This window comes from Carassius carassius, chromosome 2 (assembly GCF_963082965.1).
Source record: "Carassius carassius chromosome 2, fCarCar2.1, whole genome shotgun sequence".
NCBI lineage: Eukaryota > Metazoa > Chordata > Actinopteri > Cypriniformes > Cyprinidae > Carassius > Carassius carassius.
In genome coordinates, this window is record NC_081756.1 from 20,317,892 (window position 1) to 20,562,516 (window position 244,625).

Consider the following 244,625-nt stretch of genomic DNA (forward strand, 5'->3'; position numbering starts at 1 on the left):
ATAGACAGAATATCCATCCTTCTCTTTCTGGAACACATATTTCACACTTTTAATCGAGTTTAAAGTTTCAAACATTCAATTTGAAATTTTAACATTATAATTTAATCGAAAAAAGGTAATTATTGATATTCTACCATAAAATGATCATTAAAGTATAATAATATTAAACATGTAAAACTGCCAGCATTTAAACTGATTTATAAATTCTTTTATTCTCCCCACAGTTTATGGTGGGATTAACTGCTGTCATCAGAACTAAATAACTCTCTCCCTTCTGTTTTCCATTTTTGTTCTTATTCTACTTCTGTTTATCATTATTCTATTTAATAAAGCAATTCAACAATGAAATTAAAAATATGTGGTTAATGAGTTGTTTTGTGGTCCATTAGAAATCTGTGCTCTGTCTCACCACACAATTGAGAGCACAGAATATTGTTTCTTTTGTATATGTGCAGGTATTCATTGAATATTCTTTTTAATTTGAATATGCATACACATTTTAATTTGATTTGAATATTTTAACAATAATGAAAAAATTTTGGTTATATTGACATTTTGCTTTGCCTGTACTGACCATACAGATTACTATTTTCATACGTACTATATATGTTTGCATAAATCTGAAGGGCTTAATGCACAAAAACAAGTTTCCCTTGCAGCCATATTTCAGATGTAAAACAGCAGTAATGAAGATAAGCAATAATCCAAGCATCAAGTCTCCATTTGCATCCGCAACTGACAGAGCAAAAGTTCAACTGCACCAGAACATTCAACAATCTCATTTTCTCTAGTCACTCAGTGATCAGTCTTTTCTCTTTCTAACACTTATTTGCTTTGATCACTCTTTCAATCTCTCCTTTTCATCCCCCATCTGTTGTCTCCTCCCTTTCCTGGTGGCAACGCTGTTTGGTAGGGATGGAAAGATTCCAAACTGTGCAATGGGCACCTCAAGTCAAAGCAATGCAATATTAAAGCAGGAAATATTGTACGATTTGCTTCACTTGTCTTACTATACTGTATATCAGGTGTCAAAGGGAGGAATCTCCAAGGTGATAGGCTGTGAACCATAGACTGTATAAAAACATGGACGTAGTGCCTGTGACGTCACCCATTGGTTTCCGAAGAGAGGTTTTGAAGCCAAAAGTGGGCAGAGGTGGCGGTCGCCATCTTGGCAGCATGTCACCTCATGTCACTCCAGGATAATTGAAAATGGGCAAAGAGGCGGGAGCTGGTTGCTGAAGCCACGCCCACCTAACTTGACAGCATTGACAGCAGCGGCAATCCACCTGTCACTCAAATGGCCACGCCTTAATTATGCCAAACTTTAAGGCTTAATATAATTTAAATGGATGAGTTAAATGTGACATCCCCTTGGGAATGACCATTTTCTAAATACATATTTGTGTGTAAATGTATACAAATAAATTCAACCTAGGTAAGCACAATCGACTTCTTTCAAAAACATTAAAAGATCTTAATTATTCCCAAAACTCCTTTCTAATAAACTGAAAATGTATTAATTATTCATAATTATAAACAATTTACTCAACTTACTGTAAGGTGCATGTAAGTTAGGTTTTGCTGGTTGTTTACAGCAGTGTTGTTAGTGAAGCAGAATAATCCATTACTGAATTGTTCACATCGAAAATGAGCTTTGCTCTATGTTAAAAGAAAATGGGGAATGTCAAGTAATACGCAGTCGAGTGTATGAATGGCGTAAAGGTGAAGAGTATTTACTGACAGAAGCAGTTGTGCACCCAGCACCAGCTGTGTCTCTCACACACAAACATCACCATCTGCTTCTGTGTGCGCTGTTAGTCCAATATAAGAACGCATTAGCATTGTGTAATGTGTATGTAGGTGGGTCAGCTCAGTCACGGCAGCGATCAGGGACAGAGGCAGAAAAATTTTTTTTTTTTTAATCAGCCTTTAAGGATTTAATGACATTTCTGAGGCAGCGAGTTGACAAGCGCCAGTTAGTGCACCAGTAACCGCAGGAAATCATTAGCACTAAGAGTTCATTTCAGCTATGCTCCATCTGATTGAGGAGTTAAAGGAGAACTTCATAATCATGTTAAATTAAAGGTCCATTAGATTTAATCTCACCCTTTCCAATCTCTTAATTACTTATTTGTCCCAATTATTTGCTTTACTGAGTCCATTAGCTTCCCTTTTCACCTCAGAATTAACCAGTAGCAGCTGTAATCATGCCAGTGTGAAGCCCTCTTCATTAGAGCACACACACACACTGGGGAACATGTCAGAGGAAGCTCACACTCTTCTGATGAAAACCAGCATTAAAATCAGTTCAGGTGGCGTTTCAGAGGAAGAACCCAACTGTGCTGATCTGCAGCTGACACACTTCCCTACACAACACACACACTCATCACAGAATATGAATCATCATCCAGTACTCATGTCCCACTCTTTGTGTAATGTATCACTGCATATGTAATGTAATTTATGTGCAAATAAAATATTTCCTCAGTCACCTTCTCAGCATGGTGCAAATCTTTCATATCTGTTGTGAATCATCCTGAAGATGCCTGCTCCGCTTGCTCTGCCAAAACTGGATATTAACAATTAAAGCAGCACCGATACATCATAATTTCTCAACAACACCCTAAAATGCTGGCACATGACGGACATTTATCACAATTAGAATGAAGATGAGCGACGAGAGATGTGCGGCGATAGCGCAAGCCTTGCTGTGCTAAAAACCGAAGCAGAGAAGATTAATGTCATAGTGCTGCTCAAAAGAGCTTCAAAAACATTGTCTGGAAAAGGATTAAGGTGAAACCTTCGCAGCTTTATCGGTCCATCTGTGTGGAACAGCATGCACTCAGTACCTGCAGTTATTACATCTTATTTTTTTTTTCAGAGAGATGGGCCACAAAACTGTTCAGGGCAGGCCATTCAAGAAATGGATGGTTTGTTGGCACAGGTGCTAAATGACCTTAGCAGAGAGATTGAGCTATTATACTTTTAATGACCACTACAGGAAACGTTCCCTTAATCCTGTCTGATTGCTGAAGTTATACATTTCCACTTTCAGCAGGTTTAAAGCTAATGACCACTATGGATATACCTGATAATTGACTTCACAATAATCACATCTCGCTGCCATTTCTTCTTCCGTCCTGTCTGTCAGAGCACCATAATGGATGTAACTGTAAGGTACAATAGCATACACATGATGGGCAGAAACAATACATTATACACACATACAGCAATTTTAATAAAGGATAATATTGTGATGTGATAAGCTTTGTCACCTCTTAAAGGTCCCGTTCTTCGTGATCCCATGTTTTAAACTTTAGTTAGCGTGTAATGTTGTTGTTAGAGTATAAATTATATCTGTTAAATTCTAAAGCTCAAAGTTCAATGCCAAGCGAGATATTTTATTTAACAGAATTCGCCTACAAAAAAATGACCCGTTTGGACTACATCCCTCTAGTTCCTGCAGTAATGACGTCACTAAAACAGTTTTTTTGACTAACCTCCGCCCACATGAATACACAAAAAGGGGGGCGTGGTCTTGTTGCACTCCGACAGAGAAGAGGAAGAGCTGCGTTTGTGTTTGTCGCCATGTCGTTGAAACGCTGTTATTTTCATCTCGGAGTCCAGTCATCTTTGTTTGGGCTTCCCAGGGATGCTGTACTTGGAGATTAATGGCAGGAGGGCAGTGTGCACTCAGCTGCTGTCGAATCACAACACAGGAACCGCTGGCCCAATCAGAGCTTGTTACATATTTCTGAAGGAGGGACTTTATAGAACAAGGAACTCATCAGCCCGTTTTTATGACAGTGAAAACAACGGTATACAGATAGGTGAATTGTGTGAAAAATACTGTGTTTTTTTACACGCGAAACATGAACACATGTTATAATAGCACACTGTAAACACAATCAAAGCTTCAAAAAAGCGCGAAAAACGGGACCTTTAACACGGTGTCCATAATGCAACCTATTTTTAGTTTGGGGTCAGTGAGATTTTTTTTTTTTGTTAATGTTAATGTTATTGTCTGCATTCATCTGATAAACACATTTTAAAAAAGCAATGTAAAATATTATTACAATTTAAAATAAAACACCTATTTTAATATACTTTAAAAGTATTCTTGTGATGGCAAAGCTGAATTTTCACTCTAATCTTCAGTGTCACATGGTCCTTCAGAAATCATTGTAATATGCCGAGTTGCTGCTCAGTAAACATTTCTTAAATATTATCAAGATTAAAAACAGTAGGGCCGCTTATTTTTGTGAAAGTTTTTGTTATTTTATTTTTTCAGGATTCATTTTGTAACAACCATTTTTCAGTTCTTGCTAAACAAGTGTTTCAAAAGTAATCTTTAAAACTAAATTTTGAACAGTAGTGTACTTTGGTGACAGCACACCATTTTCAGCATTGATAATAATAATAATGTTTCTTGAGCACTAAATCAGCATTCTGTATAAGAATGATTTGCATGTGATACTGACAACTGGAGTAACGGCTGCTGAAAATTCAACTTTGCCATCACAGAAATAAATTACATTTTAAAATATATTCAAATAGAAAGCAGTTGATTTAAATTATAATATTTCACAATATCACTGCTTTTGGCATATCTTTTTCTGATCAAATAAACACAGTCTTAGTAAGCATTAAAGATTTTTTCAAACAAAACTTTTGCTGGCCCCAAAATTTTACTGCAAGTGGTCTGTTTCTGCTATAAAGTCTCAGACTGAAAAGATATAACACTGAACACAAAAGGTGAGGTGAGACTGTCATGTCTGAGCTTAAATAACAGTAACTTTACCTCAGTCTACAACTGCAAATGCTGCAAGAAACTCATGAACTAAGGATCACATACACACACTAAGCTGCCCTCTGTCTAATCAGACGGATGAAACTAATCTTCTCACACAGACTTCTCCCCCAGGTTCAGTAGGAGTCTCAACAAGAGCCGCTAGAAAGATTCCCGAACACGCTCGTATCGCAGGAAGAGAGAGACAGCAGTGGAGGATGAGTGAGGTTACTGTTTCATCCGGCTCAGTAAGCCCGGTCTAATTTGAGGCCTGAGTGGAGAGGGCACTTGTGTGCAGGCCTGATGAAAGCTCTTCAGAGGAGAGAAAAGAGTGGAGGATTGTATCAAATCACTGGTCACTCTCATAGAGAAGCCCTTCTCCATCTCTCTCTCTCTTCAGCGGTGCCACTCAACAGGATTTTGAGTACATCTCTCCCTCTCCTTCATCCTCTCGGCACTTTTTCTGAGGAGAACATCAAACTCAGGGCTGCCAGTTAAGAAAGGTAAGCTTTAGAAAGACAGAAAGCAGAAAGCAAGCAAAGGAGAGAAACAAGGACAGTCTTCACATATGCTAAAAGGCACTCCGTCAGTCAAGTTTAAACAGCATTCCCGGGAATTGAATTAGCTCTGGGTTTGAGGTTCTGAAAGGGCTACTGGACAGGGAGGATAATGCAGACGCCTGACTCGGCAAGCAGGGAAACGGAGTGGGTCAGTTCGTCATCGTCTGAGGAAGACAATCGAAAACTATCTACTGCCATTTAACAGGCTGGTACACCAGTCCAGAGCTGAATCATGAAAACTGACACTGCTTTGCCAACAGCAAGAACAACTTATTCATCCAGGTGAATTTAGACAGGAGTGCCCACATTAGCAGTAAAGACTGCACTCATGCTAATGTGAAATAGAGTTCAAAATCTGTCTATGGGAGACTGTAAGGTGTAAGAAAGGCATAACAAAGGGTCAGTTTGATTCATTTTACCACATTTAAACCTGTGAAAATTGTGCAGATTTCCCCCTAAACCAGTGAAGACAATGCATTAAAGTCAACAGATTTCATCTGGACTTTTCAGTCTCCAACACCCGTCCTTTTTCTCAAAATCAAAATAAGCATCAAGTTCGACACATTCCCCTTTCCTTCAACAATACAAGGAATGTTCAATGCCAAAAGTAAAGAACTCTGATGGTCACCCTGTAAGGTTCTCACTTTTTTTTTTTATATATATATTCCCATCAGTGCCAATTATAAATGGCTCGTATAGATTCGAGTATACACTTTTAGCCTATGCTGTTGTGGGAAAACATTGATAGCAATATTTATGGGCAGAGGAAGTGTGAAAAAGTTTAATTTCTCTAAGTTAGTCATTATACTTCTAAAGAATACAGGAGGTGAGAGACAGGCATTTACTGCAATCACACTCTTAATGAAACAAGCTCAAACCATCAGAATAAATCAAATGACAATGCACTTTCTGGCCAATAATCCACTTGAGGTCATGAAATCAAAAGATTGTGTTGTGCGTCACCAGCTGTGGCTGGGGGACCACAGGGCATATTTGAGTCAGCTGGTCTGTGGTTGCAACAGATAGCCGAGGCAGCAAAAACTATGTATCTTTTACACACACACACGTCTGAACTCTTCAGTCAGCCTTTCAGCAGCCTGAAACCATGTGGGAACATCTAGATAACACATCCAGTGTTCCTGGCCTTTGTCATTAGTCTACATAAGACATATGAGGTTAATGGGACACACACCCAGCCTGTGATTCAAATACAACAATGGTGCTCTCAATTAAACCAACATTCATGACATGTTTTAAGAGCTTTGTTTTTTTAATTTTAATAAAAAACTATTGAATTATTAACAACTGTACATGATCAGTGCTGACACAGTTTGCTACATACTTTGGTGGGAAGTTGGGAGACTGTGAAAGGCAGGCGGGTCAGATATTGTATTGTACTAAAGATGGAGTTACGGTTACAGTGGCGGTTCTGCTGCAGCCCCATGAAGACGACTCAAGTACCCACAGTTAAAACAGTCCACATTAACACAAAAAGGGCTTGGCCAGGATCAGGTTTAAAAGAGCCGATGTCTTCCGTCTTGGTCTTTGTCTCTCTCTCAGTGCAGGCAAATAAATATATTCATTAGAAAACTGGCTCAACTTGTGCAGAAGCGTATCGCCAATTGACTCCGATCACTCATGTAGAAGAAGGTTTATATCAATCTGTGAGTGAAAACAGGGCTGCAGGCTCATTAGGGTGGGCCTCTACAGCAGAAGTAAGCCGTCAATCACTGGGCTGAATCATATCCCATTTCAACAACAGCAACTACAGTGGAGCCACTTGTGGGATCAGTTGGCAAGTTACTCATCACAATATGCGATCCTCACCAAGTCAGCATGTTACAATCACACATCATTATCCGAATTCCTCTTTCCAACAAGACACCACACAATGCAAAGTGCACAGAAATGCAGCAAATTTAGTCATTCTCCAAGTTTAATAATCGCTGTCAATTTACAAACATCTCCTCACTCTCCTCTGGGCTGTTTCCGTCGTATTCCGACTTCCACAGGATTCCGGTCTGATCCCATTTTCAATGAACAGCACATAGGCTCAACAAGCAAAAAAAAAAAAAAAAAAAACAATTACTAAGATTATTCTGGAACAGGAAGGGTTTTTCCACCTTTTCCAGCCTTTTAGCAAATGGCCAGCCCAGAGAGTGTGCTTACAAAATCGAAATCAAAAAGTGTGTCCTAATCTACATTCATCAAGCATTAAGGACATGAGGACAAAGAAACCCATCACAAGTATATCAGGACATGGAAATATATATAATTTTATATATTTATAAAACGTCTTTATTACTCCATATATACACTTTTAAACAAATTGTCCAGGGAGCAGGAGGCTAAAATTGAAGCACTGCTTCATATTATAATCACAGATTGTTCACTTTTTGTAAAAAGGAAGGAACAAAGATGGGGGGAGGGGATGGCAAGGTAGAGATAGGCACACACAATCCCGTGAGCAGACCTAAAGCAAAGGCAAGACAATATTTACTACATTAGTGCTGTCAGGAAGTCCTTGGGACAGTTTAACATGTTTCCGTTTTGATCAGTAGTGGACTGCTCCACTGCTAGAATCCAGGTGTGCTAAAAATAAAAACATCTGGGAACCGATCCCAACGGATCAACCGGTTCCTAACCTGGGTTTCCTACTATAAAAGGAGGAAAAAGTGGAGGAGTGATCCCTTCAATCCATTAAACATCAGGTCCAAAGAGAAGCTCCATACATAGGTCTTTATATCTGGCGAAGCAGTGAATTCAGTAGATCACTTCATAAACAGTGGCCTTCTTGTCTCCAGATCCTGTCACAATGTACTTATCATCAGCTGAGATGTCACAACTCAGGACAGAGGATGACTCCTTGGACTGTGGAGTGAGGAAAGCAGGAAAACTATTAGCTGACATAAACAGAGACTCTGTGACATCATAAACCACAGAGCAGCATGTCAACATTACTCCCTTCTAAATATTAACTTAAGTGACCTACTTGCCTCTCAGAGTGACTTAAATGCTTCATAGTAAACAGAGATCAAGCAATAAGATATGTAGTGAAATAGCAGTTGATCGAGTACAACCCCCCCCCCCACCCACCCCTCCTCTTTTAGCTTTATTCTTGTTTCAGTTTTAGTCATTTTATTTCAGTCAGTTGCCAAGGCCACAGTTTTTCCCAAGATTTATATTTATTTAAAGCAATAATTAATTTGTATTAACATTTATTTTAAACAAAATGTTAATAGTTTTAAACTTTAGTTTAACAATAACGAACACTGATTAAAGACTGTAGTTGAAACCGTTACTGACAATACTGATTATTTTGACAAGGCCATTCAGAATGGTTGGAAAATGGCAGCCTTGATTTCTCAAACTTGTGCTAAACCAATAAACTTGCAGAATTTTTGTCAAAAAAGCAGACTAATGGCCCTTTTTATGTACAGCTACATCTCCACAGCAAAAATAAAAGCTATCATTCAAAGACCCTATTGCAACAGGGATAGTCCCAAAGAAAACCTGAAGACATAATCTATCAATCTCACACTAGAAATCCCACAAACACACGTTCATTCCCAATGTATTGTGGTCTGTAGCGAAGGGAGGCAATGAGGTATTGACTGACATACCTGGAAAATGCTGGCACCATAGGGAGTCCTCCAAGCATTCAAGAGGTTGTCCTTTCCAGTGCTCACAAACCATTTACCTTTAGGAAATGGAACAAACACACATGCACTAATGGGTACAGAGTCAAGGTTGATATAAATGACTTGATTCACTACAGCTAGACTTATTTGGAAGCAGAGTGGATCCATTAAGAGAAAAAGAGAGGGCATGCCGGGGGTGGTACAAAGTGCAACCTGGCCCGGCTAAAATGGACAAACACCACTGAATACTAAAGTAAGGCTGAAGTACTCTATGCAATGTCATGTCTCAGACATATTTCATAGCAAGTCTACTGTTTTTTTCCCTATGCATTCTCAGGTGCAAGATGCACTACATATAAGGTGAAGTAACAGTACTGTGGTCTCTTACCACAGTAGGCAAATTTGAGGGAGAGGACACAGCTCTCGTGCAGGTGCAGCTGGTACTTGTCAGGCTTGGTGTGATGAAGCACCTCCACATTACTGCTCTCCATTCCCACAGCCAGCCACTCACCCATCGGACAGTAGCCCAGAGAGAAGATCTAGATGAGAGCACAAAGGCAATCACACACTTATCTAAAAGCATACAGACAATGAATGCATAAACACTGATTTGGATTATCAGAAACAGAATAGTAAAGAAGTCATTCAAATAAGTCAAGAAAACATTGTGGTACAATGCAATGTATATAGATAAATACACTAGTGGTCAAAGTTTTTTTTTCTTTTCTAAAATTAATTTTAATTAAATTTACATTTATTCAGCAAGGTTCAGCATAATTGTTTTCTACATTAATTTGTTACGCAAGAACCAAGTCAGCATAACAATCAGTTTTTTTTTAAGGATCATGTGATACTGAGGACTGGAGTAATGGCTGCTGAAAGTCAGCTGTAAATCACAGGAATAAATTACATTTTAAAATAAATTAAATAGAAAATGCTTACTTTAAAGGGGTCATGAATTGAGAAAATCAACTTTTACTTGAGCTTTGATATACAAGAAATCATCGTGCTGAAATAATATCTTGAACAAGAGAATGTCTTCAATGTGGCACACCCATAAACACCGAGCGTTGCTACCAGGGTAGAAAACAGCCTATTACTTATTGATTTTTATGTTTTTGAATGGGGTGCATCGGCAAGAATCTGGTGATACAATACAGGGGTTGCGATACTGTAATCAAGGACATATTTATTTTATATCTCGCTTTAAAGGTTCAGTTTAAGTTTAAAATTGTAATATACAATGTCATAATATTTTGATATGAACAAAATGATTACATCAGCTTAATATTAATGAAAAATAAAGTGCTTGCAGGAAGAACATTAACACACTTGAACACACACACACACACACATACACACACAGTATTACAGTACACAGTATACTTGCTTTATATGAAAATCTAGTTATGAATGTCAAGGATAAAAGATTTATAGCTATTTTTAGTCATTTAAAACACACTTCAGCTTTGAACAATTTTGTCATCCTTCATTACTAGCAGCAAACTATATTAATGCTAAAATTAGTGGCGTGCCCTTATGCTAGCACTTCCTGTCACTGTTTAAGTTCAGACTGGAATCTAGCGGTCGAGATATAAACTCAATATGAAACTGCCATGAATCTTGTAGGATCATTATTTTAATTTTTTTTATAAATATCGATATCGTGTTTTTGAGATTCGATACAGTATTGCCAAACAAAATATCACGATATTCACGGTTATCAATATTTTCTTACATCCCTAGTAAAAACCACGCGAACGTCATAAGTGAACCTCAGACAACAATATAAAATGAACCCTTTAAATCATAATATTTAGCAATATTACCATTTTCACTGTATTTTTGATAAATGCAGTGTTGGTAAGCAAGTTTGGGGTTGGTAAGATTTTATTATTTTTGTGTGTTTAAAGTTTTACCTGTGAAGTAAAGTCATGCTGCTGGAGCTGTCGTCCCTCTCTCAGGTCCCAGGACCGTACTGTATTGTCCAGTCCACCTGTCCACAGTTTGGTGCCATCATGGGAAATGTCTATACAACTTGCACCATCTGTGTGGCCTTGGAACTGCCTACATACATAGATAAGACATATACACATTGGCGTTTAATGCATCAAAACAGTTTTTGCATCTCTATCCACAAAGAGACACTATGTCATGCAACTCCTGGCTTGCTTCCTACCTGACAAGGGTTTGGTTATGAAGGTCCCAGACAGCAATATTTCCATCACTGCAACAAGAGAAGCAGACTTTGGCGTCAGGGCTGATAGCCAGTGCATAGCAGGCCGGGGCAGAAGAGGTGAGCTCGGCTTTGATACGGGGAGTCTGAGAGGCCAAATCCCATATGGTCAGAGTGCTGGCTTCCCCTCCAACGATCAAAGTACGGCCATCAGGAAGCAGCTTACAGGAACGGATATAGTTGTCTCTGTTCTAAAGAGAGAGAGAAGCATGGAACATATGTTTAAAGTCAGACATTTTTGGAATGCTGCATTAAAAGAGGATTTTGGTGGAGAGAAAAAAAAAAAAGAAAATTGTACAATTTTTTTTTTTTTTTGTGTGTATAATAATAATAATAATAATAATAATAATAATAATATGTACCAACATCCCTCTCTAGCCCCTCAATATTCAGGCTGAAGAGTTGAACCAATCAAAATGGCAGGGCTGAAAAGCAGCCGTTCAGCTCCCTATTTTTTGCTCTGGCTCCCTAATTCCTGTCTAACCTGTATTTATGAAGGTTAGTCAAGGAGGAGAGGCGACCGATAAAAGGGCACAGAATGGTAAGTGGGTATTGGAAAGGCTTTTAAGGGTTTTTAGTTGCAGCACCAGGATGAAGCACATTTTCAAATTAGCAGGAGGATTCTAGATGTGTTCCTGAGGGAGATCAATAAGTCCAGGCTTTCAGACAAATTAAATCACTTTATAATGGCCGAACAGCTCATCAGATACACCGCTTTCTGCACTATGGAGCAAGCACAGGGACACAAAGACTGAGGGGGATAATGCAGAGACATCGTGGTATTTTCCCCTAGAATAACTACACATTGCCCCAAAATTGGTTCTTTATTTAGCAAGGGGATTAAAGGGAAAGATTACACAGAAATGTTTAAAAAAAAATTTAAGGAATGTAACTGTACTTCAGAAGAGAATTCTTGTGATTTTGTGTGGACTGATTAGACAACACATTTTTACCAGACAGTCGAGTTGTGAGACGGGGCTCTTGCTGCCAGGCTGACTGATGTCCCAGATCTTCACGCAGCCTTTGCCGCCAGTATAGACGTGCCGTGTGGGGTTGCTGATGGTTACGGCGCACACCACCTCACCGTGGCTTAGTGTGTTGATCTGACGGGCATGACGGGGAATACCTGGTCCAATCAGAGCATCTGGAGGAAAAGGTACTGGCTGCATCTGGCCGTCCGCGCTAACGTGGAAGGAGTAGGCCCTATTTATCAGAGCATAAAAGAATGAGAATGATCAATAATCAGAAATTCTCATCACACATGTCACATGATCCTTAATTAATCATTCTAGTATGTTGATTAGGTGCTCAAATAAAGTTGCTTATTATTATCAGTCAAAAAATCTGTGCTGCTTTATATTTTTATGGCATTGTGATTATTTGATTAATAGAAAGTTCAAAAGAACAACATTTATTTGAAATTGATCAAAAGTGCCATTTATAATGTGAGATAAGATTTAAATTTAATGCATTCTTGCTGAATTAAAGTATTCATTTCTTTCAAAGAAAAAAAAATCTTGTTATACATAGTTTGAGTTCAATAACAGCACTTACGGTTTGCCTCCAGGTATAGAGGTCAGACTTGCTGGCAGACCAGGGGCACGCATGTGGGGATGAGGATCAAAGCCCGCCTGCAACACACAGACATCTTAGTATCTTAGCATTAAAGAGTAAAATGTGAAAAATACATAAGTTGCAAAATAAACCGAAACTAATTTTGTAGTCTAATTTTTCTCTTTATCAGCTCTATTTTCATATTGTAATTTATTGTTAATATTCCAGTTAAGCTATCACCTCAAGCCATTATTAGAGACCCCCCCCCCCCCCAGGACATGTGTTACTTCCCATGGCCTCAGCACAAACATAGAGATCCAGAACAAATGCTGTACAAACGCAAAAGATAATATTAAAACAGAATGCTATTCTAACAGGGTTTGCATGTGAATCTAGACTCTGAGTTGCTAAAGGCCATTCAGCAAGAGAGAGAGAGAGAGAGAACGAGAGAGAGAAAACTGGAACAGGAAAACAAGCTTCTGCAAACCTTTTGGAATGTATATGCAATCAAAGTAAATAAAGACAGGGAGTCTAACCATAGGCGAGCGTCCATAGGCAGCAGCGGCTGCGGCACTCATCTGAGGGGAGATGTGAAGGCCAGGGTAAACACCTGGACTGGTCAATGAGCCGTTCATCTCTGGGTGGTGACCCATCATGGCAAACGGAGCCCCATATGGCGGCGCAATTGACAATGGTGTACGTAGGGCAGGCGCTGCTGGGAATATATAAAGAAGAAAAGCCATAAATGCATACTCACACTCACAGGTTAATTTTTTCTTTGACTCCAGATTAACCACATGACATCACAAGCTCAGGTAACTGGTTTCAAAAAGTTATCCAATGATCAAAAATATGGTCAAAAGTTTAGACAAACGAGTATGCTTGATGAACGGAAAGCTTAAAAAAAGTGCGCATTTACAACTTACTCAGTGCTTCTATGCCAGGTGGTTTTCCAGGGATGGGCCTGAGCCCAGGGGTGTTGCTAGTTCCTGGGGTGGGAGCGTCGTTGCGTGGGGTGGGGGTGTTGGACTTTAAACCTGGGGTGGAGGACTTGTCATTCTGAAAGATGAAGGAACAAAGATGGAATTAAAGCTAGCTAAAGCTACATTCCACAAATGCTCAAATCAAAAGAGCGCACCGACATTAATCCAGTCAAACACTGACAGCTCATTATAGCTGAGGAGGATAAAGCTAAACTTCAGACCAAACCCTTCTCCGAGACCTCATCCTCACTCATCTTTAATCACTCTCTCTTTTCTCTTCTTCCCCTCGGAGGCTAGCTAAGTGTGTTGAGATATTAGCCAAGGCTAGCAGCTAAGCCGCTGTTTGTCTGACAGTAGCTGATGTATTCATGTTACGCTTCAATCTGACATTTTCACTGCTGCTATAAATCTGAGGAGAGGAAGAAGGTTTTGCAAATGTGCAGAGACGCATCACCATCAATGCCCATTCTCTTTTCCCTAACGCTTACATGTGGGTGGTCCTTCACTTTAGAGGAGGGGGTGCTCCCAGAGGAGGCCACAGAAGCCGGGCTGTTGGGGGCATCTTTCTTCAGCGCTCTGGCCTTATCAAGTCCATTCTCAGGAGGAGAATGAGACGGGCTGACCCTTGGAGTGGCAGGATCCTACAGTGGGAAAGAGAAACTTCAGTTACATACGAAAGACTAGTAGCTCTCAAACCAAAAATGGGAAACAGATATACTAGTTTTTACCTCATTGGACACATCCACGACCAGATCATCACTTTTGTCACCATCACTGTCCTGTAGTGTATAAACAACAGTTATAGACTTGAGTGATCCAAGATAGTACTGTATTTCTGGAAGTAACACCGATATGAAAAATAACATTTGGCTAAAACACATTATTTACTGACTTTTGATTAATTTGATACAACCTTGCTGAATAAAACAGCAGTGTACGTTTTTAACAGCAAAATGAAAATGACTTCATTAGGAACGGACAATATATCCGTATCTTATCAGCCATTAGAGATCACTTACTGGTGTCTGTAAATATTAGTTATTTGATCTGAGTGCCATCTCATTTGTAGAAAAATCACCAAATGAATGACCACTGAAAATGATTGATTTCTGTATGTGGGGCTGTATAATACAGAATCTTACATATCGGCTCATATTGTCCTTCTCCTCTACTCTGCGTTTCTTCGGGTCCAGACTATATTCAGAAGAGCCTCTGTGTTTCTCACTGGCCCTCAGGCTGTCTGACGGTGATCCTGAATTATTCTGCTTAAAGAAAAAAAAAAAAAAAAATATATATATATATATATATATATATATATATATATAAACACGAAGTTGATCAGCACAAATCATAAATAAAAGCTCATCACTGTGCACTTGGTGACAATACACTTAATGATTCCCTGAAATAATGCCACATTTATAGAATTTATACACTTTGTACTTGTGTCAAATCAATACCCAAACTAATAGAACCCCCTGAATATCATGTAGCATACATGTATTTATATGTGCAGGTTTATTACATTTTAAAGAAATACTCCATGTAAGAGCTTCTCCCTCAGTATAACATAACAGACAATTTAGGTTCAGCTCATTATCTGCAGACAGTCAGATATGCTCAGGATGGCCCGGGCTTTCAGCAGCACAAATACAAATATGAGAGGTGACATGGGGCCACTGGTGGCTTTGAACGAGCCATGTGTGTAAACTCCTCGCTCGTACAAGGTAAACACAAAGAAGCGAGGGGGTTAAGCCCCAGGCCCTGTTAGATCACCCTGTACTCCCAGGAATGGAGAAAGAGAGAGCGTGGAGCCTGCCAAGCAGGCAAGTCCAGCCCCCATGAAGCAAAGCAGGTGGGACAGCTGAGCAAACTATCCCTGAAGAGTGAGGCTTCTAAACCAGCCTGACCACACCACGCTTCAAACATTCTGGGCTAACCTCACAGCCCTGGGCACCCTGCACCAAGCATTACACAACGCCAACGCGCCAAACTGGACAGCAGGTTCAAGCGAAAACAAATCCCTGTGGCACAGAGGGGGGAGAGAGAGAGAATAACAGTGAAATTCAAAGACCAGACAAGAATAAACTGCCCCTCACCGTGAGAGTTAACCAGTCAGATGACGTCTTGTTTTCCTACCCTCCTGCACATGCCCACCCCTACTAAAACACAGCAAACAGCCACCCTTTCAACACAGCTAATGGGCCTAAAAAGGGAAAATGATTTTAAATACGCCTCTTTCACTCCACAGCCCTCTGCCAAGACTACTTGCTGCCTTAAGCCCAGTTCACACTACATGACTTTAAACATCTGCAGATCGCGGTACTGTTCAGACTACATGACTTGCTGTCTGTCTTCATCTTCATGTTCACACTAGACAACACTACGTACAGGATCCACAACAGGGGCTCACACACTACACAAGCTGAAAACAACTCTGTCACCCAACAACTCTACATGGTCCACAACCAACGTCATGATGAAAACTCACACGAGAATTTGAATGGGAACAACAGGAATTAAGAAGTGAAACAGGAGCGGTTTATTTAAAAATGGACATTAGGAAGAAATCAGTGCTGCAAGTTGTTTGCATGATAATCTGGTCTGGAAAATTTTGCTCCATTTCTAGTCTCCAAAGCTGACCTCAACCCATGCCTTGCTCTCTCATTGGCTGTAGCTTGTCGTGACACCTGACACCACGTGATGTCGAGTCGGCCGACCAGTTCAGATATTTAGCATGCTAGATAGTTGTTTGGTGTCAGCAAGGTGTCGGTGATGCATCAGCGAGCCTCTTTGATGCGTCTTGAGTAGTTTACACAAAGATTGCAGAACGCTGATCACCCGCTGATTTTCCCCTGATCTCAGTCCGACCTGTTGGCGAGCTCGTAACTTGGAAACCGGGCTTAAAATCCTGTAGTGTAAGCTAGGCATTAGAGCTACACAATCAAAATAAAAGTGAAATCTCAATACGGGTTAGTGCAATTATCAAACTGCAAATGCTGTGGATTCAATTAAATCTAAATATATGCGCAGTGAATTACAGAGTGCAGCGTTCTGTGTACAAGCAAGCATCGGTCTCTCAAAGTGGTTTGCTCACAGTAATGAGATGTGAGTTTGGTTCGCTCGTAATGTGTATTTGAAAACACAGCACACACCAATCATTCTCCCCCAAATTATAAAGAAAAGCATTTATGAATCAGCTGTGGTCTTTAAAAAAAAAAAAGATTTAAAGAGGTTCCTGCGGTTTTTGGTCCAAAAAGCTTGATTGTTTATATTTGAAACATATTAAATGAAGGCACCCATAAATATTAGTACTGTAATTTTACAGTTGTACTATAAAATAAAATGATGACTTTCTATTTTACAGTGAATTACAATAGTAATATTTCCTATTTGTTTAATGTTGTAAATTGCAAAAATCTAATTTTGACAAATTGTGAAGCCCTTCAAAAAAAAAAAAAAAAGAATAAGCTCCAGGTTTGCTGTGATTATTCTTTTTAAATAATTCTAATAGTAATAATAATAATAATAATAATAATAAGAAGAAGAAGAAGAAGAACTAATACATTTTTTTTAATCCTTACTTGTATTAGGTGGTTTTAAAAAAGTAAGTATACTTAAACTACTTAAACTGTGTTTAGGTACCGTAGAAGAAAGTCAGGAAAGCGGAAAAGACAGGAAAGGAAGATGGAAGATCACATATCCCAGGATGCACTGAGAGTGGCAGCGGCTGAGTGGCGCTAGCAATTTGAGCAAGGCTGGGCAGGCGGGCACAATCTCTGGCCCAGAGAGTGTGGCACTGCCAGTGCATGATCTCAGTGCCAAGCCCACACTCTCAGTCTGACTGACCAACCTCTATTCATGCAGAGAGAGAAGGGGAGATAGATGAAAAGGAGGATGTGGCTGGGCCAAAAGAAGTGATCTCCAGGCAGAAGGAACTCCATGCTCTCCTGGAGGCAACACAAAGGATTCCCGGCATCTTAAACCCCACTCACAAACACTCTACAACAATCTCAGTGTTGCTTTTGTCAGCACTACGCAGCCCGTTTTCCCCACCCCCCTCTTCTGCTAATCCAAAAGTAATAAACAGACCTAGACTGCTCTCTCAGCCTGACAGGGGAGCATGTATGTGTGCGTCTCAGCTACGGGTTTAATAGGCTGACCTTTTAAGACAGGCTTAACGTGACTCAATAAGCGAAGTCAGAGCAGTGCTATCAGATGACCCGTGACAACAGGAAGTCCCGGCGGGCAGAGAGCAGGATGGACGTTGCTGCACTAAGCGCTAATGAGCAGCAGAGTCTGATTTCTGCAGGCATGACTGCACCCATTCACACTGTTGCCCATTCAACACACACACACACACACACACACACAAAACTCTATTGCCAAGAAAAACCTTTCTGCATATCCAGTTTAAGAGGTGAAATGGGGTAATCCAGCCTTTGGGAGATAGGAAGACTTTAAGTGGTTGTATGAAAACTGCAAATAAACACGACAAGAGATATGCACATAGGGACAGAACAACAGCTGTGGAGACAGAGCCAAACGAACAAGTGAAAGAGCAGTTTACAGAATTGAAGAAAAGAGGCACAAGGAGAAACAAAGGTGGAGGCAATGACACATAGTTTAATGAGTCAGGTTTATCTGAGCCAGGAGCCGCAGACATGAAGAGTAGGTGAGGACAAATCCTCTAAGATAGAGAGTCAAAGTCTTTTTTAATTGTGATGAAATTATAGCGCTGCTAATCCCTGGCCTGTGCTTTTGCGCATTTTTTACCTGGATTAAAAGTAGGATTATACAGCAGGCTCCTTTCTCCTTTTTATTATTTTTTTTATAGGCTTAGTGTGCCCTAATGCTGCCTGCTCTGCTCTCCTCACGCTGTTATTATGCCACTGACTTCTCTCTTCATCAAACATGAAGACTTAAAGGAATATTTCAATAAATTCTGCCACAATTAACTTCATGTCACTCCAAACACAACAGGAACACAACTAGTAATTTTAAAGAATGTACTAGTTGTGTTTTCCACACAATCAAAATTTTCCAGCTCAAAATGTGCATTCATGTAGTTTGGTGCTAGTTTAAAAAGTTTGTTAAAAAAGTTTTTTTAGATGAATAAACTGAATGGCACCTTCATATGGGATGTAAAAAAATCAGCCCACTTATACTTCGCCATGCTGAAATGGTGTGAGTCGTGGTATTTCACTCCACATAGAAGAGAATGCTCATGCTCAAACACTGCTGGCTTTGTAAAAACACTAGCAGTGTTATGTTGTTTGATGAGGCAAAGAGCAAAAAACACAAAGGTTTGAAACAATAGGAATTTTCTTTTTTTTTGATAAAACGTATGGCCCAAGATGAAAGGATTTACTGACGGAGAAATGAGATGCCCAAGGTAGCTCTTTTTTTGTTGGACAGTTAAGGGAATTGTTGTGTAGACCCCTCTCTAAAACTCACCATGATCAGTGTAATTTACATAAAACTTAAGAGACAATCATGCTGATTGACTTTGACAGGCAGTGCAACATCTAACACCATTGTGGTATCGGTACTTAAAGATGCATTCAGTAGTTTTTTTTACATCGTTCTTCTTTGTGTACTTTAAAATGGACAAAGTACCACAAAAATAAAAATCCATATGACTCATGTGTGAAGCCTTCAGCACTATACGGTATGTTTTGTGTAAGGAACAGATTACATTTTTGAAGATATGTATAAAAAAAGCAAGTAGAGACAGACATGGAAAATTTGAAAATTACACTCTTGAACTCACCGTGCTAGATTCCCGCTCTTTATCCAAGTGAGAATGAAGAAGTCGTTAAAAGAAAAAATATAAAGAAAACCACCAAGTCAGCATTTACATTTATATTCTTACCAAAGCATGAGCATACCACTTCAGGGCATTTATTTTTGTTTTCTCTTCAGTGCATATGTGCATTACCTCTGTGCTCCAGGTCATGGTGGTTCTTCTCATCTTTGACTGACAGGTGCGCCTGGCTACCCAGAGCTCCCAGCGCCAGCAGACCTGACCCTGAGCCCGTGACTGGAGGGATGCCTGGGGGCTGCAGGTGAGGGGGCAGCTGGACTGGGGGTCCGTGGGCAGCATGAGAAAGGTGTTGAGCCTGGAGCTGCTGCTGCTGTCAACACACACATGCACAGCAAGTGGGTCAGAGGGAAAAGGCATATGGAAAGCAAACACTGAATAAAGGTGACTGGTTAAGCCCTTCTCTCACAGGATGCACAGAGAGAGACACTAGCACCACAACACCTCCATTAGTGGCTGGATCAAAACAGGACACTCTTCACAAGGACATGTCCTCCTTGAGCTCAGGAGGAACAGCTTACTCTAACACATACTATAGATTTCATAACATGCACTGCTCTTAAGAAACTACACTTCTTAACAGGCATCCTTTTACAACAAACAAGACATACACAATTTCTTGACTAATTACATAAGCTTAAAAAAGGATTTATACACACTTCTATCCTATGCAATCAAGAAGCAATATTAAAATAAGGGTGCATGAGTCAAAATGTACACACATTCATTCACACACTAATATACACAAGCACAGTCCAATGAATGGCATTCACTAGTCACCTCTTTACACATAGGTCCATGGCTACCATCTCCTAGACTAAGCCACTCATCCATGCCTCCTTAACAACAGCCAATAAGACAAGCCATTCTATATTTGTGTTAATTTAATGGTCAGTAACATATAGTGTCAAAGCAGTGGCTGTTTACAACTAAGAGGGGAAGATGTGATAATGCAACTAACAAGATCAGGTAAATGTCTGTTGCATTGTTTGATTTTCATCTGAATCAAAAATATATTGGTCTTCATCTAATACTACAATTAAAGCTACATTTCTCATGGTGCTGCCTTCATTTTGGATTTAGTCATTTTGGCTAAAATATCAGAATCCCTTTTGATGAGAAAAGTATTTAATAGGAGTCCAATCACATATAGCTCAGAACGGCCACTGTGGTGGCAGCATTAGGTATAATTTTCACCTTAATTCCCACAATTGTTCACAGTAATTATGACATTTATCATCAGACCAATTTTGCTGGATTAACTGTTCTGTGACACATACATCCAAAGCAAAGACCTTCGCAAATCTATATTAGTTAGACATTCCCACATTAGTAATTACCTCAAAAAACCAAATCAGTCCACAAACTAATGCGGTCCATACAGTGCTTTAAAAAATTATATTACATTTCAGTTGGAAAAGCTGACACACTACCATTCAAAGTTTCAAACGAAGTCGATACAATTTTTTCTTTAAATTGATCAAAAGTGATAGTAAAGATGTTAACAAATGTTACCAAAAATATATACAGTATATTTCAAATAAACTCAATTTCAAGTTAATCTCAATTCAAGTTATTTTTTTCATACGATAAGATATCATCATATTAGAATGATTACTGAAGGATCATGTGACACTGAAGGCAAACCCAGCTTTGCCATTTAATTAGTAAACTACATTTTTAAAATGTATTAAAATGAGTTATTGGATATATTTCACAAAAGTCTTGGTGAGCACAAAGTGGATTTAAAAATAAATAAACAAACAAAAATAACAGTAGTGCATTTGAGAGTTATGAACCGGTAACTGCACATAATATAAAGATTTTATATGCAGAAATTTAGCTTTAAATTCATAAATGTTCTCATGCAAATATAGTGCATTTAGTTTTAATGCATTCAGTTAAAAAAAAAATCTAAATATGTATCAAATACTTTTTATTGATGTCTCGGCAGTCCTGCAGTTATCATCTTAAATGTAACCAGGGATCATAAATATATAATATAAATTTCTAAACCTATGTAAAAAAGCACTAATATTCTCCCAATAAGCAGCCATTGCTTTGAAACCAACAACTAAAGGAAGCACAACGCAGAACAAAGACACAAGATACAACAGAGAAGCGTTAGGGTCTAAAAAATGCTGGGGTATCAACTTCACTTCAAAAACCCAAATATAACATACACAGAGGCTGTTTTAGCACTGACCATCAGAGCAGGGTAGACAGCATGAGGCTGCTGTTGATGAGAGAAAAGAGATGAGCATGTCATTACAAGCTCACTCATGAATAACACATCACTACTTCACAAATCCACCCTGGCACATGAATGCTGACCAACACTATTTCAGCAACTAAGGGTGCTTTTGTACTTAAATGTGTGTTTCTAACCTTACCACAGTGCTGAAAACCCTTAAACATCATAAAAAGAAATACTGATCCCTATCAGTCTTCCACTAATAGCATAACATTGCAGGCAAAAATATATTGTTGGGTATCGAGAACTGGTTCCAAACTTCTTAGAACCAGGGATTCAATAAGAAACGTGCATTTCGATTTTGCTAAACGATTAATGCATTTACATTTAAATGTGATTTTAAATCATTTAAACTCAAGAATGGAAAGAACTTGCACACAGTTTTGCTTGCCAAGCATGTATCTGAAGCGTGAGCACAGAGAACCACAGTACAGGCACTAGTGCAGGTTCCCAGCCTTTGTCCATTCTGTGCATTTCTACAGCGGAAGTAGTTGTTCTGGGCCGGAACTGACTTCTCTTTTTACCTCATGACCAATATGCACAAAATTATGTCAGTAAATCCTCGCAAGCACAGTCATTTTTTGTGAAATAGATGAGAAAGAAAACACATGTATAAGCATGAAGAAAATCATTCACTGATCTTGACTGAATATCGGAATCAATAAGCATAATTAGGGCTGGGCGATATATAGAATATTAGCGATAATAACGGAATAATTTTGACGACGATGTACAATTTGAATATATCGGGAATATCGAATATTTCAAATTCAAGCATACTTTCCCAAAAGAACGCGCCGAATGTCCAAAAAAGGAACCTGTAACTGCTGACTGCTCTACGCCCCTCTACTACGAGAGCTGTAATGATAGCGGTTGCCAGATAACAAGAGTTTAAATCTCCGAATCAGAGCTCCACTGTTACAAGGATACATTTTCTGCCCGGTGTTTGCTTATTTTAAGCAATCTGGCAACCATGCGCACGTGCTCACTCCTCATTGCGGAAGAGCCGCTGACGATAATCTGAAAACACTAACAAGCTGGAATTGAGCGATCTAATGAAAGCGTCGTTCAGCCGGTCTGTGTTCTGTCGTGAGATCTCAACTGTATTGTTTGCATTTGTGATCGCAAAATAAATGCACTTACTCGACCGCTGATGTTTGAATAGAGAAACATAGGCTATGGCCATTTGGAATTACTATTGGGGAATTTCACTGATATGTTTACCAGTTTCCATAATATAGACAGAGAGAATGCAAAAGTCTTTGGTATTTATTCATTTATATATATTTATATATAAGAAATAGCTATGTGCTTCAGCAACTAGCTTCCCATCTAAGAGGGTTTTTAGTGTCAGTAGGAACATAGTTTCATGCCACAGAGCTTCTCTTAAAACTACAGACAGTTGACAGACTTGTGTTCTTAGCTTAAAAACTTGTTAAAAAAAATTAAAATAAAATACTTATCCCAGTTGCATAGTTTAAATTGTGAATTGCATGCACTAAAAAGTAGACAGAATGCACTTTCTGTAACTGTTACTTAATTTGCACTGCTTCAGTTACATATAGGCCTACATGTATTCATTAATAAAAAGCAGTAAGTGATCTCTTGGTCTAGATTTTTTAACTGCTTAAATTAGCTGTTTAATCTAAATAGTTTTTTTTGTTTTTTTTTAATGGGCAAAAGAAAATCATGTTTTATTTTTTATTATTTAAATGCAAACATATCGAGATATATATCGAATATCGTAAAAATTTTGACAATATCGAGATATCATTTTTTTTTGTATATCGCCCAGCCCTAAGCAGAATCGTAATATAAAATTCAAATGAAACCCAACTCTACAAATATAAAGCTGATGACACAGGGCAACATTGGCCAGTGTTGATGTCAACGACCAACTAGGTGAGACAAGTCCCACAACTAGGGTTGTGACAGTGAGGAAATTTTCCCACTGGTTAATCAATCGTATCACCATGGGGACGGGGGAGTTCCCTCTTTTTCTTGCTTTCTTTCACTTTTAAATAGCATAGTTTGTTTGAAGTTTCCCTCTTTTCCTTGTAGTGTTGTCACGGTACCAAAATTTCAGTATTCGGTACCGATACCAGTGAAAATCCACGGTTCTTGGTACCAATTTCGGTACCAAAGCAAAACACAAAAATATGCCAATTAAAAATAAAAATAACTTTTTAGCACTAAAAATAAAACCAATGCCATTCTTTATACTTATTTACAACTGTGTTTAAAGTTTTTCTACAAGTTATATAATTATGAAAAACAGTAAACAAGTTTCACCCAAATTGAATTTGTCTTTTATTTTTTTGAAATTTAAACATTTTATTTTTGGTAAATAAAGGGGATTTGCTATTAAAATTAAAACATGGAAGAAATATTGTGATTTATTTCTTTAAAAAATAAAGTATTATAATTTTTTTCAACAGTAGTAGCAGTATCACATACATTTTACTAAATAATCGTAATATTTCTAGAACATTGCCTTGATGTAAAAATTAACTTTTAGGCCTAGCTAATGAATGCATATTTGTCATTTTAACTGAACTTAAGACTGGTGGTGATGCTTAAGATATTTTTGGTCATTGAGGGTTTCTGTAAAAAAAATAGTAATAGATCATATTAATTATTATTAAAAGACAATACTACTACTAATTCTACTATCATACCAATGTATATACAATGCACTATGAATTGATGAGCCGCTGGGTTCATGAATACTAATCACGTTGTCTGCGTTCGGTCAAAATGATTTGCTGAAATCAAAACAGGGACGGTAAGAAATCAGCGCCAGCCAATGAAATTGCCATTTGTGCATTAGCTCCGCCCACTACCGGAGAAACCGGTATGTCTTCTGCTTGTTCGAAAATAAAAATGAATAATTCTAAATGAACTCCATTATTTTGACAGAAGACAACAAAGAATAGTTTACATATAGCGTGTCGATTCAGCGTGGTAAGACTCTCGCTCTCTCTCTTTGCATGTGTGAGAAACAGCGCTATCAGCAAAGCGACGGTGAGTCGTGTGTCTTCACACAGAGTTTAAAGAGCATCAAATACAGGTGCGCTGTGAGTCCATTGAGATGAACTGAAAAGTTCAGATCGCTTGATGGAGAGAGAACTCTGAAGCTCAGATGCTGAAATTAATGCAAGCGTCATGCGCTTCGGTCTATGTAGTAAACAAACCCGCACATCTCTGCAATTCATTAATTCACACAGAGACGCGCAGAACACATAGCGCGGAACACATAGCGCGGAACACATAGCGCGGAACTGGGTTTGAACGGGACCTCGGTACTACCGGTACTTAAAGAAACCTGGTACCGTCACATAAATTTTTTTTTAGTACCGACTTGGTACCGAAGTACCGGGTCTTTTGACAACACTATTTCCTTGCTTTAAATTGGCTTAAACGAGCCGTGGGCATTTTACTTTCACTTTCAAATTAGCATCAGTTTAGCTTTAATGCAAAAACAAAATACAACTTTTATTAACAAAACGAATAAACATACACCAAGCTATAGGGCAGACTATGCCTAATATAAAACAAAAAATAACTTATAAAGTTTAAATAGGTATACAAAACTTGAAATAGGCTTAAGTAAACATGTATAATATAGAACCAAATAAATAAGAAACGTAGAACGTTTATTAGCAAAACGAGTAAGAAAGCTTGGAGGCATGGCATGCACCTTGATGTCAAATAAAATAAATGATAATGTTTAAATATAGTAAAAATCAGCAAACAATGTGGAACCAATTAAACAAGAAACAAATGTTTAAAAAAAAAAAAAAAAAAAGTCCAAAATTGCCAAATTATTATAAAATCCAAAATATTGTCAAATGCGCTTTTGCATTTCATTTCAAAACTATCAACCGCCATCGTCTTGTCTGTCTTACCTCATTACCTCTTACCTCACATGTACAGCACTGCCACTTTAACAGGTCAGTGGTACCACAGTCTAGAGGTTTCATTGGCATCTCTCTTCTCTTGCTAACCCACTTATTTGCCTCTACCCCTTCCTTTGAATATCACTCCCTCTCACAATGTCTCTCTCTCTTTTCACAATCTTCCTTCTCCTCACTGTCTCGATCACTGTGCCAAACACTGCTGGCTCCTGATTAACAGTGAATCTAATGACACACCAACAATCCTGATCTGCTCCCAGAACACAACTTTAAACATCTCTAGCAATCACAGATTTGCCCTTAGACTGTTTAAGAGCTTCTGAGGTAATATCTGTTGGATTGAAGGTTTTACAGCGGAGGATTAGCTGATGCATCACCTTTGACCCAAACCCGGCCTGTGGGAGTAGGCTGGTTTAACTTCTTTAAGAGCAAATTTGATCTTTATTATTACATACTATAAATCCAATTGTCATTTAGGAGCCAGGCATGAATGCATTAGTACAGTGAGCTGCATGAGTGCAGATTTTACCCTGGCCTTGGTCAAATGAAAGAGAAAGAGGGGTATACACACGGTGAGCGGCAGATTGGGAAGTCCACGTACCCCGATGATGGCATTCAACTCTGTCATTGTCACTTGCTTAGCACGTTCAACAGCCTGCGCAACCTGCTGTTGGTGCTGGAGGAAAGAGAAAAGACAAATCAATACCCAGAACATTAGTATGGGCTACCGGAAATAATGGGGCTAAGATGGCAAGCAGCTCATTTTATGTAAGGAAATCAAGAATATTTACCTCTTGTGACAAAAAAGGCATTATTTGGGCAAGAATTGCATTTAGACGTTTGGCAATCTCAGTCTAAAAGAGAAAAACAGAGACATACAAACAATACGGTTATTAAATGTTGTCAGCTCTTCCCAAATCACTCAAGTGTACTAAAATCACTACAACATGCACTCGAACACTCTCACGTTACTTTCACATTGCTGAATGCTCTAATCAAGACTCTAAATGAGGCATGATGGGATACCTCCAGAGCTCCAGATTAATGAAGTCAAAACTTCAGAAATGTCTGTCGTCGCTGATGTTGCCATGTTTATGATTTGGAGCATAATGAACATGATGCTCTTTAAGCACTGATATGGTGTGTGTGGCTCACAAAGCCGAACGGCGCTCCAGCACACTGCTACTGAAACAGATCTGGCCAAATGAACCGCTCTGCCAGGCCAAGATGGGCAGAAGGCCTGCGGTGCCCATCTGGCCAAGAGATGAAGAGAGGGAAGGAGGGATGGGGGGGGGGGGGTTGCCTGGCCTCAACCTCCCCCCCACCCCCTGATTACCCAGACAGATTATTTCATTAACATGTTGAAATATGCTAATGCTAATTTGGTGCTGGGAGATTAACGATGGCAATACTGAGCAATTACCATTTTCCCCCATGCTCCCATTCCAGCAGCGCAGGAGGCGAGGAACCAGAGCCCTGCAGCAATATTCAAAATGACTTTTGTTGATATGGAGAGACGGACAGGGTAATCGCCCAACATGCTCTGGTTCTCCTGCATTACTCACGGCTACCTGAAGCCCCAAAAAAGCTATATTTCATCATGAGCAATGCTAATGCTTTAGGACGAAAAGAAGAGATGGAAAGGGAGAGTGTGAGGGGGGTGGGAGACGAAATATGGGGCGGTGAACAAATTGATTATAGGTTGGAGCAGATGGCCCAGCAGGTGAGGGAGGAGAGAAATTTCTCTTTCTTTCCTGCAAGCCACATTCCGTTCATTTTTTGGCAGCGTGACCTCTGTGCCTGTGGGAGTGCCGACCCTGGCACTCTGATGGATTCGGTCTCTCTTTAGAGCGGGTGGGAGTGGATGTGTCCTGACCTGTGATGAACTGACTGTCAGGGATGTGAACAAAGGATCTAAGCCCTCTCCACACCCCTTCAGAGTCATTCAGCTATTAATGCTTTCTCAGCCCGGCTTTGCTACACAAACACATACTCCTTTGCAAAACAAACACATACAATAACAATAATCAGTTGGTATCTAACCAAAACAAGGAAATATTGAAATAGGTTGCCTGCTCTCATACGTAAGCCATACACTGAGGTTCTTTTTCCTCGCTCACTTCATCAGTTCACCCCCCTCCCCTTGGCTTCCATTCCTGTAAGCCACTCTGAGGTTGCCACAGCAACCGGTCCGCCCCTATCTCTCCCTCAGATCATTATGTAAATTGGAGCTCTGCTTGACCATAACAGGCAGTAAAATCATATTACGCGCACAGGGGCAGGTCATTAAATTTAATTTTCAGCCTGTCGATCAGATCAACTCTGCAAGTTAATGTGGGATGAAAGGGGACAGATGGGGGAGGGGGAGTAACGGCTTCTCTTTCATGGGTGGGGTGTGTGTGTGTGTGTGTGTGTGTGTGTGTGTGTGTGTGTGTGTTAAGAAAGGAAAGATTGGGAAACATTACCCATATGCCCAATCCAAAAAACCCTTGTGCTTGTCCGAAGTAAAATATAATCTACAGTAATTATCACAAAAGACTTTTCCACTGATATATGGCATACATGACTTACACAGGAGCTTCCCATTGTGATGCTGGCTTGAAATCAAAGAACGTGACTTCTGGTAAAAATATCTACATTTATATTCATTAAAAAAAATAAAATGAACACTAAGCAAGATATGATACAAGGGGGAATATCATTAAAAAAAAAGTTACATGAACAAGATTCTTTTCCACTGTGACATTGACAATCACATTTTATCCTCTCATAAATGTTTCCAAAAAAAATACTGTAAAAGTAGGGGAAAAAGACAAAAATGAGAATCAATTTAAAGATAATTAAGGGAACTTCAGAAAAAAAAAGTAATAAATTGGGAGGGAAAAAAGTCCTGAAATTGCCACAGTATCAATCAATCTTTTTTCTTTTTGTTGTGACCTGGACATGTTTTTATGAGATTCACTCTTGGTTGACTCCATAAAACAAGCTAAAAAGATATTAATCAGAATCACTTTAAACAAACTACCCTACAAAATACTTTAACCTCGGATTAAACCACTGCACCATGGGATAAGAACAGGAAGTGTGGTTTTGCTGAGTTCCAGAGGCTTGCCGTAAGCTACTAGAACAGCTCCCACACAGGCTGATGAAAAACAGGGCACAGGGAGTGAAAACAAGGCCCTTCAACAGAGGGATGCTTTCTGCTCAGCTTCACCATCCCAGGTGCTCAGTGCTGTCAAGCAGCGTGTGAAGAGCTCTCACGCACAGCCCTGTCAATGGCAAGCCAGAAGCCATTTACCTGTTGCTGTGGGTACGAGCTGAGTGCTGGGAGACACTGATGAGGATAAAATATTCTGCAAAACAACTGCACACTGAAGGAGAGCCAATCGTGACAAATGAACACGCATACAGACCACTGCACTGTCTCTCTGTGTCTCAATGAACAATTACAGACAAGAGGGAGAGAAATAGGGAGAGAGTTTGTGTAGATGAACTTACATTTACATGCTCACTCAAACACAAAAAAAGCCATTAATTTTCATTCTGATGACAGATGAAGCAATCTTCACAGATAAGACGTTAACAAATAAACCAAAGCACTCAGTGGCATTCACACACTTGAGCTCACTCCTTCCTGCCTGACACAGGCTCCTCTAAACCTCGGCTTCCCTCGGGCTGAAAGGCTGCTTTGAGCAGCAGCCGTCTGTACAGGCTGTCTCTGTCTTGCCCTCACTGCATATGCAGCACAAATCCTGTTGGAACCGTTTAGTGATGTTTGTTTCTCTCTGTGCATTCATCTGCTGAAGCTGGACATGGGACCTGGACAAAGGACACAGACACGACCACCTAATCCAATGCACATGGCTGAGAGACAGTTGTGATCCAAAATTCACACGAGCCCACACTACCGTATCTATATTCAACACTGAATATACAATGTGGCAAGCAGCTTAAAATGTCCTGTAGGCTAGTATTTCATTACACACTAGCAGTCCAAAAAAAAGCCCACTTTTTTCAATATAGCTTTATCGAAGAAGACAAACAGATTAATCTGTCAGTATTTAAACACTTTTTAATTCATCAGTACTGGTTTATATTTAGAACATACATTTGTTGGCTGATATTAAACATTTAACTGTAAGTGATTTAAAGTGCTCAAAGTTAATTCTTAAAAGCATTAATTAATAAACAGTTCAAATCAAATGCAAAAAGCATTCAGCAAAAAATTAAATGTCTAATTTGTATAATGAAAATAATAATAATAATAATAATAATAATGTTTAATATCAGGCATTACATGGAAAAATAAGGCTTACTGGTGCATCCATAAAAAGTAAATGTAATGTAAAATAAATAAATAAAAATACAACCCAAACTCATTAACTCAAACTGTGTTTCAAATAAAACCCTAACCCTAACTAATCAGAATCAAATATTATAATATAACCCTGTCTGTATTATGTTAGGAATTTTGTCACCACTAGACATCTCACTCACATGTACACAAACACTTCTGAAGAGAGACTGCAGTGTGCTCTGAGTCCGTTTGCTTTGGCTCAGAATCAAATTGACCATCATCACCTTGGCAAACAATTCCTGGAATCCTGAATAAATTATTCATCTGAACAAGTTCCCTCCCTGCTGCCTGTCTCAGCCCCCCTCCTTGCCCCTTTCACCCTCTAAGGCCACAGACTAAGCTTAACTTAATGAATCTGGCTCAGTGTGCGCGCACACACACACACACATACACACAAAACTGACCAAATACGGCCACATCAATGACAACACACACTCACACTAGTTCTGCATTCATGCAGCAGTGAGAACTTCAGGACAAAATGAGGAAGAAAATGAAGACAAGAGGGAACTGTGTTAAACACAGAGGGACAGCAGATCAGGGGCCTCTGAGGCTCAGTAATTAAAGGGCTACATTGACAAGCACAGCCGTCCACTTCCTGCCCCCACACGGCCAGTCCTCCCACTCATGAGCGTAAACTCACCATCCTGGCCCGAGGCTTTAACGTACCGCAAGATTAGCGCTGACCCTTGCACAATTAGAAACTCTCAAGTGGGTTTACATAATACAGTTATTTAATTGCAATCCGAATCTGGTGAATCCTGAAAGCACATGACAAATCAGGCACCTAGATGCATTTTTCCCTTCCCTTTCTTTTCCAAAAGCACTACATGAAGGGCAGACTGTGTGTTATCAGACTGCGGTCATCGCTAACTCTGAAGAGAGCAGGGAGTCCATGCTCCAATGAATAATTCATTCGTTTGAGTCCACTCAGTCAGTGCTCTATTGATAAACAAAAGAGAGGCCCTGGAAAAAAAAGTCAGTCGATTAACCTGTTTCAGCAAAGCCCCTGCACCTTCCCTTCCCTCCCTTTTCATTTTCTCTCCATCTCTCTCACAGCTGGAGATAAGTGCCTGACAGAATCTTTCAGAAAATGCAGTGTCTTTCAGAGAGAGACATGTGGCTCAGATACACACACACACACTTGGAGAAGCTGATGGATTGTGCATGCTGTTCCAATTCACCACCCTCACACTGATACCATTAACCTTGTGAGGCCTCAGGGTAAGAACCATAAAGGGCCTCTTCAAACTGAGCCCTCCTCATATGACTATATATCAAATCACTACTAATGACGGAGAGATAGAGAAACAGAGGAAACGTGGGTGTTGGCTGGTCTCTCTTTTAAAATGCATCAATTTCATAACCTCACTTGGTAACAAAACCCCAATCAATCAGTTGCAGAAAAAAACATACAGGCTGACAACAATTAGGACAGTCTGTGATGCCAAACATTCACATAAATTACTAAAAGAGGTTAAACAACACTTCCTGCTGGACGCGACTGACCTAATGACCTTTATCTGCCCTCCATCTTTCTCTTGATTATACTTTTATTTGTTTTCTGTTGGGTGCAGACTCACTTTTTGCAGCATAGGAAACAAAGACAATAAAAGGGAACAGAATCGGGAAATGGGTTCAAACTTGCACAAGCCAGATTCAAACATGCACTAACCACTATGCCGACAACAACTGTAATCAATTCAATTACATGTTTAACTGCTCAAAATATGTTTTGTACATGCACCCCTTGCAGGTTCTTTGACATGAAAAAACATTTGTTTTTTGGACAATATATTGCTTTTAAGAAATGTACAGTAAATGTAATTATTATCGTTCTAACCAGAAGAATTTGTCGTGTTAAAAGACATGCAATATTTTTTTTTTAATACAAATGTTACCTACACAATGCACATTAAAAAGACATATGGCGTCCAAGTAGATCACATACCTGTTTATGCATTTCAATGTTCAGCCCATAGGACATCTCATAATACTGCAAGAAAAAAAAAAAAAAGAGAAATGCATTTAGCTCACAATAGTATAATGCTATTGACTTTAGTAATGCAGCGTATCACCTCTATATATCATGCAGACATACAAAAAAAGTCGGCCGAATAGCAAATCCATATTCGAAAAGGCATGGAAAGTTAATAATGTGTTGTACGGAGCCACTAAAGGGACATGGTTAGCTGCTTGCTAGCGGTTGCCTTTTACATAACAGTAATGTTACATAATATTTCACTTACCATATAAACAGAAAGAGGTAAGGAGAGATGACTGATAGGACGATGGCGGATGATTTGCACATCCTAAGCATCACTGACGAACATCTAATCTTGTGAAATGTGTGGTAAAAAGGGCCGCTCTGTAGTAGAGTAGGCTACTTGTGAACGCAAATCTCAAAAGTAGAAGTAAAAAGCCAATGCGCATTTATAAGTGATTTCAATGTCCTACATATTAATAACGGCTCCCTGATGCCTGCAATTTATATACAGGATAATTACCCAATTACATAATTGTGAAAGAAAGCACCGAATTTTTTTTTCATACATCATGTATTTATACCCTTTAGGGGTGACTTAGTACACATCATTACCTTTCCAAATAATGTATTCAGATTCGGGCATATCCCTAAAAAAGCATCCACAAAACCAGGACTCAGATAACTGCCTGATTATAGAAGTAGAGGGCAATGTTTATGAAACTCTCTGGCAACATTTGTTTAGAGGTATTTACTTACTGCTAGCATTCATGGAAGCGGTTATCTCATACCAGTTACTAAAGAGCAGTTAAAAAACAAACAAACTAAGCAAAGATAGGCAAATATGTGTCTGAGGTACATTTCTTCACAATTTTCCTTCTCTAAGAAACATTTTCATTGAAAATTTCATATCCATCATAAGCATCCCTGTCATTTCAAGATAGAAGTGGTTTTCAGTACTCAAAATAGCTGATCAGACTATGTTCATCCTAACAACTACTGCAAACATTGTATTTTTCTCAGAGCATGTCTGTATATTTCATTTAGTTTATCGGTTAGTGTCCTTTATACCACTCAGCATTCCTCTGAAAAATAATATTTAACAAAGGTGCCGGCATGTTGAGTCAATATCTACTGCAAGTTCAAATAAGATAAGAGAGAGTAAAGCTTGGTTAACACTGTTCAACCTGTGTACTATTACATCACATGCCGATGGAATTAAGTTTCCACTCACTGGACTTCTAATAAGAGGCATTCAGCAACACTAACATTAGTGTAATTCTTGAACTGCACACAAGGTTCAAAATTGAGTGAGAATGCAATCATCCTTAAGGTTGATAACATTTCATTTGGGTCAGGTCTCTATGTAATTTAAGAAAAACAAACTATACACCCCTCTATTGAATTAATGCATACATTGTTTTATTTTTAACGGGTTAGATGAGAAGATTGTTGTTTATTTACATTCACTGCACATTATCAATATAACTTTATTTAACCTTGACAAGTGTCTTAAACCCAGTTTGTCCCAAAAAATTCAAATCTGATTAAATTGAGCAAGCTTCCCTTTCTCTAATTTGAATCAAGAGACACTTGGCCCTTGGGTCAGAGTGGATGGAACAAGCAGTTACTAAACGCCCAAAACAGCCTCCAAGCATTTTACAACAAACAAGCACACTCACACTCCTATAATCTCAAAGCTGATCCTTCAGTGCAATCAATGCAAATGGTATCACATAATAAATAAGGGCAGTGGATACTAAACACCAGCTCAGATAGCCAGCTGGTGACCCTACTGATGTTTTCAAGCAACAAAAGAACAACAGAGAGAAGACCTCAAATTAAAAAGAAAACCACATCTTGCTCTTACCATGACATAATGTCGCTGCATCTCTGTCTTCTCGTTGGCCAGTTTGTCAAACTCCACTTTAAGACTGTGAGGAGAGAGAAAGACCCAGAATGAGTTAACATTCCCTGCTGGCAAATCATCTTAAAGAGCACTATGTGGTCACATACACAGGCAATTTATTGACATAACAAAAGTTATGCTAATTTATATGAAATTACAAATACAAATATGAAACTATAGTTTTAACAGCTACAGCATACACTGATATATTACATAGGCTACTATAATGTTGTTATAGTTACTATTCATCTGTAATGACAACTGCACAGTTTAAGGTTGCACTGATGCTGCATTTGATTTACACAATCAAAGTAGCATCAGAGCTGCCTCACAGTCTAGTAGCAGGTGTGACATTAATCCCTCACATACATCAAGCATTAACAGCAGCAATATTTACCTGTGGTATTGAGCTTGAAGGAACTGGAATTCATCTTTGATCCTGTCACAAGATTCTGCTACAGTGAATTTGAAGCCTGGCTGACCAGGCTGGTGAGGTGCCTGAAAAATAATTTCAATAATTTATGTGAACTGCTGCAAAGCATAAACTTCACATTGTCAATATAATCCAACCTAGTCACTGATGCAATATGCTTTCACATGAACAGTGTTTTTAGCATGTCATTGTACCTTTGACTTCCTACCACCATTACCAAAACAACCTACGACCTTCTCCATTACTCCTTTTACGGCAGTCCACATGTCTCAGGTTTTACTTTCACTGTGTTTTTGAAGTCATGGGTATAACCACGGGTGTCAATAACACATTTCATGCTTCCCGATTTTCAGGGAAATTATATTTCATCATAGCTGAATTGCGGTTCTTCACAGGCGCTCCTTTGAGCTCGGCCTGTCGGTGGTTTCTGAGAGTCTAGTGGGAACAGTCAGCAGAGGTCGGCGTGACACAGACGGGTCACTGCGTCTAAACAGCCCCGGAGAAAAACTAGTGGTTGATTCCCCTCCATTCATTTTTTCCTAGACATTTTTCCACTTTTAAGTTAAATGAAAATGCACTACTGTTCAGAACCAAGTCAACGGACGTCCAGAAAAGCACATCCTTATTTAGATTGAGCACAGATAAAGGACACACCGCGCGACGGAAACGTCACCCGACACAATAGTCCACGAACTAACGCGCTCTGGCGCGGAGTTGCCAGGACACAATGCATCAATATAATTTATGCTACTCACCGGATGCCGGCCCTGCGGATACATCTTGAATGTATCCTTTCTGAAGTGAAGATCCAGGGGTTGTGGCGCTCTTCAGTAATCCGAGTAGATGAGCGAGAGCCCGTCGGTCACCCCTCCCAGCGCTCTCGGACACACAAAGCCCAGTCCGTCCACCCGATCCACGCGCTTCTTATACCCGATTTAACCCCTTTATCCTTCACACAGCCGAGGAGCAAGACAAAAAAACAGCGCGTTGGCTCATTATCTACTTAAGAGTCAAGCATTCAGCTGCGCTTGTTCTGTAAACACAAGAGTAGTTGTGCAGAGAGAGTCAAACACATTTGCTGCTTGTCATCTGCGCTGTGACTAACAAGCTGTTTGAGTCTTCTCGCAATAACAAGATTACCTGACCGCTGTTTGATTGAATGTACCCAACAAGATTACAGAACAATGTAAAGACGTTAGTTAAGACACACAGTAACAGAACCCCAGTCAACATAGAGCAATTCCTCGACAAATGTGTCAAAAAAAAATTGTACACTTATTCTGTATAGCACAATGTCGAGCCTCAAAGTGGATACGGCAATAGCAGTTTTGCAAATTACAAAACAGGAACGGAGAAAATAAAGCACGTAGAGTGTTCAATTGTCTAAATTACAAGTAGATTCGTTTTAAAGTTATCTTCCGCGTTACCTTCAGTCTCCATAAAATCGTTTTCCGCCAATGTAACAACAGCAATAATTCCTTGCACCGAGGAAATGTCGAAGTCCTCCACTCGTGACCTTAAACGAGCAGTATTTGGCGCTGGTTGGGAATCAATCCCAACCATAGAAAAGCAGCGCCTACAATCGCTTCGAGAATGATTTCCACAGTTAAGACTGGGTTCTCGCAGTATTCCTGTTGTTGGTAAACTCTCCCAATCCCTATTTGCGTGTTTGTTTAAAAATGTCTGATTGTGAAAAGTTTGCCCCGTACGTGCCAGCCGCTCGAAATCGCTTTGCCTAGTTTCTCCAGCACTCACAGTACCACACACACAGGCTGCCTACTGACACGCGGGCTCAACTACCGCGAGAACAACTGAGCGCGACCAATCAAACCTTCGCCGCGTCCGACCAATCAAACGTGGGATCCCCACGTGGGGCGCGTCTGTTCTACGCGTACTGATTGGTTAATAAAAAAACTGACCTTCTGTTCGCCATCTTGGCTCTAAATAGGTTGTTTTCCCCGTAGACAAACAACTTACATGAGCGACGATTGTACGAAGGCCAGCCACACACTGAAATCTCAAGAGATAGACCGTATCCTAAGAAATACATATTACAAGTGAAATTGTCTGTTGCACTTCTGTTCACTGATTTAGGAGCACGACTGCTGTTGTTTTAACGGAAAGCAGTTGAAAGTTGCATCAAATCTGGTTATGCTTGCTTTGACGTTTCCTAAACTATGACCTAATTGCATGTTTTCGTTACACTGCGAATCTAATATGTGAGCAACTGATCGCTGAATTGAGCCAAAACATCCTTCAAATGTCCCAGTTTGTCATTTCCAAGGACGCCCTTAACATGGACAGCACAGTGATGCGAGAGAGCACCCTTATAGCCAATCTATAGTTAGGCTACCGATTTTGAATGTAACTCAAATTAACAGCATAATATGTGAAATCAGCCCTCATTACTTGAATCACACTGTCTGCTCAGCAACACCCACCGTGCCCATGTCTGCGCCATAAAAAAAAGCCCCATCCTATCTTGTGTTGCTCAGACCCACGTGGGGCGCAGCTCCTCGTTCTGCGCGTGCTGACCAATCAGAGGACTGGCGTGCATCTGATTGGCTTAGAGCAACACGGGTTGTCAGTTCGAGACCTAAGTTGTCAATCAAGCCCACGAGGGGTAGAGCGCTGACAAATGCCTGTGCCTCTCAGCCTCCCGCCTGCGAATAGTGCTTGGAATGGCTGCTTAATTAGCTTCGAATGGCTTTTCCTTCCAGCTCAAACAATCTGTCACTACCATGTGGTAAAAAGAGCCTTGCGTAAAACAAAAGAGGGAAGAGCTAGTAGGGGCTAAATATCAATTTAATTTTTTTTCTATGTATGCAAGTCGTATTACCACAAAACAAAACAAAACATTTATTCCACTCAAAGGCAGGTTCATCGTAGCCAACTAGTTCTGGCTTTATTTGTTCTCCAAATAGGGGTGTAATCTGATATGCTAAATAATCCTCTGTGCTTTTTTATTGATTTTTTGATAATTAAAAAAAATAATATTAGACATTTGCTGTATAAAACAGTAATCTGGGATACCTGAATGTGATAGGTGGAATGTACTTTTAAATGGACTAAGTGGACACGTTTAAGATGTTTGAACTCAGGGGACTTCTGGGCCATTTCAATACAAAGATCTGGGAAAAAGCCAACCATTGTTCGATTAAACTGTAAACTTTTGTCCATCCTTGGAGGGCTATTGGCTGGAACAAATGTCTGAATGGAAGCAAGGATGGAACATGGAGTCATTATGAGAGCTATTATTGACATACCACTGCTCTAATATTTAAAAGAACTACATTTTGTCAGTGCACAAATATAATATTGATTCTTTCCTCTGGAATTGCAAAAATGTTTGAAATGCTAAACTGTGTTAATGGCAAACATACTTCTATGAACAGTAAGCTTTCTGCATGCTACTTGTGTATCATTGGTGTGTGCAATAGAGATTTCCTGCTTGCTCAGTGACCCTTCACAAAAACGTTCTGTATAATACAACAAAAGTGTGACTCAATGAGTTTTCAACCCACAGACAAGGACTACAATAGTAGTGTCAAGTCTATTTTGATGACCATAGTTACAGCTGAAGACTGCAGACTGCACTCCACCCCTCTTTCAAATTATTGACTGGGCTATAAAACCAGATATTTGCCATATACCTGCAACAGTTTAATTTCAGCACAGATTTATGTGTTGCTATAACCATTGCTATAGGATGGAACTGATTTATTATGGAGAGTTTCATATCCGAGTGCCTGTTCATTCACACCTTTGTTCTGACAAACATGCTTTGCATTTTCATGCGAATGCAGCTCCAAATGATAGCTGGTTATCCTCAGTATGTGAGAAATACTTCTTTCTAAGTCTCTGCCTGCCTGTTTTTTCATGCATGCAACCTTCCACTATCTACTTCTCTTTGCTTGATTTCCCTGGTAGTGGAGCAGAAAACTATCCGATTCTGCATGGCGTGCATGTATTGAGGGGTGCCTCTGTCTCTGGTTTATTGACGTGCTTTCTCTCATATGTGGGAATGGGGCCTTAAAAGAGAGATTTTCCTGCCTACAATAGCTTCAGTGTGCAGCACTAGGCTGAATGGGCTATGGTGTATCAGAGAGACTTGTCAGGCTGTAATCAATGCAAACAGGATGAAAAGCTTTATCAAAAGAGACAAACGCAGACATGAGCACTGTCGCCAAATGAAAACAAGAGTAAGAAAGATGGAGGCTTTGGCAGTTGGCCATGGCCTGTTGTATGTGGAGTATGTGTGTGTAAGAACGAGGGAGAGAAATTGAGCCAAATTCTCATTCTGTTCCAGCATAAGTAATATCTTCAGTACAGGAGCCGCGGCGTAACCGTGCTGACTCACACAACGCTCCCAGGAATAGCATATATTAGATGCTAATGTGCAGGTAATGGATGATATATATCCATATAAAAGGACTTGGTGCTTGTGGATCTCTGAGTGTTAATCCAACACTGATTTGGGATCTGTCAGGGATGATGGGTAAAGAAAGCTTCTCTTTAGGGATTCTCCTCCCAATCCAATCTGCATCTGTACTGATGGATTCACTATAATCTCACTCTAAAGAAGAAAGGGATTCCACAGGAACCTGTGGCACATAAGGCTGTTGAGATCTCTGCGGGCTGTCACAGTGTGCAAGAGTGTGTATAAGCCTGTTTTGAGCACAGCCGAGTGTGTGTGTGTGTGTGTGTTTGGAGAGGGTGTTATATGTTCATAAGCCTGTTTGGGACACAGCTGCCCACCACAGCTATTTGAAAAGCTCCAGGGGTAAGCCATAAGGGCATGAGAGCTCTCTTGATAAAATTTTGTCAGCCATATACTTTACTGAGTTTTTCCTCCATGTTGTCTAAGGAATCAATAGCTGTGTCAATTCTTAGGTTCAGAGACAGGTTAAGTACACAATTAAAGAGAATCTGGATTATTTTCAGTGGGTAAAAACCTTTATTGACCTCTTTGTGTATGTTATACTCACAGTAAAAATGGAGTAATTGAGAACAATTTTAGGATCCATAAGAATCTGAAGTTTCATTGGTTTTTGGAGAAGGAATGCTATCTTTGCTGTAAATGTTCACATGAACTGTACATTAGTAACCAGCACTGTGAAATTAGCAGTATGTCACAGGCAGCACTAATGCTTTTATACAGCTCAATAAACAAAAAGCTAATATCTAGTATTATTGAGGTATTGAGGGTTTTTATATATATATTACATTTAAAAATATAAGTATATATAATGTTTAGTCAAATTTTGTTGTGTTTTTGTCATTTTTATTAGTAAAAAAAAATATATGATTATTGTTTAAAAAAACATTACTTCAGGTTTAATTTCAGTTATTTCAGGAGAAACATTGCTTAGTTACACTAAAACATGTTTTATTTTATAACAAAAACTAATAACAATAAACTAAATAACAAACTAATACAAATTTTTATATTTTATTTTATTTAAACTTTTGTGTTAAGTTTTTTTATTTAAAGTAACAGTTTTTAAAATGGTTTAGGTATTAGCCCTGGTATAAAGTAACTTAGGTTTTATAAACAGTATTGCCAGTTACTTTGTCTGTTTTTGTTCCACCAATGCAAAAAGTTCCAAACGAAGGCAGAAAAGCCACTGTTTTCATCTCTAAGCTACATACAGTAGTGGCCTTACTGAATGAATCTGTGAGTGATTCGGTTGAGTGTCTGATTTAATGACTCACTCCTAAACACAGTCACTTGTTTCATTCCTGAAAGAATCAGTGCATCTGAACGAATAACCATTCAATGAATCAGTGACTCACTCAAGAAGACAGTTATTTTTCACCACCTACTGGTGTATTGATGTGACCTGCAAAAAAAGTCTCTAAAATCTAAAATCCCCACCACTAATGCACTGACTGCCAGTTTATATGGAACACACAAAGACACACTAGCGACAGAAACAGTGACAAAAAATGACCATTGCTGCTGGATGGTTATATCTGTATTCGTGGAACACTGCTAAATTACATTACCTTATCTTTAATCATGTGTATGTTTTATATATATTTTTACATTTAAAATAAATCAGTAAATGCAAAAGACGTTTTTTTAGGTGCATTTGCACTTTGGAAGAAATAGCATTAGAGTGACACCAAAAGAAGTGAGAGAGTCTGGAGTTCTTCAGAGGAGTGCAGGTATTTTTGGTGATTGGGACACAAGTGGATAGGATGAAAAGTCAAGCACCTCCTCAACACCGCCAGTATCTGTAGTGCCAACCAAGCTATCATCTGACAGAGAGAACAGTGGATGAGAGGAAATATAGCTGACTCCACAGCTACAAACACAAACACCCACAGATACACTTGTTCATGCTCACTAGCTGTGCAGTGGCTCTACTGAACACTCTCTCACATGGTACCTTTCATCCTAAAGTACACTTTTACAACTATTTAATGAGAAATGCATTTTTTTAAAATATAATAATAATCATAATCCTAATAATTATTGTTGTTATTATTGTTATTATTATTATTATATACATTTATCAAATATAATTTACTTTTATGACAGCTAATATCAGAACACAATAGTTCTTTGACAATGGTTTTTACGAAACAACTTTTATTTTCTTTTTTTCATTCTTCAGTGGCCAGAGGTCTGTACAGTATTGGAGTTTTAGTTTAAAACCAAAAACGAAACTATAGGTTATTCTTAGGTTATTATAGGTTTTGTTGAAAGGGCCTTTATCTACTTTTCCTAGCTGTCAATCACGTGAAGAATTGCTGTGAAGAAACTTCAGATTTTTGTCCTTGTCCATTGTCCTTTACTCAGAATGTTGGATCATTTAGGAGCTGTCTTCTTCATTATATCATTCTTTTTGCTCATTATCTTGTGCCTTTATGTTGATCAAAGATAAATCCCCAATAAACATGGCAAATACACATAGCGCTGTATGTTTATTTATCTTTATTGACTTGAACTGAAATGCATACAGACCACACAAAACCAGAGACCTATCGTGTATACATAGACGGACACACACTGGACAATATCAAATACATCATACAAACAGGGTTTCCTTGATCAGAGTTATCACATACTGTATAACATCTGTTTCTCCTATTTACACAAACACAAGCGGAAGATATTGTTGTCACATCCTTAATCTGAATCTCCTGTGAACCTCTATCAGGCTTTTAACATCTCGAATCCCCCGCTCTCTCTCTCTCTCTTTCTGTTGACTTCACTCTTCTGAGTGCTACCACCTTGTTATCAGCGTCTCTCTGTAGTCCACTTAGCGAAAGGCTAGGGAGCTGCCCAAGGTCCATCTACCTCACGAGAGAGTGCTGACTATTCTGCCACTGCAGTTCTCTCTCTTTCTTTATCTAGCTCCCAGATAGTAACACGTTTAAAAAACTCTTGGACAAACTCCATCGGTGTATATCCAATCATATTTTGAAACTCGGATAAGGCAAAGTACTCTTTTATGATATTATAGAGTGAGTTTGACATTAGAGCAGAAGGACAGAGCTCACTGTCACGGCCCACAACCCACTGTCAGGCCCACATTTCTGCAGGCATTTTTCATAATGATATTCATAACCTCAGAAGGTTACCACTCAAAAAAGTGAAAAATGGATCGATATCTCTTGTTGATTGTGCTATTTTGTTTACTGTACATTTAAACGGGGTGTTTTCTGGCCTTGGATTATGCTGAAGCTCTAAAAAACTAAAACAAAAGACTGATGTATTCAAATCATTATGCTGACCATATTTTTTGAGTTTATACGTTTTATATAACCTTTGAGACAGATGAACATATTTGGCTTTCTGTCGATGATGAAGGACTCTGGATCCACCACCTCTGCACTAATTAATTAATGTTTATATAATTTTTAATACATAATAAAACAGGAGTTTGGTTGGCGGAGGACTTGAGGTAAGTGTTTACTTCCTTTTGAACTTTTAGTGTTCCATTTATTGTACCAAAAATGCCTAATCAGACAATTTTTAGGTTTTTGAAGGAATTTTTAGTTATTTTTATTTGTTCGCAAGCTGACACTAAAATAAAATAAAAAAGAAAATAGTTTTTTCATTTAGCAATTACTTCACTTGTATAAAGATAATTCTATAATAAATATCCCTTTTTTCCTAGCAACTGTACATTATTCAAAAAATGCATTTATTTTAAATAAGCAAAATTCAAAGTAAAATATAATTAACTTTTCATAACAGGTTTACCTTTTCTTTGATGTATTTGTGATATGACACACTGGGTCCTGCTGCTGTGTGGTGGGACCTGTCATCATATCAAGTGATTTCCTCGAGGATGAATGAAGTTCAGCTGTATCCTATTGTAATTATGCTACAGAGAATAAACATGACCTCTTTCTGGTGAGAAACATGCAGTGTTGGGAAGGTTACTTTGGAAATGTAATAGGTTACAGATTACAAGTTACCCTATTTAAAATGTAATAGTAGTGTAACTTTTTTAATTACTTTAATAAAGTAATGTAACTAATTACTTTTGAGTACATTTTGATTACTTTTATAAATTTCTAATGAATGTTAATTTGCAACTGTTAATCATCTTCAACCATTTTACACCATGCAGGTTTAACCTTACAGTAGTGCTCAATACTGTCAGACTTTCACCATCCTTCATCACTTGAATTAAGATGATCACATTTGAACACATCCACCACACAATCAGACTTTACTTAGAGATTGATCTGAAGTTCAAAGCAGATTTAAAATCAAAAGAAATAGTTTATAGATACTGTTTTTGAAACCAAATCTTTGCATAACTACAGGCATCTAACTGCATTTAACAATGGTTTGGGGAAAAATAGTTAATAAAAAAATAAAAGCATATACATCAACTCAAATACGGTTATCTAATAAGCATGTGTCCTATTTTGTGTACTAAACTCCTGAAACATTGGTGTCTTTCTGAAACACTGCTGTCTCTTTGTATATGATATGATGATAGTTTCTCAAAATAAGTAAAAAATGCTCATGAAGTGACTGTTCTAGAGATTAATTTCCATGAGGGGCGGGCTGGGGGAAAAAATAGGCTGGGAAATCTCACACTCATACACCCACAACCCATTCTGAAACATGGACAACCCAATTTTTTTTTCGGACCTGACATGAAAAAGATTTAACTCCTTAGATTGGGGACATGCAACGTAATTAAAAGTTCTCTCCTGAACTGCACCTTCACTTCCATTATCCATCCATCTCTCTCATGACTTTAATACTGAAGGCAAATGAATTACCACTTGTATTTATTTTTACTACAAATTCCATAGTTAAACCACGGTTAGTGCCATACCATAGGCTACATTAATTTTCCTCAGGGTTGTGTTTTTGTATCCACTAGCTCCCCCTAAACCTATGATAAAATATGATGATTTGTCTGCTAACTTACTACTGTAACATTACAAAAGATAATAATGACGTCGTTTATACAGTATTTTGAGTGATTGCGAGCAATGTGCTGCTGCTGCTTGACTAAGTAAACAAAGACAAAACTACATTAGCATATTTACAGATGAAACTGACCTGCACCTGAAACCCTGAACAGAAGTGTCGCTTCTCTGCTCCAGCTGTGCGCTTACACAGTTCACTCCGGTCTCTCTCTCTCGCATTGATTACTCGGAGTCTGATCCAAACCGCTCGGCGGAGGCGCGGAGAGCGCGCGAGCCCAATCATTGCCAGTCACGACTAACCGATTCATGATTTATTAGAGATTTAATTATCGAATGGCGGATTCGGAAATAATCGCTTTAGTATATTCGGCCTGCAATTATACAATAACAATATTAAAGTAGAAGGCCAAATCTTCTGCCAGGCCACCGGTAATAGTCCCAGTTCTTCCGATGTCCAGCCAGCGCCTGATTTCCACAGACAGGCAGAACGTGCAGGATTCATATTCAGTCTTTTTGCGGCTTAATATTCACAGACATCAGTCCATATCGTGTTTTGATTCAAGTGTACTGACCTACTTTTGATTTATTCGTCCAAAATGTGGCATATTGCGTCCGCGTTATAGGCTGAATTCCATTTTTTATTACTCGATTCTACGAATGTGTTTTCCGCGTCTCGGAGATTATGGGCCATATGTCTTAGTGCAATTTGGGAAAGAAATAAGCTGTATGTGGATGTGTGTAAATATTCAAATGTAATCCTCTTTGTAATCGTTACAATTTTCATAAGTAACTGTAATTTAATTACTCATTTTTTCTTAGTAACTGATTACTGTTACATTTATTTTGTAATTAAATTACGTAACGCCGTTACATGTAACTAGTTACTCCCCAACACTGGAAACATGATTGTGTAAAGATTAAAACAAGCTATGAAATTGAAACAAAATGGATAACTGAAAAACTATTCAGTCTCAATGTTCCTTTATTTTCTTGCAGTTCCTTTAAGCTTGCTTAAAACTTTGTGATGTTTTTTTTTTCTAACCTCCACTGCTTGCCTCATAAATGACCATGAACTCTGCTTAAGTGCTTTAAGAAAGCCCATGCTGTGGTCTTGACCTAATGAACGCTGCCGGAATAAAGCAGCCGTGCTGTATCTAATGCTCGGGTCTTAAGTGGTTTGTTCCCTTCTGTGAGGTGATGGTGTTTCTGGGAATACAAAACGCAGTCTCCGTACTCCTTTATCAATTCTACTGCTTTATTCAACTCACATAAAGCTCTGCATTTTTCTCCTTCTTTCCTTCTCTCACAGCAGAAAGCTTTTAAGTCTGTGTATAGTTTGCCGCCAGCACTAAAAAGTGATGAGTGTGACATAACCTGTTGCTTTTAGTGATTACCTTCCATTTGCATTATTTATAGTAAAATCATTTTGGTTGCTTTTTAAATCATTATATTAACAAGAGGAAAGAGTCACAGGAGCCACAGTTCACTGCCACAATAAAGAATTGATCTGAGCAGGATGGGCTGCTTTTAACCTTGCTTTTTAAAGGCTCCATTAATGCACTCACAGAGAAGAGTGGCACTCCCAGCATGCACTAGTGTTAATGGCGCTGTGACAAAGGCCTGGGTGGACAGTCTGGAATGTGCGTCACTGACAGCCTACAACCTACAGAGTGTGAAATTTCTCTCTCTGCTCTCTTTCAAACACACACATACACAAAACTGACTACACACACTCACACACCCACAAACACAAATAACTCAACAGCATGAGGTGGAGTGACTGGTTGCCATCACAAGCAGAGAGAATAGGAAATGGCTTCAAAGGTGAATTCAGGCAACCAGATCCTGCAAACAGTAAAAACAAGTAAAGGTAAACATCACAGGCATTTTGTGTAAACCGCAGTTGATGGATTAGAATTGTATACTTGCTTTCATTATAATGAAGGGCGATGAATATCACATGAGGGCGTAACCAGTGTCATCACACAATGGTTGTTTGCTAAAGTCAGCCACAAATATCTGAGGGTATATGAACAAAGAACAAGATCATAGGCATGAAATGAGATTCTCATTTACACGGCTGATGTAAGTATCGACGCAGATTGACGTGTGAGGAAAATGTTTGTATCGATTCGAGTAATGTCAGTTACAATGTGTATGTAATCTGTAGATCAGCAATATTCCCACAAGGGTTATGCAACAGTTAAAATGTGTCAAATTACAGTTTAACTGAGGTGGCAAACATGATGCATAAGTTTACACAAAAGTACTTCTATGCTCAGCACATCTTCCTTCAAGGCAGAGGGTGTTGAGCTTATGCAGAGAGGCACAGAGCAATCAGACAGCCTGTGCCTGCGAATGTGAAAACTAGAGAATCCGGAGGGATGGAGGATAACAATTAAAGAGTGTATGTCAGAGTCAAGCACCCCCTCTCAGCCTTTTTTTTCCCATTAATTGGGATGTAGGGAGGCTGAGGGCGGGCAGGTTCAAGAGGCTCCATGTGAATGACAGACCCACTCAGGGGCCTCTTTAGAAACCATCCAGAGCAGATGAGTTTCTGACCAAACGTGATCAACAGCATATGGTAACAGCTGAGGGGTCCCACTGTTCCCCCCATGCCCATACAAAATAGACTTTCTCATTCACAGGTACAGCAGTCTGCCATCAGTGTTCATTTGGAGATTGATGAGAATGTAATAAAGTTTTGATAATAATAGAACTTCCCAAAGGAAAGCAATACTGCTCAGGTTGCTAATTATGTGTTCAGCTGTTTCAAACAAGTATTGTTTTATCTTAAATTCTGATGGATGGATGGATGGATGGATGGAATGTGGATAGAAAGAATATGATGTGAAATATTTGAGTTTCTACATAAACTCTAGCCCCCTTTTGCTTTCTAAATAATCTTACTGTCTATAAAAATATTTAAAAGAATACAAATGAAAATTCTGACATCATTTAGTCAACCTCATGTTTCTTATGTTGCACCAGCATGACTTTCTATCTTCTGTGGAATAACAAAATAAGACATAATATATATATATATATATATATATATATATATATATATATATATATATATATATATATATATATATATATTTGTCTATACAGTGAAAGTTAATAGGGTCCAGCGTTTTTTTAGGGCCCCACTGACTTTCATTGCATGGACAAAAACAGTTGAAACAGTCTTAAAAATATGTTTTGTTCTTCAGAAGATTAAAAAAAAAAATCATACAAGTTTTGAATGGCATGTGGGTGACATGAATGTATTCTCCCACAAACTGTAGATATGTCCAAAGGCAGAAATGTTTAAACTCTAGTATTTCACATGCAAAATGTGAACTGCTTGTTCATGTGGAGAGAGCAAAAAAACACTTTTTAAGTTTATGTTGTAACCCTGTCATAGACAATGAGCAGAAGAGAGGGTGAGAAATGAAGTTAAGAGCACTTGTAAAGAGGCCAAGAGTGTCAGTAGTGGGAATGTTACTTATCAGTTCAGTGCTAAATGGGTTTAGTGTCCACTATCACCTCTTAAGACCTTGGACCAAATGCTTGAGGCTACAAAAGCTGAAGACTGCAGTCTATTAAAGTCTGTAAAACAAAACAAAAAAACTCTAATTCTACATAAAATTACATTTTCAATATATCAATATGATTTAGACTTGTAAATCCTGCCTGTTTCCTTTGAGACAGACACAGAGTCTCAGTGTTCTGGTCACTATGTACTTCACACACTTTCAGGAAGGAGCGGCGAGGAGATGGGAGCAGGCGGGCATGCCGTGACAATACACACCACTGTGTTTTCCTGTTGAACACAAAGGCTAGCTGTCACTGCAGGCCCCTTCTGACTCACTCTTCCTAGCTTCTCATCTGGTCCTCACTGCGACTCAAATCCCCCCTCCAGGCGAAACTGACTTCACACAAGTACTGCCATGCTCAGTGAATGACACAGTCTCTCTAAAAATATCCCCTTCACTGGCAATGGATTGCTGTTGAGCTCTATTTCCTGTCAGAACACACTCGACTAGACGATGAGATGGAGGAACGGAGAGAGATGAAGGGAAAGAGTGAGAGTGAAGGCACAGAACTGCTTCAAACAAAGAGTAATCAAAAAGCAACGAGCAGGGGTTGCGATACACATCAAATGCGCCTCAGGCTCCCTCTTATCTGCATATTAACACTGACACTCCTTCATACACATCCTAATAAACATAAACATACACCTCACAAATGCATTGTGTTGGTTTAACAATCATGAAAGCTAAGCACACACACACATACAATGAGGTGTGTGCTAGCTCAGATCAGTCAGTTACTGTTACGGATTAGCACTGATTAACCTCCTCACGGATCATGAAGTCTGCCGGAGCCTGATACAAGATTCATCGATCATTACACTCAGCTGTTTCTTCCGGACCGAAAACCTCTCAGAACCCAAAACCTCATAATCATCTTTCTTACACACAAGAGATAGAAAGCGATTAGCCAAATCAACAGAGATTAATGTGCTAACCGTTTATGTGTGTGTGTGTGTGTGTGTGTGTGTGTGTGTGTGTGTGTGTGTGTGTGAAATCCATTAGTCTTCTTTTACAAAGAAGATTAAAATGAACTTTCTTTTAATTTTCTAATTATCAGACTGCTTGATGTTAATGTATCTCCAACAAGCTCTCAAGCAATTATTAAGAGTATGGCTGATGGCAAGCAAAAAACAAATAGCATTTATTGTTTGTACAATTCAGTGCCAGTGAACTTATTTCATATTTATCCACTTCAAACTAAAACAATCAGAAAATTGCAACCCTTTAAAAATATTATATCTATTACACCCGCGTGTCCAGTCAACATTTCTCTCATGTGATTAGTCAGGAAACAGATGGATGTGTTTTTTTTTTTCATTTAAGAAGTTTTTGCCAAGTGGCTCTGTGAGTCACACACCATATTGTCATGATGCTTGCATGTCACCGTGTGAGTTTCTTTTCTGATGGTGTGAATCCGGACCTCTGTGTAAATTAAGGCAAAAACCCCCAGGAAGAACTGTATGGAGTAAATGACTAACGTGGTGTTACCCTACCCTTTTCACTCCTGTCTTCAACCATCTGTCCTTCCCTCCCAGTGAGTGATCCTTGTCCTTTATATGTGGTTAGACAGTTAGAGTTCAAGCCAGACAGGCACCATGATTGTGGATGCATTTTTAAGTTCATTACCATAGTATCATAGAATGCCACAGTGATCATGAGAACATGACATCATGACAACACTTGGCAGATGGCAGAGCCCATTCACTAGCCCCACCCTGCAACAATCAGGGAAAAAATATACAATTTCAAAAAAAACTGTTTTGCAGAGCTGTTCATTAGATGGTCATCACACTTTTTATTTACAAACATTTTGATCATGTTCCCCCAGCATTTGCCCATTAATATAGGCTACTAAATGGAAAATATCATTCAAATGTATAACTAAAAAATCTATATAAATCAATATTAATACATTATACAGCTAGTAAGATTGAACAATGCACTGTCTATCAATAATGGTTAATATGTTGATAGATTATGGAAAATGTTCAAAGCAAAATATAATATTAGTTAATAAATAATAAAATTATTATTATTATTTGAGTTAATTATTATTATATGTGTTAATGTGTCATCAGCATCCCGGTAACCCTATCATGGTAATCTGAATTGTGATGCACCAATGCGCATCCCTCTCTAGGGTAAAATGGTGAAGCAGGAAGACTGGAGATTGTGTTGTATGAAGACTCTCATCCAGGACATCATGAATGTCCTGCAGAAGTTCATTCAGGAACATCTATATTTTCACTGTATGGTTTGTTGGTAATTCAATGTGCTTCTACATCTGGGAAACTGAAGATGGATATGATATCATGAAAGTAAAACCAAAGCTTATATCATTCATTATAATAGTGGTTTTTTTCTCATTATACTTGAACAAAACTAAGCAAGCCAATAACACATCTGGGAAGGATATTTTAAGCATGTCAAGATTGTGTTATTTTATTGTGCAGTTTAAAGTTGATTGATAGGCTCTGGAAAAAGAATAGGGACAAATTAATCAGTCAATCAATCTTTTGTTTCACGTGACGTATTTTTCCTCAAAGGGCTACTCACACTGTTGCCAAGATTGCAGTCCTCACACACTGGACTTCCTAATAGTCTCAGAGCAGCGGTTGCCCTGGTAACATAGAGGTAGCTGACGACTGTGCCACAAGAGACGGAGAAAGCAGTTCTGCACTCACATGATGACGAGTCTAAGACAGTTAAGACATCATCTACTGGACAGGACAGGACAGGACAGGGTAATGACAAATGTAAATATAGTAAATACAATATGGATGTTTACTATGGAAAACCCATCGACAACACTCATCACAAGTGCAGAGAGTACATGATCATATACTTGTATAAAATTCACTATTACAATAACAATACTAAGATTGTAAGAATCCAGTGTATTTATTTTTAAGCAAAACTTTAAAACATTCACCATAATTTAAATTAAAAGGTGTGGGTGTGTGTGTGGGTGTGTGGGTGTGTGTGTGTGTGTGTGTGTGTGTGAGAAGGCCCTATATAAAGACCCTATGATTTACAAACAGGGAGTTTTTCAATTGGAAGGCCGCATTTTAGGGAGGCTAGACTCCTTCTCAGCATAGAATGCCAAAATGGGACAGTCTAGTATTGCTGCTGGCTTCATCACCCTGAGGTAATGGTGCAAAAAGTACTACTAAAAAATTATATTTTTGAATAATAATTTACATTAAACATGTTTGTGATCTGGTTTGGCAACATCTTGGCATTTTGTGATTAATTTACAACTCAACAGAAGAAATGATCTCAAACAAGCCTTCCCAGGATACTGCAAAATTGAGAAGACCTTTGACAATGCTTGATGATGTGGCAGCTGTGATATGCAGTCTTACTAGGATGCAGCCTTCCGCTTGAAAAATAATTACAGAGACTAATGATTTAACCACAAGACACACCTGGAAACAATCACAACAGGAAAACAATCAACATAGGAAAAGGAAACAAAAGACAATACTTCAAAAAAAATTCAACATGAACAACACCCAGTATCTGTTACACCCTTCTCAAATATCGAGAGTCAAATACACTGTACATTAAACACCGCAAACATGACTATGATTTCAAGGTGTATGACGAAACAAAACCCAAAAAGAATCCTGACAGTCTGAGGACTCAATCTGACACTGATTCAGATATGTCTGGGTTTCAGTCTTCACGTCATTCCCACAAGTCCTAAGAACATGGCTTTGGACATAAACACACACAAACACATCCACCCTGTACACTAACACCCACCATCATAGATACAGACACATGAAACATCTTTCTTGTGCTTTCCTCTCTTATTCTGTCTCCCCCAGGACAGAAAGTCCAACAAAAATCTGAAAACACATTTCCGGCTCTACTGAACAATCGACTATGAGGGTGCAAAGATGCTTGTCCTTGCTGCTCTCTTTCGCCTCCTCTCCACCTTGTGTTCAGACAGTCTGCTAAAACTATAGTGCTCTGGCAGCATGCCACTTACACCTCAAGCCTGCTTTTAGACAACCTTTTTTAGTACAGACCCCCCCCCCACTCCCATGCCATCTTCCTGTGGATTACTACAGACAGATTACATGCTCAGAAAAGGATATTGAGTCCACAACACACTAGCACTAATGAGCTATCTGGCCCACTGATGGTGCAACTGCACATACCCATGTCAAAGCCGCTCAGTGACCCTCACTAATTGGGTGCTGGCAGATAACAGCTCCATTTGCCCAAGAGGTGTGTAGAGAAGAACACTACCTGATTGTGCAATGAGCAGAATAACTATGCACTGCATTTATCATATAAACATCACATAATAAAACACTTGCTGCCACATGCTGTCAGTTTAGGTATTTTCATTTTTAATCATATTGATAATTATTGGAGCATTTTTCTACCTCAGAGTAAAAAATAAAATAATTATATATATATATATAATTTTAATCCGAGGCAGAAATAGCATTTTTTTAAATCCCATCAAAAAAGTAGAGCAATAACTAAACTGTGTTTTAAAATACATTATAAGAAGCTCTAATATTTAAAGTAGGCTTTAAGTTATTCTTCTAGGTTTCTTTTTCTCTTATGAGGACGCTTCAGTACCCACATGTTCCACTCACCCTCAAAACCACCGAGAAAACGCTCATCTCAGGCAGGAAGTGGCTGCTGAGGCCAAGATTTTTCAGTGGCAGCAGATGGCAGAACAAAGGAAGTGCGTCACAGATCAGACAGGCCGAACTGTGTCTTGGAACACCGCAGACTGACCACATTCTAGAACATGTGAGATTCGAGAATCTGTGAGAGCATATCTGTACATCACACAGGAACATAAACAGGTCATGCGTCCTTGCACCCAGTGCACAGAAATCCTGTAAGAATCACATTTTCAAAATGCTGTATATTGTGTGTGTATATATATATATATATATGAAGAGTTCAGATACAAAAGCCTCTAAGTGCCATCTGAAATGTTCATCTAAAATTAGGATTTTTTCAGGCTCCTATATTTATGTTCAGTTATTTCACTTTAATAGCCTGGAAAAGGGCCTGCACATTGCAATTTAAGTACAATGACTCAACCTAAGCATAGGAGCTTGATAAAAATCCTAATTTTTGATTAAAATTTTAGATGGCACTTAGAGGCTTTTGCATCTGAACTCTTCATATATACACACACAAACACACACACACACACACACACACACACACACACACATATTTATAGTACACTGACATATTGCATTAGGGGGTTGCCAAATTACAAAATGTTTTAGTTTTTTTTTTTTTACATAATTTGGGTGTTTGTGAACAGTACCTGATAAATCCACCAGCGAGGATCGAATCTGAAGCCTCATTAACAAGTGTCTGTGAGCTGTGATGAGAGCGAATGGAAACTCACACCAATTCTGGATGAAAGGGGAAGAGGAAGAGAAAGAGACAAACATAAAAACATAGAAAGGGAAAAGCAGTGTAAGCTGTAATTAATGTCACACTCATTAGCAAGCTAAGTAAGCTGAGAACCAGACATATGTTAGAACACTGACTCTTGGTAACACATTTTTATACATCTTTACACTCACATCTCACACAGTTTGTTTACATGCATAAAGTGCAGACTTACTTTCAAAGTTACATTTATCTAATTTTGCAATTATTTTTATTCTGTTATTTTGAATAGCACATAACTTAGTGTTTTCTATGTCTTAGCCGGTCTTAGTGTAATCGCTTCACAATACTTTAGTGTACTGTAAAAGTCAGATAAACAGAGCTCAAATCTACTGTATAAATTCTACTACAGTCTTCATCTGTCCAATCACACAACATAATGCATAATCAAATATATGAAGGATTATAGTTTTTTAAAATTACTTAGACACTAAAACACACTCAGTGAAACCATTTACTCATATACTTAATCTTTATACCAAGTCAGCAAAACTACAAGCACATTATGTGCTTTAAACTCAGTTAAATACACATGTATATGTGTGTGTGTATATATATATATATATATATATATATATATATATATATTGTAACGATAAAAACGTAATAATCATCAGGAAGAAGGAGGCGGGAACCGGCAGACAATCAATTCAAACTTTAATAATCAAAATAAACACAAAACAGCCCTCACGGCCGACTGCCGCGCACAAACAAAATCAAAACACAAACTAAAATCCAGGCCTGGTCCTCTCTCGTCCTTCACTGTCGTCACTCCTGTTTTATATCCTTCCATCTCCTCCGTGGGACTCGAGACCGGTGAGTGGAGCAGGTGTCGCTCATTTCTCAATCACTCCACCGGCCTCGCCCCCTTCCCACAGCTCTTGGCCCCGATGATTATATATATATGTGTGTATATACAGTATGTAGTACATATAAAGAGGGAGAGAGAGAAAGAGAGAGTAGTGTTTTACATTTTTCACATCTGTGTGTAGTTTGGTATGTATGTGGCTAATTATTGTATGTTTGTGTGTAGAGTTACTATGCAAAAATATATTTTTTAGAGTTAAAATAGTTTTGAATGTAGTGCTTGCTTCGAAAGATATGTGTGACCTTTTGCATGTTGTGAGTGTGGTTTGTGGTTTTGTACTGTAAGTACAGTTTTGAGAAATGGAGCCATAGTTTCATGCATTATTTTATAAGAACTGTAAATAAACACTACCATGTCTTCCTGAGACATCACACAACAGCAAGGACAAAAAGGTTGGTTAGTCCAACTTCACAAAAACTGGAGTTCAGTTTACATACACTTTTAAAGGGCATGTAAACACATTTGTGTTCCCGCAGATTCCAGTCTCCCTCTTTGTAGCGCTAATTTTATATCTACCACACAACATGTGTCTAGAAGAGCTGTCTGCGACATGTGTCAAGAGGAGCTGGCAGGAACCGGCAAATCAGCATAAGCAAATCTACAGAGCTGCAATGAAGACACTTCAGTAATGATCAACTATCTTTATGAGTTTCATTAGCCACACACAGAGAACAGAGGAGCACCTGTGGCAAAGCTGAGCTCCCAGGCCTGGCACTCATAGCCCACCCAAGTGTGTGCATGTGCATGCAACTCATTCTCTACTATAGGAGAGGTAGAATGGTATAAACTTGTTAAATCTTCTAAACCAACAACATGTATGTTAGACCCTATACCATCTAAGCTCCTAAAAGAGGTGCTTCCTGAAGTCATAGATCCTCTTCTGACTATTATTAATTCCTCATTGTCATTAGGATATGTCCCCAAAACCTTCAAACTGGCTGTTATTAAGCCTCTCATCAAAAAACCACAACTTGACCCCAAAGAACTAGTTAATTATAGACCAATCTCGAATCTCCCTTTTCTGTCCAAGATACTAGAAAAGGTGGTATCCTCACAATTATATTCCTTCTTAGAGAAAAATGGTATATGTGAGGATTTCCAGTCAGGATTTAGACCGTATCATAGTACTGAGACTGCTCTCCTTAGAGTTACAAATGATCTACTCTTATCATCTGACCGTGGGTGTATTTCTCTATTAGTTTTATTGGATCTTAGTGCTGCATTTGACACAATTGACCACAGCATTCTTTTGCATAGACTTGAACACTTTGTTGGCATTAATGGAAGTGCATTAGCATGGTTTAAATCGTTCTTATATGACCACCATAAGTTCGTAGCAGTGAATGAAGATGTGTCTTATCGATCACAAGTGCAGTATGGAGTACCTCGCTACTCTTCACGCTTTATATGTTACCCTTGGGAGATATCATCAGGAAACATGGTGTTAGCTTTCACTGTTATGCTGATGATACTCAGCTCTATATTTCTTCGCGGCCCGGTGAAACACACCAATTTGAAAAACTAATGGATTGCATAGTCGATATAAAAAACTGGATGACGAGTAATTTCTTACTGCTAAATTCTGAAAAAACAGAGGTGTTAATTATAGGACCTAAAAACTCTGCTTGTAATAACCTAGAACACTGTCTAAGACTTGATGGTTGCTCTGTCAATTCTTCGTCATCAGTTAGGAACCTAGGTGTGCTATTTGATCGCAATCTTTCCTTAGAAAGCCACGTTTCTAGCATTTGTAAAACTGCATTTTTCCATCTCAAAAATATATCTAAATTACGGCCTATGCTCTCAATGTCAAATGCAGAAATGTTAATCCATGCATTTATGACCTCAAGGTTAGATTATTGTAATGCTTTATTGGGTGGTGGTTCTGCACGCTTAGTAAACAAACTACAGCTAGTCCAAAATGCAGCAGCAAGAGTTCTTACTAGAACCAGGAAGTATGACCATATTAGCCCGGTCCTGTCAACACTGCACTGGCTCCCTATCAAACATCGTATAGATTTTAAAATATTGCTTATTACTTATAAAGCCCTGAATGGTTTAGCACCTCAGTATTTGAATGAGCTCCTTTTAGATTATAATCCTCTACGTCCGCTACGTTCTCAAAACTCAAAAGGCAATTTGATAATACCTAGAATATCAAAATCAACTGCAGGCGGCAGATCCTTTTCCTATTTGGCGCCTAAACTCTGGAATAACCTACCTAACATTGTTCGGGAGGCAGACACACTCTTGCAGTTTAAATCTAGATTAAAGACCCATCTCTTTAACCTGGCTTACACATAACATACTAATATGCTTTTAATATCCAAATCCGTTAAAGGATTTTTAGGCTGCATTAATTAGGTAAACCGGAACCGGAAACACTTCCCATAACACCCTATGTACTTGCTACATCATTAGAAGAATGGCATCTACGCTAATATTTGTCTCTTTCTCTCTTATTCCGAGGTCACCGTAGCCACCAGATCCAGTCTGTATCCAGATCAGAGGGTCACTGCAGTCACCCGGATCCAGTACGTTTCCAGACAAGATGGTGGATCAGCACCTAGAAAGGACCTCTACTGCCCTGAAAGACAGCGGAGACCAGGACAACTAGAGCCCCAGATACAGATCCCCTGTAAAGACCTTGTCGCAGAGGAGCACCAGGACAAGACCACAGGAAACAGATGATTCTTCTGCACAATCTGACTTTGCTGCAGCCTGGAATTGAACTGCTGGTTTCGTCTGGTCAGAGGAGAACTGGCCCCCCAACTGAGCCTGGTTTCTCCATTCTGTCACTGATGGAATTTCGGTTCCTTGCCGCTGTCGCCTCTGGCTTGCTTAGTTGGGGTCACTTCATCTACAGCGATATCGTTGACTTGATTGCAAATAAATGCACAGACACTATTTAACTGAACAGAGATGACATCACTGAATTCAATGATGAACTGCCTGACATTTTGCATTATTGACACACTGTTTTCCTAATGAATGTTGTTCAGTTGCTTTGACGCAATGTATTTTGTTTAAATCGCTATATAAATAAAGGTGACTTGACTTGACTTGATATGTGTGTGCAGGTTCAAGACCTACAGCAGTGCTGTGCATCGGGCCCAAGAAACGAGAGCCCTTGATGAGAGAAGAGTGGAGAGCTTTACTGTGTGTGAGAGAGAGCAGACTAAACCACAGCTCTGCAGCAGGCTGTAATTCACCCGCCACTGAAACCGCCGACATTGCTGCAGCTACTGTCTATGCTACACTCGCTTCTTATACACATGCATGCACACACACACACACACACACACACACACACACACAGGATTTCCTTGTTGGTTTATGTTCGTTGACGTGTGCAAAAATGCAGCTTCTGTCACAAAATTGTGATCCAGGGGGCTTGTCGTGTTTGAGGGCTGTGATCATGGATTGGAGATGATGTTTCATATCTCCCACTGACCTCTCAGGATAAACTAGAAAAGCCACTTAACTCTGGGGCTCAGCTGCCAAACCTCAAGAGTGTTAGTCAGAGAAGGAAAAAGAGAGAGAGGCAGACAGGGAGTGACAAAACACTAACACAGAAAAAAAGAAAGAGGAAGTGGTTACTTGACTACAGTACAAGCAGTGTGGCTGTGTGTGGTGCTACACAGTTGTTATATTTAATTTGTTTTATCACACTTATATTAGGATCAGTGCTTGAAGTGGGCCAGCACGCACTTAAGCATACTGGCACTTTTTCATGTGTACCAGCACTTCTTAGATGTTGCCAATGTTGTGCCCAATTCTTACTCCCTACCAGATAATTATCTCCTAGTATTGGTAGGTTTAGGATTAGGTGTGGGGGAGGGGTTAGGATAAGGGGTGGAGTTAGGATATGACAATTAAGTAGTGGCTTCAACAAGGACAGGGGGTTGAAATTGGGCACAACACCAGTACTGATTCAAAGTGTCAGTGCCTGGGTGATTAGAAATGATACTATAAAGCACACTACCCAGAAGACCATTTGAAACCGGTAAACTTCTGGAAAGAAGTGAATGCATTAGTAATAAGTATTAAGTTCAAAATGGTGCTAATGCAGAGAAAACACTGATGATTTAATCAGAGATGGCAGAGAGAATAGTGACTTTGGTCAACATGGCAAATTTGTGTGACCAACGTGAATCTGTTGTGAAATATGCATGGAAAAATCTGTCACCCTCACTTGAAAATTCCCAATTGCATGGAATCCTACTGAGAATAATATTTAAAATGTTTGAGAAATTTAAATTAATATTATTAAATGCTGATTATTGTTTGTTAATATTTCATTATAGCTACAGAATTAACTAATGGTAAATGGGATTTAAAATGTTCCACCCAAACTGGAAACACTAGTTTGGAAGCAAACAACGCCATTTCATGTAATTTAATGGAGCCTTTAAATACATTTTAAGGATGATAAGGCACACAAATGATTGTCAGAATGTCACGTTACCTCAATAAAAATCTACGGAAAACTGAGCTAGCTCACCCTTAGCCTTTTGCCACATGTTATGTGTGTATATTAAAAAGAAAAGAAAATGGCTCAACAAATATCCTTGGTTTGATTTCCTACAGGGCTTTGCTTCCTCCTTAACAATCTGTAGTAATTTTTGAGCGTAAGAGAAAACATCTGGATTGTCCCATTACAGCTGTTTAAAGCAGTCACAGACCAGTGAGTGGGAAAAAGAGACTGTCCAAGCACATCGACTGAAATCCCCAAACACATATTGAAGCCAGAGAGCACAACCTCATCCAAATTCACATCTGTGACCTCAACATATTTCGGCTTTCTAAACTTCTACTCAAGTCTTGCACTGGTCTGTCTGTCTTACAGACCGGAAGTGACCCAAAGAGTTCCTAAGGCCAAACTAACTATTACTAGTGCTAATAATTAAAGTTAGGAATTTGAAGAAACCTCTAACCTTGAGTATGTTAGCCCGTAGCTCAAATTGTGCTGTATTTGAGGCCTATGCAAAAACATGATGTCAGAGGCTGCTCTGTCTCCATCACATGTGATTTATGAGCTCATCTTATTCTATCTTCTCCTTCATTGGTTTATTTTTCTTTCCATTTTTTTTTTGTTTTACAAATGGACACCCCCATCTTTCATCCACCTCTCTCGCTCTCATTCTCCCACAGGGGCTTTAAAAGCTTGATGAGTGTAGTCTAAGTGGGCAGCAATGCAATAGAGCTTTGTGACCTGCTTACAAACAAATACATACACAAGCACTCAGCCACACACTTCTTTCACTTCCAGAAGCCTTATCCATCTCTGTGAGCAAGGATTGACTAGACATCGAGAGCACTTCTCAGCAGATTATTGCACGTGGCTAAAAACAAACACACACATTTGTTTTCCACGTTCTCTAAATGCACAGTAGAGAAACGCATTAAATAAAGAAAGAATTGCTAGAAATGGATTCATGAATAAAATAGTCTTTTCAACCAGTTATTGTCCAATGTATTGTCCATTGTTCATCCCATAGTGAAAAATCAACTACATGAACAACAATCTACAATTTCTGTTTCCATCCAAATGGATTCCAAATCAACACACATAAATCATGTCCACTCTTCAAACCCATTTCTCACCGATCAGCTGAAGCCAGAATGGCTACTGACTTTGTCAACATAAGTGAATACAAAGAGAGATAAACAGACCAGAGAGAGAGAGAGAGGAGGAAATTACTACTGAGGCCAAGTGCATTGCGCTGCAAGCCTGTAAATCACCAGATTATAGCTTTTATGAGCACCGCTCATGTGAAAATAATTGCTAATGTTCGTAGAGTAACCAATGGAAATCGAGGTAATGGAGCAGTTTATAAATTCTGATTGCTATACATGGAAGACTTCCAACCCATCTACTTTGTTATTTACAGCCTATAATAAAAAATACTTAGAACTGCACAATGAATGCATGGCTGTTACAATCAATAATAATAATAAAAAACCTGCCGTAGCTTAGTTTCTGTTCCCTTGTTTTTAGCAAGGCTGCAGGAGAATCTGCCTGTAGGTCCTAAATTAAAGGTCAGTATGAGTGAACGAAAAAAAACGCTTTTTATTTTAGTTAGAGAATAAGTGATGAAAGAAAGAAAGCATGTTTTTACATCACTGTAATAAGGAAATCATTTAAAGACAAGGAAGACTGAAAAGGGGTTAAACTAACAATTGCATGCAGGTGTGACAAACGGATGTGTATGTATGCAGAAACACACAAACACCACAAAATAGTTGTTTTCAATACATCTCTGGTTTCCTACTGCCCTAGTTGAAATGCGTTGGTCTTGCTCAATAGTTTATGCACAATTTCTCACACACATCTCAAAGACCATGGTGTTCATAACAAGTTTTTCTCTGTTTCAAAGTGTGTCATAGCCCACACAGACAACACGCTGCTTTTCACTCAGAGGTGAAAACACCTCTTCAGTATTTAAATCATCTGTGGTTTAAAAAGAGAGAAGCACAACAGTGTCAGAGTGATGTGGAGGACGTGTTTGTGTGTGTGAGACCCTGAGAGAGAGAAACAGAGAAAGGGAAGTGGGATCATTTGAGCTAAGTGGAAGGCTGTGTGTATGATGTGAAGAGATAGACCAACAAAGGAGGAAACATACAAAAAGGTGATATCTAAAAAGCCTGCATGCGGCTAAAACCAGCTATGGGGACTGATGTTGTTAAATGTTTAATTTAGCTCATCCGTTGCAGTACACTTATATTTACAGTACTGAATTGGTTTATATACATACATATGTAAAAGCAACACAGAATCCACAAAAACTTTAAGCAGCACTGTTTTCAATATTTGTTTTCAAGTCAAATTCCTCAAGTACCAAATCAGCATATTAGAATGATTTGTGAAGAATCATGTGACAATGAAGACTGGAGTAATATCTGCTGAATTTCAAATTCAGCCTTGCCATCACAGGAATAAATTACTGATTACTTATTTATTCATTTTAAAATATTAAAACAGATTTTAAACAAATTTTAATTTTGTAATTATATCTCACAATATTACTGTTTACTGTATTATGGGCCCTATTTTAACGATCTAAACGAAAAGTGTAAATCGCACTCCGCAGGTGCACTCAGGGCAAATCCACTTTTGCTATTTTAACGACGGTAAAACGGTTGGCGCACCCGGGTGCATGGTCTAAACGGGTTGTTAAAAATGTTACATGTTAAATGTACACGTAAAATGTAAAAAATTACAGGATTGCAATGAATAAGATTTTTTTTGTAGGCTATATATAGACTTTAGACCAGGTTTGAGTTGGTCCATGGCGCAGTCTATTTTCAGCTCCTTAAAATAGCAATGCGCCAGCAATGCGACTGAACACGCCTCTTTTTTAGACCAGCACACCCATGGGCACACAAATGAGCGCAAATGCATTTGCTAATTTAACACTGGATGGGAAAATGCGAACAGCGCTGGACTGAAACTAACAAACACACTTGCGCTGCGCCTTGTGTAGCATTGCGCCGGGTGTATTATAGGGCCCTATATATAATGGCATTATATATTTTTACATGAACTTTGCATGCATTGTGTCTGTGTTTCTCTTTTACTCATGCAGCATATCACAATATAAATCTGAACTATTTTCACCCACACAGGAAAACAAAAGTGTGCAAAAATAGGGCACGCCCACATAATGTCACACAGGAAAAAAAAGAAGAAGAAAAAAAAACACCATCATCACCTCATTCTGCAGTTCCAAGAGAACATTTCTGTTTGAATAAGTATTTTTCCTTTGAGGGAGGATGAGGTATATCAGTAGTTGGCAGACCTTTAACTATTCTAAATAGTGAGGAATTGTTGATTGACTTCATACATGTAAGTCATTATCACAGTGCTGCCTTCACCTCCCTATAGAGTAACACTCCACACACACACACACACACACACACACACACACTCCAATCCACTTCTTTTTTACTCACTAGACAAGTAGCGTGCCTGCTAATGTGTGGTTATGACCTATCTTCCTCCCCTTTCCTTTTTTCTTTTCTCTGTGTTGTTCTCTGTCTTTTGTTTCTTTCGCTCAGTAGATCGCGTGTGAACTTTACCCATGCCAGTGTGGGTTTAACTGCCCGAGGTGAAATGCATGAGAGAGTGTGTTCACCAAACCTCAGACGACGATAAGATGTGTGAAAGCGTGAGAGACTGTGTTTATATAAGGTGTATGCATGCATGTGTCTTATGGACTAGTATGAGTAGAACGACCTCACAAGCAAACAGACAAAGCAAAGAGGTGCCATGTAGGGCACAGAATGGGTATTTTTAGCTTCCGACATCCCTCGATACATTGACACGCATCAAAAGCAATGACAGTGGTGGCAATATGTGCAAAATCCAATTTGTCACCTACACCTACACAGAGAAAGGTGAACAGCTCCTGGATATCACCCACACTGTAAAACTGAAAGAGAGGAAAATCATTTATTTTAACTCTGAACAAAAAAAATTTAAGACTGAAAAATGCAATCTTAGATTGTAATAGAAATACAATCTTAAACTGATAATGCACAATGAAAGAAAATACACAGTGTAGATGCCCTCAGTTGCCATGACAACACAGAGCAGCAGATCATTTTGTATGGACAAGTCAAAGGCAACAAAGACAGCGGGAAAGACATGAAAGGGAAAAGAGAACTCATAACAATTTCAACAACACATGCAGACTGCAGCTTATAAGAAAGAACATCAATAATTCAAGCAGCTGGTGTGTTAGAGTGAAAAGAAAACTAACTGCATAATTACATCACAACCATCACAGTTTATACATCAAGCTGCTAACATGTTTATGATTGTTGCCATCCATAAATGAGCCACTGAGTGAGTTATGTGTGTGTTGAGTTCAGCATAAAAGGACTTATGGGTTGGGTGAGTTATGGGCGATTCGAGTTATGAGTTAAGTGTGGTAAAGTGTGAATTTGAACGTTGCAAAAATGCACAACAGAGAAAAAAAGCTTGCAATGGAGACAGCGTGTGGTTTCTGGTCTGTGAGGTTTCACAAGAGCAAACGTTTCTCTTGCTCACTCAGCACTTATAGATCATTGCACCAAACCACAGCTGAACCTGTGAGATAACCTTCACACAAACACTCTTGCACACAACTCTGGAGAAGAAAAACAACCTTAAAAATAAGCTTGTGGCTGTACCATGGTATATGACAAGATGATAATTTGTGAGAAAGCGAAGCAAGATGAGACAAGCAAGTGAGAACTCATGTTTTTGTTACTTTGACCAAGATAGGTGTGCGAGAAAAGAGTGTGTATGTGTGTGTGCATTTGTGGTTAAAGTAAGACGCTTTCAAAAGGGGAACTGGTTTTGATAGCCTCATTATTTCTGCCGACATGATGACTCTCACAACCACATCTTCTTTATTGTAGATAAACAATGGTGCAGACATCCAAGACAGGAAAATAAACAGCACAACAGAACAGCGTTTCGGAGATGTTGTGATGATGCTGAATGTTATTTAGAATAAAAAAAAAATAAAATAAAAAATGTGATTCCATTTCAGATGCTAATCCATCGGAAAACAGTTGAATCGGTTGATGGGTCTACATTAACAGTGTCACTTGGTTTAGCACAATGTCAGAATGAATCAGGTGATGCTAAAAATTAGACCAAAAGTTACAGTTCAGAAATTATACACTCAAGAAGACTTTTATAACATACAATATATTACAATTAATACTGTCATTTGAAGACATTTTTATAGAGCTGTTCAGTCAGGATGTCAATTTGTAGGCCAACCTGCAGTAAAATCTTTTTGAGTAAAATAAGGTCTGTGGTTAATATTACTTTCACATTTTGTTCTACAACATAAATTACACACAGTCAGACCTCAAAGATGAAGCCATTGTGTGTTTTTTTATTGTAAACTGCTATATAAGGACAAGTTGTTAGATTATCAAGCATGCACACTCGTAGCATTGGGGTAGCTGTAGTCCTTACTTATTGTATACACACTTACAATTATATTACATCATACACTTGATGAGGTGACTAGTGGCCACTGTGTTTTGTTTAAAAGAGTGAAAATTAAATTCTGGTTGGGTAATGGAGATGTCACTAAACCTCTCAGTAGAAAAACTGCAGTAAAAAATCTTGCGTTTGGCTTTTAGTTAATTGCTCAGGGTGAAACGTGCTTGAAAATTCACCCCTCATTAATGACCTAAAATCACATCGTTCATAATGATAATCATTACAGGACCATCTCATGCACACATATTCCTAACATTTTAATATAATGTCATGTCTCTAAGCCTCAATAAAGATGCTTATTTCATGTTCGCTCTTGTCTGCCTTCGGGTTGTACAAATGAGCACTGACTTGCGGAGCTGATGTAAAAGCATGAAAGAGAATGTTACAATACAGAAAAGAAGAGAGAAAGAGTAAGATTGAAACGAGCTTGCAACTGCTCCATGATGAAATTTGTTTTAGACTAGCAGCAAGGGGGCCCAGTTTCTATCTTGGAGTGAGTGTAGGATGAATCAAGGATTGTAGCCCAGAGTGGTTGTCTCTCCCTAGGGTTGACATCCACACCTGCAGGGGCCTCAGCTGTGAGCTCCATCCTGCTGCTGTAGCCTAATCTCTTTAATCCAGAATTATCCCAGCAGCCATCCACTCACTCCATCCACACTTAATCCTCCCTAATCCCACCAACTCCACACTCACTCACTGAGCCAGCTGCAGACACACCGCTATCCTTATCACTAGCAGAGAATATGTATGTGTGTCAACAGCTTCTCTGGTGCCTGGTATTATCAAAAAGTACATGTATGCATCTCATAAACAGTGTTATGATTCTGACTGGAGGAGTGATTGTATTTCAGATAAATTCAGCACCTTTCTAACTTACTGTATGTACGGAGCCCCGCACATGACATGCAGGAAAAAAATAGTAGGCTAAATCGTGTCCATGATTTACTAATTCGTTCACTCGATTTATAAATAGTGTGCACGATTTACTAATTCGTTCCCTCGATTTGCTGAATCGTGCGATTTAGCAAATCGAGGGAACGCAATAGTAAATCGAAAAGTGTTGAATCGAATAAATTTTTTCTTGCATGTCATGTGAGGGGCTCCGTAGATATGCATTAGCATTAGTAGTAAGGATTTTATGTGACTCTCTCTGCTGGTTACAACAATATGCCAGTAGGTGGCAACGGGTGACTTCTCTTATGAGTGAATCATTGAATTGATTCATTCAAAAAGTGATTAATTCAGGAACAAAACAAGTGGCTGTCATTATGTGCGAGTCATTGAATTATTCACTCAAACGATTTGTTCAAAAACACTGATTCTTTCAATAATGGCACTACTGTGCTCCTTGGAGATGCAACACAATTGTTTTTTTGTTTTTTTCGACTCAAACCAGGTTCTGTCTCTTGTTCTGGTTTTTGTCCACTTCCATCCTGCAACACCATTCATCATCTAACCTTTTCTCTTATGTCATCACTGTCTGAGTTCTCTACAGGAGGCCAACAAGAGAAGAAAAAAAAGAGAAGGTGAGAGACAGATCAGTGACTATTTGTGTCATGTATTACCAGGATGGACCAAGATCTTCACCTTTCTTATTCTCACTTTATCTATCTCATTCTGCCGGGAAAGATAGCTCATTATGTTTTGGAGTGTGGAGTGTGACAAATCTGCACTTACTTGTGCACAGAACTCACTGTAAAACTAGAAATAAAATGCTTTTTAACTATTTAACATTTACCATGGAAGAACAAATGTTGCATACAGTACATAATTAGTATATTGCTTAGGAAAACCCAAGTTATTCGCGCTATTGTGAATGTAAAACAAATAAATGAATGAAATATTGGTAACACCCTAAAAAATAACCCTAAATGTTATTTTACTTTAGGACAAGCCACAACTTGTTTAGTCCGTTGTTGTTTTGACATTGCTGTTTATTTGTCCTTATTATTATCACATCTTGGTAATTAGTTCATTAATTACTAAAGTGATCCAGTGTGTACTGGAGTACCAAAGGTGCATAATGAGACATGTGCTGTTTATTCATACTAGCGATAACAGGCATTAGTGTCCTCTAATTGTCTTTTTTATAATGGAGCTGCTATCAATCGAAAACATGCTGCTGCGTTTTATCAAATATTTTCAAATAGACAGTGTTTTCAATGGAAAGTGGAGAGTTTGAATAAGTACAGAAAATATTAGATCCCTTATACAGAATCTAAAAGTATTTTTAAATAGTTCATTTTGGCCCTCAATGCTTACATTTGTAAAAATAAACATGACAGCTGACAGAATCTATGCCTGTTTCATGCTTTGTTGTTCAGATTGTATAGCTTTATTTCATTTTTTCTTTCAGATGGATTGTGAAGTTCTGCAGTCATGATCTTACAGCTTCACATAAAGTTCTCTAATGATCATATATGAGATGTTGGCACAACAAGAATCAACAATAACAGATGCTGAGGGGGTTGATATCACTCTCTCTTTTTCCTCTCCTGGTTAAATGAAATGTCAAACCTGTGAAAGAAAGAAAGAAAGAAAGAAAGAAAGAAAGAAAGAAAGAAAGAAAGAAAGAAAGAAAGAAAGAAAGAAAGAAGACAATCACCATCAAGTAAATTAGGACATTTAAAGGGATCATGCACCCTTTGTGAAAATTGTGTCATTGACTCATTCACTCATGTCGTACAACTGTATGAGTTCCTGTATGATTGATATTTGTCTGTAGAAAACAAATTAATATATTCTGAGAAATGTTTCATACAATGAAAGGCAAGAGTTGTTTTGGACCCCATGGACTTTTTCACAGAAACCGGTTTAGAGACAGGTTCTCTTCACTCCTGTACTAGTGTATTAGAATGAAGAACTCAGTTCATGTGATTCTCACCCACCACAGCAACACAATCTGCTGTGCTATAAATGACCTGAGGACTATCAACATTTAGTGTGATTCACACTCTACAATTCTCAGATCACTTTTGCAGTGGCAACAGATCAACACTGATAGAGCTCTTTAACGCTTCTGAGAGAAGAGTGATTAAGATCTGGCCTGGTTGATGCAGTGGAGTGGCACTCTCATCAAGCTGTTTTTGTTGATTGTGTAGGCACACATTTACTGGCTGCATGTTGATACAGGAAATTAGAGGCAGAAGTTCTTCTGAGAGGTGAACAAACGCATGTTCCTGCCATTTAAATGTGTTAAGCCAATGTAACTTTCCACAAACTAATATTCGGTGCAAATGTCAGTGTGTAGGTTGAGAAAGAAGGGCAGAATCATGTGAACACTCAGTTACATTGAACCTGTCACTGTGATGCCACAGCTAAATATGTGCATTCATAATGTAACAGGAATTTCATGCATAAATATCACAGGTTGCCAAGTCATTTATTGCCTCCGCAGGCGCTCATCTGTTAGCTTATAAAGAAATTATATATTCATAACACTGTATAATGCTGGCACTTTGTTTATCACTTCATGCATTTTCTGGTGCTATTTATCTGAATCCATCCAAGCTGTTTACTTTACCTTCAGGAACATTGGGGGAAAATGAGCAGTCTATTTCCTTGTGTACGTGTATGACTTCACTACACAAATAGTTAGACAGTTGTCTTTAGGACAACATAATATATATCTATCCATTCATCCATCCATCCGTGTTTCAATCCATCCATCCCTTCTGAAAATGCATCTATACTGAAAAGTTTTGAAACACAGTGAGGTGTGATGGTTTCTCCCGCAATGCTTTGTAGAGTAAAAGTCAGACTACCAACAGTCATTTATCTTTATTACTTTGAAATGGCTTAAATACCTCCTTTCCAGTATGCCTCACAATATGTTCCCCAACAGGTCTGAAAGCATTTTTCTTTATTTGACAATATAAGCTTGACATCAGAATGTATTAGACATCTCAATGGTAGCAAGCCTGGAAACCAGCCGAGAATAAAGGTTTGCTTAGCTCAGGTCTATGTTCTTGTCTCTGATCAACCCATAGTTTACAGAAAAGAGATAATAGGAGAGATTCATCCAGCAAATTTGACTACTATGACCAGTCCGAATGACAGAAAAAAGGAAACAGAGATGGAAGATGTTGATTTGAATGACAGGCATATTAAAGTGTTTTGTCTGACTCTAAGAGGTCATTGCACACACTGATCTGAGGTCAGCCTTACAGTCTGTCCCGCTATCTCAGATTAGCTCTTCATCTGATCCTGTATTATAGCACTCAGACACACATCCTCCCTAGAGCTATAAGTGTTTATTGATTACTCAACTCCTCAGCCAGATTGATCTATAATTACAGAAGTGTGCAAATGCCAGACCAAACTGATCTCCCCTCTGTCCTCACTGTAATTAAGATTAAAAATTATACCAATCACTTAGAGCCAATCTTAAAGCCTGTGATCAGAGTGCCAGGGGCATGTGCTCAGCAGCGTTATCTTTACTTCTAATCCAAAGGCTCTTTACTGAGCTTTACCAAATAATGCAGGCATCCGTTTTCTATTTGTCTTGCAGATTGGACCACTGATGTGCTACTTTCATTTTCAGCAGCCAGATGTTAATTATTAAAGGGAAGAAATGACATGTAACATTAAATTAGGCAAACACTGCAACCAAACTGTGGTAAACAAGATAGGACTCGTTGAGTTTTATGAGTGGTTATAATGTTTATGAAATTTAGCAACGCTGTGCTCTGTGTCACGTTAGTGTAAGAGTTATTCATTAAAGGCGACAGCCTGTTTTATGTTTCACAAAGCATCAGCAGTCCTAAAAAGGTCATTTTGCAATGTTTTAAGGTGCTTCACAAATGAATAACTTTTATGAGACTCTGCTGAGAGGGCCAGGATGTGTGTGCACTCAGCACATTAGTTGAAATACAAAGTGAGTTTGATTAAGGGGGTGATTTTGTTGCTCTCTAATGAGAGGTAATAAAAATTACAAAAACCTTTCCAAACATTAGCTCAAAGGGCAATAAGCTCATTTGGCAACTCTAGCGCACACATCAGTCAAATTAATATTAAAAGAGTCTTGCTTAAATGTAATTCTGTCTTTATAAATGCAGAAAGCAGGGACCTGAGCTAGGGGAAATATTCCCTTTGGTTTGGTCAGTGATAAAAAGTTATATTTTACGCTAAAGTGGAATAAATATGCCTGCACTATTTTTAAGCAAATTCCTGGTTTATAACTCAAAATATGTTTAATACATTGCCCTAACTTAGCTTAGGCAATATATTGCTCCCAAAGGCAGTATGCTATAGGGCCATATGGAGCATTTAGTACCATGACAAAAGGGTTTTCAAATGTCAAGAGCACTGTAATCTTGCTATTGGTCTATTGCTAAAGAAAAAGTGTTGAATAACAACTTGACATTTCTCCAAACTGAGCTAGGACACATATGTCTTCTGATCCCATGAGGTGTGTGAAACTGGAAGAGTTAGGGGCCGTTCACATATCGCGTCATTTGCGCGCTCAAGTTCGTTAATAGGGACTTTAAGCAACAGCTGCGAATGGAACGGCTACAGCGACCGGAAGTTTGCTGTCACACCACCGTAGCCAAGAACGTAAAAATCACTAAGCAACGGTAAACAGGACAGCGCAACGCGGCATTAATTCATTTATTGAGATACAAAAAAATGTCATTTAAAAAAGCAAGAGAAGGATTGCTTTTGGCATTAAATGACAATCTTTTGTCAGAAGATTTTTTTAATATTGTATGATGTAAATAAGTCTAAAAACCTAGATTTACCATGTAAGCAATACTTGCCTTTTAACCTTGATTACATGGAGGAAGACGAATGCTTAAACGAATTTCGTGTCAGAAAATATGACCTACCAATTCTGGTAGATGTTCTCGGGATTCCCAATGAGATCGTTTGTGATCAGAGAAGTGTTGTGGGAGGAGTCGAGGCGCTGTGTATGCTCCTTAAGAGGCTGGCATACCCTTGCCGGTACAGTGACATGATGCAAAGGTTTGGTCACCGACAAGTCCCAGTCCTGTGCATGGCCACAAACTCCGTGCTGGACTATATATATTCTGCACATCATCACAGGATAACGCAGTGGAATGTAAACATACTGAACCCTGTAGCATTGAGAAACTATGCTGACTGCATCCTCCAAATGGGAGCCCCTCTGGATAATTGCTTTGGGTTTATTGATGGCACTGTACGACCCATTGCCAGACCAGGTGTAACACAGAGGATCCTATATAATGGACACAAACGCATCCACAGTCTAAAATACCAGGCTGTAGCCATCCCTAATGGTTTGATTGCCCATCTGTACGGCCCTGTAGGTATGTCTGAATAATTTACCATCTATGGAAACATTGTCATTCCCTTTAAAATTTATAAAATAAAATAAAAACATTTTTTAATTTAAAAATATATTTTAACAGAGGGAAAGAAGCATGACTCTGGAATGCTGGCAGAATCTGGGCTGTTGGCATTGCTGCAACGTCATGCCATCTCTGTAGATGGCCATCCAATTTGTGTGTATGGGGACCCAGCATACCCACTGCGTGTGCATCTGCAAGCCCCATTTCGACATGTTCATCTCACCCCTCAAATGATGGAATACAACAAACGAATGAGTGAAGTCAGAGTGTCTGTGGAGTGGTTGTTTGGGGACATAGCAAACTACTTCAAGTTCATGGTTTGAGTAGTGTTGGAAAATTGTATGTTGTATCTGCTTTGTTAAGAAATGCACTAACTTGTCTGTACGGTAATCAGACATCGCAGTTTTTTAACTTGGATCCTCCACACATTCGTGACTATTTTTCATGAGGTAACACATAGATGCAAAACTACACTGCTATGTAGGCCTATGTATATATAAATACATTTAAAAATAAAGATAAATAAATATAACATAGTATACAAACACACAATATAAAACCAGAATTGTATTTAAAAAGAATGAGACATTTTATAATAACACATTTTTTATTTTATTATTAACAAAAATATAGTATACATAGTTTACACAAATACACAATATACATAAAGTAAAGTAATAAAGTATAGGCTACTAACAACATGTTATTAAAAATATGCTATTTTATGTTAACAGATTTTATATTTTATTATTAATAGAAGGATTTATACATTGAAATGTTTTATGAATGAAATCACAAATAAATGTTTTTAAATTGCAAAAGAATAATCATTTCTTTGACATATTTTCAAAGAGGCTAAGTAATGCTTGCCCTTGCTGTTGCTGTTGCTGAAGTAGCATAGTCTGCATTGCCTGCATTTGCTGTTGCTGTTGTTGCATTAGTTGCATCATGTCCCTCATCTGCTTTTGTGTTTGTTGTGCTGCTTTTGCTTGCTCTTCAACCTGTATTTTTTTCAATTCCAATTCCTTTTCTCTTAGAACCCTCTCAGTCTGGCTTCTCTCCCTCAAAAACTCAATGGTGTCATTCCCACTCCTTCTCCTACGTTTGTTGTTTGTCCAGTCCTCTCCCTCTTCACTAAGCCTCCTGTTGGTCTGGCTAACCCTCTCCATGGCCTTCTTCCTTGCCTCTTCTGCTTTGGCCCTGTCCGTCTCTAACTTCCTCATACTCTCATCACTCCCTTTGTTTTCCTCAGCTGCTCTTTCTTTCTCTGTTATTTCTTCAATTAGTTCATCAAGTTCTGTTATTTCTGCAGATGTTCCACTGCTCTTCTCGTCTTTATTGTTTCTGGCCTTGTATTTCATCTGAATCAAGTTGAATCTCTCCCTCACTGACCTCTGCATAACTCTGAATTTGGGTTCTTGAGAGCAATTCAGTGTGTCTGCTATACTTGACCAGGCCTTGCCCTTGTCAACACTGCCCTTTTTGTACCTGTATGGTTCTGTGAGCAGGATTTCTCTACAGAGAAGCACACCATGTTGCTCTTTCCACTCCATAGGGACTCTAATCAACAAGAAACATGAAGTAAATATAGCTAATTTTTGAAAAGTAAGTATAATTAATAGTCTTGATAGATGACTAATAAAAATAACCAATCCATTAATCTATTTCTAATCTGATAATCTACTTTACCCAATTAAAAATATTTTAATAGCATAGTAATACATTTAACATGGATTTTGAGAAGGATAAATGCAATACTTACATTGTCCGCTTCACATCATCTCTAATCTCAATACTGCCTGAGGTGTTGTTGCTAACAACAGACATATCTTTATACAAACGGAAAAAATCGTTAAAATTATCTTAAGTTTAAAACATTTTAACACATATTATATAAAACACTAGCGGTACAATCATAAACTGATGCAAATTACAGTGTCATATGCCATAAAACATAACATTTATTTACCTAATCTCTCATGTTGTAGCGACTCCGGCAAATCAGCTGTTCTCCCGTAGTAGACCGTTACAGTAGAACGTCACAAAGTAGCAGTTAAATTCGCGCATGCGCAATACAACGCCAGAATGGCGTTGCCGTTCCACCAGAGGCTGTTGCTTAAAGTCCCTATTTCCTATGTAGGCGCGCGCTCATGATGGAAGCGACGCGGTCGCAAAGCGCACGCGGTGGGACGCACCCGTTTTTTCCAGGCGCGTCCGCACCGCATCGAGTTAAAAACATCTCAACTCTTCAGAGAGCCGCAAGCGCACCGCAGGTCATGTGACAAGAACTAAACATTCAGCTTCATCCTTTCCCATAACAACATTGAAAGCTCAGCCAAGATGAAGGAACAGCTGATCATAGCTGTATATGGATTGCCACTTTGAAATAAATTTAGTAGCAGAGCTACTGAAAGCGATTTTTTGTACTGCAAATACATTTATCCTTTGCTGAAATTTCCGCGTCTTCATGGAGAGAGCTCGTCATGGTTGCTTAGCAACGGCAGACGCCTCAGGAGCGCTTCTGTCCGAGCGCTCTGGAAACAAGGAGAAAGCGGCGCGCCTAGCGTTATCCACGCGTTTTTAGGCGCGATATGTGAACGGCCCCTTACAGTGATGTGGGAGAGGTGGAGATCTGTCCCTCCAGACACAACCAACAGTCTAACATTAAGCTTTCTGAAGAAATAAATGTGGTAGCAGCTAACAAACTACAAAAAAAGCATAAAGTAGTGTTACAACGGAATGCAGGGAGATTCTAATGCTGCTGTGAATTACTTTAACAAGGCATTTACACTAAAGGTAAAAAAGCACTTCCTATATAAAATATGTTGTTTTTAAAGCTGTTTTAACTGTGTAGAGCTGGTGGCACTTGTGCTCTCCATCCACATGAATGAGCTGTAAAACTCTGACTGCAGGCCACTCTCTTAATTGGTCTGCCTATTACGTTTTTGAACAAGCCTTAGAAGATTTGTTGAAGTTAATATTTTATAGCCAACATTCTGCAAACTCCAAACAACTCTTGAATTAATGAGTTAAGATAAGAAACCAAAGACTTGCCAACAGCAGCGACTGGCTCTAAAGCATTAAAGAGAGCTACATCAGCAAGATACTGCCAATTTAGAAATGGAGGAGGAGAGATGTAGACACACAGAGAGGGAGAAAGAGAGAGAGAGTGTGCAAAGGCAGAAGAAAGAAAGAAAAGTGTTGAGAAATTGTTTTTGTATTATTATTCCACTTAGTTCTTTCCACTTCTTAGAATGTAAGTGAGCAGATAAATGTGGTCAATGAGATTTTAGTGCTCACTGTTCCATTTAAAACAGATCCTTTCATGTGCTTTTCAGCTGAACTGACATTTTTATCTATGGTGACTTACAGCATACTAAAGTAACAACCTTAAGTGTCTTGCACAAATACAGAGTGGTGATGGAGTGCCCCTTACAGGGTTCACACCTGGATCTTTAGATCACCAACTCATATCTTTACAACTTGGCTACACTGCTCATCCACAGACTCAAAGCCCTAATAATCAAGCAAAAATGCCGTCAGGTTAAATCAAATGAATCATAACAACACCAACGCGCTCAGCCATCAACGTGATGCACCAAGAGTCTTGATTCGTCAGACCATGCCACTTTCTTCCAATCATCAACGGTTCAATCTTGATGATCTCGGTTGCCAGGCATGCCCAAATGCTCTCGGCTATCGGGTGGTCATAATGTAATGGACCATCAGTGTGCATAATGTATATACATGCATTACATAAATTGCATTGCAGCTCAAAATGTAATATTTAAATATCTAATTGTGCTGATCTTTCAATCAAGGGAAAGCTCACACTACAGCAATCATCCGAGCTGTCACTCTAAAGGTCCTCTGTATTCCCCTCTGAGACAATCCAAGTGCTCACGCTTCACCTTGATTAGTCCACATAGCTGTAATTCAACTTAATATATTTTAATGGCTGATGGCATTTGCTTGGAGAGCAGCATCAACAAGTGTGTAATTATCTCCCTAATTAAGCTGCCAAAACACACACACACTGCCAGAGCACCTCTGAATAACTGAGTGCTCTGTTCATTAGCATCTCTATAAGCTTATTAATCATCTAGCAGGCAATTAGCAAGCCTTACCATTCATGCCTGCTATGTAAATATATTCCTGGATAAATTTCTCCCTCTGATAATATAGAAACATTATGAAAATTATCTCCGTGACCATATAAATTATCTGTTGTTAAAGGCAAAACAATGCTACTTCAAATATAAGCACAAATAAATTTGTTATAAGAAAAAAAAGGATCAACGGTAAGGGGAACGATTAACCTGACAGACGTTGGCTCACCTCTGAAGTCCTTTATGGGCTGTAGTTATGGCCTCCACCAGGCTTCTGTTGGACAGATCACACAGCTTTGTCCTTGCAGGAGGCTACAAATTATAATAGACAGTCCTAGAGCCACTTACTACTGCAACCCAGCCTTGCACTTTTGAAACTAAAAATGAAGAAATGAATTAAAACACTAACCCTAAACAACATGGAATAATGAATCACAACACAAATTAAAATGCTGCCCTGCATCTAAGTCTTCATGGAGGACGGGAAATGTACATGGGATTTTCCACTAGATTCAAACCTAATTTCAGCAAGACCCACAAATAAAACATACATCATAAACTTCATGCAAGCTCAGCCAGAAGCCCCGCTCCCTTAGACCTGTGTTGTTAATGTGATGTAGTCACTGAGAGGATGTTGTGTGTCATGAGTTTAAGCGATCTGTGGTTCTGGGATCTGAGACAAACCAAGCTGGAGAAGTTGTGGGGAGATGATGTTCCATGAAGACTAGTAAATTGCTTGTATTTTATGCCATCATGATGTTATCATATTTGTAGAAGTATAATGTTCAACAGGGCAGTTTATCATCTAGATGACAGCGAAAGGGACAACACACATGAACTCCTTGGTTTTTAATGAAAAAAACATTTAACACACTATGGAGTGCCAACAGAGACAGAGGCACGGTGGACTATTTATCAGAGGTTCACAGAACGTTTCAAAAAAGGAACGACAGACATGCATCCTTTGATTTGGATGAGAATGTGGAGTCACTTGCCAGATGGTTTAGCCATTTCTCTTTTCCCAAATGACTGAAAACTCTTTCTCACTCGACTCTGGCAAAAGAGCAGCCAGCACGTGTATCCCAATCAACAGCAATACAAGAGGCTTGTATATCTAAATATGCATGACTGCACCAAGCTTTATGTGGCCCAGATGTGCCCTCTACCCCAAACTGAGGTGATGAATGGAGACTTGGCTTTAGAGAGACTATGAAGAAATGATTTGAAAATCAACCCACATCTAAAATTTTGAATGCTGCTAGCCAGACCTACATAACAGGGTGTGTTTCCAAAGTCTTCAGCATGGGGAGTTTAACAACACAGGCTTGCCAAAGACGAACACTACCACATGCATCCCAAGTTCAAACACACATATCTTAATTTCTTCACCATCTGATGTGAATCTTCTGCCGAAGAGAATTCTATAGTCACAGAGCATTCGATTACACTCGTTCCCGTGCGCTCCTTTGGGCTGCTTTTAAGAACAGTCAATGACTAAGGTTTTTTCAATTACAGCTAGTTTCTCTCCTCGCTAATTACTGCCACTTGTGTTGATTTCTTCTCAAAAGGGCCATAATTTCTCTCCTCCTCAACCTCTCACTTCCACCCAATCAATTAACATGAGTAATACTAGGGCTATTAGAGGCCTGCACGCTGCCTCGGGAGGAAGTTTTGCCATCAGCAGGACGAATGATTGCTTAATATAGCAGACAGACTCATTGGAAAGCTTACCACAGTACAATCCACTAAAATCAATAGCGGCAGTCAGCCTATATTGTTTCAAACAAGGAGAGCCAAGCTACGATAAAAGCACTCAATAGGAGCGTCTGGGCCTCTGAGACACTGAGCAGGCATTAAGCTCCAGTGGCAACAGGGAGACATTACTCTCTTTGGGTGGACACTCAGCACCCTGTCCAATAGCTCAATCTCTGGTGCCAAACAAATGCGTGCAGTAAAAGGAAATTGACTTTTGTGAGGCTCTGGGGACGTCTTCTGTGGTGAGGACAAACATGCTGAGCTGTTGAGTCAGTATATTGTGTTTTATCTTGAGAAAAGTAGGCAGTGGGTTGTTGGAACAATTTTTTTTAATTGGCTGTATTGGCAGTTTATCAACACAATCAATAGGCATAATGTTATTTTATCACACGTGAAACAAGTATAGTTACAAGATAGTTTAAATGTGGCTTTAATTTCCTCCATTTGTTATGCCATTTTATTGCACTGCTTACTGAAAGACTTGATTCAGGGTGCTTTCACACCTGCCTCATTTAGTTCGGTTGAATCGTACCAGAGTTCGTTTCCCCATTTGGTGCAGTTCGTTTGGACAGGTGTGAAAGCAGCAATCGCACTCGGGTGTGCACCAAAAGCGGACCAAACAAGCGTACCGAGACCTGCTTGAAGAGGTGTTCTCGGTACGCTTTCAAACTAACTCTGGAGCGGTTCGTTTGTGGTGAGAACGTGATCCGACTTCGAACAGACTCAACTGCAAAAAGTACTGATCATTTTTGGACTAAACCAGCTGTGCATTATGGGATGAGGAAGTGTTTGTTGACAGTTTGCACTTTAGCATGGCAGCTCGTGGACAAACTTGGAGTAGTGAGGAGGTGCGGAGCCTCATAGAAATTTGACTATGAGCATGTCAGAGATAAGAAGATTTAATGCACGACTCTGCTTGAAGTTGCGAGCCATGCCCGCTCGCCATTTGCAGTGCATTAGAACGTTGTTTTCAAGCCGCATCCGCGCTTCATTATAGAAATGTATTGTTTGAATATTGTGGTGTATACAAACAATGTACTAGATTATGGCCAGGGCCAAAACCAGCCCGTGCATTCCCACACGTAAATTCTGACCAATCGAAAAGCAGTTTAGTAAATACGTCATGGCCAATGAGTGATGTGGATGTTGTCATGTGACTGCATTTTGGTTTGTTTCAACTGGTTCAGACCAAAGCAATCAGTGTGGTGTGAAAAGGAACCAAAAAAGCTGAAAAATGCTACAATGTATAATTGTTTGCCCTTGGTTCGGACCAAATGAACCGAACTAGAGATGTGAAAGCACCCTCTGATTAATCAATAGCAGCATTCTGAACTCAAATATGATTGTTAAACTGTATGTTTGAATGTTTCCCCTAACAACCAATCTCTGGTAGTCTCATTAATATTCACGAGTATGCATATGTAACATTTACACATGTCTGAAAACTCATTTATTGACAGCAATTAGAATGTTATTTACAGATGTATTGCTTTAGAAATGTTCAAATCTGACTTTCACATTTCTTTAACAAATATTTCCAACTATAATTTTGTGTTGATATTTTTGAGCTCCTAACACCAAACCTAACCAACAACAAAAACTAAAATGCTACATAATTAAAAAAAATATGTAGTAAAGATAATTGTACAGTGAAACATACACTGCAAACTTATGTCACAATTTGTGCCGAGAGGAGCACAGAACGATAAGACATGGAGTACATAAACAGACTTTAATCCTTGGAATGACAGGGGAATTCCACAACATCCAACAAGAAGATCTGACAAAGGAAGACTGAACAAACAGGAACTTAAAGGGATCATTACTAAAACACAGGTGTCAGGAATCATAAAACTACATGAAATAAGGAAAAACAGGAACAGAAACAGGGGCAAAACACTACACAGAACACATACATATATAATCCTGACATATCATGACATCTGACATATCACCCCTCCCAGAAGGTGTATCTTCACACTGTAGAACAACGGGGTGGGGGATGGGAACTAAGGAGGTGGTTCTGGGAGGAGGACTGACACCCGGGAAGGGGGCAGAAGACCAGGTCCAGGGAGAAGACAATGGAGGGGGGAGCCAGGACAGGCTTGGAGCGGGAGGAGCCCAGGCCACAGCCATAATGTCGACCCATGGTGGAGCCAACGGAGGGAGGAGCCATGGTCACCGACTCCAGGGGCCGACCAGCGGCGGGAGCCAGGGTGACAAGGAGGATCCAGAGATCCTAGGTGGAGTAGATCCGGGAGGCCGTGGTGGAGCCGGAGTGACAGAGTACGGAGGAGGAGATGAAAAGGAGCCAGAGGGACGAAAGGCTGAGGCAAAGCCTGAGGAGTGGAGTCCAGCAGTGCAGGATGAAGTCGAGCAGAGGGGCTGCCAGATAATAGCGGTAGACAAGGCATGAGCGAGGGCTGGAATTTGTGAGCCTCCAGGCATTCAGGGCTAAACTCTGGATTGGGTGCCCCCTCTAGCCTGAACATGAGAACGGAGTGGTGCTCTGAAGGAGCGGGCACTGGAGGGCGCTCTGGACTGGATTCAGGAACTGGAGGCCTCTCCTCTTCGTTTTGGGACTTTCGCAGTGCCATATTCAGCTCAACCTCAGCCGTGGTGTAGGGGGCAGAGCTCCTCTCCATGCTCACACCGGCGGCAGGCTTTCTCCCTCGTGGCTGGCTGGACTGACGTCACAGCCTCCGGCTCAATGACAATCCTCAGCTCTGTCGCTGGCTTGTCAGTCACAGCGGGCTTTGGCTCTCCGTCAGCGGTGGGCTCTGGCTGATGCGGTGCACCACAGGGAGATGGATGGCTGGGCAATGGGTCTGGAATGGACCTGACGAGATCATCCACAGGGCAGAATGGCGATCCATTTCCACTCAAATACCTTCTTCGGACGACTGTGCTCTGCACAAAAGCATAAAATGCACAGAGCTCGTCATCCAGGTAGCTGGTAAGTATGGCAAGGGCCAGAAACAGTCTGGTCTGGTCCTGTAGTGAGTGCTCCCCCTGCTCCAACAGGCAGAGGAGGAGGAGGAATTTGAGGCAAAGGAGGGGATCCATAGAAACAACAGGACACTACAGTAATAGAAACAGAGGGAACACAGAGGTAACTGTATTTGGTCTGTTCTTCTGTCATGATTTGTGCTGGGAGGAAGGAGAAAACGTGGAGTACATAAATAGTCTTTAATCCTTGAAATGACAGGGGAATTTCACAACATCCAATAAATAGAACCGACAAAGGAAGGCTGACGAACAGGAATTTAAATACAAGAAATAATTACTAAACACAGGTGTCGGGAATCAAAATCAAACTAAACGAGGACAGGAACATGACCAAATAAGGAAAAACAGGAACAGAAACGGGCAAAACACGACACAGAACAGTCCGTAATCCTGACATAGATATTTTTTAATTAAGCTCATTCATTAAATACAATAAAATTAACCTACAAATCCCTTGAATGTTATATTCTATCAACCTAAAAGGATTTGTAAACATTTCCACATGTTTATACTGTATATGTTCCGTGCACTTTTTGACAATTTTTTATGTGAACATATTAAAATGAGTACTAGAACCACACTTTACTTACAAATATGTATGATTACTAATGAGAGCATATATACGCCTAATTTACATAAACACTTCACATCAGCATGTCAGGCTTCATTTTGCAGGCATGACCAGGCTGACATACATTAACGCTTATGCAGAACTACTGTATGTGCTTGTTTAGCTTCAAAACTTTTATGATTTGGCTGAGCACATGAAACCACTGGATCCAGACCCTGTGACCTCTCTTCAGCCCTCATATCAAGTTGCTCTTATCTACAGACCAGCACAGAGAGGATAAAAGGAGAGAGGGATCATTTAAATCAACAGCAGCTGATCACTGAGCAAATTCATATTTTTCTCATATTCTGAGGTATTTAGAGCGTACAGAAAACAAACTCTCCACATAGTACGTCCAGCATGAACACATTAAAAACCGCATGTATAGGTTCAAGATCAGAGTAAAAATTTGACAGTGTTTTATGAAAATAATTTTAATGAAAATAAAAGTTTATTTTATTACCCACATGGAAAAAACCTATATAAACAGGTATGGTTTCAATATAGGTTTTGATATAACTTTTTAATATATGTGACATATATAAAATTGGCCATTTTCCTATATTATATGTACATATATGCACACATATATATGTACACATATGTGAACATATATATGTGCATATATGCACACATATATGTACATATAGACTCAGAGTAATCAATGCGAGAGAGAGAGAGTGGACTGTGGAAGCGCACAGCTGGAGCAGAGAAGCAGAACTCCTGTTCAGGGTTTCAGGTCAGTTTCATCTGTAAAGATGCTTTTTTGTCTTTGTTTTTTTATTTATTTAATCAAGCAGCAGCACGTTGCTCACCAGTGATCACTCAAAATAGGCTACTCTATAAAGGACATCATTATTATCTGTAGTAATGTTACAGTAGTAATTTAGCTGAAAAACAATCAGATTTTTTTTATAGGTTTAGGGGGAGCTACGACAGACAACAACACAACCCTTACGAAAATTAACGTTTTAATATATTACTATAAATCCAGAGAAAATAGTTACTATTGTTTAACTGTGGTAACCAAAAATTTAAAATGATTTTACAAATTGAGTTTAAAAATAAATACAAATCCATTTGCAAAAAAACAAAACAAAACAAGGTTATTGTATATAGGCTAAAAAAAGCATGGTCAATTTTTGTAAGGAAAACATGACTCGTGTACAGTATTAGGATTTTTCTATAAAGATATTGTAGTATTGTAGAGTATTGTATTGTAAAGTATAGTTTTGTTCAATCTTGAGTATTAAAGTCATGAGAGAGATGGATAACAGGGCAAAATAAAGAGACTGAAGAGAAAAATGGAAGTGAAGGTGCAGTTCAGGAGAGAACTTTTAATTATTTAGCATGTCCCCAAATTAAAGATTTAAACTTTTTTTTTTATTTCAGGTCCATACCAAAAATAGTTTTGTCCATGAATTTGTTTGTATGAGTTTGAATTTTCCAGTCTGAATTTTTTTCCCAGTCCGCCCCTCCTGTAAATTAATGGCAAAGACATGGTTTCATTTACTACACATTGGCCTACTGAAGCTCGCAGTGTTTTCAACCTCTGCCGCCTCAATATAGGAGTACACGAGCACATAAACATAATTTCTAGAACTGTTCTGTGTCACTTCATGTGCATTTTACTTATTTTGAGAAAACTATCATCATATCATATACAAAGAGACAGCAGTTTAAAAAAACACCAATGTTTCAGGAGTTTATTACACAGAATACGACACATGCTTATTAGATAACTGTATTTAAGTTGATGTATATGCTTTTATTTATTATTCTTTAATTTTCACAAATTTAGAAAAGTAATCAAAAAGTACTCAAAAGTAATTAGTTACATTACTTTAATAAAGTAATTGAAAAAGTTACACTACTATTACATTTTAAACAGGGTAACTTGTAATCTGTAACCTATTACATTTCCAAAGTAACCTTCCCAACACTGTATATATATATATATATATATATATATATGTGTGTGTGTGTATATATGTATATAGACACATATATGCACACATATATATACACATATGTACACATATATATGTGCATACATATACCTATATAGGTACATATATGCATCTATATGTTCACCTATAATAGTAAAATTTAAATCCATAGCTGCTAGGCAACATAAATAAAAGTCCAAAATGTAGAAATGTACATTATTTATTTACTCAAGATCAATCAAATAGTACAAAACTATAAATATAGTACAAGAACAAAAATAAGACAAAAAAAGCTGCTAGGCAACATAAATAAAAGTCCAAAATATAGAAATGTACATTTTGTATTTGCAAGAACAATCAAATAGTACAAGAACAAAAATAAGACAAAAAACTGAACAGAAAAAAAATATCTTTATTATTCTTTGAAGGTCTGTCATGACACGCCTCATCATCCTCCTCCTCCTCCGCCGCCTCCTCCTCCTCTTCCTCTTCTTTCTGCACTATCCAATGACGTTTGATAGGGTGTTCGAGATTAAAATTTTTTCCTTTTTTTTTTCGCCGCACACATTTTTTAGCGGATAGGCATTTTCGTCCACACGGATCTGGTGTTTTGGAAGAGTGAAACCGATGTTTTGAAACCGGGTCCCAGTGATATATTTGAAAACGCCGCCTTTGCGTTTCGTCTGGACGGTGAATCCGTACATTTTCTGAAAATATGACATCAGCCCACGTCTCGCCCCTAGTCAAACACCACTACATCACGTAACAGCAACAAAAACATGAACAAACACTGAACGATTGTATTTTTTATTAACTAACATTAACACGGATTAATAAATGTATTGTTCCATGTTCGTTTGTGTACCACACGCAAGGTTTATCAGCAAATCCATTTCTTCTTCTCCATTTTAAGTGTATCTCTGTGGCAGAATTACAGCGCCACATGCTGGTCTGGCATGTATACTACATCGATATTTTCTTGAGACGAGGGAACAAAAAGATCGGGGGTCCGTCTCAATGTGGAAGGGGCCGAAGAAGTAACGGGTACTTACGGTTATGGATAGAAATGTAGCGGAGTAAAGAGTAGAATATTTGCCTCTCAAATGTACTTGAGTAAAGTCATGAGTACTCCCCAAAAATGATACTCGAGTAAAGTACAGATCCCTCAAAATTGTACTTATGTACTGTACTCAAGTAAATGTACTCCGTTACTGTCCGGCTCTGTATATCATGTTAATATATTGCCATAGTTAAGTTCCATAACATGCCAATTACATGTGATACCAATTTCATGCGTTCACACATACATAAGTTCTTGAATAATTTTTTTCGTTAATTCTTAGTTTTTGCCTTGATAATAGAAAATATGAGCTAGGCATCATGACAGTCAAAAATTAGATATGAGCTACAAAATGACCAGATCCTGCCATTAGCTATATAGAAGACATATCTTGTATGTATATATATATATATATATATATATATATATGCACCTCAATTTTGCCTATTTGTGGCATATATACGCATATATGCATCATATATGCAGTATATATGCGCATATATGCAGAGGAGGGTAGTAACGAGTTACATTTACTTCGTTACATTTACTTGAGTAATTTTTTGGGGTTACTAATACTTTTCGGAGTATATTTAAAGATGGGTACTTTATACTCTTACTTGAGTAAATTTTTGGGGAAAAATCTGTACTTTTACTTCGTTACTGTGGGCGACGATCCTCTCGTTACTTTATCTTAATGCAATAAATGTTATAAATGCTTCAGTTTATTCCAAACGCGCCGTCTACTTTTCTCTGGGTAATGAGCGATGCCCATTCGCGAATGATTCATTCTTTTGAGTCAATTCTGTTCAAAGGCTTGATCAAACCAATTGGCAAACGAGTGAATTGGTTCATGAATCAGTTTGAATGAGTCGTTCAGTTCCCTGCCGCACGCGCTGAGCGTCTGAAGTGGTTCACTCAGAGTTGTAACGTTTAAGAACAGAAAGAGTGTTGAAAACGTCGCTGGAACTGCACTGAATTGAAAGCAAATCTGCAAAGGCTATTATTTGCTAGCGATGGAGATCCTTATTAGATGAACACCGCGTGTGCTGTCTACTGTTTAACAGGTAATAACTTGGGCTACATTCAATTACAGTACATGATACCACTGTGACATTAGTTTGTTGTACGTGTGTGGCTTATAACAGAGGGGAGTCAAGTTGAATGCAGCTTCCAAAAGACAAAAAATAGCCGATTAAGATTTTATTAATTTTAATACAGTCACACCGGTGCGAGTACGTTCAGCAAGTCATATCATCAGCTGCTAAATTTAAATCTGTGATTGTTTGCCGGCACTGAGCCAGAGATAGATGCGTTTATACAGCGTTGCGCATTATAACCAATCACACATGATTCTTTTGAGCTTATTAAAGCATTGGCCAATCAGAGGTGTTCAGATGAGTCATCGCTAAAATGCCGGTGCCTCCTTCACTCGCTCGCTGACTGGAGACCTCTTTCTGGCGAATTCTCTCGTCAGAAACAACAAAGTGCAGATGTGTGTGTACGAATCTTTAATTAAGATATTGATTTCACAGTGTTAACAGTTTCAGTGATTGTAATGGGAGTTTCTGAGAGTGATTGAAATCTAGACTGTCAGTGAAAATTATCTTTAATAATGTAAATGTTATTTGCTCTCTTTCTAAACAATGAAAGATTAGTAGCAATATTTATATCACATTAACTTTCAATGTTAAATTCACATTTAATATAAAGTCAGTCGTATTAAAAATATGTCATGGCATGACACCTATATCTGTTACTTAAGTAAACAGACAGGGTTTTATAATAAATTACATAAATTGGAGTAAAGGCTGATGAAATATATACATTTATACATGCACACATACATTACATACATTTTATCTATATATCTAAATAAAAATAGGCTCAGTATATATGACCCAAAGTAACTAGTAACTAACTACTTGAGTAGATTTTTTATCCGATACTCTTTTACTCTTACTCAAGTAACTATTCAAGACTAGTACTTTTACTTTTACTTGAGTAAATATTTCTAGAAGTACTTTTACTTTTACTTGAGTACAGTTTTTGGGTACTCTACCCACCTCTGCATATATGCAGCATATATATTATCATGTATGTGCATATATGCAGCATATATGTGCATATACACTGCATATACTGTGGGTTTCATATATGCGCATATATCCACATATAGGTTCTTTCCATGTGGGTACATTAAAATGTACAGAATATCATATGCATGATATTTTAAATTAATCTGTTTGTGAACACACAATACTACGACACCATGTACAGAGATAGTATTTCAAAGAATATATGAATACTAATCTAAATAACACATTGACTTGAGAAGTACATACATGATGAGCCATATGGATACTGCTCATATCTGAAGATGCTTTCTTTGAAGCAATGAACAACATGCCTATTAATTCTTACACAATTATGGGGGAAAAAATAGGATAACAAAAATAAAAAAAACTGCTGACCTGGCCTCATGAGAAATTAAGATTAAATGTACCGTGTATCTTTATAGCTAGTATTCTCACATATATACACCTCCATATGTTAGAATGCTAAACAGAATGATGATTAATTGCATTATGCAGTTTTGCATTGTAATTTAAAATGCAAAATGAACTAGATGTAGCAGCCACTGAACACTCATCAGCTTTTAAGTTCATAGGTCTTTTCAAAGAAACAAAGCAGCTGAAGCATAACAAAACATTGCTATGTGTTGTGCGAGTCTTTTTTGATCTCTCATATCTCTCTTTGCAGTGAAGTCTTAGATTTCACAGAGATTTGCATTGAACATTAAGATTCCAGTAGCGTCTTCCAATCTCTTCACTCCTTGTAGGGTCAGAGAAATCAAAGCGGCATACATCAGACGAATATCAGAGCAAGACTCATGGATTAGTGCCCATGGGTCTTGGCACTAATTAAAAAAGAAATGGGAAAACGGTTTCCATAGGCTCCCGGTGGACACGCTATGGAATGATTAGCTGCAGGTGATCGATACATCCTATCAGCCCATAACAGGTGTACTACTCTAGGGAGTGAAATGGCATAGACAAGGCTCATCTGGATTCTAAATAAAAACAAGTGTGCTTTGTAGAGAGGACGGATAAATTATTGAACTTTTGCAGGGGAATGGAAAGATGAAATCTGAAGCAAGCAGAGATGGGCTGCACAGACAGATCAGGTAGACTGGTGCTGTAAATAGGCCTTTACGCTGTTTTGATGCCACTGATGTTTCTGTCTGTAGACACACAAGCATTAATGGGAAGCTCAAGTTGAATCTATTAGAGCAGCTTCCTGTGCAAACATTATAGACAACTCTCCAGTGAGGCAGTTAAGCAGCTTAGTTTAACTCTCATGGGAATAGCTCAAGAAATGTAATACAACACCAGATATATATATACATACAGTACAGACCAAAAGTTTGGACACACCATCTCATTTAAAGAGTTTTCTTTATTTTCATGACTATAAAAATTGTAGATTCACACTGAAGGCATCAAAACTATGAATTAACACATGTGGAATTATATATGGAATTATATACATAACAAAAAAGTGTGAAACAACTGAAAATATGTCATATTCTAGGTTCTTCAAAGTAGCTACCTTTTGCTTTGATTACTGCTTTGCACACTCTTGGCATTGTCTTGATGAGCTTCAAGAGGTAGTCACCTGAAATGGTCTTCCCACAGTCTTGAAGGAGTTCCCCGAGAGATGCTTAGCACTTGTTGGCCCTTTTGCCTTCTGTCTGCGGTCCAGCTCACCCCTAAACCATCTCGATTGGGTTCAGGTCCAGTGACTGTGGAGGCCAGGTCATCTGGCGCAGCACCCCATCACTCTCCTTCTTGGTCAAATAGCCCTTGATGCCTTCAGTGTGACTCTACAATTTTCAGTCATGAAAATAAAGAAAACTCTTTGAATGAGAAGGTGTGTCCAAACTTTTGGTCTGTACTGTATATATATATGTATATATATATATATATATATATATATATTTATTATATATAGTTTCTTTTTCAAATATTTGATATGCATATTTAATTTCATACATGCAAATGAAAAAAAACAAGACCTCGCCATCGCATTAAATATAAGTTATCTATCAACAGACAGACTAAAACACATAAACATATGGCAATCTATAAGGCAGAAAGTGCTGAACCTGCTTATTTATTCCTCAGCCACACTAAAAGAGTTAAAAGTATGACTTGTAAGAGCCACAATCATCCCACATTGTACATGTGCAAATTCTTATAGCAAAGCACTGGGCTGTAGGTTACCGTGGTAACATGCAACAGTTTAGATGCTCCCCCTCACTGTTAACAGCATGGGTCTTCTGAGCAGACAACAATGAGGCAGGTAATTTCCTCCGGCCCCCTGGAGTGCCTATCATCTCTCTTTACTGCCTCCTACACATCTCAATACAAACCTGAGCTTCTGCGCTCATGCTGAAAACCAAAGCACACCTGCAATCTCATGCACATTGCTGTGTTCATTAGCTAACAGGCATTTTACAGGGAATTATACGAGAGGAGTCAACATGTCATAGAGCGACACAAGCAAAGACACTGGTCTGTTCCAGCCTGTGCTAAAAGTGTTTCCAGAGACATCGGGCCTAATTTGCCTGTAAATAATTTATTTGCTCTCGTTCGAGTCCCACTGGAGACCCTCACTTTGTCAGTAGACTGTAAATCTGCATCCAATAAAAATTAGCCTATCAAATGTGTCTAACCTCCTGGTTCATGGACATCTCACACAAAAATACGTTCACACAAGCACACAGCATGCACAGCAAACATAGCTGCTTTCTTTTTTCCATAGCTTCCCTTCAGAAATAACTTTCAACTAACCTTTAAACCATACTGAATAATTTAGATCTCATTTTCATATCAATGCAGGAGTCAAGCCAGGCAATTATCTTTTATCTGTATATTTCTCTGTCAGACCAAAGCATAATAAAGTTTTCCCAAGTGGGCCTGGAGAGAGAGGAAAAAGAAACTAAGTGGAAGAAAGCATAGTGCGCTCCCGTTATCTGAAGACATTCATGATTGATGAATAATGCTATAATACCTCTAAAACCTTTTATGAAACACCTACAAAACATAAGCCAAACATAAGAAAATTGTCAAATCACATTTTCAATTAGGCCAGAGGAGCAGGTGCGGGTTGCATCAAAAGAGAGTTTCACCATTAGACTGTGACAGACTTTCAAGCCAATCCAAGAGCATAATGAGAAACATCCTATTTAATTGACAGTGGCAAGGGGAACAGTATTTGGGCATCTAGAATACATAAAATTATTATTATATATTTTTTAAAGAAAGAAAATGGAATTTTAGATTCCAGGGGAATTAGAAATGACTGTAATGTCTAGTCAAACAGATGTGCTGTAAATCGAACTTTGTCTCAGATCAATGATAAAGGCATCATTTATTTAGTGGCATCTGAGCTGTGGCCTAGAGATCAGCACACATGATCTGACACGTTGAATAACGTTACTTATGAAACCAAACATAAGGTCAAATCTGGCTTGCATCATTTACTGCTCTTCTCCCCATCATCTTCTGTCATCTGTAGTCTGCTATCAATAAAATGATCAAATCATGGAATATCATGGAAAACTAGATGCAACAAGACTTTTTTTCAGACCACCAAGTCCAAACTAGGCTGAAAAAAAACATGCCATTTAGAAATCATTATGATTACAACATCACAATCATGAGACTACCCAAATTGCACTGATGACTTGGAGAACCTTTCACCTATCACTTATCACTTTTCCACTTGCCACAGTATTAGTATAAGCAATGTTTTTCTCATCCTCTTTTTGTTGGTTTTTTGTTGTTGTAGGTGTTATTTGGATTGCAAACCAGGTGAAAAGACTTTTCTTGGGGCGGAGCTAGGGGGTGGCCATGGCCACCATGGAAATAATCACGGCCACCCCACTGGCCACCCGATCGTAATTGCGATCTATTATAAATAATAATAATAGTTTCTTAGATTTTGATCAAAATGACCTTGATCGATCATGGCAAAACAATTACGTTCGGACTGCGAAACTATTGCGACAGTTGAATCACTTGTCACTTACAGTAATGCGCTATCGCGAGAGTTTCCATAGCGAGCGTTTCTTTCCAGCATTTGAAAAATGTTGAGGACTGAGAGAGACGAGGAGTGAAGCTTCGCTGTCTGGTTCAACTCGTGTTTGAGCACACAAACACATCTTTTCAGGTGAGTTATTAGAGTTAGATACATTATTATTTTAGTTCCGTTCAACTATTTGTATCTTAAGTTTTATCATTGTCCTGTGTAACAAACAGGTAACGTAGGGAGCAGTTAACTTAGCTTGCTTCATATTAGCTGACTTGGATGCTCAAAACTATGTTTATTTTATCTCTGAATATATAAATGTATGTTTTTATCATGAAACATTTAATGTGATTCAACATACCAATATAATTACTAGCTTTTAAGTCGATTTTATATACAGTAACGTTACTTTTCTATGTAAACACGCAAACGTTGGATGTGAATGACTGTTGTGTTCTCAACATATTTGCATTGTCACGCGCATGACGCAGAGTTCTAGATATAGATAAAGTCAAGATAAAATTAGGTACCTACAACAAAAACATCTAATCTTTGCTCAATATTAATCCTAAATTTTTTGCTGTTTTTCAAACATGTTAATGTTGATATGTTTTGCTTATGTTTTGATTTGTATTTATGTCAGTCAGTCAGTGAAATGTGTTCTGTTTTCAAAGTGAAATTTCCTAAGTTTTATTTTATTAAATAACTTGAGGGTGAGTATAAGATTATGACGCTCAGGATTTTGGTAAACTTTAATAAAAAAAAGCCATTGTAGGCTAGCTATTGTACATTATACATCATTGTAATTTGGGCACATACAATACTTTAAAAAGTATTTTAAGGTTGGATAAGTGCTGTGTTTGTTTGCAAAATTATGTTTTTTGTGCCACCCCAAAGTAACTACTGGCCCCTGCCTGGCCACCCCTATGAAGAATTCCTGGCTCCGCCACTGTGTGGCAAGAAACAATACTAACTTGATTTTAATGTACACTTGAGAGTATTTTAATGACAACAAAAAAGTATAATTTCCTTTTCATAATTTTTTGTGTTTCATTTATGTTTTAAGTTTCATTTAAATTTGTAATTTAAAGAACTAAAAATAAATGCATTTTAAAAATTTAGAATTAGCAGAGAATGAATGTGCATTTTCATTTCAGTTTCAATTGACATGACTGTCTTGAAGACCTTGTATAATTTTGTAAACAGCTCTGCTGTTGGCAGAGAATTATTGTGCAGTTTAAATAATCTAGTCTGCAGTTTTTGTTCATACCAATGCTAAAATCCACACACAAAACCCTGTTTTTAATTTATACTTCTGACTTTTTTTTTTTTTTTGAAAAAGCATGAGTTTAAATACTCAATTATGAGGTTTATTTTAGAATATATTTTATTATTGTGAAACCCTGCATTTTAACTGTAAATTAATAGCTATTTGTTTGTCTAAGACATGAAAGAAAACTATTATAATGTACATTAAAAATGTAGAAACATTGCTGTGGGCCACCATAGTGCAGCAGCAAGCATCACAACAAAAAGGAACCTTGAGGTTGATCCAGGTAAATGTGTGTGAATGTATAGGGCGCATTCCTATATTTTGCCTGGCCCCGAAATCACTAGTAAATCCATACCTAGTGGGGCAATGTAAAAATTCTCCTTTTAAAACATGCATTGTGATGAAAAAAAAAAGCTACTGAAACCAATCACAGACTTTACATGCATGTGGAAATTGGTGAATTAATGTGTCCCTGGGTGCAGTGTCAAGTAATTACCTGCAATGTTACATTCCTTACTATTTTTCAACATTAAACATGAAATCACTGGTCACTATTCTAAACTTCTCCTGTTTGGCAGGACCAGGTTTGTTATTCTACTGAGGTCTCCACTGTATGCAGTGCTCTGCAAATAAGTAAACGAGTAATGATATAGCAGTTCCTTACCCTTAAGTGTGTTGCACGTTCACGGCTTTGTTTATTACAGTAGTGCATATGCTTGCACGGAGAACAAAGCCAATAACATGCCCACAGTCAAACACATATATTTTTTTAAAACATATATACTTTAGCAGAGAAGTATAAATATCATATGTGGTTTTGTGGGTAATTAATTCTCATGAATAAGTGAATATGGCTGCATATAAAAGAGGAATCAGAAAAGCTGCCTGCTGAGACCTAACCTCAGCCCAGCATTTTCTTACTAAAATACCAATATGTCTTTCTAAATTATGGAAATTTGGACCAACATTAGCATACTGAGCAGGGAGTTCCATGTCACCATCACTGGCTGGAGTGCTCTGGTTTTCCATAAGAGGGCACTCCATACCGGACTTCCACCACTCTATCAAGGACTTCATTCCCATAATGCATTTCTAAGCCGTGTATCCTGGTTTTCCTGTATCTTCCTGGTCTTGTTATTCTGCCTGTTTTCTGGATTACTCCGTTTTCCTCAGCCCCTTACTCTGTCGTTGTTTTGTATTGCCTATTTGTGTATAACTTTTGCCTGCCTTTGGATTATGTTTATGGATTACCCCTTCAGTAAACTACTGCATTTGGATCCTCTTCCTTTTTGTCTTGGAGCAGTTCATGACAGAATCTGGCAGCTGAATATAGTTGAAATTGGCAAAAAAACAAGTGTATGTGTTTGGCTTTCTACGAAGAACAAATAAAGATGTAAAAATATCTCACTAATCCATCAGAGTGGAATTATGGAGTGCTTGCTTGTAAACTGAATATTACTGGCATTATTAGCAGATATTTTGATATGGTAATGGCAGCAGTGCAAAGCCGACCTTCTTCAAACAATCTCATTACCAACAATTATTTTAATTGAGCAACTACAGCCATCTGTCTATAAACAAAATGCTAATTCATGGGTCCACGCTGAGCTGTTTCAGCAAGTAAGGATCACCCTCGTAAAGTTTTTTTTTTTTTTCAGGCATTTTGTAAAGTGTAAAGATGAATGACTGCAGTGTTAAGCAGGCCTTTAGACCACATGCAATCATGCTGACACAAAAAACATAAAAGCTGGAAATCAAGCAGCATAAACTAAACACATCTCCTAAACACATAGATGAAAATACAGTATATAGGGAATTAAATACAACGACTGAGGAATATGCAAGAATGTTTGAGACCAGAGAAAAGCTAGATAGAATGAAAAAATATAAGTACAGTTCAAAATACCTGATAGACACATATAAACTTCAAAAAGATACAGTAGAAGCCATAAGACATATAACTGTTTTCCAATTTTATATATTTTCAAATGTTTATTATTCTTGTGATGGCAAAGCTGAATTTTCCGCATCATTACGCCAGTCTTCGGTGTCACACAATCCTTCAGAAATGATTTGGTGCTCAATAAATATTTCTTACTAACAATGTTAAATAGTTGTGCTGCTTAATATTTTTGTGAAAAACAAGATATATTTACTCAAGATACATTTATGAATAGAAAGCTCAAATAAACAGCACTTCTATCATGGAAACTCTCTCTAAAGATTTTAGCACGGTAATCAATATGACAATGTTAATGTATTTGGTCTTGGCCAAATAGATCTGCCACGCTGCTGCTGCTGCTGAATGATTGCTGCTGTTGATTTTTTGCTGTTGCTGTAGATTATGGCTGCTGCTGCGAAGCAAGTACAGGACCTTGCTACTGCAAATACAAATGCTAATACAGTGCTTTAAGACATATTGCTGCGACACAAATATATAATAACCTTTAGCAGATATATACAGATCTATACTCAAACAAAAAAAAAAAAATGATGACCTTTTGAGTAGCATATAAATACTGTAAAAAATTCTGGAGTCTGTAATTTTTTTCCCTTTTTGAACTGGCCCAAAGAAGATCTCATCTGCCTATAACAAATCTCTACATAACTAACCAATTAAAGTCTTTGACACGCTCTTTTCACCTCCCATCCCCCTATTATCACAGGTAAAGTAATGATCAGTGGGAAATTCATTTATTTCTCTTTTGCCATCTCTCAGTTGCTGCACGCAGTCAGGGAGGGTTAGCATTTCACTAATGTGTTCATCATTTAAATGGCAATGCTGTCTTGTTGGCGGAGCTTGTCATGAATTATGCAACAAGACGTCTCGGCCTTCAAGCAGACAAATAGAGCAGGCTCATACCTCTACAAAACAAACAATATTCCAATCAAAATGCCACTATTAATTAGCTAATCAGAGACCTCAAACAAGTGCAATGCTTGTGACAGATAAAGAAACAGCGCCAACAAATTTTCTTAAGTGATCATAATTAGAAAGATATCATTAGTGGGTGTTAATTACAAAAGAGCATTCAAACAAATTTGAATATAGGTTTTCAATAAAAATTCCCTTTCATCTGACTTCTGGTCTTCATCTCACTCCATGTGGAAGAAACACACACACACACACACACGGACATACAGTAGAGAGTTGAAAATGTGGAAGGCATTTGTTATAAAGAGACGCTGATTTTGGAAACCCTTGTGTTGTAGTGAAAAAGGAAAAAGTAATCATTACTAATGAATGAATGGAAAGATAAAAAAGAAAAGATTTCCTTCAAATCTTTGTGTTATGTGAATCTTTAATGTAAATGGAATTTCAAATGAGCTGAAGCTATCTTCAGAGACCTCTACTGTTTTCCACCAGCCCTCGATTAAAATTTATATCACCAATGATTTATAAATTTCATTAATAGCCCTACTTTGAGGGAACAGGAGAGACAGAGAGATGGCAGGCGTGCTCACATGCTCTTTCTCTCTCCATCCCTCTGCACAGGGTCTGATGTCTCCTGCTTCCATTTTCCTCCCAAAGTATTACTCTCCCTCTGTCTCCCCGTCTCCAATTTACTATTCCATTTTCCTCACACATTATAGAAAAATCCAGTCTCGCACTGTCTACCCCCTTCCCCGATGTCAAAATCAGAGTGATTTTATAATTAGGCCCTTGCTCATTGTTATTCAAAACCCGGTAGAGCCAATTAGTTTTACCCTTTCTGACCTGTTCCTGCTTTGCAAAAGCGCTACCTAAAGACTAAGTAAGGGAACTGCAATGAGGTCTTATCTACCCCCCATTCTGATTAATAATCCTGTCACATCCATCTCACTCTTTAAAAAGAAAAGCCTGGTTAAGGCCCAGTATTTCTTCATCACTCCCTTTCCTTTTTATGCCTTTCTATTAATCTTTAATGGTGGCTGGGTCACTCACTCCCTTTTGTCTTGTCAGATAAATGTAGTGTTAACAAGATAAAGAGCTTTCTGGAGTATGGGGGAGAGGGGAGCTAAGCTAGCAGGATGACCCCAATCCAGCTGAGATTGGTGGGCTTTGGGGGAATAGGGCAGGAAGTGTGGTTCAGCTTCTGTAGTATCATGATCCCTGCATGGTTTTATCATCTTGATCATTTAAAAAAATAGAGGTGTCAAATATAACAGCAATAAATTGTTATGCTTTCTATAGCTAAGGAGACAGACATCATAGAGTAGGGCAAAAAATATTGTCACAATAACAAAATGCCCATGTCTACTGATATTGAATTTGATCACAATTCTCATTTATGTTTAATGGGAAAGAACATTTCTGCATGTTTGTTAGACTTTGAGAATGAATGTAAATGCATCTTGTTTGTTCACAGTTAAGCTACCTTTTAATTCAGAGTCCCAAGAACTTTTAATTATGTATTTTCCATTTTATTTTATGATTTAATATAATTTTTTTGTATTTTTTGATTTAATATAAATTTTGGCAGTTTGTCTGGAACATTTCTGAGTTGCAGTGTGTATTTGAAGGTAGTTAAATGAAATTGCGAGAAGCTGATGAGCTGATTCTCAAAGCAGCTCTGGATGTGTACTATGCAAAAGTCTTAGGCCACTAGTATTCACCAGTTATTTCTATGTTTTGCTGTAGTGTGTCAGTAGTAAATATCAGTTTACATTTCCAAACATTATTTTTGCAATGAATTGTAATAATCCAGTTGAGATTTTTGTTTGCCCAAGGAGTCTGACAACAGCCAGTGCTCCACACAGAGATCTGATCTAATCATCATCAGTCTGTCTGGAATAACATGAAGAAACAGAACAAACTGAGACAGACTCAATCCAGAAGAAATATGGCAATGACTACAAGACACTTCAAGAAACCTACCTGCAAAGCTACAGTAGTGTGAAAAGTTTTAGGCACTTGTGTAAAAATGCTGTAAAGTGAGGATGCCTTCAAAAATGATGCCATAAATAGATTTATTAATTAACTTCTATTAACTTGACTATATTAAATCAGCATTTTGTGTAACCACACTATGAGTTAAAAAAGCTTTTGTCATAGGTGCACTTGTGCATTGTTTTCCAAGTGTCTTGGAGACATTGCCACAGTTTTTTTCTGGATTGAGTCTGTCTCAGTTTGTTCTGTTTTTATTCCAGACAGACTGATGATGATGAGATCAGATCAGTGTGGAGCACTCGCTGCTGTCAGACTCCTTTATTTAGCATTATTTTTTGGTTGTGGTGTAGTGTGTTCACACGGCTGACATGTTTACTCTTGTGGCTTGCATGAAATAAATGTTACAACAGTCAAAATGCATCTCCAGAGAAGCACTCCTTAAATGTAACTATTTTGGTCAATGATTCAGTCCTCCTTTTTTTGTCTCTTTTTTTTTTTTTTTTACCATTTAACCAAATATTTTTTTTTCTGAAATTTCGGTGCCTCACTAGTGGATCTAATGGGATTCAGTTTAAGCAAGAACTTAATGTTTTTTTCAGCAGTTGATCAAGCTCACATACATTCAATTTCACTAATATCCTTGTCATCAAAACCAAATGGTAGGCAAAATGTGTCCTGTCTATCGGTAATACGCATCACATGTGTTTTTCATTGTGCCTTTGCATTAAAAGTGAATGAAAAATTCAATGAGATTTTAAACTGGGCTGATCACAGCAGAAACTAGAACTCTGACAGACAGAAAACATATGTCCACTGAGGATGCACGACATCCTTAAAAGGAGTCCATATCTAAAAAGAGGAGAGGTTAGTCCTCTAACATGTTTTTATATTTCTAATATCGCAATATGCTACACAGCATCCAGCATCATTCAGAGTATTCATAGAATCTCTCTTAGCAAATTCAGCCATCCTCTGACATCAAATGCAGTGCCATTGGTATGTATAAACAGGCCTTCCTGTGCCGATGCTCATCTTACAGCTACATGTTTGTCTCGGTATGGTTCTAAGCTGTTCATCTCTTCTCAAAGCTATGGGAACAGAAGACGGCAATGTAAAAGCAAAATGTGGCAAGAATGAGAAATGAGAGACTTTATCCTTCCTGTTTTTCTTTTACCCTTTGCATCCCCCCACCCCCACCCTTTTTTGCAGGATATTGCAATGAGGGGATTGTGTCTAGAGGGGACAGAGGGATGACAAACTAATCTCCCCCATGAACACTTAAGGTCACTTTCAGCAATGACATATTCAGCACATTTGTCCATTATTACATTATCTCTTATATCCCAATATATATATCTCTCATATCCATGTATATATGAGCTATTTTATACACACAGTCACTCACGCTCTGCACTTGCCCTCAGGAAATCATGTTGCGATGGGGGGCCAGTCTAATTGTCTCCACTGCTTGGGCTGGTCACCCAGAGGCCTCCTACACAAACCATTACATTAAATCTGTTATCCAAGCAGCCGCAGTGCGCCGTGGGGGCATCTTTAAACACATCCTCCATTTCCGCATGCATGCAGACCTACTGCTGCTTCTAACAAACCACAAAACACAGTCAGGCCGACTGACCCAAACCAGTGAGCACAACCAGGCCAAACACTCTTCTGAAAATTAATACAACAACATTGATTTTCAGAGACGTTAATGGCCAGTAGGGTATGAGGTTCTGTCCACAAAACATCTCTGGCTTGGACGGAAAGTGTTACGTTAAATGCTGTGTCACGAGACTAGTATAGGTTGGTGTGGTTTGGTAAAGAGGAAATGGTGCTTTTGCTTTGAGGGTGGTTACTGTGGCCAGCACTCTCGGGTCTGACCTCGGGCCAGTGAAAAGAGAACTTGGGGCTTTTAGAGCAGTGAAGAAGTCAAGGGTAAGAGTATAATGGGTATGGGTAGAGGGATGACAGAGAGAGGAAGAGAACAGCATGATACCAGCGGACACAGACCAGCAGGGAAGGCCATGGAAAACAAATATCTGTGGTCTGCCTAAAGTTCAGAGTGGGCCATATTCTGTGGCTTTGGCTATTGTGGACAACACACTCAAACATAGTTCTCAGAGATTTGTAGAACATGCCAACTGAGTCACGTGAAAATAGGGGGCTCAATTCAAATAGCAAACACTTTTGGCCTTATTCGCTAATAAATTATAGAATTTGCACATTTATTGTTTTTTACACATTCATTTTCACTGGAATTACAACAGGTACATACACACATTTGTTTTCTTTATAGGCGGAGCATGTGAAATTAAATGTAAAGTGTTGATTGTGGCATTATATTTATATCTGCTCATGTTACATTTCTTTCTACAGGGTTGCGCATTATAACCACACACACACCATTCCATTGAATGTATGAGTGCAATGGCCGATCAGAGTAAAACTCACACGAGAAGATGCGGCGCAAGTTAGCCCTCCACTAGTCTCACATAGAATTCATGGCAGCTTTCATTGGCCAAGGCCTGCCCTTGAGGCTGCTTGACCGACATGTCAAACAACCAATCACAGTTTGTTTTCATTTATCGGAGATCCTGTAGAATTCAACCAATCCGAACAGTTAGAAGATTTTACACATAAATAGATATATAAATTATTTGTATATAAATATTTTTTTAATAAACATACAAATGGGAACCATTCAGTCAAACAGTGGATGATATGTGTTAAAAGAGAGGCTTAAGTCAATTAAAGCAGTATACTTTTGCCAACCCTGACATATAAGCCAAACACTCAGAATTGAACAGAACAATCCAATACAGGATCTTGTTTTGTTATTGAACACATTCATAAAAAACTAATGTCTGAGCTAAACTTTCTTCAAACGTGCATTAAAAATAGTCATCACTGATTGTATCCAAATTTTGTTACTTTTTTGTACCTTCACATTACTTTCGATGTCCTCAAGCTGATCACTTTATTAAACCCAGCAAATTAACATCTGTAATAAATGGCATCCCATTGAGTGTCTCAATTTTCGCTGTAATCTAGAAGAGCCATGTTTACAGTCTGTGATATGATACCCATAGAACTTTGATTGTATACTACTTCTTGATTTGGTCAATCATAGTTAACAAGTTGATTATTGACCCTGAATATGGTCCTTTATTATTGAAAAAAACTCTTCAACCTTTATTTCAGAAACATATTTGCATGTACCTTTCTATACAACAATGTAATTATATGAATGAGGGCTTAAATATTTTATTTTGGCACTTTTTAAAAGCAACTCTATCAGAATTTATCTATCAGTCTAAAGTAAAAAGTAAAAAACTCAATACTCTTTGAAAACAATTGGTTACATGGGGCCATAGACATGTCTGTATCCAAGGTAAAAAATTATGAAGAAAGAAAATTTGTAGTTTTTAGCTTGCTCCACATAATCCATATGCACAGTGGCTTCTTCACTTCAAGCTAGATGTTAAACTGAACTCTCACTTACTTTTAAATGGTACTCCACTACTCTCAGTCATAGATATTTCATACTTAAAACTACATGAAACTCTTTTAGGTTGGATAATTCTACATTGCTGCTGGTTCCTAGAGTTGGAGTCCCAGTTTTCACACGTGCCTGGTGGGAGGACAGAAAACAGAATGAAATATATATTGTTCAATAGTGTAGCCGCTGTCAGAAAGTATACAAATAGTGCAAAGATAGACAAAATCTATTCCTTCTGTTAGAAAAAGACTGGCAACAGGATCATACATGTATCCCAGTGCTCAATCTCATATTTGAATAATCATTGTCATCCAAGATGTTGACAAGATGTTGGAGTGGTTGCATAAGCATCCCAGTTTACTACAGGATACTGCTTCAGTCGACAACAAATGTTCTCAAATAAATTCAAATATGTAATACAGTGACACAGTCTGAACCAATCCTGCACCATATCAGCATTAATCCGCTTTAAATTGTCGTTGTCACCCTGTCTTCATTTTAAAGTCTGTTAAGAAATGAACAAAACCTCTTTGTCATCATATTGTCAAAAGAGCAATAAAAAGTACCTCAATGACTATGTTTATTCAACATAAATGGAATAGACATACAAGTCAAATATGCAGGGCTGCTAATGGCTCAGTAAATATGTCAGAGTAGAAGAGGGGGACTTCCGTTGGGTCCAGCCTTGTGATGAAAGTACAGTAACAGGGCACCTTACTTAGCAAGTTAAAACTTGTCCCAGTTATTGATTCAGAGTACAATAAATGAGTAGTTCATATATTGAAATTTGATTTTGTAATTAAACAGTGGGTTTAAAATGCAAAGTCAACAAAACCACAAAGGAAACTTAGGAGAATAACTGATGCCTTCAAGTTTAGTCAAACAGCAAATGCTAACCAGGATGTTTTCAGCGACCTCTGAAATACTCAACGAAATTTGAGCCATGAGGAAGGAAATAAACGAGAAATTTGGGAAACTAGAAGAATTGAGCAAGCAAGTATATTAAGAGATAAAAAGACTTGAAAAACGAATGGATGAATCCAAAGAAAGGTTGCTGACATGCTGTATAAACAGCTTCAAATGGAGGAGAAGTTAGAGGACATGGAAAAACGCTCAAGGCATTCAAACGAATATGGACTGGAAGATGGTGCAGAAGGGAGCAGAAACATGACTGAACTTGTGTAAAACATTGAAGCAGATTCGTGAGTTGCCCAAAGACGAGGACTGTGGTGAAGTTTTTGCCTTTCCAGGCGAAACAATGGGTTTAACACAAAGCTTGGGCTACTAAAGATTTGCAGTTCAATGGGAAACGCATTGCCAGAGGTGGAAAGTAACGAATTACATTTACTCGCGTTACTGTAATTGAGTAGCTTTTTTGTGTACTTCTACTTTTTTAAGTATTTTTTTTAATCTGTAATTTTACTTTTACTTAAGTATATTTTGTTTGAAGTATTGTACTTCGCTACATTTTAAAACACATTAATTACTGAGTAAAAAAAAAAAAATCGCTCCCTGGAAGGTATGGCAAACTGGCGCTAAAATCACAAGAAAGATGCAGACGGACAAAACAGGCGTTAGTGGTGCAGACACCGCTGAAAACGAAACCCTGTCATATTCTGAAGTTGAACTCAAGGAAATGAAGTGAACCCCTGGCCATATGTATGCTCTATTATGCTGTGTATGCTGTGCTTGCCAAGGGAGACCAAACTAGCAGTTTATAAAATCTCGACAAGACATCAACCCCACGTAAGCATATAGAGGTGAGCTAAATAATTGCGTCATTGCATTGGTGGTTAAAATGATGCTTTGACATTTTAGCAAGAGGTTTTGCACAAATTAGCCAAAAAGACTGGTGCGGAGTGTGCGATATATATTGTCTGCGATAATATCATAATTGTTGTTTTAATGATGTACGCGCGCATTTAGAGTGTTCTTTCACTGTGTGATTCAGTCTGTTGAAATGCATTTAGAATGTATATATATGAATATATATATAGATCAGTGGGGATTTCTTTAAGACTGCAAGGGAAGCTCAGCTTCCCCTCTAATGTAAAAAAACCCAACGGTCAAATATGTACTATTGTGTATTATGTATTGTGTTAATCAGCTACATGTCGGCTGACTCGATTTTCTTCTCATACATTCCCGTAGCGTCACAGTGCATTTCCCTGTTGAAGCCGAGCGTCCATTGACTTCGATGGGGCTGCTTTGAACAGTTTTTTTCAGTGCTCCGAAGCTAGACGGTCATTGGATAAATGCTGCGATTATGTCCCGCCCACGGACGCTCAGCGTCTCTGGAGGTGAATGAGGACTGGGCTTCCGCGTGATGATTGGAGGATCTGTCGATCTCCTTTTGACTGACAGCGGTCTGCACCATAAGAAGTCGGTGAAGCTGTTTCACGCTCAGTCCCATGATCGCGGATTACTCAAGTGTATTCGAAAGACAAACTGCGGCAATATTTCTTGATATTTGTAAAATGCAGAACCACCACAAAATTAAATTGGTAACTAAGACAGATTGAAAATGTGCGCGCACACACACACACACACACACACACTATAGCCATCTAGTGGTTAAAGTGATTTATTACAATTTTTAAACTGAATTTCCCCAAAAATGGGCAAAAATCTTACATTAAACCTTATAAAATTATCCATGGTATCCCCATGTATGAAAGTTAGAAATCTGGGTCTTTTATGAAGTGAATTTTACCTGAAATGCTTTTTTCTTTTTTTGTAAAAAAAAAGCCTATTTAAATAAATATTTATTTATTTATAGAAATGTAAAAGATTTAAATCCTCCAAAAACTGTACAAAGTTTAGTAAAAACATAAATGAACAGAGTAAAATTATATTTGTAAAAAATTTAAATATTTTACTATTACAAAATGAAATGTTATTGTCTGGGGTCAAAAAGACCCCGAGTGTCACTACAAATGAAGACCATCAGAGGGTTATAATGTAGACCGAAAATGAGCTTCCCCTCTTTGAAAGACCAGCAGCCGCCACTGATATATATATATATATTTTATTTAATTTTTTTTTTTTATTTTTTTTTTTTACAACAGGACAGTAAACTAAGAGACTTGCGTTTTAGACACCATATTGCCGGTTTTTGCTCTATTTCTACAACAAAAATTTATTCCAAACACAGCCACCAAAGCAAAATTTTGCATCTCTGAGCAACATGACAGTGTTTCGTTTCTGAATGAATCAACCGTTTAAATGATTTGGTTCAATCGCAATGACTCACTTATTAACAGTGACTTGCTGACACATACTGGCCATTTTAATTTCACATTTAAAGTATCTTTTGATTTTTTTTTTTTTTATAATTAAGTTTTTATAATTTCAAATGAGTATTCAACATTTTATGTCTGGCATATCAAAACATTATTCATGCATTTGTAACTGCAGGTTAAATGCATTCTTGTCCTGCACTAAACAGTGTAATACATCTAAATGCCACGTCCGATGAAGCTTTTGCATTTCCTCTGTATTGAAAAGATGAGTTTGTTGATACTGATTTGCCAGATAACAGCCCAAATGTTTTATTATTCTAAATAACTGATTCCTTTAATTAAAAACAACTAGTTTGAGATTAATAGACCTATCCCAGGGGTGTCAAACTCAGTTCCTGGAGGGCCGTAGCCCTGCAGAGTTTAGTTCTAACCCTGCTCCAGCACACATATCATGTAGTTTTCAAATAAACCTAAATGATTAGATTAGCTGGATCAGGTGTGTTTAATTAGGGTTAAATCTAAACTGTGCAGTACTGTGGCCCTGCAGGAACTGAGTTTGACAACCTTGGTCTGTCCCATTTTTGACTCCCTCCCACTGTTAAAATGTAACTAAGTAATTTTTACTCTGAGTAAATTTTAAATGAGCTACTTTTTACTTTTACTTGAGTGGATTTTTTAGACTGGTACTTTTACTTGTACTTAAGTAAAATTTCATTAATGTAATGGTACTTTTACTTGAGTAGAATATTTTTGTACTCTTTCCACCTCTGCGCATTGCACTGGATCATGATTTTTCCAGTACTGTACAATGCAAGCCAGGAGAGTATAAGAAAGAATGCAATATCAAGTTAAAGTCAGCGATACTGAAAGTTTAGCTTGAAGAGCTTGAATCCAAGATGGATTCTTAAACTTTGAAGTTAACTGATAACAGCATAGCAAAGGAAGACATAGCGGAAATCTAAATCCCACAATGCAATGCACTTGAATTTATCTTTCGTTCTCAAAATGAAGAATTAACTAGAATCAACATTTGTCACACTTTTAAAATTATAGATTTCTTTATTAGGCAAAATTGCATACAACATTTTTTTGCATCATTATAACTACTGTACAACTGTTTCACATACTAAAAAAAAAAAAAAAAAAAATCTCTGCAGCCAGTATAAGAATGCAGATAGCAGCACATTATTGTTTATAATAATACAAAAACTATAGCACAGAAGTCCAGTCAGGAAGCACAGCCTACCTTACAAGCGAAAGATTGCACTCTAATATGAATAAGAAAGTTTGAAGAACTTTCAATAAGGTTAGCACCTATTACACAAGAACACTCAATAAGAACATAATTGATTGGCTACATTAAGTTAATTTAATTGAGTTAATCAAGTTAGTTCTATGAACTCCACTAATGGCACCATTGTAACCATGCTGAGACCATTTCCACTGGAAATGCACATTTTCAAAAGTGCACCCCCAGGAGAGAATAACATTAAACGCATTGAACTATTCCATCATGTTGAGGGATGTGAGCTATGACATTTTACCAAAAATAGGAAATTGGTCTATTCCAAAAGCAAAAACGTAAGCTTTGGTATGTAGCGACATCAAAGAGAGACTAAATGAACATTGAAATTCCAAATACTTGAGACTGGTTGACCCAGGTTCTTCCCTTCTAAAAAGAAAAATATCAGGTGGGGTTGGGATCTAACATACACCTGGGATCCATTAGGATCTCCATTATATCGGAGCTTCTATTTCGTTCCCAGCTCGCAAAGCCTCTGAAGTGTGAGGCGAGCGCCGAGATCGCACGGCTGCCAAAGTTGTTAACCTGCAGGCATTTGTAAAGTCGAGTGGGAGTTGCTTTATTAGCGGAGTGAAATAATCTCTACCAAAGTGGTTGAGATGATGACAGAACCAGATTTATGACCCCTGTGAAAGCCCAAGCATCACCGCTGCTCCAGCATGCATCAAGAAATCTAATAAGCAGTGAGACTCACTGCCAATGGCATAAATTCATGCAGATTTTGATCTCAGAACATCTGCAAGGCTAGAATAATTCATGTCATACTCTCCATGAAGGGGCTTACAAGTTCTCCGATAACTGGTTTTGGTCTGTTTTGTGAGTAGGCCTCAGGTAATCCTTCGCCTCAGGGACAATACCTGTCAGAACTGCATCCAAAACCAAAGAAAGTGCACATCAAAAGCCACAAATTCAGAAGCAGAGTCTTTCTGGTCTCTACACAACATCTGAAACATTTGCATTTATCTATCGCTTGTGATGCGATTGGTGTAGTGGAAAGAATTTAATAATGGATTCTCCTAATATGACTTGGATGAAAATAGGAACAAAAAACGTATGCAAATGTCAGAGACTGATAAGCAGTGAGTTCTTATACATTTTCATATACACTCAAATGCATCTGCATTCCTCTCTTTCTGTGCACACATACTGGGTTTTGACGTCTAACTGCTTATAAAACAGCTCAATTTCACAGCTCAAAGAACACAAACACATTTCTTTGCATGTGGCATATAGTTTCAGTGCAATCTGGTTGATTGGGAATCTGTTCAGGCAAAGTGAAAACTTTGGGATTGGCACACAAGTCTAAATATGCTGTTGTCATACAATCCTTTTTTTTTTTTTTGCGGGGTGGGGGGGCGGGGGTGTGGAAACAGCAGCACGGTAGATGCTTCCATCCCCACCTCACATCTCTAAAGACGCTTTACAATAATTTCAGCAGATGTAGCAGCAGGTGAGCCTGGGTAAATATTCACAGAGGCATTAAGATGCGAGTTGGAATTTTATTACCCATCTAGAATGGGAATGAGTAGCCATGACACACCAGCAAATTCAGTATTTCACCTGCCAACATCTTAGCCAATGAAAATCAAGTATTAAATCACACAAATATTTGATGATAGACCATTTCACCTGTCTAAACAGAGAAACAGTGCCAACATTTTCACTTCAGAGGAAGCATGAGCTCAGGCTGTGCATCTGCTAGGGCAGAGAGATTTATATCCAAGTATTTCCAAGGTACTCTTTAAATAAAAGCCAACTAGTTTTACAGTCTCCAGATGAGCTTGTTTCATTGGGCAGGGACACAAAAGATGGATCATCAGGAACCTTGGTGAATCCAAAAATGAGGAAATAAATAATTTTGTTAGTCTTTAACTGAAAATCATTAGTATGATGAAGCCAAAAAGGGGGTTCATTATAAAGAGAGAGATACATGTGATATAACAACGTTCGCTAGCACACACAATGAATATGTCACTTCCTGGCTTCTGAGAGCATCGGTTATAAGTCTGCTCTATCATGAATCAAAGCCAAAGTCTTAAAACATAATGTAGGTCTGCCCTCTGGAGGATGGGAGTGGAGCTACACCACACTTCTGTCTCACTAGAAAGGCAGTAACTCCTCAAATCATTCTGAGCCCAGATTCATTATGACCTCAGGCAGTGATTCAGAGAGGACAGTGCTTACCACCAATAAAATATGCATCTCTCGACCATTTAGCCTGCAGAAGCTAATGAAGCATTAGCTGGAGAATATTTAATGGACTCTGCTGTCATAGTAATTAAGGGCAAATGACAGAATTGAAGCACAGGCACAATGGAGCCTGCGCTGTTATACTCACTTAACATGATGGAATCCATTAGGCACAATATCTTCATTCAAAGATATTATTGGAACCGGATTACTGGAACAAAGCTAGACCATTAGGCATGTAAGAGAATACATACAATTTCTACATAAACAACTGACTATTAGTTTTTGAAGGCCCTGCAAAAGCATCAATGTGAAGACATCACACTCAGATTGTACCTATAGACATCTTTGTACGGTGTAAAATAATAGTAACTTAAGGAAACATTTTACTACTCAAAAGGTCCTAACATGCACCTTTTAGAGGTAGACCAGGTACAAGCTGTTACAAGGTACACATCTTATAATTTTTTTTTCAGACAGCAGAGAAATGACTTGAATTTGTGATGTCATGATCTTTGTTCATCAGCATATTTGATCGGACATGATTTGTCAAAATGCTGACTCTCTCTGTGGGCTGACACTCAGGATTCAGTCGTTTGTTGTGCAGATGACTCATAAATATTTCCTTTTGTTTTAGAGAACAGGTGTGAAAGGCAGACACTGTCTCTGTGAAAGCCAGAGGCATGAAAGGCTGGACGCAGCAGCCACTGTTCCCCACAGGATCCCACCATTTAACACCTGCAAGCATCCGGAAAGAGTTATTCAGGGGGATCTGGATTACGATCCAGGGCGAGCTGCGATCAAGGTGCAATCAAAGGCAGACGATGCAAGCAAATCACAGCAACACAACCCTGCAAAAGCTACAGATGAAAGGGTGAAGATTAGTGAGATTTAAAGGACATTTAAAGCCATTGATCCAATACCTTGCCTTATCAGAAGGGGAAAAAAGCTATTTCATTAACATCCGGGACAGCAAGCTATAGGCATGTTATACTTACTCACTCATGGCAACATCAAAAGAGCCTGGCCTTGATTAAAGACATTTTAGGTAATGAATTTGTTCAACTTCTGGTTTTCAAAAGCAGGTAAGAGTGATCAAAAGTTTTAAGTCAGACATTTAAAGATAAATTTAAATTTGGCAAAAATCACATAATTCAAAGTGATTAGAACGTTCTTATTTGTTAAAATCTACCAAACTCTCACTTTACCAAGAGGTAGATGAGATTGTGCCTTTAACTCAACACTACACTAAACACCTGTGTAGCTCTCAGAACACATGGTATTCATATAGCTTTCCTTTTTTCTTCCTAAGTGTTTAACAAGGGTTTGTTAAAGTTTACCAAATGTGGCTGAATTTCAAGGAAAGAAACCAATGCAGATGTAATTTTCCACTTCACAGCCTGTTTATGTATTGTGAATTCCTTCCAAGGAGACGGGGCTTTCATGTATTAATTGGATTGTGTGACTGCGGCTTTTTCTGACAAATGCACGTTTTCAACGCTAATGATAGACAGTCACAACCCTGAATTTGCCTAAAGCACTTTGACTGTGAGCCTAATGAGTAATGAATAAACTGACACCTTATGTTCTGTGAGCAGGAAATTCTTCAGGAACATTAAACATTTCAAACACCTCTAGAGCCACACCTTCACCCCGCTGCTGGCCTCCTGCCGGAGGCATGAAATGAAATAAACACAGAGCTGGATGCAGAATCAGAATACAAGCTGAAGCAAATCACTATAGATGATCAACAAGAAAGCATCTTGGTACATAGGTTCAATGACATGATTGTGCAATAAAAGTCATTTAAAAATGATCCATTACAGTGGAACAGTAACTGTCAGTAAGGTTACATAAGCAATATAGCAGTACTGTATATATACAGTCCAAAGTCCAAAACATAATGCTCTCGTCACCTTTCCCCTCAATTTACCTCTTAACAAGTCTTTAAAGAACCACAATTCTGCACCGCAGAGCAAGAAAACCAAAAGATTTATAAAATCAAGAAAGCACATTATTTGCAGCACTATTTCCAAGCAGCCAGCCATCACAGGCTTATTCTGTTAAACCATGGACACAACCGCATGTGTCAGCTCTTAGCAGACCTATGAAACGCAGTCGATTTTCCATCGAAGCCTGGGGACTATTAAGCGCTTGAGCTTGGAAGAGAGGAGAACCACGTGTTTCTTGTTGAGCCCTGACCGGAAAAGGGGGGAGAAAGTAAAAATGAGTTGATACACAAGGCATTAGTGGTTAACCAAGGGCTAATGAGGGAAAAAGAACAATGAGCTCAGATGTAACCATTTAAATGTGCAGTTTAACATTTCAGCTTTGGAGTACAGCATCCCCTCCTGCACAATTACCACGCGGTTTAGAAGTCTGTCTGAAACATGCTCAACAGTATCACATTTTTGTACCTGTGTGATCTAATCAACCCTCCGCCCATGTGCCAACCCAATCAAACAAGGATTTTTATTTTTAACCTGAACACTTTTATAGAGGTGAAACACCACACGTACAGAACACACTGCTATGGTCTTCCCATGAAACCCATCCATGGACGGGTGAAGCTGGGCCCGGTGGTGGTAGCAGGACTGTACTGTGGCCAGCCAATAAATCCTACAAAATAAAAAAAGTCTCTTTTTTTTCAACCATTTTCCCCTCATCCAAGGTGTTATATGATGGATGATGAGGTCAGGGAGGCATGGATCACATGGCAAGGATCAGAGAGGAGTTGGGCAGGAGACATGTCGAATCCATCTAGTCCAAATCAGCCCCATGTGTCCCCCAGAGCCCTGTTATCCTATAAATGAACTTTATTGAGGCAACAAAATGCAGGGACCTCTGCAAAAACACTGAAGGGGTGAGCAGAGGTGACTGATCCAAGGTGGATAATGAGAAAAAAGTGTGGTTTTCCGTGACATTCTTTTAAAAGGTACTAACACTAAAAGCCAAGCAAAGCACAATGTATGGGAGACCAGATGATAAAGGGTGAAACAGATCAGAACGGGATGTTTTGCACATCTGCATTAGTTATTAAACTATTTAAAAAAAAAAAGGAAGGTAAGGACACTTCAAATGCACACAAAATCTAAACAGACACAGCAGCATAGATCAAAAGGGAGCACATTATCTGCGTGACACGTGGAGGGCTCCATGGTCAAAGTGAGCATGAATCACGACACAAAGACTACCGACTGAGTAACTAACCACATTAAAGCAACATGAACAGGGTTGATCCCCCCCCTCACAAGTCTGCCCACCTTCCAGGGGGCCAGCTAAATGACAGGGTTACACTGTGATCCTTATGGACATGATTAATGGTAGAGAAAAAGGCAAAGAGAGGGGAGTGGTGGGAGGATGTCTGGTTCTGTTTATGGTCCTGGAAATGAGATTAAAGGGAAAGCTCCAAACAGATTGAATTGTATTTGCAATAATTGCTGAGAACAGCTTATGCAGGGCAGACCACAAATAACACTCATAAAAACAAGAGTGCAAGAGAATTGGGTGGGGGGGGGGGGGTGACTACGTAATAAGATGACAGATGAGATGACAAAAAGGCCAGTGACTTACTGAAGCATATTGTAGAGACTAAGATATGAAAAACAACACTGATTCTGTGGAAGGATTACGGTTTTTACTCAAACCTTAAAATAGTATTAAGAATAAAAACTATGACCTTTATGGGATGAAAAATATTGTCTTTTCTTTGTATTTGTAGCTCTCATTTTGTTTTAGTTAACACTAATGTACAAATCAATGCAAACCACATGAGGGGAGAAAAAAAGAGCCCTCAATCTAGATTTCATTGGATTTAAAGTAACAACATGTGTGTTCACTTCAAGGAGAGTGAGAGGGGCTGGAAAGGCCTGCCAAAGGCAAGGTTCGCTGCTGGGATTAATCTTTTTCATTTGCACAGAGCCAGTTTAGTCTAAAAGAGGCACTTTTATTGATGTTAGACTCCAAATTTCACCCAAAAAAAAGGAGAGAAAATGTCCAAGGGAAAACACAGACTAACTGATAATCTTAAGAGCACAGTTATAAAGTAATACTTATAAATAATGAAACCGTTGCAATTAGTTATCCTGGCAGAGAGAACCAATAGCATCAATTAATACAAATCAAACCAAATGGCACTACGGTAGTGGTTTTAAAATAGATACTGAAAGTCATGGTTGGGAACTCGATTTTAGAATATTTGATTGGAAATTCAGAGGATCATATGACAGTTTCACTGAAGAAGAAAAAAAAACAGATTCACAAAGTATTAAGTATGTAAGTCTACCATCATGTTCGGTAACCTGAACCGATTATTGTGCCATTCCAGTCCTGCTGATTGTTTTTATATTTACCACAACATTGTGTTCATTAATCAAAAGTAGTACATAGCCATGTAAAAGGTGATATATCAGATTTGGAAAGCATCAAAAGGGAGAATTCCAAAATGTTCACATTCTCTTACACTAAACCACACATCAAACTTGGCCAGCCAAGTCACACCACTAGATGGCGATATCAGCCAGGATACGGGACCATGAGGGATGGAGTGTTATGAAAGTCCTCAGTGTTAAATACTTCACTCATACAATCATTCATAAAATGTAGTCTGTTGCTGTCATTGCAGAAGCAAAGCAATTTTACATAAACACTTCATTAAAAGAACTACTCCATCCTAAATCACCCAACCCAATGGACACCCGCTGCTCAAATACATCACGCACATTTGAAACAATTGATCCAGTTTATGGATAAGGGCAAAACTGCACAAGTGGAAGATGAAGCTGCAGTGGTGTGCTTTGATCTTTTGTCATGACCCTTCAAAACAAGTATGTGCAAATTATTTTTACTGTGATAACAGTGCTGTGCATTTACGCTCTTACTGTACACTTTATGTGCATTAACTTAAACGTAATATTATTACTTTCTGTATTGCAGGATATTCAACAACTATGTCACTGGCATTTCATAAAACTTAGTCAGGCCCAGGATTTGCCTCTGTGCCCACCACTCCATAATGCCTTGAAGCTAGTTTCCCTAGTGCTAAAAGAACTGCTTCCTCTAATCACTAGCTTATTGTAACCATTGCAGAGATTATAATAATGGTGGACTGAGAAAAGAACTTTAAAATATCTCTTAAGGGATGCATCTCTCATTAATGCACTGTAGCTGTATCTCAGATCAAGACTATAAGAGTGGAGAGAGGGAATGTTCTTCTTTAAACTGTAGTTGGGATATTTCAATTTTAAAAAAGGGGAATATGAGTCTCAATCACTGAATGTGCAGTTTTTTTTTACAGCATTTGCTTTACAGCATTCTGCACTTTCCATTGACACTATAGCATTTAGCAATTGCGAACCAAGTTAAGCGAGAATGCTTATTTGTGATCAAATCATTATCCATTGCTTCTCGTGTTTATGATTTATGTTTTTTTGGATTGGTTTAACTACCCCTAGTGCTATATTTAGTTGTGTCAACTAAGCAAATCTATATTGCAGATCCATATTGTTAGTGCTTACATCACTCAACCTAATCAGCGCATATCAAATGTTGCAAAATGTGACTTTTCGACCAAAGTACTCCACAGCAGTATCAAACTGCACAGAGCTGAAGGGGAGGTTACTCTGTGAATGATGAATTGGAATCAGTGTAGTCTCAGTGTGCCGAGTTCAACACACAAACCCTTGTCTCATTCGAATGATCTGCAATAAGGCAGCTTGGACATCTTCATCCATGTGACCCTGAAAGACAATAAGTGAGCGGTATTTAGTAATTTAGGTATTTAGAATTGCTTCCAGACACTTCTATGCAACTACAGGCTATTACCTGTATACTATTATGGTACATAGAAAACCATACAATATAACATACCTAAGAGTTTTCAATAAATTTCCTTGACATGAGAGCAAAATAAAAGGAACTTCTACTGCAAAACAAAGAAGAAAAAAAACTCGACACACTCAATTCACATTCACAGACAATTACCTGTGCTGCACTGAGCAGATGAGTTCGATAAATTGAAACCACTTCTCTATGTTGCCTCTCAGCATCCTAAGAGAAAAATTGACAAGACATATTAGGCACTGTTTTATAAGCGTCATTTAATAAGGTCTTGTAAGGTTGGATGGTCAGTTACTTTATAAACACAATGCAACTTCAGCAAAACAAAACATTTCACAAAACTGACTTGTAGACAAACATACCCTGAGATGGGTGGGACTGGGAAGCATAGGGTTCTCTTCTAAAACTACAAATTTATTACATTAATTCCTCCATAACTTTCTTTATAATGTTACAAATTGTTTAAATTTGTCTAATGACAATTTTTTTTTTTTTTAGGTCTAATGATACTTGAAAGTAGGGATAAAATGCAGGGCGGATTCAAGCCTGTATAAGTTTGAGGTCTGTGAGATTTTTTTATTTTTCATTTTTTTGAGAGAAAGAGAGAGAAATTACTTCAAGACACAAACTGCTAAAAAAAAAAAAAACACAGTAAAGACGTTTGTTATAAAAGATAACTTTTTCAAATAAATGCCATTCTTTTGAACTTTCCATTCAAAGAATTCTGGTTCGGGGGGAGGGAACTGATTCCACAAAAATATTAAGCAGAACAAATGCTTTCAACATTGATAAAAAAATAAGGAGAACTATATCTTAAGCACCAAATCAGCATATTAAATTCACGTGACACTGAAGACTGGAGTAACGGCTGCTGAAAATTCAGCTTTGCCTTCACAAGATAACTATAAGATAAGAAATATAAACTGCAGTGCTTTACAAATATAGGACAGGAAGAGCTAAATAAACTTATCACTGTATCTAAACCAACAACATGTTTATTAGATCCCGTACCCACTAAATTACTGAAAGAGTTGTTACCTGTAGCCGAAGAACCACTTCTCAATATCATTAACTCGTCGTTATCTTTAGGTCACGTCCCAAAACCTTTCAAGCTGGCGGTTATTAAGCCTCTTATTAAGAAACCAAAACTAGATCCTAGTGTACTGGCAAATTATAGGCCTATTTCAAATCTTCCATTTATGTCTAAAAGTTTAGAAAAAGTTGTGTCTGCTCAATTGAGCACCTTCCTGCACAAAAATGATCTGTATGAAGAATTTCAGGTTTCAGGCCACACCACAGCACAGAAACTGCACTTGTTAAAATTACAAATGACCTGCGTCTTGCGTCAGATCAAGGCTGCATCTCATTTCTAGTTTTACTTGATCTTAGTGCTGCGTTCGACACCATAGATCATGACATACTCATAGATCGATTACAAAACTATACAGGTATTCAAGGGCAGGCTTTAAGATGGTTTAGATCCTACCTGTCCGATCGCTACCATTTTGTTTACTTAAATGGGGGTCATCTCATTTATCATCAGTAAAATATGGAGTGCCACAAGGATCCGTCCTAGGTCCCCTTCTATTTACAATATACATGTTGCCCCTTGGTAATATTATTAGAAAATACGGAATTAGCTTCCACTGTTATGCTGATGATACTCAGCTATATATCTCAACGAGACCAGATTAAACCTCTAAATTATCTAAGCTAACAGTGTGTTAAAAATGTAAAAGATTGGATGACCAATAATTTTCTCCAATTAAATTCGGATAAGACAGAGATATTAATTATTGGACCAAAAAACACTACACAGAATCTTGTAGATTACAATCTGCAACTAGACGGATGTTCTGTTACTTCTTCTACAGTCAAAAATCTGGGTGTTAAATTAGACAGCAACTTGTCTTTTGAAAATCATATTTCCCATGTTACAAAAACTGCATTCTTCCATCTTAGAAACATTGCCAAGCTACGAAACATGTTATCTGTTTCTGATGCAGAAAAGCTAGTTCATGCATTTATGACCTCTAGACTGGACTATTGTAATGCACTTCTAGGTGGTTGTCCTGCTTCTTCAATAAACAAGCTACAGGTAGTCCAAAATGCAGCAGCTAGAGTCCTTACCAGGTCAAGAAAATATTATCATATTACCCCAATTTTACAGTCTCTGCAGTGGCTACCTATTAAGTTCCGTATCAGTTACAAATTATCATTACTTACCTATAAGGCCCTAAATGGTTTAGCTCCTGCGTACCTAACTAGCCTTCTACCACGCGACAATCCATCACGCTCCCTAAGGTCACAAAACGCTGGACTTTTGGTAGTTCCTAGGATAGCAAAGTCCACTAAAGGAGGTAGAGCTTTTTCACATTTGGCTCCCAAACTCTGGAATAGCCTTCCTGATAATGTTCGGGGTTCATACACACTCTCTCTGTTTAAATCTAGATTAAAAACGCATCTCTTTCGCCAAGCATTGGAATAATGTATCTTAAATTGTGAGTTTAGTTGTATCTGATCAAATGTGCATTCTTATTATTTAGCTTGGGTTAAACTAATTAATTTTACTTTGTTGGAACAGCAGCTATGCTAATGATGTCTCTATTTGTTTCTATGTTTTGCCACGGGATTTACATCCCGTGGTAACTAGGATTTACACAAGCTCCAATCTGGATCCAGAACACCTGAGAAGAGATGATGCTGACCATCAGAGGACCTCAGATGATGCTAACCCTGAATCAACAACAGAACCAACTAATATTGCTACAAGTGTGACTGCATCATATAATAATTATTAATTATTAATAATATTAATAATGTTCATCATCTGGCTGACTACGTCTTGTATTAAGTTTTCTACAAATCCTGTCATACGTGCACAAACTGACAGTCACCACTTATAAGCTATTACTAAATATTGTAGAAGCATAATTTTCTGTAAAGTTGCTTTGTAACGATTTGTATTGTAAAAAGCGCTATACAAATAAACTTGAATTGAAAACTTGAATTGAACAATAATACATTTTAAATATATTGAAATAGAAAACATTTTAAATTGTAACACTAATCACGAATTTATTTTCAAAAACACAACAAAAAATCTTATAGACCTCAAACTTTTGAATGGTTGTGCATATTTTTAATTATAAAATGTGTTTAAATAAAACTATTACATTATTTTAAAGGGACACTTCACCCATTTGCATTTAGCTTTGTATTGTTAGAAACCCAGTCATATATTATAATGATCATGGATTTTCCCTTTATTTTTCCCTGAGATGGGAGAAATAAGGATTTAAGTGTTTTACTTCCTGCTTATTATGACGTAAAAATCGTAATTTTGCGTCATAATAAGCAGGAAGTCAAAATTCATTGAAAAGTGTAGAGACTACAGAGACTAGCTTATTATTATTCCAGGGGGTGGGACCCACTCACCCTACAGGCCTATTACAGATCAGTGGGTGGGACTAAACTTACAGAAACGAAAATGAAAATCAACTATCCTGTTTGGAAGCTATGTAGCTAAGCTAACAAGCGCTTATGGAGTCAGATTTACGAGAATGGCTGGAGGAACAACTCATGATCCGGAAGAAGAGGATTTTCTGTTGCTCGAAACAGATGTTCGTGGCTATCTATACGAGCCACAATATAGCGCAGAGCAGCTGAGGCTGATGGAGGAACAGGAGGCGGCGGCTGCAGCCGAGGCCGGGGACCTGCCTGTCGCGTCCGAGGAGCCCGGGCGTGCTCGAGCTGGTGCGGACTGGTGGTGGCTGTGCTCTCGTTGTGCGCCTACGGACACAGAGCTCGAGTCCGTCTGCTGCAAGAATTTGAAAGATGCCAATTTCTCCTCGAAGAAATGTCTGAGGCAGACAAGGACACGGATGTTTGCGTTGTGAACCATCCTAGTTTCGCCCCGCATATGGACAGAGGCGTCCTGGAGACATACTTCAGAATTCCGAAGGTAAACTAGAAACGCCAGCCGAAGCCTGCACAAATGGACGTCTAACTGTAAAATAAGTGTTTCAATTTTATTTATTATTCATTTCGTGAAATGTACACAATTTCTTCAAGCATTATTATCACGAAATGATTCCCGGTTAATAAGTTACGTAACGTCAACTGTAAACTGTTTGTGCAGTACCTTTTTTAATGCACAAAAAGCTTACTGTGGCATTGTTTACTACTGTGGCACGTAAATACCATACATCGCTAACTGTGTCCTCAATGTCTTGTAGACAATATCGCCTAACAGCCTAACAGCCTAACAGCGGTGTTCTGGATTAGTGGGAGTGGCTTGTGGAGCTGTGCAAATGTGTTGCATTGTGGGAGTTGTGGTTTTACATACAAATGAGCCCTAAAGTTACTTTCTGTAATAACTCGGTCAAAAAGGCACCAAATTCGAAAGTTTTTATAGATTTCGACTACATATATGACCCACTTTCAATGAAGATCAATGTTCCCACGGGTGAAATGCTCCTTTAACAATAAATTATACATATACTACAACACTTAGGTTAAGGAGACTATTTAATTCAAATCTTGGTAGACTTCTTAATAATACTGAAAGAAAGAAAGTGGTCCCTGAGGCAATTCTATCAATACCAGTTCCTTCAATCTTTTTTAATAACAGGACAGAAGGATCTAGAATCCATAATGAGCACAAATCAGTCAGTAGGTGGGTGTAATATTTAGTCCAAGGTGATGGAATGTCATATTTGTGAGGAATTACAAACAAATCCACTGGTATGTACATGTGCACAGAGCTACTCACAGCCAGCTGCTGCTGGAGGTTCTTGACCTGGGCTTGGAGTGTGTCAGTGTGTTGAGTCTGTCTCTTGTTGGACACGTTGCCAGCATAAGCCAGCTGGGATAAGCCATTTAGAACCTGTTTCAGCCTTTCAACATCTGCCAACAGTTCTGTGATCTGAAACGAAGAACACCTTGCTTATAATCTGACAAAATATCAAGTGCTTATCGAGAAAGCTCTTCCACATAACCAATGAGTATATGACAATCTCACCCTTTTGTCTTTAAGCTCAGTCTGCTCTGAGGACACCTGAATCCTCTTCTGCAGTTCTCCAATGGTGCTCATTGATTCCTCATATCTCTCTTTTAGATCTCTGATCTCCTTCTCAATGGAGGCACTCTTTACCTGCAGGGTCTCGGTTTCCGCTCTCGCTCTCTTCTCACCCTCCCTAGCAAGTGTTGTTTCCCTGTACAGATCCTCATATTGCTCATCCAGTCCTGACAGCCGATCACCAAGTTCACACACCTCCTCCTCCAGCTTGTGCTTTTCTGCTCTGAGCTGGGTCACCTGCTCTTCATGGCTGTGTAGATTATCCAGAGCATGTGTGGCTCTGAGAAGCTCAGCCTGCAGAGTGGCTACATCCTCAGCCCTCTGTGCATTGGTTTCTTCCTCCTCCCGCAGCGTCATGCGAAGCTTATTGACCTCACGCTCCAGAGCCTCTCTAACCTGGCTATACTGGGCCTCATCGAAGCTCTGACTCTGAAGCTGTTTCTCTAGCTCATGAACACGCTGGACTTCCAGTCTGTGAGCTTCTTGTAAGCACTTGCACTCCTTTTGTGCCTCCTGCAGGCTGCCACTCAGAGAGCTCTGCATGGCCTCGAACTGCTCCAGATGGATATACTCACAATTCAGTTTCTTTTGGAGACTCTGGATCTCAGAGTTGCACAATGCATTTTTCTCCTCTAGTTCGGCCCGCTGGATCGTAACCTCTTTATATTGCTGCTCCAGCTCCACCAGCTTCAGACTCAGCTCCTCCATCTGGCCCTTGCAGCGATCCTCCACTTCTTTGTATTTCTCATTGGCCACAAGCCCCGTCTGAAGTTTCTGCTGCAGATTTGCCATCTCATCCTTCAATTTTTCATTCTCTTGCCTTTGGCATTCCCCTTTGGTCTTTTCGTCACTGCACATCTCCTGCAAATCGGCAAGTTTTTCTGCCAAGTCCTTCAGAGCAGTGTTGAAATGCATCTCTTTTTCCTCCATGGCAGTCAACGGAACAAACTTCAATTGCAATGCCTCCTGAATAGTATCCAACTCTTTCTTCTGTGCTTCGATTTCCATGTGGAGCTTTGATGCGCTCTCTTGAGCACACTGGTACTTAGAGTAGGCATCTTGAGCTCTTCCCTCTGCTTCTGATAAAGCTTTGCTCATTGTGCTTTTCAATATCTCATGTTCCACAAGGCTGATATAGTCGTTTTCTAACTTGGCCTGCACATTCTCAAACTCCTCATTCAACATAGCATTTCCTTCTTTCACCTTCTGTAACTCTGCTTCCCGAACTCTACAATCATCCTCCAACTTTGCGATTTCAATCTTTGCTTTCTCCAAAGCTTCATTTAACTCGGTCTGCACTCTCTCATTCTCATTCTTTGTGACAAACTCAATGCCAAAGCTCTGCTTCAGTGATGTTTTTTCAGCTGCCAAAATCTCAAGTTCACTGACTTTCTCGTGGTATTGATCCTGAAGACTATTAAGATCTCTTTCCAGTTCGGTGTTGCGTTCTGTGAGTGTAGTCATCTCACTCTCATAACGTTCACAGGGGATGTACATGCTCCTCAGGTTGGCAATGTTTTCACAAACAGAGGTCTTCTCTTCCTGCAACCTCTGTAGCTGCTCTTCAGCCCGTTTTCTCTTCTCAGTCTCCTCCGCTAACCTAACACTCAACTCCTCCACAGCGAGTCCCATAGACCTCTTCACCTCCTCATGGTTTTCCAATGTCAAAAACTTGGTATTTAGATTGTTGCAGAGTTCCTGCAGCTCCTTTCTGAGCTGTTCTCTCTCATCCTCGCCTTCCTCCACTTCACAAATCAATGACTGACACTTTGCAGTGACATCAGCAAGTTTCTTCTTCAGGGTTGAGCTTTGCTCCTCCAGAGCAGCCCGGACTCGCTCGTGCTCTTGCAGGGGGACAGACTGTCGGTCGTCCATCACACGGTGGAGCTCTGCCACTTCCTCCAGCACACGGTCATAATCCTCCCTTAACTCTGCCAACTGTAGCTCTTTCTCATCCACAGCATTGGTAAAGAGGTTCTTCATGTTGTCAAACTTCTCTCCTGGAACCATTGATGTCAACCTGGCCTCTGCTGTCTTCACTTGACCCTTCATGTTTAAGAGCGTCTCCTCCATGATTTTATGGTCCTCTCTCATTGCACTCAGCTCTGCGGTGAGACTCTCAACCTCCACAGCCAAAAGACCTTCACCTTTCTTATACTCCTCCAAAGCTTTCTCACTCTGCTTTAAATGATTCCTGACCCGCCCAACCTCAGCAGAAGCACCCTCATACTTTGCCTTCACCTCATTCAGCTGTGCTTTGAGGTCATCAACAACTTGGTTATTGAGGTGCTCCTTTACCGCCACCACCTGAGCCTGAAGCTGTTTCACCTTTGTCTCAGAGTCTATCATTCGCTTCTGCATATCTCCCATGGCTTCCTCCAGCTCATGTATCTGCTGATCTGACTCACATTTGATGGTCTCACACTTCCTGGTCAGCTCCTCACATTCCTGAGACTTGCATGCTAGAGCCTTTTGGAGGCGGCCCACCTCCTCTTGTGCAGCCTCCTGCTGTCTGCGGGCACATTCAAGCTCTTGACAAAGTGTCTCAGGATCCCAAGCCACTGGCTGAGACAGCTCCAAAGGTCGTGCCACAGATCGAGATGGTCCTGTAGGCTGTAAGATCTGAATTCAAACACAAGTAGGCATTCATTATTAAATCACACAAAACATTCTGACAGTATATCTTGTCTGAGTGTTTTTTCATGGATAGTTACAATGCCACAGTTGAAAAGACTGAAAATGTATTTTTTTTTAATCAGAACAAGAAATGAGGGGGTGGGGGGGTGGTCAAGCTAAAATAATGAAAGAATATAAAACCATTAGCAGCCAGCCTTAAAAGAGAAAGCGAAGATGAAATGGTTCTCATATTTTTCTCATATGGGGTCACACTAGGGCTTAGAACTTTTGAAGAAAGTTTTATCTAGGTCACATCCAAAGTCAGACATCTGATCCTACTTTAGTAGGTGCATTTTTCATCTTTTTAATGTGTGCAGTGACCTCTAACATAGGTGAGAGTAAAGTCTTCTCTGGTGCTAATGTGACAACAAAATTGTATCCACCAAGTCTGCCCAAAACTGATCCCAGGCATAGTACGTCCCTTCAGAGAATAGCGCAAATAAATCATAATCCCTTCTGACACTGCAGGCTATGGAGGTTCTGAAATGAAACGAGAGGATGCAACTCTGAAAATCTGAATGCCACTGCCTCTCTGAAGCTTAACACAGCTGACACAGCCAGTCTGCTCTATAACTAAATATCAGAAGGAAAATATATATATATATATAATATCAAACCTTGGGAGTAGAGAAATAACTATATGCTAAGCTTGTGCATGCTCAGGAAACCTTCAGAATCAATTCTTGATTTTAAATTTAAGCATTTGCACTTAGAGGTTTGATGCTATTGTTGAACTCCATATGAAAAACAGGCCACTTTTTATGTATACTGAACTGACTGGCTCCTGTGTATTTATGAAAGTACATATAGGCCTGGTTTCACAGACAGGGCTTAGACTAAACCTGGATTAGGCCATAGTTCAATTAGGACATTTAAAAGGGTCATATGAACTTTGTTTGGGCTTCCAAAACAGGACACAACTAGAAATCAGTGGTTAAGTTGCAGAACAGTTCAACCCAAATATTCAGATGAGTGCAGTACATTTTGCAGAGGATAAGGACGGCTTCCTGTGAGAGCAGCCTTCAATGCTGGTGTCTGTTTCATGGCAGTTCCAACTTTGCAAGGACAGTCTAGTGCTTCTGACTCACAGTCTGTAAGTATGTTTTGTAGTGTTGCATGGTGCACCGATACTTTAAAAGTATTGCGATTCTCGGAAATTAAAAATGTCACGATTTCCTAAATTTATTAGTATCAATACTTCAAAGCACGAGGTTTTCTTGCATAAATAACATTTTAATTTTTTGGTCAGACAGTTCATATATAATATTCACATTAATCGGGGATTAAACGTGGAGTTATGATCTGTATGCTAAATATGAAAAGGAGCGAATCTGCACAGCAACTATAACTGCGCTTTGTATCATCTGATTGCTGATTGAGATTTACACGCTCGTTCATACACGAGATGTATCAGTTCATTCAACTCGTTCACGAATGAGAAGATCTATCGATCTCGTTCAGTGAAGGGCGTATGGGTGCACTATATTCAACAAATCAAATGCTCCATCACATCTTGAGTAACTCTTTGACAGGATGTTCACGAGCTGCGCATGCGCTGCTAATAGCGCAGAGCTTGCGCGCTGCTTTGGAGGGAGGAACTTCAGTGAACGAGAAATATGAGAACGATTCGTTCACCTAAAAGATTCGTTCACAGATGAACCATCACTAGTGCAATTTCATATAGCCTATATAAAATATTTGAAATATATATTTTCGTATTTTATTAGGTTCTTTGATAAGGTTCGATACGAAGGTCTAAATAGCAACGTCTCTTCCGTGATGTCCCCAATGCGCGGGTCGGGGTGGGTAAAGAAATTCTACTTTATTTGCGGGCTGGGGCGGGCCAAATAATTTCATAAAAGCGGGACCCACGGGTTGGAAAAAAACCTGACCCGCGCATCACTAGGATGTATGTGCAAGCACAAGTGCTACTGTGGCCGCCGGTCCATGACTGGTAGAAAAAAAAAAAAAAAATCACCTCCAGAGTTTTCTCCTCTGAAAGAAAAGGTTGCACAACTGACAGAATAAGTTACAATATCTGAGATATTGCTGCTAAATTTTATTTGCTTTTTTTTTTTTTACTTGAATGCCATTGCTTAAATTGATATTATTTATCTTTTGACATTTAATCTTCTGAGTTCAGAAACATTGTTTAATATAATCGCTGTTCATATTTTTATTCAAAGTCCAGAATCAAGATAAATTTATTACTCTTATGTTTCTTATGATAACTGAGATAATGCTGCTAAATTTATTCTTTCTTTACCTTGAATGTCATTGCTCTAATTTAAATTTTTATATTTTGATATTTCATATTTTGTTCAAATGTTTAACATATATGCTTTTCAAATGTTCATTTATTAGTGTGTTATATGATTAGAATGTTGTCACAGTTTTAAAATAAAGCACAGCAATGATATTTGAGAGTGTATTTTCCCTTTTCAGGAAAGTATCGAAAAAGTATCGAAATCGCAATTCTTGACTAGGTATCGGTATCGAAACAATAATTTTGGCATCGTGACAACACTAATGTTTTCATATGTAAAGGATCCGCCACTGATGATTCAAAACGGCAGTTCTGAAGAGTGTAAAATAACTGTTAGAGCTTGTTGTTTGTCCTTTCTCCGATCACAAATGCAGAAACGGTTTTATGTTTATGCAGCACGATGCAACACATTGCGTAAAAAGACAGTATAAGTCATTATAATCTGTAATTATGTCCCCACTGGATGCAACAAATGCCTCATTTGTAATAGGTTTTATTGGTTTTGTCTCATCGCGCCAGGACACACGGCATCACAGTATGGTAAGGGGCATAATATTTCCATCTCACGCTTGAGGCATTCGGCCAATCACAACACACTGGATAGCTGGCCAATCAGCTTATACCTTAGCTTTTCAGAATGATGAGCTTTGTAAAAATCGGCACGTTTCAGAAAGGCGGAGCATTAAGGAGCAACAATAATTTACAGTATATGGAAAATAATTTGTTCTTTGAAACTTAAACCACAAGCACATTGCATTACACAAAATAATGTTCTTTTTAGTTCTTTTTCTTTTTTGAGACAAAATAAAGGCACCGATATATTTTAAGGTCAGTCAGAGCAAGTTTCTTTCAGTTGAAACAGCTCCGACTTAGATTTTAGTCCGGCATTAGGCTTAATCCTTATCTGTGAAACGGGGGATAAAGTAATAATAATAAACTAAATGTACTTATTGTGTAAACATTTTGTAGAGCTGAATGCTGCGGACTGTTATTTTATAGTGATTAATTCTATTGTTATTACTAATTACTTTACAATATCCACGTTAAACATATTACAGGCAGAAAATCAAGTGTTACCCTCTTAATATGCTATAATAACCATTAAATAGACTCATAAGACAGTGTTTAATATATACAGATTTAAACATTTTTGGAATTTTATAACCCACTGATAGCTATTTTTGGGCACAGCAAGTTCATGTTAACATAAAAATGTTTAGGTCCTATTGTGTTTTATTGTGGTAATGGACAGCATCATACTTTTACGATAGACTTGTTTTTAATGCAAAATGTAAAAAATCTGTTAGTAGCAGTACAACAGTAAAATCCCTCTGAAATCAATCCTCTCATACTTCTGTAGTCATTCCACAACTGTTTCCTGAAAGCCCTTTAACTTCAAGTTCGTCCCAACTGGCAGGTGTTAAAGTTGGTTTAAATTATACATAAAATGCAATTAGGCTTTTAGCCTCAACACAAACTCATGGCATTTATGTTAAGAAAAGTTTAAAGAAATCGAAATTCACCTGAGCTGAATCCAAGCTGTGTGACTGTCGCACTAATACATTGTCTTTTCCTGCAGAAAAAAAAGAACCCACAATGAAAACACACACAAACCCACCTTCACTTACAGGAAAAACTACTTTTCTGAAATCCCTACACTCAGAACACTGTTTATATTGAGGTCTCTGATATCAAGGGGCAAACTTAATTAGCATAAAGATTCAGAATTTCAAGACAAAATCACCTTTGATCACAGACTGGCCAGGGAAATCTCCCTGTAAAATAAAATCATGCAGATTTATTCATCATCTCATCAATCTTTGATCATGGGATGCTGGATCAGGAGTTAATGAGCAGCAGTCTTTAAAAAGCATGTTGCAAAGATGTTTACTGACCAAATGGCTCCGCTGCTGGACTCTCACAGTCTCTACGGCCCTGGCTCCTTCCTCCTTCTCTTTAGCAGAAAGTAAAAGCTTCAGCTGTTCTCTCTGGTGTAGAAAACACAGATACGCAGATACACATGCATATTTAACAGCAACTAACACCCAACCTTAATTAAAATAAACAAATAACCTTCCATCAATACAATGAAAGAAATGGGAAGAAAATGATTAAGAAATTAAAATGAAAGAGGACAATGTCACTAGGACAGAAGGCGGCATTTTCCAGGACAACACACAAATTACCTCCTTGTGAAGGTCCTCTACTGTTGAATTTTTCTGAAAGAAGGAAAGAACAGAAAGAGTGACAGAGAAAATGTATTACACAAAATATATTTTAGAATTATTCAAATATAAACACACAACTGCCTGCACAGATAAACACATATGAGACTACCATCTAGAAGTTGTTTGGCTTCTTTTACTTTTCACTGCAGTGCTGAAGCCAATATGTAAGGTGCAGGCTTGCAAATAAATTGAGTAATTATAAAAAAAACAAAAACAAGGAAACACCTGGCTGAGTTGGCGTTGAAGCGAGTTAACTTTATCAAGCAGTGTTCTCTGCTCCTGATTGAACTTCTTTAGTGTCTCCTGTTGGCTCTCATTCTGTTTCTCTAGGTCCTAGAAAACAAAGTTACAAACAGTCATTAATTGCCCACTCATTTGTACCTTTGTACAGTTTGCAATGCAAAAATGTTTATGATGAATGTTCAACACGAATTCAGCTTCAGAATGTGTAAAAGAACATGTAAATGGCACAGAATAAGTCCAGGTCTAATAATGAAATAATTTACAGGCAGCAGTCATGGAGCTGAATGGCCCTGACCTGTATGATCTTATCACGGTTAGAGGTTTTAGAGACCAACTCCACAGATTGCAACTGACACAAATAGAAAATAAAATATATAAATATGGTAAACCGCACAAAAATAATCAGGATGTCTTTCGAATCTAATTGCAGGCCCATTTATAACATGATAAAGGGTAAAGTGTGTGTGAGTGGGTCAGAAACTGCTGCTCTACATGTACTTCTGACAAATCCACATGTTAGAAATGAGTGGTCCCTGATAATTAATGTCCCCAGATAATAATGGTACTTGGTAATTACATCTTGACCTTAAAAATATGACTATCATAAGTTAACTTCAGGACAAAAAGTGGTTAAATTATTAAAAAAAAGTGCGGGAGATGATTATTTCAGAGAAAATTTTGTCTTTCATTAAACACTGGATGGCAGTAGTGCATAAAAGTTTGTACAGCACTGCAGTCGCTTCTGCAGGTACAATCAGATTAGATTAGACACAGAGAAATGGTATGTAATAAGGAATTATATTAGTCTGAAGTAATTTGTTCTCCATTTAATAGAAGTATAAGTGCTGAAATAAGAAAAACTAAATTGCGCTCTCTGCACATCAATCACGAATCCCATTTGTATGATTTCATACTCTAGACACAGACTCTGCTATAGATGGCTTCAGTGAAATTACAATGAGAATGAAGGCAGACTTTCTCTCTGCAGTATGTCCAAAGAAAATATATCAGTGCATTCTGGATAAGTTATACAAAAAATTCAGACAATGCCAAAAATAAATAAGTAAGGGGGACAAGGTCTAACTTGTTGTTATTGACTATAATCTGTATATTATGTTTCTTTAAAATCTCATCTGCATGGAGATGCTCAGAATGAAATGAAGGTGAAAATGCTGCGTATACCTTTCTCTTTTTCTGTTCCATCTTGGCAGCCTCTTTTGCTGTGAATATAAATGATTAATTAGTACTTCATGGAACTGAAAGAAAAAAAAATACAGGAGGAGGATAGGGATGTTTTTCTGGTATGTATAAAGTAGCTCTTCTTTTTCAATCTGAAGCATGAAGCTTGAAAACACACTGCTCTACACTCTTCAGTGTGTGCATAGGCTTTGATCTCTATAACCTTAAAACCTGATAAAGGTCTATTTCACACCAAAAGTGATGCAAAAAAAGTAATGTGAACTGCAGGGGGGAAAAGGACTAAAACCCTATGAAGAATTGCATTCAACTGATTTACACCTTTCTGTGAAAAGTTGCAATATGTGAAACATACTTGAATGAAACAAAAACATCACTTAAATGCAAAGGACAATGGAATGGAACAATGGAATTAATGAGGTGATAAAGGAATATCTTGTTCCAATGATAATAGTGGCCTACTGTTAGTAAGAATATTGGCAGAAATAGCTTGGCACATCATTTCTTTTCGCTCTGTTCGTTTGTTGTCATTATGGCTATTTCAAGTGCTTGCTCTGGCCACATCGACTAAAAGCTTGGACTGTGAAACTGCAATGAAAGATTACATTATATGCTGCTTTTTTGTTTTCAATTTAAAAATGAAGATTCCCCTCTTTAATCTGACCTCTTGTGCTTGCTTTCTCATTTACATCACTGACTGTCCAGTACATTAGATTGCAGACCTCTATCTGTTCATATGTGACAAACAATAACTGATGCAAATAATAACATGCAGCCAACCATAAAACTGTGCGTCCAATCAAACACAACAATCTCTGGACATATTTAGAAGTCATTTGGTCCAATGTTTGTTCTATGTTTTGGGCCACTGAATCACATTGTCGTTGTTGCTCATGCATTACAAAATTTTCCAATTGCATTTATGTTAATAATTGTATACATTGTTGAGCCAATGCAATTTAAAATACAATTTAGTTCCTTTCAATTTATGATTTAAAGCACTGCTCTATTGCTCTAACACTATAGACATGTGAGAGAGAGAGAAACAAGAAGCAACAAAACCTTTTGTGGCACTGTCCAGGTAACTCTTGACAAGAGAGACAAGCTCCTGGTTTTTGCTGAGCCGTGCATAGTGATAACTGTCATGGCCAGAACCATCCACCGCAGTGACATCAGCACCATGTTTCAACAAAACGTCCACAGCATCCTTACAAGCATACTCGCAGCCATGAATCAATGCTGTTCTGGGTGAACAAAGTAGTACACAAACACATAGCTTCAATATGACTGACAGTGACATCAAAATATTACATTTAAAAATGCACCTTTAAACTATTAGAACAAGAACAATACATTTTATATCCCTCTATTTCCTTTATTTTTCAAAATGAAAGTACGCTATTTTCCCTGAAATTTCAGATTCATTATTAACTAAAAGAATAATAGTGCATTGTTAAACTGCTTGCACTACAAACCATTGTGTTTATGATGATGAATTAAAATATTAAACTAAAAAAAAAAACAAAATTTGTAAAAATACCAATACTAATTTTCAAGCAGCTAAAATAACTGGAAGCATCTGACACCAGAAGCCTTGCACATTCAAGTAAAAAACGGCAGTGCCATCTCTTACAGAAAATTCTAAAGAGATTCAATAAAAGAAAGTTCAACAGATTAATAAAAACAGGGCAGGCAAGAAAAATCAAGAGACGAGCCAATGAAAATCAATTACTGAGAAATTATATTTACTTATTCTGTTTGTCTCTGACTGTGATGTCACTTCCTCGTTCTAACAGCAGCTGACAGATGTGTGGATGACACATCTGAGTGGCAAGGATCAGTGGGGTCCGCCCATCCTATAAACACACAAATGTAAAAGCACACATTTGCATCAACTCAAACAGAGAAGACATTAAAAAATCTAATCTGAGAGAACATTTAAAGATAAAGTAGATCTAAGGGGGAATGTAAATAAAGAACATTTGTCCAGGTGAAAGGAATGAGACAACATTAAGTAGTTATCAGGATATTAAACTTCCCACAAAACACAACTCACAAAGTCACTGGCATTAACCAATGCCCCGCTGTCACAGAGCAGCTTCACACTGGAGGAGCAGCCAGCCATAACTGAAAAGACAAACAATAATAATATTCCTTAACATTTCCCCTAAGCATGCAAATTAGATTCAGTAGACTCATCTGACATCAATAAATAAATAAATAAATAAATGTAAAACCTCCACTGGGCACAGAACAAGAGCAAGAGCTTTAAATCTTACATGAAAGCCATCTGAGGGAAGGGAAATAAGCCTACATCTCATAGATTACAACTGCTGCTGCCGCAAAGAATCACATTCAAGCATTCATCTTTCATTCCCATCCCCTTCCATCTCTGCTTCACCACTTGTTGTAGGAAAGAAGTTAAAAGAAATAATGAAAGAGCAAAGAAAATTGGAGAGAGCATGAAACCCCTAAGCTAGGTGGAAGAGAGGACTACAGGGTTAATTTCTAACAAAACCTCAAAATGTACAAAGCTTTTTACTTACTAGCATCATGCAAGGCAGTTCTTCCCTGCAGGTCCACATTTCCCACTGGGCAATTGTGCTGAAAGACAAAACCCTCGTCACACTCACAGTCACGCCATACAGAAACACTTCATGGCTATTAAGCTTTAAAAGGCCAGCGGATGAGTTTAAACTTTTAAAAACATCCATGATGACCGAGACCGATGAACACAAAAACCAAGAAAGGATCAGAGTGACGTGTGTGTGAGAGACTCTAGTTTGAATCTTTGAAATGACTCTGAACCCGAGAAGTGAAACCAGGTCAAGCAAAGGAGTGTTGCTAAGATACTGGCCTCCGTGGTCTTCAGTCCCACCACCCCCTGTGCCCTCATTTCTAAAATCTCTTTTACTCTCTTCATATTCCACTATCTGTCCTACTTTCTCAAGCCTGATACTTTCTCAGCTTCTTTTTTGCAACCTACAAAACAAATCCTCTGACTTCAGTCACTATAAAAACCTTTTATACTCTAGCAACAGCCTCCAAAACCAGTAGCAATGTCACACGGTCCTACTGGCTAACTGTGTCCTGGGTAACTCTATCTGATGGGCTCTAAGAGCCGGTTTCAGATTTCACATGATGATGGCATAGAAATATTGCCTGCAGGTTACAGTACGGGCAGCCTGTCAACACTGCACACACCCGTGAAAAAACTCATCAATCGAGTCAATGTTGTTTGGATAAGCAGGACAGAGTCTTGACACTGTGAGAGCATTATGGTGGATTATGCTTTATACTAGCTGTCAGAGATTTCAAAGGCAAGCATTAGACAAACTTTAAAACTTATTCATACATAATTAGTCAAGTCAGATTTTTCTAATTTTGCTCCCTGCGGTACAAAGTAATTAAAACAAACAAGTCACTGTGACAAAGACGCTGTTGTCAGAGTCACCGAGCAAGTGATAGGAATCATTTCCCATCTTAATTATCTCGAGCACCATCACTCACAATGACACAGCGACAGAGTTTTACCCTCTTGCAAAATGTGTTTGTGGATTATTTGATTGAAATTAAGCAGCGCATCTGTAAACAAGCTCTGCGCGATTTGCCTTCAAACACCATCATTTTCTCATAATCAGGATGTCAGGTTCAGTATTACGCAATTGAGTTCAGGTTTTCGCTTTGTTAGTTACACTTTGTTTTTGAGCCTGCAGGCTGGAGTGAGCTTACCAAGAGTAATAAAAGGCTTACAAAAAATAAAAAATAACATTCTGGGGCCCTTCCTTTAACACACAGATGGCTGAACTGGAAGTAGAACTGGGTATCACCCTATAACATCGTACACAAATCAGAAAACAGACTGTTCAATACTTAATTTAAACTGTATTTTTGTTAAACAAATCAAAAATTATTTATTGAATCCTTTAAAAAAAATTGTTATTTAGAATTTTCTATTCAAGAATCCTGAAAAACAAAATGCATTATAGTTCCCACAGAAAAATATTAAGCAGCATAACTACCTTCAGCTGTGGTAAGAAATGTTTCTTAAGAACCAATTCTTTGCAATCACTGTGAATAATTACATTTAAAAAATATTTTTTAATATAATATTTTAAAAGTAGTACTATATTTTAGTGCATTTTTGATCAAATAAATACATTTGATGAACATACAGTAAGAGACTTCAAAAACATTCAAAATCTTACTGACCCTAAATTGTACATCATGATCCAACACATTGCTATATAACAATATAACTGGTTTGCAAATTGTCTCAAACAAGAGAAGAACTGACCCAATACAGTGAGAAAACCTGGACAAACTGACACAAGTATTGGCAAATGCATCTATTGGCATAGCACTACAATAGAGGCGGTAAATAATCCTTTCTGAAGTTCATACCACAGACCTCAGAAAACCTCCCATCTACACTTCAAAAATATGATTCAATACTTTCCTTCACTTCAAAAAGAGGATACAATAGAGCAGAAATTGTCTGGCTTTACAAAATACATTTCTATCCTTTCCTTACAACTGTGTTGACTGTGAAAAGTGGCTTTACCTGCAGTAGTTTCTGCACACACTGTGACTGGGCATTTCTGGCTGCCAGGTGCAAGGCATTTTTTCCTACAGGAACAACAATCAATAGGAGCCATTAAATAACAAAAGTGTTTTAGATGAACCAATCTTAACCAGTATGCTTTTAGAGACCGATGTCAACAGTAAAACAGTCGTAAAAAAAAAATGCACCATATTTATTTCACATAAAACAGTTCTTCTATACATATCAGTTGATAGTGATACCTTTATGGCTTGCCTACAAATATTAACTTCATTAACCTCACTCTCTGGTGAAGAATGTGTGGCTATATCATTTACATTTACAGAGATATTTCACCCTAGATTACTCTACCCAAAAATAAAAATTCTGTCATCAATCCCCCACCTACAATTCCTGCTGGCCCAAGACTCGAACTCGCAACCTTTGTATTACAAGTCCAAATTTCTAACCATTAGGCAAGCTTCAGGTCAAAGGCCGGTCTACATTTTTAGCTTCTCACCATCAACACGGTCTAAAATAATATTTTCCAAACACGGAAATTGGTACAGTTAGTTTTACTCTACACAAAAATTGCATTAAAGGGATATATTTTATCATTATGTGTGTTACCTGGTATTAAGACTCACCCATAGAGCAAATTCCTCACCTGTGGCATCTGTGGCTGTGATATCCACACCATGATTAAGAATGAGATTCAGGCAGTCGAGATGTCCTCTGGTGGCAGCAAGATGGAACCTGAAGAGAAAGAGAGAGAGAGAAAGGAATACAAACAGGTGAAAGGGTTAAAAGTTATGGCGAGTCCATCATCCACCATCATCAGGATTCTAGAGTAAGAAATGACTACCATTAAGAGAAGCTCAACTCTTTCTCTCAATACATTCCGCAATCAAAACTCCTCACTTTACATTAGATTAGCATTCTTTTTATTTCTCATATATCTCATTTAAACATACTTCCGTTTTCAAAATGATGGCCAAGATAAATGTCCATATTTAATTAATCCACATTCACTTCTTACTTTATGTGCAAGATGCAAGAGCACTTTGAGCTAATTGTTAAAGATGTGAGAATGTCCTCTGAGACAAGTTGTAAAAGTCAGACGTGCAGATTTTCACCTGTGTTTGGAAAGTTGATGGTGAGAAGCCAAACATGTAGACAGGCCTTTGACCTGAAGCTTGACGTGTGAAACTGTGGATAACTCCACACACTGTCCCAAACAACCACCCATGGAGCGATGGATGGGTGGCCATTTGTTATTGTTAGAATCAGAGAATATATCATACGTGTTATCAATATAGCCTCAGCAACATGTCGATATACACCACAATCTCTAGTGTGCATCACTTTCTAAAACTTTATTTTAATTTTATTTTTGTTACATTATAGTAATTTTAGTCATCAAGTCATCAAAACAATATTGTTCCACTACTATAAACTAAATATGATGGTCAAATTTTATCTAAATTTAAGTTAAAACAATTTTGAGGGAAGCCAAATGGCAGCCACAGCTCACTGCTTTTGCAGGTTCCTCCAAATATGATTTCATAATTAAAAATGACAATGCAATAACATTTTATTAGGCATATGGAATGAAGGTGACTTATAATGGTAAGTGTCCCTCATTAGAAGAGACTGAAGAGCTCAGACGGTCATGAAGATCCAGACATGTCATTCTAGCTTGGCTCCATCTCCTTGGCAGACTCACATATCTGTGGCTTCAAGACACATTATGTATTTATAGAGGGAATCTGAATTCAAAACAAGACTATTGCATGCTGTACTAGTCTGTCACCAGAGTCTCTGTAGTTCAGCAAAAGCCATTTCAGTGTATCTGAATATCTGCTAAGTGTGGAATGCATTAGGAATTTCACTTTACTGAACGCAAGACTTTTAAAGACTTCTTACTTAAAAGCCTCTTATAGTAGAAAAATATTAAGTAACTCAAAAAGTCTTTATGTATTCAGTCTCCAAAACATTCCTTTCGGTCACATCGGTCAACGGTGAACAAACTGAGAACATTTACTAGTCATAAATATTTCTTACAAGTCAAGCATGTTTAAAATAATAATAATAATAATAATAATAATAATAATAATAATACAATAATTCCAAATAATACTATAAAGTTTGAGTTTTGAGACTGTAGTGTGATACTCCCAAATTAAAGAAGAACTGGTGTGCTTCCAGGGACCTGCATACCAGTTATTTCAGTATTATTTATAAACATATTATAGTATGTATTTATATTTTTAATTGCCATTCATAATTTTATTTTAACATTTTCAATTTAATTTAAGTTTCAATAACATTTTAATGTGTTTGTCATTTATATTGTTTTGTTTTTTATAGGTTGTATAATTTTTAATTTTAAAGTTTTTATTTATGTTTTAGTAACTTTTTTAAGTTTAAGGTTTTGCTATTTAATATTTCTATTTTATTTCAGCTTTATTTCAATTACAAACCCGATTCCAAAAAATTTGGGACACTGTACAAATTGTGAGTAAAAAAGGAATGGAATGATTTACAAATCTCATAAACTTATATTTTATTCACAATAGAATATCATATCAAATGTTGAAAGTGAGACATTTTGAAATGTCATGCCAAATATTGGCTCATTTTGGATTTCATGAGAGCTACACATTCCAAAAAAGTTGGGGCAGGTAGCAATAAAAGGCCGGAAAAGTTAAATGTACATATAAGGAACAGCTGGAGGACCAATTTGCAACTTATTAGGTCAACTGGCAACATGATTGGGTATAAAGTGTGTCTCTCAGAGTAGCAGTGTCTCTCAGAAGTCAAGATGGGCAGAGGATCACCAATTCCCCCAATGCTGTGGCGAAAAATAGTGGAGCAATATCAGAAAGGAGTTTCTCAGAGAAAAATTGCAAAGAGTTTAAAGTTATCATCATCTACAGTGCATAATATCATCCAAAGATTCAGAGAATCTGGAACAATCCCTGTGCGTAAGGGTCAAGGCCGGAAAACCATACTGGATGCCTGTGATTTTCGGCACTGCATCACATACAGGAATGCTACTGTAATGGAAATCACAACATGGGCTCAGGAATACTTCCAGAAATCGGTGAACACAATCCATGTGCCATTCGTCGTTGCCGGCTAAAACTCTATAGTTCAAAACAGAAGCCATATCTAAACATGATCCAGAAGCGCAGGCGTTTTCTCTGGGCCAAGGCTCATTTAAAATGGACTGTGGTAAAGTGGAAAACTGATCTGTAGTCAGACGAATCAAAATATGAAGTTCTTTTTGGAAAACTGGGACACCATGCCATCCGGACTAAAGAGGACAAGGACAACCCAAGTTGTTATCAGCGCTCAGTTCAGAAGCCTGCATCTCTGATGGTATGGGGTTGCATGAGTGCGTGTGACATGGGAAGCTTACACATCTGGAAAGACATCATCAATGCTGGTATATCCAAGTTCTAGAACAACATATGCTCCCATCCAGACGTCGTCTCTTTCAGGAAAGACCTTGTAACATGACAATGCCAGACCAAATACTGCATCAATTACAACATCATGGCTGCATAGAAGGATCAGGGTACTGAAATGGCCAGCCTGCAGTCCAGATCTTTCACCCATAGAAAACATTTGGTGCATCATAAAGAGGAAGATACGACGAAGATGACCTAAGACAGTTGAGCAACTATGACTGTTGATGCCATGAAATTTAAAATCAACTTATTTTTCCCTTAAAATTATACATTCTCAGTTTAAACATATGTCATCTATGTTTTTTTCTGAATAAAATATTGAAATTTGAAACTTCCACATCATTGCATTATGTTTTTATTCACAATTTGCACAGTGTCCCAACTTTTTTGGAATCGGGTTTGTACTAAAAATTATTTTTAACCGTTTTCATACTTGCAATTTTATTTAAACAACGCCCTATTATGTTTCAGTTCCTAACAAAGTTACAGGCCAACTTATTCACTACCAAAACCAATTTTACTCTCACTTGGAACTTGCCAAGTGTTGATTGCAAACAGTGTACAAATCTATTTTCAAAACTGGATGTGTTACAGAAACAAAATGTTACTGCCACAGCAGGAAGGCTTAGTCTGTTTCCTGTGAGCTAACCAGCTATTAGTAAGCTCCATCAAGCAGGTGAATTTCATTCCATACTGTTACTAAAAGAATTTGCTCCTTTCCATCTGCCCACAAGGCAAAAATGCTGTCATAACGCAGGTTACCAAATTACACACCAGAACTACTGGGTTACACCTTACAAGCCCTGTGGTCTGCCCTCCCTGTTAGCTATTCTGACCGTTGAGGGAAATAACAGGCTGGAGATGCAGTCTGCATGTGAGGTCCTGCTATATATGAACAGAGGATTTCCTCAAATCTCAAGTCAACATTTGACCTGTGTATTCCACTCGACTATGCACAAAAAGGCTGCATATCCCCATATTCAGGTCATCTGGCAACCATTATGGTGCACTGACATCCATAAGCATGTTTCATATAGCAGGCTGGTGTTTATTAATTGAGCTCTGTTACACTATAACGCCGACCCGGCGACTGTGACGGTGACCGATGCTCTTGATTTAGTCCTGAGAAATTCTAGCACCCTATTACAAGTCAAGCTCTTCTCCTACCAACAACACAAGAAGAATCTCACACTATGACAAAATACCCAAAGGGGAAGCTTATGGCTTTAAATGAGGGAATGAAACAAAGCTGTGGTTAAATCAAGCTGTGTCTATGCCCTACATTGACTCTTGTCGAGGCAGTAAAACATCAGAAACAGATGGGAGGCCAACCAGGCTTTCTAAAACAGAAAAAGACACAGTTGATCCACCAGTGAAAGTCTACTGTGTGGCAGTGTAATAATGTGGAACATCAATCAGTGATATCGAATAATGGGGTTCAATAATTCACCCTGGACCTCCAAAATACTTTTCCTGCATTTATCTCAAAATAAAAAGGCATAATCTAAAGCTCTCTGGACTTGGAGCTTTTATAAGAAGATTGAGTAAGCAGTTAATATGATGGTTTAGGAAGGCGGGGTCTAGCTCCTAAATTAAATAGTCTGTGTACATAAGCATAGATTTACTCACTGAAGACCCACTTCCGGCCCAGGAGACCCCGACTGTTCTGGACTCATCTTGTCTGTGCCGAGTCAAGCTCTAACTAAAACACGTTTTCCAATCTTAACTCAAACTCTTGGACACACACAAAATGCTTCAGTACAGATTGGACCAGAACATGAACCTATCAGTGAAACTTTAAAGACCAACACATGAACAACCACATAAATACATGCATAAATAAATAGGACTCTCTAATTAAAGAAAATGGCTAATGAAGTGACAATCAGTCTGATGCATGATAAAGCTGTGCACTATATTGAAAGCATGAGTTTAATATCATGATACAGCAGAAACCCCAAGACAATTAAGAAAATGTATTATTTTTTTCCTATAATGAAAAATTTTGAACACTATTGATGCCTATACGTCTACAGTAATACAAGACATATGCAGATGTAAAAAGTGTTAAATTATTTGTGGAACTATGAGAGATGTATTATTATGAGAAATCTCACAGTTTGTACAAAATGACATAATTAGGCTGGTTTCAGGGTTAATCCCATCAAGAGCGGCCACATTTCTTAAGGACGCGTTCCTAAGTTAAATATTAGACCACACGCAAAGAGAATGCAGGGTTCTGGAAACAAGTTTTGCAATCTAGGACTGTTTAACTTCACATGCTTTCTTAAACACATAAACAAAAAAATATATCTGGATAAAGTAGTTGACCTTACTAATAGTCTAATCAGTTATCAGATGACTAGTCAACCATGGTGACCCATCCCGAGTAACAGAGATACTTACGCAGAGCACCCCTCTACGTCAAGTTTGGTGGGAATTATGTCTTTCTTGCCAAGCACTACTGCAACCTTGTCCACCTCCTTCTTCTCCACTGCCTTCATCAGCCTGTCGTCATACTTATTCCAGTCTGTGTTCTAAAAGACAGAGAGAGAAGAACACTCATAACATCAGCATGTACACAAAGACAGCAGTGTCATGTTTAATAAAGCTGCTGAGTTGACACCTATTGTTCATGAATCCCCTAATGATCAGGGTGGTGATCACAAGTGTAATTAGCTGAATGAAGGAATGTTAACTCCAGTACATCACGTATTCAAAGATTTAAAAGAACAACAGGAAATGAAAGGCTTGGAGTATTCGCAAAACAAAGAGTATGAGAGCTTTTCTTACATAAATTGAGGGGGGGGGGGTCACTTTAAGCCTGGCATGATCATACAAGTTCACAAAAGCTTTTCAAAAGACTTCTAAGCTCCAAAAGGTCTCAGGCAACAGTTCAAGCTCCAGGAGAATTCTGCTGCATTCCTAAGTTCTATGTTATTCTCCCACACCGGATCAGTGCCAAACAAACACATACACTCAATTATATAATTGGTCACTATCCCTCCATCCTTTGCATACATAAGAGAAAAAAAACTCAAAGTTTAACACAGCAAAGTTTAAGGGAAAAGTACTACTGGAGAATCTCTTGATACCTACAAAGTACATGGACGTGCATTTGAGCCATCGACTCATCTTGGTGGTCCTTTTGCTGTAGTCTTGAATACAAAAATATGAAAAGGTTCTGTCTGACCAAATGAACACTCAGCCAGTGAGTGTTTGTGTTCTTCAGATGAATCCCCCTCTCCAGCAGGCAGCCTGCACCTCGAGTCAGCAAACTTCTCTCCAGCCCACAGCCTCTCCACGGTACTTCATTACGGCACAAGAAACGGTGAAAACACACAGAGGGTGAGCCACTGTAGCACAGGTACCAGCCCCGCTACAGCAGCTCCTCCTCTGGGGCTGAGTCTCTGTCTCTTCTCCTCTCTGTCAGACCGCCCTAATATCCATACGGCCTCTCTATCCTGCTTTCCTTTCTCTTCTCCTCTGTTTCTGTCTGTAATCTGCTTTGCTCCTCTTTGCCAAATGGCAAGGTTGTTCAACCTCTGGCGTTAAATATGCAAGCTCTTCCAGGTCTAAAATATCTCTGTAAGCAGCACACAGACAAGCTCAGAGTGGTTACCTCTTTATTTTTGAACCTCAGGCCTTCCTCCAATGACTGATTGTGGTAGAACTGCTAATAATAAACCATCCAAGCATATCTAGTCCATGAGTAATGTTTACGGTGACACCCATGAGCAACAAGGCCAGCCAAATGAAAGAAACCTCATTGCTGGAGGCACATACTGTATGCTCCTCTGCACCCACAGCCTCATATAAAGCTATAACCATTAATCTCTAGGAGATTAAAGTCTCTGGTCCAGACCAGGTCATCATCTGGCGGTCTGAGGAGATGCTTGCAGCCTCATGCAAACCAGGGGGTCTGAGATGACGAATGAAGCACACGGTAGGAGGATTAGGTGTCGACTTTTTACATTCAACTGTCTGGCATATGGAGCCTGAAACCCTGTTTACAATCGGCCCATGCCATCTCTGTATCTGCAAAGACAAACACTACGCAAAATATCTATTTCCAAAAGCAAGACGTCAGCTTTTACTTTAGTAGGTGAGAGACTTGAAAGTGGATCCAAAGGCTGCAGGGACGCATTAGATTTTCACACCAGCGCCAGTGAGGGAGTTCAGTTACCCCTTAATATGCCCTTCTAGCCCCACCAATACAGCAGAATACATGTGAGAATACACACACATATAGCATGTCATAAGTGGGGTGCTGGGCAAGGTATTGACTCCCAAAACCTGCTTGGTCCTATAGAAACAATGAAACCGAAATGGATTCAAATAGGGTCTAGTACCTTAAATAAGCACAACGGTGAGTGCGTGAATGTGTGGACTATTTCGGTTTTGTTTTGTCTTTTGCAGAGGACACTGGGTGAATAGGCCAAATACCTCACAACTGTAATTCAGTGCCATATTAAAGTACGAGACAAAAGAAAATGTTCACTGTGTGTCTGTTTGTTTGGGCACATGTGATCAATATTGTATTAATGAAGATTTATAGTTCAAGCCTTGAAATTAGTTATGTAGACAAAGAGATTCCTTTGCAAAACTGAGGAGCCAAAAGAAGGTGGCCAACACATTTGAGAACCTCTTCAATACTGATTTTAATGTCATCACACATAAAACTTCAGTGTGCAGAGCTGTAATCTTTGCAAAGGGTGGCAAATTAAAGATATTTTTTAAGAGTACAGAAGTTCAACAGTCATTTCATAATTTTCATATTACCATTTGTGTAATTTCATAGATTCGATGAACTTACTATTGTTGTAAAATAAAAAATAAAATAAAAAATAATAATAATAATAATAATAATAAGTAAAGAATGAATAGGTGTGGCCAATATTTTGACTGGTTTGTTTACACCATTATACACACACTTACTCAAACACAAGATGGTTGTATGTGGACAACCCTTTCAAATGAATGGGTTTGACTATTCCAGTAATTCAAGACAATTATGAAGCACTACACAAACCATGTTCTCAGCAAGATTCAATAAATATTTTGAGACCATATTCATTAAAATAGGCTCATACAAAAATAATCACCTTTTTGGATATATTTAATTATCAATAGTTAATGACTTCATATGAATGATTTATCACTTTTGACTAACAGGTTAACAAATTGATGATGTGTTCTGTGTGAGGTGACAATGGCACAAAGTTTGCTGCAGCTTCTGACACAGTTTGGTATCATTCCAGCAAATTTGTTGATGTGTTAAACCATAACATGAAATCCATAACTTTTGGGCAGTATGGTCTGAAGATGATCCAAGCCAATTTTAGTGAAAAACTGAAAAACTGTCTAGGACAAGTTCTTAAAAGTATGTGTTTCGAACTATAAAAAAAAATTTGAAAAAAAAAATAAATAAATGTAACACCCATAGAATTTTACATTTTTGTGGGGGTGGTTTTTAACTTTGCATGAGCCAAGGAATCAGAGGAAAAAATTATTTTTCTAAACTTTATGGTTCAAAAGCATAAGGATAAGCATATATGCAACAAGAGCTGTTGGTGGCGCTTAAGGATTTGAGTTAGAGACCCCAAACTTGCTATGGTTAATGTGAGACTGTCCTCTATCTGTGTGCCAAATTTCATAACTTCCATTAAACAGGTCTATGGGCTGCCATAGACTCCCAGAGCAGGAGATGGAGGAAGAATAATAATAATAATAAGAATGTCAACGTATACAATAGGTGCCATTGCACCTTCAGTACTTGGCCCCTAATAATGCCTTCTGCTGTAGCTCTCACATCAAATAACAACTCCTCAGACGCCACGGCAGGTTTAATGTCAGCAACACTGAAAGTGATTAAACGATAGTTCGCCCCAATTCTGTCATAATTTACTCACCCTTATATCATTCTAAACCTCTAGGACTTTTTCGTCTGTGGAAGACAAAGGATGGTATTTTGATTACCATATTTTCCGGACTATAAGTCGCACCCGAGTATAAGTCGCATCAGTCCAAAAATACATCATGAGGAAAAAACATATATAAGTCGCACTGGACTATAAGTCGCATTTATTTAGAACCAAGAACCAAGAGATAACATTACCATCTACAGCCGCGAGAGGGCGCTCTGTGCTGCTCAGTGTAGACTACAGGAGCACTGAGCAGCTTAGAACGCCCTCTTGCGGCTGTAGACGGTAATGTTTTCTCTTGGTTCATTTCTCTCGGTTCATGTCAAATTAATTTTGATAAATAAGTCGCACCTGACTATAAGTCAAAACTATGAAAAAAAGTGCGACTTATAGTCCAGAAAATACGGTAATGGTAAAATATGTCTTGACTTTCATTATATAAACAAAAGACACTGCTTTCCCTAAATATTTTATAAAAGTCATGCAGGTTTGAAGTGACATGAGTGAGAAAAGGACAAAAAATTTTATTGTTGGAATCAGTGTTGGGGAGTAACTAGTTACATGTAACGGCGTTACGTAATTTAATTACAAAATAAATGTAACAGTAATCAGTTACAGTTACTAAGAAAAAATGAGTAATTAAATTACAGTTACTTATGAAAATTGAAACGATTACAAAGAGGATTACATTTGAATATTTACACACATCCACATACAGCTTATTTCTTTCCCAAATTGCACTAAGACATATGGCCCATAATCTCCGAGACACGGAAAACACATTCGTAGAATCGAGTAATAAAAAATGGAATTCAGCCTATAACGCGGACGCAATATGCCACATTTTGGATGAATAAATCAAAAGTAGGTCAGTACACTTGAATCAAAACCGATATGGACTGATGTTTGTGAATATTAAGCCGCAAAAAGACTGAATATGAATCCTGCACGTTCTGCCTGTCTGTGGAAATCAGGCGCTGACTGGTCATCGGGAGAACCGGGACTATTCCCGGTGGCCTGGCAGACGATTTGGCCTTCTACTTTAATATTGTTATTGTATAATTGCAGGCCGAATATACTAAAGCGATTATTTCCGAATCCGCCATTCGATAATTAAATCTCTAATAAATCATGAATCGGTTAGTCGTGACTGGCAATGGTTGGGCTCGCGCGCTCTCCGCGCCTCCGCCGAGCGGTTTGGATCAGACTCCGAGTAATCAATGCGAGAGAGAGAGACCGGAGTGAACTGTGTAAGCGCACAGCTGGAGCAGAGAAGCGACACTTCTGTTCAGGGTTTCAGGTGCAGGTCAGTTTCATCTGTAAATATGCTAATGTAGTTTTGTCTTTGTTTACTTAGTCAAGCAGCAGCAGCACATTGCTCGCAATCACTCAAAATACTGTATAAACGACGTCATTATTATCTTTTGTAATGTTACAGTAGTAAGTTAGCAGACAAATCATCATATTTTATCATAGGTTTAGGGGGAGCTTTAATGTAAAAGGAAAATAAATGTAGCCTATGGTATGGCACTAAAATGGTTTAACTATGGAATTTGTAGTAAAAATAAATACAAGTGGTAATTAATTTGCCAAAAAAACAAAATTGCACTTACAAAACATGGTAAAAGTCAAATAAAAATCTTCAGTATTAAAGTCATGAGAGAGATGGATGGATAATGGAAGTGAATGTGCAGTTTAGGAGAGAACTCTTGATTACGTTGCAAGTCCCCCAACCTAAGGATTCAAATCTTTTTGATGTCAGGTCCAAAAAAAAAATTGGGTTTTCCATGTTTCAGAATGGGTTGTGGGTGTATGAGTGTGAGATTTCCCAGACTATTTTTTTCCCAGTCCGCCCCTCATGGAAATTAATCTCTAGAATAGTCACTTCATGAGCATTTTTTACTTATTTTGAGAAACTATCATCATATCATATACAAAGAGACAGCAGTGTTTCAAAAAGACACCAACGTTTCAGGAGTTTAGTACACAAAATAGGACACATGCTTATTAGATAACCGTATTTGAGTTGATGTATATGCTTTTATTTTTTTATTAACTATTTTTCCCCAAACCATTGTTAGATGCAGTTAGATGCCTGTAGTTATGCAAAGATTTGGTTTCAAAAACAGTATCTATAAACTATTTCTTTTGATTTTAAATCTGCTTTGAACTTCAGATCAATCTCTAAGTAAAGTCTGATTGTGTGGTGGATGTGTTCAAATGTGATCATCTTAATTCAAGTGATGAAGGATGGTGAAAGTCTGACAGTATTGAGCACTACTGTAAGGTTAAACCTGCATGGTGTAAAATGGTTGAAGATGATTAACAGTTGCAAATTAACATTCATTAGAAATTTATAAAAGTAATCAAAATGTACTCAAAAGTAATTAGTTACATTACTTTATTAAAGTAATTAAAAAAGTTACACTACTATTACATTTTAAATAGGGTAACTTGTAATCTGTAACCTATTACATTTCCAAAGTAACCTTCCCAACACTGGTTGGAATAATACATCAAGCACTTAGTATTGCAGTACAGTAGTACAGATTAGTGCACTCATTTTCAGTACAGTACAGTACAGCAGTACAGATTAGTGCACTCATTTTCTTTCCCATTAAAAAATAAAAAATAAAAATAAAATCATGATCAATGCATTTATTGATTCAAATTAAAACTCAAAAGTCTCAACCTCTAGGTACAGTAGACGTGTGTGTGAATATGTCATGCACAAAACAAAATGAATTTCCATACAAGAGGCGGGTGCAAACAGGTTGGTTTGCGGTTTGTTTATAAAAGTTGAGTAATAGGGAGTGTTGTTTTTCTAGTGCAGATTTAACTTGTCCATGAAATCTACACAAAAATGCACTCTATGGCATGTTTTCAACACAAACAGGTTAATAGGACCAAAAAGGTATGAAGTGATAAGCTCTCTGGTTGGACAATCTATCTAGGATGAATCTTGGCTGCCAGGCAGTCTGGGTGACTGGGTGTTATAATTCATGTCAACACCTTGTAAAAATGAAACCCTATCCCCCATCCCAAATCACACACACATATACACCCACAAAGTCTTGCCTGGCAACAGCGAACGTACATGGCCATAAATCAAGACACTTGTATATAGATACTTGTGTCCAGATGTACAAAGATAACACATGAGTGTAAGAGAGCAAAACCAGGCAGTTATTATGGGTGCGACAGGGAGCAATCAAGTATGTGTCTCGTTGCCAGAAAAAAATCCCATACAAGAGTAACCACCTCAGTGCTTTAACTACTAACCTGCAAAAGCCCAAAGGCCATATGTTGACAGCTACAAATAATTAATGGCATAAGCTGAAATCTGCACAACAGTTCACTCAACCGATTCATCATCACTGATCCCTGTAAGCACACTTGCAGTTAAAAATCAGGTCATCACATACATCTGTTTTGGTCATTTTTCCACTCTCCTCACACAGAAAACTCTCGTCCCATCAGGCCAGTGACATGTCATCCACACATCAACGGATCTGATTTAGTGCTGCACTAACCACAGATAGATGAGCTGCTCTTGAATCAGCCCCCTCAAAGTGGAGCAGTAATGCTGGATTTAGACCGTTCTGGAGGCAATCGTAACCCTCTCAAGCGACTGTAGAGGGTGAGATTGCTGAAGGTGGGAAGAGAGGGAAAGAACAGGATTCTTTGAGTTCAGTGATTCAGCCCCATCACTAATTCCACATCAAAAACATCTCACAGTCAGATATCACGAGCCTGAAGAAGAGAATACTGGTGTTACATCCCCTTTTTGTAAAAATAAATAAATACACACACACACACACACACACACACACACACACACACAAAATAAACAATATAAGTAGTAAAATCATCTCTGGTCACATTTTTTAATGTGATACAAATTTTTTATTAATTTTAATTTATATTTTAAATAAAGCTAAAAACAAAATCTAAATATTAAATGATTTAATTACACACACACACACACACACACACACGTTTGTTTTTGTGAAAAGTGGGGACATCCCATGGGCATAATGGTTTTTATACTGTACAAACTGTATATTCTATCGCCCTACACCAACCCTACACCTAACCCTAACAGGAAACTTTTTTACTTTTTAAAAAAAAAAACTCATTCTGTTTGATTTATAAGCATTTTGAAAAATGGGGACATGGGTTATGTCCTCATAAGTCACCCTCTCCTTGTAATACCGGTCATACCCATGTCATTATACAAAGTTGTTTTCTGATGTGTCACAAAAACATGCGCACACACACACATATATAACGAATAATTGACAACGGGCCATTGAATTATTAGGAAAAAAAATGCACAGACAACGCGAAGGAGGCTTGAGCCGTTGATAGCATTCTAATGCAGTTGTTAATGAAATTATTAGAAAGAGAACAAGAGAGACAGAGACACACAGAGAAAGAGAAAGAAAAGAGAGAGAGAGAGAGAGAGAGAGAGAGAGAGAGAGAGAGAGAGAGAGAGATCTTGTGTGAATTAGGCTACCTCTGTGCGCCCCTTAACAGAGTTATGCAGCAGCGTATCTATAGAGCGCTGGTATTACCTCGCTAGTGAGAAATGTCATGGTAAGTTGCTATGCTTAACAGGCTAACTAATAAAATCGTCAGGGCAGCGCTGACTACACCTTTTTATGCAAACTGCATGACCGTTATTATACAGTTATCTATGCGAAGTAATATGGAATTGTAATGCGGTCAAGAGAGCTGCCTGGAACTACGTTCGCCGTTTGAAAATAATGGTGCACCTCCATTAACGTTCGTCAGCCAATCAGATTCAAGCATTCAATGGCCCCGTAGTATAAATATGTATATACAGGTACTGGTCATATAATTAGAATATCATCAAAAGGTTGATTTGTTTCAATAATTCCATTCAAAAAGTGAAACTTGTATATTATATTCATTCATTACACACAGACTGATATATTTCAAATGTTTATTTCTTTGCATTTTGATGATTATAACTGACAAAAAAGGAAAATCCCAAATTCAGTATCTCAGAAAATTTTTATATTACTTAAGACCAATACAAAGAAAATATTTTTTGAAATCTTGGACAACCAAAAAGTATGAAAATGAAAAGTATGAGCATGTACAGTCAATATTTAGCTGGTAGCTTTGGCACTGTGTGCTGGGGCCAATTCCAGTTGGAAAATGAAATCTGCATCTCCATAAAGTTGGTCAGCAGCAGGAAGCATGAAGTGCTATAAAACTTCCTGGTATACAGCTGTGTTGACCTTGGACCTCAGAAAACACAGTGGACCAACACCAGCAGATGACATGGCACACCAAACCATCAATGACTGTGGAAACTTTACACTGGACCTCAAGCAACATGGATTGTGTGCCTCTCCTCTCTTCCTCCGGACTCTGGGACCCTGATATCCAAAGGAAATGCAACATCTACTTTCATCAGAGAACATCATTTTGGACCACTCAGCAGCAGTCCAGTCCTTTTTGTCTTTAGACGCTTCTGACGCTCTCTGTTGTTCAAGAGTGGCTTGACAAGGAATGCGACAGCTGAAACCCATGTATTGCATACGTCTGTGCGTAGTGGTTCTTGAAGCACTGACTCCAACTGCGGTCCACTCTTTGTGAATCTCCACCACATTTTTGAATGGGTTCTGTTTCACAATCTTCTCCAGGGTGTGGTTATCCCCATTGCTTGTACACTTTTTCTTCTACCACATCTTTTCCTTCCCTTCACCTCTCTATTAATATGCTTGGACACAGAGCTCTGTGAACAGCCAGCCTCTTTTGCAGTGACCTTTTGTGTCTTACCCTCCTTGTGCATGGTGTCAATGGTCGTCTTTTGGACAACTGTCAAGTCAGCAGTCTTCCCCATGATTGTGTAGCCTACAGAACTAGACTGAGAGACCATTTAAAGGCTTTGCAGGTGTTTTGAGTTAATTAGCTGATTAGAGAGTGGCACCAGGTGTCTTCAATATTGAACCTTTTCACAATATTAAAATTTTCTGAGATACTGAATTTAGGATTTTCCTTAGTTGTCAGTTATAAACATCAAAATTAAAAAAGAAATAAACATTTGAAATATATCAGTCTGTGTGTAATGAATTAATATAATATACAAGTTTAACATTTTGAATGGAATTAGTTAAATAAATCAACTTTTTGATGATTTAATTCTAATTATATGACCATCATCTGTATGTGTGTGTTTGTGCATGTGTATGTATGTACTATATATACACCAAAAGCTGATACCACACAGCGTGTAAATAGAGCTGTGTTTAGAAAAAGAAACACCAACAACAGGGAGTAGAATGGAGATATTACAGATTAAGTTTGTCTATGATGTACATGTAAGTAATTAATATAACGTTAAAGTTCAGTAAATTCAGTATCCATGCCTGTATAGTGGACGTGCGCAAGCTGATAAGCAGAGCGCGTGGCGGCACAGATGCACAAGCTTGTCGAGGGAATATCTCGCAGACATCACTGGAAAGTAGAAATGCACTGATCGATCAGCCAGGGATCAGAATCGTATGATTTTCCTCATGATCGGCCCAGATCGGTGACCAGCCGATCAGTCTTCTTTCCGATTTCGAGCAGATCCGTTTTGCATTAGCTGCACATTCTCTTGCTCTTCTCTCCAATGACCCCTTCTCTCACAGACACACACACACACACACACATCTCATTTGCTCCGGTTTAATAGTGCTTGTATTGTGCATTATTTTAGTCATTCCTGCAGGTCTTGCGCTTACAGTACACCAAAGGTGCGTGCACCACCACTGATCTAAATTAGTGGAGCGCACAAGCCGGTCTCAGTCTCAAACAACTTGTGAGCCACAATTACCAAAATGAGTGGCTAACTGCATTAAAACATTCAAATATGTACAAAATTATGACAAAATGCCCATCTTGGGGAGTATCCAGTCAGTTTTGGTATGTTAAAAAGTTGAGAAAGAGAATGTGTGTTGTGTAACAGTAGGCTATATTGGGTCTGTGGATAAACTCTTAAAGGGACTGCAGTCCAATATCCCTGCTGCTGTCTGTCATGTTGATCAAAGAACAAAAGACAAAGAAAACAACTTTCTGCTCTTGACTGAATACGTTTTATAAATTTAAGGTTAAGCATTCATTTGTTTTTAATTTTTACAATGAAGACTACAGAAATTAAAGATTTTATAAAAAATTGTACATTTTATTAACTTCTGTAGTATTTCTTACCCGAATAAAAACCTGAAAACGTAGTTTCATAGCTCTCTTTTTTCTATTGCATTTATTTGTGCGGTTTTAAATTTTATTTGTTCTCATTTTATTACTGACTTTGTACTGTTTTTTTTAATGAAAATTAAACTTTGCATTGAAGAAAAGTAGACTTGTTTGAATATGCTGTCAATTCTAGCTCTTAGAAAAAAAAAAATCAGTCTCGGCAGTTCACACTACAAAAAATTGGAATCACGCGTTAGTGTCATTTCAGGCAAAAATAGATGCGGAAGTGAATGGAATTTACTGTTCACGTGCATCTGCTTGGCTCTCACGGAGTCTACACTTGACGGGAACGGCGCGGCGGGACAAAATACTTATAATAAGTGATGCTGTCTGAACATGACAAATCCCCAGTAAACTGATGCCACATTCTATTTATGACATACTAGTCTGGTGTGGATATGGTGTCTGAATGTGAGCAAGGAAAATGATCAGTAGAAATATGAACATCAGTATACTAAACATCACACATTGCGATATCGATGCTGAAACATTATATAGTGAAGCTCTAATAGCTAGGTAGATTGATAGATATTTACCTTTATAAAGGCCATTTTTTAAACCTTATTAAACGTATGCATCATATTTCATGTAGGGCTGAGAAAATAAATTGATGCATCGCGAAATGATTCAGCATCGATTCTGAGATTTTACGAATGCATCACAATTATTTCTTGAATTGATTCTGAGCTTAGTTTCGACCAGCAGATGGCACTGCTTGCTTTAGAAACAGCTGTACTCTGCTCTTTTCCAAATCCTTACACACACTTGTACCTAAAATAATAATTCATAAAATTCGAAAAGGTTGAAGCAAATTACAAAGGTGGGCTGCTAACATTAATCTTGAAAATGAAATTACATGACTCAGCTGAACGCAAAAGCACTCTTTAGCACTCTTCTTCATGAGCATTTGAGTGTGCGGATAAAAACTAGATAAGAGTGCCAACCGCATGTTAAAATCTAAACTCCGAATCGATTCCAGAGAAATCTCAATGCATTATGAAAATCTAAGAATCTAATTGATTCTGCATCGATTTTCCGCCCCAGCCCTAATTTCATGTCAAATTCTTAGTTTTTTTAAAAGATTCAATTTACACTCAGGCTCCATACTAAAATTAAATGATTTACATTACACAATTACAACTGCAATAAATGATGTTACGAGATTAAGGTGTTAAATACAATATAGAATATACATATAAGAAATCTTGGGGGGGACATACAAACTTTTAAACATACAAAATTTGTCAGTAGGTGGATGAATCAGTTCAGAATCAATCACCAAAAGAATCGGTTCGGTTCAGACGCTCTGTGTGTCGGTCTGCTTCACACTGAATCACACATGTGCACTATCATCAGCTCCTCGGTTCTCGAATCGGACGCGTCTGACAGAAACGGTTCTTGACTCGAGAACAAGCCAGTCTTTTGTTTGTTATCTGGCTCGGCTCGGTGTGCATCTTCAGTTCTCTCTTCACAGCAGTTCAGTCAGGGTACTGTTTGAGTAAATGAATTACTCCGGGAAATATTGGTTTGCTTGAACTCACAATGGAGGGGCAGAGCTCTCGGACTAAATCTAAAATATCTTAAACCGTGTTCCGAAGATAAACAAAGGTCTTACGGGTTTGGAACGACATGAGGGTGAGTTATTAATGACATAATTTATATTTTTCGATGAACTAACCCTTTAAATGACGTGATTACTTAACAACTTGTTTATTTAACTAAAGTCAATTTAACATTTGCAATCATGAGCAGGGCTGTCGCTAGTGGGGTGAAAGGTGGTGACGATTATAGGCTGAAGCCAGTCTAAAAAGACACTCAGGACAGTTGACAGGCCACTGCTGCGCGTCGTCTCGAAAGCTTATAATTTTCACGTGTTTTTAAGCCTTGCCAATTTAAACAAAGGTGTTTAAAGCATTGAAACACAAGACGCGAAAAAGCTCAACTGAGTAGCTGGTTATTCGTGCGCTGAGTTCAGCAGACAGACAGACAGCAGCACTGAACTGAGCTCTCTTCTGCGAAGTTCTCCTCGAAGTTCCTCCTGCATCTGAAAAAGTAAATGCAAATCGCAGTTTAAACAAAAAGAAAAGAGCCCAATTCAGCAGCCGCGGTGTTCGGTGTTCAGGGGTCACGCTGATAGAGGCGCAAAACACTCGAACACTTTGTCTGTTTTTCACGTTTTTTTTTTTTTGTATGACAATGTGGCGAGTGGGGCGGGGCCGAGGGACGTGGGAACAAGGAGTAAGGCCGGCAATGATTGGGCAAATCAGGGACACCTGCGACCCACCGCCGGTCTCGAGTCCCACGTAGGAGATGGAAGGATATAAAACTGGAGCGACGAAAGTGAAGGACGAGAGAGGACCAGGCCTGGGCTTTTAGTTGTGTTTTGGTTTCTATTTGAGCGCACCAGTCGTCTGTGAGGGGCTGGTGCGCTGTTTTGTTTATTTTGTGATTATTAAAGTTTCATTTGCTTGTCCGCCGGTTCCCGCCTCCTTCTTCCCGATGATTATTAAGGTTATATCATTACAGACAAATACATAAAAAATTTATCAAAATAACCATCTTGAAAAGTATGTTAAAAAAAAACTATTGGTTGTCTTAAGTGAAAGTAAACAGTTGAGAAAAAAATCAGATGTATATTATATTGGATGAATTCATTGTCTCTTAAAGTGAACACGCCTAATTTAGCTACTAGCTGCGGTAATGTTAATCCAAGAAAATGAAAGCAAGAAAATCACTCCCTGCTCTCGACTGAATTACTTTGTAGTTTTAACAAGAATTAATACATATAGTCAAACCAACAATTATTCAGACACCAGATATCATTTTTGAGATTGTTTTTTTTTCTTCTTTTTTTTTTTAATTACTAGTACGTGCAGAACACTATAATAAATTTATGTAAGTGAGTATAGCAAAATAAAGTGAACTGTGGCATATTATACCCAAATGAACTTCCATAAAGTGGATTAGTGAAACTGATACAAAAAATAAATAAATAAATAATTTTTGGGACCAAAGACCACACTTAGACCTCACCATATTTTGTTTACGTGTTTTTTCCAGAATTGCTAATGCAACCTTTTAACACCACAGACTGAACAAAATTAATCATTGCTTGGTAATTTGTCAACCAAGTATTGACAGTTGTCTGAAGTTTCCGTTTGATTGTAATCCATTACATATCTTTCTATCAAAGTTATCTGATATTAGGATGATATCAAGATTAATTTGTTCTAACAGTGAACTCTGAGTTCTTGTCAGATTTTTATTACCATTTTCTAAACTAGAGCAAATAAACTGTGACACTTACAAACTTGAAAAAAAAAATGTAAACATTGTGTAAATAGCACAAACAAATAAACAGAACGAACATACAAATTAAACACTTTCAAACAGGGCCCACTGGTACAACCTGCATCGGGGCCCCGCTAACCCCAGCTACGGCCCTGATCATGAGAATATGTGGCAATTAGCTCCCTTGTCCTAGTATGTTGCTAAACTACATCATGTTATAAATAAAAAAACTCAACATTTATTAGAATTTTTACCTCAGTATGTTTCTTCTGTGAGTTTATTTGTATCCCGTTCAGATCTTTTGCTTATTTCATACACTCAATTAATGTGATTCTTCCATAAAAGTCTCTTACAAAGAGACAGACAGCAGCCGGAGCCTAAACAGCGCAACATTGATACCAGAAATACACTATCCTTTATCAATCGCTGCTTACGTTGAATGTGATAAAATCGGAAGAATCATTCTCATATTTCGATGCTTCACTGGTTATTTTTTTGTCACTTAAGTTTTAATCAGGCAATTTGTCCGGTCGGTCCAATGACAGTAGATGGTCACTGGGCCCATCAGACTGGAGAGATTTCTTTTGCAGTAATGGGACCGAAAATATTTCAGACCCATGGAATCTGAATTTAAGACACTAAGACTTTTTAAGGACCCGGGGACGGAGGGAGGGGCGGATGGGGCCCTCTCACACTGAGATTCCGGATAATACACGGGTAATGTGTCCTGGCAATTGTTTCCAGATCGTTTCATTTTGGTTCATTCACACTGCCAGTGATTTCTCTGAATCGGTGTATGTGTTCACACACAACCCGTAAAGTTCCCGTAATGACACGTGACATCAGTATGTGATGTGTAATGTACGAGTCGAAAACGCTAGGCACGTTAACTTTTACTTAAACTGGCGAACGTTCTCAGCTTCAGCACAGATAGTGAGGAACTACCGGATCTCTGCCTACAGTTTCATTACAAATTTTTATAACAAGTGGTGCGGGGCCAGGGCGGGGAGTCATGGGAACCAAGCCAAGCCTCACTTCCATGATCCCACCCCACTCATCACAATGATAATTATATCCAACTTGCTTCCATTAACAGCACATTCATTCAGATCTTTATAGATAAGTGTACAACAGCATACTGGCATGTATTAATGAAGTTACCAAAAAGACTCACAATACTGGCATGTAAATAGTAAAAAAAAAAACATGCAGTATATACATCCTTTAAAAGTACCATCTGTCATATATGGCAAAAAAAATCAAGTCATACTCCACATTCCATACCAGATGGGGGCAGTATGCCTCAATAAAGTGAATTGGTCTACTCTAGAGTAACAAACGAGAAACGGCAGTCTCTATGCTCCGGCCCTACTTTCACAACAACCCTAGAGCATAGCTGAAGCCTATAAGACAGCGGTTCTCAATTGCAGTCCTCGCGCCCCACTGCTCTGCACATTTTGAACGTTTCTCTTAGCGCTTCAGACATTTGTTCTATTCGAACATAAGTGCCCTGCGAAGTGGACATCACAGGATATTCAGCCATGATTCCAGTTCGAAGTGAACGTAGCTATATGTTCCAATCAAAGTGCATTGAAGTGTGCAAGACGTGAATTTAAATTGTATTGATTTACAGAGGTATATGATGTCACAGTTGTCCATGTTTAAAGACGCTGCACAAATCAGTGAATGAATGTTTCGATGTGAGGTAAACTTCAACAGATTTCCCCTGCTCAGAGAGTAGGGAGCAATGAACAATTGGAACACAGTTCATGCACTGAGTTCATTTCTAATGAGCTGATTATCTGAATCAGGTGTTAACAAAGAGAAACGTGCAAAATATGCAGAGCAGTGGGGCGCGAGGACTGGAATTGAGAACCGCTGCTATAAGAGGACGTTTTGCCTCCAGAGGAACATTGGGTGATGTCAAGTGATTTTGAAACATGACATCTTTAAGCTACTCCCCTTCACCTTTAGCAGTGAATATGTTCATATTCGTTTTGTTCATATTACAATGTGTATATACACATTATTTGAATTAAATTAATTTGACAGACAGCATTCGGTCAACATCATTGGTCAACATCAGACAGCTGATGTTGACAAAGCTAGCGCCAACCAACGTAACCAGAGCTGCCAACTCTCAAGCATTCACCGTGAGACACACGCAATTGACTCTTTTCACATGCTTTCACGCCACACATCAATTTTCTCACGCACAGAAAAACCACGAAGCAAAGAGGACACGGAGACCAACAGACTATGTAACCAGAGCTGCCAACTCTCAAGCATTCACCGTGAGACACACACGCAATTGACTCTTTTCACACGCTTTCATGCAACACATCAATTTTCTCACGTACAGAAAAGCAAAGAGGACACCGAGACCAACAGACTAGACAGAGCAGGTTACTTATGATATAAAAAAAATGGGTAAGTTATAGCTAGCTAATTATCAAACGCAGCTACGGTTAGCCATCGCTAACATTAGCACGTTTATAGAACAGCTTTCGATACATTTCTATGTTATAACTTCCCGAAAAAAATACACAAACATATAAAACAAACTTCTAGCGAAATACTAACAGCATCTAACTTACCAATCCAAAAGAAATGTTGCAAGTTCGGTGTCGAACCTCATTTCTTTCAGGTCCATCAGTTGTCTCCAGCGATTGAAAGCAGTGCCGATGTTTACTCTGGTTCGGCTCCTTTTCTTATCGGATTTGATTTGTGATTCCGAGCGCGGTTGTTTCCCTGTAGCGGGTGGTGGTCTCTTGCCAAGGGCTTAAGTCATCCTTCCGCTCTCTTCCCTGAACTGAAATGAAGTAGTGGGCTGTACTTTCCACACGATTGACATCAGGTTCAGGTACGCCCACAAGCCGTGCGAGTTATTCGTGTATTGCAGGTTGGCTGGTGGTTATGTTGCCCGCATACCGCCTCCCATGGCCGAAACTGGTATTACGACACCTGTCGGGCCGGGGCTAGTAATGCTACTGCTAATTAAGGTTGATATCTCTGCAGCACTATAACTTGACATTTTTTTAATGACATCATCGCCCTTATTTCTTCTCATACTTTTGATGCGTGTAGGTCATTTTTTTATATTTTTACCTCAATTTTTGCACATGGCACCTTTAAGTTTTGCTGTCCATACTCAACCTAACCACAGGCTCTACTCTTCACCACAACGGTAACACTACAAATCCAACATAACAGAAACCCATGTAAATCTTAATATAACACAACTTTTAAGTAACTTATGTCTCTCTCTGTTAATCTTGTGTACAAATACACAAAATAACCCTTCATTTCTATAATTACAAGAAGAATTAAAGTAAAACTAGCTTCAAAACATACAAGCAAATTTAAAGCAATGGGGGGAGGATTAAAAGTAAAAAACAAAAAGCACTTTCAGTATCTGAGAGCGCTTTAAGTACCCAAAACGTTTACAGAAAATCATAGGGTTTTTGCTTGTTTGTTTGTTTTTTCCCCTCAGCATTATTGCCGTTTGATTATTACTGATAAAATCATAGACACTGGCAGCTTGGCTGTATTCACACTAATGCACAGATCTATTTTGACATATCAAATTGTTTGGCCTGCTCTGAAAACACAACTGACTGCGTTTACATCAATTTCGTATTATAAAAGTATTCAGTGATGCAAGTGTATTTAACCATAGCCACAAGCTTCAGGACAAACAAACACAAAGCGCATGTGAAAGTCTGTCAGTACGTGAGTTTTGTTCATCTAATACGTACTGCATTCCAAACGGTAGAAATTAAAGCATATCTAAAGTAAAAGACTGAAATAAAGGCGGGTGGAAACTCACTGGCTACGTTTACATTCACCCAAATAATCCATTTGTAATTGGATTGATGGCTCAATTGGAATGAAAATCGTTCATCCCTACTAGAGAGGTAAAGACAGAGGTGTTTTTAGCATTGATTGTAATATTAACGTCCAAAAAGCAATAAGTTGTCTCAAAAACTTTAGCATTGCATTCTTTCACTGTGTCTTTGTGGGAGAAACTGAGGAGAACACAGATTTTGCTAAAACAAAGCCGGGCCAGACTGAAACATAGACACTCAGTTGGGTCTTGTCCAGTTGTTTGATCAAAACTTGTCCTTTGACCTAGAGGTCAGAACACTTCCCTGCTATTTTCCTCTACTTCCGACAGCTGGGGAAAGCGCAAGATCAGATTTCTGCTGACCTGTCCAGTGTCATCCTCATGTTTTATCCTTCTTCAGACCCCACTGCAGAATTCTTAGCAAATTTCAAAAACAGCATGGGACAATCTAGTAATATCAATGACCCCATTAAGCAACTTAATATATTTGTGTGACCCAATTCAATATTCAATAATATTTGAGTTGGTCAAGGGCTTGTTCTCATTATTCTGCAAACACTCTGAGAATATAATCAGAAAAGAGAGGACTGAAACATTAAAATCTCATCAGCATGCCCATGCCTGTGTTTGGGTAACGTGCAAGCACTTAGCAAGAGTTCAAGGCAAATATGATTTCATTCATTAAAAAGCAAGCTCACTGATAATCATCACTATATATTGTAACATGTAACAAAATAACAGTGGACGTGGAGATAAGATTTTGTTTAAATGTTTTTGAAAGAAGTCTTCTGCTCAAAAAGGCTTAATTTATTTGATCAGTAACAGTAACAGCAGTATTGTGAAATATTACCATTTAATAATTGTTTCCTATTTTAATATATTGTCATTTATTTCTGTGATGGTAAAGCTGAATTTTCAGCATCCTGAACTCCAGTCTTCAGTGTCACATGATCCTTCATAAATCATTCTTATATGCTGATTTGGCGCTCAAGAAACATTTTGTATTATTTTCAAAGTTGAAAACAAATATGCTGCTTAATAATTCATAGAAAGTTCACAAGAACAGCATTTATTTGAAATATAACCATTTTATATTTCGCTACAAACATCTTTATGGTCACTTTTTATTAAATTATGTTTTGATCATTTAAGTGGCAGAAATAGAAAACAAAAAAAGGTAGTGTATGACAATTCAGCGAATGGTCATCAGTATGAATGAAATGCACAAAACGTTGAACTAAATGCAGACTAAATGCAGCTAGAGCAGATGCCTTATTCATCATTCAGTCAGGACGGACTGATAGAGACTGTGGGTGGCATAGCATATGTCAATGGATTTGGGGATAGACAGGAGAGTCATGACTTCTGAGTTCATCCTCTGTTTGCCAGCACCAGTCCAACGTCTCTATCAAAGCAGAGGTATCTTATTCCACCAGAGCGGAGCCCTATCACCACTCTGACGAATGAGGATGAATTCCAGACTAAATAACTCCCACTATAACTTAGCCCACTTTCAACTGTTTTTTTTTTCCAAACTAAATTAAATAGGGTCCTTTCCCATGTCAAGGGGCCAAAATAAACAATAGCCTCTGCAACTTACGTTTATATAAAAGTTCAACTTTTATGGTGCTTTGGAGTGAGCCTCTCTAAAATGTGCAAGCTGTCTTAACCAAGAGAACCATAAAATTCTGAGCTTGTGATGATCTGATATTTCTACAGGTGTTTGTGTACTTGTTGACACTAAAAAAAAAAAAAAAAAAAAAAAACACTTGGCATAGCTGGATAAAAGATTCTATAAAAACTCTTATAACATGGGAGAAAGAGAGAAAAATGAAAGAGAAGGAGTGAAATATCTAAGAAGCTAAAAAAAGTGAAAAGGACGTCTCTTTAATAATAACAGTCATGGTGGAGAATGCTTTGGATTTTTGGCATTACATTATAGTGACCTCGCCTGCTCCCATTTAGTGAATTTTGGTCTGTGGTGGAAAATAGTGGAGCATGACAGCACTTTCTCTCACATTTAAATTCTTTCCTATTCTTTACAATAACACTGGAGCCCCCTAATGGACTGACTTAACCACTGAGATAGACGACTGTTCCTGCAATCCTTTCAATCAACCATAAACCCATGCATAAATAACATGCAAATTCAAGCAATTACATACTTACTTAGATAACTAATGATTAAAGAATCAAATCAAAACTTAACTGTTAGTTACCCTTACTTGAAAAAAAAAAAACAATCAAACTGATTGCCTTAAAAAAAAAAAAAAAAGTGAAAAATACCTTTTAGTTTCAACAACTCATTAATTTAAATTTCAAATATACTAGATGTGTATTTCAAAAAATGTATTTACGTTGAGCTAACTAATGTAACATTTACTGCAACTTGGAATTTCTCAGTTGTATTTAATTGAACAGTGATCCAATTTATTGTTAAATCGGTCACCAGATGCAAAATTCACTTTTGTTGTTGTTTGAACATACATGCTTGTTGGAAGTGTGTATAATGCTAAAAATCCACACGGAGTTTTTTTTTTTAAATCCCTATTTTAAAATCCCATTTCTCTAATCGGGCTGTTCTGAGATTCCTGTCAGAATGACATAGTTCTGCACAGGCCCCTCCCATGATAGTTGATTGACAAGGCCTACTCTGAGTGAGCTGAGAGCCATCATCAGTCCGCCATTGTGTCAACTCTGGTGCAGGGGAAGGCAAGAATGTCTCTGATTAAGCAACTGAGGTGTTTTGTTGCTGGATGTAATAATGAACATAGCAAGTGTTATTTACTCTCAACATCTGAGCCGCTGAAGACGCAGAGGATTAACGTTACTTTCGTTTTGAAGGGAATGCCCCGTTCCCCGATAAATTAAGTGCTTTAATTGTCCAGCTAGCATTAGCACACATACACCTGCTTACATAACCAACAGAGAGACTATCATCTCATGGTTCAAGTCTATGATGTATTGTGACTCTAGCTATTGTCCATCCCATGAGGATTTCTTCAAAATTTCCCACCCAAACTTGCATCAACATCAGGGGATCTTAAAATGAACCGATGCAAAAACTTGCTCACAGCATTATTGGGTGGTCCACGTATTTCATTAAACAATATTTGTCTTACCTCAGAAAACTCATCTATGTCTAGGGCACCGGTACCCATGTAACCAGTATGTACAAGAATGCAGGTTTTGGTTCCCTCATTTCACCGTCATGCCTGAGCGATCGATTAAAATCAGGGCTCTAGACTGCGAGACCATGTTTTGAGAATGTGCAAGTTAAAATTTGACGTGGTCACACTTGTGCGAGTGCATGGTCTGAGCTGCTCCAAATCTCCAGCTTCATACAGTCCTGCATCACACATCTGAGCTGCTCTACAGTCCTGCATCACACATCGTATACAAGGAGTCAGATTTCACTAATAAATTGAAGAGAGGCACTTTCAGCACCAGCGCTTCAGGTTTATACTCACTACGAAGGTGGAGGATTTTAGTCTTAAAAAGTGAAAGGTATATATGCAAAACAGACAATTATCTTTTCTTGTAAAACATGACACCAAGATATCGAGTTTGAAAGTGAAAGCTACAAAGCCCTGCTTATAATGAGAGAATCTCCTGTTAACAAAATTTAAAATCACAATTAATGATGATGAAAAAGGACGCGTTGAATGTTGAACACTTTCGTTACCATATAACTATGAACTACGATAAAAGTTCATCAGCATGCATTGATGAATCCCATGTTGTAGGGGGAAAAAATTTGACCAAAATTATGTGCTCGTGCGACCAACTGAGAAAGTTAGTCGCAAGAGAGCAACCAGTGGAAAGAATGAGTCTAGAGCCCTAGAAATATTTGTCTTCTGGTTCTCCACAAAAGGACTTAAAGGGATAGTCCACCCAAAAATGAAAATTATGTCATTAATAACTTACCCTCATGTCGTTCCAAACCCGTGAGACCTCTGTTCATCTTTGGAACACAGTTTAAGATATTTTAGATTTAGTCCGAGAGCTCTCAGTCCCTCCAATGAAGCTGTGTGTACGGTATACTGTCCATGTCCAGAAAGGTAAGAAAAACATCATCAAAGTAGTCCATGTGACATCAGAGGGTCAGTTAGAAGTTTTTGAAGCATCGAAAATACATTTTGGTCCAAAAATAGCAAAAACTACGACTTTATTCAGCATTGTCTTCTCTTCCGTGTCTGTTGTGAGAGAGTTCAATACAAAGCAGTTTAGTGATATCCGGTTCGCGAACGAATCATTCGATGTAACCGAATCTTTTTGAAACAGTTCACCAAATCTGCTGTGAAGAGAGAGATGAACACCGAGCCGAGCCAGATAATGACTCGTTCACGAGTCAAGAACCGGTTGCATCGGTTTTCGGATCACCAGTAGTTCTTTGACAGTTTGATTCAATAAACCGGTTGAAGAAAACGGTTCACCGGTTCTTTTGCGCTCGACGTAAAGGCGTCATTGGCGATGACTGCAAGCCTTTGGTTTACCTGGGCTCATAACATTAGCAATTATCAATCACCAAAAGAATCAGTTCGGTTCAGACGCTCTGTGTGTCAGTTTGCTTCACGCTGAATCATGCATGCGCACTATCATCAGCTCCTCGGTTCTCGAATTGGACGTGTCTGACAAACGGTTCTTGACTCGTGAACGAGTCATTATCTGGCTCGGCTCGGTGTTCATCTTCAGTTCTCTCTTCACAGCAGTTCAGTCAGTCTACTGTTTGAGTAAATGAATACTGTTCACACAGCTTCAATGGAGGGACTGAGAGCTCTCGGACTAAATCTAAAATATCTTAAACTGTGTTCCAAAAATAAACTGAGGTCTTACGGGTTTGGAACGACATGAGGGTAAGTTATTAATGACATAATTTTGCAAATTGGGCGAACTAACCCTTTAAGTACATCAACGGCACCGAACATGAAAAATAGTTTCCAGACTGAGAAAATGCATGTGAACTCAAGTCGGAAAGCTCTAATAGTACAAATCCAACAAATTTTTGTAATAACGAGAGTGTCCATGTTTTTACATTTTGACTTAAAAAGCAACACTCAGGAAATGAGAGCATCCGAAGAGTGAATGCTGCGTGAATGTAGTAAGTACACTTGCTCTGATGGCAGTAGGTAGCCTTTTGTTAACTAAGCTAAAGATGCATAAAAATTTAAATACCTAAAAGTTAAATGTCCCTTGTATTCACATTTCTAAACCTATTGTCCAGAAAGAGAACAATGGATTATCAATATACTTATTATGAAAATAGCAGAGATGGCTTGAATAAAACATTGTCACAGTCGAGTGATTATTGTCTCTGTTTTATATTTCAAAATGTTTACACTGTATGTTCTGTTTACTCATTTACAGCTATATTAGCGATGCCATTATCAATTTAAGGGATTTCCTGGAGGATCATGAGTTCTGTGACTGGATATTGTGGATTTTCTGTGCAAGGGGGCCCTCTCAGTATGAATGAAAATGACATCATGTGTTTATAGTGCTAATGGCCAATCCATAATTTTTGTGGGAAATTGTATTTATTTTTATTTTTTATTATCGATTTGACGCCAGTATTAAAATAATCCAAACAATAGCCAACCTTATCTATGTCTCAGTAAAATCCCACCAGAAATACAAGAGAAGAAAACATTCATCTTGCCCAATATTGCATTTGCCTGAGGGAAACACCTGAAACAACATAAACCAACACAAATATGAGAATAAAAAGAGTTGATCAGTGTAACTGAAGAACAGATATCAAAGTTGAGTGCCCATCTGCATGTGTTTGTGAGTGTGAACGTTAGTGTGAAAGAGACAGAGAAAGGACATCACACTGCTGTGACTGTGCCAGCTAAGCCAAGCAACCATCCCACTCAGCAACCAATGCTGGGAATGGCAGGTTAAGGCTTGTCTCACTACACCCTTTAGAAACTCCTTCTCACTTCCCCTCCTCTTCTCACATACCACGCACGCATGCACACACACAGACACACACACACACGTGTAATGCCAATTAAATTCTTCCCTACTTGGAAGATAAAAAGCAATGTTTATATTAGTAGCTTTATCTGGGATGGTAGGCCACCTTAAAGCAACGCAAGGTTTAAAAAAAAAAAAATATATATATATATATATATATATATATATATATATATATATTTTTTTATTATTATTATTATTATTATTATTATTATTAATACACTAGTGGCACTTTGTCTAAGTTACATATTACAATAAAGACATGGTTCAGTCAAAAATTAAAAAGCTGTTATCATTTATTCACAAATTCCAAACCTGTATGACTTATTCTGTGGATCATAAAAGATGTTTTGTAAAAAGTTTGTCAAAAGGGTCTAAAACAACACTGACTTTGCTTGTATATACCAAAATAAGATAGGGTTGCACGATATTGGAAAAAACTTGCATTGCGATATTTTATTTTTCTTCGATTTTGCATCTCTTGAGCTTGAATAGTTTAAAATTGCCTGAATGTATAAACCAACAAGACCTAAAACACATGCAAATGATGAACCTTCATTGTATGATGGTATGAACTTTGCAATTAATCAAAGAACCGCCGTTTCGAACCCTAATACCTGGTCCATACAGATTAGCAATTACATTGCACATCCTGCAATATGACTATCGGAAATGCACACATCGCAATAATCAATGTTGAAACAATATATCGTGCCACCCTAAAATTTGATTAAATTATTAGATTAAAAATCTTTTTATATCAGGTTTAGAAAAGCATAATGGTGAGCAAAATTTTCATTTTTAAATGGACTATCACTTTAAAGCTGCAGTCTGTAAGTTTTGCCTCTTTGTTGCTATGTTTGAAAACCTGGAATTGCAGTTCATTGTGGAATTATATTCCATGTGTTGGTTGTGATCAAGTGGCAACCTTCCACATCCTCTCTTAAAACAAACTAGGAAGAGACTAAAACTTCAATTCATCGACTGGCCACTTGAGGCTGGCTCCAAAAGGGAGTCAATCCCATAGACTCCCCATGTTAAAATGCCCAACTTTACAGTAGAAAAAAGAAACATGTTTACAGCCTGGTACAAAACACACACATATACACACACACACACACACACATATATACATATATATACGTATATATATTTATTTAGGTATAATTAAGGCATGGCCATTTGAGTGACAGGTAGATTGCTGCTTCTGTCAACGCCGTCAGCAAACAGCTCCTGCCTTTTTGCCCATTTTTGATTCTCCGGGAGTGTTGCTCAGTGACGTGTTGCCAAGATGGCGACAGCCCTCCCGCTCACATTTGGATTCAAAAACGCTCTTCAGAAACCTATAGGTGACGTCACGGACACTACATCCATGTTTTTATACAGTCTGTGGTTGTGATCCAGCGTGGATGAATCTGTGGTGAGGTGATTGTGCCTACATCTATAGCCTACATCTTGAAATATGACCCAAATAAGAATTTTCACCATATATTGTCATCTGAACCAGTATCAAGTCTGCCACGCATTGTTCTGACCAGCTGAGGATTACAATAAATCATGCTACCAATGGTGATTTAATCTAATGATTGATTAGCTCATATCACATCAAACCCTGCAAAAAATTATTATTATAGCAGTATTATTATACTTTATTCTCAAATTATTAATGTTAACAGCATCAGCATTGCGTGACTACGAGTATAGTGTGTATTAGCATGTAGATTTCAATTTCTGTACAGTCTAATCTCGAATTGTCACATCATTCGAATTTCATATTAAGAAATTCTTTATACCCAAAAGGCAAACTATGCTCCCATCGAACTGGTTGTCTTTAAAATACACATCTTGTGTGAACCCAGGCTATCTGTAATCAGAAGTACATTTAAAACTGGAATATAATTGAATTTAATTCACATGCGTTTCATATAATATTTCTTGATTACAGTCAAAATGATTTTTTGACATTTAATTATTCCAGCTGCTGTGGGAAAAGGCTATAATTAAACGATCCGCCACCTGCGGGATCCTCACATGCGATAGTCTAGTAGCCAGGACAACTTCTTAATGTTCACTGACGTGACATAATGATGCAGTGCCATGCTCAAATTTCCCGCAAAAACCTACCCGTACCACTCAAATGAGTTGTGAATTGGGCTAAAGTCGATAGTTTTGAACACTGGCTGGTTATGTACTTGCTCAAATATTGTTTTTGGATCATTTTTAACCCAAAAAAGTTTTGGACTGCACCTTTAAGTAAAACAACATCTCTACATCTCTAACCTATTAAATAGATCAGCAAAAGTAAAACCTCAAAGTTTCATAAAGGACCTCAGATTCACTTGGTTTAAATTTTCAAACCTTGTTCTAAAAACTTCAGATTATACTAGATCAGATTATAAATGCAATCAATGATATGTGCACTGCTCATTAATTCTGAGAACGCTTCTCTCAACATAACACAATTGCTTTATCACAAAGACTCTGTTAATCAAATCAGCATCTGAATACTGTAATTAATAGACCTAATCCAAAGGTGTTGGGGTCCAAATGCAGTTGGGATGGTACGGATACCTGGATAAATAGCCCATAATTAATGAGTAAATCTAAGAGTAATCTCTCTTAAGTATTCATCAACACAAGGACTGCAGCCTCTTATTTGCCAAGTACATTCCACACCGATCGATTATGGAGCTTATAATATGACAAAATAGAATTTGTTTTGTGTAAAGTTATTGACAAGTGTCATTTAACAAAACTGAATATTATGTGGCATTAAACAGTACGGAATTAGATTTTTACTTGAATATATTGAAATTTAACAACTGAATATTGTATTGCAGAGTTTTATAGACATGTACTTTCAAATTAATTGGCCAAATGGCTTCGTTTGACTTTTCGGAGATCATCTACTCTTCCCTGTGGATTACCTCTAGGGATGCATCGATCCTATACTCGGGATCGGTATCGGCGCCGATCCTGGCATTTTCAGCATATTATTGGTATTGGACAGACAAGACCTATCCAAATCCGATACTGTGTGTTTACTATTCTGTCTTATTGCTGAGCCACACAGAAGGCACAAAAACATTATAAAGCACCAAAACATATTTCAAGTGTTCTGAAGCTGTTCCATAGTTCAATGTGAAGTACAGATTATTATTGAAGTCATTAAATTCAAGCTCACATAAACTCTATCTGTCTGTCATCCTCCATTCAGCATCCAAACTGCGTGTTGTGTTCAGTTACTACAGTCATGAAACTCTCTTCAAGAGCGCACATTAACAGAGGTTATTAACTGTTCGAAGAAAATGCTCATTAAACTAACGCACAGATTTAATAGACTACTCATCAATATCTCTTCTCTCTGTACTAGTGATGTCCGGTTTGCGAACAAATCGTTTGATTTAACCGGTTCTTCTTAGTGAACCAGTTCACCAAATTGGACTGAATCGTTTGAACTGGTTCGTGTCTCCAGTAAGCATTAATCCACAATTGATTTACTTTTTTAACATGGCCAACACTTCCTCAGAGTTGAAATAAACCAATATCCCGGAGTAATTAATTTCCTCAAACAGTACACTGACTGAACTGTTGTGAAGAGAGAACTGAAGATAAACTCGAGCCGAACAGCTTTCTATGGAGACTCGGAGGGCTGCGCACCCTGTGCACTGTGACTCTGTGTTGTTTCAAGCTCATCATTCTGCGCACAGGATGCGCATAAGCGTTCTGTTGGCACTCTATATTGGCACCTTCAGTATTATGATATTTTCTGCGAAATCAAAGATTATTAATAGTCTTTCTTGTTCTGTCTTGTCTATGATATGTTGCTGCCTTTATTGCTCTGCTAAAGATTTAAAAGAAACGTCTTTCAGATTTCTATATAAATGTATATACTTGTTTTTTCAATAATGTATTTTACAACAATACAAAGAGCAATGTGTAACATTTTACCAGATTTGAGACTTATTCACTTTTATTTGTAAATCAAAATCAATATATAGACAATATTCTCTAAAGCATCATGTCTACAGATTAATACTGCTATCTTAGAACACTATGAAGAAATACAAAGGAGTGTTCCTGCCTTACTAAGGTATACAAATCATACAAATTCATGGAAGTGTGTTATTTGTACATGTTTTGAACCCACTTACTGTGCAAGACAAGTGTGGGCATGAGTGGGAATATGGCTCAACAGTAAAACAGCTGCTTTACTGCTTAGCAAGCACAGCTATATTTAAAGATCTTAGAAAGCAATGGTTTTCGGTGACAAAAATATAGAATAGAAGACATTTGTTTTTTGTCACGTATAAGTTCTGTTAATTTATTAATACTTAGGGCTTTAAAACACATGAATACAGAACATACATGCCAGTGTATGTTTAATTAGCTCAAACTGTTACTTAATGACCCTTTCATAAACAAATCAAAGATATGGTATCCCTCTCCTTACAAGTTCCATATGCACAAAAAATTGAACCGAGTCTCCTATCCTTCAGCAGAAAAGTGGCTGTTTTGGTTGTGTAAGGTGTTCTCAGAAAGGGTGAGCCAAGAATTGCCTCATGTCCTTTCAGACCTTTTCCAAGATAGTGTGAACGTAGTAGATACAGTTTCCAATACAGTGGAAGGGAGAAGTGAAAATTGGGGGCATTGAGGAAAAGTGCCAGTTGTTCTGCTGTTTACGACAATCATACAACCGGGTAACATCTGGTACACATATCGGCACAAATCTCCCGCTTTCCAACCATCCTCTGGATGACTTCAGCAAAAACAGAATGAGGAATGAGGAAGAGCCACAGAAAGTCTGCATACAACTAAAAACTTGCTGATAAGCCCTGAGCTTTAAGATCACTGATCAAATGGCATTAAACATTTGCCTCAAATAGCTTCTTCCATTTTCAGGTGAGCAAATGAGAAGTACACAAACTTGCTGAAATAAAAACTTGCTGAATCAAAATTCACTTCACAAAAATTCACAAAAGTTTACCATCCATTAACCAAGCTGTCAACTTTTTGAAACTGACAAAAGTGTGTAAGGAGAGGGCGGTTCAATGACATAACATGACCTGGCTACCAACATCATAGTGTGAATTTATGTTCCAAGTTAGAGCTGGGCGGTTTGATCAAAGATCTGGATCACATTTTTTAGGATTCTGGCAGTTTTAATTTTTTTCCCTGACTGTGCCTTTATACGAATCATAATGCATGAAACCACTGCATTTTAAAGATTCAAACAAACATGCAGTTTTTTATGTAAATTAACTCCGCACTAATCCAAGTAATTTGATCTTGATCTAAAATCACAAGCAGATTGATGATCAGTAGGCTTGCTATTGACTTTTGCCATTTATCGAAGATTATTTACGATGCCGAATTGCAGCTATTTCTCACGAGCATTAACAAGCTATTTAAAAGTGAAGGAAAGCGAGGAAAAGAGTGCAAGCCCCCAACTCCACCCCACGATACAAGTATTACCGGTGTTGTCACATGTCGTTTGACCGGTGGGAAAAATTCCTCACCGTCACAACCCTACTGATCAGAAGATAAAACCAAATAAACCTCATAGCAATAAACTCTAATGTACTTGTAGAGATGGAATAAAAAGTGAAATGGACAGGGAAAAAATAAAGTGGCTGAAGCCACTGTGCAATGCCACAGAAACAAGATGTCCATTAACTGAACATGCACAGCATTAGCCAGTTCCTGTGCAGACAGCTTTGTTCAGTTTTTGGGGCTGATTTTTTTCCAAGTCAGCCCTGAAGGACTGTTGTTTTGAAAACTTTACTTGGTGAAAAGATTATCCTGGCCCTCTACACCCAGACCTCTGGCGACAACTTTCCTGTTTGAAGACCAGCTGGTCTCAGCAGCCAGCACAACAACAAATTTTCTGGCCCAGAACCACCACTATAAATTAAAACTAAGCTGCATGAAAGTACACTTTTATTAATCAGTTTCCTAATTTCGCTGCAGTGGATGAGTTTAATCGTTTCAGGTACAAAATAATGTGTTAAAAAACTAAAGTGATAGATTACCTACCCCCCTATTCTGTTTAATTCTTATTCTTCTTGAAAATATGTTCTGAAAGATTCCTTAAGCTTTGTTCAGGATGTTAAACTACTTTCGAAGCCCTGAGGACTGCCATGGTGAAAACATTATTTGAAATCTTCTTGCGAAATTTGCTAGAGTACGTATGGGTCAGTGTTTTGATTGCAGAAGAGTTCGACATAGGTTTACTAACACATAATAAAACAACTCCGGGTATATTTTTGATAAGGATATGACAATGCAAAATGGTTAAAAACGCTAAAAAGTGTTGAATGATAAAGACCCTTTATTAATAATTTACTTGGGAAAAGAATGGGCAAAACTAAAATATAAGTACATAAACCGATTAATCAATTAATCGTAAAAATGATCGACAGATTAATCGATTATCAAAATAATCGTTAGTTGCAGCCCTATTTTCATAATTATCAAAACTTACACAGGCACATGAAGTCACCAGTGAAAAAGACAAGCTTGGAATATGGAAAAGATTCAATTCAATGGATGTAAATATTGTCAGGAGAAAAGATGATCTGAACACTGGTGTAAATCGTGGCATTCCATGGTTTGCCCACCCACATCCTTCTGATCCTGATATAAACTATATTGCCATAATTAAACATCTTTTTAGAAAATGAAACATTTTCTTACAAACTTACTCACTCATTTAGTTTTTGATAAAATACATTTTGAAATATAATCGTATATGGGTAACAGAAATTATATCTACAATAACATATCTATACAAGAAAATGTATGAGATTAATACAACACTTACTTAAGTCACTATCAAGCACCACTGGGTGTTTGTAATAACTTTTGACTGTAATCCAATGTGGATTTTGGTCAAATGATGTGGCATAAATATATTTTTGGTAATATTTTATTAGAATTTTATAGAGAGATACACAGTAACAACTTATGTCGGGAGTCAAGGCAAAGTAATATAACTAGTAGTGTAACTAATTACGGTTGCCAAACCTTAATAATACTACATTTGAAAGGAGTAACTAGTATAGAGTAATAAATAAAACAATTTAAGTAACAAGAACAACACTGATAACAAATTAGCGGCAATCTTCCGGCCTCTCTCATGAAACCAACATGGAAGTGACTAAAACTACAATTCATCGACTGGCCGCTAGAGGCTGGCTCCAAAAGAGAGTCATCCCCATAGACTCCCCATGTTAAAATGCCCAACTTTACAGCAGAGAAAAAAAGAAAAGAAAAATAGTAGTGTTTACAGCCTGGTACAAAAAGTGGTTTTGGTCTATATAGCTAATTTTGCCCTTCCTGACAACGGTGAGGGGGTCATTTTTGAGTGACAGGTGGATTGCTGCTGCTGTCGAGCTAGGTGGGCGTGGTCTCAGCAACCAGCACCCGCCTCTTTGCCCATGTTCTATTATCCGGGAGTGTTGCGCGTGACGCGCTGCCAAGATGGCGATGGCCATGTCCGTCCACTTTAAGCTTCAAAAACAGTCTTCAAATGCCTACAGGTGACGTCGCAGACACTATGTCCATGTTTTTATACAGTCTATAATCACAACGCATGTATGTGCATTCCTATGCTTGTAAACAAGATTCTACGTCAGCAGCACATCACTGATGTCACCTGGACTATATGAACAGTGTCCTTACTATCTTTCTGGGTCCCAAATGTGTCAGTCGCGTTGTTTATGCAGGGTTAGAAATCTCTTGGATTTCATAAAATATCTTAATTTGTGTTCCGAAGATTAACCAAAGTCTTAGAGGTTTGGAAAGACATGAGGGTGAGTAAAATGATAAATTTTCATTTTTGGGTGAACTATCCCTTTAATATTTCTTTGAGACTTAAAATCATCTGATTTCATGTGCAAATAAGTTTTTTTTTTTTACTTTTCAACTTTAATAAACTAAACCCTTGTTTTTTGGACTTAAATTTACCCTCTCTGTCAATATACTCAATAATTTGACATCGAAGCTCAACACAGAACCAGACTCTGCAACTACATGTTTATCAAATGGTTCAGTGGAAAGTCTTTTTATTGGAGTAGCTTCAGCTCTTCTGTGTACTGATGACAGGGTTCCGGGTTCCAGCATTTTGACCTGTGCATATAAAGCCTGAGGGCTTTCAACTACAACAAATTCCCATTGCCTGTAATCCCCCAGCCATTTATTCATTCTAAAGTAACCTTCAATCCTTGCTGTCAGTTTCCCACTACATTGGGGGCCTGAGCTTAACACAGCAAAGCTTTCAGACAGACACAGCAGGCAGGCACAAACACTGATACACCATGTTTATACACTTGTGTACTTTCACCAATCACTTCAGGAATTAAATAAATAAATACTGCATGATATTGCTGGAAGACTGGATGATTAATTCTTCTCAAAACATTTTACTGATGATGAAAATAAAACTCGTGGGTTATTCTTGACAGAATGGGGGAATGAATGATATAGTCAATTGAAACAATTAAGCTCTTAAAGCTGCAGTCCGTAACTTTTGACGCTCTAGCGGTTAAAAAAACAGAACTTCTTGCGTCTTGCGGAAGAACATTGTAGCCGGAGCTACTTCTCTCGGTTTATGTCTACGAAGAATCACAAAGGTACCGGGTTGCTCCGCCGCGGTACCTACCCAAAGCAATCTAAAATAGTCCAAATATAAACACTTATTATAGGTGCACCCTAGTGATTCAGGACAGGCTAAAAACACGGTTTGGAAAATGGATTCATGGTGTACTCGCTTATTATATACAATTTGTAAATCTTGAACACAAAAAAAGTTACGGACCGCAGCTCTGATTGGTTGTTTCTTACCGGGAGCGATGTATTTCTGCAAATGGCAATAGGACCACTGGGAGGAGCCAGAGGAGCTTGATTTTTTCACAGATTATCTGTCTCATATTCTACTGTCAGGACATAATGACAGGTTTCACAAATACATTTTTAAAAGGTTACCTACTTCAGCTTTAAAACGTTTAATTGTATAGCAACAAAATCTTATGATACTTTTCCTGCAACACCAAAAAAAAAAAAGAAAATCCTGAAGACAATTTATGACAGTCACGGATGATACAATCAAGAAAGAAGGTACTACAGCAAACTATTGTTGAGAGATAGAGAGGCAGCAGACGCTGTGCAATTAGATTCAGTATTGTACAATTAAAAATCAGTTACATCACACTTAGATGTTAGCAGAAGTAAACTGTGGAAGTTTAACTCAACTAAAAAAAATAAATGTAGGCAGAAAGGTTTGAGAAATCAGTCTCTGAGGGTTGATAGCTTTAGTTTGTTCACTGAAATGAATACTGAAAACAGAAACTGTGAGTGAGATGCAGTACTGGGAAATGTGCATTCATTTTATTCAGGCCTCAGGCATGCCTCAAGGGTTCCAAAGAACCAGAAACACCACTGCTTGCACACTATGATACTTTTGAAGACAACTCTGAGTAGAATGTACATGGTACATGGCAGTGAACTGCAGTAACTAAACATTATCAGATCACCCCAAATTTAAATTTCTGTCATCGTTTACATACCATCATGTTGTTCCAAACCTGTTTGACTTTATTTATTTTGGGCAAACCTAAAATGAAATTGTTTTGTAATGTTTTCCCATACAATAAAGGTGAATGGCCTTGGTGAGTGAGATTGTCTACTTTTACGGCTCTATATTTGCAGCAATGCAGAATAATTTACTTTATAATCTAGCTAAATTTGGATGACCAAATCAAAAGTATGGTGGTTCACTTAACTAAAATCACAATATAATCAGATACACACATACAAACAAGCATCTTTACAACCTGGCAAAAAAGAAATAAATACAATAAGTATGCCTTGGTAAGAAAACTGTGGAAGCTTCACTTAACTAAAGAAAAACTTAACCTTTCTGATAATACATTTATATTAAATCATAAAACCCCGAATATCTACTGTAAATCTAAGATCAAGAGACTTTTAACAAATACAGTCCATATTATTTCCTTTAAAGGGGAGATCTAATGCAATTTCATGCATTCTGACTTATTTAAACTACTAAAGAGTTGGATTCACATGATAATCATGGCCAAAAAACAAGTTGGACATATGGAGTATTTCTGTGCCAAATTCACTCATTAAAGTCCAACTGAAATCAAAATTGACCATATTTACTTTGTTTGCCTAAATTGATCATTTTGTGGTGAACAATTCATCCATGCAAGTCAATCCACACAAAAAAATGTTTTGACTTTGTAATCTTTAAATCACAATCTGAAAATGCCCCTCCCCTCTGCATTGGAGGACCTTCCCTGATGACGTAGGTTTGACGGTTTGGGTGTCTGCTTAGCATCCGTAACCATGCCCCTCCAACTGACAGTAGACAGGCTGCCTGTGTGTTTGCGAGCACTGACAGCGTGTGAAAGGAGAGATGGCGAAGAGGTGCATTTTTGGTTGTGGCACTCACAAAACACTCTTCCCATTCCCTAAAAATCCCTCGAAAAAAATTGGCTCGAATTTTTACATTTCAAGGAAGGAGAGGTCATGTATGAGCTCGAAGCACTTCATGCGCGAATGCTTCAAAAAAAATTGGACAGAACATGAAATGGGGTTTGTGAGATATCGGTCATTAACTACTTTCCTAGATCCAATCAGGTGCTAGTTGAAAAATAAAGCCACGCCCACTATTTTTCCTCATTTAGTATTCAGTTTCTCTCTGAAAATACGTCACAACACTGGAGAAAAGTCATTTGCAACTTCCGGTTCACGTGGACTTTAAGGTTTGTATGAGTTTTGGAAATTTTTGCCATTTTGGTGATGAATGTTATATAAACAAATTAAAATTTAAGTCAATAAAGTTTTTGCTTCTATTTTATTTTTGTCAATATCACAGCTTACAGACGATCACTACACAAAAGCTGTGCATGCTCAAGACTCTTTAACTCTGCCCACAGCGCGCCTCCAGGAGCTCGACTGTTTTCAGAGAGAATCATAAAGCTGTATCTCTCTTTTATAAATCTGATAAAACTAAAGACTCTTCAGATATATGAAGGATGCAATACTACTCTATAGGTACTCAAGAAGATTAACATGAGATTGGCAGAAACTGGTTTATGTCCCCTTTAATGTTTAAAATTTAAAAAAAAAATTCCTTTTCATACCACAAGTGTCAAGAAGGAACTTTTCAGACTCTTTTATAGACTTTATGCATCAGAGAAACAAACTTTTTTATATATGGTTCCAATATACAGTATAATACACTTAATTCTTATTAAGAATGAAATATTTGTGTGTAAATGTACTGACAGAATGCTGAAACTCTGAAAGAATCTACAGACAGGTCACAAAAAGAGAGGGTGTGCTCCCATGGTCCTTTGTGTTCTGTGAAGTCAGCGGGCAACCAGTGACAATAGTCCAGTTCTGAAAGCATGTGGAAATGCTTTTTCAAGTCAAAGTCAAAGCTGAGCTCATAGTGTAAGAGAGCAAATGACCATCAAAAGCTGAGTGAACGTGACATCAGTTCCTCTGAATCGACCCTTCATTTTAAAGTCAATTCAAAACAAAAGCCTTTCTAAAAAAAATAAAATAAAAAAAAAAGCACTTCAACAACGAACCCCCATGAAGCCGCCCACACTGCTCTGGGTGCCAGGCTCTTTGACATGGAAATAAAAATAAGAGAGGGTAGGATCTCAAGGATCAGCTGCTTCTGACAAAACGGCTCGTTTAAACACGCTCCCACATCTCTACATCACTATGTGGGAAGATTTGCAAAACAGTCCAAATGTTCAAGAAAAAAAAAAAAAAGACCTACCTTTTATTTTCTCTGTTGCCGCCAGCGCCATTTCGTGGAGAAACTATGGGTTTCATTGAGAAAGTGAAAATACTTTGGCCTTCCAAAAGAGGAAGAAATCCACTCCGTCAGGCCTAGAGCTGATCCATGCTGTTCACTGAGGAAATACACCAACTTTGCACTATGGATCGCCGGATCTGCTTTCACTATGAATGAAGCGGAGTCCAGTCCAGGGATGTCCAGCCCAAATGCATACATGGTTTTATGTTTACGGAGCGCAATATGCAACGCAACGCGTAAAAAGACAGTATAAGTCATTATAATCAGTAATTATGTTCCCACTGGATGCAACAACTGCCTCGTTTGTAATGTGTTTTATTGTTTTTGTCCTGTCATGCCAGTGTCTTGACCTGGAACACGCCATAACAGTATATGCTGAGGGGCGTAACATTTCCGTCAGACGCCAATCACAACGCACTGGATAGCTGGCCAATCAGAGCACACCTCGCTTTACAGAATGACAGTTTTGTAAAAATCGACGCGTTTCAGAAGACGGGACATATAGGAGAAACAATAATGTACATTATGTGGAAAATAATGTGCTTTTTTAACCTTAAACCGCATAAACACATTTCTTTACACCAAATATACAAAATAATGTTCTTTTTATCAGCATCATATGGCCCCTTTAAGGCAGTTTGTGTTGTGTATTTTTTTTTTACATTTCATGTTCTACTCGAGGAAAAGAAAACTTAACAATTTTTTAGAAGCGCAATATGATATCGGATAGAAAGTGAACCCTGGTCTCCTCTTTATAGAAGCACCATATGATTTTACACCCGCAAGACCTGACCTGCAAGTTTAAGCACAGCTTCCCAAAGTTAGGCAAATACGTTAATTCATGCGGTACAAAGACCAGTGTCCGTGTCCCGGCCTGATAGTGGATGTGACACATGATGAAGTTTCAAAAAATGTGACTTAATGCTGGATGATCGGAGTAAAGCCTCTTGAGGACAAAACAAGTAATAGATGATATAACACAGCGAAAATAAACTTAAGTGAATCAGCTATGCCAAGAAAATAGAATCGCGCAATTCTGATTTAAGAGTTCTCGTAAAACAAAACAAGCAAATCTGGTTTAAACTCATAACTTACTGTGATGGTAACTTCGTGCTTTTTCAGTCGGTTCTTCAAACTCTTCATGTTTTTTCTTTGGTTGTATAAATAGACAATAGCGTTTCGGTTAGAATTTGAATAAATTACAACAATAGTTACGGTTTAATTTGATTACGCAGTAACAACTTTTAACGTCTGACAACACTGCGAGTTTCACCTGACGCGAACCACCAGCAGTCTTATCTGGACCCGTTTCCTTACTGACAACGCCGTAGCCCAATGACAGTAAGGGATAGTAGAATAAATTAAGTTTAAGCCAATCAGGCGTTAGAGGGGGTGGGACTTCCTTGTGGTGATAGCAAGGTTTGAAATTGTAGCAGGGAACAACAGGAGATGCTGTAGTTCGTCTGACGTCGTCCTTACCTGGAAAAAGGCTGGACTAGCCTAACAGAGAGGCTGCTGAGAGAGTGTGAAAAAATAATTATTTTATATACTGAATTGCTGTGGGTGGGGCAGTTCAGGAAAGAAAAAAAATAACAGCCTATGTTTAATAGGGAATTCCATTATGCTGATTACAGGGCCAATGCTAATTATATTTTCAACCTAAAATGAGTCTTTTCTGAAGTAGGCTATGAGTTTGCATCAATCACTTATAAATGGCAATATTAGCAACAGTTTTTTACAATTCCAAAAAGAAAAAAAAAATAGGAAAAAAAACTGTTTGCATAGGGTACCTTACGTTTTTGATGATATCTGAAGGCATATTTATCACTGGTTATATTTTTATTCATTCAAGAGATGTGTTGCCCCCTTCTGGCCTTCAAAAGAACAAAAAACACGAGAAGCCCGTTGGTGGAGCTGGTGAATGAGGAGGAGTTTGAGCTTCTGTAGGAGCAATGCCAGATTGCAATTAAAAAACACTACTTAAACGTCAGTCCACATGATATGCGTCCCTCAATTTATGCAGGAAAATGTTTGACTGTTAATAATTTACAATTGATTGAAATGGTTTAGGCTACAAAGAGCATATTATTTCAACCAAAGTATATTTTGTCAAATCTAATTAATTAAATTAAATTGATTTTGTATTTCACCATTGCATATCTCTCTTTGTTTAGCATATGAACATTTATATTTTTATATAAAGTGAGAGGCTGATAACTTTGCATCAACGTTGCATTTTTTTCTATGCTTGGTTACCATAGATTTTGTCCAGGAAAGTGAAAGATTTAGAGGAAGAGGCCAGATTGTCCTTGTATAAGCCCTCAGGTCAACTTCATACAGTTATTTAGCAGGAAATTTGACTTTCTCACTGCCAAATTTTGGTTCCTGGACAAAGCACTGTCACAACAATATTAAAGGGTTAGTTCACCCAAAAATGAAAATGAGCTTGTGTTTTACTTACCCTCGAGGCATCCTATGTGTATTTGACTTTCTTCTTTCAGACGAATCCATTCAGAGTTATATTAAAAATTGTCCTGGCTATTCCAGGCTCTATCATTGCAGTCAGTGGGTGTTACAGTTGAACAGTCCACAAGTCGTCAAATAAAGGGCAGCATTCATAATAAACGTGCTTCACACCGCTCCGGGGGGTGAAAAAATATCCATATTTCAAACATAATAAACACTTTTTTCTCACTTCCGTTATCTGTCATACATGGAAGAGGCTCTGGCTGATGTCGTAGTACAAAACGCCGATAATGAATTAGAAGTACAAACTGAGGGTTTGCAAAGAACAATGTTGGAGGATTTTGAAATAAACCAAGAGGAGACTGGTTTTCCTTTGCTAAAGTAAGGAAACGTTGCTGCTATAAACAAACTGGTGGGTTTAGAATATATCTCAGTTGCGCGCACGTCATCTGCTGGAACAGCTTTTTGGATAACGGAAGTGAGAGAAAAGTGTTTATTACATTTGAATTATGGATATTTTTCTTACTAAAACACATGAATTCGCTACAGGAGGCTTTCATTTAATTTGAATTTTTGGGTGAACTAACCCTTTAACAGAACAATGTGGCTAATGACTAAGACTGATGATACAAAGGGCAACTTTTAGAACAATGTTGCTCGTGCACAAGTTACCCGGCAACATTGTTCAAAAAATCGCCTGTGTTCAAAAAAACACTGTGTATCATCAGCATAAGGTTCATGTGTTAGCAGTCTGCCACTGAAAGATTGTTTATATATATTTCCCTTTATTTTAGAGTAGACCATGAATAAACAGGGTTAGATTTGAACAAATGATGACTTCTCATCAAGGATGACATTATTGTTTCCACCCTCCTGTAGGCAACATCAGTGCGACCTTCAACTGAATGTGAGGAAATTTATTGGGGTAGTTTTTAGCTGGAAGGAAAAATAATTCATTCTTGTCTAGTTTTTGCTTGAGGTGTCAGAAAGGGGATGCAGACTTTTTGCGATTGCACATGCAAAAACAGAAGGGGAGGATGGGACATATAGTGTCCTCTTATTATTTCACAGCTGTAGCTTGATAATAGATTCTACAGTTAAATAGTGTCTCGTGTTAACAAGGGTTTCTTGGGTATAATGTTATACAAGCAAGACAGCACTATAAAATGAATTTGTAAATGCAACAAATATTATAGGAGTATGTTTTACAAAAAACATTTCATGTTAATATCTGTGTAACTTGCTGTTTCCTTCTTTAGAAAATTGTCTTTATCTGTAAAAATGAACTTAGCTCATAAAGTCCTTATCACTGATCCTTTATTTGCCTATGCAAATAAAGCCCACGCTTAATTATTATCTTAATGATTTCCTAATAGATGTTATTTCCATAGACCACTATGGAAGTTATTCTCACACAGAAAATATGACTGGAATTTGAAAGCTTTTTCAACAATTCTATAGAGTATTTATTATGAGTCTCTGTCAGACTTTGAAGTCTCAGTACAAAGATAAAAACAAAACAGACATGATTAAATGGATTTCACCTTTCAGCCAATTATCAACAACCAGACTTAAAAATAAAAATACATTGCAACAGAAGTAAACACCTGTACAAAAATACAAGCTAGTCAATTATACATGCAACACAGTACATTCACTTTTACTGTTTGGTTTATATTGTTACTGAATACATCCTGGGGCAGAGAGCAATATACTGACATGCTGTGAGTGGAATATACACATCCAAAGGGACTAATTAAATTTCAATATGATGAAATTCTTATCTAGATTGTAATGGTGATATATTGATTTGATGTTGTGCATTAGGAAGTGACTTGCGTAACATAACTCCTAACCCACTCGGTAATAGGAAACCGTGCCTCCACAGGAAATCCTGTTAACAACATGGGATCATATTATATTAGCACACTCTGTGGGAGGCCAAAGTGAGTTTTGTAATATTGGAAATCTTCCATAGGCAAACCAGTAAATTTGCATCCACACAGCACTCTAGACAAATCCTGGATGAAACAAAGAGTGGTTTAATATTAAGGTTAGGTAGTCAACTCCATACCTCCACACACAAAATGTGACCACAGCTCATGAAAAAGGCAAAGTACATGGAATATTTGTTATAGTAGCAGCAGCAATAGTGGTACTGGTCGAAACATATGGGCTGCTTTGAATAGACTCACAATGTGTACACAAACAGGACAGATGCAGGCATATGCCTTAGTATTGTTTCTATTAATAGATATGTAAATAGTATTCAAATGACATTTAAGTGCACATATAAAATGAGAGTAGCCAAATAATAGAAGAAATAATAGTGCCTACTGCTTTGTTTTTAAAGGATACTTTTGGTTTGGTCTTTGGTAGGAAAATATTTGTGTCCAAAAAAAGATTCACTGGTGCCCATACTGTTCCTCACAGTCCGTTGACCTCCACAGACTAAACACGGGAGTGTGACATATCATAATCAACAGAACATCATCGAGAGCATCACTTCTGTGCCGGATGTCCATTAAAAGGCTCCTGTGTGAGTGTGACGGTAAACAGCAGCAGATGTGTCTTTTCAAATCTTCCAAATTGTCTGCAAATGACCATCATTAGCTTACTGTGTAAGTGATTTAAAGCCACCACGATGTAACAAGACATTAAGCATTCTCATCAGTTATGAACCTGATCTCCTCTTTCTGGGTAATTAACTGCATGCCGCAGAGCCGTCATTTCCATTGGATGCAAGAACACATTTGAATGTGTGCAAAGATACTGATATGGCCTTGCCCGACTAAATGAAACATATTTCTGTCCAGCTTTGCTATATATATATATATATATATATATATATATATATATATATATATATGCCTGAATCTTTTGATTCGCAAAGCTCTGATCAGGATGGAAGGTGGTATTTTAGCGGGGAGCTTGTGGAAGTGTCTGTCAGTAATGCTAATTGAGAATGAGACAAGACTGGTGGGGAAGCACTGTGAAAGGGATATTTAGAGAGAGAGCAAGGAGAATCGACAAATTGGATTGAAACTTTAACTTGTCTTTTGCTCGACCAGGTGGTGTGTCCATCCAACCTTATTATGTCATTAAGATGTGTTTAACAACATAAAATTAATTGATGTTGCCGAAAATTGATATTTTCTGAAACGTTTAAAATAAATGTAAATGGCCTCTGATGAAAATATAATGCAGTTTCAAAGGGAAGACTAGGTTTAGTGTCACATTTTTTTCTACTATTAATATTATTTATGATATACTGTTCTGAAACTGGTCATAGAACCCATTTACTGTTCAGTGACCAATAACAGAGTTATATTGTCACACAGTGTGCGTTATCAAAATGTAGGCCTAACTTACTATTAAACAGCTTATTATAGGCTTTTCTGCTAAATTTAAACATTATTCTATTCTACAATATCAAACCAAAGTTTTGGCCAAAAAATATCATAATTTGACCTGGTTTGATGTTTATGCAAAATACCCTTTTCAGGTTTCAGTTCAGCCTTTCGATTTAAATCTACCAGTGTCAGTGTGGTTTTATTTTATCCACTTCCCACCCAACGGCTGCAGAAAACAATGATGATACTGGTCTCTTTAATACTCTGTGTATTAAAGTCAGATTTGTATTTATTAATTTAATTTAAATAGATTTTAATTTAACATTCAAAAAAATAAAAAATAAATAAGATATACACAATTACCCCTTAAATTATTATTATGTCACTAGCTTTTTTTGGTGGTGGTTTTTAACTCAAAAGTAAGGTGACATTTTATGCTATTTGAAAATCATATTTAACAAAAACAGCACTGTATACAAAGACAAGGACGTTCACGCAATACCATCGCAACAAACGTATAGCCTATTACTGTTAAGTTCACCCAAAAATAAAAATTATATTCTTATTTACTCACCCTCATGTTGTCCCAAACCTGTGAACTGACATCCATTTTGAGCTCCACTGAGGAAATAAACTCATGCAGACTTGGAAAAACAGGAGGTTGGGTAAATATGTCTGAAAGTGAAATTTGAAATAAATAACCCTTTAAACAAGGAAATACCATTTGTTCCACTGGACAGAGTCGCCTGCACATGCACCTGTTTCTCAGACTCGGAGAAACAGGTCCTTCAGTTTTTTCCTGAACTCTCTGCGCATAAGACAGTAAATAAGTGGGTTTAAACAGCTGTTCGCGTGCGCCAGGCACACAGTCACAGGAAACACATATGTGTGAACGATATAGTACGACTTATCCCAATGCACAGCATTGAATTTCACCAGCACGCCCCAAAAAGTTATGGCATGATTGGGCATCCAGCAGAGGAAGAACGACAAGACCACGATGGTGACAGACTTTGTGACTTGCGTTCTTCGTTTTGAGTTGTTCTTCATGCTCCGCTGTCGGATGAGCCTCAACAGCAGCAGGTAACTGATCGAGACTATTGCCATCGGCAAAATAAAAGCGATTAGTATTTTCTGGAGATGATAGACTGCCAACCAATACTGTCCGTCGGGGAACCGCAATAAACAAAGTTTTTCCCCGGCCACGTTGGTGACTGTGGAGAAGATGGATGTTGGTGCGGTGGCCACGGTGGCCAGGGACCACAGGACGACGCTGACCCACCTGATGGAGCAGCTGCTCTGTCTGCTGCGGTCCTTCAGAGCTGAAGCCACTGACCAGTACCGCGTGATGCTCATCGCGGTCAGGAAGAAGACGCTCGCGTACATGTTCATCACGGTCACCGACAGGATGATTTTGCACATGGCGTCACCAAACGGCCAGCTGAAGTCCAGCGCCGTGTCCACGGCCCAGAAAGGCAAAGTCAACACAAACTGGAAATCCGTTACTGCCAAATTGAGGATGAAAACGTTTATTTTGGATATGCGTCTCTCTTGTCTCACGCGAATAAAAAAGAACACCAACAGGTTCCCGATCAGACCTACGACGCAAACCACAGAGTAGGTGATGGAGATCAAGCATCTCAACACCGGACTCCCGTCGGCGGACACATCAATATCTTCCAGACTTTTAAAGCGATCGCGATCACTGATTGATCTGTTGGTTACACCACTCTGGTTACTGTCTCCCATTATATTAAGCGATTTCACAACTTCGTGGTTGCCCATTACGACAAATAATGTAGCTACTAATATAGCACGCTTAGATTCATATGCAGGCTACTTATCTATAATTAGTAAACATATGGTTTAATCAGGTTTGCTACTTAATTTTAGGCTTTTTAACTGATAACTGGCAAAACTGGCACCACTCATGCTTCAGCACTACGCAGACGAGATCAAGGTGCTCAAACCATTGAGCGGCGCAATGCCGCTGTCACTAGAATTTATGTCAGGCGCTCTTTAAATGTCCCCGCCCACCCAGAGCAGCGATTCGTCTTCCCGTTTGATTGACAGGACAACGGCAAATGAAACAACAAATCATTCGTGAGTCGCCCGCGTTTGCTGTAGATTTATTTAATTTTTTTAGCATATAAAATAATATACATTAATATATACATTAAAATAATATACATTAATGAAATCTATATATACAGTATAACAGCGTAAAAACTGTAAAGAAAGGTTTATTCACAGTTTAGTAACTTTCCAGTTCATATTAATATTTTGTTATAGCCTATAAATATGATATATAATATCATACCCCGACAAATTTTGTAATGTCAAAGTTATTAAACTTGATCTACAGTCAATCGATTTTACCTATAGCACATACTTTTAATGCCTTAAAATAACATCAGAAGAAGAATCATGTCTAAACAGCTGTCAGTACACAGTGACTGCGTCTAAATGGCATACTTGCTTACTGCCCAGTACACAGTGTTCTGCCTACTGTTTTTTAAAGAATAGTGTGTGAAATAGTATATACAATAAGCAACAAATGTTTCAGAGTATGCTTAAGTGTAACATGACAAAACAATAATTCAGCAAAGCTGCTGAGGTTGTTACCTCAAATAAATGTGCTAATTAATCTTTTTACAAAGTCTTGTTAATTAAGGATTCATACTCGTAAAACAATGCTATATTGCCCAATTGATCTTATTTCATAATTAATTAACTTTACATACTCAACATAACTAATAATAATTGTGTAAAAATAGTGGTAGATATTTATATTTCAGTACTGTAGTACATAAAAAACATAGTGAGTTTGAATTATCATAATTAAAAATATTATGAAATGAATGCAACTTTATTGGGGCAAAAACCTCCCTACACCTATACTGCTAACCACCTAATAACACTCTATTACAGGGGTCTTCAATATATTTCAGGGTAAGGAACCCTTAGGCAACACAGACATGGAGCAGGGACCCCCGATACAAAATGTGTCAAGCAGAGCTTCAGATCAGATGCATACATCAAATTTCAGCAAATGTAACTGGTAATCCAGGCCTTCCATGCATACAGAACATTCACGTACTATTCACAGTATACACGCAGCATACAGCAATATAGTAGGAGTTGTGTGGTAGTATGCCATCCCGAACACAGCTTCTGTAGCCTACTGATTTCAGTGTACTTGAATTATATACAGCAGATTCTGGTAAATATAGTAGGAAAATGTGCACACCATGCACAACATCATACTGGATAATAGTATGAAATAGTAAGAGTAGTATGATAGTATGGCATTTTGAACACAGCAATCCATTAGTTAGAGGTCTCTTGTCATCTTGGCAAGTCTTCACTGCCATCTGCTGTTTACATGTAAATATACACCAGTTTTTCTCTACCACTTCAAGGCTTTGGTTAATTTGCTTGACTGTTGGAACATTAGAACATTAATACAGCCTGACACTGAGGGTTTCAAACTTGACAGAAAAGATATCAAATGTATATGGAATTCATATAATGACAAACTGTACTATACATGAATTCTATTCAATCTGAAAGCATAAATCTAGGCTATCCCATGCCGTTTTCAAAATAAAATGCAAAACTGTGACATTCATTCACTTTAGTTCAGCAGCAACCATGTATATCTATGAGCAGCAGCTGCAGCGCTAAATCCGGAAGCGCGTATACTCACTTCCGCCAAAATAAAAGCCTGCTGATTTTAAGTTTAAAAATGATGAAAATACTTTTATTTACTTAAAAAAAAATAACGGTTCTATCCAAAGCGACTTACAACTGGTGAATACATAAAGCGATTATTTTTTAAAGAGGCGAACAAAGAGAGTAGTAGTAAGTATTAGCACTTTATTTTTAAGTAGGCTACTATAAAACAATTGTATTTGTATTTATTTTAACCTTTTAATTTTAAATAGTATTATAGCACACTTTTATTTAGTTTATCTTATTAAATAAACAAAATAGTGCAATAATATTATAACTATTATATATATATATATATATATATATATATATATATATATATATATATATATATATAGTTATAGTTATATTTAAAGGTGCTGTATGTAAGTTTTTGACTCTACTAAAGCATAAAAATACCATAATATGTTTGTAGATATTTAAGAAACATGCTAAGTTAACATACTTTTTCATCTGAAAAACAATGCTACAGTCAGTTATTCTCCTTTGAAAATGTGCGTTCTGAGCCGGAATGTCAGTCATTGTTTTGGTTTGTGAAACCAGTTTACCCAGTGGGCTCGGTGCACAAGATGGGGCCGGTGAGATTTAGCGATGTGAGTGTGTGCATACTTACACCTCTTGCGATGTTCTCATTTACTGTAAGGGGAAACTTACATACGTAGCTTGGCTAGATAGAAATAATGGTTAGTTTTTTTTTTTATTATTATTAAAAAGCGGATAGTGGTATATCAAAGACAAGAGAAAATTCAAATCCATTCAACTCAAATGGTTTATGTCTAACAGTGCGAGTTACACGGAGGTAAAACATCTGAGATATTCAGCACAAATGTGAAGGAGTGCAAAGTCCAAATTCTTAAAGTGTTCTATAAGAATTCTAAAACCGTATACTCATAAGCTTTTTTTTTTTTTCAAGACAAAAGCCAAAGTTAACTCAATGCATTTTATTACATCTAAATGTCTCTACATAAACATGTAACATTCAATAGGTAAACAATTTCTTTCAATGCATGTAATAAATATTTTTTTCCACTTAGTATTTTATACAAACTGACATTGGTCTACTATACAATATGTCTTCCATGTCTTAAAAATCCTTTTCTATTTCATAAAACATGCCACAGAGACGCAGAGTGGATGAAATTTAAGGCAGTGAGCAGAGATGTCAGCTTACTGAAATGGAAAATAAAATAAACTTGGACTTTGACGCCAAGTCCACTCATAACACAGTTCTGCATCTAAAATATATAAATTAGTTTTTTGTGAAATTGCGGATCCAACTTTAACACATGAATGCACATCACTGGGACATCCAAGTCTGCACAATGTCTGCCTTACATCAAGAACAAAAACATGCACACGCTTTCATACACACATTCAAACTTACACAACTTATCCCTTTATCAATCATAAAGCAAAAAATCAACAAATAAATGAAAACTTGTATTGTGTTTGTCATTGAACCTTGCTTGTATATCCCAGGTAACAAGTACATAATGCACGAGACAGACACATTGACTTGTTAAACAGTCTATCATTAACACTGCTAGAGATCTAACAAGTACTCAATTTGGTATTAAGGATTTTGCAATAACAGCATATGTATTTTTGTCTCCATTACTTTTATCTCATTAACTACTTAAGCGGTTACATTTCAAACCAATCAAGAGCCAAGAAACAAATCAACTGATAAACATCTAATACTTTCAGAAGAAAAGTAGGTTAAAAGGAGGTTAAGAGGTCAAAGGAAACAGAGTGAGACTCATCAGTCTATCAAACAACACAAACGAGATAGCTAGATCCGGTCACACACAATTACCCCAGTCCCAAACCCAATTAGGCTTTGAAAGATCTGGTCAACACACTGAGAGAGCCACACCAGCAAACACACACACACAAACACACACACACACACACACACACACACACACACACTTAGATAGCCTGTTTCATTTATTTACAAAAAAAAAAAAAAAAGTCTAAATAAACAATTTCCATTTCCAACATATTTTATTTTTGAACACTATTTTTTTCCCAATCTTCTGTTCTAATTTTCTTCAATTTAGTTTAGCAAAAAACCTTCGTAATCAATATCCTATGTTAATCCCAAGCAGCACTTGAAAGAACATCCAAATGTTAACTCAATAAGCTTGTGTTTCTGTAACTGATAGTCAGCGTGAAGAGCAGCTTAATATAGGCTAACTGAAGTACAAGAAATAACAGGTCCAGTTAGGGCTGGACGATTATGGCCTAAAATCAAAACCTCGATTAACTGAACATTTTACCTCGATTACGATTAATGAACGATTATTTTGTTTCGGTTTTGTTTTGTTTTTTTGCCCTCATAGTTCACTGACAAGGTTTGTACTGTAACTTTGTACAAACTGTAACTGATTGACTATCAGCAGTTATTTTATCTATGTTCGTAACATTTCTTACTAGGGTTGGGTATCGTTTGAATTTTATCGATTCCGATTCTGCTTATCGATTCCTAGTTTCGATTCCAATAAGATAAAAAATCCAATATAAAAAAATTAAGTCAAACATTTAGATGTCAAACATTTTTACAAAGCATTCTGTTGCAGCTGAATAACATGAGCAAAAATCAGCAGCCTACAAAACTCTGCAAGAGGAATTTTGCCTGTGATTAAAAAAAAAATACCATAGCAAAAACTACTAGATTAATATAAATTTCAAATATTAAAGTGTTAAAGACAAGTAATAAGATAGGTCAGTAATAAGATAGGAACAAAAAAAATCAAGCAGTATCATAAATAAATACAACTAAACTAAATTTCAGGTACAGAAACTGTAATTAAAAGTTTAAAAACACTGCATAGTTTTCTTTTTATAAATAAAATAAAGATTAATCAAGTAAAGTTATTAAATATATTCAGTCAAGATCAGAGAATGATTTTCTTTTGTTCTTTGATTAACATTAATGACATGCAGCGCGTTTATTAGGCTATTGTCTCTTTAAGCAAAAATACTGCACATGTGTGTTTTCTTTCTCATCTATTTATGTTCACGTAAGACAAAAACGGCTGCGTTTATGATGATATCCTGATGTAGTTTTCTTTATCGTAGTTTTGACTCGGAACAACCTTTTCTACAGTTAAAATACACAGAACAGTCCAAGAACGGACACAAACCGGGAACCCGCAGCGCGACCGCTACTATGCACGCGCTTGTGCTTCATGTGCGCTGCACACATAGACAGTAAAAGAAGCTGCACACAAACAAGTTATAATAAGTTTTGAGATTCTAAGCTGCTTTAGTGATAAATCACAGGACAGCGCTGACAACTAGTTTCTGTGTTCCTCTGTGCGCGCGATCTTCACATCTACTACTGTTTATATGAATGTTCGTGCCACAATGCAGCTGCGCGAACATGGTAGCTCGATATAAAAATACACATCCGTTCATCTAATCGCTTGAATGTCCAAACCATAAAACAAATACAACTGACAAAGTTTAGTGAAGACGCAAGGCTCACCGCTCACGCGCCATCAATATGTGTTGAACCGGCTATCATCTCCGTGTTTTGCTTTTATGCCACTGACTGAACGGGGCAGAGTCTTGTGGCTACACACGCGCTAATATGCTTTTAAGGGGTAAGTGTTAACAGGATTAAAAAACCGAAATAACCAACATGGGAAAATTACGTCGGTTAGAGGTTATGAATTTCGGTTTTGATTATTTTTCGATTAATCGTCCAGCCCTAGGTCCAGTCTTTCTCACGAAAACACACTCACACAAGGCACACGTGACAAAACAGAAGAAATGATGAGTGGCTTTAGGTTTCCTGCACAGTACCAAACACAGATGACTTAAGATACAACTGAACAGACACCTAAGTCATCAAACATCTATGAGCAATTACATGCCAACACCAAGGACATCGTAACCTCATCATCTACGCCACTGTTGAACCTCCCAAAAAAATCATTCCTTCTGAACAATTCGAGAAGAGAGGGACGGAAAGAAGGAGGAAATAAGTGAATGAACAATCAAACATGGTAGCCACAAAAAAAGAGGGTAAATCCTTACTTTCCATACAAGGTGTACATTTTAGTTCACTGAACTCGCAAGCTCTCACTCTCGAAACTTCAACACTAAACAGTGTTCTTTTGGCATTGAGCAAGAAGAAAAATGGATGCAAAATTGTTAGAGAATTAATTTTTAAAAACAGTCATGAATTACATTTCCCTTAAGAATCATGAGGTCAGATATTGGCAGTCTGTAACAATGCTATTACTTCCAGTTGTTAACCTGAATGTGAAGGAATGCTTCTTAAACAGCCCATTAAAAATAAAAGGGAGCGTTCATCAAAAAATAAAGATTTAGTCATCATTTACTCTCATGTGCCAAATTTTATCTGTGCAACAGAAAGAAAAAATAATTTTTTTTTTGTATTCCACAAGGGAAAGAAACTCATACAGGTTTCGAGCAATATGAGGGTATGTAAATGATGACAGAATGTTCATTTCAGGGGTGAACTATCCCTTAAAAGCATTATATAAAATAATCCTGCATGTTTAGGGGATATGGTATGGACTGACAAAGACAAAAAAAAAAAAAGTTTTGGTAGGAAGAGAAAAGAACCAAGGGTCCCACTGACAGTCTGAACGCAGCCATTGTGCCCTATGGAATCAGACAAAATACAGACTACTACACTTTTTTATAGGTAAAGGATATAAAAAGTGAGATAAAACCCAAAGTTATTTTAGCAAGCCGTGGGAAAAAAAACTTTCAAGTTTACATATGCATTAGATAGGTGTATATACAAAAGTAAAAAAAAAATATATTCTCTGTACACAGCAACGATTATCATCGTTTACAAAATCACCCTTCAGTCATCTTGTATGTCCCCTTTTCTTCACAATGTTTGAAAGTTTCTTCAGTCAGTTTCCTGTGTTAGGGTTCGGTCCCGGGTCAGTCTAATGAGATGACGTCTGGAATGGGACCGTAGATGGCAGACGTGGGGGCTGATTCAGAGGCGGGGCGGGGGGCGTTTGGATGTCCGAGATTTTCCCGTAGGCTGCTGGATGACACCAGACTGCTGCCGGTGCTGCTGCCGTTGATGTTAACGGGAGGGAGGCTGTTGCTTACGGGGGTAGAGGGAGGGTCCAGGAAGAGCTGAGACGAGCCGTATGGGAGAAAACGACTCAGGAGGAGGTCGTGATCTTCAGATGCTGAGGCAGCTGCTGCCATCACCATGTTGTAGTGCTGGAGAGACAGCATTAGAAAAGACAGGCAAAGAGAAGATGGTCACTAAAGTAGCTATGTCAAGTTACCAGTCAATTACAGTGGGCCAAGAAGCGTTTGGGTTGTGTTACCTGATGATTCTCTCCTTGTAAAAAAGGAAAGAAGCTGAGATCTGTAAGAAGAAACAGAGACAAATCAGCACAAACATTGAAGCGAAGGGGCCATTTACACAACAACGTTTTCAGCTAAAAACAGGAAACTTTTTATGTGTTTTGCCTGTTCATAACATTTCAAATAACGCAAGTTACATAATCAGATTTATTTTTTCCAAGTAATTTTTTATTTACAAGAAAATATCTATATTTCAAATAAGTAACGCCAGTTACTTTGTTTTCCTATTTACTGACTGACAAGTTTCCTTTCCCCATATTGGGAGAAACTGGAAGTACAGAGGCGTTGTGCGCGCTGTGTGAACATGATGTAAATCATTCACATGATGTGGATGTGCATTCATTCATCCCACTTGCAAAAAAACTGATTTAGTATTCATCAAAATTAATTAAAACAGTGAAATGCAAACTCAGAATATAATGCAGACCTGCAATAATTAAATGTTAAATAACACAAATAGTGTTATTAGTAAAAGTAACGCGAAAGTAACGCAAACGTAACGTAACATTACTTTCCATAAGAAGTAACTAAGTAACGTAATTAATTTTTAGGGAGTAACGCAGTATTGTAATCCATTACTTTTAAAAGTAACTTTCCCCAACACTGGTCGTGTATACAACTTTTTAAAAATTCAATAGAAAAAAATATCAATTTTTGACTACATCGTTGTTTTGCAAACTTAGCATTAAATAGGCAAATTTTCCACATTAAACAGTTGTTTGGGTGCTGTACCTGACAGGTCAGTGGGCGTAGAGTAGTAGTGGCGGTAGTCCTGAATGAGGGGAGGAGGTGGGGGAATGTAACTGGTATCCACCTGAGGCATGCTGGGTGTTCGACTCACAGGAGATGCTTGTCTGTGGAGATGTAGTACCCTATGAACATGCCAACAAACAAGCTAGCTTGAGTAAAACATTTCTGCAAAACCCAAACAAAGAATGTTATTTGTGCATACTTAATAAGCTGAAAATAATTTGACTGAAAAAATTGTTTCTGCTGAAATGATACTGATATGTACCCATTATCCATCTGGGGAGAGATGCTAGATAGCGAGGGGCAGCTTTTCTTCTGAGGGGGTTCTTCATCTTCCTCTTCTTCAGACGAGCTGTCAAGAGTCAAATCAATCACTTCCACTTTTTTGCCGTTTCCTCCACTGTTGCCATTTGTTTGAGAGTTCTGTTCCAACACCGTCGTACGACATCCACCTGATTATGCATGCACACATAGAGAGAGGATTGTAAACCAAATAATTTCAGGGTGCATGTTCAATTTTTATAAGCATATGCATGGCAACGGCATTTCTCAGGGGACGGTTAATGTCACTTATTCATTGTATTCATTGTTTGCCATTGTCTACCAGATCAAGAAACATTTCTTATTATTAAAATGAAATGGTGTCATGAAAGCTGCTTAACAGGTTTGAATAAACTTTTATAAGGATTCACTGATTAATAAAAAGTTCAAAAGAACAGCATTTATTTGGAATTATTTTATTTGGATTTATTTTTTTTTGTAAATGTAACTACTGTCACTTTTGTTCAGTTTGTTTCATTCTTGCTGAATAAAAGCATTAATTTATTTTACAGAAAAAACAAACAAAAACAAACTTTTGTACTGTTGTACTTGTACTGTGTGTATTCAGAGGTAGCCTGTCAATTATTGTGTCAGGTATGACAACAATTTCTTATTTGATTTAGCTTATTTATCAAAATACAATGCAGTGCAAAATTACCAGCACTGTATTAGGAGTTTTAAGATGTCTTTAAACCAATTCTGAATTTTCAAGAATGCACCCAAAATGTTTCCTGCAACAGCTCCTTAAAAATATGAAGTGATAATCTGGAGTGACTGGGACTGACCACCAATGCCATTGTATGAAGCTGACACCTCTTGCACTTCCTTTTTCGACCTCATGGGGGCCCAGCTACCATCTTCTTTGAACTGGATTTCATCACAATCTAAACAGCTATTCAGAATCTCCATAAACAACCTAAGGATGAACAGAAAAATGGGTAGGAAAAGGTAGGAATACATATATAAACCATATAGGGTCCGGATTGTAAAAACAACTTAATTTCACAAACAAATACATTTCTTTGTGCTGTTCTGTTCTGTTCTGTTCTGTCCTTGTTCTGCATACCCGTCAATGATGAGATGTTCATAGGGTGCTTTTTTGTCACATACAGGACACACCCATGTGGGCTTCTTTTCATTCATCTGGATGTAGAGCGTAGCATCAAAACACTGCAGGTGTGAACACGTCAACGCCCGACACGGAATCATTAGCCGCATCTTCCCCAGCTGCATAACACAAGCAAAAGCACAGACAATCATTAAAGAGTTAACACACACAGACATCCAACATGGAAAAATTCAAGTAAACTCTCACACACACACACACACACACACGTAGGTTTGAAGAAAGATAAATCAATAAAAAAAGAGCAGGAAGAGACACATGAAGAAAACAACTTACATTAACCAGCCTAACTGTTTTAGACTGGTTTATGACTCATAATATATAAAACGCTATGAATCTGATTTATTTGTTTAGAAATGTAATTGGATTTTCTTAGCTTAAGAGGTTTGTTGCAGCTGGTCCTTGGACTTAAACTAGTATGAAGACCAAAAATTCATCCAAAAACAGGCATTATTGTGTGTGTGTGACTGAGTGAATGCACAAATAAGATGCTTACCGGACACAATAATGAAACTCTTAGGCTGGTGGTTGCTATTTCACTGTCAGGGTCTGCTGTTAACTTTTCCTTTACTGCAGGACATGAGCATAAGCACACATTAGCAGCTGAAAGCACACAGAGATCTTTACAACGGCATTGTATTAATAAATGACTTTGAGTTATTAATGCTACTGGAGAAGTGAAAGAACAGTATGGTTACATTTCACCCGGCAATAATAAAGGACTAAACACATTCACTCCTACACTACCGTTCAGAAGGTTGGGTTCAGCAAGATTTGTAATTATTTTTGAATTAAATGAATATTACAATTTTTATATTAAACACTTTATATTAAATTGATATAAAGTCACAGTAACGACTTTTGTAATGTAATAAAAAAAGATTTCTGTTCTGAAACTTCAAAGAATTGATCAAAGAATCACTAAATGTTTTACAAAATCCACAACATATTAAGGAGCACAGGCACAATTGTTTTCAACATTAACTACAAGAAGAAATGTTGCTCGAGCACTAAATCAGCATACTGTATAAGAATGATTTCTGAAGGATCATGTGACACTGAAGACTGGAGTAATGGCTGTGGCAGCCTTGGTGAGCATTAGAGACATTGACCAAAATTTCCTAAACAGATGTTTGTATTTCTTAATTCATGTGAAAAAAAAAGAGTGCTTCAGAATTAGGTTGAGCTGGCCTCAGGCTGCTGTGCTGTAGCTTGTTTTCATCAGGGGCCTCTTCAGACAGTTTATAGGTGGCTACATAAAATCTGAAAGTATCATGGACAGTTTGAAGGGCAGACGAGAACAAAGAGCAATCTGTCTAAAGCAGTACTGTGATGTTGCATTTCTGTCAGTAAACAGATCGATCCTAGATGAACTCACTTCACACTAGGCTATATAGAATAATATATCTATACACAATCAAGCACTACTTAGTCTTAATAGCCTTAAGAAAATGACTATTGACTGGAGTCTATGGAGCATAACTTTTAAGGTTTTAAATTGGATAAAGCAACACACCAACAAAGTTTTAGTACATAAAATATACATTAACTTTGCCATGAAGAAGGAACAAAAGCACACAGAGACTGTTTCTGTCTGAATTTAAATAACAATAAAAAACACCATCTTCAGTGCCATCTTTAGATTGATATCTGGGGGAAAATGTTAAAACTTAACAGAGACTTTGCTTAACTGCTGATTTTTCATTGAGCAACTTGTCCAAAATTTGCATCTGAGGCATCACTGCATGTAACATTTTAGAACTAAACGTAAAAACCTCTGTAAGTAATGTTAAACACAGACCTACACTACTGTTCAAAGGTTTGGGGTCGCTAAGAACATTTGACTGTTTATGAAAGATGTCTCGTGCTCACCAAGGCTGCATTTATTTGATCAGAAATACAGTAAAAACAGTAATACTGTGAAACATTATTACAATAACTGGATAAATATATTTTTAAATATTTGGTTACATTTATTTTTTCAGCGTTGATGAATAGAAAGTTCAAAAGAACAGCATTTATTTGAAACATAAGTCCTTACTTCACTTTTGATTTAAAGTAAATGTAAATCTTCTATTCTATAAACCCAATGGAAATTCCAGAGGAAACCCAGAGCTCAAAATGCTAATTTTCTCCAGGTTTTAGGACAACAGACAGAATATCTCTATTTCTCTGGAGTATTTGCTTACTGAGTGCTCTGGAGTGATCTGGGTTTCTGATGCCTTTAGCCCGCAGCCTCTGCAATAGCATTGTAGATGACAGCTGTTTGACCAGGTACACCGCCATAGAGTAACTCTGAGAAAACAAGCCAACAGTACATACTTCACTAGAGACACAGCGCCATCCCATACCTCAATTCAAGCAACATCTCATAAAACAGCATGGAGTCTATATATATTTTAACGTAAGTCAACATGTGAAATATGTTATATTTTATGGAATAACTTATTAACTTTAACATCACAGTGAGACCATGCAATACTAGAGCTAGAATATAACAGAGTGGGAAAACCTACTGCAGAGAAGAAGCTTCTTCTAGGCATCATTTATTTATTTTTCAGGTCAGACCTTACATCTCCGTTTTATCAGTGCCATATGAACAGGTTCTATAATAAAGAGCCCTTTAGATTCAGTGAGAAGGTACAGCTCATATAATTTTCATGAGCAAGTGAAACATTTAAGGAATCTACCACAGAGAGTGCCAGGATTGTTCATTGCTCGCCAAGGCAAGTTACACGATAAGGAATGACATCATTCATAAGGCTGAATATTATAGGTGCAGTAATGTTTTATGCACAAGAAGATGAATAGGTTAGCTTATAAAATGTAGGGATCTGTGAATTAAGTAATGAACTCCTGTCTGCCTACAGCAGTCTCAAAGTAAGCAGTGAACCTTTTCTTTTTTTCCCAAAATCTAGATTCTTCTTGTTAATATGCATTAACTACTAATGGACAAGAGCCTTCATCCATCACATATGCATTTCTAGAACATATCGAAGATAAATGACCATTCGCAAAAATCACAAAATATTTCAAATAATGTATTAAACTGCACTGACACACTTACGTTTAGCTTAGACCACAACACACAGAATAGACATAAAGCAATTTAATTATTAATATGCATGTTAACTGTTTCTGTTTGATGTCACATCCATTAATATTCTTCAAATAGTATTTTTGTTTTTCTGAAAAATCAGCAACAGTGATTCTTTTTTTTGCTGTGCCTCAAAACTTAAGAGAAAATACTCAAATACTGCACACATGCTGACATTTTCACACAAACTGCATATAGCCGATGCTATGATTGGATATCAGGTGACTGCAAATGGCTGCAAGACATGTATAGGGTGCTAAAAATACATTTTGATTTCAACAAGAGTTCCTGTAATAGGCTTGCTTGATTTGATAAGACCACAACTTACTTTCCATCTTTTCCTATACAAGGCTCTTGATAAGAACCAGTTTCAAACAAATGTTGCAGTACTTGCATTCACAAATTGGGAGAGGGAAGGAATATGATTAACTTACCCGTCCAATTTCTGAGGTCCAGGACACTACGATGGTGTTAGGGACAGTTGTGGACAGTTTGACCAATGAGGTAATGTTGATGGGTCTGCTGGGCCTCTTTGGTTCCACGCCATTTTTGGTAGGAGGCAGATATCCCTGGTGAAAAAAATAGGAACGCAACAAATGAGGAACTTCATTTATATTAAAAATATTTAAAAGAAAAAATACATTTTCAAACGAACGACATTGTGAAAATGTAATTTAGTGTAGAGGCCAACAGTTTCTCAACCATGTGTCTCAGTTTAGAATGATGGATCGATGGACAAATGGACTGTGGTTTAACTTACTGGGAGATTACACGGTTTCCCGTTGACTTTGACACAAAGATTAGGGGGGAAGTGGTCCTCCTGAGGGCAGCTGGTCTCTGACAGACAAAACCTGAATTAAGCAGAAAACAGCATACTAGTGCTCTGAAGTTTTATACAGTCTCATATTTATGCAAAACATTTATTAGACTGAGAATAGCTTACCGTAACTGTACTTGCACCATAAAGTCACATTTGGTCCCCGATATGTCCCTATAAAGACAAAACTATTCATTTGAGATCATAAATGAGTCCAACACAATCAGTGCCTTGTAGAAACTCCTCTTCTTATTTTGGGATTTTGCTTTGTAACATCATTATATCATTTCTGAAGGAAATTTCCTGAATAAACAGACTTACATTGAGCTGCTGACTTGTTGGACTTGCTGTGGCGTCAATGCAAATGCAAAACATGTTTCCTGAAACCTCTGGCTGTTATCTGAAGCTGCAGAGAGAAAAAGATCCAGAAAAATAACTACAATGAAAAAAACTAACATAAAAAATCAGTTTCCATAGCTTACATTTTATGCTTACTGTGAACAAAACCCAACAAAACTTTACATGACTTTGAGCCTAGTGGAAATTTCACAGCTTTGTGGGCTCTGAAAAATCTGAATAAGTTTAAATATGCAAAGTATTTCAACCAATCCCAATTATTTAGACAAAGTCTTTTTAATGTTTCATTCTCAATTGCAAAGAAAGATTCTTATCCTCATAATACCACCCATATGTGAGTTGGTTGAGATGACGATGAGTAATGTTAGTCTTCTCCCCCACTCTGATCCATGTCCAGCTTAAATAACATCAAAGTTCCTTCAAAACAAACTTTTTCTAGGAATGCTCATATCATTCCCACCCAGTTCATTTCCATTGTCATCGAAGGGAGAAACTCAAGCTGTTTTTTTTTGGTAAACAATGTGTCAGAAACCATTATGGTTACAGGTTACTGAAACAGTTGCTAGAACTGCTAGAACTGTGGGAAGTCGTGGCCTAATGGTTAGAGAGTCGGACTCCCAATCGAAAGGTTGTGAGTTCGAGTCCCGGGCCGGCAGGAATTGTGGGTGGGGGGAGTGCATATACAGTTCTCTCTCCACCTTCAATACCACGACTTAGGTGCCCTTGAGCAAGGCATCGAACCCCCAACTGCTCCCTGGGCGCCGCAGCATAAATGGCTGCCCACTGCTCTGGGTGTGTGCTCACAGTGTGTGTTCACTGCTCTGTGTGTGTGCATTTCGGATGGGTTAAATGCAGAGCACAAATTCTGAGTATGGGTCACCATACTTGGCTGAATGTCACTTCGTTTCGCTAGAACAGAGCATGTTTGAAAACTAACTACAGATTATGTGAGGATTGTTATTGATTGAAAAATTGTGTTGTTGCGCTACCCGATTCAGCCTTGCAACAAGTAAAGCAAGTCATTAGGGACTGTGCCGGTAATTTCATTCATTAACAATAAGACTATTATAATAACGGTCACAGACTTGCATAAACTACAAGTCCATTTAGAGCTAACATTAAATGTTATTCATGTAAAAAAAAATTCCACCAGTTTTTAGTTCTAGTTTGTTCAAGTTTTTCATTTCTTTTACATTACTGATTGCATTTCAGCTTAAAATAATGTTTTTAAACTAAGGGTGTTGCAATATACTAATAACCTTGACGATATGGTTGAGATTTTAATAAAAAATATATTGATATTATGTTAACACTACACATACAATAAAAACTACACAGACTTGCTACTGCCAATACACAGACATGCTGTGGTGAGCATGTAAATAAAATACATATGCAGCAGTAAGTAAATACTGCTGCACATATAACATGTATATTTACCCCCACATATAGCATACAAGAAATGAACTAGTAGCAGATCTATAAAGGAGGAACTGGGGAAGGTGGAGGATTTCTAAAATGTGCAGCAAACTGCTACAGCAAACACTGACCAAGTATTTGAATGTTGAGCAGCAAGCTCACTGGCTCATTGTATTTTAAGTGTGATTCACTGGCCAAAAAAACAAAAAACAAAAACAAACACAAAATAAACAAAGTTAAAGTGAATTTTTTTTTCACTTCAAAGCATCTGAGAGGTTTCTGATTGAACTGGAAACATTTGAAAACCTAATCATGTAATAAAAAAATTAAAAACTCCTTGCAAGTCTACTGTGTCATTCAGTAACACCATCTCAGATGTACACTACACTTTTCACTTTTGCAATCTTACATACCAACATAGATGAAGAATGATCTTACTAATGCAAGTGCTCTCATCCAGAGAAATCGTCTCTAAAATAGCATTTCATAGTCATTTAAATGTCTCTAAGTGCAGAGGTTGAGTTTTTCACACTCACACCTCATTTCCCTCTTGATCTCTCTTGCTCAGCTGGAGTAATCATGCTTAGAGACACAACAGATGTGTGATATACTTAAAAATAACAAACAAAAATAAATTTACAATTTTTTTGCTTTCATTTTCAAATCGTTTTATTTTCTCCATTGCCTTCATTTGTCTTTTCCCTTCTTGCACACGTACAATACATCATCCTGTTGACAGGTCTATTGACTTTTCTCTATTTCTCCAGCATACACCCAAAAAGAGTGTATGAGGCATCATTATGGAGCTAATTACTTTCCATTTAACTATGAATATTGACCAGGGCCGTGCTGATGAAAGGCCAAACAGGTGCCACTATAGACCCACCTACTCATTTTCACAGACTGTACCTTCCTCTGGCCCTCTCTTTCCTGCTTTGCTTGTATTCTGCTTGTCTCTTGTTCTCTCCCACACCTTCATCAAATCTCTCGCTTTCCTTAACATGAAACTGCAGGGGTGCAATTAGACCTGGAGATTCGACTCAACGACACATAATTAGCCTGATCTCTATTCTCACAATTAACACTGGGGAGGTAAAAGACGAGAAAGCTAGACAGAGAGAAAGACAGGCAAAGGGAGAGACAGAGAAAATAACGGTGTTGAGACGGAGAGAAACAAAGGGAGATTGACGGGGAGAGGCAGACAGAGAGAGAGAGAGACAGATCTGGAGAGAGCGCAAGCACAAGATCCCTCCCCCATGTCTAATCTAAAAATAGCACAGCAGTCTTTATCATCTGATTTGCTTCAACAGTTGGATGCAAAGTGGACGTGAAGGCCTGTGTGTTACAGTTTGTTTCTGACAAACCTCTCCCTTTATCTTTACGCACCTAATTAACACAGATATAAATCCTGCTCTGTAGCCATGTGCGAGGTACACTCTTTCTTAGCATCCAATTATATATGTGAATTCAAACCAAGCCATGTCTTTAGTCTAACAAAAAAAAAAATAACTCACTTTCTCATTTGTAAAGCTAATTGTTGCTAAATTTAGATTAGAAAGGGGCTAAAAACCATTGCATTTTCTCGTTCACAGGAGTGTGTCTTGTGGATTAGATTCTTTATTGTGTTGACTGCATGGCTGTGTGTGTGTGTGTGTGTGTGTGTGTGTGTGTGTGTGTGTGTGTGTGTGTGTGTGTGTGATTGATAGTGTTGTCTGTGTGTTTTTGTTCTTCAGAGAGGCTGGCTGAGTCATGATTCTGGATATAGTAAGACTGAAGCTCACTGTGGCTACACAACTCTCTGTAAAATTGGTTTCAAAATCGAACCAGAAAACCAAGATCTCATATCACGATATGAGTAATTTAATATCACAGTAGCAGTATAATAGTTATTTTTACTGTCAATTCAACAAAACTTGCATATAAAATAACAATATGGATATACTGACCGTATATTTGGATAATCCAGTTAAATATATATATAAGGTTTCTATCTCAATTAAATGCTGTTCTTTTCAACTTTCTATTAATCAAATATTCCTGAAAAAAATGTATAACATTTTCCATGACAATATTAAGCAGCACAACTGTTTAAAAAAAAAAAAAACCTTTCTTGAGCATCAAAGCAGCCAATTAGAATGATTTATTTAGAATTAGAAAGGGTGAACAAGCATCCCACCACTGATTGCAAGAGCAATTAATATTACATGTATGTGTTTATTTGAGCAAAGCTGCAGTCACTCATCAGCATATCAAACTGCATATTACTAATAGTTTGATTCAGTCATGAGCTTCATGGGAAACCAAACACTCTGAAACCAATGCAAACCTACATCCACATGACTCACTTGACTGTAAGCTGATCTGTTTACATGCTCGACCCACTAAAAGCATGCCTGAGATCAATTTAGGTATTCGGTAAACATAGTCAGTGATGTTTTAAGTCAATGTAAACAGACAGGACCACTAAAAATAAAAATCAGGCCACTACAGCCTATCCCAACGGATATATTCTGTGTCCATCTGGCCATAGAGAAAATAGTGTGATTAAAGACAATACAGGAAGTAACACTCGAAGACTGAGCATCGTAGACAAGACGCAAAATTGTGAAGGTATGATTGAACAAACTGTGCTGTAGCTTTATTGTGCCCACACATGGCCTCATACTAAGCCTCTGTAGATCATTCATCTTAATGAAAACACTGCAGGATACTCTAAACCCAACATACATGCCAATAAAAATTCCTCTCAGTCTTTCTGCAGAACACGAAGACAGAAAGAGAAACAAAGAAATGGAGAGACAGAACGAAATAGAAAGGGAGACTGTGCACAGCTGTGACTAATACTGAATTATCTACTCTGTTTCTGTTTACAGGCATTCTTAGCTTCGGCAATATTGTATTGTTTGCAATTAAATCTCATTTCAATTTGCACCACACAGATAGAGTCCTCCAGTGTTGAGCTGATGGGCCTCCACACATTCCCAAAACTATTCTGACACTGCTGAAATTGTCTTCTACGATGTAGTCTTTATTCAGAAAGGGTATATGTTATTTGGTTCGTAACTGAAGGATGCACACCACACACCACTCAATGTTTAGGATTCATGCTTCGAGCAGCAGCAAGACACATCTCTAATTAATAAAAGACACTGACATGATCTAAACAGGGTCCAAGTTCTTTAAATGCTCCTATATGCCAGCATGCCAGAGAGTGATTGAGATAATGACTAGTGCATGGATCACTCTGATGAGAGCAGAATAATGATGACAATGATGGTAATGCGATTATGACGAATAACTAAATACTCGCTTCCTGTGGTGTATGAGGCAGGAGGGCAACGCTATGCTGTTAGAGATAAATATGTAAAGCACAATGAGAATCAAATGCATGATCACACGAAAGGACAAATAATCCAGGAAAAAGAGCTCTAGATGGATTTTAAAGTATCTTTCAAATGGAACTTCAAAGATTATGATAACAGGTGTAACTCGATATAAAAAACTAATTTAAATTTAGTTTGTAAACAGATGAAAAATGGAAATAAAGTGTGAAAGAACATGCTGCTCATTCTTAAACAGCTACATTCCCCATCATTCTCTGTGACACCACAAGTATGAAAATGCTGCATCAGCTTCATAGCACACTACTCATTCACACTACTGTTTAAAAGTTTGGTGGGGGGGGGGGGGGGGGCATTATATTGTATTGTATATTGTTAATACAAAAAAAGAATAAATCCCACACACTATCTGTACTTGTTTTTAAATTGGGTTATGTTGGAACTGTCTATGGCTGATTAAGATGGCACCGAAAAGTTGTGAATAAATCAATTTTTGATAAATTTCCAAGTACGGAGAGTGTGCAGGATTTATTATTTTTTGCTTTGATGTTCTACTTGTTTTTGGTCATTTATACTACTCACTTATCGATCACCTACAGGTATGCGATGTTTTTTTATTTTTATTAAAGAAACTACTTTTTACCAGCAAGGACACATTAAATTGATCAAAAGCAACAGTTCACACTTTTACCAAATTAGTTTTGTATTTCAAGTAAATGCTGTTTTTTAAACTTTCTATATTACTGATAATAATAAGAAATGTTTCTGGAGTAAAATTTTTATTAATTGAATACATTTTTAGATTTCCAAATAGATATTTTAAATTGTAATAACAATGACAAGATATGTAGCAATATTACGGTTTTACATTTTTTTTTTTTTTTTTTTTTTAAATAAACTCAGTTCAGACAGGACCACTTTAACAAGTTACATGTTGAACACAATTTACCTTTGGTGGTATAGCTCCTTATGGGGGTTCTTGCTCCCAAATGAATTGAACATACAAGAGCTTTAAACATTAACCCCCCGGAACCATCAGCTTGGAAATACATGACAATTAAGACTCTTAATAATGTCTTTAAAAGCAAACAGTGGTAATCGTGTAGATGTGGCAATGGGACGTCTATCCTGTAGCCTGGTTATGAAGATGAGTGTCTCTCAGCAGTGAGGTCCATGCCAACCAGGACTTGAAAGCCTAAGTGATCTGAAGCAAAGAGACGACAACCAGAAGGTGCATGGTAATATGCTGATAATGGGGAGGGAGGGAGGGTAGCGAGCCGTTTGAGCATACTTACCGAGCAGTAGTGTCCTGTGTCTAATTGGAGAATGGTAGTGATTGGAGCTATTTGACAGCTGACCGCATCAGCTGGTTGAACTAACGCTGTGCTCGATTTTAAGATTTGTTTAATAACATTTTTTTTAAGTTTTTAAAAAAAATAAGCATAAGAAGCCTATTTTTCTATTGCAGATCCCAAACCTAGGTAATGCATGTATGGAAAGAGAAAAGTGTCCATTGCGTTCACTTTATTTTGATGAAAAATCACCTAAACATTTTCAGAATTTATAAGTAGGATATTTCCAAGAGGACTGTGGGGACATGACCAGAACAAAGGCAGGGAGACGCTTGCTTACAGTCAAAAAAAGTTTATTGACTCACATCTGACACTGGAGACATTAAAGTTGACCCTCCTCGTAGAGGCCCCAACCAACACACTAAACCCTGAGAGGCCAAGTATGCCCTTTTTAAACTCAAGGGTCAAACCATCCCAAATTATAAGAAAACCGACAAAAAGAAAAACCATATACACACACAAACAGTAGGGATGCACCGAAAATTCGGCCACCGAAAATTTTCGGCCGAAAATGGCATTTTCGGTTTTCTGCCGATAGACTTTTATTACCGAAACAACACGGCCGAAATGTTGTGATGACGCAAACAGAAACCGCGACCTGCACGTGCACCTGCATAGCACAGACCACGAGCTCCCCGCGACATTCACTTCACACCAGTGAGAACATTCTCTCTCTTCTTATTCCTTTATTCGCAGCACTAAAGCGTCTCCTAACAAAGAGATTAAGACGGACCACGAAGTGAAAACAAAGAAAAGTACAGTCTTATAGAGTCTGTTAGCACACGTCTCACTGAGATCTTTTCGGATCCTCTGCACTTCATCGCGAATGTGCTTGATCCGCGTTTTAAAGACCATTACTTGGATGCGGAAATAAGGCAGCGCGCACGAGAAATGATCCAGGCCGCGCTGGATGCGGAGAACCCGCGTGGAGACGGAGAAGCGCCAAGCGCAGGAGACTGAGATCAGAGCGCAAAAAAAAGACTCGTCTCTGCACCAGATGAGGGGCACGCACCCTCGTTGTCTGATGTGTTCAGTGGAATTCTGCAAGAAAGTGCCTCAAATAATAATAATACGTTGGCTATTTTGTTCTTAGGCTACTATATATGTGACGACATATATATATATATATATATATATATATATATATATATATATATATACACACACACACACACATACATAATATCAGATTGTAGCCATTTTTCTGCGAGATTTCTGCTTTAATTTGATATAAATGTTTATTTATGCCCTGGCCCTATTTAAATACACTCTCTCAAATATTTCTCAAATGTCAGGCAGATGACAAGCTCAACTGCTCAACAGCTAGATGGTTATCTGTCTGAAGTCCCCATCCCCAGAAGTGATAACAGTCTTGCCTATACTGGAGAAGTAATGCACTTTCTAGTCCTACAGAGAAAATTTTCAAATGCACTTCATCTAAATGCACTTTGTTTTTATGAGAGAACAGTTAATTTTAAAACTTTTCTGCAGGCCAGTAGGCCTGTACATTATTATTTAATATACACATGAGTGGGATACATTTTTAGTTTGAATTTTATTTTAATACTGTGCATTGTTGCAATGTGCTTAATAAATATTTGCATAATTTGTAATTATGTATTTTTATGTTTTTTTTTTTAATAATTTATGTGTTTGTAATTATCTTTGAAACTTTAATATTAATTTATGCAATTGCAATGTCTTAATTTTAGTAAAGTTAGTACACGGTCATAGCAATAAATGCAATGGTACAAATAATTGCCATAATTTCTTTCGGTTTTTCGGTTTCGGTTTCCGGCCTTGGTTTTCTCTTTTTCGGTTTTCGGTTTCGGCCAAGAATTTTCATTTCGGTGCATCCCTAACAAACAGCCACATAAACACAATTGAAGATAAAGTTCAAAACAACATAAGATCAACATTACAAAAATACATTCAAAAACTGAACAATATATTTACATATACACACATTCAAAATAAACAATAAACGATGACCCCCCTGCTCTGACTAGCCAGTAGACTATGCCTACATTACCCAGAATTCCATTTGATTGTATAAAATAGGAAACAGGAAGGCCGCACTTCTTCTTAAACCCTCATCCCCAAACCATGCTGCAGTCATGAGCCCAGAGGAAAAAAAGGTAAGGAAATAAAACTGAAACTTTGAATAAATAACTACAAAAATAACCCTTTTTGGCATCTCTTTCTTGACCTAATGTGCACCTTAGACCAGAAAAATAAAGCCAAAAACAAACATTCATATCAATAATGTAAACCAAACGAATATAAACCAAACAAAAACACAGGGCATAGCCCAAAGATTAAAGATGACTTATGACATCGTCACATCTTCCCACTCCCCCAAACTCTCACAAGGTAAGTGAGAGAAAAAATTCAGCGGTCACATTTTCTGACCCTGGCCGATGTCTAACAGTAAAATGGAAAGGTTGCATTGACAAACTCCAACGAGTTACACGAGCATTGGTATCTTTCATTTTATCAATCCATTGCAGTGCTCGATGATCCATTTCAACTAAAAAGTCTCATCCCAAAAGATAATATTTGAAAGAATCAAGGGCCCGTTTCAGTGCCAAACACTCCTTCTCAATAATGAAGTACCTTGTTTCCCGAGGATACGGTTTCCGACTCAAATAAGTCACAGGATGTAACTCCCCTCCCTGCTCTGGTTTCAAAACCGCTCCCAATCCTACTTCAGAAGTATCTGTCTGAAGCACAAACATTTTCTCAAAATCAGGACTACAAAAAACAGGATTAGTCACTAAAGCATTCCTAACATTCTGGAAAGCTAGCCTGTCCCGTTCAGTCCACTGAATCTGATTTGGACTTGACTTCCGGGTCAGATCTGTTAATGGAGCCGCCCTAGTGGCAAAATGAGGTATAAACCTCCGATACCACCCAGCTAGACCTAAAAAAGATCTCATCTGCTTTTTGGTACATGGAAGTGGGCAAGACTGAATAGCTAGAATTTTCTGGATCTGGGGTTTAATTACACCATTACCCAGGACATAGCCCAAATACTCTGTCTCCCTTTTAGCCAAAGGACATTTAGCAGGATTGATAGTCAGACCAGTCTCCTTTATTCGCTGAAACAACATTGCAAGATGAGAAAGATGCATCTTCCAGCTGTCACTAAATATAACCACATCATCGAGGTAAGCTGCGGTAAACTCACCCAAGTCCTGCAGCACAGTATTCATTAGCCTTTGAAATGTAGGGGGAGCCCCGTGCAGCCCAAAAGGAAGAACCTGAAAATGCATAAGACTTGTAGGCGTACGGAAAGCAGTCAATTCTCTGGATTCAGGAGCAAATGGCACCTGCCAATATCCCTTACATAAATCTATTGTGCTGATAAATTTGGCTTTTCCTAATTTCTCAATAAGCTCCTCAATTCAGGGCATAGGAAAGGAGTCAAATTTGGATACAGAGTTTAAGTAATGGAAATCAATATAAAAACGCAAGCTCCCGTCCTTTTTCGGAACCAAAACCACTGGATTACACCATTCACTCTGGGAAGGCTCCACAATGCCCATCTCCTGCATTAACTTCACCTCCTCAGTGAATGCGGACACTATCCTTTTAGGAATGCGGTAACTCATTCTTTTCACTTGAGCAGTAGGCTTCAACACAATTCGATGCTGAACAAGTGTAGTACAACCGGGAATACTCTAAAACAATTCTGAATCGCATGGCTCTTCAATTTGCTTTTTCTGTTCCCCTGATAAGTGGTCAAGATTAACAGAGGAGGAATCCTGACTAACAGATAAAAACTGTTCTTCTATATCCTCCTCATCATCTACCAACCGAATCAAATTCACACTCGCAGACTCCTTCGGTGGAAACTAGGGGTGTAACGGTACGTGTATTCGTACCGGACCGTTTCGGTACAGTGCTTTCGGTATGGTGCACGTGTGTACCGAATGACTGAATGCAATATTTTGTATGTGGAACATAGGTACATTTTCGTGTTTCCAAGCGAACATATTAAGTGGCGGAAGTCTCCGCGTTCAGCGCAAATCCCGCCCTGCAGCTGATTCTAACGCCTGTTTCAAACCGCAAGCGTGAGGGGTGCGCGAGCAGCGCGTCCGTGCAACTACATCGTCACTGCAGCAGCAGACTCTCGCAAGTATTCACACTGGAAGCGTATAAGTACAGCATCACAGCTGCGGCTTCAAAGCGTGTTCGGCAAACAGTATAACCATTTCAAACAATCGGTATAATTCTTTCAACATATGTTTTTATAACAATACACCATACTTTCACCCAAAACAATTATTTAAAACGTTTAAATGGATAAATACATATTTGTTGCAAAAACAGACCGGACGCCGAAACCCCTGTTGGACTGCTGTTCACGCGACGCTCCTGCCTGCCGCTCACGCGCTGCTCCTGGTCCCGGTGTGAATGCACTCATTGTTTAACATGGACGCCGGAAAAAGTACGCGCCGCTCGCGTGCCGCTCACGCTTGCGGTGTGAAACAGGCGTAACTAGGAAAAAAAGTACCGTAATTCAAACGCATTTTTTTTTTTTTTTATATGAGCAGGCCTACAAGCTGGGATAGGTAATGCTGCACTGTAATCATAGTTATTTATTTATATTTTTCATTATATTTTATCATATGATATTGGTTTGAGACTGAGAGTATTTTATTTAGTGGAGAACTTTGCAGCAGTATTTTATTCCTTATTCTTTTTTTATTTTATATATATTTTATTAAAAAGTATTTAAAAAATTGTTGAAAAAAAAAAGATTATAGTAATAAACAACCTGCAGTTTAATGTTTGCATTTCTTTCCCTTACTGTGCCGAAAATGAACCGAACCGTGACTTTAAAACCGAGGTACGTACCGAACCGTGATTTTTGCGTACCGTTACACCCCTAGTGGAAACCATTCCTTCAAGAGATTAATATGCAATGTTCTATGAGAACGTGACTCACCAGGAGTAGCAATTTGGTAAGTGGTAGGACCTAACTTCTTTGTGAACTTGAATGGACCCTGCCATTTACCTAGCAATTTGTTCTCCTCCGTTGGAAGCATGACTAAAACCTGCTGCCCTATTTCAAAGGAGCGCTGCTTTGTCTTTCTATCATACAAGCATTTCTGCCTTCTCTGTGATTTGTGTAAGTGTTCTGCCGCCAATTTAGTCATCTTCTCCAATTTCTCCCTCATTTGCACAACATAGTCAATAACATTGACTGTACTCACGGTCTGTGAACTTTGCTCCCAGGATTCCTTCAACAAAGACAAGGGACCCCTCCCCTCATGCCCATATATCAACTGAAAGGGAGAAAAACCTGTAGAGGCCTGAGGAACTTCTCTATATGCAAACAGTATGTAAGGTAACCACTGGTCCAATCAGACCAATGTATCACAAACAAACTTACGGAGCATTTGAACAATGGTTTGATTAAATCTTTCGACAAGACCATCAGTTTCTGGATGGTATGGGGTGGTCTTCAAACCTCTTATCCTCAGCAGTTGATAAACCTGCCTCAGTAATTTTGAGGTAAAATTTGTTCCTCGATCAGTAAATATCTCCTGGGGTAAACCCACCCTAGAAAAGAACTGCACCAAACAAAAAGCTACAGTTTTTGCATTAATGTTTTTCAAAGGAAAAACCTCAGGATATCGGCTTGCATAGTCACAAATTAGTAACATATATTTGTTACCTGCTTTGCTTTTCTCCACAGGGCTGACAATGTCCATGCCCAGCCGTTGGAAAGGCACCTCAATTATTGGCAAAGGCATCAAAGGCGCTTTTGGGGGACCCCGAGGGGCAGTGCTCTGGCATTCTGAACACCTCTTACAGAATTCGGCTATATCTTTAGTCATGCCTGGCCAGAAAAAGTGTTTGCTAATTCGATGGTACATTTTACGGCGACCCAAATGACCAGTCCATGGAATAGAATGCCCCAATTTCATGACCATATTACGTACATTCAAAGGGGAGAACCATTTGTAGGGCATTTTGGGTCTTATGATACAAAATACCATTCTCCAAGCAAAAAAAGAACCCTTAAATACAGCATCTTTGCCTTGCTCTGCATTTTCAATCATTCTAACATAGATGGGACCAATTTCAAAATCAGTTTTCTGCAGTTCTGATATATCAGTAGGGATCTGCCACTCACAATTGAATTTTTCTAAACCTTCCCCATCTGCGACTTCTACCACTGTTCCCTGAAACTTGTCTAGCCTCTTCTCTCCTTTAGATTTCACAGGCTTCACTGGGTGCGTTAGAATCTCACAATCATAAATGGAAGGCATTTCAAAGGGTTTCCCTCATTCACCTCATGACCCTGTCTAAATTTTGCCCGGGTTAACACCACATTGCAAGTACTGCCTGAATACAATAAATCCATTAACACAGGACCGTCATGACCGATAATCACAGGATATGGCAGTTTTGGAGCCAACCCCACTTTCATAAGATAAGATTGCTCATTAACCCCTAAATACACTTCAGTGGTCGGATAAGACCGTTCTTCACCATGGATACATTTTACCATGACAGGGCAATCAATTTCCATAGAACACTCAGATACAAGACCAGCTTCTACTAACGTTTGGGTGCATCCTGTATCTACTAAAGCTATAACCTTTTTACCATTAAGTTTTACAGGAATGGTGACCTCACTGGGCATTTGAGAATTGGTAGGTTCAGGTATCATCATTCGGGGAACATAACAGACATTGGTAAGCTTTTTATTCAGGATTGGACACATGGGTTTTTTATGGCCAATCTGGCCACAACTATAACACTTAATATTCCCCCCTGTAGCTACGCTTGAAGTTTCTGTTTGTTTCACCATTCTCTCACCCATATTCTTACCACCTTCTAGCAGTGAGGATATCTTGCGAGATAAAGTCTTGTCCCTTGTATTCCACGGAGCATATCTCCAAGGCTCTGTCCTTCGCCTAGCTGCCACAAAGACATCAGCCAGCCTGGCGGCTTCCTCAGCAGAAGATGGATCATGCTCTTTAATCCAGGTTTGCAGCTCAGGACACAGCGTTCTCAAAAACTGCTCCAAAATGATAGTCTCTGCAACCTCATAGACAGTCTTTCCTGCCGGTTTCACCCACTTGTAAAACAAATCTTTCAACCGAACATACAGTTCTTTTGGAGTCTCTTCCATCAACACTTCCATGGTATGAAACCGTTGTCGGTAAGTCTCAGCATTGATAGAATATTTCCTCAATATTGCCTCTCTCACTTGCGCATAGTCGGTCACTTCATCCACAGCCATCGCTACATAGGCCGCACGGGCCTTGCCAGTGAGCAGGGGAACTAGGCGAATGGCCCAAACTTCTGGAGGCCATTTACACACTGTAGCGATTCGCTCAAAAGTAGTAAGATAATGCTCAATGTCATCCATCTCACTGAGCTACTGCATCTTTGGCTCCTTCCACAGACTCCCAGCAGTTGGATGTTGCGCTCCATCAGAAATTCTGGAAGAAGTGCCTGGATCTTCACCTCCCCCTGCTGGCAAGTTTTCCTGTGCAGTATGCTGACCCACTTCCTCCTGAAGGAGTCGAAACTGATGCGGCAAAGAGCTCCATCTAGTCTCTTGCCGTGCATTTTCTTGCTCTTGACGATCCTGTGTCACTTTTTGATTCACCAGGAACTTCTGGAACATATCCTTCAACTCTGCAATGTCCTTAGAAGAACTTTCATAGGAAATCAGCTTAACAGCTTCTCCAAAAGCCCCTTGCAGTTCTTCCCCATCTTCCCCAGGGTCCATCTGGGCTGGTTTCTCAACATGTGCCCGCTTTGGTGCCATCACACCTGAAAATTTGACACAGCAATGCTCCTCTTCTGGAATATCCCACCGCTGCCACCATATTGTGGGGACATGACCAGAACAAAGGCAGGGAGACACTTGCTTACAGTCAAAAAAAGTTTATTGACTCACATCTGACACTGGAGACATTAAAGTTGACCCTCCTCGTAGAGGCCCCAACCAACACACTAAACCCTGATAGCCCAAGTATGCCCTTTTTAAACTCAAGGGTCAAACCATCCCAAATTATAGGAAACCCCACAAAAAGAAAAATCATATACACACACAAACAGCCACATAAACACAATTGAAGATAAAGTTCAAAACAACATAAGATCAACATTACAAAAATACATTCAAAAACTGAACAATACATTTACATATACAGTCTTGTATATGGCCAAAAGTTTTGAGAATTACATAAATATTAGTTTTCAAAACGTTTGCTGCTAAACTGCTTTTAGATCTTTGTTTCAGTTGTTTCTGTGATGTACTGAAATATAATTACAAGCACTTCATACGTTTCAAAGGCTTTTATCGACAATTACATGACAATTATGCAAAGAGTCAGTATTTGCAGTGTTAGCCCTTCTTTTTCAGGACCTCTGCAATTCGACTGGGCATGCTCTCAATCAACTTCTGGGCCAAATCCTGACTGATAGCAACCCATTCTTTCATAATCACTTCTTGGAGTTTGTCAGAATTAGTGGGTTTTTGTTTGTCCACCCGCCTCTTGAGGATTGACCACAAGTTCTCAATGGGATTAAGATCTGGGGAGTTTCCAGGCCATGGACCCAAAATTGCAACATTCTGGTCCCCGAGCCACTTAGTTATCACTTTTGCCTTATGGCACGGTGCTCCATCGTGCTGGAAAATTCATTTTTCTTCACCGAACTGTTGTTGGATTGTTGGAAGAAGTTGCTGTTGGAGGGTGTTTTGGTACCATTCTTTATTCATGGCTGTGTTTTTAGGCAGAATTGTGAGTGAGCCCACTCCCTTGGTTGAGAAGCAACCCCACACATGAATGGTGTCAGGATGCTTTACTGTTGGCATGACACAGGACTGATGTTAGCGCTCACCTTTTCTTCTCCGGACAAGCCTTTTTCCAGATGCCCCAAAGAATCAGAAAGGGGCTTCATTGGAGAATATGACTTTACCCCATACCTCAGCAGTCCATTCACTATACTTTCTGCAGAAGATCAATCTGTCCCTGATGTTTTTTTTGGAGTGAAGTGGCTTCTTTGCTGCCCTTCTTGACAACAGGCCATCTTCCAAAAGTCTTCGCCTCACTGTGCATGCAGATGCGCTCACACCTAGAGGTCGATATTTGTCATTTTTTAAATATATATCGGCATCGGCCGATATCCGTGTTTAGTAGCACCGATTTAAAGTCAGGCACGCCGGCGGGCAGCCCCGTGTTATTGGTGCGGTGGAAAGTGCTGCTGCTGCCACTGCATGTGAAGCACCCCAAGCCAAAACTTTTAAAAGATTCAACAGCAGTCCTGGGAGATAAAGGTAGTCAGAGAATTTCAGAGAAGTTGACAGCTCTTACAAACACTGCAGCGTGATTGAGGGCTCCGTTACTCCGCCCCGCTCACAGACAGCACGGTGCTCGGAGAGACAGCTGTCCTGGAGCTGCCCAGAACGGTGAATTACATTTGTTCGGAAGCATGGTTTGATGCAGACAATAACCAGTTTTCCATCCAACTCATTTGTATTTAGGGATGTCAATATTCGATAATTTCCATGATCGATCGTCGTTTAAATTAATGATCAATTAATTACTTTAATGCTGCAAAATGCGTCTGCAGCGGTATTATTATTATGTGCAAAAGCCACTTGGAAAAAAAGCTTTCTCACCCGAATTAAAGGGGTTTTAGTCTGAATAAAATGCTAGTAGCAGGACTGTAAAATGAATAGATGTGATTATGATCATTTGATAAAATGAAGAGAGCGCGCCATACGTTGGAGATCATTTTACTTTGTTGACTGTTTCTTGTCAAGGAGACCGTTGAATGCCCCTCTTTAAATGGTTTCGTGGTGCTCGTTGTTGTATTTTAAAACGCATCTGCAATGTTTTCAAATGACACACTATAGTAGTGGTGCAACGGATCATCATTGATCCGTGATCCGTTCGGATCAATATCTTCGGTTCGGCACACACGTGACCCGCGGATTGATTTATAAAAAAAAAAAAAAATTGCGCATGTTTAGTCCACACTCAGTGGTCATGGCGAGCGGAGGAACGGAGGAGTTTGAACGGCCCGCGCATTTTGTATTCCCTGTCAGATATAATGATGAGGAAAGAGGTTAGAGTGAAAATATTGTGCCAGATCTTTATGAACAGGAGAAGAAAACAGTTGTGGATGAACTATCCCGAGCATCCTCTGTTGCGCTCACGACAGATGGGTGGACGTCCAGGGGGACGGAGAGCTCTGTGATGATAACTGCTCACTTCATCACAGCACACTGGAAGATGAGAAGTCGGGCTATTATGTTAAAAAGAAGATATTATGTGCACTTTAAGTTGATTTCATATATTTTAAATTAATAATTTAATGTTAATAAAAAAAGACAAAACGTATGTTTATTTGTTTTTTTTTTTGTTTTTTTTGCTGATCCGAAAAATGATCCGATCCATACGAGGACGAGCGAGCGCGGGTTTGACTAGATGTATTTGGAGGTTATTGCTCACGTCTCGTTCTGCACATATCCAAATGTTTCCATATTCGCAATGTATCTGAATGTTAAACTATAATATTTTTTTTTAATTTAATGTAAACTAGACGATAAAGATCATCCTCTTCACATGAGCAAAAACGTCCTTGGCATAACAGCAGAGTGGACCGGTATACTACGGATGTTGTGCATCCACTTATTATTAGTGTGACATTTTTGCATGCAAATGAAAGGGAAAGCTTCAAGATATCGGCCCTAAAAATCGTCAGCACATATCGGCCATCGGCTGACCCTGACCTCTAAACATCGGCATCGGCTATAGAAAAACCCATATCGGTCGATCTCTACTCACACCTGCCTGCTGCCATTCCTGAGCAAGCTCTGCACTGGTGGCACTCCGATCCCGCAGCTGAATCCTCTTTAGGAGACGATCCTGGCGCTTGCTGGACTTTCTTGGACGCCCTGAAGCCTTCTTTACAAGAATTGAACCTCTTTCCTTGAAGTTCTTGATGATCCTATAAATTGTTGATTTAGGTGCAATCTTAGTAGCCACAATATCCTTGCCTGTGAAGTAGGGCTGCAACTAACGATTATTTTGATAATCGATTAATCTGTCGATTATTTTTACGATTAATCGGTTTATGTACTTATATTTTAGTTTTTCCCATTTTTTCCTCAAGTAAATTATTAGTAAATGGTCTTTATCCTTCAGCATAGATTTTTAAGAGATTTTAACCATTTTGCACTGTCATATCCTAATCAAAAATATACCTGGAGTTGTTTTATTGTGTTAGTAATCCTTTGTCGAACTCTTCTGCAATCAGAACACTGACCCATACTCTAGCAAATTTCACAAGGAGATTTAAAATAATGTTTTCACCATGGCAGTCCTTAGAGCTCCTAAAGTAGTTTAACATCCCGAACGAAGCTTATTAAGGAATCTTTCAGAACATATTTTCACGAAGAATAAGGATAAAACAGAATAAAATTGCAGTGCATTGTATTTTATTATTTACTGGGAAACAGCTTTATAGCTTATGCTGTGAAATTGTAAACAATCCTTCGAATAAAGTGCCAGTGACATGAAACCTGAATGGAACTCACAATTTAAAGTAAAATCCATCAGAAGGTTGTCCAGAAAAAAAAAAAAATTGGACAGTCACACACAAAAAACCTGCTGTGTGAAAAAGAGCAGTGAATACTTAGAAAAAAAGTGCATTTCAAATATCTTTAAACATTTACCTCTCTCATTCAGTCATAATTAGGCTGCACGACTGAATTTTGAACTGGTAAACGACAAACTGACCACAGAACATGTTTGTAAAGCTTTAAATGTTAACTGTTAAAAAGCAATGTTATCAGCTTTTACGACTAAACATTTGCAAACAACATTGTACTGGAGAATCTGCACAAATAAAAGTCTTAGGGGCCGTTCACATATCGTGCCTAAAAACGCGTGGAAAACGCTAGGCGCGCCGCTTTCTCCTTCTTTCCAAAGCGCTCGGGCAGAAGCGCCCCTGAGGCGTCTGCCTTTGATAAGCAACCATGACGTGCTCTCTCCTTGAAGACGCGGAAATTTCAGCAAAGGATAAATGGATTTGCAGCTCAAAAAATCACTTGCAGTAGCTCTGCTACTAAATTTATTTCAAAATGGAAATCCATATACAACTATGATCAGCTGTTCCTTTCATCTTGACTGAGCTTTTAACGTTGTTACGGGAAAGGATGAAGCTGATTGGTTAGTTCTTGTCACATGACCCGCGATGCGCTTGCAGCATTCTGAAAAGTTGAGATGTTTTTAACTCGATGCGGTGCGGTGTTGGAAATAACGAACTTGAGCGCGCAAAAGACGCGATATGTGAACGTCCCCTTAAACAGTTCAGTAGTGCAGAGTTTACAGGTTACTCTTCTTTTTTGAAGGCTCAAAGTAAAGTACTCCCAGTCTCCCACATCCCGCTAAATGCTGCAGAGACGCTGTTCGGGAAGCACGTGACATAAAACGAGGCCAGCTATTGGCTATTCGCTACTTCTCCGTATGTACTGGCTGAGTAAAACCTCCGATGGCTCATTACTGCCACACTTTGGTCACCGCAGATTTGAAATATGCACGAAATGAGCCGCTTACGGCAAATAAAAGTTATTTAGCAACGAATCGATGACTAAATTAGTTGACAACTATTTTAATAATCGATTTTTATCGATTAAATCGATTCGTTGTTTCAGCTCTACTGTGAAGCCATTTTTATGCAACGCAATGATGGCTGCACGCGTTTCTTTGCAGGTCACCATGGTCATAGGCGCCGATTTATGTTTTTCTCCGTGGGTGCTCAAGGGTGCACGCCATTTAAAAAAAATAATAATAGACTAGGCTATTCAAAAAATATTGCATTTCAGAACCTTAGGCTAATGGACAGCGGCCGATACAAACAAACACAACAGCGTCACTTCTCAAAAATACAAACAGGATTGGAGATGAAAAGTTTAACTGACACGTAACCGCTAATGCGTTCAGCTTCTTGGGAAATTAATGTTTTGTAAATATTGATTAAAAAACTATTGCGAAAGGACAGCGTTTCCATTAACCGATTGTTGCGACTAAAATAATGAGTTTCTGGGAATGTCTACCTCATTTATGTTTTGAGGTTTCTTTTGATAGTGGCATGGCTTTTCTTTGAGTTTTCGAATCCATTATTCATATAGGCTAAAAAAAATATATTTTTATTTTATGTATTTAACAAAAGTAGGCTACTTTTGTGTCCATTAGTTTTTCCTCTTTTAAACCGTATATAGGCCTATACTTGAGCAGAAAAATGTTCCCATTTAAACCCTGTTACGAACGTTAAGGAGTCTAGGGAATGTACCATAACATTTACATATTAACGTACTGCTGGGTATGAAATGAGGTGGAAGAACATGACAGACAAAACTTTGAAAGAGAAAAAATACTGGACGTTTATTCACAAAAAGCCAAAGCCACTAGATCCAGTAAAATGACAATAATAATGTGTGCTATGTACAAGGTGAAAATGTAAACAAACAAACAATAAAATGGGAAAAGAACGAAAGCGGCGCCAAAGGAAAGAACAAAATATAAGAAAACAACCCTTAATCTAAACCTAATCTAACCAAAGCAAAATGTAGAAAATAAACCGAAATCTTCAGTGCATCCGGCACCTTAACTAAACTGAAATACAATGTGTGGCGCTCACTTCTTACCTAGTGTGTCTATACAATATGTACAGTGTATATCGCGATATACTGACCTGCGTTCTCTTCCCTCTGTACTACCAGCTGTTACTCAAGGTCTCATAGCGAACGAATAACATAGACAACACATCAAGATCAAAGCACATAGTTTATTATCTGAGAGGGCACTTGTGGTGGATGTCGATATATATCAATATTAATAGGTTTGGCTTTTTTTATAACAAATCTGTCCATTTTAGTCTGATTAATGATTAGTGATTACGGAAAGCAGTAAATGATTACATACTCGCACGGCACTGTATAGTGGGGGATGGGACGTTTTCAGAAACGCTGTGATTGGTGGATAGGATATGGAACATGCATGCGACTGGTTATGTCACTGTCACTGACAACAACATAACCAATCACAGTGTGGCAGACGCTTCATAGCGCCAACTGCAATGTTTAATTCTGGCAGTCTGGCACTGGCACACGTGGGTGCTCATTTTCCGTGGGTGCTCGGTATTTTCCGTGGGTGCTCGAGCCCCGGAGCACCCACGGTATCTGCGCCTATGACCATGGTTAACAATGGAAGAACAATGATTTCAAGCATCACCCTCCTTTTAACATGTCAAGTCTGCCATTCTAACCCAATCAGACCGACATAATGATCTCCAGCCTTGTGCTCGTCAACATTCTCACCTGAGTTAACAAGACGATTACTGAAATGATCTCAGCAGGTCCTTTAATGACAGCAATGAAATGCAGTGGAAAGGTTTTTTTGGGATTAAGTTAATTTTCATGGCAAAGAAGGACTATGCAATTCATCTGATCACTCTTCATAACATTCTGGAGTATATGCAAATTGCTATTATAAAAACTTAAGCAGCAACTTTTCCAATTTCCAATATTTATGTAAGTCTCAAAACCTTTGGCGACGACTGTACACACATTCAAAATAAACAATAAACGATGACCCCCCCCTGCTCTGACAAGCCAGTAGACTACGCCTACATTACCCAGAATTCCATTTGATTGTATAAAATAGGAAACAGGAAGGCCGCACTTCCTCTTAAACCCTCATCCCCAAACCATGCTGCAGTCATGAGCCCAGAGGAAAAAAGGTAAGGAAATAAAACTGAAACTTTGAATAAATAACTACAAAAATAACCCTTTTTGGCATCTCTTTCTTGACCTAATGTGCACCTTAGACCAGAAAAATAAAGCCAAAAACAAACATTCATATCAATAATATAAACCAAACAAATATAAACCAAACAAAAACACAGGGCATAGCCCAAAGATTAAAGGTGACTTATGACATCGTCACAAGGACATAAACACAGTATTTAAAAGAGTGCATTTTAACATAACTAACTATTACTTTAAAGCAAAGAAAAATAAGAGAATCAAAACACAACACCCTCAAAGAAACAACAGAGAACAGGCATGCAATAGACACATCATCATACAAACATTTAGCTTAAAAAACAGAATTAGCTGTATTAAAATGGTGTCTAACCATATAAATACCAAAGCTACAGATCAAACACATCATACATCATTGTTTTACCCAGACTGAAGGGGTAGGCTTATTTAGTTAGTGTTAATGGCTAACCACATATTGAACATATCTACACACATCTACATTTTCACTTCACTTCATTATACAGAAAGGCTAGTATATTGCTCTCTTTAAAAGGTCATACTGTCACGCTAGTACTGCTGGTATTGTGTTGTCTGTACCACATATCACCTTTAACATGTGCAACGAAAACCTACGTATATGACTGAGAAACAAACTGTGAAATGTTTCAGTTGGTGTGTGATCCAAGCGCCTATTTACACATCTGAAAACATGAATCTGAACTCAAGAGATTTAAAAGAATTACAAAATCTAATGATAAAATGTAAAATTTTTAAAAATGTAAAATTGTAACACCTTGAGTCTAGTTAATTTGCTCAAGCTGAAATACACACAGGGAAGGTAATACATGTATAAACAACTTTCTTCCAAATTTGTTTAAACTTTCTATATATATCAATGCATAATTAAAATGTAAGTACTCTGATAAAAAGAGTATAAAAATCGAGTGACTCTAGACCGTTTAATCTGTATTAAACACAGCTCATTATTTCCATTTCGGGACGAAACATAGGATTGGCTTAGGCGACTGTCACTCTCTCGCAACCATGGCAACCACCCTTTTGCCACACATGACCTGCCCAGTTGCTCGCGCACGTTTGATTTGAGGAATTCAAGAGGCACGGATCCTAGGAATACCAAAACAATGGCAGAGAAACAGCAAGCAAAATTCACAGTACCAGCCTACGCAGTTAGTGAAGGCAAACCAGGCAAAAAAAGGAAGACAGTAACAGTACAAGAAAAGGCAATGAACAAAAAGTCTTTGGATAAACAAAGAAATAAAACGCGAGTTAATATCGGCGTGGCTTTCCAGCGATGGCGAGAACTGAGGGAACTCAAGGGGGCTGAAAAATGACTCCTTGATGGCTTTATTTCTGCTGGACAGGTAAATCTTTCTTTTTGTATTTTGATCATACATATTTTTTTCATGAAGCATGTGTCATTAGCACACGTAGCTGCGTAATATAGCTAACATAACATTACTTAGCGAGCCGTAGTAGAGGCTTTGGAAGGAGCCCAGAAGGGAGGGGGTGGAGTGAATGGAAATAATGAGCTGTCTTTAAAACAGTCGTGAGAGGTCTACAGACACTCGATTTTTATACTTTCTTTTTCAGAGTACTTACATTTTAATTATGTATTGATATATGAATAAAGTTTAAACAAATTTGGAAAAAAAAAATTTTATACATTTTTTTTTACCTACCCTGCCTTTAAAGAAGTCACAGAACAGACTTTTTGCTCTGTTTTAGCACATTAGTCTATCTATCAGCAGCAGACTGATATTTTATACATGAGCTGGGGGATGGATGTAGTTAATAAAACTTCATAGGTTTGTGCATATATAAGTAAAGCTGTTGAGTGTTTGTTTGCTGCAAAATAGTTATATCACTTCATGCATGTTTTGTTTGTAAAACCTATAGTTCCAGAAGTCATTTGTGTTTAGCTGTGAGTGCTCTAGCACAGTCTGGAACTCATCTGTGTATGTTTACTGTTGTCCAGAACTCATTCCTGAGGAACAAAGGAACAGTCGAACCTCACTGAAGTAAGCAACACTAGGGATTCAGCCAAAGAAAAGCTTAATGACTGTCACATGTGCCGTCATGGAGATAATGAAAATATTTTAAGAATGTTACGAAAATGAATGTTGACAAATAAAAAAACGACATGAAAACATGAAGATATGACTAGAAAAATAGCACTGCTAGATTATGATGCATCGATATTATTAAAAAAAAAAGAATTAAAAGGAATAGCTGCATGAGGTGAAGAGATGAACTGAAGCCCATTCTGTGCCACCTCCTATGAGATTAATCAGACAGGCTATCCTAGATACACAACATAAATGTATTTCAACACTATGCAAATGACAGTGAGAGAGACAGTTTGGGAAATGAGAGAGACAGACTGTGGTTGGTCTATTTGAACATCACTCCTCAGGCAAACAAACACACTAATACCAAACCAGCCAACACCATTAAAATGCTAATGTAGATAAAAATGTGTCCGCACATCTCTACAGTTGCCGTACATCACACAGATCTACAGATACACACTGTTCTAAAAAACACACCACTAAAAATGTGCATGAACATACACTCGCCTCACTATCAAAATCTCAAAAACTCACCAAGACTCGTAGGTTTAATGAGCTCATCCAGTACATCATAGAATGGAAGCCGTTGAAGTTTGACATCAGGGTGTACAGGGTGCAGGTTCGTGGGGAGGCGGGGCAGTCCCAGCTCGTGTTTGGGCCCGAGAAGGGAGATGGGGAGCAGAGGGGATGGGGGCGCTCTGTGCCCATCAAATCCCAACTGCGTGAGGCCAGGGGGCAAAGAGGCAGCGGTGGGGTGAACTCCAGGCAGGGCCAACTCTGTTGGGGACACCAGCTTGGTGGGAAAGCGTCGTCTGTAGAGCTCCTTGATCTTCATCTGGACGGCAGGGCTGCAGCCGGCTTTAAGGAGATGTAAGGCTTTAGTCAGGAGCTCGTGCTTTCGTCCATGTTTGTTTCTGCCTGCGTAGCCCAGAAGAACCTGTAGCTCTGACACCCGCAGGCTCATCACCATTTGCTACAGGAGAAGGAAAGAAAGAGAGCGGCAGTAATCAACACGCACATTCTGAGCCAACTCGATCACAACATCACACTTCCAGCGCCAAACACAATTCATTTGCATAGGCCAAACTGTTTACTTGGCAAACACACATATACATACTCACAGCTCAGACACTCATCAGAAGGCACACACAAACAAAAACACACTCAAATACAAAACAAATCTTCAGTAATGGTCTAAGCTAGCAGCCCCAAACACACACAAACACAACGGAAGTGTCACATTCCACAGGCTTGAAAACGAGACGGAAAAACCAAACAGAAAAGGCCAAACAATGCAGAGCAAAGACAGGTAATGTACACACTAACATTCTTAATAATAAACCATTCTTCTCACATACTATCCATTTGACTGATGTGTGTGTTTCCTAGTGAGATTAAAGGGACGGTCTTGTCATTTCTCAATATGCGTTTTTATGCGACTTTAGCAAATTAGCTCAAAAGGCAAATATTATTAATTAATCACACCTTGATATAAATAATTATAAATATTTGGATCAACTAATGGAATTAATATTACAATCAACAAACCTGTTCACCCACCGAACACCCGGTGTTAATCGTTATTAATTCTAAGAAATGTTTATTTACCGTGTATGGAAAATAACATCCTTATTATACAATACTATTCAGAGTATGTAGCCAAAATCTGCATGATTAGAGACTCCGTGATACAAACAAGACTTTATTAACTACACTAAACACTTAAACTTTCTAACACACACAAACACACACACACGCACACACACACACACACACATAGTTAGCAATGGATAGAGAGCTTAAGCAGAGTACAGGAATGCAAGCAGTTATAGTATTGTTTGAGATTCAGCAGATCAACAGCCTTGAGCAAACCATCAAAACCACCATTTCTTAGTTCTAACACACCCTTCTTTAAAATGGATGGGACTACTTAATTGATCAAATAATGAGACTAAGTTTCATACTTGCATGTATTGTCTGTTTGAATAAAAGTGTCCTGATGCAGTTTGTTGAGGCTCCAGTTGATCTTGGCTGAATTTTTTCTTGATTAAAGAGAACCAGCTGAAGTCTGACGATCTTTGCTGAATGGAGGTACATTTTTGTCTTTTATCAGGGTGTTTTGCAAATGAAATCGGATTGGCTGTTCAAGAAAAGAATTCTTCAAGATTCTTATAATACTAATGTGTCAAAGAGTAAGATAAATGTAATGTAAATAAACAAATAGGAAATATAATTTGGAGCTCACAAATGCCAAGCAGGCATATGTGCGTTCTTGGTTATTTAAATGGATACTCCACCCCAAAATGAACATTTTGTCATTAATCACTTACCCCCTTGTTGTTCCAAACCTGTAAAAGCTTTGTTCCTCTTTGGAACACAATTTAAGATATTTTGGATGAAAACCAGGAGGCTTGTGACTGTCCTATAGACTGCCAAGTAAATAACAGTATCGTGGTCCAGAAAAGTATGAAAGACGTCGTCAGAATAGTCCATCAGTCATCAGTGTTTCAACCGTAATGTTATGGAGCAACAAGAATACTTTTTGTACCTGAAGAAAACAAAAATAATGACTTTGTTCAACAATTTGTTTCCTCTCTTTCTCTCCACATCACTGTTGCGCCATTTTGGAGAATATGAGCTGAACGCAGGCAGTGTTTATTCCTCTTCTTTGAAAGAAAACAGTGCAACCTTGTGGCACAGCTGACTCAGAAGAGCGTACACTGTCTGCATTGAGCTCATGATCTCCAAAATGGCACTACATGAGAATGCAAGCCCGTTGTCTGCATTCTTAGAATTGAGAAACATCCTCTGTCATCATTTACTCACCGTCATGTCAGTCCAAACCTGTAAAGAAGTGAAAAACGTGCCAGTATATGTCCATACAATGAAATTCAGTGGGGTTCAATGTTGCTATAGACCCCACTTGCTTTCACTATATACAGGTCCTTCTCAAAAAATTAGCACATTGTGATAAAGTTCATTATTTTCCATAATGTAATGATAAAAATTAAACTTTCATGTATTTTAGATCACTGCACACCAACTGAAATATTTCAGGTCTTTTATTGTTTTAATACTGATGATTTTGGCATACAGCTCATGAAAACCCAAAATTCCTATCTCAAAAAATTAGCATATCATGAAAAGGTTCTCTAAACAAGCTATTAACCTAATCATCTGAATCAACTAATTAACTCTAAACACCTGCAAAAGATTCCTGAGGCTTTTAAAAACTCCCAGCCTAGTTCATTACTCAAAACCGTGTGGCAAAAAAAAGTGTGGCAAAAAACGCTGCACAACGAGAAGAGGTGACCGGACCCTGAGGAAGATTGTGGAGAAGGAACGATTCTAGACCTTGGGGGACCTGCGGAAGCAGTGGACTGAGTCTGGAGTAGAAACATCCAGAGCCACCGTGCACAGGCGTGTGCAGGAAATGGGCTACAGAGAAGCAGCACTGGACTGTTGCTCAGTGGTCCAAAGTACTGAAAGCAAATTTTGCATGTCATTCGGAAATCAAGGTGCCAGAGTCTGGAGGAAGACTGGGGAGAAGGAAATGCCAAAATGCCTGAAGTCCAGTGTCAAGTACCCACAGTCAGTGATGGTCTGGGGTGCCATGTCAGCTGCTGGTGTTGGTCCACTGTGTTTTATCAAGGGCAGGGTCAATGCAGCTAGTTATCAGGAGATTTTGGAGCACTTCATGCTTCCATCTGCTGAAAAGCTTTATGGAGATGAAGATTTCGTTTTTCAGCACGACCTGGCACCTGCTCACAGTGCCAAAACCACTGGTAAATGGTTTACTGACCATGGTATTACTGTACTCAATTGGCCTGCCATCTCTCTTGACCTGAACCCCATAGAGAATCTGTGGGATATTGTGAAGAGAAAGTTGAGAGATGCAAGACCCAACACTCTGGATGAGCTCAAGGCCGCTATCGAAGCATCCTGGGCCTCCATAACACCTCAGCAGTGCCACAGGCTGATTGCCTCCATGCCACGCCGCATTGAAGCAGTCATTTCTGCAAAAGGATTCCTGACCAAGTATTGAGTGCATAACTGAACATAATTATTTGAAGGTTGACTTTTTTTGTATCAAAAACACTTTTCTTTTATCGGTCGGATGAAATATGCTAATTTTTTGAGATAGGAATTTTGGGTTTTCATGAGATGTATACCAAAATCATCAGTATTAAAACAATAAAAGACCTGAAATATTTCAGTTGGTGTGCAATGAATCTAAAATAAATGAAATTTTATTTTTTATCATTACATTATGGAAAATAATGAACTTTATCACAATATGCTAATTTTTTGAGAAGGACCTGTAGACCAAAACAGTAAAAATGTTTCAGAATATAATTTCATATTTCACAGGTGAAACTTATACAGGTATAATGCCATAAGGGTGAGTAAATGATGACAGAATTAGAATGTGGGGTGGAACTATATTCGTAAGCAACTTCTGTTTGCATTCTTTCCTGTGTAAATATATGTTAGTTTCTCCTTTGGACAAGACATTAGTTTAGAATTAACTAGACAATAAAAAAAGCTTACAATCACTGATTAACAACTCAATCCCTGTGCTGCACACAAGAACAAATCGGGACAGATGCTCATACAACTAAGAGCCTGCCAGACAGTCCTGAATAAAACACATGATGCATTTCTGCTTTAAAATGAGGAGAGGAGAAAAGAGGAGAAAGAAAGAGACAAGAGTGGGCATGAGAGAGAGAGAGAGAGAGAGAGAGAGAGAGAGAGAGAGAGAGAGAGAGAGAGAAATATATATATGGGGGAAGGGCAGAGATATGAGCTACCCAGCTTCCAAAACAAATGAATTTGAACACACACACACACACACATATAGAGACAGCTCAAGTAAAAATACTCAGCAGGCACAATGCTGTTTGAAAGCAGAGTCTGTCGAAAAAATGTGTAGTGACTGCAGCTTACAAGAATGACTCAAATTTCCCCCTATAATTAGGGCTGCTATAATTGTCATGCACATTTTATCAGTAAAGCTGGTTCTGTGATTAGCAGTATATCTCCATCACCTGCTTTCAGGTGGAGCAGCATTTACTACACAGAGCCGTAGTTCTCTGACAAGCTATTCAAAATCGCTTTCATAATCACAGACGATTTAATTGTAAAAATATGAAATCGACAAAACTGTTTGCGATAATGACAGCTGTTTGCGTATCTTCTCTGTGAACTACGGCTCTTTGTAGTAAATGCTGCTCCATCTGAGAGCACGTGAAAACCCCACATTTAATAACGTTTTAACTCCAAACTCATTTCATAACGTCAGACGAGTGTTTGAAATAAAATCTTCTGTGAGATGTGGCTTCTTAGAATTATTAAGGCAGATAATATTAAATTGTATACTAAGCAGTGATAAAGGCTATGTTGATTAGCATTTAATTATAGATATACTTTATTATAATGAAAAATATAATAAAAAAAAAACTCAGATGAACAGTCCTGTGTTGAATCAATGAAAGCAGTTATATCTTCTGTTTATTGAGCTGCAGCGACAGGCATTTCCTGGATTTCTTCTTCTGAGCATATTTGTATTTTCAACGTGAGAGCACCCTCTGGCCTTCGGATGGAGATTTACTGCTGATCACAGAACAGTGCTTCACTAAAGAGACGCATGATAATCGCTGCTTCTGCCTAATCGTGATTCATTGCCTTTGCAATTTTGGGGAGTCGTGGCCTAGTGGTTAGAGACTTTGACTCCTAACCCTAGGGTTGTGGGTTTGAATTTCGGGCCGGCAATACCACGACTTAGGTGCCCTTGAGCAAGGCATTGAACCCCCAACTGCTCCCAGGGGTGCTGCAGCATAAATGACTGCCCACTGCTCTGGGTGTGTGTTCACAGTGTGTGCGTGCACTTTGGATGGGTTAAATGCAGAGCACGAACTTGGCTGAATGTCACTTCACTTTTTTATTTTCGATTAATTGTGCAGCTCTACCTATAATGGCCCATAACAATCCAATCAGTCATTTATTCACTTACTGATCCATCATACTCCAACTGTTGTCGGGAACAAATGCAGAAATGACAATAACTGAGCTGTTTATGTGAATAGATTGAAGAAATCAGAAAAAGAGATCAGACATTCATTAACCGCGAAATCATTCGGTCTAGTGAACACACTCAGAAAAAAAGGGTGAAAAGGAAATTAAATACTGCAGACCAGCCAGGAACATCTCACATAACACACCGACAGCTCAGAAGACTCACAGAGCACTGAAGAGAAGTGTGTGTGTGAGTGAGTGAGTGAGTGAGAGAAAGAATGAGAATGTATGATTGAGCTTATGAATCTGAACAGCTCAACTGAAAGGGGAAAAAGAGAAAGAGAGAGAGATGGAGGTTCCTGACCATGAGCACACACATTGCATCTGTCAACTGCTTCAAATGTCTGTCAGTTCTCTCTCTGAGGCACACTTGCTTTTTCACATATCCAGGGTGTCAAAGTACAGTCTTGTTTTAACAATCAAATAATGCAGTAATGAGTGTACGGAAGACATCCTGAAAAAACTAAGCTCAGGTCCAATCATAATAAAGGAGTTAGCGGTGATTAAATTACATTCCAGGAATCAGATATCATAGGGTGTGAGACGCATTGTGAAGCATTTTGTAGATCCACACTGAACCCAAATCTGATGCATATATAAACAGACAGCACAGCAGGATGTTTACCGCTTACAGCCTACTGTATTTAACCACATTTTGATGTTGTTTGAGCTGGAAGTCATGTGGGTACAAGACCTGTTGTAAAATCAGCTCAGACAGTTCGCAACGTGGTTGGAAAAGTTCTGTATTGATGCTATGTATGAGAAAGAAAGCCTTAAAAGGAATGCTTTGAGACCCTTCATATAATTTCAACACACCACTTGACAGTTGCAGTATTAAGCCTAGAAAGCCATGATTAAAATGAGCTTAAAATACAGAATTCACCAAGCACCTTTGTGAGCAGCCAAGGGTATACCTGTATGACATTCATGTTTTGTTCACATGAATTTTATTCCTCTGACTTTTCTCACCAAAGTAAACCGCCCACATATCGCTCTCTCTCTCTCTCTCTCCTACACTCAAAACCCTCATCACAGCCCAGTGGGTCTAATGTTTTACCTCACAGCCATTTACAACCAACTAATACAGCAAATGTCACACAACACCAAACCTCAGATGTCAGGAAGTAAAGGTCCAGGTTGTGCATGTGACATCGTCAGATACGGCCACCCTGTGAGGTTTTCCTGCACAACCTTGTGTCATATGAGTTTGATAGCACCACTCTAAAACCCACAGAGAAGAGAAACATAGATGTGCACTTGATGTCTGCAGAGTCGATCAGCTTTGTTCAAATAGTTAACTGATATGAATAATAGGTTGAGTGCTAAAAAAATGTCTACAAAGCTCATTCTTTCCAATTACCTGCAAAGTGGACTTAAGGGTATCTTGCCATCAGACTACAGATCATAGGGAGCATGCATGTTGAGGTACTACATCATCACAGTCAGGAAATAATTCATGCAAAATTTCACTGAAGCACTGTATTTCCTGTACTTCCAGATGGAAGTGATCATCCCTATCACCTTGGAGTGGGGACTTGTGTGAGCAGGGCACGTGCGTGCCATTATGTAGACATTTTGGAATGCACTTGGCAAAGGGAGCGAAAATTTCAGATCACTTCCATTTGGAATTTGCCCGTGAACCATAAAGTACACGATACGCATACCATAACACTCCTATTATACAGCTTTTAATATTATCATCACTGTAAGACACACTATCATTCAAAATGTTGGGGTCTGTAAGAGTTTTTCATGTTTTTGAAAGAAGTGTCTTATGCTCACCGAGATTGCATTTATTTGATCAACAATACAGTAAAAACAGTACTATTGTGAAATATTATTACAATTAAAAAAATTCTGTACTTCATTTTATTTCAGTGATTCCAGTCTTCAGTAACATACATGATCTTTCAGAAATCATTCTTATTTGCTGATTTGAAACATGTATTATCAGTGTTGAAAACAGTTTTCCCTAAAAAATTGTTATATATATATATATATATATATTTACTGGATTTTCATTAAGTAGAAATTATTTTGGGGGGGGGGGGGGGGGTAATTTAATGACATAAGTCTTTTTTAACATCGTCTTATAACAATGTCAGTTCTGAACAATCTTTTGCATGCATGCTAAATGTCTTACTGACCCCACGCTTTTGGATAGTAATGACTTTAAGACTTTTTCAGACTTTAATTAAAATAATAAATAAACTAATAAACTGACTACCCTTTTATTTTTGTTTGTTAGTTTACATGAATAACATACGCAAATACATTCAAAAATATAAAAGTAAAATAATCATGATCATGTTCCATCATCATCCCCCAAACACCTAATCCATGTGACCATGTGTCTGAGTTTGATGTAGTTCCAAAGAATGAACTGTGCCATGAAATCCCCTTCACAGTGTGTAGGGAGCAGTGAAGACTGTGTAGGGAGCCTGTGAATCCGAAAGCAGCTGGAATCTGACCATCTACTGAGGAGGTCCGTGTATTTATAAATCCGTCCAAAACAAATAGCATAAAGGTTATGACTGCTCAGCATACAACCAAAAAGAAAGTACATTATTTACTTATCTAATGCTAATTTATGGGTTGGTGCATTTGTCTCGGGGCAACATAGAAAGAACAGTACTTCTAGTATTTACAGTATTTCTTTTTTTGCAGCAGCATATGTAAACATGTGCGTATGTTTATTTTGGCTCCTGCTGTTCAGGGTAAATCTGTGCCAGGTACATGCTCTACAGAAAGGAGAACATAAGATGCCAAATATACCTGCACAAAACCCGGAGGTGTTTGTGTGTTTCTCCATTGCTGAAATAGTGTAGTAGCATTTTTCAGGCTCAGGTGTAATGCATGTTGTTAATTTAAGCATTTGTGCAGGTGCGTCTGCAGACTGTCTTTGGGACTCAGGTGCACATGAGCCTGTGATGAAGATCATCTTTCCTGAAGTGTAATTTCAGAGGATGAAGGTGACTCAATCCCTCCATCTTTTCACATGCCTGTCTGTCTGATGCCGTGACTGAGAGCCAACAAAGAGTTGAGAAGTCACAAACACAGACCTACCCCCAATTTCACTTGCATGCACATTCTCTTGTCTCTCTAGCTAAGAGCCCAGAACACAATTAGTGTGGAAGATTTTCCTCCAACTTTCTCTCTTTCGTCCACCCCTCCCCCAGCATCTCCAGCCCTGCAGCTCACTGGCAGAAGATCAACACTCACATACCTCAGTGCTTTGTGTTTCACCAACACAGCTCCAGCAGTGAGCACACACACACACACATCTATCCATGTAACCATACAATCATAGCATGATCTAAAGGCTGCTGATACGACAGCAGTAAATAGCAAAGTCCCCAGCAGAGCCACTCAACAGTCTACAGACACTGCACACAAACACCGCTTACAATATATGAGTGCTACTCAATGGAGCTCCTTCACAAAAGAAGGAACAAGTGACTGAACACGCATACCAAAAAACCCAAAACAGGTGGTGTTTTGTTCAGAATTATTATTTGAAAAAGGAAAGTTTTAGGATTCTATCAGATTATGAATTACACATTTATCTTTCTGAGAATGCAGAGTGCAGAGGCCAATTGTAGTCTGATGGGTGTTTAGACATCGACCAATGTTGATATTTTATATCTGAAAACAAATATGTTTAATATGTGTGATAAACAATATGCAGCACTGGATTTTAGTTAGTTTTACTTCTGTTTTTGTATTATCTTCATATCACAACAATAAAAATTCATGTTTTTTTTAACAGCAGCAGCAGCAACAATATTAACAATAGGTGAAATAAATAGTTTTAAGAAATTACAAAAACTATAAGAAAATCTTTAAGAAATTACAAGGTAATGTTTCAAATTTGCATAAATGTAATCATATGTTTTAAAGTTTATAACGATGGATTGGGGTTGTTTATGTTAAAGAGTAAAGAGAACTAGTTCATTATAATCATACATTTTTAGGAACATAATCAAAACAGATAATAAATTACAGAGTGGGTCCATTTTGTACAGCACATTGTCAGAATTTTGAATGCTTTTGTATAGAACCTACATTTGTATTATATCTGTTAGTCTGATTCACAAAAACCGAATTAAAACAATTTCAGTAGGTCTGAGCATTTAAAAAGTTACATTCCTGTTCAGATATTTTACTGTAATTATTGAAAACTGCCTGTAGAATTGTTTTTCCAAAGTCTATAATCTATCAAAATAATTACCGTATTTTCCGGACTATAAGTCACACTTTTTTTCATAGTTTGGCTGGTCCTGCAACTTATAGTCAGGTTTTCGACTTATTTATCAAAATTAATTTGACATGAACCGAGAGAAATGAACCAAAAGAAAACATTACTGTCTACAGCCGCCAGAGGGCGCTCTATGCTGCTCATTGCTCCTGTAGTCTACACTGAGCAGCACAGAGCGCCCTCTCGCGGCTGTAGACAGTAATGTTTTCTCTTGGTTCTAAATAAATGCGACTTATAGTCCAGTGCGACTTATATATATTTTTTCCTTGTCATGACGTATTTTTGGACTGATGCGATACTCAGGTGCGACTTATAGTCCAAAAAATATGGTATTTGATCCATAGTGGTCGACTGAAATGGTAACAGCTTCGGCCACTGCAAAAAGCTATATGATTTTAAATGGCTAAATATAAAAATAAATGAAACACAAAAACTTCACACTTCACCTTTACTCGCATAACACAAATTAAATGACAGTATAACGAAACGTACACGACAAAATCACTGAATTGCAACACTAATACAAAAAAATTGCTCAAAATGGAAAATAGAAATGTTCTATGCATTGACAATACTGTTGGTTGATTCTGAAACTAATAAAAAGGAGAACTAACACTACAGTGAATAGGTCAGGTGGACACTGTTATTGACCAATGCCACTAGTCAAATAATCAGCCTGACTAATACATCAGTCAACAGTTTTGTTTTGTTTTTAATACTTCCAAATCATTTGTTTTTAACAGGAGAACAAAGAATGTCGCAGACTCTCCCTACAGAGTTCAGGACATTCAGATCTTAAGGTGACATCCATCTCTTCATGCTCTAATGTCTGGACACAGTCAGAAGTTAGTGGATTTTCTGCAGGAAACACAATGAAAAATTCAGACCAGACTTCAGAGCATAACATGAATCCAAAACACAAACAAACCAGAGACCAAAGCACACTTGAGCTTTATTTTACCTGGAATGGAAAGATATCAAAATATTTAAAATATATATCAAAATAAAGAAATATTTTAAATTATATTTATCAACAAATGCCAAAAAACACTGAAGACAGTTTCAAGGAGGAATAAAAAATGTATTTTGTGATTAGCATGAACGTACACATCATGCATTAAAGTAATAATGAATCACAGTAACAAGAAATAATTTTTTTCTGTATTGTAACTTAAATCTGAGTGTAACAGATTATCAGAAGTGAAAAAAAGGACTTGTTTCTATAAATGAGAAATTTTGAGATGAGGCCGTTGCATTTTAAAAATGAAGATGAGCTTGCAGTCAGTTGAGGAGGATGGGGTTTAAACTGAATAAATAATTGGAGTAGTCCAACATATGTCACCAAAATAAGCCTGTCTCTCTCATAGAAAGATTGAGTTATGGCTTTTAGATTAAATATCAAAAACAGCCAACAAGTACCCTCAATTACAAACAAATCACAGAGAGAGCGAGAGAACGACAGCTTCTCTCCATCCTCTTTCTTCAGTCAGCTTGGATGTGCATCACTGTCTCTTGGCAGCTTTAAAAACACAAAATCTTATTTGTTGACCATGTGGAGCTCATTGCATTTTACATCTAAACTTCATTCATCTATAATGCTGTGATGTAGTGTGAACTATGCTGAGAGGAGACGTGGAGACTTTAATAGATGATTAAGACGGTAGTCCTTTTCCAAACAGAGCATGAGTGCTGAGCTGACTACACATATAGGCGATGACAGCAGCAAATGACCCCAGATCAGCAGGATGATTCCACAATGTTCTGGAAGAAATTCCTCTATTCCAGTATTTGGTTATGTGCTGAATTGTGTGAGAGGACGTGCGGTGTGAACTAAAAGCCCCAGGAATTTGGTACAAGAGCTAGAGCCAGGTAAGAGAACATCTGCTGAAGGGAGATATAAAACACACACACACACACACACAACCACAATCCCCATCTTAATCATCACTCAGTTGATGGATGCTATTTTGTGTGGCCAGAGATAGCTGGCTACAGTACAGCCTGAGAGAGGGAATGAGCACATCAGTATAACTATAAGCATGTGTGTGTGTTTCAACAGATCTCATCAAATGCATAAAATAATGAAAGAGGAATGCATGCACACTCAAATTATATATTTTTCTTTGTGCTGACATAACAGCAACATCCAAAAACCCTACAATAAAACACCTAGACGGTCGACCTACAATGATAATTCCTGCAGGTATGAAACAGGAAAATATACGGTAGATCTCTCGTGCCTCAAAAACAGCTTAGGTCTGACCATCTCTTAACTAATAAACCAACAACAGATATGAATATGATATGACAAATATCCATGCTCCTCTGGGAATCACTGCAACTGAAAATTTTATAATAAATAAGTAAACAGATCCATTAACCAAATTTACCCTCTGTAATTAAAAAGTTAAAATTTTGTTGTAATTAGCATTTCTTTAAAAACAAACAACAACAATCTGTTGAATTCATACCCCTGCCCACAAACTAGCATTTCACTCATGGGGTAATTTAATGGACACAATCACTTCCACAGTGCAGTGCAATTTATGGAAATTGTGAGAAAATGAAGCACAAAATTCATCATGAGGAAGTGTCCCACAACAAGACAAAGCAACCTTGATGATTCACTTTTAAGCTTCTGGAACTCATTACTAAACAGTAGGCTCTGTTTTAATCAGGGGTGTTTCTAGCCTTTCTTCAGTACAGGGGCCTCCATCAAAAAAAGTGTTTTAAAAAATTTAGCACTGAGCACAGCACTGAGATTCCCGTGAAAATAAGCAAGAAGTCGACATGCATAGAGTCAACAGAGTTTACCAAGAACACAGTCTTCACACCACAAGCCCCTGAGCCCTTGAACTGATGCATATCAGTCCAGTAAGCAACTTCCTCTCTTATCCACCCTACACACATCCTTTTGCCAATCTGTTATTCCAAGCAAAAGTAACATTTTGTACAGTTGTTGATTACTGCCTTTAAAGTAACTATTAAATATTTCTGCAAGCAAAGTGAACAGAGGTGGTGTAAAATATCAGGTTAGCTGCCAAATCTAATTATGGCTTTGAATGTTCTCTCTGCACTGGTGGACCTGCCAAAGACACAGATCAAGGGCAAACAATATATCTATTTGAAAGAAATGAGTAATAAATGCAAAACAGGAACAGAGGACTAAATCTTTTTTAAATTTTTTTTTTTATGGATAGCAAAAAGCAAGATGAAACCTTGAATGGGAATAAATAAAAGAGTGCTTCGCACAAATCAAAAAAGCAGAGACACTTAAAACTGTATGAACTTCTTTCAGTGTGCCGTCAACTCTCGATCATGATACAGAGGCTTTCAGTTTCCATAGACACAAAAAAAAATTAAAAAGCCTTATCAGACATGCACAGTTTGAAGAAGAAGAAAAAAACACATCTTAAAACACATTGTTGATCAGCTTTCCATTCGTATTATGAGCTCACAGACCCTATTAACGGAAATTCAGCAACATCAGAACATCACAGCCATTTAACACCTGTCATTAACACACTAAATTAAACTTAAAGGGTTTAGTTTACACAAAAATTAATTTTGGTCCAAAACTATGACTGTATTGTCTCTGTGAAACACAAAAGATCCAACATGACAGCTTCAGCCACCATTCACTTTCAAATGGTGACTAAGGCTGTCATTCTTCCTTTTCACACAAGTTTTTTAAATTTTGGGTGAACTAACAGTTTAACTAACAGCAATCTAATTTTTACAATAGTCTATTATTATTATTACTATTATTTTAAGAACATGAAGGATGTCCAATGATATTAAATAATTAATATGACGAATTTAAATATTCCATCGGTATCTAAGTTATGTCATCTGCCTGAAGTTTGGTTATTATCTGCAATAATCCGTTTTTATTTCGGTGCTGAAATCTGAGTGGCGGTGCTCGTGCACTTCCACTCACTTGATTGACAGCTCGTCAACAGCGCTCGCGCCCCGCACGCGAAGCGATGGAGCTTTCTCCTGAATCGACTACATCACACATTAACCATCAAAATACACACATGCGGTCTGCTAAAAGCGTGTTTTAAAACAGCCAGAGTCTGAGCCTTTTCTACAGACGCTCTTCCGTGAGTTTTTCGGGAGAACGAGTTAAAGTTAGTGATTCCCCTGAGCTGCTCAGACAGCTCCCTCTACATCAACAATAACACGCTGGGAGCTTTCTACAACACCTCCACTGCAAAACCATCTCTCATGCAACTTTAGACACAAGAACAGAGGTTAAATGCATTAAAACGGCATCTTAATACAGCAGGTAAGTAGTACACGTACTTCTAACGGTACAATAAGATCTGCCTGCACACTACGCGACTGGAAATTGAGCGCAGCGTTTTACCTTTAGTTCCGCACTCTCCGCCATCTTGTGACTGCTAGCGCAGGCGTGACGTCGTCGGGTCACGTGGTGTACACGCGCAGCTCGTTGCCTGCGTAACCGTTCACACGTTTTTCAAACAGTGGGGTCCGAGATGTGGCTCTAGGTTTTTGCGTGGGAAAGCGGTATGTTGTGGAAAAGTTAATATGCTTACTACTCCGAAAAACTGGGGCATCACTAGAGATTCAGGGATAGGAAGGCTAAGCTTGTTTTAGGGCGTCTGAGCGAACTTCCTCAGGATTTTTAAAGGGCCCTGAAGCTCATTCATTTTTTTTTTAGTATGACAATAGGTTTAAAATATATTACCATTATAAAATTTTTAGTCGGAATTAACTAAAAGTATTCAGTCTAAAAGTAGCAGCTTTGTTAGACACTCATCTCCAACACACACACACACACACATATATATATATATATATATATATATATTGTTGGGGGGGGACAATAAACATAACATTTCTCACGAGCAAGTTTTGAAGGGGACACCAATAAAACAGGCAAAATTGTACTTAAGAATATGGGTACAGAGAGGAAAGCCTTACTATTGCATGGAGACCGTTCCATTATCCTTCTCAAAGTTTCTTTCTGGTTCAATGAAAAAGCTGACTAAATTGACGAAAACATTCTTCAAAACAATTTTTTTTTTGCAATGTTTTTGAAGTTGTTTACACAATCAAGCCACCAAAATACAATGGAATTTGAACTTAACTTCAACTTTTATTTATTTGTATAGCACATTTAATAGCAATGTTGTTGCTTCACAGTTATAATTAAAACATGCATATATAAAAACATTTGCCATGCCTAGCAAAATGAAGGCATACACACTCTTAGACATACACCCTCGCACAACTGTATAGTGAGATCGGTATAGACGTGAAAGACGGGGAAAAACAAAAAATAATAATTTATTACGTCAATGACTGATTTGTTGAAAAAGTGGATTAATTCAGTTAGGAAACACCTCCTCAGTGTGTTTCTCAAAGACGCAATTAGTGCTGTTACTGCTGTAGCTTAGTTTTCAACTTTTTTCGTTGGTGAAATAGAGCTAAAACAGGCAATATGGTGCCTAAAATGCACTTAATATTAACTTCTTGTTTATTCAATTTTTATAAAAATCTAAATCGCATTTGTTATGCTAATATCTGGAGAACAACTGCACTTTTAGTATGATGTTATATTAGATTAACTATATTAAATGAAATAAACCGACCAGTGGCGGCTCGTGAATTTTAAAATAGAGCAGGCAAACTAATTGTATTGGTCTGGGGATCCCTGCCAATTGTTATTATTATTATTATTTGCTTAACCACTTTAAAATGGTTTGTTGGCAGCTTTTAGTCAGAAACCGTAAAGAAAATATATTCAATATCGCTACTCATTATAAATACTTGGTAAATTATCAGCCCAGCCGCTCCGGGAGACGTTCAAATCATATACTGTATAAAAACAGGTTCAAACTAATAGCATCTAATTTATGTCTCTATGATGGTTGGTTGATATTCCAGAAGGGAGGCTAGCATCCTCTATGATGTTACTTTTCTCAGCACTCCTCAGCGCTGAAAGTGAACACTCGATGCTGATTGGTTCCCCTGGCCTCCCCCTCCCCTTCTCTTTCACTTAGCAGTTTTAATTACATCAGCAGATTCGCCACATTCGCGATAGAAAAGCGGAGCTTTCGTGCAATGGTATTACAACTGTGAAATTACAAACAAAATTATCTACATTCTGAGACATGAACTGAAATGAATAGTGAATTTTATTAACATTAAATTTTCCTCATTTTCACCTCAAAATTTGGGGAAAATGTGCCTCCCCTGCCTCACCCGACGAGCCGCCACTGAAACCGACATAGTGAACGCGGGAAAATCTAAATGCGCACCCGCACTAGTCTAATCTAACTTACGAGACTTGTATATGCGTACACTATGGGTGTGTGTAAGACGTTATTAAACAAGCTAGGTAAACGCCTGTATAAAACGCCTGTTATAATCGCTAACAGCGCAGACTACATCGTTGACAAAAGTAAATTGGTACACAATAATATTTTTTTGGACACGACTTATTAATGCCTCAGCATCATCTATATTAAAGAGAAAATAATCACGTCATCCGATGTTTAATGTGAATAAAGTAAGCTTGACTTATGGACTTCCACAACTACTGAAACACGTTGTTTTCTCGCACCGGACTGTGTGTGTGTGTCGGTGGTGGTGACAGGCAGTGTACCAAAGCACTGTGAGGCAAAGCAGGGGGAACTCGAGATGTTTAAAACTTTTTTTGTTGTTGCTCAGTTTGCATTTGTATTGTTTTACTACTTACACAATTAGTATAACTATATATCATTATATTGCAATACACATATTTCAATTATATTTTAGGGGGGGACAACCCTCACGACCACCGACATCCAGACCTTGGGGGACCTGCGGAAGCAGTGGACTGAGTCTGGAGTAGAAACATCCAGAGCCAGGAAATGGGCTACAGAGAAGCAGCACTGGACTGTTGCTCAGTGGTCCAAAGTACTTTTTTCGGATGAAAGCAAATTTTGCATGTCATTCGGAAATCAAGGTGCCAGAGTCTGGAGGAAGACTGGGGAGAAGGAAATGCGAAAATGCCTGAAGTCCAGTGTCAAGTACCCACAGTCAGTGATGGTCTGGGGTGCCATGTCAGCTGCTGGTGTTGGTCCACTGTGTTTTATCAAGGGCAGGGTCAATGCAGCTAGTTATCAGGAGATTTTGGAGCACTTCATGCTTCCATCTGCTGAAAAGCTTTATGGAGATGAAGATTTCGTTTTTCAGCACGACCTGGCACCTGCTTACAGTGCCAAAACCACTGGTAAATGGTTTTCTGACCATGGTATTACTGTGCTCAATTGGCCTGCCAACTCTCCTGACCTGAACCCCATAGAGAATCTGTGGGATATTGTGAAGAGAAAGTTTAGAGATGCAAGACCCAACACTCTGGATGAGCTCAAGGCCGCTATCGAAGCATCCTGGGCCTCCATAACACCTCAGCAGTGCCACAGGCTGATTGCCTCCATGCCACGCCGCATTGAAGCAGTCATTTCTGCAAAAGGATTCCTGACCAAGTATTGAGTGCATAACTGAACATAATTATTTGAAAGTTGACTTTTTTTTTGTATTAAAAACACTTTTCTTTTATTGGTCGGATGAAATATGCTAATTTTTTGAAATAGGAATTTTGGGTTTTCATGAGATGTATGCCAAAATCATCAGTATTAAAACAATAAAAGACCTGAAATATTTCAGTTGGTGTGCAATGAATCTAAAATAAATGAAAGTTTAATTTTTATCATTACATTATGGAAAATAATGAACTTTATCACAATATGCTAATTTTTTGAGAAGGACCTGTGTATATATATATATATATATATATATATATATATATATATATATATCCAAATAAATAAGTTAAAGCGCACTCTATCCAGATCCTTTCAACACCAACAAAAGGAACAGAATGGCTGTAGTATCCAAGGTGCCTGGGTTTTATTTTAAATTAAGCAGACATGCAGGTAAATCATTGACCGTTTTACTTGTCTTGCTGCTGAAAACATTGAGGAAAAATATTTTTTATAGATTTTTTTTACTGAATTTCCAGATCTCATACAGAGATGTCTGGCATAAGTAAATCCAGAGCATGCACAAGTCAGTTTGCCCAGATAAAATAAATAAGTGTAAAATGTCATAGTTTTACCTAACAAAGTTACTCAAAAAAACATAGAGTAATAAATACCTTTGTAATAAACCACACAAAATACAGTACCTTAACAGGTGCATGGTTAAATTATGAGCATATAGTGGAAATATTCATAAGGTTCACAAGTCAAACTTCAAACAGATCAATAAGAAACAAATGTTGGGTTTAGTTTTTTATTATTTTTAAATAGTATATTTGCAGAAATAAATCACAAATAGGCCTACAAACTGTGTTCTTATATTCTAAAGATTGCCTTGAAAAGCTTTACATTTATGTTGTGTTCTCTAGTTATTTATAATAATTTTTGTTCTGTATGTTTATAAAAGGTTTATTATTGTTGTTATTATTATTATTATTTTATAATCAATAATCAATCTGTAATTATAGATCATTTGTATCGTTGAATAAGCAATGTGCAATGTCTGTTTTCACCACTAGATGGAAGTGTTGTATTTCTCAACAGAAATAGATCCGATACTCTTTTTTGGGTTAGTGCGTTTATAATGCACTTTAAACAAAAGAAAATAAAAACTAAAACTACTGAGCACGTTTGCAGTGTTTGCAGAAATAGACTAATAAATATAGTCCTATATTTAAAAAAAAAAAAAAAAAAGCTGTAATGTGGGGAAAGGCAATTTTCACGAGAAAACATTACAGTTTAATATATCTTTTTATCTTTCTGTAGGGTAGCTTACGTAACCCGGGCGTTAGCCTATTATCCCGCAAATGTTTTTCCAGGCATGAATACCAGGTGAGGTCAATACAGTTTCTGGAATTTGGTGGCCTAAAATAGACTATTTCATTTAATCTGTGATGATTAAAAAGTACACTCTCAGAAATAAAGGTAGTCTACAACAGCTGTCACTGAGGATGTACCTTTTCAAAAGGTAGATATTTGTACCTAAATGGTAACTTAAAGATGCATATTAGTATTTAAAGTGTACATATAGGTACAAAAGTGTACCTTTTGAAAAGTTTCCACCCCAGTGACAGTTTTTGTACCTTTATTTCTGAGAGTGTAACAAAAGTGTGTTTGAAACACAGTGTGGAGATATTTTGGATTTATGAGTCAATACTTGTGGCTTTAACTGAACTTTTATTGAAGAATGAGACAAGAGATAAAAATTTGTTTGAAAAACGAGAGAAAGAGAGAGACTCCAGATGTCTTATGACATTTCATTTGAGCACTTTCATGTGGCATAACAACTTTAGTCTTATTCTCAATTGTTTATTTTGGAAATATGGAAAAGTGCTTGTTCAAACTTGGGTTTGTTTTACACTAATATGAAGTACAGCTGATTTTCAATCATTTTTGTGTTGATTAATTTTGGATAGATAAGTCTGAAATGCAGCTCATTTAAAGTGCTTAAAATAGACAATACACAATTAATTTGGGATAGCACATCAGTGAATTCATTTAGAGTAAAACAAATACATGTAAAAACACATAAATAATAATAATCAATAATTCCAGTTTAGGAAATTTCACATCATATTGTTCATTGCACATTGCCACATCTTATGTAGGCTATTTGTATTGATTTTTAAAAAAAAATCAGCTTATTTACACGAGTAACAGCATAATTATTAGAATGTTTCTTGTCATCCTCTGGTTTCTTTTACTGTTTTCATAAAGTCATCCTTCATCCACAGTGGCATGTTCAAATGCCAGTGAATAGCCTACTTGGGATGGATAGTGATTCAGCAGTCCTCAGGCCTCAGTGATCGCTGTGCATAACTTGAACCTCTCAAACAGAGTGTAAGTGGAGAATTCCTTTGGGGGAGGTTTACAGATGTCACTGGGATCCTGGGATGCAGCTTTAAGTTAAGGTGGTAAGAGGGGTGGCTTGAATGTGCAGGTCCCTGTGCAGTGGCGTGGAGTGAGCATTTTGCAGGAGAAATGGTGAAGAGCGTCGTGAGCTTCTAGGGAAAAGTTTGATTTAGATCCATGAAACACAGCACAATGGAAATCTACAGCTAAACCTACAGATTTTTTTAAAATACTGAATCATGCTACTTTGTCCAAATATGTCACAATGACATGACTCACAGTATGATGTATGTCTAATGCTTGAAGATTAGAAAGTGCATGAAGATTTGATCAAACTTTTATTTTTATGTACTTTTTAAGTACATTAATAAAAAAGAAAAAGTAGCACTTGCATATTTCTTTTGTAATTCTTTTAAAATAATGTAACAAAAAAAGTTGATGGTTATGTTTTTAAATTACCTTTAAGCTTCTGCTGAATTGCATAACGAGCCTTTCTCTCCTGATCCAACTCGTTACACAATGTGTCTAAATAAAATAAAAATAAAAATAAATTAATCATTTGGGGTGGATCATAAACATTAAATGTTTTTAGATTTCCTGAGAACTAATATCATATATATATATGTCTGTATGAAAGTATGCAAGTGTTACTTTTTCTAAACTCTCCTTTATTCTTTTGACTAGTGCAAAATATGTATTACCTCGTACAATCTGCAGCTGCTGGACCATCTCCTCTCGATAAGACAGTTCCCTCTTCATTTGATCCTGAAAATTATCTTTTAGAGTCAACACGTATTATATTACCTTAAGTAATAAATAGAAGAAATGATATAGCAAATTAAAGCATGATGTGAATATATGCATCTCTTAATTACCTTTCAAACTTTGAAATTCCCGTTCCAGTTTTTTTCTTAGCTCCACTTGCTCCAAGAGCTGCTTTTGTAGCTCCTCTGTGGAAACCGACAGAAATAACACCATTTACCATATCACTGTGACTTTTAATCATCACACATATCCCAATAGCTTCTTTTGGAGAAAATGATTCCCAGTTTTTTTAATCATGTATTTTCATCCTCTGTTTGGTTTTCCTGTCTAATAGCGCTATTTAGGTTACTAAGGCTAAACACACGGTCCCCGTGTTCTCAAGCATGACATTGCAAAATAATTAGGACAGTTGCCTGAGGGGTGTGTGGAAAACGAGCCTGGCAATGTGGATCGTCTGCAGTTCAAGGACGATTCTCAGTTAGCGATCACACGCATTTTTTAAATGCATAATGTGTGTAAAATGGACTGCACACAAAGAGCTATTTGCCTTAAAAACAGACATTGCCTGTTTTTAAACAATCTTAAAAGCCAGTTGGATGCCTCTATTTGTAATTTTTCACGTTATCTTGTGTATAATCTATCGTTTTAAAACCCCAACCCTAACAATGGAATAACACAGCTTAAATTTGTCCATAAAATATCTAAATAATTACCTTTCGCCATATTCTCGATGTCTTTCTCGAAATTAAATCTGTTATCAGTACTTCTAAATGTAGCGTCGCCTGCCACAAAATAAAGAAGAAATAGACTATAGGCTATTACACTGAATTTTAAAGATGATTTCTTTTGTATAAATATATCATGTTTAAACACTCACACAGACAGGACAGTGATTTTATGGCTACTCACTTGGGTTCTCTGTGCAAACGCTTGTTTGATCCGAGCAGGATTTTTGTGATTCACACTCGTCGTCAGAAGGGCTGTTGTTTGAGATGTGTGAATCTAAAGAGAAATAGTCTTGTTAGCAGGCCACTTATTCAGAGTGCATAATTAAACATAATTTATTATAGAATCGACGAAATCAAAGCTGGTAAAATTATAAAGGCTATATCATATGCTCTATACTATAGCCTACTAATGAATTATACATTGGGGGAACTTTTCCCAGTCATCTCAATAGCAAAACTAGTTTACCCGAGTTTACCCTTTTTTTTCTTCTTCTTCTTCTTGTTTCTGTAACTGTCTTACCGTTTGTTTCAGGTGCGCAGCGAGGAGGTTTGGTGGCCAATGTTCTCTGAAGAGATGCTCCCTCCTTTTCATGTGAGTACACCTGCAAAAATTAACCAAGCTTTTAAAAAATAAATGCAACCCCAATTACGCATCATTTTCTTCAGACAACAGACTGCGTTTAAACTCTTCTAACGATCTACGAATATTTGGCAACATCACGCCAAATTGCTCGTATTACAAGGTAAATTCGGTCAGATGGACTGACAAAGAGAATCATTTGCACACTATCCACAGGGGAGCCCTTACCACAAAGCACCAATAGCCCGCGGGAGACGGCAGAAATGACCATTCACTCTAAACATTTAATTTACTATAATTACGCGCCGCTGGGTTCTTTTAATTTATATCGTTCTACGTTAATGAATAGAATTATCTGTATCCATAACTACATAAATTGTTCACAAATAGAAAACTATGAATGTGGAGTCCATAGGCTCATAATTATGCATCATTACTCTATTCATTACATTACATTAAAGACTGCTATACAAGTGCTATTCTGGAAAAATTTACTGCTTTTATTCAGTATGCCATTTTGTTAACTCAAAATAATTTTAGGCTACTTTTACTTGTAATTATATGTAGCTATTTATTTTATGTTTTAATACTTGATATTGATTTCGAATGGTTTCAGTGCCATTGAACATGACAGTTTGTGTGACTCACTTCGTAAGCAATGGCATCCTTTTTCTTTGCCACCTCCTTGTTCTGCTTCTGATCAGTATCTATCTGGTCATCGTCCGGCTGCGGCGTTTGACTGTTTTCCCTCACGGGACTTTGTCGATCATCCACGGAAAGTTGTATAGACTCCTCATCCTCCGGGATTCTGTGAGACTCCACGTCGACATCTGGATCTTCCCCGCTGTCCTCACACGGAGAGGCCGATCTGTAGCTGGAGCTCTCACTCACAAAATCTGGCGACAAATGGCCAGGATGAGTTCCGCTGTACGCGTCCCTGTTCCCGTAAAGTTTAGCTATGCTCTCTGCGTCTTTAACGACAGGTCTGAACGCAGAAATATAGCTCAGTTTTCTGTGGGTGCTGGGTTGACCCTCACTTGACCTGGCCTCGTCCCCAGACTTGTCCTCGTCGTTCCTGAGGGACTGCGAACTGGAGCAGCGCTCGCTGTCAAACAGACTGTCTCTAGGTGTGTTTCCTCCCCGCTCACTTTCTGACAGGTCTGTCTCTGTGTGCCGGCCACCCATGAGCTCCGTGTGTAGTTTTGATTGTGCTGGTTGATAGGATGAGAGCGGCAGGCTTCCCGCAGTAGGCCAAAACATGGGGAACGATGGATAGATACCGTCCTTTGCACCGGGCCAAAACACACCAGGTACACTGGTCTTATTTTGCTCACCAACTCCATCATCCTTCTTTTGACACAGTCCAAATGCTGGTAAACTATATGGATGCGGGAAGATGGGTGGTGGGATCTTCTGAAGCATGCCGAAACTCTTACTAGGCACGGGGATGACCGGGTAGTTACGCACGCTGCTGGTTAAGCTGAGGTTCCCACGGTCGTCGTCGCAGCGCAAAGTTTTGTGTGGAATATCAGGGGAAGCGGTCTGCGTGATGTTTCTGGAGGCCTGCGGTTTAAGCTGGGAGGACATTTCTGATCCATGCCCTGGCATTGCCCGTTTCCGGCTCCCGCCGTTGAACATGGCCTTGACGTCCTCCCACGCGTGACAAATGTCATCAGACAAGCTTTTGTCAGCGAGTTTTAGATGGCGTCTCCATGAATTGAAATTGGCCGCGTCCGGCTGTGTGTATTTAGACTCAGGTGTGCGGTGCGAATGAAATATAAATTTGTTGGGCGAAAAATACATATTGCAGTAGGTGCACTTGATGCATTTTGCCCTGGAGCTGTTGTACCTCGCAGGTATGAAGCTTCCTCGGCTGCCCCAGGCGCACTCGTGGGAAACATCGAATGCAAAATTCTCGGGTAATTTCGGAGGGTTGTGGGCACCGAGGAAGGATTTGCAGAGGCGCTCGGCCTCGCGTTTGGTGATCATGCCACAGCGGCGCGAAGAGATGGGCATTGCCCCCGCGCGCCTCAGGATCTCCAGCTGCACCGGTGTGCACTGCACACACGTAATCCCAAGCGCCACGCGTCTGTTGTGGATTTCGTTGTAGCTGTAGTTCTTCAATAAAGTGTTGGAAATCTGCGCCAAACACAGTCTCTCCTGACCGTCGATGACCAAAGAGACGATGGGCACTCCGTACAGCACAGTCTCACTCACTTGATTTGGCTTCAGCGAGCTGCTGCTGGAGAAAGGCTGCAGTTCTTGCTTTGAGGTGGGGGAAGAGCAAACATCTCGTCCCGTAGAAAGCTGACTGGGTATCGACTCCATTCCTGGAAGTGTGTGGAGAAATGTAAAATTACACTTCAATTCAAGAATTCAAGAACAACTTTTGAGATATGATGTGGAATTATTAATGTGTGTGTAAGCGTTATCCTAATACAAACACATTTTTATTATAATAATTACTACTATTTTTGTTACTGTTTTTATTATGAATGTATTATTAGTTTTTAATATAAGTCTACAACAGTATCTAAAAAACGCAAAGTAAAAAAGACAGTAGCCTATTTGCTATAGCTACTATTTTGTCTGTCACATTTGTATTTTCTTTAATCCTCGATATAATTACTTTTCCAAGATAAGACATTATATTTAAAAATAACAGTTTTTACAATAATTTGAATAATCATTTTAGCATTGTATTAAAGACTTTACTGTTAGTAATTTTAGTTAAAACTTTACATTTTAAATGACAGCTTTATGCCTGCTAAATAATATTTGAAATGAATATCTCGCTTTTTAGGTTGAGAATATTTCCGGCTCTAACTCTATCTTTAAAAGCTCGCACTCTCTGACCTGAGAGCCTGCATCATTGCTTAATGTCTCTAAATCGGCTCAGAAGCCGGAGCGATTACTTAAAGGCCTCTTATACGGCTCTAATACGCAAAGGGGCAGAAGGGAAGAATATTTTAGCTACTCCAATGAGCTTAACAACAAGGAAAAGAAGCAGTAAGCCGCTTTCTGTGTAATTACACAGCCTATGTTGTTCGACTTTGATCTGTTAATAAAAGTCTTATTTATAATTAAAACATTGCGCAAGGATCTGTTATATTTTAGTCCTACACATATATTCGTTTGCTGGATGTATCCGTAATTCTTACAGTTTTAACGATGCACAATTAGGCTATTCTATAGATTTGTCATATTGTTTTGTATCAAGTTAGGTCTGTATCAAGTTAAACAATTCTATTTCCTAATAACGGATCTGCGTATTTTAAAACACTACAGACTGGCCTTTCTTTCTTCTTCAGACTTTCCTAAACATTTTTACTAAAAATAATTTTGGCAATATCAAGCGCGCTAATTTAAAAAAATACATACGCTGATTATTCTTTGATCAACTTGTAAATATAAAAAGAAACCTACCTTTTTATCAGGAAACGAAGTCGGATGAGCGAGTGTGTTTGCGTCAAATTAACAGGCCTAAAACAAGGACTAAACGTCCGTCTGTGCGTGATGAGAACTGCAAGACTAGATAAAGACTCTCCTCTTAGAACAGCTTTAGAGTTTCCATCCCACTCAGCTCTCGTGCGTGGTGACGGGAGCGCGAGCCGAGTGACCACATGGCAGTCCCGGAGCTCGTGCCTTCTTAATAGGTTGTGCGCGATCTGCTTCAAGAGAGGGGACGCCAGAAAGAATAAGAAGGCACACCCACTGAGATCAAATCCGATTCTGGTATTAACCGTTTGCTTCCACTACTCCAAAACAAAGATCACTGCCAATTTATAATTGAGCTGCTTCTACTGCTGCTGTTCTACAGACAGACAGACAGACATACAGACAGACAGACAGACAGACAGACAGACAGACAGACAGACAGACAGACAGACAGATAGATAGATAGATAGATAGATAGATAGATAGATAGATAGATAGATAGATAGATAGATAGATAGATAGATAGATAGATAGATAGATAGATAGATAGATAGATAGATAGATAGATAGATAGATAGATAGATAGATAGATAGATAGATAGATAGATAGAGATAGATAGTAAATCATAAAATCAAATAAAGACAAAGATCCCATGAAATGCAGGGCACTAGTGCAGCTTTAGCGCTTTGTCCGATTGCGCATGAATAAAGGGGTTATAGAGAGATGAAGAAATGAACAACGGTAAATTTAGAGGATTTTGTTATTTCCCCCCTCTGATATCGCGTACACTTGCGTCTTATTGTTGTTGGACTAATAAATTTCCCATGAATTTTAGAACTCAATAATGTTCATGTCTGAGTGACACGTTGAGAACCAAACATTATATCATTATGGATTTGCATTGAACATTTCCTCCAGGCTATAGTGTCCGCAGGCCATGCAGTCTAAACTGCTATTAGGCTCGTGGTCATCGCATTTTACGTCACATGTCTCCCAGTGACTGATGCACATTTGTTAAACACACCAGGCAGTGAGATCGGCTAGTGTGTACAAACAGTGATATATCAGAGCAATGGACTGAGGTAAGTGGTGCAACCTTATATGACCGTTTTAACTATTTAAAACATGATAAATGCCCTCCAGTTAACCCCACTAAGTCTTGACGTAAATATATCAATATTGAACCGGGCAGAGTTGTGCTGTCCTCTCCAACATTCGACAGCGGATAACATGTCATTCTCAGAAATGTTTTGGCAATGTGTGCAGCAGGCGTCACCAGTCACGCGCTTCAGTGCCCGCGTCTCCCACTTAGGAGGGTTTGCAAAGACAGACGTTGGTTAAAAAAATCAACGTAGTCTGTGTTAAACAACTGATATAGGCCTATTCACCTATTATTGTTGTTAAAAAAATTCCCGATCCATTTAATTATCCCAGCCTGCGTCTATATTTTAGGCTATTACCTTCCGTCATTCGTTGAGGTGTCAGGGCTGTGTAAAGACAGACCTGATTAAACGGTAGTTAATTATATAAAATGTTAACAGTTACCCGGAATTAATTAGTTAATAATGTCCAAAAAATGCCTTAGAGGGATGGTTCTTCTTGGCAGAGCGATTACCTCAGAACTGCCTTCGAGCTAAACTGTGTTTTGCGTTGAGTGAACTTAGACATATGGATAGGTTGTATTATTGGCTGTCTGACACAAGTAGACTAAACGGATGCGTTTTTATTATAAACTATTACAAAATGTTTGAGCGAAAAAGAAACAAATAAATAAATAAATAAATAAATAAATTTTAAAGCATACAGTCAGCTTATATCGTCAGAGTTGAAAACAAATGGGAAAGTTTTCAAATCTGTCAAGCGATGCTCAGCTGACCAAGGGGCCAGCGGCTTAACCTAATTCAATATTAATAGGAAGGGACACTTTAACCAGATCTGCCTGCTCGTGTCTCCTTTCACAACCAAGAAGCTTCGTTCTGGCCCAACAATAATTACAATTTTATTCTGTAATTATTCCTTTCTTGTTAATTATTTAGAGATCAGACTCAATGCAGCATTGTTAGTGTTTATGGCGGGGAGAGAGGGGCTCACATGTCCTACAAGACTGGATCATCCCACGAACAGATACAGGCCACCCTGCCATCATTTAGTCAGACCTTTGAGAGGAATATCCCTTGTAATGCACGTCCATTTATCACCTCAAAATACTGAAACCACTCCTAACAAAAAATGTTTTTATAGTCATTTAATGTTTGGATATATGATGTTATTAATAAAAATTAATACATTAATAAAACGTTAATATAAAATTAATATTTAGACTATTTTTATTACCGACAAGGTTGCTTTGTGTTAAGCCTATTGTGCTCAGTAACCTCTCTGACATGCTATTAAATAATCAATGATTGTTTTTACATAACGGTTGAATCAATACGATAAATATTGTGTTTCAGGACGACATATGCCATTATTGGCTCATTAATATACAAGCTATTCTATTACACGAGCATGAGTAAACTAATTAAAGAAACTTTATATAGGCCAGTTGCTGAGTAAAGAAAGCCTTTTCATATAGCCCATTGCACAGTTCTTTTGCATTACATTATGATTAAAACGTACTTAAAATATTAGCTGTGCACAGTTTTGCTAATGTGCTGAGATTATGTATAAATATATGAAGTAAATTGAGTAAAATAAAGGCTCTCCCTTTATTTATTTTTTCTGTCAGTATGGTGACAAAGTGTTCGGACAACAGAATAGACAAAAAAAAATGTAGTGAATATAATTTGTAATAAAGAGTTTAAAAAAAGGTAGGAAGAATGCATTCTATTCAGAGAACGCACTAACAAGTTCAGATAACAACTAAGACGGAAACACTTCAGATTTAAACCACGTGTTTTCGAAAAATAGCCTACGAGATGCTGTCGTGGAGGGCATTGCGAAGATTGGCACATAAATCAAAGGCAGACTAATTCAGCAAGAGAGGTTTAATAAACGCATCAGCTGAAAAGAAGTGTTCTACAGTCACCGTTATGTCCGCGCAGTACAAAAGCACGACCCCAATAAATTTGACTTTAGCGCGAGATCAATCAGCTTCTCTCATATTGATCTCTGTCGCCTTGACACCCCCGAGTCGCCTGCCGCAACCTTTTTGTTTCGAGTGAAAATAACGTTTCGATTACTGGTTTTATTAGGAAAAGATTGCTACAAGAGGTTCACCATGCCCTGAAAATTAAGTGGTGACATTTTAATTACTAGACATTGATAAAGGAATCTTGGTAATGGCTGTGAACAGGTCTTTCGGTGGTCATCCGGGTCTCGCGCTAATCGAACTGGACTGCAGGAGAAAGGTCACATTAGAGCAGCAGTATATGGGCCCCAACAGCTAAAGAGGAGGAACACTGAGGGCCTTTAGCTGCTGGGGCCCATATGCTGCTCTAATGTGACCTTTGTTCTGCAGTCCACTTTGATTTGACTGGTGTTTCACCATAAACTGCAAACGTGGGACAAAATGACTTAAAATTGTTTGGCTATTTTAATTGACAGGGACTAACTAAAGTTATAGTTAGTTCCCATTTTGCGATTTATTCATATCATAAAAAGAGTTTGTAAAAGTCATGTTTTTTTTTTATATGGCTGGCAATTTATTTATTTATTGCTACCTTTTATATACTATATATATATATATATATATATA

At 38.1% G+C, this 244,625-nt stretch overlaps 5 protein-coding genes across 27 annotated transcripts; all 5 read right to left on the bottom strand.

Annotated features, from left to right (window-relative positions):
• Positions 1–7,267: 7,267 nt before the first annotated feature.
• On the bottom strand, positions 7,268–36,242 carry LOC132105895 (transducin-like enhancer protein 3-B). Of its 13 annotated transcripts, none has more exons than XM_059511409.1 (22): positions 35,869–36,242; positions 35,197–35,390; positions 34,406–34,506; positions 33,970–34,033; positions 32,067–32,111; positions 26,550–26,612; positions 26,330–26,434; positions 21,794–21,823; positions 19,705–19,900; positions 19,537–19,553; positions 14,906–15,025; positions 14,492–14,542; positions 14,252–14,404; positions 13,707–13,839; positions 13,317–13,495; positions 12,781–12,857; positions 12,180–12,429; positions 11,170–11,417; positions 10,910–11,057; positions 9,379–9,529; positions 8,973–9,049; positions 7,268–8,220 (listed from the first exon to the last, which is right to left on the bottom strand). In XM_059511409.1, the coding sequence occupies exons 2-22, from the start codon at positions 35,218–35,220 to the stop codon at positions 8,113–8,115; spliced, it is 2,340 nt and encodes a 779-aa protein (XP_059367392.1). In that variant the 5' UTR covers positions 35,221–35,390; positions 35,869–36,242; the 3' UTR covers positions 7,268–8,112. The 13 variants fall into 13 exon arrangements, with proteins under 13 accessions (XP_059367392.1, XP_059367451.1, XP_059367429.1 ...); XM_059511468.1 differs by having other exon boundaries at positions 19,705–19,897; positions 26,360–26,434; positions 35,197–35,474; XM_059511446.1 differs by having other exon boundaries at positions 26,360–26,434; positions 35,197–35,474.
• A 72,732-nt stretch (positions 36,243–108,974) lies between these two features.
• Positions 108,975–172,068, bottom strand: LOC132105948 (uveal autoantigen with coiled-coil domains and ankyrin repeats protein-like). Of its 3 annotated transcripts, none has more exons than XM_059511516.1 (19): positions 171,862–172,068; positions 135,003–135,133; positions 129,788–129,876; positions 129,142–129,206; positions 127,124–127,181; positions 126,634–126,704; positions 126,327–126,433; positions 125,640–125,821; positions 124,563–124,600; positions 123,676–123,729; positions 123,363–123,470; positions 123,096–123,128; positions 122,805–122,897; positions 122,654–122,684; positions 122,433–122,482; positions 115,911–118,589; positions 115,662–115,814; positions 111,032–111,097; positions 108,975–110,787 (listed from the first exon to the last, which is right to left on the bottom strand). In XM_059511516.1, the coding sequence occupies exons 1-19, from the start codon at positions 171,907–171,909 to the stop codon at positions 110,716–110,718; spliced, it is 4,128 nt and encodes a 1,375-aa protein (XP_059367499.1). In that variant the 5' UTR covers positions 171,910–172,068; the 3' UTR covers positions 108,975–110,715. The 3 variants fall into 3 exon arrangements, with proteins under 3 accessions (XP_059367499.1, XP_059367507.1, XP_059367517.1); XM_059511524.1 differs by lacking the exon at positions 171,862–172,068 and adding an exon at positions 135,696–135,857; XM_059511534.1 differs by lacking the exon at positions 123,676–123,729.
• Positions 172,069–177,125: 5,057 nt separating this feature from the next.
• LOC132105964 (relaxin-3 receptor 1-like) lies at positions 177,126–178,676 on the bottom strand. The gene has a single exon (XM_059511545.1). The coding sequence runs from the start codon at positions 178,368–178,370 to the stop codon at positions 177,351–177,353; it is 1,020 nt and encodes a 339-aa protein (XP_059367528.1). The 5' UTR covers positions 178,371–178,676; the 3' UTR covers positions 177,126–177,350.
• A 6,133-nt stretch (positions 178,677–184,809) lies between these two features.
• LOC132105970 (E3 SUMO-protein ligase PIAS1-like) lies at positions 184,810–229,981 on the bottom strand. 2 transcript variants are annotated; one of them, XM_059511558.1, is made up of 14 exons: positions 229,884–229,981; positions 215,713–216,151; positions 192,129–192,213; positions 191,934–191,981; positions 191,751–191,841; positions 191,425–191,559; positions 190,083–190,188; positions 188,390–188,463; positions 187,834–187,994; positions 187,553–187,683; positions 186,712–186,898; positions 186,429–186,568; positions 185,657–185,697; positions 184,810–185,546 (listed from the first exon to the last, which is right to left on the bottom strand). In XM_059511558.1, exons 1-14 carry the CDS (start codon positions 229,905–229,907, stop codon positions 185,253–185,255), a joined length of 1,956 nt encoding a protein of 651 aa, XP_059367541.1. In that variant the 5' UTR covers positions 229,908–229,981; the 3' UTR covers positions 184,810–185,252. The 2 variants fall into 2 exon arrangements, with proteins under 2 accessions (XP_059367541.1, XP_059367546.1); XM_059511563.1 differs by lacking the exon at positions 229,884–229,981 and adding an exon at positions 217,143–217,262.
• Positions 229,982–234,286: 4,305 nt separating this feature from the next.
• Positions 234,287–239,960, bottom strand: LOC132105999 (SKI family transcriptional corepressor 1 homolog-B-like). 8 transcript variants are annotated; one of them, XM_059511584.1, is made up of 8 exons: positions 238,138–239,960; positions 237,430–237,511; positions 237,091–237,183; positions 236,895–236,963; positions 236,292–236,366; positions 236,118–236,192; positions 235,876–235,941; positions 234,287–235,568 (listed from the first exon to the last, which is right to left on the bottom strand). In XM_059511584.1, the coding sequence occupies exons 1-8, from the start codon at positions 239,815–239,817 to the stop codon at positions 235,471–235,473; spliced, it is 2,238 nt and encodes a 745-aa protein (XP_059367567.1). In that variant the 5' UTR covers positions 239,818–239,960; the 3' UTR covers positions 234,287–235,470. The 8 variants fall into 8 exon arrangements, 7 of the variants coding, with proteins under 7 accessions (XP_059367567.1, XP_059367591.1, XP_059367608.1 ...); XR_009424019.1 differs by having other exon boundaries at positions 235,490–235,568; positions 236,118–236,181; XM_059511608.1 differs by lacking the exon at positions 236,895–236,963.
• Positions 239,961–244,625: the final 4,665 nt, after the last annotated feature.

Coding starts and splice junctions, on each gene's coding strand:
- LOC132105895 (XM_059511409.1), bottom strand. CDS start 35,220: ATGTATCCGCAGGGCCGGCATCCG. Junction 13,840..14,251: donor AAGTGAAGGACCACCCACAT/GTAAGCGTTAGG, acceptor TTCATCTTTCAG/AATGACAAGTCCTCCACCCC. Junction 13,496..13,706: donor ACCTGGCATAGAAGCACTGA/GTAAGTTGTAAA, acceptor ATATATTCCCAG/CAGCGCCTGCCCTACGTACA.
- LOC132105948 (XM_059511516.1), bottom strand. CDS start 171,909: ATGAAGAGTTTGAAGAACCGACTGAAAAAGCACGAAGTTACCATCACA. Junction 135,134..171,861: donor AGCACGAAGTTACCATCACA/GTAAGTTATGAG, acceptor TCTGTCTTTTAG/AACACAGACTGGAATAAGTA. Junction 110,788..111,031: donor ATCTGCTCAGTGCAGCACAG/GTAATTGTCTGT, acceptor ATTGTCTTTCAG/GGTCACATGGATGAAGATGT.
- LOC132105964 (XM_059511545.1), bottom strand. CDS start 178,370: ATGGGCAACCACGAAGTTGTGAAATCGCTTAATATAATGGGAGACAGT.
- LOC132105970 (XM_059511558.1), bottom strand. CDS start 229,907: ATGGCGGAGAGTGCGGAACTAAAG. Junction 187,995..188,389: donor GAGTTTCATTATTGTGTCCG/GTAAGCATCTTA, acceptor TGTGTTATGCAG/CTGGGGAAGATGCGGCTAAT. Junction 185,698..186,428: donor TACGCCCACTGACCTGTCAG/GTACAGCACCCA, acceptor TTCTTCTTACAG/ATCTCAGCTTCTTTCCTTTT.
- LOC132105999 (XM_059511584.1), bottom strand. CDS start 239,817: ATGGAGTCGATACCCAGTCAGCTTTCTACGGGACGAGATGTTTGCTCT. Junction 237,512..238,137: donor AGGATGCCATTGCTTACGAA/GTGAGTCACACA, acceptor TAATTTTTGCAG/GTGTACTCACATGAAAAGGA. Junction 236,367..236,894: donor CATCGAGAATATGGCGAAAG/GTAATTATTTAG, acceptor CGGTTTCCACAG/AGGAGCTACAAAAGCAGCTC.